Raw genomic sequence first — 288358 nt, 5'->3', positions numbered from 1 at the left:
GATGGCATACACCCCCGTATCCTAAGGGAATTAAGTAATGTCATAGCCAGACCCTTATTTCTGATATTTGCAGATTCTATACTGACAGGGAATGTCCCACAGGATTGGCGCATGGCAAATGTGGTGCCAATATTCAAAAAGGGTCCAAAAACAGAGCCTGTAAACTATAGGCCGGTAAGTTTAACATCTGTTGTGGGTAAACTGTTTGAAGGTTTTCTGAGAGATGTTATGTTAGAGCATCTTAACGGAAATAAGCAAATAACGCCATATCAGCATGGCTTCGTGAGGGATCGGTCATGTCAAACTAATTTAATCAGTTTCTATGAGGAGGTAAGTTCTAGACTTGACAGCGGCGAATCAATGGATGTCGTGTATCTGGACTTCTCCAAAGTATTTGACACTGTACCACATAAAAGGTTAGTATATAAAATGAGAATGCTTGGACTGGGAGAAAACATCTGTAAGTGGGCAAGTAACTGGCTCAATGATAGAAAACAGAGGGTGGTTATTAACGGTACATACTCAGATTGGGTCACTGTCACTAGTGGAGCACCTCAGGGGTCAGTATTGGGCCCTATTATCTTCAATATATGTATTAATGATCTTGTAAAAGGCTTGCATAGTAAAATATCAATTTTCGCAGATGACACTAAACTGTGTCAAGTAATTAACACTGAAGAGGACAGTATACTACTACAGAGGGATCTGGATAGATTGCAGGCTTGGGCAGATAAGTGGCAGATGAGGTTTAACACTGGCAAATGTAAAGTTATGCACATGGGAAGGAATAATGCAAGTCACCCGTACATATTAAATGGTAAAACACTCGGTAACACTGACATGGAAAAGGATCTAGGAATTTTAATAAACAGCAAACTAAGCTGCAAAAAAACAGTGTCACGCAGCTGCTGCCAAGGCCAATAAGCGAATGGGTTGCATCAAAAGGGATATAGGCGGTGTAGAGGACAAAGAAAGAGAAGCCCTTTACACCCGTGGAGAAAAAGTTTGAAACACGTACCAGGCGCCAAATCACTTGGTCATTAGTCGTGATAAAGATACAGATTAGTTCTTATTTGTGTATAAGATATAGAAAAAGACCTTCACCTAGGTCTATTTAGAGAGCTCAGAGTTTAGAAAAAACACCTCAGCTCTATAGCGGTGATGTTGGAGATCATAAAATAATAATAATATTAAAATCAAATCCACTCACTTCACAGGGGGGGCAGTCACCAGGATAAGCTCAAGACACAGGACTATGTTACAGCTGGGGCAGTGCAGAGACCAAATGGCATAACAAGATACTCAAAGTGTCCCTCTGGAGTGTTTAAGGCAGTCTTCCATTCATCACCCTCCTTAACACGAATCAGATTATAAGCCCCCCTTAGATCAAGTTTAGAAAACCAAGAAGCACCCAAGACCTGGTTGAATAAATCAGGAATCAACGGGATGGAATATTGATTCCTAATAGTGATTTTATTCAAGTTTTTATCATCAATGCAGGGTCTAAGACCACCGTCCTTCTTAACGAAAAAGAACCCTGCTCCCAGAAGAGAGGTGGAGGGCCTTATATGCCTCTTTTTAAGACTCCTGGATATAATCTCTCATCGCACTGCGTTCAGGGCCAGAAAGATTGTAAATCCGCCCCTTAGGAAATTTAGACTCGGGAACCAACTCAATGGCGCAGTCATAAGACTTATGGGGAGGGAGACTATCTGTCTCAGCAGTGGAAAAAAACATCATGGAAGTCAGCAATAAAGTGAGGAATGACATCTAAAGAAGCCCCAGCTTGAATTACAGTTAAGCAAGAACTACAGTTGGAACCCCATTTCTCTAACTCGCCCGAACTCCAGTTGATGACCGGGTTATGTTGCTGAAGCCAGGGCATGCCTAGTACTACCTGAACAGGAATATTCTCTAGAACAAAAAAAGGAAAATTTCTCTGAGTGGCAGACCCCAACAGACAGGATTATCTCGGGAGTACGGAGCTTTAACGTGCCCCCCAGCAGGGGGGGGGTAGAGTCGATGGCGACCACCTGAATCGGGGTGGACAATTTTAGCATTGGTATCCCTACTCGTTCAACAAATTTGAGATCAATAAAACTAAATGCTGACCCTGAATCCACAAAAGCACTTCCTGACCCCTTTAAGACCCCAAAGGCAGCAATACTGTAGTTTCTTACCACCTCCGGGATTACCTTGTCCTTGGATCCCTCTGACTTGGAAGATCTTCCGGAAGGATGAGCCTTGGGACACTGACGGACGCAGTGGTCGGAATCGCCACAATAAAAATAAGAGCCCTGGCGTCAGCATAGTTCTCTTCGTGTCATCCCAAGCTGCATTGGTTCAGCCATCTGAGTCTCCACCTTGGGTTCGATAGGAGAAACCCCAGACCTTGGAAGGCTATGAGGAGAAAACAAATGCTCCCGCTGTCTCTCTCTAATCCGTCTGTCTAGTCTGATGGCTAACGTCATGGTTTCCTCTAGGGAGTCAAGACTAGGGTAACAGACCAGCATATCCTTTAACCTCTCTGTCAACCCTGCCCTAAACTGGCATTTAAGGGCTGGTTCGTTCCAACCCGAAGGAACGCACCACTTGCGGAGCTGGGTACAATAATCCTCCACGGGACGATCCCCTTGGGTAAGGGCCTTTAGATTAGCCACAGACGCTCGGTCAGGCTCATAGTAAAGGACCCCTAGGGCCTGGAAAAGGAGGTCAATAGAATTAAGACACAGGGAATCTGGCGGCAAGGAAAAGGCCCATTCCTGGGGGGTCCCCTTGAAGTAGAGAGATGATTATTCTAACCCTTTGTTGGTCAGGACCAGAGAAGTGAGGTCATAGTCGGAAATAGAGCTTGCAACTTTCTTTGAAAGCTGAAAAACTCCTGCGGTCACCCGAGAACCGTTCAGGTAATTTAATATGTAGTTCCACCTGAATGGCGGCGGGAGCGAGAACGGGGGGTGTACGGGCAGTCTCCTGTGCCTATAACCTTTCCCCTAATTCTTGCACAATTTGAGCAAGACCCTGCACATGTTCGGTAAGACTCTGTAGAGGGTCCATGCTAATTAGACCTGTGATTCTGTCATGGGAAGGGAAGGTAGAAGGAAGTGCACCCCCTAGACTGCCACCCTCAACCCTGTCCCTGCCTACTTGCACCACCCGCCCTAGGTGACGGGGCGTAACTGGGCAATGGTCCCTAACCTACATAAGTGTCGGGTAGGGGAGGAAGGAACAGAGAGGGTACTGGACAGCTAGGCAGAGAACGGTACGAGAGATGCAGGCAGACAAATGGACAAGGAAGTGGACAAGAGAGAGGTACCCTGTGAAGGAGAAGGCAAAGGCGGGTCAGCTAGCCGAGGTCAGTCCGGGAGGTCACGTCAATGCAAAGGGAAGAGGCAGGTGGCAAATCCGAGAATGAGCCGAGGTCAGAATCCGAGATGCAGCATCAAAACCAAGGGAGCAGGCAAAGGGAGGTCAGGAAACGGTCAAGGTCAAATTTCAGAGGTCAATCAATAGAGTAGCTAACAATACACACAGCCTAAGAGACTAAAATCACAGGCAACCTGTAGCCAGCAGACCGCCTGTATTTATAGTGGGGAGTGAGGGTCATGTGACATGGCCAGCGTCACATGACAGACAAGTCGAGCACCGAGTGATCAGCTCAGCGCTCAAGGCAGACCTAGGAGCAGGGAGCCTCCCAGCTAGCAAAGCCGCCCTGGGAACGAGGCCAAACACAGATCCTTGCTTCCGAAACTAAGCAGCAGGTCTGCGGCTGATGGGAGACCGAGTGCGCCTTCGGCGCCCCGTTACATCGATTAATATTTGCTGGGAAACCTTTGTGTAGGGAGATCAATGCTAACATTTTGTAACTAGTACCTAAGATATTTAGTCATAAATAGGCATTGCAGTCATTCTGAGATGTGCAATTCTAGACTAAATATCGTATGATAAGGCATTGTTTTCAAAAAGCAAATTGAATGTCTAAGGAGCAGAATACTATTATATTGTAAAAAAATAAAAATAATTTGTTTACTAGCAGGTGCTTAAAGACTAGAAATAACAAGAAGGGACATATAGCTGCTTGTCTATGCATTGTACTCTTACTATAAACTAATTGTCTAATTTATATTAAAAAAACTAAATCCCTGATTGTGTAATACATACCTTAAAGGGGTTATCGCTCAAAGCATATTACTATGCAATAAATAGGGCATTATGAAGCATGTACATTACATTTTCATTTCTAATAGCGCCCCCTGCTGTTTGTCTTTCTGGTTCACCTTCTCCTGCATTAGCAACATAGTAACATAGTATATAAGGCCGAAAAAATACATCTGTCCATCCATTTCAGCTAAATCGCGCATGGCAAAGGGATTTTTGGAGGTCCAGTGACATACCGGGCTCTCCATGGGGCTGCCAGGAACCCCCGTGACATCACCGGCACTGATAGGCCATTTTACTGGCTAGGGCAGCGCTAAATCCCGCCCATCAGAGCTAGTGATGTCACCGAATACACTGCCGGGCGGAAGTTTACGCCCGGCCGTGTGTTATTGAAAACAAAAGAGCCCGTGCCCTGCGCGATGTAGCGCAGGGCAAGGGAGCGCATTGGAGCATGAGATGCTCCAATGCTAGTCTCAGAGGGGCTGCCTGGGTGAAAATAAGGGTATGTTCGGGTTCGGCTCTGAACCCGGACAACCCCTTTAAGGGGTAAAAAAAATTCCTTCCCAACTCCAATCAGGCAATCAGAATAACTCCCTGGATCAACGACCCCTCTCTAGTAGCTATAGCCTGTAATATTATTACGCTCCAGAAATACATCCAGGCCCCTCTTGAATTCCTTTATTGTACTCACCATCACCACCTCCTCAGGCAGAGAGTTCCATAGTCTCACTGCTCTTACCGTAAAGAATCCTCTTCTATGTTTGTGTACAAACCTTCTTTCCTCCAGACACAGAGGATGTCCCCTCGTCACAGTCACAGTCCTGGGGATAAACAGATGATGGGATAGATCTCTGTACTGACCCCTGATATATTTATACATAGTTATTACATCTCCCTTCAGTCGTCTTTTTTCTAAAGTGAATAACCCAAATGTTGATAATCTTTCAGGGTACCGTAGTTGCCCCATTCCAGTTATTACTTAAGCTCCCTCTTCTGAACCCTCTCCAGCTCTGCTATGTCTGCCTTGTTCACAGGAGCCCAGAACTGTACACAGTACTCCATGTGTGGTCTGACTAGTGATATGTAAAGTGGTAGGACTATGTTCTCATCACGGGCATCTATGCCCTTTTGATGCAACCCATCGACTAGCATGCTCAGCTTCCCAGCTGTTTTCCCCTCATTCCTGCCTAATGATCTCATTGTGCAGTAGATAAAATGGTCCAGAAGACTTTCATTCATTCACCCCTTCTTCTATATTCATAGAAGTATATTTCTATCTCTCTCTGGTGAATCTAATTGTGGTTGCATTACATATCTTATTTATCTCTAAGGCTGTATATAAAATACTATTTTCTATGCAGGGGAGGAGGGGTTAATAAAAGCTAATTGCAATGCTTCCTGGGAGATACAGGTGTTTGATGACCTGCTGCCTAAGAGAGTCCTCATGGTAAGAGAGTCCTCATGGTAAGAGAGTCCTCATGGTAAGAGAGTCCTCATGGTAAGAGAGTCCTCATGGTAAGAGAGTCCTCATGGTAAGAGAGTCCTCATGGTAAGAGAGTCCTCATGGTAAGAGAGTCCTCATGGTAAGAGAGTCCTCATGGTAAGAGAGTCCTCATGGTAAGAGAGTCCTCATGGTAAGAGAGTCCTCATGGTAAGAGAGTCCTCATGGTAAGAGAGTCCTCATGGTAAGAGAGTCCTCATGGTAAGAGAGTCCTCATGGTAAGAGAGTCCTCATGGTAAGAGAGTCCTCATGGTAAGAGAGTCCTCATGGTAAGAGAGTCCTCATGGTAAGAGAGTCCTCATGGTAAGAGAGTCCTCATGGTAAGAGAGTCCTCATGGTAAGAGAGTCCTCATGGTAAGAGAGTCCTCATGGTAAGTAAGTAAATAAGTACACAATAAAGTTTTATAATTCATGGGATAACTCTTTTAACCCTTTAGTGACCATCTATATGCCTTTTTATGGTGGTCACTAAGGTGCCTTGGGCTGGAGCGCCACCTTTTTACGGCAGCGCTTCAGCCTAATTTAGAGCTAAAAGTAAGCATTAGTTCTCCCTGCCCTCAGCTACTGGAGGCTCGGGCAATGATCAGAGATCGTAACAAGCTGTATTGGATTACTTGACCGCCGTCATACACTATATAACGACGATCACGGAAAATGTCAGCAGCAGAGTTGCTGGCAGTAAACTTTCTCTTTCCTCTCACCCAAGAGGTTCTCCAGTATCCCGATCTGGGAAATCTGGGTCCTGATCACCACCTCCCCAATCCAAGATGGTGGCGTCCAAGAGAGCTATACGATTTCTCTCTCCTCTCACATAAGAGAGAAAGCCTCTGATGCCCCAGTTGAGTCCCCCACCATCCAGATCATGGAACGCTGGGTACTGATCTCCCCCCCCCATAATTATTATTTTTTTTTAAATGGCATAGGCATGTGTAGTTTGTTACTGTGATCCGGCTTAGCTTGCAGCATAGCAACAATCAGGGACCACTACAATTAGTCCCTGATCATTTGATGTCCATGATAACCCTATCATGGAGATCACTTACAGTATACCTACTAAACACAGGCAGGACGTGGGCTGTGTTTCACTCTCCTCCCAGTGCAGTTGTTCTGGGAGGAGAGAATGATCTCAAACTACTGTCCTGACAGTAGGCACAGAGGCGGATGCCGGAGTCCCACTATGGTGTCATTGAGCATGATGGGGGTAACTGTATTTTACGTGCTCTCTTTTATTATATTAGGTTCTGTCCTTTTTTCCCTGCTTTGTGCTTTCTTTCTGCCATTAAATTTTCAGCTAACCTGAGGTAAATCTTTTGGCGGATTCTGATTGGACGATGGTTGCTTACCTGTATCCGGGGTACCTGTTTTCTGCCCCTCCCATGATTGGCCAGCTGTTCTCTGTGGCAGGAATTTGCAATATTTATAGGAGCTGTCAAGCGGGTTCATAGCTGTCAGTCGCCAAACCTGTGAAGAGAAGACGTCGTCCCGCCCACCCTCCCCTTGGAAGTCGTGGTCCAGAGTTAGAGGGGGGTTAGTCACAGAGCTTTGCTGGGGGGACATTTGTGGTTTTTACTGACGTTTTAATGGCTTTTGATTAATTTATGAATTTATTAATTATTTATTAAATTTGGCTTATTATGTATTTTAACCCTTAATAAAGGACCGCACCCATTTTGCACCATATTTGGGTTTGGTCTTTATTTTAGTTAAGTGTTAGATAAGAACTATGCTCATATGACACCATGGCTGTGCGCTTCAAAGTAAAAAACAAACACTAAATCACACAAAACAATTAACAAACAGTTGATTCGTCCATCCATTACTGTCAATTAGTGGCCGCCTGTTACTAGGCGTCCGTTATTGCATGTCTATAACTGTTGATCAGTGCGCATGAATAACTCCCCATCCATTACTGTCGGTCTGTATGCATCCATTAAGGTCCGTCCATTACTGTCTGCATCCATCCATTAAGGTCCGTCCATTGCTGTCGGTTAGTGGGCATCCTTTAGGGTCAGTCCTTATTTGTCAGGCAGTGGACGTCTGTTACCATCCATCACTGCGCGACGGTTACTATCCATCACACTGTTTTCTTTTTTAGCTACTGGGTTTTGTAACAAAAAATGGCTAGAAGATGTACACTGTGGAGCAGGCATGAGATTGTATGCTCCAATATTTCAGATAGTGAAATGGAGACCGCTTCAGAGGAGGAAATATATTGGAGGCAGCGTTGACTCCAGCTCTGTTTTTACCCCCGTACCCCATAGCCCTGTGGTGGTAGAAGAGGTCACCGCCCAGCGTTGCTGTCCCTTCAACTTTGTGGGATCCTGCAACTTCATTTCCCCCCCCAGTACCCCAATTTTTAGCTACTCCACAAATTAATGCGGAAGTCACATATTTTACCCTTTATGATTTTTTTATCCATTTGTTTATGAATGATAAAGTTCTGGAATTAATTATACAGCAGACTAATCTGTATGCCACACAGTTTGCTGTACAAAAGCCCACATCGATTTAAAAAGATGGACACCCACAAGTTTCCCTGAAAAAAACTAAAATAAATTGGGCCTTAGTATCTTACCCCTTAATATGGGCATAGTAAAAAGCCTTCTGTCCTTTCCTACTGGACTTCAAGTACTGTCCACTCAAACCCTATGTTGCGGTTAATGTCTGGAAACTGCTATAAAGCCCTAATGCAGTTTATGCATTTTTCGAAAACTGACCAGTAGGCTATGATCAGCTACATAAATTGACCCTTAATTTCCCTTTCATTCTTAAATTGATACCCCCCTGACTAAAATCTCTCTGTTGACAAGTCCCTCTTTAGTTGTAAAGGCCGTCTTTCTTTCTGACAATCTATTCCCTCCAAGTGTGCCAGATATGGGGTAAAATTATATAAAGGTGTGTGAGAGAACGACAGGCTACACCTGCACTCTGTCTGTATATCAGGGCAGGGTCCACCAACTTAACCCCCCTGGCTACCCTGAAAATATTGAGACATCAGGAAAAATTGTTTAGGATCTATTGGCGCCATTCCTACACAAAGGGTACCATGTGTACACCAATAAATTTTACACCATCATACCCCTTTTTAAATCCCTCCACACAGGGGCTTATGGGACAGTCTGTTAAAATAGAGTAGGACACCCACAACCGCTGGTGTCCAAGTGTTTGAAGAAAGGAACATTATTCACCCTTGCAAGTGACCAGCTGCTTGCAGGGAAGGACAGGAAGGATGTCTACATGCTGACCACCATGCACGCAGACACTACAGTGGCAGTTAGGGAGAGGGGGGCTACTGCTGACAAACCAGTCTGTGTGACAGACTATAATAAATTTATAAAAACACAAAATGCAATCGCACACTGCAACCAGCACTCTGCCCTGCCATTATGCTGGATGTTGAATAAGGCATTGGTGTACATTTTGGCCAAAGTGTAATAAGCCACTCACCACGTCAAGGTCGCCTCCATGAGTGGTCCCCAACACTAGTTCCTACCTTTTATGGGCCATGACAGCCACATAAAGTCCAGGGAGCGCAGGTACAGCATGCACGCCAAGCACACTCTGCTTTTAACCCCGTCCGATGCCATTACAGCTTTCATCGGATCCAGGGATGCAAGTACCAACATGCATGCTGAGCCCACTATGTACTTCTGTAGTGTACGGGAGAGTAATACCCCGTCACTACAGAAGGGTCACTTGGGTATTGTCGTTTCCCCTAGTATTTATGGGGAGGTTGGTAAAAACATCTTGTAATGTCATGCTATGTATTTTCCTGTTACTGTGAAACGTGCATAGGCAGGCCGGCTAGGGTGTCATTCCAGCTCTGGGTCACTAGAGGGAGCTAGGGAACCCTAGGTTATATAAGGCCCAGTCAGGAAGTAATAGCAGGAGAGACAGACAGTGGGAGCAGAGGTCAGAAATGATCCTGTGTCTGAGAGAAAGCAAGGCTATGGGCCTGTGAGAGCATAGCAGGCCTGAAGCCTGTCGACTAGGAGCGGGTAGTAAAGGCCCTGTAACCGGGTTCCGGATCCAAGGAAAAGGTTCCCCTCCTGAGTCACCATCCGTTTAGCTGAAGCAGCATAAGCAAGCCACAAGCCAAGACACAGATTACCACAGAGGCCGATCAGATAAAGCGAGAGGTACTCAAGATAACAGAGGAGGTACTAGATAAGGACAGCTTCAAGGGTACGCCAGATAAAGGGCATTAGACCTTGGAGAGAAAGTCACATGTAGCAGGACCAGTCAGGAATAGTGAGCAATCCGCCTGTACTGCATCTCCTGTAATCAACACTCTGTATAATTCATCGCTAAGACCGGCCTTCCTGTAATGTCAAGAACCACCTGTATTCTTCTAAAACCAACCGTCTTTTATGGAACTGTGCACTACCAGTGTCCGTGTATTATCCTGACTGATATTCAGTAAAAGTTCCAGTTTTTGTTGGCTATCCTGTGCTTGCTTCATTCTTCCACCATACTTTACACGGCGTGTCACCGTTTAATTGACACTGGCGTCACGAACTCTTAACTACCTGCCTGTTCCAGTACCTGACCAAAATTGAAGACGACAGTGGATCCCAGGTTAGTGGTCAATCTGCACTACAAAGCCCAGCACACACTACTGACCCCCTGGGACACTGCACTTCTACTTATAATAAATTTGTGTTCGGATCGGCTATCAGAAAGGTGTCCCTAACCTATCTAACCCTATCTTACAACAAGCAGTAGAAGTGTGCCCTAACTGCTGCGGTAGGGCAGCCTAAAGGGGGCCACCCTAATATGAAGTGACTGTAAGATGGCGTGGGTGGGTGGGTGAAATCAGCTGAATCGTCATCAGCCCAGGCCTACAGGAGCCTATAAATAGCCTAGTACCCAACCAGCCTGGCCTCACAGGTGCAAGTAAGTAGCCGTGTAATGAGCCTCTCCTCACAAATACAGCAAAATACTTTTGCTTAACACTTGTGTTCGGATCGGCTATCAGAAAGGTGTCCCTAACCTATCTAACCCTATCTTACAACAAGCAGTAGAAGTGTGCCCTAACGGCTGCGGTAGGGCAGCCTAAAGGGGTCAAAAAGCGTAGACCTTAGTTAGAGTAAAACATATACATACCATTACGACACCCGCTTTGAACGCAGAAGACTCTACCCGATGAAGGTGCGGAATATACCGTACTTATCAGCGACTACTATATACCTTACCTCTTTGTCGCGTGCCGTTGTTTTGGAGGTAGCTAAAGTTGACGTTTTTGAAAGAGCGGTCGGTAGTCAGAAACGATTTACCTCTATGTTGACAATCATATGAACATATTACGAGAAGGTCTGAACCCGGGAGCTGCAAACTGAAATAACAATGGTGAATGTGATGGAAGACTTAATGAAGTCCAACCATTCGCTAAGGGCCCTGCTCGGTGACTGGGCCCCACAGCAAATTTTTGTATTGCCCCCCCCCCCCCCCCCCCCGTGTAAACCCCGCTCCTTTGGCTAGTCACGATCTAGACCAGACTAGGCTGCCACGCCATCCTTTTTCTATTATATATATTATATACACACACCCTCTATCTGTCATGTAGTGTCATTCTATCATACTGTTGTGGGGGCCGTGTCAAAGTCTTAGGCCCCTTTTACATGGGCGAGTTTTCCGCGCGGATGCAATGTGTGATGTGAACGCATTGGACCCGCACTGAATCCGGACCTATTCACTTGAATGGGGCTGTGTACATGATCAGTGATTTTCACGCATGACTTGTGCGTTGCGTAAAAATTGCAGCATGCTCTATATTCTGCGTTTTTCACGTAGCGCAGGCCTTGCTTGAAAATCGCATTGCATCCGCAAGCGTTGCGGATGCAATGCGATTTTCACGGATGGTTGTTAGGAGATGATAGAGACCCGAACTGTATTATTTTCCCTTATAACATAGTTATAAGGGAAAATAAAAGCATTCTTAATACAGAATGCATAGTAACATGTGGCTTGAGGGGTTAAAAAATAATAAAATATTTAATTATTCACCTCATCCACTTGATCGCGCAGCCCGGCTCATCTTCTTTCAGGACCTGGCAGGAAAAGTACCTTTGGTGACGTCACCGCGCTCACAACGTGGTGACGTCGGAGCGGGTCCTGCTGAATGAAGATAGAAATCTTCTATCTTCATTCAGCAGGACCTGCACCGACGTCACCACGCTCACCACCAGGTTGCTAGGAGATATTGTTTGTAAACTTTTAGTTTTTTATCACGTGCATGAAAAACGCATCAAAACGCATTGCACCCACGCAGAAAAAACTGAATGCAATCGTAGACAAAACTGACTGAACTTGCTTGAAAAATGGTGCGAGTTTCACTGAATGCACCCTGAACGCATCTGGAGCCAACCCGTATCGTTTGTGTGAAAGCGCCAGCCAATCCCATATTGCGGACCACATATGCGGATCAGCAATAAATGGGCACCCTTCCGTGTGCATTCCGCATCACAAATGCGGACCCATTCACTTCAATGGGTCCGCAAATCCGGAGATGCAGAAGGGTGCGAAACGGAATCACGGAACGGAACACTACGCAAGCACTACGCAGGGCTTCCGTGGGGTTCCATTGCGCACTTCCGTTCCACTAAAAGATAGAACATGTCCTTTTTGCAGAATTGTGCTTTCCTGGGTAATATACCCGGAGAGGTGAACATGACATCACACTACACTGTATGTACAGCACAGTATGACCCCTGCTGTAGCATAGGTGCCCATTCTATGTATTGCTGCAGGGCTGACATTGAATGTAGTCTGTCCCCATGGTCTGAGCCCCTGGTAACCAGTGGAGTAGCTAGAAATGACTGGGACCCACAGTAAATTTTTAAACAGGCAGGCGTCATACAGTGGCATTTGATTCTTTAACATACATGTGTTTTTACTGTACTATAACGTACACGATACAAAAATGCAGTACTCCACGTTCTTGTATCCTGCACAATCCGGTAAAATAAAATGTATACTTTTTTTTACAATGAAACTCTATGGTGAACGGATGTCACGGTCATGGCATCAGTATGAGGCATCCGAATAAGTTTTTTTGTATACGTTAAACGGATGGGAAAAACGTGATGTGAACCCAGCCTTAAAGGGGTTATCTGGGTTCAGAACCCGGACATCCCTCCATTTTCACCCAGGCAGCTCCCCTGACATGAGCATTGGAGCAGTTCATGCTCCGATGCTCTCCTTTGCCCTGCGCTAAATTGTGCAGGGCAAAGGCATTTTTTGGAGATGTGGTGACGTATCGGGGCTCTCCATGGGGCTGCCAAGAACCCCGGTGACGTCACCGGCACTGATGGGCAGGACTTAGCTCTGCCCCAGCCAGTAAAACGGCTAGGGCAGAGCTAAAGCCCGTCCCTCAGAGCCAGTGACGTCACCAAACACACTGCCGGGTGGAAGTTTCCACCCGGCAGTGTGTTATTGAAAATAAAAGAGCCCGTGCCCTGCTCAATTTAACGCAGGACAAGGGAGCGCATCGGAGCATGAGATGCTCCGATGCTAGCTTCAGGGGGGCTGTCTGGGTGAAAAATATGGGTATGTCCGGGTTCAGCTCTGAACCCGGACAACCCCTTTAAATGTGATGTGAACTAGTGGTGCATTGTACAGTTGTTAAAAAAACAAAAAACATACTCGCCTGCTCCCCGCCGCTCCGTGATCTTCCAGTCCCGATTCTGGCCTCAAACTGGTGTCCCCAAGCTGCACATGGGCGCCCAGAGGAGTGTGGCATCAGATGGATAGGGGGCCTAGAGGGCAGGGCAGGGCATCAGATAAGTAGGGGGCCCACAGGACAGGACTGGGAGGGGGGGGCTTCTGAAAGGACAGGATATGAATGCAGCTAAGGGGGGCTACATGAGATGCAGGACAGCTAGGGTTGGCAGGGATAAGCCTGGAATGTATGGGCTCCTAATAGTGACAGGCACAGGCTCTTCTTTCTGCAGCACTTCCTGTCTCCCCTCTCCCTCCTGTTACTGCCGACTACAGAGCAGTCTCTGTAGCAGAAGCTGGGCTGTACTAATAGTTAGGAGAGGGAGGGGAGACAGAATCTTCCTGTAGCACACTGTACTGAGCCCTGGCTGCACTATTAGCAGCCAGGCTCCTCTATTAATGGTCCGTGCTGATGGGCGGGGCTTAGCTCCCTGCTCTGCTCCGAAGACAGCAGTGAAGTGAGTGTAGGGTGGCCAGTCTGACTGTTTACTACTGCTCCGGGCCCCTTGTCAGCCCGGGCCCCGAAGCAGCTGCTTCCCTGGTAGGTACGCCACTGCCTGTAGTCGTGACAGGACTTCGTAATCACCTGTAGTCGTGACAGGATTTCGTAATCACCTGTAGTCGTGACAGGATTTCGTAATCACCTGTAGTCGTGACAGGATTTCGTAATCACCTGTAGTCGTGACAGGATTTCGTAATCACCTGTAGTCGTGACAGGATTTATTAACCGCCAGGCGCGATAGACCCTAATGGCGGGGCCAGGCGCCAGCGAGGGAAGAAACGTAAACCTGAAGGAAAGCAGCCATGTTCATCAGGAGAACGGTATCAGAGCGGTGCACTGACTGCCCCAGAGAAAATACTGAGTAACCATGATGTAGCAATGAAAAGGAAAATGCAGCCTTAAGTGGAAGCCGAAGTGATGTATGAACAGGGGGGTGAACGCAGCTGTGGATGTGAGTAGTGCCTAAAACATGGTATGGGCCCAGCTGTGAGCATGAAGAGCACGGTATAACGCAGCTGTGAATGCAATCTGAAATGACAGGGTATCAATGTGATGCAACAGCAACGCATGAACGCAGCTCTAGTGGTGAACAGAGTATAACTTGTAAAGCAGACACATGGACCTAGCTTTGAAGGTAACGCCTCCACAGAGGCTTTTTTTTTTTTTTTTTTTTTCTGGGATGGTCACCACAGCACCACCCAAGAAACAAAACGTGCATAAGCATGAACCTTGATGCAACGCCAATAAATCAACATATGCTGCACCTGTACCCCAGTACAGAACCACTGACACATGCGTGCCCATAACATACAGTTTATAAATAAACCACTCTTACCTACAGGAGCATCAGAACTCACATACGGGCGCCTCGACTGATCTGCATGGATCTCCACATGCAGACCCCTGGTATACATACCCCAACTCCTTGATTGTTTGGCGTTGGCTACGGATGTGCCTCCACGTGTTAAAACACACTTTTTTTATTTATTTTTTCCAGATAGAGGAAACCTGCGACCATACCTATACCAGGCGCCTGCTAGGCCAACAACTATATGCAATGGCCCCCAATCGAGCCCCTAGACAGCCGAGCATTCACTAGACCATTAGCACCCAACTCTGCTTTAAACCAGAGTACTGTGCATCACATGCCGCCCTGTAGGCACCCTGCCATCAAGTGCAACACTACAGCATTTTTTATTTTATTTTCATTGATATAAAACACAGCGTGCATGGCTTGAACCAGCTAACAATCATCACTCAACCATTTAGCGCCCGACTCTGCTATATCTCAGAGCGCTACATGTCGCAGACCGCAGCGTTGGTCCCGTGCAAACCACTCCGATCCTACCGTAAATACCAGCGCCCTGCTAAGACATTCTGCCATCGCCCAGCTGTAAGGAGCCTCCACACCATGCTGCTGTATCCTAGAGCTGACTCACAGGTAGTGAAATCAGCTGAACCGTCGTCAGCCCAGGCCTACAGGAGACTATAAATAGCCTAGTACCCAACCAGCCTGGCCTCACAGGTGCAAGTAAGTAGCCGTGTAATCAGCCTTTCCTCTCACAAATACAGCAAAATACTTTTGCTTAACACTTATGAGAGGTGTAGACCTCTCGGACCAGGCGCTTCAACCATACCTGGTGAAGCGGAAAAACAGGGCCTGGTATTAAAAGGTAGCAATCTACCTCATTCAGATTGCTACCTATAATGGGTTTGTTTTATTTAACCTCTTCACTACCGAGCCACTTTTCACCTTAAATCCCAGGCCGATCTTTGAAAATCTGACATGCGTCACTTTATGTGGTAATAACTTTGGAACACTTTTACTTATCAAAGCCATTCTGAGATAGTTTTCTCGTGACACATTGTACTTTATGTCAGTGGTAAATTTCAGTCGATATAGTTCTCTTTTTTTTTATTAAAAAAACAAAAAATGACAGAAATTTTGTAAAAAATTCACTATTTTCTAAATATGAATTTCTCAGCTTTTATGGCAGATAGTCATACCCAGTGGCATGCATAAGGTGTTTGGCACCCGGGACAGGTCCTTTCTCTGGCACCCCCCCAATACTTAAAAAAAAATTGTACCCCCTCACAGTAGTTTGCCCTCATTGTACAACCTTCACAGTAGTTTTGTACAGAAGTGTGCCCCCTCACAGTAGTTATGCCCACATTGTGCCCTCTCACAGTAGTTATGCCCCCTCTGTGCCCCTTACACAGTTGTAATGCCCTCTTTGTGCCCCCTTCACAGTCATAATCCCCATTGTGCCCCCTTCACAGTAATAATCCCCATTGTGACCTCTTCATAGTAATAATCCCAATTGTGCCCCTTTATAGTAATAATGCCCACTGTGCCCCCTTCACAGTAATAATGCCCACTGTGCCCCTTCACAGTAATAATGCCCATTGTGCTCCCTTCACAGTAATAATGCCCACTGTGTTAGTAATGCCCTCTGTGCCCCCAGCCCCCAGCTGTTTGAAGAGAGGGCAGCTCTCATATGAGAGCTGCTTTCTCTGTTCTGTTTACCTGCTCGCCGAAGAATTTGCAGTGATGAGCAGGTAAACAGAGTAGAGAAGGCAGCACTCATACAAAAAAAAAAAAAGCAGACAACCCCTTTAAAGACATACTTGGAAAACATTACATACAGCGCTACAGAACATGCAGGATAATACAGCCCCACATATGTACCTCTTACATCCAGTGACTTCTCTGATGTAGATATTCTCTTTCCACTTCTTCCCCTGTTAGACCAGACCACTCATTGCTTCTGTTCTGTCACCCCCCTGAGAGCGGTGAGAGACGGCACCCGGGGCGGACCGCACCCCCCCCCCGGGCACGCCACTGGTGATACCTCACAAAATAGTTATTACTTTACATTTTTCCTATGTCTACTTTATGTGGTCTTTATTTTGTAAATGTAATTTAATTTTTTTCGGATGTGAAAAGGCTTACAATTTTAGATGCAACTTTTCAAAATTCCAACAAAATTTCCAAAACCATTTTTTTAAGCACAATTCAGTTATAAAGTGATTTTGAGGGGCTTATGTAATGGAACTGTTGTGGAAATTTTATTATGCTGGATATTTTATCTTAGGATGTGTGTGTGTGTTTTTATAGATTGTCAGCTGTCTCCCTGTGTTGGATTTAGCCAAAGATCGCTCTAGCAGAGGGTACTTTGGCTGAATCGGGACCAGTGGTAAAACCATCAGTATGAAAACCTGGATAGATATCTGGATACATATCTGCTTTTAAGACATGCATATCTGCCTTGTCGGTATACTCGTACCGTATACTGACAATAGCCGTAGCAATGTCTCGCAGATAATCTCAAACCTAGAATAACTAGTAGAATGATCTTTATTAGATACTGATCACTTTTGAGCAGTATTGAATGAGGTCCATGCTGACAGTGATGGGGGGTGGGCAGCCACCTGGCTGGTCAGACAATGGACATGACTCATCCTTCCTTATACAGGGATGGGGTGTGTGCATTGTCTCTCTAGCCACATTGATTGCCCCTCCCTGTCACTTCCTGTATCCTTGTCTTTGGCCAGCCCCTTTTTACACCCTTTGTGAGTAAATAAAAGGAACAGGTTGAGCAGGGAGGGGAGGGGTTGCTCAGAATTTCAAGCAAGATGGTAACAACTGGGTCTGTCTCTGACTGCGGCTAAGGGAATAGGGATTTAAATTTTTCCTTACACAAACTTTGATGCAAGCTGATTACAACTAGTAATATTTCTACAACAGAACCCACCCATTCAATTACCTCATTTTAGAAACTACACCAATCAAATTATTCAAAACTGATTATACAAACTTTGTTCTTGCGGTGTGCTGCAAGAATTAACGGGAAATTGAGGTAAAATTTAATTTTTTTACATTTTCCCTTTTTTTTTCAATTTTTGCTGTAACATCGCAAGGGTTAAAAGGAAAATAGACCTCATTATTACCTTGATTCTCCAGTTAACAAACTCCCCTAAAAATGAGCGCATGGCAGGGTTCAAAAAGGAAGGAGCGCCATAGGGCTTTTGGAGGACAAATTTTGCAGGATTGGCTTCTGGGAGCTATGTTGCATATGAGGACACCCTGAGGTAGCCCTACAGTGGAAACCCCCAAAAAGTGACCCCATTCCGGAAACTAGATCCCTCAAGGAGTATTTCAAAGTGTGTAGTGAGCACTTGGACCCATCAGGTGTTTCACAGAATTAGGAAACACTTGGCTGTGAAAATAAAAAATTGCTATTTTTTCCAAAGTTGCTTTACACCCCCATTTTTCACTTCTACAAGGGGTAACAGGACAAAATGCACCCCACATTTTGTTACCCATTTCCCCCTGTATATGGTAACACCCCACATGTGCTTGTAGACTACTGTATGGTTGCACAGCAGAGCTCTAGGGGCAAAAGTGCAAAATATGTTTTTTGCAGCCTTGAATAAAGAGACATGGATTTTAGGTGCCATGTCGCCTGTTAAAATTTTTTTGAGGTCCCCAGAAATTATAAACCCCAATAAGTTACCCTATTTTGGAAAGAGCACCCCCGTACAAACATCTTAAGTGGTTGAAAAAGGGTACTTTTCAAACAGGTGTCTCACAGAAGGCAGAAATACTTGTTAAAGGGTTTCAAAGCACACATTTGTGAAAATGAAAAATTACTAGCAGACCCCAATTTTTCACTTTCACAAGGGGTTAAAGGAAAAAATGCTCCCCAGTATGTGTTCCACATTTTCTCCCTATTCAGAAAACACCATATATATGCTTGTAGCCTGCTGTATGGGCACACAGCAGGCAGACAAGGATTTTAGCTGCCATGTTGCATTAAATAAATTCCTGAGGTCCCCAGAAATGAAAAACCCCAAGAAGTGACCCGATTTTGGAAATAGCACCCCCGTACAAACATTTTGAGGGGTGGAAAGGGCACTTTTGACCGAACAGGTCAAAAGAATTCCCAGGTGCTGATCAGGCACGTATGCACTGAACAGCACTTGACGGTCACAGATCGCATGCAGAAAAAGTGGTGCAGAACTGGAAAATTGTAAAAAAAACGAACAAAAAAAACAACAACACATGGACCAAATGGCATCAGTAAAAAAGGGACGGGGTGGGGGCTAGGGGGGAGCAGTAAGGGACAGGGATGGAGGGTGGTTTAGGGATCTGGAACTGCTGCAAATGAAAAAAGAAATCAGAGCAGCAATTCCAGATGTTCTTCTTTTCTTCTTTCAGCAGCAAAAGGTCAAATCTCAGTGGTGGTGCACCACAAGTTCCATCAGGCCAACAAGCAGCACAGAGAAGGATAGACCCTCTCAGCACGCAGTCACCAGCTAGAATGGCTGCCTGCAGGGAAGTTCAGCCCTTTCCTGTGCTGTTACAGCCAATCGCAGCGCTGGGAGGGGACGCCAAACATGGGTGTCCCCTGCCTGACCTCGGGGGAGACAGGTGCTGACTAGTTCAGGACCAGTCACCCCTGTACAACCCCCCTGCAGCTCCATGAATGGTTAAAAAACCCTCTGGAGCTGCGATTGGCTGGTAGCCAATGACCAAGTTCGGGACTGCAGGGGTGCGGAAAAACATTCCTGTGTCCGTAGTAAAGATTGCTGCCTGCCGTGCACTTGAATAAATTCTGCCTTAATATTGAAGATACAAAGAGACAGAAATGGTTTAGAGACCAGGAGGATTATATGAAGGGGGATGTGTATAGACAAATACAGATAATAGGAATCCAAGGCCTCAGAGGAAATGCATGACACAGAGAGGGCGTCGGATCTTACTGATACTGATTTCTCGGCAGACTGTGGGGATGATGCTGCTTTTTTAGGAACAGGCATCCTAGGACATTCAAAAGAACAAGAAGGAGAGGTCGTAAGCACCACCATAATGAACAGAGAACATATGAACGCCCGTACAACACGCTCAATGAGACCACCCATGGGAAGCAAGACCTCTGTAATACATCAGGGGAAGACAGGCGTGCAGGGGAGACAATCATGAATGGGACTTCATTGGTGGTAAATATCTCTTCCTATGAACTATCACATGACTAATTAATGTTATTAAATAAGGGTTTGTCCTTCTGTCCCCTAGCTGATGTTGACTGGTTTCAGAATGAGATAGACCTAACGAGTTTTTTAGACGCATTAAACTAAGAATATTCTTCAATAATCAGGAGCCCTTGGACATGCCATGTCCGGGGGCCCCTGAGAACGTTGAACACAGTATCTTGACACCCAGGGAGTTGGGCTTACACTTGAAAAGTGATTTTCAGCCACCCCTGAGTCACAAGACAGTGGATGCGTCTATCTCTCTGGTCAAGTCGGATATCATGAAAATTAGGAAATTTTCACAAGAGAAATATGATTCCAACCTGACCAGGGAAGAGAGAAATGCATTGGATTCCCTTTGTCAGCGTAAGGAACTAACCATCAAAGCGTCCGATAAAGGAGGAGCGATAGTGGTTATGGACACAGAGAAATATGTTGCTGAGATCAGAAGCCAATTACAGGATAGGGAGGTGTATAGACGAGTAGATGCTGATCTGAAATTTGAGGTTAAGAGAAAGATAACATTTTTAGTTGATAATGCCTATGCTAACAGGACAGAGACTCAATGCAAGGATGCAAAGATGAGGTCCCATCGCCACACAATTAAAGAGAAGAAGCTACACTTTCCTGTGGCTAAGCATATCTGTAGCCCAGGACACAATGTAGAATACATGAAAGTTCTCATATTAAAAGGTAACTTCAAATCCTAAAAAGCTAGAAGAATTTGGGAATACAAATTTAGAACACTGCTTGACACTTTGAATACTGGACTGAATTTGTCCCCGGGACTTATGACACACTACAAGATCTAAAGAGTCTTCTATAGACATAGTCAGGGCACCTGGTCTCTGCGATAACATCAATTTAAAGACCATAAAACTTTCACACCCCTTATCTGTGAGATAATTAAGGACTCATTCTATATGTTGTTCTGTTTTTATTTTTCAAATGTCCATTCATTCCCCCATGTCTCTGTTCTTATTGTATATATATATATATATAGCTGTTTCTTCATATATTCTTGTAGTACACCTGATGAAGAGACTGGTGATGTCTCGAAAGCTCGCTATGTAACATCTTTACTTCTATTTTTGTTAGCCATTGAGAGGTATCAGACCTGCAATATTCTTATTTTGTTTCTCTTAATGAGAGCACTAAACTAGTATGCTAATAATCTCATAGATGGAAAGTTACATTCCTTCCTTATACAGCAGCACCCGGTGACACCGATACTATATATACTCTCCCTAAAATCCACAAGGATTTATATAATCCTCCCGGACGTCCTATAGCTGCGGGAATCAATTCTATTTTTGCCCCCGCAACCATCTTCTTGGACAAAGTAGTAAGATCACAGGCAACAGGGGCCATGTCGTACATAAGGGACACAACTGACTTTCTAAATAAATTAGAGAAGTTGGAATTCAATGTAACTGACAGATTGGTGTCCTTTGACGTAACAAGTCTGTACACCAGTTTAGATCACGAACGGGGACTGGAGGCAATACAATGGTCACTGAGACACACAGACTACCTAAGGGAGCTACGTGACTTTGTGTGCTTTTTATTAGAAATATTGTTGACCTGTAACTATTTTCATTTTGAGGAGAAGTTCTATGTACAGTGCCGGGGGACCGCAATGGGGTTGAATATGGTCCCAACTTATGCAAACATATATATATATGACATACATGGAGGAATCGTTTATATACCCATCCACCCTTTACCGCTTCGTGAGGGGGTGGATGAGGTATATAAATAATATCTTCCTTGTTTGGACAGGGACGGATGCAAATCTGCAGGAATTCCATGACCACTTGAACAACATCCATACACAATTAAAATTCACTACGGTCGACTCCGAATTCTCCCTACAATTTCTTGACACTCTGGTTTATGTGACAGAGGATGGGCTACAGACGGATCTTTTTGTAAAACCGACAGATCTGAACAACATGCTTACGTATCGTTAGCGCCCACCCTCAAAATATGTTGGAATTCCTTCCATATAGCCAGTTACTGAGGACGAGACGTATAGTGTCAGTTGAAGGAGAGGTAGATGACAGACTACAGACGATGGGACACAAGTTTGTTGCGAGGAAATATCCCAAAAATTTGGTCAAGAGACACTTGGATAGAGTGAAGAACAGGCACGATCTCAGTTGTTAAATATGGTAATGAGTAAGAAAAGAGTACCATTTGTGTCTGTATACTCACCAATGAGTGGACAGATAGCAGGAGCACTTAAGCACAATTGGCGGATTTTAACGCAATCCTTTTCCGGATATAGAGGAATTTCAGTCCCCACCCCTTATGTCATATAGGAGGGCGAAAAATCTGGGTGATAGCCTAACACATTCTGAACTACAAAGGCCAGTGAAGGAACAAACACGTAGGAAGGGTTGTCACTAGGTTTGAGCAAATATAAACTGTTCGGTACGAACCCAAACTTTAGGATTTTTGGACCCCGGACCCGAACATTTTCATAAAAGTTCGGGTTCGGTGTTTGGCGCTTTCTTTTTGAAAGGTTGAAGAGCAGCCAATCAACAAGCGGTTAACTGTCTGACCTTAGAAGCCATCACAGCCATGCCTACTAATGGCATGGCTGTGATTGGCCAGAGCAGCATGTGACCCAGGCTCTATATATAAGCTTGAGTCATGTAGCGCTGCACGTCACTCTGCTGTTACAAGTGTAGGGAGAGGATGCTTTCAGGGAGAGAATAAGAGATAATCTAACTCAGCGATCAACAGAGAAATCGTTGTGTGGGTGCAGGGCACAATCGCTTTACCCTGCCCTGAGGCCATTGACCTAAAAAATATAATTATAATTCTGTTAGTTAGGTGGGCAGCTGCAGCGGCCATTTTATGCAAGGTCAGTGCACCAGCACTGCATCTGAGCTTTTGGGACATTGCAAATCACCATTTTTTGGGCAAACTGCAACATCTGGATTAGTCAGTGTGCAATTTAAGGGAGAAATCCACCCCTCATTTTCCGGGGTTCGCCAAAAAACAGTATTTTCCTGATCTGCAAGTGTTTAATTCAAGTTTAACCCCTTAAGGACCGGGCTCATTTTCACCTTAAGGACCAGGCCATTTTTTGCAAATCTGACCAGTGTCACTTTAAGTGCTGATAACTTTAAAACGCTTTGACTTATCCAGGCCATTCTGAGATTGTTTTTTCGTCACATATTGTACTTCATGACACTGGTAAAATAAAGTAAAAAAAATTAATTTTTTTGCATAATAAAATACCTAATTTACCAAAAATTTTGAAAAATTAGCAAATTTCAAAGTTTCAGTTTCTCTACTTCTGTAATACATAGTAATACCCCCAAAAATTGTGATGACTTAACATTCCCCATATGTCTACTTCATGTTTGAATTATTTTGGGAATGATATTTTATTTTTTGGGGATGTTACAAGGCTTAGAAGTTTAGAAGCAAATCTTGAAATTTTTCAGAAATTTACAAAAACCCAATTTTTAGGGACCACTACAGCTCTGAAGTCACTTTGCGAGGCTTACATAATAGAAACCGCCCAAAAATGACCCCATTCTATAAACTACACCCCTCAAGGTATTCAAAACTGATTTTACAAACTCCGTTAACCCTTTAGGTGTTGCACAAGAGTTATTGGCAAATTGGGATGAAATTTGAGAATTTCATTTTTTTGCCTAATTTTCCATTTTAACCCATTTTTTCCACTAACAAAGCAAGGGTTAACAGCCAAACAAGACTGTATCTTTATTGCCCTGACTCTGCTGTTTACAGAAACACCCAATATGTGTCCGTAAACTACTGTACGGCCACACAGCGGGGCGTAGAGTGAAAGGTGCGCCGTATGGTTTTTGGAAGCCAGATTTTGCTGGACAGTTTTTTTGACACCATGTCCCATTTGAAGCCCCCTGATGCACCCCTAGAGTAGAAACTCCATAAAGTGACCCCATCTAAGAAACTATACCCCTCAAGGTATTCAAAACTGATTTTACAAACTTCGTTAACCCTTTAGGTGTTGCACAAGAGTTATTGGCAAATTGGGATGAAATTTGAGAATTTCATTTTTTTGCCTAATTTTCCATTTTAACCCATTTTTTCCACTAACAAAGCAAGGGTTAACAGCCAAACAAGACTGTATCTTTATTGCCCTGACTCTGCTGTTTACAGAAACACCCCAAATGTGGCCGTAAACTACTGTACGGCCACACAGCGGGGCGTAGAGTGAAAGGTGCGCCGTATGGTTTTTGGAAGCCAGATTTTGCTGGACAGTTTTTTTGACACCATGTCCCATTTGAAGCCCCCCTGATGCACCCCTAGAGTAGAAACTCCAAAAAAGTGACCCCATCTAAGAAACTACACCCCTCAAGGTATTCAAAACTGATTTTACAAACTTTGTCAACCCTTTAGGTGTTGCACAAGATTTAATGGAAAATAGAGATACAATTTCAAAATTTCACTTTTTTGGCAGATTTTCCATTTTAATATTTTTTTTCCAGTTACAAAGCAAGGGTTAACAGCCAAACAAAACTCATTATTTATGGCCCTGATTCTGTAGTTTACAGAAACACCCCATATGTGGTCGTAAATTGCTGTACGGGCACACAGTAGGGCGCAGAAGGAAAGGAATGCCATACGGTTTTTGGAAGGCAGATTTTGCTGGACAGTTTTTTTGACACCATGTCCCATTTGAAGCCCCCCTGATGCACCCCTAGAGTAGAAACTCCAAAAAAGTGACCCCATCTAAGAAACTACACCCCTCAAGGTATTCAAAACTGATTTTACAAACTTCGTTAACCCTTTAGGTGTTGCACAAGAGTTATTGGCAAATTGGGATGAAATTTGAGAATTTCATTTTTTTGCCTAATTTTCCATTTTAACCCATTTTTTCCACTAACAAAGCAAGGGTTAACAGCCAAACAAGACTGTATCTTTATTGCCCTGACTCTGCTGTTTACAGAAACACCCCAAATGTGGCCGTAAACTACTGTACGGCCACACAGCGGGGCGTAGAGTGAAAGGTGCGCCGTATGGTTTTTGGAAGCCAGATTTTGCTGGACAGTTTTTTTGACACCATGTCCCATTTGAAGCCCCCCTGATGCACCCCTAGAGTAGAAACTCCAAAAAAGTGACCCCATCTAAGAAACTACACCCCTCAAGGTATTCAAAACTGATTTTACAAACTTTGTCAACCCTTTAGGTGTTGCACAAGATTTAATGGAAAATAGAGATACAATTTCAAAATTTCACTTTTTTGGCAGATTTTCCATTTTAATATTTTTTTTCCAGTTACAAAGCAAGGGTTAACAGCCAAACAAAACATTATTTATGGCCCTGATTCTGTAGTTTACAGAAACACCCCATATGTGGTCGTAAACTGCTGTACGGGCACACGGCAGGGCACAGAAGGAAAGGAATGCCATACGGTTTTTGGAAGGCAGATTTTGCTGGACAGTTTTTTTGACACCATGTCCCATTTGAAGCCCCCCTGATGCACCCCTAGAGTAGAAACTCCAAAAAAGTGACCCCATTTTAGAAAGTACGGAATAGGGTGGCAGTATTGTTGGTACTAGTTTAGGGTACATATGATTTTTGGTTGCTCTATATTACACTTTTTGTGCGGCAAGGTAACAAGAAATAGCTTTTTTGGCACGTTTTTTTTTTGTTATTTACAACATTCATCTGACAGGTTAGATCATGTGGTAATTTTATAGAGCAGGTTGTCACGGACGCGGCGATACCTAATATGTATACAATTTTTTTTATTTATGTAAGTTTTATACAATAACTTCATTTTTAAAACCAAAAAATTGTTTAGTGTCTCCATAGTCTAAGAGCCATAGTTTTTACAGTTTTTGGGCGATTATCTTGAGTAGGGTCTAATTTTTTGCGGGATGAGATGACGGTTTGATTGGCACTATTTTGGGGTGCATATGACTTTTTGATCGCTTGCTATTACACTTTTTGTGACATAAGATGGCAAAAAATTGCTTTTTTTACACTTTTTTTTTCTTTTTTTTTTACGGTGCTCACCTGAGGGGTTAGGTCATGTGATAATTTTATAGAGCCGGTCGATACGGACGCGGCGATACCTAATATGTATACTTTATTTTTATTTATAAAAGTTTTACACAATTATTTTATTTTTGAAACAAAAAAAATCATGTTTTAGTGTTTCCATAGTCTAAGAGCCATAGTTTTTTCAGTTTTTGGGCGATTATCTTGAGTAGGGTCTCATTTTTTGCGGGATGAGATGACGGTTTTATTGGTACTATTTTGGCGTACATGCGACTTTTTTGATCACTTTTATTACCTTTTTTGGGAAGTAAGGTGGGCAAAATTTCAATTTTCTCATAGTTTTTATTTTTTTATTTTTATGGCGTTCACCGTGCGGGGAAAGTAACATGACCGTTTTATAGATCAGGTCGTTACGGACGCGGCGATACCTAATATGTGTAGTGTATTTTTTTATTTTTATTTTTATTCAGTGATAAATGTTTTTTTATTTTATCTTAACTTTTTTCACTTTTTTAAAAAAAAATTGGACCCAGACCCACTTGGTTCTTGAAGATCCAGTGGGTCTGATGTCTGTAAAATACAGTACAGAAACTATATAGGTTTCTGCACTGTATTTTACTTACACTGAACAGATCTATGCTTTCAGCACAGATCTGTTCAGCACCATGGACAGCAGGACGCCTGAGCAGGCGTCCTGTTGCCATGGGAACCTTCCCCGTCTGTCACAACTTCGCAGACGGGGAAGGGTGAGGACGGGGCTTCGGGGGGCTCTCTGGGGGCTCTCTCCCTCTCCCATCGGGGGGCTGCAAAGGCACAGCAGCCCCCCGATCGGAGAGGGAGGGAGCTCCTTGCGCTGTTAACCTTTTCCATACAGCGGTCCGTACGGACCGCTGCATGGAAAGGGTTAAACGGCTGACATCGCATCACCGATGTCAGCCGTTTATACCAGGGTGCCAGCAATGTGCTGGCACCCTGGTATAACCCACTAGACGCCAACGATTATGCAATGGGAGGCGGGCGGGGGATCGCGATCCCGCCTGCCGCACCGCCCGCCTCCCGCTAAGCCCCCACTGCCTGCGACACCCCCCCTGCACCACCCGCCGCCATCAAATCATGCAGGGGTGCAGGGGGGGGTGCGCAATATTGATTTTAGGCACTCTGAAGTTTCTGATCCCCGCGGTCAGGGACCGCGGGGATCAGAAACTGCAAAAAGCGCAGCAAACCGCAGGTCTGAATTGACCTGCGGTTTGCTGCGATCGCCGACACGGGGGGGTCAAATGACCCCCCCCTGCAGTGTTACGGGATGCCGGCTGAATGATTTCAGCCGGCGTCCCGTTCCGATTAACCCCCGCGGCGCCGGAATGCAGATTTTAAGTCAGGACGTACCGGTACGTCCTCGGTCCTTAAGGACTCGGGAAATAGGGCGTACCGGTACGTCCTCGGTCCTTAAGGGGTTAATATATACAGCTTTCATTTTCTGTTACAAAAAAAAGACTTTTTTGGCAATCTACAACATCTGGATTAGTCAGTGTGCAATTTAAGCTAGAAATACACCCATCAATTTAGTTGGCAGCCTTTGATGCAGATGTCATTGTGATACACCCTTAATACATTTGGGTTACATTTAGAGATTTTAAATACAGCCAAAGAATACACCCGTCATTTTCTGGGGTTTGAAAAACACAATTATTTTTTCAAAAAATTGTATTTTCCTGATCTGCTAGTGTTAAATTCAAGTTTAATATATACAGCTTTCATACTATGTTACAAAAAAAACACTTTCTTGGCAATTTACAACATCTTGATTAGTTAGTGTGCAATTTAAGGTAGAAATACACCCATCATTTTCTGGGGTTTGAAAAACACACTTTTAAAAAAACAGTAGTTTCCTGATCTGCAAGTGTTAAATTCAAGTTTAATATATACAGCTTTCATATTCTGTTACCAAAAAAACACTTTTTTGGAAATCTACAACATCTGGATTAGTCAGTGTGCAATTTAAGCTAGAAATACACCCATCAATTTAGTTGGCAGCCTTTGATGCAGATGTCATTGTGATACACCCTTAATACATTTGGGTTACATTCAGAGATTTTAAATACAGCCATTTGGAGCACCAATATTGAATTTAGGCCTACACTTGTTCATGCCCTGTGAGATACCCCCTCTACATACAGGGGTTTGATTCAGGCATTTGAAATACAGCCATTTTGTGCAAATAAATATTTAATTTAGGCCTACACTGGTTCAGGCCCCGTGAGATACCCCCTCTACATACAGGGGATTGATTCAGGCATTTGAAATACAGCCATTTGAAATACATCCATTTTGTGCAAAGAAATATGCAATTTAGGCTTACACAGGTTCAGGCCCTGTAAGATACCCCATCTACATGCAGGGGTTTGATTCAGGCATTTGAAATACAGCCATTTTGTGCAAATAAATATTTAATTTAGGCCTACACTGGTTCAGGCCCCGTGAGATACCCCCTCTACATACAGGGGATTGATTCAGGCATTTGAAATACAGCCATTTGAAATACATCCATTTTGTGCAAAGAAATATGCAATTTAGGCTTACACAGGTTCAGGCCCTGTAAGATACCCCATCTACATGCAGGGGTTTGATTCAGGCATTTTAAATACAGCCATTTTAAATACAGCCATTTTGGGCAAAGAAATATTTTATTTAGGCCTACACTGGTTCATGCCCTGTGGGATACCCCCTCTACATACAGGGGTTTGATTCAGGCATTTGAAATACAGCCATTTTGGGCAAATAAATATTCAATATAGGCTTACAGTGGTTCATGCCCTGTGAGATGCCCCCTCTACATACAGGAGTTTGATTCAGGTATTTGAAATGCAGCCATTTGAAATAGAGCTGTATTGTGCAACTAAATATTTAATTTAGGCCTACACTGGTTCATGCCCTGTGAGATATCCCCACTACATACAGGGGTTTGAATCAGGCATTTAAAATACAGCCATTTGAAATACAGCCATTTTGTGCAAAGAAATATTAAATTCAGGCCTACACTGGTTCAGGCCATGTGAGATACACCTTCTACATACAGGGGTTTGATTCAGGCATTTGAAATTCAGCCATTTAAAAATACAGCCATTTTGGCCAAATAAATATTTAATTCAGGCCTACACTGGTTCAGACCGTGTGAAATACACCCTCTACATACAGGGGTTTGATTCAGGCATTTGAAATACAGCCATTTTGTGCAAAGAAATATTTAATTTAGGCCTACACTGGTTCATGTCCTGTGAGATACCCCCTCTACATACAGGGGTTTGATTCAGGCATTTGAAATACAGCCATTTCGGGGAAATAAATCTTTAATTCAGGCCTACACTGGTTCAGGCCGTGTGAGATACACCCTTTACATACAGGGGTTTCATTCAGGCATTTGAAATACAGCCATTTTGGGCAAAAAAATCTTTAATTGAGACCTAGTCTGGTTCAGGCTGAGTGAGATACACCCTTTACATACTGTCGTTCTACTATTAATTAAACACCCATTGAGGGCAAGATCCTAAATTCGAAAAATATGAGGAAAGCATCAAATAAGGGACATGGCACAGGTCTTTGTGCTGCTGGTGGAGCTCCTGTTGCAGGGAGAGGACGTGGTCGATCTGTGCTAGCTACACGCACAAGTGAAACCCCTTTCTCAGGTGTGAGTAGGCGACAAAACCTGCAGCGGTATTTGACAAATCTTTATTTATATTTTCTTTCATCAATACATCATCATCGTACATACAAGTGCACTTAGTGAACAAACATAAAAGGATGAACAACAAACAAACAGTACATCTGTGGTCTGGTACATAGATAGCATAAGGACATGCAGAAGAATTCACTAGTAGCAGTGATAATGGCTTCTAATAAGTGAATACTATAGAGTTCTTTATCGTGGTGACTGACACAATCAGATAACAAAATCATCAATAGTGACAACTGCGTTTCTCCCCAGCCAAGCACAGTGAAATAGGTAAACATACATTTTATACATGCATACATAGGCAAGGAACAGTAGGCCTAATTTCCGTATCTACCAGCTATGGATCATAAGCAGTGTGGACGCTATGTGGATAACCCCTTGTCCCCTAGCTATGTAGAGTCAGGTCTCATTCCACCGGAAGTGAAACAATGACTTTCCTGCCACTTCAGCCACAGAGTCCAAACCCTCAAATATTTGTCGTGGGCCAGGGAACTCCAACTAGATAGTTCTTCCATTTGGCGTATCTCTTGCACCTTATTGATCCAATCAGTCAGAGCCGGCGGTTTACTGGTGAACCAGTTCATTGGAATTAAAAGTTTTGCCGCTGCGACTAATGAAGCCAGCAATGAGTGTTTTGTTAATACAAAATTGATCATGGGCAAATTTAGCAGAACCCCTAATGGAGTAAGTAGAGAGGAGGAAGGACAAATCTCTTGGATGTGCTTTGAAATCATATCCCAGAACAGGGAAATCAAGGGACATTCCCACCATATGTGCAACAAAGTTCCCCTTTCCTCCTTGCACCTCCAACACCTATCCGATTGGGAGGAGTCCATGGCATGAAGTTTGACCAGAGTGTTATACCACCTGGTGACTAGCTTATAGGAATTTTCCTGAATCCGGATACATTTGGAGTACCCGTGAGAGTGACATAGGATCCTGTCTACCATGCTAGAATCAAAGGCAGTACCCAAATCTTTTTCCCATCGGGAGATAAACAGGGGCCTAGTGGAATCATCACTGTCCAGCATTTTATTATATATCCTAGAAATAGTCCCCTTCTTGTTTGTCTGTTGAAGCAAGATAGCGTCGTACCAGGAGGGGTCAAGACGGTCAGGTGTACTGGCCATGTATTGGTTACATATTTTCCGAAATTGTGAATAGTGCAGGGGAGACCATGATATGTGTGGAAACCTCGACTGTAGGCTGAGGATGGAAGGGACCACTCTCTGCTTGCAGAATGACTCCTATTGCCTCTGTGTTTAGTGCCGCCCATAATCCCAGATCATCCCGAAAACCCTTCACAACCAAGTATGGAATAAAACATATGGGTGTGAATGGTGACAAGCAAGGGGAAGGACGAATAAGTGTGGACATCTTAGACCATACATTTCAAAGGAAAAGACCGGCACTTCGCTGATGTAGATCACAATGTAGATTTATTCAGTCACATATTCAAATGGCATAGTGACGCGTTTCAGCACAGGTGTGCTTTTATCAGACTGCAATAAAACATCTTACACTCCAGCTATTTATACATAAATGAAACACAAAGGAACTGACATCATCAAAGGAGCTCGCCTCCCTCATTAAATAAAAATTCGCATATCAAATAATCGCAATGAAAAATTCGCATTGAAAAATTCGCAATAGAAAATTCGCAATAGAAAATTCGCAAAAAACATATCCACTCTATACTGGCGAAGATTTTCAGTCACATAATCCATTCTTGCAGTGATTAATCACGCTGAAGAAAAAAAGAAATATATTTATCGGATTGCATAATGCCGAATGCCTTATAGGAAGCAGGAAACATTGTACTCACGATTGAGGCCCCTGGGCTCCATTGTCTGAAGACGATGGATCCAGTAAGCCTCTCTTTTCAATAACAATTTATTTCTGTCACCCCCTCGACGGGGTAATGATACACCTTCAATAATCTGATACCTCAACTGCGAGATGTTGTGTTTTTATCATGAATGAGGGTATTGGGAGTAATAAATTCTGTTTACGGATAGTAGATTTGTGTTTACTTAGTCTGTCCTTCATTCTCATCGAGGTTTCCCCCACATATAGTAATCCACATGGACATTTAAGAATGTAAACCACAAATCTACTATCACAAGTGAACGTGCCCCTTATTGGAATATTTTCACCTGAGTGAGGGTGGGAAAAACATGAACCCTTTATAACGCTGGAACAATTGACACAATTTAAAGGAAAAGTGCCCCGTCTAGGTGTAGATAAAAAACTCTGTCCTCTTTCTATTTTATTGCTTCCCACATCTGCCCGGACTATTTTATCCCTAATATTTTCTGCCCGTTTATAGCATATCATGGGTGGCCTCTGGAACTCTCCTATCCGTGGATAGGACTTGGATAATATGTGCCAATGTTGATTAACAATAGTCCTAAGGCGCTGGGACCAGGGATGGTATTTAATCACTAAGGGGATCCTTGTTTCTTTCTTGGTTCTATCTGGTGGTGTAATCTCAGCTTTATTACGCTGTATTTTCAATAGATCAGGGGGGTAGCCTCGCTCTCTAAATTTATTGGTCATATCGTCTAATCTTGTTTGACACATATCCCTATCGCTAACGATCCGTCTAACCCTCTGGTATCGGGAATATGGGATAGATTCCTTGATGGTTGCTGGGTGACTACTTGAAAAGGACAGCAAACTGTTCCTATCCGTTGGTTTCACGAATAAATCCGTCTGTATTTTACCTTCTTTATCCCTAGTCACCCAGGTATCCAAAAAGGAAATTTTATCAGAACTATGGTGTACAGTGAATTTAAGTTCATCCCAGATGGAATTTAAATATGTAGTAAATTCCATAAGGGATCGGACGTCGCCCCGCCATACGCAAAAAATATCGTCGATAAATCGACGCCAAAATATGCAATGTTGATGATATAGAGGGCTAGAGTAAACAAATTGACACTCGAAAGAAGCCATATATGTATTTGCGTATGGCGGCGCGACGTTCAATCCCATCGCGGTCCCACGGCACTGCTGGTAAAAGGAATCTTGAAACAAAAAATAATTTTGCTCAAGAACTATTTTCAAAAGTTCCAGAAAAAATTCCCTTTCTGCCTTTTTGTATGTGCTTGTGCCTAAGAGACCCGCGACTGCATTGATTCCCTTTTCATGAATAATAGATGTATAAAGGCTGCACACGTCTAAAGTGACGAATATGCAGCCTTCATCCACCTGGAGAGAGCTAATTTCAGATAGAAAATGGCCAGTATCTCGAATATACGATGGTGCTAGTTTAGTTAGAGGGGTTAATACCCTCTCCAAAAAAATAGCTGGATTTGAAAGTATGGAGTCGGTGGACGCCACTATTGGGCGACCTGGTGGATTAATTAGTGACTTATGCACTTTTGGTAGAGTATAAAACACTGGGGTAATCGGATGTTGATTTATAAGAAAGTCCCCCAATTTGGCGTCCACCACTCCATTCTCTTTGGCTTTATCTACCACTTGCTGTAAGATTTCTTTAATATGGTAGACTGGATCACTATTTAGTATTTTATAAGTACTACTATCCTGTAATTGTTGTAAAATTTCGCTAACGTAATATTCTTTGTCTAAGATAACTATGGCCCCCCCCCCCCTGTATCTCGCAGATATTTCGATCTCTTGGTCTGTTCGATCTTGCTTTTTAGCTTGGTACATTGTTTCTCCAAGTTTTCTTGTAAGGTAGTATATTCGTCAGATTTTAGATTATCTCTCAGCTGTTCTTTTATGGTCGCAATATTAGCGTTGCATTCAGTAATAGAGATGGATAGATGTTCAAGCGTAAGGACTATTAGATCCAGCGAACATTCCAGATTCCAGAGAATATTCGCAAAACGGGTGCAATAGTCCACTTTATCACAGACCAAGAGATCGAAATATCTGTGAGATACAGAGGATTATACATCCCATCGGGTCTACAGATGGCAGGGCGCTTCCGGTACTGCAACTCCAACGTCACGTCCGAGATTTCGTCAAACCGGTTCTTTTTCATCGGGGTCCGGCAGCGAAACTTCAGGTGGCTCTCGGGGGCCTTTTTTAGGCCAACGCCGTACAAGAAGACCAAGATTAACACCCGGCGAGCCGGCCATCATCATCGGCGAGGCAGACGCACCGAGGAAAACGCGGTCACAGGTACGGGAGAAAACTTAGTGTTAAATTTATCATCCAAGAGCCTCAGTCCTGCCCAGATGAACTTATTGAAAAAGGGCTTATCTTTCAGCCCGACCGGGAACTTTGATACGTTCACCTTGGACACTGACTTACATCGAACAGACCAAGAGATCGAAATATCTGCGAGATACAGGGGGGGGGGGCATCGTTATCTTAGACAAAGAATATTACGTTAGCGAAATTTTACAACAATTACAGGATAGTAGTACTTATAAAATACTAAATAGTGATCCAGTCTACCATATTAAAGAAATCTTACAGCAAGTGGTAGATAAAGCCAAAGAGAATGGAGTGGTGGACGCCAAATTGGGGGACTTTCTTATAAATCAACATCCGATTACCCCGGTGTTTTATACTCTACCAAAAGTGCATAAGTCACTAATTAATCCACCAGGTCGCCCAATAGTGGCGTCCACCGACTCCATACTTTCAAATCCAGCTATTTTTTTGGAGAGGGTATTAACCCCTCTAACTAAACTAGCACCATCGTATATTCGAGATACTGGCCATTTTCTATCTGAAATTAGCTCTCTCCAGGTGGATGAAGGCTGCATATTCGTCACTTTAGACGTGTGCAGCCTTTATACATCTATTATTCATGAAAAGGGAATCAATGCAGTCGCGGGTATCTTAGGCACAAGCACATACAAAAAGGCAGAAAGGGAATTTTTTCTGGAACTTTTGAAAATAGTTCTTGAGGAAAATTATTTTTTGTTTCAAGATTCCTTTTACCAGCAGTGCCGTGGGACCGCGATGGGATCGAACGTCGCGCCGCCATACGCAAATACATATATGGCTTCTTTCGAGTGTCAATTTGTTTACTCTAGCCCTCTATATTATCAACATTGCATATTTTGGCGTTGATTTATCGACGATATTTTTTGCGTATGGCGGGGCGACGTCCGATCCCTTATGGAATTAAATACGTATTTAAATTCCATCTGGGATGAACTTAAATTCACTGTACACCATAGTTCTGATAAAATTTCCTTTTTGGATACCTGGGTGACTAGGGATAAAGAAGGTAAAATACAGACGGATTTATTCGTGAAACCAACGGATAGGAACAGTTTGCTGTCCTTTTCAAGTTAGTCACCCAGCAACCATCAAGGAATCTATCCCATATTCCCAATACCAGAGGGTTAGACGGATCGTTAGCGATAGGGATATGTGTCAAACAAGATTAGACGATATGACCAATAAATTTAGAGAGCGAGGCTACCCCCCTGATCTATTGAAAATACAGCGTAATAAAGCTGAGATTACACCACCAGATAGAACCAAGAAAGAAACAAGGATCCCCTTAGTGATTAAATACCATCCCTGGTCCCAGCGCCTTAGGACTATTGTTAATCAACATTGGCACATATTATCCAAGTCCTATCCACGGATAGGAGAGTTCCAGAGGCCACCCATGATATGCTATAAACGGGCAGAAAATATTAGGGATAAAATAGTCTGGGCAGATGTGGGAAGCAATAAAATAGAAAGAGGACAGAGTACTTTATCTACACCTAGACGGGGCACTTTTCCTTGTTTAAATTGTGTCAATTGTTCCAGCGTTATAAAGGGTATATGTTTTTCCCACCCTCACTCAGGTGAAAATATTCCAATAAGGGGCACGTTCACTTGTGATAGTAGATTTGTGGTTTACATTCTTAAATGTCCATGTGGATTACTATATGTGGGGGAAACCTCGATGAGAATGAAGGACAGACTAAGTAAACACAAATCTACTATCCGTAAACAGAATTTATTACTCCCAATACCCCTTCATTTTCATGATAAAAAACACAACATCTCGCAGTTGAGGTATCAGATTATTGAAGGTGTATCATTACCCCGTCGAGGGGGTGACAGAAATAAATTGTTATTGAAAAGAGAGGCTTACTGGATCCATCGTCTTCAGACAATGAAGCCCAGGGGCCTCAATCGTGAGTACAATGTGTCCTGCTTCCTATAAGGCATTCTGCCTTATGCAATCCGATAAATATATTTCTTTTTTTCTTCAGCGTGATTAATCACTGCAAGAATGGATTATGTGACTGAAAATCTTTGCCAGTATAGAGTGGATATGTTTTTTGCGAATTTTCTATTGCGAATTTTCAATTGCGAATTTTTCAATGCGAATTTTTCATTGCGATTATTTGATATGCGAATTTTTATTTAATGAGGGAGGCGGATGTTTTATTGCAGTCTGATGAAAGCACACCTGTGCTGAAACGCGTCACTATGCCATTTGAATATGTGACTGAATAAATCTACATTGTGATCTACATCAGCGAAGTGCCGGTCTTTTCCTTTGAAATGTATGGTCTAAGATGTCCACACTTATTCGTCCTTCCCCTTGCTTGTCACCATTCACACCCATATGTTTTATTCCATACTTGGTTGTGAAGGGTTTTCGGGATGATCTGGGATTATGGGCGGCACTAAGCACAGAGGCAATAGGAGTCATTCTGCAACAGAGAGTGGTCCCTTCCATCCTCAGCCTACAGTCGAGGTTTGTCTGGACGCCATTCCACGGACACGTGCACCGCGAATTTAAAGAAGGTAGTGCCGCCCTGCTTCTTACTAGAATCTTAGACCATACAGTCATAACTCCTCTAAGAGGGTCAAGGCTTCCCCAGCTATTACCACCCTTCACTGCCAATTTGGGATCCCATAAACATGCTAAGCCACTAGGGCCTAATAAGTGCCTGGCTATATTGCATCCCAATTTATTTGCTGTAGGGCTGCTGATTTCAGAATGCAATCTCAGTTGTATTGCCTTATAATAGGTGGCCAGTGTCAGGAAGTCCAAAACCTCCCTTAAATATGGGTTTGGCTAGAATTCTATATGCCAATCTCGCTCTATGATTACCCCAGACAAAAGAGGAGAAGAGGCCGCGTATCTTCGCTAGGAAGGATTGGGGAAGAGGTATTGGTAATGTCTGCATGGTGTAAATAGCTTAGGTAAGATATAAGTTTTAAGCAGGTTTTTCCTCCCTATCCAGAACAGAAAGGGGATTTTTATATCGGCTAATTGCTGTTTGATGTCCAACAACAATGGAGGGAAGTTTTGATGGAATAATTGATTGGGGTCCTTCGTCACTTTAATACCCAAATACGTTATGTAGGAGTCATGCCATTGGAAAGGGAAATCTCTCTTAAGGGATTCTGACGTCAAACGTGGGATATTAATACCTAAGGCTGTACACTTAGACAAATTGATCTTAAAGTTGGACAAAGAGCCATAAACATCTAACTGTTTTAAAAGAGCAGGCAATGCTTCTTCAGGTTTTGTCAAAAAGAGGAGCATATCATCCGCGAACGCTGCTACAGTATGAACCTCCTTGCCTACTCTCAGCCCTGCGATAGCTGGGTCTTGTCTCAAGGCTTGGATAAACGTTTCCAAGCACAATATAAATAATGTGGGTGATAGCGGACATCCCTGACGGGTCCCGTTAGAAATCTCAAAGGCAGGTGATAGTATGCCGTTAACCTGGACCCTAGCGGAAGGGTTAGAATACAGGGACAGCACCGCCTCCACAAACTGAGAAGGGAGACCAAACTTCAACAGAGTGGCCTTCATATAATTCCAGTCCACTCTGTCGAACGCCTTTTCTGCTTCTGTACTGAGAAAAACAAGCTTCTTTCCATGTTTCATAGCGAATTGTTGAGCCTGTAACACTCGGAAGGTGCTGTCCCTGCACTCCCTGCCCCCCACAAAGCCAGACTGTTCAGGGGAAACAATCCCCGGCAACAAGGGGGAGAGCCTGTTGGCTAAAAGTTTTGCCCACAATTTTACATCTGCGTTTAGCAGGGAGATCGGTCTGTAACTGGTTGGGACTTCCAAATCTTTGCCCGGCTTTGGCAAGACAACAATATGAGACTCTAATGCCTGTCTAGTCAAAGGGGACCCTTTTAATAATGAGTTGAAAAAAAACAACCAGCTGCGGACCTAAGACCGGAAAAATTTCTTATAATAGGCTACCGTAAGCCCATCAGGGCCAGGACTTTTACCGGACGGTGTGGAACTAAGAATCTTTTTTACTTCCTTCAGAGTAACCGGGGCCTTCAAAGACAATTTGGAGGGGTCATCAAGAACTGGAAGGGTCAAATGCTGCAGATAATTTCCTATGTCGCTAATTCTAGCTGACCGCACATCTATTGGCTCATCTGGTCTAAGGTTATATAGGGTATGATAATAATCCCTAAATATCTTAGAAATCTGTTTAGTGTCAGAGGTAATGGTCCCCCCTTGCGTTTTCATGCGTTTGATGAAGACCTGGTCGTCCCGCTTTTTAATGAGAGCTGACATAATTTTTCCCCCTCTGTTATCATGTACGTATTGTTTATGCTTAACCCTCATATAGGCCTTAGATGCTTTAATATTTAGTAACTCTTTAAGTTCCTGTCTTAGAACTTTCAATTCTTCTAGATCTCTCAATGCGAGCGAGCGTTTGTGGGACATTTCGAGTGTGGCAATGCGAGATAACAAATCCGACATCTTGCCCATTCGACTCTTTTTCATATGGGAACCAAGCGCAATGAATTCCCCCCTGATCACCGCCTTGTGCGCCTCCCAAACAATGGCGCTGGGTGTGCTAATATCTACATTAATGTTAAAATATTCCTCTAATTTCTGAGATATGGACTCTACCTGAGTACTGGAGTCCAGGAGAGTGTGGTTCAATCTCCAGGTCCACTCTCTGCTACACAGATCAGGGAAATTGAGGACGAAGGAGACCGGTGCATGATCAGAGACCGTGATGTTATGTATTGTGGAGGACTTCACCTCAGGTAAGCATCTATCTGAGATAAGGAGGTAATCAAGCCTCTGGTAAGACTTGTGGGGATTAGAGTAAAACGTATAATCACGCCTGTCACCATGCACCGACCTCCAGACATCACTAAGATGGAGTCTTCTAAAGCGAGTCTGGACCGATTTAAGAGCGCGAAAGGAAATGGACGATTTCTGGGTAGAAGTATCCAGTAGCGGGTTTAGGGCTAGATTTAGATCCCCACCCACTATAACGATGCCAGAAGCAAAAGCCTCAACTATACCCATTACTTCATTCAGCCAATTAGTCGGTTTTATATTAGGCGCATATACATTGCAGATCGTAACAGCGTGATGACCTATCTCTCCTCTCAAAAGGAGATATCTACCCTCCGGGTCCTTTACCTCTGACTGCATTGTAAAGGGAACACCTCTCCTGAAGCCAATACTGACCCCTTTGGCTGCAGAACTGCTAGAAGTGGCATGATACCAAGCATTGAAGGGAGAATTTTTAAGGTTAGGCACATGTGAATTAGAAAAATGGGTCTCCTGGAGGAGTATGATATCAGCCGTAATTTTCTTAAGGACTTGAAATATTCTACTTCATTTCACTGGGTTATTGCATCCGTGCACATTAAATGTGGATAGACATAATGTTAACGGAGCCATTGGAATTTAGCTATAGCACCACGAGCTGAGATCATATATCTGACCAGATGACAAAGATGTACACATCAAAACTGTTATAACAGTAGAACAAAGAATATAACTGTAGGATAATTCCTGAAAAAGGTAGGAATTTTGTGCTGGGGGGAGGAAAAAATATATTACACATGTGAGTGACATGTGTATCCCGACCAGCCCAGAACCCCTGCTCTTAGCCCTGAGTACCATAATACAAGGAAAAATTATACTACTCCAACATACATTTCTGTCAGATGGAAATGGACAATTGTGAATAAAAGGAGTGAAACACTTCAGCGCCATATGCACCTTAACTTAAAAGTGAATAAATCAAAACCATGTTGAGGAGAGAAAAAAGAAAGGTTATACACATTTCCAGGAGCTACTAACTTATTAGATTCAACGACCACATCAAAGCAGTCCCAGGTGAGGTAGTACCTATTTATAAAATGAGGAAACAAGAGGAGACTAGCTCTATAGGCAAAACCTCAGTCCGGTGCTCCTTGGGTCCAGGCTTTTCTGTTCTTCCCGGATCTTTGGGGTTTAGGCCGCATCCATTTTGATGCCGAAGGCAACGGTGGTAAGTCCTCCATAGGTGTGACGGGCATCCAGGAATGGATCTCAACCGGAGAAAGCTGCAGTGCTTCCCAGACTGGGGGGAGATCTTCTGGCGTATGAACGGTTATGCGACGGTTTCCGGCCGTGATAAGGATCCCAAAAGGAAAAAGCCACCTGTATGGGAACTTTGCGGTGCGAAGGAGGTCAGTGAGAGGCTTTAATAATCTCCTCTTTTGCAAGGTGGAAGCTGCCAGGTCTTGGTAGATCTGTACATTGGCCCCCTGAAGCTTTATCTCACCCCTCTTACTAGCCGCTTGTAAAATCAACTCGGTGTCCCTATAACTCAGGATACCGCATATTATGTCCCTGGGGTTGTTGCGGGATGTCGGCTTCGGCTTTAAAGCCCTGTGCACCCTTTCCACAGTAACATGACCTGCTTGTTCTGGGCCCAGTAGCATGTGAAAAAGGGAGTCCATTACCTGAAATAGGTCTTCCTTCTCCTCAGCCTCAGGAAGGCCCCGGAGCCTAATATTACTCCGCCTGTTTCTGTTCTCCTGATCTTCAATCTGTAGTAGGAGAGAATTCATCGCTCTGGCATGGGAGAATAAGGACTCTTTCACCGCCGAATTGAACGTGAGTATGGCGTCTTGTGTCTGTTCAAGAGTTTCTACTCGGTCACCGATATGGTGAATGTCCGACTTTATGGATGCCAGATCAGCAGCCAACGGAGCTAGCGCTCTCTGTAAAGCCCCCTCCAGAAATTCTCTGATGAGAGCAGACCCCTCATCACCTTGCTGTGAGCTATGCTAGCTGGTATCGTCCTCCTCTCTCGGTGCCTGGGACGCTTGTGGAGCTGAATCCCGTGGAGCCGCGCCATGCTGTTTAGGCGCCATCTTAGAGGCCCTCGCTGGCGGCTGAGAAGCCGACTTGTTAAGGTATTTGTCCATGTCCTGGCTTGGGCTTGGATCGTCTCTTCACCCGGGGGTAATCGGCATACAGTCTTTCAACTGAATCTTCATACGGGACACTGAGTAGTGCTATGATAAGGGCTAAAAATAGGGTCTGGTGGCGAGAGCTCTGCTAACAAGCAGCCGCCATCGAGCTCGGTCAGGCCACGCCCCCTGCAGCGGTATTTGGTCGGGCCTAATGCTGCTCTACGAATGGTGAGGCCTGAACAAGTACAGGCGATAATAGATTGGGTTCTGACAGTGGATCCAGTTCCTTCACATTGTCTCCCACCCAGTCTCCTACTGAAAGACCACAGTTGGCACCTGCAGCCGATGTTCATCAGTTTTTCACCTCACCCCCTTGCAAATCAGCCAAGCAGTCTGAGCCCCAAGTCATGCAGCAGTCTCTTCTGCTTTTTGATGACTCTGTTATTAGGGTTTCCCAGGGCCATCCACCTAGCCCTGCCCCAGAAGTGGAAGAGATTGAGTCTACTGATACCCAACCACTTATCTTTCAAGATGAGAACATGGGAGGACCATCGGAGCACGTTTCTGATGATGACGAAACACAAGTGCCAACTGCTGGGGCTTTTGAAAGTGTGCAGACCGACAAGGAAGGCAGGGGTAAAGACTGGGTGGAAGATGATGTGGAGGATGATGAGGTCCTCGACCCCACATGGAATCAAGGTCATGCAAGTGACCTATGTAGTTCGGAGGAAGAGGCAGTGGTCGCCCAGAGCCACCAGCACAGCAGAATAGGGAGCAGGGTGTAAAAGCAGAGTGGCCGTCCTCTAGACAGTACGCCTGCTACTGCCCACCGCAGCAAGGGACCGAGCACACCAAAGCCAGCTCCAGGAGTTCCCTGGCTTGGCAGTTCTTCAGACAATGGGCCGACGACAAGACACGAGTGGTTTGCACGCTGTGCAGTCAGAGCCTGATGCGAGGCGTAAACATTTTCAACCTGAGCACAACCTGCATAACCAGGCATTTAAGTGCAAAGCACGAGCTGCATTGGAGTAGACACCTCAAAAACTAAGAAAGGTCTCTTGCTCCTCCTGCTTCCTCTTCTGCTGCAGTCTCAGCCTCTTCATCCACCTCTGGAGTGACAGTGGCACCTGCCACCCCGCAAACAGAGGATCTGCCAGCAACACCAACACCTGGGTCACCAAGCATCTCCACAATGTCCCACGGAAGCAATCAGCTCTCCATCTCCTAAACGCTGGAGAGAAAGAGGAAGTACCCCCCTACCCACCCGCGATCCCTAGCCCTGAATGCCAGCATTTCTAAATTACTGGCCTTTGAAATGCTGTCATTCTGTCTACTTTTCAAGGCGAGCCATCCCTTCCCTGCACAACCAAGTAGGGGACAAAATCAGGTGTGCACTGCGCAAAAAAAAGGTGTGCACTGCGCCATCTGTGGCAAGGTGCACCTGACTACGGATACGTGGACCAGTAAGCATGGTCAGGGCCGTTATATCTCTATAACAGCACACTGGGTAAATGCATTGGCGGCTGGGCCTCAGGCGGATAGCAGTTTGGTGCATGTCCTTTCACCACCGAGGATTGCAGGGCGCTTCAGTTTGCCTCCTGTTGCTTCCTCCTCCTACTCTGCTTCCTCATCCTCTACCAGCTCCTCATCTGGTCAGCGTAACACCTTCACCACCAACTTCAGCACAGTCAGGGGTAAACGACAGCAGGCAGTTTTAAAACTTATCTGTTTGGGGGACAAACCCCACACCGGCCAGGAGCTGTGGACGGGCCTTGAACAACAGACCGATGAGTGGTTTGTGCCAGTCAGCCTCATGCCCGGCCTAGTGGTGTACGATAATGGGCAAAATCTCATAGCAGCTCTGGAACTAGCCGGTTTGAAGCACATCCTTTGCCTGCTGCATGTGCTGAATTTGGTGGTGCAGAGATTCCTTAAAAATTACCCCAATATGTGAGAGCTGCTACATAAAGTGCGGGCCGTCTGTGCGCGCTTTCGGCGTTCTCACCCTGCTGCTCGCCTGTCAGCGCTGCAGCATAACTTCGGCCTTCCCGCTCATATGTGACGTGCCCACAAGGTGGAACTCCACCTTGCACATGCTGGCCAGACTGTGTGAGCAGCAGCAGGCGATAGTGGAGTTTCATCTGCAGCATGCACGGGTAAGTCGCTCGGCGGAACAGCACCACTTCACCACCAATAACTTGGCCTCCATGCAAGACCTGTGTTCCTTGTTGTGCTGTTTCGAGTACTCCACCAACATGGCCAGTGCCGATAACGCCGTTCTCAGCGTTACTATCCCACTTCTATGCCTCCTTGAAAAAACGCTCCTGGCGATGATGGAAGATGATATGGCACAGGAGGAGGAGGAGGAAGAGGGATCATTTTGTATGGTTTCTGGCCAGTCATTCCCAATTGTGCACCCACAAACCCAAGGTACACAATTGTCCAGCCAGGGCACAGTTCTGGAGAATGACGAGGTGGAGGATGAGGAGATGGAGGAGGAGGAACCATGTTCACAGCAGGGTGGCACCCAGACCAGCTTATGGCCATCACTGGTGCGTGGATGTGGGGATACAGAGGACACAGACGATACACCTCCCACAGAGGACAGCTTTTCGTTGCCTCTGGGCAGCCTGGCACACATGAGCGATTACATGCTACAGTGTCGCCGCAACAACCGCCGAGTTGCCCACATTCTAATTTGTGCTGATTACTGGGTGGCTACGCTGCTGGATCCCCGTTAAAGGACAACGTACCGTCCTTAATTCCCTCACTGGAGCATGATCGTACGATGCGCGAGTACAAGTGCACGCTGGTAGACGTGCTGCTGGTGGCATTCCCATCTGACAGCGGGGGCACAGTGGAAGCACAAGGTGAAGGCAGAGGATGAGGAAGAGGTCACCTACGCAGCTGGGGCACCGCCAGCACCTCAGAAGGCAGGGTTAGCATGGCCGAAATGTGGAAAAGCTTTGTCAGCACACCACAACAACCAGCACCACCAGCTGATACGGAGCGTCTTAGCAGGAGGCAGCATTTCACCAACATGGTGGAGCAGTATGTGTGCACACGCCTACACGTACTGAATGATGGGACTGCCCCCTTCAACTTCTGGGTCTCCAAATTGGGCACATGGCCTGAGCTTGCCCTTTACGCCTTGGAGGTGCTGGCCTGCCCTGTGGCCAGTGTATTGTCTGAGCGTGTTAAGCATGGCGGGGGGGGGGGTGATCACAAGCGCAGCCGTCTGTCCACAGTCAACGTGGACAAGCTTACGTTCATTAAAATGAACTAGCCATGGATCCCTCAGGACTTGTCCGTACCTTGTGCAGAATAGACATGTATACCGGCACTAACCAGCCATTGTTATACTGCAGCGCAATTGCTCATGTTTGTATTTTGGATATTTCACACTCTTTTGGAGTGTACCTTAATTTTAAAAAATTAAATTAAAACCAAAAACCTGTGTTGGCTATCTCGTCCTCCTCCACCACCGCTTCCACCTACTCTGCTACGTCCACCGCCTCCTCAAACTCCTACTCTATATGGAACTCCACCTCATAAATCAATTTTTATTTTGTACGTGTTTTTTTAATATCATTTCACTACTTTGTCATTAACATTTTCTGGTGAAATTCACCAATTTTTAGGTGTATAGTACCACTGCTATACCTAGTAGGCCGGTTAAAAAATAATTATTGTCATTAACATTTTCTGGTGAAATTAACCAATTCTTGGGCGTATAGTACCACTGCTATACCTAGTAGGCCATTAAAAAAATAAAAAATCAATTGTCATTAACATTTTCTGGTGAAATTCACAAATTTTTGGGTGTATAGTACCACTGCTGTACCTAGTAGGCAGGTTAAAAAAATAAAAAAAAATTGTCATTAACATTTTCGGGTGAAATTAACCAATTTTTGGGTGTATAGTACTGCTGCTATACCTAGTAGGCCGTTAAAAAATAAAATAATTGTCATTAACCCCTTTACGCCTGCTGACATTCTGCTGTAACCCCATAGATGCCGCGGCAGTGGCATCCATGGGGTTAATAGAGGGAGGGGGCTCCCTCTTTCCACCATCAGGGCTACCACGCTGTGATGGCAGCGCTCGATGGTTGCCATGGCAACCTTACGCTTTGCAAAAGCGTCCAGTGTTGCCATCCACAGGGCATCTGATTGTATTATACTTTGCAATGCAAGAGTATTGCAAAGTATAGTACAGCCGTCAGCCCCACTTCAAGATCCAAGAGGGACTTGATAAAAAAAAAGTTAAAATAATAAAAGTCAAAATAAATACAAATGTAAAAAAAAAAAATTGCCTTTTCCTATAAAAAATGAAAAAACTACACATATTAGGTATCACAGCGTCCATAACGTCTCTATAAATATATCACATGATAGACCCCATCCGATAAACACAATAAAAAAGATAAAATAAAAACTGTGTAAAAAAAGCAATTTTTGCCACCTTACATTACAAAAAGTGCAACACCAAGCAATCAAAAAGGTGTATATCAAACTAAATGGTACCAATAAAACCGTCACCTCATTCCGCAAAAAATGAGACCCTACATAAGAAAATCGCTCAAAAAAAATAAATATAGTTCTTAGAACATTGAGACACTAAAACATAATTTTTTTATTTCAAGTATGCTGTTATTGTGTTAAAGTTAAATAAATAAAAAAGTGTACGTATTAGGTATTGCCGCATCCATAATAACCTGCTCGATAAAAATATCACATGACCTAACCCCTCAGGTAAACACCGTAAAAAAAAAAAAAAACTGTGCCAAAAAAGCAATTTTTGTCACCTTACATCACAAAAAGTGCAACATCAAGCGATCAAAAAGGCTTATGACCCCCAAAATAGTACCAATCAAACCGTCACCTCATCCCGCAAAAAATGATACCCTATTTAAGACAATCGCCCAAAAAATAAAAAAGCTATGGCTCTCAGACTATGGAGACACAAATTTTTTTGGTTTCAGAAATGCTATTATTGTGTAAAACTTAAATAATAAAAAGTATACATATTAGGTATTGCCACGTCCGTAACGGTTTGCTCTATAAAACTTTCACATGACCTAACCCCTCAGACAAACGCTGTAAAAAATAAATAAATAAAAACTGTTCCAAAACAGCCAATTTTTGGGTCACCTTGCCCGATAAAGTGTAATAATGAATGATCAAAAAATCCCATGTACCCCAAAATGGTACCAATAAAAACCTCAACTCTTTCTTCAAAAAACAAGCCCCTGCACAAGACGATCGGCAGGAAAATAAAAAACATATGGCGTTCAGAAAATGGACACACAAAAACATAATTTCTTTTTCAAAATTGCTTTATTATGTAAAACTGAAACAAACAAACAAAGAAAGTAGACATATTTGATAGCATTGCGTCTGTAACAACCTGCTCTATAAAATAAAAATAGCACATGATCTACCCTGTCAGGTGAATCTTGTAAAAAAAAAAAAAAAAAGTGCCAAAACAGCCATTTTTCAGTTACCTTGCCTCACAAAAAACTTAATATAGAGCAATTAAAAATCATATGTACCCCAAAATAGTACCAATAAAACTGGCACCTTATCCCCTAGTTTCCAAAATAGGGTCACTTTTTGGAAGTTTCTACTGTAAGGGTGTATCAGGGGGGCTTTAAATGGGACATGGCATCTAAAACCAGTTTAGCAAAATCTGCCTTCCTTTCCTTCTGCGCCCTGCCGTGCCCCCTTACATCAGTTTACGACCACATGTGGGGTGTTTCTGTAAACCGCAGAATCAGGGTAATAAATGTTGAGTTTTGTTTGGCTGTTAACCCTCAATGTGTTAAAAAAAAAATTGTAAAATGGAAAATCTGCCAAAAAAGTGAAATTTAGAAATGTTATCTCCATTTTCCTTTAATTCTTGTGGAACACCTAAAGGGTTAACAAAGTTTGTAAAATCAGTTTTGAGTAACTTGAGGGGTGTAGTTTCTACAATGGGGTAATTTATGGGGGGTTTCCACTATGTAAGCCAACAAAGTGACTTCAGACCTGAACTGGTCCTTAAAAGGTGGGTTTGGGAAATTTTCTTTAAAATTTTAAGAATTGCTTCTAAACTTCCAAGCCTTCTAACGTCCTAAAAAAATAAAATGACATTTCCAAAATGATGCCAACATAAAGTAGACATATGGGAAATGTTAAGTAATAAATATTTTATTAGGTATGACTTTCTGTTTTAGAAGCAGAGAAATTGAAATTTTCAAAATTTTTGATACATTTTTGATTTTTTCATAAATAAAGGTGAAATATATTGACTCAAATTTATGACTATCATGAAGTACAATATGTCACGAGAAAACAATCTCAGAATGGCTTGGATAAATAAAAGTGTTCCAAAGCTATTACCACATAAAGTGACGCATGTCAGATTTGTAAATTTTGACCTGGACACTGGGGCATCAATGACCCTTGGTCATGAAAGGGTTCAAATTTTCGGGTGAAATTCACAAATTTATGGGTGTATAGTACCACTGCTATACCTAGTAGGCCGGTTAACCCCCAAAAAAATTGTCAGTTACATTTTCTGGTGAAATTCAGCAATTTTTTGATGTGATGTACCACTGCTATACCTATTAGAACAGTAAAAAAAAAAAAAAACATTTGGCAGTTACATTTTAGGGTAAAATTCACCAATTTTTGGGTGTAATATACCCCTCCTCTACCTAGTTGACAGCTTAATAAATTTAAATAATTTTTATTTTACATTTTTGGGTGACAATAAACAATTGTTTTCTGTCATAGACCCCTGCCAAGTAGACAGGTTAATTAATTTCTGTAATTTTTCTGTTACATTCTTGGGTTGACATTATACAATTTTAGACGTGAATAAACCCCTGCTCTGCATAGGTGACAGGGAATAAAATTTCTGAAATGCTTCTTTAATTGATGCGCGCCACCTCCTCTGATTTAATGCTTAAACTTAAAGACGTTGTACCACATTTAAGCTTCAATACTTTGTTGCACATTTCCGGTATACTCTTTTGGCCAACATTTGCGCCTCAATAGCTTTTCCCACAATTCCGCTTGACTCTTTTGGCCCACATTTCGGCTTCTGTAATTTGTCCCACATTTGCGCCTCAATAGCTTTTCCCACATTTCTTCTCGATCCTAATTTTTTAAAATAAATTTATCTCCCTTAAATTTGGTCTCTTTTTCTCACTCTCCCTCTCCGGCCTGGAACCCTGATTCCCCGCCACCCGTAATCACCATGGTAGGCGCATAAAAGAACATCGAAAGTTGATAGAGCCTACATTAACTAACTGACAGGGGTCAGCCCCTACAACTTCTGGGTCTCCAAATTGGGCACATGGCCTGAACTTGCCCTTTATGCCTTGGAGGTGCTGGCCTGCCCTACAGCCGGTGTATTGTCTGAACGTGTGTTTAGCACGACTGGAGGGTTATATTTCCCAATGTTTTGGGGTGTACCCTAATTTAAAAAAATAAAAATACATTTAAAAACAAAAAGCAGTGTAGGCTACCTCCTCCTCTTCCACCACCACTTCCACCTACACCGCCACATCCACCTCCTCCTCAACCTCCTACTCCATATGGACCTGGTCCTCCTAGATCAAGATTATTATTTTTATTTTTACATATTTTATGTTATTTTAAGTCATTTCCCTATCCACATTTGTTTGCAGAGCACTTGCCATGCTCTTAACCACATTTTGACAACATTTGCAGCCCTCTAGCCCTTTCCATGACATTTTTACAGCCATTTTAGTGCTCAAAAGTTCGGGTCCCCATTGTCTTCAATGGGGTTCGGGTTCGGGTCAAGTTCGGGTCAAGTTCGGATCCCGAACTCGAACTTTTTTCCGAAGTTCGGCCGAACCCATCGAACCCGAACATCCAGGTGTCCGCTCAACTCTAGTTGTTACCTTTGCCTTAATTGTTGTAATTGTAATAGTATGCTAATGGGAGACACCTTCTCTCCTCCCCGCACAGGCAAAGAATACAAGATCAGGAGTTTTTACACCTGCTCTTCTGATTTTGTGATTTACCTGTTACAATACCCGTGTGGTCAATTATATGTGGGAGAGACCACACAGGCCTGTAAACTGAGGATCAATCAACATCAGCATTCGATCCAAAAACTGTACACGAAGAAAGCAAACCCAGGCTGGGGATTTGGAGGGAGAACTCCCAGTTCCAGAACATTTCTACAGATGTAGACATAATGTGGCACAACTTAGGTTTAGAATTATTGATGGTATTCCCCCATTGCCCCCATTGCCCGGGGGGGGGGGGGGATCGGGAACGACTTTTGAGACGTTTGGAACCTAAATGGATTTTTGAGCTTGATACTCTGGCACCTAAGGGCCTCAATCAGGAGTTCAAGGTGGGCTCCCTCTTCTAAATGCCGCAGGGAGTTAAGGGATTCTGTTGTTTTTATTGGAACATAAGCTTTATTATCCGACAGATGTCGTGTTAATATTTACTTACGCCTGTTTTTTGTATATTTCACAGATATCATGGTACTTTCATACATCTGAGCCGTGTAATTATGTGCAGTTATGGATGCACACAACCGAGGAGCTGGTTAACTGGATATTCATAAAGACTATGGATCGCTGGATTTATGCCATGGGGGAATACATTATTAGTTTGTAAAAATTGTATTATATATATGTTATCATTCATTTCCTACCTGGGTCCTGGTGGAGGTTAACCTATGGGGTAGAGTGAAGTTTGGAAAAGACTAATATATCCCGTGGATAATGACAGTTAGAGAAGCAAATCTGTTGGCAAACTAGGGGACCTCTCTAAATGCGAGTGGACTCGTTTGTTTGCTAGGGTGGGCACCTGACTTCTCCGTTCTTAGGGGTTAGGAAGTGCACCTACCCTTTTTGTCCCTAATATGAATGGCAATTGCTGTAATCTCTATACACTCCCTGCTGGTGAGAACCACTGGGGTCTGTGCTGTCAATTAATACGACCGCTCCTAGGTCCTGGGGATACGTATGTACCTTTTTGTGTTCCCTTTTTTCCCTGGATTGGGGTTGCACCCTTATGTCTCCATAACTCTTACCCAGGGTATTAGAGATTGAGCCCTCCACTGGGCCCTAGGAGATAGGGACGGACCTGCTTGTGTGTCATATATTTATTAGTATACCCCATGGGCATATCCAGTGGGATTCATTTAATCATAGGGACCTGTTTGTAACAGGCCCCGTCATATATCTAGCCCCAAAGATGATGTTGCGCCAGAAACTGTATATAATGTTTTATTACATCTCTATGTATAATATGCAGAGTACAAGTGAACAGAGCATATAGATTTTACTGTAGCAATGTTTTTTCTCTTATGTATAGGACCTGGCCCTAATGAAGAGGTTTAACACTGAGTTGAACCTGTGGTTGCTGGGATACGGAGACACATAGGAACATGTGATGTGTCAGGTGATTGACAACGGGGGTAGTGTCCTAGCAACGATGTCAGGTCCTAGTCATGTGACCGAGCATATGATCGCTGGAGATGCCGGCATACTGCGGAGACCAGGAAATGAAAGTAGGCATGCGCAGTAGCATGCTGGAGATGCTGCTCACCAGGGGCGGACTGGGCCGGGGGGCAGGGAGGCAATTGCCCCCCAGGCCGCCCTAAATAAACGGCCGCTGGGCCGCCCGTCTGAAAAAAAAATTAAAAAAATTTTTATTCTTCAGGGCCGCACCGCCGATCACCACAGGCGGCGCGGCCCTGGATGTAATTGCGCTGCGGCCGGGCTGTGGGGCAGGGGAGGGAGAGGCGTGTCCCTCCCCTGTTCTTCTGATAGGCCGCAGGCACTAATGCCTGCAGCCTATCAGAGGCCGGCTCAGGAAGCGCGATGACGTCATTATCATCGCGACGCCTGAGCCGGCAGCACACGCTGCTGATGGAGGTAAGTATTTTTTCTTCTTTGCGGAGATCTGGCACTATAGGGGGGGAGATCTGGCACTATGGGGGGGGAGATCTGGCACTATGGGGGGGGGGAGATCTGGCACTATGGGGGGGGAGATCTGGCACTATGGGGGGGGAGATCTGCCACTATGGGGGGGAGATCTGTCACTATGGGGGGGGAGATCTGTCACTATGGGGTGCACTATAGGGGGAGCTGGCACTATGGGGGGCACTATAGGGGGAGCTGGCACTATGGGGGGCACTATAAGGGGAGCTGGCACTATGGGGGGCATTATATGGGGATCTGGCACTATAGGGGGAGCTGGCACTATAGGGGGAGCTGGCACTATGGGGGGCACTATAGGGGGAGCTGGCACTATGGGGGGCACTATAAGGGGAGCTGGCACTATGGGGCGCACTATAGGGGGAGCTGGCACTATGGGGGGCACTGTGGGGAGCTGGCACTATGGGGGGGGGCCTATAGGGGGAGCTGGCACTATGGGGGGGGACTATAGGGGGAGCTGGCACTATGTGGGGGACTATAGGGGGAGCTGGCACTATGGGGGGGACTATAGGGGGAGCTGGCACTATGGGGGGGGACTATAGGGGGAGCTGGCACTATGGGGGGGACTATAGGGGGAGCTGGCACTATGGGGGGGCACTATAGGGGGAGCTGGCACTATGGGGGGGCACTATAGGGGGAGCTGGCACTATGGGGGGGCACTATAGGGGGAGCTGGCACTATGGGGGGGGCACTATAGGGGGAGCTGGCACTATGGGGGGGCACTATAGGGGGAGCTGGCACTATGGGGGGGCACTATAGGGGGAGCTGGCACTATTGGGGGAGCTGGCACTATTGGAGGAGCTGGCACTATTGGAGGAGCTGGCACTATGGGGGCATTTCTTACTGGCACATTATGCGGGGGCACCATGGGGGAGAGGAGCACTATGGGGGTAACTGGGGGCTCTAAAGGGGCTTTTTTTTTAATTATTGGCACATTCTGGGGGGCACTATAGGGGAGAGCAGCACTATGGGGCATCTGGTGCTACTATAGGGGCATTATTTGGGGGCACTATGGGGAAGTGGGGGCTCTAAAGGGGCCTTTTGTATTGGAACATTATGGGGGGCACTATGGCATTTGGTGGCACTAAGGGGGCATTTTTTACTGGCACATTATGGAAGGCACTATAGGGGAGAGCGGCACTATGGGGGAGTGGAAGCACTATTGGGGCATATGGTGGCACTAAGAAGGGGCATTTTTTTACTGGTACATTGTGGGGGAGAGGAGCACTATAGGGGCATCTGCTGGGGGCACTAAGGGGCATTTTTTTACTGGCATATTATGGGGACACTATGGGGAAGGGGGAGAGGAGCAGTATGAGGGCATTTACTGGGGCACTATATAGGGGTATTTTATACTGGCATACATTATGGGGACATTAGCTCAACTGCGGGCACTAAGCGGGGGTATTTCATGTACTGTCATATTATAGGGAAAATTAGTACTACTAGGGGGTATTATGGGGAGCTTTACTACTACTAGGGGCTATGAAGAACATGATTACTAGGGCACTATAGGGGCATTATTACTACTAAGTGTGCTCTGGCAGAGAATTATTTCTATTGGTGGGATTTTGGGGAGCATTGTTACTTTGGGGGCACCCTGGCATAGTATCAGCTTAGCACAATTATTTTTGGGGGACATTATCTTTATACTATTAGTGTCTGGGCGCAGTTATTTTTTAGAGCGCTGTGTGCCAATAATTGTTTAAGGGGGCACTATCTGTGGGGTAGTAGTATTTCCAGGCGGACTGTTTCTGCAGTATAGTATTGGGGGCATAGCGGGTACAGTATTGGGGGCACTATCTGTGTGGTAGTTTGTATTTCCAGGGGGACTGTTTCTGCAGTATAGTATTGGGGGTGGCAGGAAACTAATGTCTGTTTCTCAATCTCTGCAGTGAAGGGAGATGGCAGAAAAATCATCATGGCGGTCTGGTCTGAATGGAGAAGATGAGGAAAGAGAACGTCTACAACAAAGGTGACATCACTGGATGTAAGAGGTATGTGGTGCTATGTAGGAGAGGAGATGCTCCGGCTCCTCCTCCTGCCATTTGCAGAAGGAGGATTCAGAACTGGGTGAGGATGACGAAAGGGGGCAGCAGGCCACGGGCGGGTGGCAGATGGTGGGGGGAACCACAGGCCTTGAGCAGGATCAGGGTAGGGAGGAGAGCGGAGGAGCTTCCTGGCTGTAGCTTGTTATATAAGCAGGCAGTGCAGCCAGGACAGACCTCCCCTCTCCGTATGATGTGTAGAGACAGGCCGCAACTATAGAATGTCAGCTGTACAGTGTGTGTTGGGAGTGGCCTATTATATGTAGGAGGGGCTTTTAATGATGGGCGGGGCTAAAAATGGGCCACTTGACTAGATTTGCCCCCCAGGACTAAGGGTGCCAGTCCTCCCCTGCTGCTCACCTTAGTCAGTGTGTTTGTCTGTTCCTTGGGCTCAGCTGTGTTGTAGGTGCTAGTTTATACATGGATTTTTGTCACACATGTAGGTTGTTGGTAATGAGGTCACTGTGGATATCACAGGTGGAGTTGTCTAAGGCAGTGGTGCCCAACCATTTTTCGTCTGAGGGCTGCACTAGACATGGCATATATTTTGCAGGCCAGAACCAGGTAGCTTTGACAGAAGGAAATGCAAACACTGTGAGGGGGGCACGTGTGTGCATTACTACTGTGAAGGGGCAAATATTTGGAAATTTTTTCTGTGAAGGGGGTGCATCTGGGCATTTTTACCATGAAGGCGTCACATGTGAGCATTATTACTGTGAAGGGGGCACATGTGAGCATTATTACTGTGAAGGGGGCACATGTGAGCATTACTACTGAGAAGGGGACACATCTGGGCATTTTTACCATGAAGGGGGCACATGTGAGCATTACTACTGTGAAGGGGGCACATGTGAGCATTACTACTGTAAACGGGGCACATGTGAGCATTATTACTGTGAAGGGTGCACATGTGGGCATTACTACTGTGAAGGGGGCACATGTGAGCATTATTAATGTGAAGAGGGCACATGTGGCCATTACTACTGAGAAGGGGGCACATCTGGGCATTTTTACCATGAAGGGGGCACATGTGAGCATTACTACTGTGAAGGAGGCACATGTGAGCATTACTATTGTAAAGGGGGCACATGTGAGCATTATTACTTGCAAGGGTGCACATGTGGGCATTATTACTGTGAAGGGTGTACATGTGGGCATTACTACTGTGAAGGGGGAACCTGTGACCATTACTACTGTGAAGGGGGCACATCTGGGCATTTTTACCATAAAGGGGGCACATGTGAGCATTACTACTGCAAAGGGGGCACATGTGAGCATTACTACTGTAAAGGGGGCACATGTGAGCATTAATACTGTGAAGGGGGCACATATGAGCATTACTACTGTGAAGGGGCACATGTGAGCTTTATTACTGTGAAGGGGGCACATGTGAGCTTTATTACTGTGAAGGGGGCACTCTCTCTACTGCCAGCCACAGCGCAGACCACCGCTACCGGACACTAATTCCAACCAAGACCAATGAACACCACTCATGTCCTGGCCTTCCCAAAGAAGGAGGGGTTCCCTTCTTACCCCTCAAAGCCATGTACTGCCGGACCCCTGCCATATAGACTCCACTGGTCCTTCAGAATATCCCAACTGTCCTCACTAAAGAACCAGTCACACTTACAGGGGCAGCCCTCCTGAAACCACACTGCCCGCCTGTGTCCGCCATTAAGAGTCAGCCCTTCCTTCCTCCGGTACAGTCCGGTCACAAGGACCAGCACAGCGCAAGCACCCAGACACAGCACTCGCGCAAAATGGGGAATTGTGAGCCCTCTGCTCAGTAGGAGCCCAGCACTGCAAGCAACTACCCAGCGATGAGAAACACGCTGAGTCCACACACACAAGCACCCTGCAGAGTCCACACACACCAACACCCTACAGTCACAGAACTTATTTACTACTCACATTCGTTCCCTGATTTGCCTCCAGGCTTTCTGTACTGCGCCACTGCAGCTGCCCCAGAGTGTACCTTCTTCTGCTTCTCGAGCTGGGCGCAATCTCCGCCTCCTGTCACTGCACGGGCCGGATCACACAGCTTCGCGGGCCGGTTGTGGCCCGCGAGCCGTAGGTTGGGCACCACTGGTCTAAGGGGAGGGGTTATTTCTGATACCTTGGGACAGCCCGCCAACCAATCCTGATGTAGGATGTATAAATTTGTGCTAGTGTTCACTTGCAACATTATATAGCTTGAAAAAAAACGTTGCTGTCGAAATGTTGCCATTTTTTTCTGTGTTAATCACTAAATTGGATTCAAGACTGGGAGTGCTGTGGTTTTTCATCTATTTTTTGGGCTACCAAGGGGGCCCTCAGGTCGGGGCCTGGCATTGCGAGCATCGCCGCCATTTTACACAGAAATCGACTAACAAGTTGTGCTGTTGTAAGAAACAGTCATGTAATGTCTCTAAGTTTCATTATCCTGGTAAACTGTGTTAAAATTTAATGTAAAATGTCTGCAGTATTCGTTTGGTCAGTAGATGGCAGCATAGGACCAATTTGCATTGGAGTTTACCATAGAGAGAGTGTATTGCTGTGATACTGTCTCTTTAAGACAGCAGCTAAGTGTTGAAGTGACACGCCCTTATGATGTCAGCCTGCCTCAGTGTGAGCAGGAAGAAGGAGGAAGAGAGACTTGAACTGCAGCTGCCGCCATATTGGCAAGATAGAAAACAAGTTCTGTGCTGTGTAAGACGTGTGTGAAGATACTAAAGGACTTCCCTGTACAGCCAAGCTGTGTGAACTTTGGTCTAGAGACTGATGGAGTACAAAGAAACCGTGCATTTAGTGAAGCCAAGTTTAAAAGGACTGTGCAGCAACTTAGGCTACTTTCACACTAGCGTTCGTCGGTCCGCTCGTGAGCTCCGTTTGAAGGAGCTCACGAGCGGACCCGAACGCAGCCGTCCAGCCCTGATGCAGTCTGAATGGAGCGGATCCGCTCAGACTGCATCAGTCTGGCGGCGTTCAGCCTCCGCTCCGCTCGCCTCCGCACGGACAGGCGGACAGCTGAACGCTGCTTGCAGCGTTCGGGTGTCCGCCTGGCCGTGCGGAGGCGTGCGGATCCGTTCAGACTTACAATGTAAGTCAATGGGAACAGATCCGCTTGAAGATGTCACCAATTGACTCAATCTTCAAGCGGATCCGTCCACCATTGACTTTACATTGAAAGTCTGAACGGATCCGCGCAGGCTACTTGCGCACTTGCGCACTTGCGAATTTTTTTAAAGTTATTAATGCAGACGGATCCGTACTGAACGGAGCCTCCGTCTGCATTAATATGAGCGGATCCGTTCAGAACGGATCCGCCCGAACGCTAGTGTGAAAGTAGCCTAACCTGTGGAGCCGACATTGGGCTGAGTGGATTGCCCCAAACAGTAAAGAGACTCACAGTGCTGTCGAGGTACCGGACAGTAACGGTAAAATTCAGGATTATATTCAATTGGTTTTCCGGCCTGCTGAGGAGGACTTCTTTGTTGCGGATCCTGCGCTGGTTAAAGGAAAAGGACGATATCGCGCCCCAACGCACACTTCCACAAACTGTAAGCGGTCCACTTGGACCACTGGGATAAGGGGGGTGCGCACCGGCTGCTTGAAAGTTAGGGTCAGTTAGGGACAGTTTCTGGGACTATTATTTCTTAGTGTCCGCACTGCAAATACGGACACAGCAAAGGTGAAAATTGTTGCGGTGTTTAACTTGTATTGTTTATACTGTTTTGAATATTTTGCTTGTCTTTACCTCTGTAACTTCACTGTTAACCTGCTTTTATTAATTTATAGTAAATGCAATTTTCTTAATCTTGACTTCTGCGTACGCACTCTTTTCTGGTGGCGAAGTCAAATCACCTACCTTGTTCTCGGTTCACACTGTCCTGTCTTCACTTTGACGAGTGCCATGCAAAGCAGCCATCGTACCCTGGTCATCGAGCGATTTCACTCAGGGACCAGGTATACACAGCGCCGTAGCTGTACGGCGCTGGGATTTCTGACCCACTTATGTACGGTGCTGGTATGCTACGGGTTCCTTTTGGGATGGGATGTGGAGCATATTTTTCCACACATTGAAACAAATTTACCTTTTCTTCCTAATTTTTATGACTATACCCTACCAAGCTGTAAATTCCATTCACATTACTGTATCATGATATTGGCATTATATTTTTTTATTTGGAGGATTTCTAATGACTGAGTTGTTCCTCAGCAGTACACTAAGGGCTTTATTAAGAATTTGTTTTTGGTGGACCTCTTACACCCCACAACACGTCATGGAATACTGACGACAACATTTTGGAAATTCGTGTCCTTTTATATACTCTGTACGTTGTTTGTGTGCATAGCAGTTCCTACCTTGTTGGGCAGGGGCCTGTTATGATGCATCCCATTACTTTGCACTTTCTCTCATATAGGGATTGATGGGGCTATAGAGACGTTGTAAGATAATTCACTTTGACTTGTCATTATAGTCCTACAGGTGTTCTTTCATTTTGTGCACAAACTGGAATTTTCCCTCCATTTTCATGGATATGTGGTCCTTTTGCTACAGTAAAGTTTCTTGCTGTAATAATTTATTATATGTAAAACCAGAACGCTGCTCACAACTGCATCAGAATGGCGTAAATGTGGGACAACTTGTTAGCGTGACATAGTCATATGTACAAGCAAATGCCTTCTTAGAAATATTCCTCTCTTATATGCAGGGCCGGCGCTATAATAAGGCAGACCAAGTGGCTGCCTTAGGGAGCAGAGACGAGGGGGGTGTAAAAATAAAACTTTTTTTTTTTTAAATACCCCGTATTTTTCACTCCTGGGTCTTATGGGGTGAATACTAATGAAGCACTTCCATTTTGGAAGTGCTTCATTAGTACCGGAGGACCGGGAAGCGGTGAAGGATCTGTACTCACCGCTTCCTGGTCCTCCGCTCGGCTGTCTGCTGTAAATTGCTGCGCACCATCTGAGGTCTGATTAACATTGGGGGTCTGATTGCTGGTCTCACCTAAGGTGCAATGGAAAATATTTTTTTCTTATTATCCTCCTCTAAATCCTAAGTGCGTCTTATGAGCCGGTGCGTCTTAGGCTACTTTCACACTAGCGTTCGTCGGTCCATTTGAAGGAGCTCACGAGTGGACCCGAACGCAGCCGTCCAGCCCTGATGCAGTCTGAATGGAGCGGATCCGCTCAGACTGCATCAGTCTGGCGGCGTTCAGCCTCCGCTCCGCTCGCCTCCGCACGGACAGGCGGACAGCTGAACGCTGCTTGCAGCGTTCGGGTGTCCGCCTGGCCGTGCGGAGGCGTGCGGATCCGTTCAGACTTACAATGTAAGTCAATGGGAACGGATCCGCTTGAAGATGTCACCAATTGACTCAATCTTCAAGCGGATCCGTCCCCCATTGACTTTACATTGAAAGTCTGAACGGATCCGCGCAGGCTACTTGCGCACTTGCGAATTTTTTTAAAGTTATTAATGCAGACGGATCCGTACTGAACGGAGCCTCCGTCTGCATTAATATGAGCGGATCCGTTCAGAACGGATCCGCCCGAACGCTAGTGTGAAAGTAGCCTAAGAGGGTGAAAAATACAGTCCTCAAACCAGCGATTGTCTGAAGCAGAGAGAAGATACCAGGACCTCACAGACGAGAAGACAGTTGCTGCAGACGAACCAGAGCCAGGTGAGCTGTGAGGGGGGGTGCCAAAATATAGCTTTGCTTGTGTTGGCAAAAGTCCTTGCACCGGTCCTGCTTATATGTACACATATGTACTCATATATATTCATCACAAAGATAATAATGTAACAGTTAAAGGGGTTGGCCACTGTAAGTATCAAAAATCCAAAGTACCCCAGACAATAGCCAAAACCATGAAGTATTTATATCATGTGACATGTACTCCTCCCTGGAGGAGCTCCTCAGACCGGATGTGTGGGAGGAGCAGCTGCAAAGTGAAGGTAAATATCCCAGCATGCACTGCAACTAGCATCTTCAGAGGAGCGGTCACATGACATCCCTGCTCATGGAGACAAGAGCTCCTCAGACTGCTGTACAGACATAGCAATAGAAAGTATGCCCCAGTCCCAGTAGAAAAGAGAGGTCACTACCTGTCCCACACAGGAATCTGATGCTAATGTATTATACATATGTTTCTGGGAAGGGGGGGGGGGTACCCTGTTCATAAACTTGCTGTGGGGCCCAGTCATTTCTAGTTGTAATCCATGGACAGAATGACTAGAGAGGGAGATTTATCATTTCCCTTGTTTCTGAAAATGTTGTGTTAACTGTTAAATGTTAACTGTGTTAAATGTTAACTGCGCTTTAAAAAAATGGGGCGTGACAATGGCAGAAAGGGGGAGTGACCAGTCACCCCAACATTTTTATGTTCATTTTTGGCAGTTTTCTGAATCAAGCCAGAAATCTATCGCAGCTCTGACCTGTCATAGATTTCTGCTTAGGTGGATGGACTGCTGGAGGACATGTGTTGCACAAGAACTCTGATGAATAAATTTGTACAAATCGATCTGCTCACATAGCGAGGAGCCTCCTGTCTATCATCACATGGCCTGCTCCCAGCTAACAGCCTAGAAATCCTCTATGAATATATGACCCTTCACCTGGGGAAAAAGGGAAACAAGTGTAGTCAAACATCTCTATATACAATGTACAGGGGGTCACACATCAGTATATACAGTATACAGGGGGTCACACATCTCTGTATACAGGGGGCCACACATCTGTATATCCAGTATAAAGGGGGTCACACATCAGTATATACAAGGGGGCACACATCTGTGTATACAGTATAAAGGGTGTCTCACATCTCTGTATACAGAGGGTCACACGTCTGTATATATAGTTGTTAAGGGAAATATGGCTTTCCGCCAGAACCTCATCCTGATGACCACACAAATATGCCTAATAATTGGACCCAGTGGTATTCACCCATTCAGTATGGCCAGTAGCATTGTGTCCCTTGTTAGCATATCTAAGGCAGTTGAACAACATCCTCTTGACCAAGAGATGGGGGAAGATATTTGGGAGGTCACAGGGTGGAGTCTATGGTGGGGGGCTGGGACACAGCAAGATATAGGCGAAAGTTGGGAGTGAGGCTGGGGCTTTCTTCTTCCTGCCACCCACTGGAACAACAGCACTTCAGGAGCAAGCTAAGTTACATGTGTGCGTATGTGGGTATGTATATAAGTATAATATCCCAGTAGACTTTATATGTGTACATATATATATTTGTAGTCGGCGATTGTATTCTGTTTATGCAGGACTCTCTATATGTACATATACTAATGGTCAGGTACTGGATGTGAGTTGGTTAGAAGAGTAGATCCAGTAGACTGTATGTTGGTGGACTCTGGATATACTGTATATACATACACATTATTAGCCACATTTGCTTAGCATCCAGGGTGCGCAGGAACGGAGGTGGCTGTGTGTGGTGGTGTCCTCTATATATTGTGTTATCTGTATCTTTATGTATAATGTCCATTGCTTTGTCATCTCTATGTTATCAGTAAACTATTTTTATATATAAGTATCTGCGAGGGTTGTGTGTTGCTCCTGGGGTATATGAAGGACTGGAGGAGGTGTAATTATACACAGGATATTCGGGTTGTATGGGAAACATGCTAGGGATAGAATAGAAGGGATGGAAAACGGAGATATACATAAATCTCAATTTTCCAAGAAGCAAAAATCCCCTCTTCAATAGTATAAAGGGGGTCTCATATCTGTGTACAGGGCGTCACACATCACTGTATACAGTGTAGAGGGGGTCACGGATCTCTATATGCAATGGTGGGGGTCACACATCAGTATATACAGTGTACAATGGTGGAGGTCACATCACTGTATACAGTATAAAGGGGGTCACATATCAGTGCATACAGTGGTGGGAGTCACATATCACTATATGGGGGGGGGGGGTCATACATCACTATATACAGAGTACATCCATAGGTCTCTATGCTGTGATGGGGGTCACACATCAGTATATACAGTGCACAGGGGGTCACACATCAGTATATACAGTATACAGTGGTGGGGGTCACACATCAGTATATACAGTGTACAGGGGGTCACACATCAGTATATACAGTATACAGTAGTGGGGGTCACACATCAGTATATACAGTGCACAGGGGGTCACACATCAGTATATACAGTATACAGTGGTCGGGGTCACACATCAGTATATACAGTGTACAGGGGGTCATACATCAGTATATACAATATACACAGGGTCACACATCTCTGTATACAGGGCAGGGCCGGCGTCATAACCCGGCATCCCCGGGCAAGTGCCGGGGCCCAATGCTCCTGGGGGGGCCCACTGAGCTGCTATGAGCACTTCCATCATACAGATGGGAGCTCTCACTGCTGTCATTTCACTTACGCAGTACCCCTTTGGTGGGCCCTCTGAGCTGCAGAGACTCAGAACACGCCCCCTCTACACAGGATACGACCCTCTACACAGGACACATGCTGCCTGAGGAGAGAGACTAGGGCTGGAGCAGAGAAGTGTGAAGACAGTCTGTGAGTGAGTCTGCACTGTGACTGTCTCTTGTCTGGGGGACAGAAGGGGGGGGACTCTTCGATCTGCTGCTGCTTCATTCTATTTAGTTGTGTTACTGTTTCATTAAGCAGCTTGTCTCCATGACACCTGCCCCCCCCCCCACATATCCTGTCCTATCTCATCCTCATGGAGCCCCTGCTGTCTCCTTTCCTCCCTCATGTATCCAGAGCTCCTGTTTCACCCTCCGATCTGTTGCTGCTCTGCACAGACCTCCTGACACTACTTCTTGTATGAATCCCCCTCAGAGCCCCTTCAACCTACTTGCTGTGTCCACCCCTCCTGTCCACCCAGGGCCCCTGTCTCACTCCTCTGCCTCTCATTATGGTGGCATCTGAACCACATTCACCATAAGGACCTTCTAACGTCACAGGGTCATGTGACTGTGCCCCCCCACCCCGTACTGTGCCCCTTTATACCCTGCATTGTGCCCTCTTACCACACCCTGTGCAGTGCCCATAGTAACATAGTAACATAGTAGTAACATAGTACATAAGGCCGAAAAAAGACATTTGTCCATCCAGTTCGGCCTGTTATCCCGCAAGTTGATCCAGAGGAAGACCCCTCTCTAGTAGCTATAGCCTGTAATATTATTAAGCTCCAGAAATACGTCCATGGCCCTCTTGAATTCCTTTATTGTACTCACCATCACCACCTCCTCAGGCAGAGAGTTCCATATTCCATATGCTCTTACCGTAAAGAATCCTTTTCTATGTTTGTGTACAAACCTTCTTTCCTCCAGACGCAGAGGATGTCCCCTCGTCACAGTCACAGTCCTGGGGATAAATAGCTGATGGGATAGATCTCTGTACTGACCCTTGATATATTTATACATATTAATTAGATCTCCCCTCAGTCGTCTTTTTTCTAAAGTGAATAACCCTAATTTTGATAATCTTTCAGGGTACTGTAGTTGCCCCATTCCAGTTATTACTTTAGTTGCCCTCCTCTGGACCTTCTCCAGCTCTGCTATGTCTGCCTTGTTTACAGGAGCCCAGAACTGTACACAGTACTCCATGTGTGGTCTGACTAGCGATTTGTAAAATGGTAGGACTATGTTCTTATCACGGGAATCTATGCCCTTCTGATGCAACCCATTATCTTGTTGGCCTTGGCAGCAGCTGCCTGACACGTTTTTTTGCAGCTTAGTTTGCTGTTTATTAAAATTCCTAGATCCTTTTCCATGTCAGTGTTACCGAGTGTTTTACCATTTAGTATGTACGGTTGACTTGCATTTTTCCTTCCCATGTGCATAACTTTACATTTATCAGTGTTAAACCCCATCTGCCACTTATCTGCCCAAGCCTCCAGTCTATCCAGATCCCTCTGTAGTAGTATACTGTCCTCATCAGTGTAAATTACTTTACACAGTTTAGTGTCATCTGCGAAAATTGATACTTTACTATGCAAGCCTTCTACAAGATCATTAATAAATATATTGAAGAGAATAGGGCCCAATACTGACCCCTGAGGTACCCCACTAGTGACAGTGACCCAATCTGAGTGTGTACCGTTAATAACCACCCTCTGTTTTCTATCACTGAGCCAGTTACTTACCCACATACAGATGTTTTCTCCCAGTCCGAGCATTCTCATTTTATATACTAACCTTTTATGTGGTACAGTGTCAAATGCTTTGGAGAAGTCCAGATATACGACATCCATTGATTCGCCGCTGTCAAGTCTAGAACTTACCTCCTCATAGAAACTGATTAAATTAGTCTGACATGACCGATCCCTCACGAAGCCATGCTGATATGGCGTTATTTGCTTATTTCTGTTGAGATGCTCTAATATAGCATCTCTCAGAAAACCTTCAAACAGTTTACCCACAACAGATGTTAAACTTACCGGCCTATAGTTTCCAGGGTCTGTTTTTGGCCCCTTTTTGAATATTGGCACCACATATGCCATGCGCCAATCCTGTGGGACATTCCCTGTCAGTATAGAGTCTGCAAATATCAGAAATAAGGGTCTGGCTATGACATTACTTAATTCCTTTAGGATACGGGGGTGTATGTCATCCGGTCCTGGCGATTTGTCTATTTTAATCTTTTCAAGTCGCTGATGTACTTCTTCCTGGGTCAGACAGGACACTTTTAATGGGGAATTTATTTTTGCATTCTGCATGTCATCTGACAATTTATTTTCCTCAGTGAATACATTGGAGAAAAAAATATTTAACAGCTTTGCTTTCTCCTCATCCCTCTCTACAACTCCCCCTCATTACTCTTTAAAGGGCCGACACCTTCAGATTTATACTTTTTAACATTTATATAATTGAAGAACATTTTAGGGTTAGTTTTACTCTCTTTGGCAATTAATCTCTCGGTCTCTAGTTTGGCCGCTTTTATTTGTTTTTTACATGTTCTATTTTTTTCCTTATAGTTTTTCAGTGCTTCCGTGCTCCCCTCCTGTTTCAGTGAATGATATGCTTTCTTTTTGTCATTTATTGCTTTCGTTACAGTTCTATTTATCCACATTGGTTTCTTTTTATTCCTTAACCTTTTATTACCATACGGTATGTACCTCTCACAATGAGATTTTAGGATGTTTTTAAAGATATCCCATTTTGTGGCTGTATTTTTATTTTTGAGGACTTTGTCCCAGTTAGTTTGGCCTATGGCCTCTCTTAGTTGGCTAAATTTAGCTTTTTTGAAGTTTGGTATTTTTGTTCCTCCCTGTAGAAACGCTCTTTTGAATGATAATTGGAAGGTTATTACTTTGTGGTCACTATTTCCCAGGTGTCCCCCAACCTGCACGTCTGTTGTTCTGTCCGGCCTATTGGTTAATACTAAGTCCAGTATGGCCGTCCCTCTAGTCGGGTCCTGAACCAGTTGGGAGAGGTAATTGTCTTTGGTTATTGCCAAGAACCTGTTTCCTTTATGAGATATACAAGTTTCAGTTTCCCAGTCTATATCTGGGTAGTTGAAGTCCCCCATAATAACCACCTCATTATGATTTGCCGCCTCGTCTATCTCGTTTAGTAATAGATTTTCTGTGGACTCTGGTATATTAGGTGGTTTATAGTAAACTCCTATTAGTAATTTATTGTTGTTTTTAGCTCCATGTATCTCTACCCACAGTGACTCCACATGTTCATGTCCCTCATTTATATCTTCGCGGAGTGTGGGCTTTAGACCGGACTTTACATAGAGGCAGACCCCTCCTCCTCTCCGGTTTTGACGATCCTTTCTAAACAGACTGTAACCTTGTACATTAACCGCCCAGTCATAGCTATCATCCAGCCATGTCTCAGTTATTCCCACTATGTCATAGTTCTCCTCACACATCACTAATTCCAGTTCACCAGTTTTATTAGTCAGGCTTCTGGCATTAGTATACATACATTTGAGAGGTTTATGTATATTTTTTACCCTACACCTTTCCTTCTGAACTGTTCTAGTCCCTCCTTCCATTCCTCCCCCAGTCCCATTACTTTGCCCCCGGTCTCTATCTGCACTATCTTCCCGTCCTATAACGTAATTACCCTCCCCCCCAGTCCCTAGTTTAAACACTCCTCCAACCTTCTAGCCATCTTTCTCCCCAGCACAGCTGCCCCTTCCCCATTGAGGTGCAGCCCGTCCCTACGATAGAGCCTGTAGCCGATAGAAAAATCGGCCCAGTTCTCCAGGAACCCAAACCCCTCCTTCCTACACCAGTTCTTGAGCCACTTGTTAATCTCCATAATCTCCCGTTGCCTTTCTTGTGTGGCTCGTGGTACAGGCAGTATTTCGGAAAATACTACCTTTGAGGTCCTTGCCCTCAGCTTTTGACCTAAATCCCTGAAATCATTTTTAAGGACTCTCCACCTACCTCTAACTTTGTCATTGGTTCCGATATGGACCATGACCGCTGGATCTTCTCCAGCCCCTCCCAGTAATCTGTCAACCCGATCCGCAATGTGTCGAACTCTAGCGCCAGGAAGACAGCACACTGTTCGGCGATCACGGTCTTTGTGACAGATTTCCCTATCTGTTCCCCTAATAATGGAGTCGCCCACTACCAGCACCTGTCTGGCCTGCCCTGCTCTCCTGGTTCCCTGCTTACTGGAGCTGACATTCCCCTGACTGGCAGAGGAAGTGTCCGGCTGCAGCAGTGCCGTCCCCGGACTGACATCCCCCTCATCTGCCAAACGTGCAAACTTGTTGGGGTGTGTCAGATCAGGGCTAGCCTCCCTGGCACTCTTCCCTCTACCCCGCTTTCTAACTGTTACCCAGCTAGCTACCTCACTTTCCTCAGCCTCCTCTCTGTCACCCTCCCCCTCATCTACCCCAAAGAGTGCTTGCTCGGTGAGAAGCAAACTCTTTTGCAAATTATCAATGCCTCTCAGTGTTGCAACTTGCCCGTTTAGAGACTCGATTTGCGATTCCAAACGGGTTATTTGCTCACATCTAGAACAAAGATATGCACCCTTGAACTCCTGTTCCAGGACTGCATACATCATGCAAGATGTGCACTGGACTGCGTTGTAAATTGTGCAACACATACTAAATGGGGATTACAACAGTAAAAAAGTAAAACAGTATATATGATTCAGACCTAGACCCTGTCTGCTGTAGCCGAAGGGCTACGCAAAACCAAGCCAACAACACACAAGGAAATTATATCCAACCTTAGTTTCCAAACTCCTTTTCTTAAACTCCTTGTTTTTTTAACTCCACTTAATAAGAAGCCCACTTAGTAGAGCAAGCCCCAGGAAGAGCAGGCTCTACAGAGTTTTAGTGGGTCAATTTATAGCACCTGGTTGCCCAGGGCACTCCCCTTAATTAAGCAGAGAAAAAAAAAAAAAAAAAAAGGTTTAAATGGCAGTACTAGAATACAAACACTTAACTTTCAATGATCTCTGCTGCAATCCACACTCAGCCACCTGCAATCACTCCCTACAAAACCACACACAGCACTAGAACTCCTTGTTTTTTTAACTCCACTTAATAAGAAGCCCACTTAGTAGAGCAAGCCCCAGGAAGAGCAGGCTCTACAGAGTTTTAGTGGGTCAATTTATAGCACCTGGTTGCCCAGGGCACTCCCCTTAATTAAGCAGAGAAAAAAAAAAAAAAAAAAAGGTTTAAATGGCAGTACTAGAATACAAACACTTAACTTTCAATGATCTCTGCTGCAATCCACACTCAGCCACCTGCAATCACTCCCACAAAACCACACACAGCACTAGAACTCCTTGTTTTTTTAACTCCACTTAATAAGAAGCCCACTTAGTAGAGCAAGCCCCAGGAAGAGCAGGCTCTACAGAGTTTTAGTGGGTCAATTTATAGCACCTGGTTGCCCAGGGCACTCCCCTTAATTAAGAAAAAAAAAAAAAAAAAGGTTTAAATGGCAGTACTAGAATACAAACACTTAACTTTCAATGATCTCTGCTGCAATCCACACTCAGCCACCTGCAATCACTCCCACAAAACCACACACAGCACTAGAACTCCTTGTTTTTTTAACTCCACTTAATAAGAAGCCCACTTAGTAGAGCAAGCCCCAGGAAGAGCAGGCTCTACAGAGTTTTAGTGGGTCAATTTATAGCACCTGGTTGCCCAGGGCACTCCCCTTAATTAAGCAGAGAAAAAAAAAAAAAAAAGGTTTAAATGGCAGTACTAGAATACAAACACTTAACTTTCAATGATCTCTGCTGCAATCCACACTCAGCCACCTGCAATCACTCCCACAAAACCACACACAGCACTAGAACTCCTTGTTTTTTTAACTCCACTTAATAAGAAGCCCACTTAGTAGAGCATACCCCAGGAAGAGCAGGCTCTACAGAGTTTTAGTGGGTCAATTTATAGCACCTGGTTGCCCAGGGCACTCCCCTTAATTAAGCAGAGAAAAAAAAAAAAAAAAAAAAAAAAAAAAGGTTTAAATGGCAGTACTAGAATACAAACACTTAACTTTCAATGATCTCTGCTGCAATCCACACTCAGCCACCTGCAATCACTCCCACAAAACCACACACAGCACTAGAACTCCTTGTTTTTTTAACTCCACTTAATAAGAAGCCCACTTAGTAGAGCAAGCCCCAGGAAGAGCAGGCTCTACAGAGTTTTAGTGGGTCAATTTATAGCACCTGGTTGCCCAGGGCACTCCCCTTAATTAAGCAGAGAAAATACCCTTTTATCCGGTCACTGTATGGTGGTTTTATCATTGTATGGTGGTGTTATCACTATATGGCGGTGGTATCCAATAACTGCATGGCCATAACTGTATCCCTTTCCATGCCCACACCACTTTTTTTAGACCTGGCATGAGCGGGAAAAGATACAGATTGCGGTGCTAAGGACCTTTGCACCACAATCTGTGTCAGAAATACGCCTAACATAGACGTATTTCTATATAATAAATGACCCCCTAATTGTATTATTATTCGGGGGTAAGGCTAATATCTTTATATTATATAGATTCTAGTGTATTATACTGTGCCCTGTATTTCCTAGTAGAAAATGATCCTTGGGAAGCACAGTCCTCACCCCTGACCACCAGGACCAGGTAGCGCTCTGTCATTACATGGCGGCCTCCCCTCTCCGCCACGCTGCTCCGCTGTGTACTGGGGCTTATTCTGACACTAGGGCTGGGTTCACATTCTATTTGTGCCATCCATTTAATGTATACCAAAAATGTATGCGTTACAGATGCCTCAGACTGATGCTGTACAGTGGCGTCCGTTCACCATACAGTTCAATTGTAAAAAAACACATACGTTAACGTATGCATTTTTTACTTGACTCTGCAGGATACAAAAACGTGGAGTGCTGCACATTTGTATACATCAAACTGATAGGAAAAACGTGATGTGAACACACATTGGGGGGGAGGGGGGCGTACTAAAATTTGCTGTGGGGCCCAGTCAGTTCTAGCTACATCACTGCACATCTCCTTCTCTCCTCCAGGCCTGGCTCACTGCTGCAGCGGGCCGCCGGAGAGAAGGAGCGCAGGGAGCTGCGGTTAGTGAATGACAGGACCACCAGCTCCCCTGCAATGATAGGTATGTGAGGGGGCCACTGGGGGGTCATTCATCACACTGTGAGGGCCCCTTACACAGTATAATGACTCCCAGTGCCCCCCATTTAGTATAATGATCCCCATTGACCCTCCATTTAGCATAATGACCACCAGAGCCCCCATTAAATATAATAACCCCTCGTGCCCCCTCCATACAGTATAACCCCCAGTGTGGGGGCGACTGGGGGTCATTATTCTGAATGGAGGGTCACTGTGGGGTCATTATACTGTGAGGGCCCTTTACATAGTATAATGACCCCCAGTGTCCCCCATTTAGTATAATGATCCCCAATGACCCTCCATTCAGTATAATGACCCCCAGAGCCCCCTCCATACAGTATTCCCCCAGTGTGGGGGCTACTGGGGGTCATTATTCTGAATGGGGGCGACTGGGGGTTATTATTCTGAATGCAGGGCCACAGGTGGTCATTATACAGTGGGGGGGGGGAATTGGGGGTTCGTTATACTGTGTAAAGGGCCACTAGTAGTCATTATACTGTGTGAAGGGCCACTAGTAGTCATTATACTGTATAGGGGCCACTGGGGGTCATTATACCGTGTGGGAGCCACAGGGGGACATGTCAATGTAAAAAAAATGCCTCATGGGGGCCCACTGGGATTTATCGCCCAAGGGCCCACATGAACCTGGAGCCGGCCCTGATACAGGGGGTCACACATCTGTATATCCAGTATAAAGCGGGTCATATATCACTATATACAGGGGTCACACATCTGTATATACAGTATAAAGGGGGTCTCACATCTCTGTATACAGGGGGTCACATATCACTGTATACAGTGTAGAGGGGGTCACTGATCTCTATATGCAATGGTGGGGGTCACACATCAGTATGTACAGTGGTGGGGGTCACACAACACTGTATGGAGGGTCACACATCAGTATATACAGTGTACAGGGGGTCACATATCAGTATATAGTGGTGGGAGTCACATATCACTGTATGGGGGGAGGTCATACATCACTATATACAGAGTACAGGGGTCACGGATCTCTATATGCAGTGATGGGGGTCACACATCAGTATATACAGTGTACACGGGGTCACACATCAGTATATACAGTGTACACAGGGTCACACATCTGTATATCCAGTATAAAGGGGGTAACACATCAGTATATACAGGGGGTCACACATCTGTACATATAGTATAAAGGGGTCTCGCATGTCAGTATAAAGGGGTCTCGCATGTCTGTATACAGGAGGTCACAGATCTGTATATACAGTATAAAGGGGGTCTCACATCTCTATATACAGGGCGTCACATATTACTGTATAGTGTAGAGGGGGTCACACATCAGTATATACAGTATACAGTGGTGGGGGTCACACATCAGTATATACAGTGTGCAGGAAGGATATGACACATATTTACAGATGGTGAGACCAGTGACTGCTGCTGATATCACTGACCTCAGCCATACTGACAGCTCAGAAGGGGTTAAAGCTCCTGAACTGTTGGTGCAGAGGGGCCATAAACAGGACAGACACTTGGATTGCTAAGTTTGTGGACCTCAGCACTTCCCTGGCCTGCTACATCCTCACATACAGCAGGATTCTCTCAGTATAGGAGAGATAGGGGGCGCAGTCTGCAGTCAGTGAGCTCACATCAGCCATCACAGCTTCTTTAACCCATTAACGCAGAACGCCGTGCATGTACAGCGGGGGATGCATTGCCAGAATTCATTCCGCCGAACATGCACAGCGGGATGATCGGAAGCGCACCGCTCCGGTGCCCGCCCGATCACTGCAGGGGTCTGGTAGTCCCTGGTAGCCAGGCCCCTGCTGTATCCGTCGGCATCGCTGTTTACAGCGATGCCGGCATATTAACCCCTTCTATGCTGCGGTCCGCTCTGACCGCTACATAGAAGTGGTTTGCAGCAGGTGAAGCGCTGCTGTGGCGGGGACCCGATGCGTGACAAGGCAGCCCGATGCCATGCAGAGGCTGCCCAATGCCCTGCACGGCATCGGGACCTGCCTTCTACGGGTGCCGAGGAGATCCAGTCTCAGGCTGGGTCTCCTAGGCAACCTGTTTCTATACTACTCACGTACACGAACAGGCAATGCATTACAATACAGATGTATTGATCCGCAAAAGTTGAAGTCCCATAGTGGGACAGATATAAAGTTGAAAAGAAAAAAAGCTAAAAAAAAAAAGTGTTTTGAATAAAATTAAGTTTCAAGAAAAAAAATAACTCACCTTTACCCTGATTTTATAATAACAAAAAGGAAAAACCGCACATATTAGGTATCACCGCGTCCGTAAGGACTGGCTCTATAAATATATCACATGATCCACCCCATCTGATAGACACCATAAAAAATAAAAACTGTGTAAAAAAAAATTCAATTTTTGTCACCTTACATCACTAAAAGTGCAACACCAAGCAATCAAAAAGGCATATGCCCCCAAAAATAGTACCAATCTAACTGTCACCTCATCCCACAAAAAATGAGCCCCTATGTGCTGCTACGCAGTTAAATTTATGTAGGTTATTTCGTTGAACTAATCATATATTCATATGTTGTCATATGCTCCCATCTAGTGGCTGTTTTTAGTAATGTACCTTGTTTTTCTTGGTGATATATCTGTCATTCATTTCCTTGCTCCACCCTTCTTCTGTCTACCTCACTTCCTGTCTTATTCATTCTGCTCCTGGGATTCAACAGGTATTTCATGCTAGCTTGTAAAAGCATCATCTTTTGATCACCTACAACACAGTACAACTCCAAAATCCAGCTGTTTCTGCTGTACTCTGTTATCTGGGCTACAGAATAAAGCAACTTTCTTGGATAAACTCGGTGTTGGTGAGTTCAAGCTATCTGATAAGGATTGTCTGCAGTGATTATCTGCTTAAACAGGCCAGGCATAGAGGTCTCACTAGGGATAAATTGCTATTACAACAATCTGAGCCAGAATACCCTACATAGGACAATCGCCCAAAAACAAACAAAAAACGATGGGTCTCAGACTACGGAGACACTAAAACATGATTTTTTTATTGTTTCAAAAATGCTTTTATTGTGTTAAATGTAAAAAAAAAAAAAAAGTATACATATTAGATATCGCCTCGTCCGTAAAAACGTGCTCTATACAGATACCACATGACCTAACCCCTCAGGTAAACACCGTAAAAAAAAAGTGGCAAAAAATTTTTTGGTCACCTTAGATCACAAAAAGTGTAATAGCATGCGATCAAAAAGTCATATGCACCCCAAAATTGTACCAATCAAACCGTGATCTCATCCCACAGAAATGATACCCTACCTAAGCGAATCACCCAAAAAATAAAAAAAAATATGTCTCTCAGACTATGGTGACACTAAAACATGATGTTTTTTTATTTTAAAAATATTAGTGTATAAAACTTAAATAAATAAAAAGAATATACATATTAGGTATCGCCGCATCCGTATCAATCTTCTCTATAAAAATATCACATGATTTAACCCCTCAGATGAACACTGTAAAAAAAAAAAGCAATTTTGTCACCTTACATCACAAAAAGTATATTAGCATGCGATCAAAAAGTCATATGCCCCCCCTAAAATTGGACCAATCAAACCGTCATCTCATACTGAAAAAAATGAGCCCCTACATAAGACATTTGCCCAAAATATATTCTTCCAGAATATGGAGACACAAAAAAAATTTTTTTTTTCAAAAATGCTTTATGTAAAATTGAAACAAGCAACCAAAAAAAGTAGTCAGATTTGGTATTGTCGCATCCATAACAACCTTCTCTATAAAAATAGCTCATGATCTAACCTGACAGATGAACGTTGTAAATAACAAAAAATATAGTGGCAAAACAGATAATTTTTGGTTACCTTGCCTCACAAAAAGTGTGATATAGAGCAACCAAAAATCATCTGTACCCTAAAATAGTACCAACAAAACTGCCAGCTTATCCCATAGTTTCCCAAATGTGGTCAATTTATAGTTTCTACTCTAGTGGTGCATCAGGGGGTCTTCAAATGTGACATGGCAAGTTGAAATTATCCCAGTGAAATCTGCCCTCCAAAAACCATATGGCGTTCCTTTCCTTCTGCACCCTGCCGTGTGGCCATACAGCAGTTTTTGACCACATATGAGGTGTTTCTGTAAGCTGCAGAATCGCGGCAATAAATATTGAGTTTTGTTTGGCTCTTAACCTTTGCTTTGTTAGCGGAAAAAAAATGATTAAAATGGAAAATCTGCCAAAAAAGTAAAATTCTGAAATTTCATCTCCATTTTCCATTAATTCTTGTGGAACACCTAAAGGGTTAACAAAGTTAGTAAAATCAGTTTTGAATACCTTGAGGGGTGTAGTTTCTAAAATGGCGTAATTTTTGGGTGGTTTCTATTATTTAAGCCTCACAAAGTGACTTCAGACCTAAACTGATCCTTAAAAAGTGGGTTTTGAAAATTTTCTGAAAAATTTCAAGATTTCCTTCTAAGCTTATAAGCCTTTTAACGTCCCCAAAAAATTAAATGCCATTCACAAAATGATCCAAATGTGAAGTAGACATATGGGGAATGTAAAGTAATAGCAATTTTAGGAGGTATCACTATCTTTTTTTAAAGCAGAGAAATTGAAATTTGGAAAGCTGCAAATTAAATATTTTTATTCATATTTACCACTATCATGAAGTACAATATGTGACGAGAAAAAAATCTCAGAATGGCTTGGATAAGTAAAAGCGTTTTTAACGTTATCACCACATAAAGTGACACATGTCAGAAAAACTAAACGGAAACACAACGGAAACAAAAAATGGAAAACAGATCTGTGAAAAACGGAAAAAGCCACATGGCTGACAGTTGCCTAGGAGACCCAGCCCTAAGGTTATGGAAGGCATTGGGGCTGCCATGGCAACCATAGGCCCCCTGTCAGCGCAGCGCGGGGGTCTGATGGAATAGGATTGAGCGCCCTCCCTCTGTTAACCCCATACGTGCTGCGGTCAGCGCTGACCGCAGCATGTGAAAGGGTTAATCCGCCGGCATCACCACATACAGCGATGTCGGCGGATGCAGCAGGGGCCCGGCTATCAGTAACATAAGGACCTGCCCCCGCCCGATCACATCACGTACATGCATGCCAGGATGAGGCAAGATGCCGCATTCCCTCACATATACAGTACAGACCAAAAGTTTAGACACACCTTCTCATTCAAAGAGTTTTCTTTATTTTCATGACTATGAAAATTGTAGATTCACACTGAAGGCATCAAAACTATGAATTAACACATGTGGAATTATATACATAACAAAAAAGTGTGAAACAACTGAAAATATGTCATATTCTAGGTTCTTCAAAGTAGCCACCTTTTGCTTTGATTACTGCTTTGCACACTCTTGGCATTCTCTTGATGAGCTTCAAGAGGTAGTCACCTGAAATAGTCTTCCAACAGTCTTGAAGGAATTCCCAGAGATGCTTAGCACTTGTTGGCCCTTTTGCCTTCACTCTGTGGTCCAGCTCACCCCAAACCATCTCTATTGGGTTCAGGTCCGGTGACTGTGGAGGCCAGGTCATCTGGCGCAGCACCCCATCACTCTCCTTCATGGTCAAATAGCCCTTACACAGCCTGGAGGTGTGTTTGGGGTCATTGTCCTGTTGAAAAATAAATGATGGTCCAACTAAATGCAAACCGGATGGAATAGCATGCCGCTGCAAGATGCTGTGGTAGCCATGCTGGTTCAGTATGCCTTCAATTTTGAATAAATCCCCAACAGTGTCACCAGCAAAGCACCACCTCCTCCATGCTTCACGGTGGGAACCAGGCATGTAGAGTCCATCCATTCACCTTTTTCTGCGTCGCACAAAGACAAGGTGTTTGGAACCAAAGATCTCAAATTTGGACTCATCAGACCAAAGCACAGATTTCCACTGGTCTAATGTCCATTCTTTGTGTTCTTTAGCCCAAACAAGTCTCTTCTGCTTGTTCCCTGTCCTTAGCAGTGGTTTCCTAGCAGATATTCTACCATGAAGGCCTGATTCACACAGTCTCCTCTTAACAGTTGTTCTAGAGATGTGTCTGCTGCTAGAACTCTGTGTGGCATTGACCTGGTCTCTAATCTGAGCTGCTGTTAACCTGCGATTTCTGAGGCTGGTGACTCGGATGGACTTATCCTCCGCAGCAGAGGTGACTCTTGGTCTTTCTTTCCTGGGGTGGTCCGCATGTGAGCCAGTTTCTTTGTAGCGCTTGATGGTTTTTGTGACTGCACTTGGGGACACTTTCAAAGTTTTCCCAATTTTTCGGACTGACTGACCTTAATTTCTTAAAGTAATGATGGCCACTCGTTTTTCTTTACTTAGCTGCATTTTTCTTGCCATAATACAAATTCTAACAGTCTATTCAGTAGGACTATCAGCTGTGTATCCACCTGACTTCTCCACAACGCAACTGATGGTCCCAACCCCATTTATAAGGCAAGAAATCCCACTTATTAAACCTGACAGGGCACACCTTTGAAGTGAAAACCATTTCAGGTGACTACCTCTTGAAGCTCATCAAGAGAATGCCAAGAGTGTGCAAAGCAGTAATCAAAGCAAAAGGTGGCTACTTTGAAGAACCTAGAATATGACATATTTTCAGTTGTTTCACACTTTTTTGTTATGTATATAATTCCACATGTGTTAATTCATAGTTTTGATGCCTTCAGTGTGAATCTACAATTTTCATAGTCATGAAAATAAAGAAAACTCTTTGAATGAGAAGGTGTGTCCAAACTTTTGGTCTGTACTGTATATGTGAGGGAATGCGGCATCTTGCCTCATCCTGGCATGCATGTACGTGATGTGATCGGGCGGGGGCAGGTCCTTATGTTACTGATAGCCGGGCCCCTGCTGCATCCGCCGACATCGCTGTATGTGGTGATGCCGGCGGATTAACCCTTTCACATGCTGCGGTCAGCGCTGACCGCAGCACGTATGGGGTTAACAGAGGGAGGGCGCTCAATCCTATTCCATCAGACCCTCGCGCTGCGCTGACAGGGGGCCTATGGTTGCCATGGCAGCCCCAATGTCTTCCATACCCTTAGGGCTGGGTCTCCTAGGCAACTGTCAGCCATGTGGCTTTTTCAGTGTTTTGCGGTCCGTTTTTCACAGATCTGTTTTCCATGTAGATTCACACTGAAGGCATCAAAACTATGAATTAACACATGTGGAATTATGTACATAACAAAAAAGTGTGAAACAACTGAAAATATGTCATATTCTAGGTTCTTCAAAGTAGCCACCTTTTGCTTTGATTACTGCTTTGCACACTCTTGGCATTCTCTTGATGAGCTTCAAGAGGTAGTCACCTGAAATGGTTTTCACTTCAAAGGTGTGCCCTGTCAGGTTTAATAAGTGGGATTTCTTGCCTTATAAATGGGGTTGGGACCATCAGTTGCGTTGTGGAGAAGTCAGGTGGATACACAGCTGATAGTCCTACTGAATAGACTGTTAGAATTTGTATTATGGCAAGAAAAATGCAGCTAAGTAAAGAAAAACGAGTGGCCATCATTACTTTAAGAAATTAAGGTCAGTCAGTCCGAAAAATTGGGAAAACTTTGAAAGTGTCCCCAAGTGCAGTCACAAAAACCATCAAGCGCTACAAAGAAACTGGCTCACATGCGGACCACCCCAGGAAAGAAAGACCAAGAGTCACCTCTGCTGCGGAGGATAAGTCCATCCGAGTCACCAGCCTCAGAAATCGCAGGTTAACAGCAGCTCAGATTAGAGACCAGGTCAATGCCACACAGAGTTCTAGCAGCAGACACATCTCTAGAACAACTGTTAAGAGGAGACTGTGTGAATCAGGCCTTCATGGTAGAATATCTGCTAGGAAACCACTGCTAAGGACAGGGAACAAGCAGAAGAGACTTGTTTGGGCTAAAGAACACAAAGAATGGACATTAGACCAGTGGAAATCTGTGCTTTGGTCTGATGAGTCCAAATTTGAGATCTTTGGTTCCAAACACCTTGTCTTTGTGCGACGCAGAAAAAGGTGAATGGATGGACTCTACATGCCTGGTTCCCACCGTGAAGCATGGAGGAGGTGGTGCTTTGCTGGTGACACTGTTGGGGATTTATTCAAAATTGAAGGCATACTGAACCAGCATGGCTACCACAGCATCTTGCAGCGGCATGCTATTCCATCCGGTTTGCATTTAGTTGGACCATCATTTATTTTTCAACAGGACAATGACCCCAAACACACCTCCAGGCTGTGTAAGGGCTATTTGACCATGAAGGAGAGTGATGGGGTGCTGCGCCAGATGACCTGGCCTCCACAGTCACCGGACCTGAACCCAATAGAGATGGTTTGGGGTGAGCTGGACCACAGAGTGAAGGCAAAAGGGCCAACAAGTGCTAAGCATCTCTGGGAATTCCTTCAAGACTGTTGGAAGACTATTTCAGGTGACTACCTCTTGAAGCTCATCAAGAGAATGCCAAGAGTGTGCAAAGCAGTAATCAAAGCAAAAGGTGGCTACTTTGAAGAACCTAGAATATGACATATTTTCAGTTGTTTCACACTTTTTTGTTATGTATATAATTCCACATAATTAATTCATAGTTTTGATGCCTTCAGTGTGAATCTACAATTTTCATAGTCATGAAAATAAAGAAAACTCTTTGAATGAGAAGGTGTGTCCAAACTTTTGGTCTTTACTGTATGTACGTGAAAATGCGTGAAGGGGTTAAAAAAATTAAAAACAGATATTAGGTATCTCCGCGTCCGTAACGACGTGCTCTATAAAAATGACACATAATCTACCACCTCAGTTTTGTCACCTTACATCACAAAAAGTGATCTATCCCCTCAGGTGAACGCCGTAAAAAATAAATAAAATAAAAACGATGCCAAAAATGCTATTTTTATTTGTCACCTTCCTCACAAAAAGTGTAATTCCAAGCGATCAAAAAGTCATACACATCCAAAAAATGAGACCCTACCCAAGACAATCGTCCAAAAAAGAAAAAAATATATGGCTTTCAGAAAATGGAGACACTAAAACATAATAATTTTTTTCAAAAATGCTTTTAAAAAACTGAAATAAATACAATATATATATACATATTAGGATATCCACTTTCGTAAAGACCTGCTCTATAAAACTACAACATGATCTATCCTCTCAGGTGAACGACCGTAAAAAATAAAATAAAATAAAAACTATACCATATATTTGTCACCATACATCACAAAAAGTATAATTCCAAGCCATCAAAAAGACATATGTACCCCAATATAGTACCAATAAAACCGTCATTTCTTCCCGCAAAAAAATTAGCACCTACATAGTACAATCGCCAAAACGATAAAAAGAATATGCCTTTCAGAAAATGGAGACACTAAAAACATTAATTTTTTTTCTTCAAAAATGCTTTTGCAGTGTAAAACTGAAATAATTTAAAAAAAAATAGACATATTAGGTATCGCCACATCTGTAAAAACCTGCTCTCTAAAAATATCTCATTATCTACCCCCTCAGTTGAACGCTGTTAAAAAAAACTGTGCCAAAATAGCCACTTGTTGTCACCTTGCCCCAGAAAAGTGTCAATTTGAATGATCAAAAAATCCTATGTACCCAAAAATTGTACCATTAAAAATGTTAGCTCTTCCTGCAAAAAAAGAGTCCCTGCACAAGACAATCGGCAGAAAAATAAAAGAAATGTAGCTTTCAGAAAATGAAGACACAAAAACATTTTTGTTTTCAAAAATGCTTTATTATGTAAAACTGCAACAACAAAAAGAATACATATTTGGTATTGTCACATCCGTATCAACCTACTCTATAAAAGCAACACTTGACATTTTTTGGTTATCTTGCCTCACAAAAATCGTAATATCGAAGCAATCAAAAAAAAAATATATATGTACCCCAAAATTCTTTGGCTGTTAATCCTTGCAGGGAAAAATATATAAAAACCTGAAAATCTGCAAAAAAAAGGGAATTTTTCTAATTTTCCTTTCATTCTTGTGGAACACCTAAAGGGTTAACAAAGTTTTTAAAATCAGTTTTGAATAACTTGAAGGGTATAGTTTCTAATTTGGGGTCATTTATGGGTGGGTTTCTACTATGTAAGCCCCAGAAAGTGACTTCAAAAGGGCTTGTTCACACGGCTGATGTGTGTCCGTGGTCGCACTGCAGCCCGCATACGGCGGGTACGCAATACACGGGCACCGGCCCGTGTGCACTCCTCATCACGGATGCAGACCCATTCACTTGAATAGGTCCGCAATCACAGAGATGCGAAATGGAAGCACGGATCATGAACTCCAAGGAACCACTACAGAGTGCTTCCGTGGTGTTTCTGTCCGTGCCTCCACACTGCAAAAAATGTTCTATTTTTTTGAGGTGCGGACGGAACACGGACCCATTCAAGTTGAATGGGTCTGGATCCGTCCCTGGCCGCCGCACAGATGTTGCCCATGCATTTGAGACCGCAAATTGCGGTCTCCATTGCACGGAACGGATGGGCGATGGCTTTGTGAATAAGCCCTAACTGAACTGGTCCTCAAAGAGGACCTTTCATTAGTTTTGACATGGGCTAATTATGGTAATATCTTGTAGCGCGGCCCCTACTGATGCCATGTTTATTTTTTATTTTTTAATAGCCCCCCCCCCCCCCCGGTTCGTCCAATGTGGCCCCCCCTGATGATTTGGCGCTCTGTATTATAATGAGCAGGAAACTCGCAATAGGGAGGAGATGCAGTCTTCTGCTGTGGGCTTCTCCTTCTCCCTGGCTGTGAGCGCGATCCAATCAGAGTGGACCGCCCACAGCCAGGGCGAAGGAATCTCGCTCCTTCTCCCTGGCTGTGGGCAGGCCACTCTAATTGGATCGCGCTCACAGCCAGGGAGAAGGAGACACCCACAGCAGAAGAAGTGCATCTCCTTTACTGCTCATTATAATTTTGGAAATTTTCTTAAAATTTTTAAGAATTGCTTCTAAAATTCTAAGCCTTCTAACGTCCTAAAAAATTATGATTACACTTACCGGTAATCGGAATTTCCTGACCCCACGACAGCACTTTAGAGAGATATGGCTCCGCCTCCAGTACAGGAAACCTGCAGCATTAAAAAAGGTGGAGCCACTCTCCCACCTCAGTGAGTTTCCAGAGTATGAGAGGGACTCCCCTTTATATTAGTTTAATTTCACAAATATATATATATATATATATCTTTTTTATTTATTTTTTGCGACACCCGTGAACACACAGAACCACCACCATAGGGAGGGAATAAAGAGGTGCTGTGGTGGGGTCAGGAAAATCCGATTATCGGTAAGTGTAATCATCATTTTTTCCCCTCCCCCATGACAGCACATTAGAGAGAGATTACAGAGATAACTCAAGAGTGGGAAACAGCTTCCAAAACCTTTGTGGCAAAAAGTAGATCAGAAACAGTCTAGTTGAAGCCTGTAGTGCTTATAGAAAGTAGAGGGAGAAGACCAAGTAGCCGCATGACAAATCTCTTCTATGGATACACTGGCTCTCTCAGCCCAGGAAGTTGTCACCGCTCTCGTGGAATGGGCTCTCAAAGAGACAGGCGGAGAAGCACCAAATACCGATCATGCCAAAGAAATGACTTCTCTAATCCAGCGGGCAATAGATCTCTTTGAGGCCGCATTACCTCTTTTAGCCCCACCAAAGAGTACAAATAGGGCAGAAGATTTTCTCCAGTCTTTAGTGACCTCTAGATACTGTAGGATACATCTTTTGATGTCAAGAGAAATGTAGCTCCTCTTCTCTGTCATTCTTTGGATCTGGAAAGAAAGCTGGAAGACCTATCTCCTGAGACCTATTTGCTCTAGATGGAACTTTTGGCAAAAAAACTGGCTCTGGCCTCAATACTACTCTATCCTCTCTGATTGACATGAAAGGAGGGTTAATGGAGATAGCCTGAATTTCACTAACTCTCCTGGCTGATTTTAAGGCCACCAACAAAACTAGCTTTAGAGTAAGCAGTTTAACTGAACAGGACTCCAAAGGCTCGAAGGGGTGTTTAGTTAATTCCCAAGGAGGGAATATGGGGCCCTTCACTGGTACCATCCTGCCAACCGCTTTAAAGAATCTTATTATCCATGGGTTCATAGCTAATTTCCCCCCCCCCCTAATACCGAAAGTGCAGACACTTCAGCACCTTCAGTGTGGTTTCTGCCAACTCCAAGGATAATCCTCTTTGGAGGAATTCCAACACCTGCGTCACCGAGAATTCCAAGGGCCAGGAAACTCTGTCTATACCTAAAAAAGACAAGAATTTTCTCCACACTAGAAATGACATTAGTCACTTCCTTCCTACTTTTCATCAATGTGGAAACTAATTCTTTTGAAAACCCCTGGCTGGCTAGAAATTACCTCTCAAATTCCACGCCGAAAGATGTAGGGATTTCACTGTCGGGTGAAACACTAGACCCTGCGATAACAGGTTTGGGAACTCTGTCAGAATCCAAGGGTCCGAAATTGACATGGCTCTCAGCAGCTGAAAACCATGCCCTTTTCGGCCAGAGTGGCGCTATTAGGATTACTCTCGTCCCTTCGTACCAGATCTTTTTTATAACTAGCGGTTATGCAGTGGGGGAAATGCATACCCCAGAGGAAAGCTCCACCTCTGGAGAAAATGCATCCACCCCAGATGGGCACTCCCTTGGATTGAGGGAAAATAATTTCTCGACTTTCCTGTTCTCCCTTGTGACGAACATGTCCACAGATGGATGACCCCACAGATCCACTATCTGGGAAACAAACGTCTGGATTTAGTGTCCATTCTCCTTGTCGTAACCTGCGTTGACTCAAAAAATATCTGCCTGAGTATTCTCGACTCCTCTTATGTGGAGAGCTGACAGATGCAATATTTTCTCTTCTATGTCCTTTAAAATCCACTCTGTCTCTTTTAGTAAGGAACTTGACCTGGTACCCCCTTGGTGATTGAGGTACGAGACTACTGTTCGATTGTCGGACATTATCCTGATGTGCTTGTTCTGGACCTCTGGTAAAACTGCCCTCATTGCCAGCAGGACCGTTCGCAATTCTTTCCGGTTGGAAGAGAAACATCTCTGACCCTGGGACCACTCTCCCTGAAAAATCTGGTCTTTGACGTGAGCCCCCCAACCTCAGGGACTGGCGTCTGTAGTCATTATCACTGGATCCGGATAGGACCAGGGCACTCCCTGAGCTAGATTCCTTGCATCCTTCCACCAACTCAGGGATAACAATGTTTGATCTGATAAGTTCAAGACTGACTCCAGGGATGTTCGTATCCATCTCATTGAGATCAAAATCTCCATCTGTAGCTGGCCAGAGTGCCTCTGAGCCCACTGTACTGCTGGTATACAAGACGTTAGGACTCATAACAGGGACATCGCCTTTCTTATAGTTAGGGTTTCTCCTGACTGTACCCTGTGTACTCCCTGCTGAATCTGGACTATCTTTTCCTCTGTAAGGAAAGTCCTCTCCTCTATGGAATCTAGCACTAGACCTAAGAACACTTGTCTCGTTGATGGTTGCATTCTGAATTTTTGAATATTCAACAACCATCCCAGCTTCTTCAGTATACTCACTACATGTTCTACCCCTCCGACACACGCTTCCCAAGACTGGGCTACTACCGGGAAATCGTCCAGGTAAGGTAGGAACGTGATATCCTCCTTCCGGATGAAGGTGGTCATTTAGGCCACCACCTTGGTAAAAATGTGCGGTGCCATAGGGAGGCCGAAAGGCATTGCCTGAAACTCAAGGTGAAAGATCCCGGACTCTGTCCTTATCGCTACCCTGAGAAATTTCTGGTAGTCTGGGTGTATTGGAATATGGTAATAAGTATCCTTTATATCCAGAACCGCCATATGACAGCCTGGAGACAAAAGATGAATTGCAGATCTGATAGTCTCCATCTTGAACCTCCTGACCTTCAGAAATTTGTTCAGATGCTTTAGATTTATAATTGTTCGATACGAACCATCCGGCTTCTTTACCAGGAACAGAGTTGAATAGAAACCCCTCTATTCTTCTGACCACGAAACTGGAAGGAACACATTTTTGCTTTTAATTTTTTTTATTTCCTCCATTAATACATGAAAAGTCATCGGCGCAGGCGCACTGATTGAGTGCTGAGGAGGCGAGCCTCCTTCTCTCAGAGCGCCTGCCCCGAATGAAGACAGGCGCAGGATTTGTAATGCTGACAGGGCCAGCCGGAGAGCTCTCGCTGGCCCTGTCAATCAACAGGAGGAGGGGGCGTTTTTTTTTGCGGTGGCTACCAGCAAGTAGACGCCCTACTTGTTGGTAGTGAAGTGATTTGCATATTTTAAAAGATTGATTTTTAAGGAAACGAAGCCACAGACAAAGGTAAGAGCCTGTAACAGATTTCCTGGCACCCCGACCGGGTACCTCCGTCGATGGATGCTCCTAGTGCTTCCTGAGGGCTCCAAGCACTCAACTTGACGCCATAACCACCACAGACCCCACGAACCGCCGCAGCTTGGTTGGGGTCTCACCGTCCTCCACCCACGCTGGACCCAAGACCGGACTTCAGCTTCCAGTGGGTGAAACCTCTCTTAAATCCAGAGAGCAGGAACCATTAACAAGCTCTTACAAGAGCTTATACTCAGGGGAGTATTGTGATATAGCAATCCCCAAGAGTGTAGTTATCCCATTCCCCAAACATGAGCCAAAACTTCATGAAGGGGTAAAGCAGGAACTCTCTATTTGAACACACAAGCATTGATTTATACACATCTTCCAACAAGGTTACCACCCACAGGGTTTTGTAAAAACAGCCAATAACCACATACAATACACTCAGACACTCCCACACAAAATCCTCCCCTCTGGCTGTGATACAATTACCTCACACTGGGTTGATGCAATCATCACAGGCAGGAGAATACACATTGTCTTCTGTCCTGGAGACAACCAAGACGTAATTCAATTATCTCTCAGGACAAAGGGACATCGCCAATACACACAGAGAGACAATGGAACAGACCTCACTACTCAATGTATACAGTGTCCCACCCTTTACAATAGACAAATTATCTGACCCAAGAGAGAGTCAAAAAGAGCCACCCCATGAATGCACATCCAACCATAAAGGGATACAAAAATATATATAAAGTTTATTTAGACACAACAACACACACGCATTAAAAAATTGTATACAATATGGAACAAAGTGCGGTATGCAATAAAATATATGTAACCGACACATACAGGTCCACTGAGTTTATCACATCTGAATATATGTGTAATCAACCAGCATATAAAACAATACAATAAATCACATGTAGCAAATGTAAGGTAAGGTAAGACCACTAGAATTGAAAATGCAGACAGACCAACATAGGGTCCAATATCAAGAGCCAAACCTAAATAGCCAGCTGGTGCAGTGGACCTGGAAACATAACAAGCGCCCAACGCGTGTCGCCGGAGCAATCCGGCTTCCTCAGGGGTAAGGGACTGTGTGTTGGGGCGTCAGTTAATAAAGGGTGTAGGATAAGGTGTAACTACGTTCACCTGTGCAGCAGGAACTGTTGTCAGTGTGTGAATATATTAAACTCCGGTCAAAGCAGGAAACCGGAAGTGTGGATCACATGATCGGATGGTGGAACGCATATGCGCTCCACCAGCAAAAACACAGCCACAAGTCAAGGAGAACATGAGGGAGACATGAGTATATGCTAAATAGTGTTAAGTGTGATTGTTAAGAGCCACGAGGACCATGCCAGGCGACCTGGTAAGCAATTGGAGCGATGCATCAAAACCGGATGTGTGTAATCGCAAAACCGGAAGTGAGGTGCCGATGTGGAACGCATGGTTGAACGCATAGTGCGCTCCACTGTGACTGGTGGAGCGCACGATGCGTCCAGCACACGTACATGGGCACGGCAGTCTGCTAGAAGGGACAGAGGAGGTCAGAAACAGGGGAGATGGGGGTGATATGATGGCAGTAGGCAGGACAAAACCTGATCTATGTAATATGGGGCAGGCAATACTATACAAGGTCAGACAGGGCCCTAACATGCCCCAATGGTATAATGAATATAAATATAAACCCAGCCACTGAAATATGTATAAATAGTGGTGATGATAAATAATAATATAACAAATACATAGCAATGGGCACACTGATGGATGATTGGACATATAAGTATATACATATATATATATATATATATATATATATATATATGCAAAATTCGTGTATACCATACATGAGAAGGACACAGACATAAACTTTATATAATTGCATATGAAAGCATATAAATACATATATCAAGCATACCTGACCAAACACCTATGTTCATGGTGTTGTCAGTAATCCCAATATACATCTCTACAAGAGCCTAAACATTAATAAAGGTGAACAATAATGTACATGTAAATTATGCAAAGTACATGCATAATAGTAGATGACCCTAATAGAAGATCCAAGATCAATAAAGGACCTAAAAAAGAAGGGAAATATTTTTGTGTGATAAAGTGAAACAAGCGTGGGATGACCACGGCTGTGGAAATAGAAAGTATGGTGGATACAAAAGTGCCCGAACTGTGCGTGTGACATAGTGAATAGAGGTGAAGAAGTGAAAAAACCTGTAAAGAATGACATTAAGGGGTTAGAGCAAATGAAGAATTTAATACTTGAATAAGTTACCACTAATAATAAGCACACGCCTTCTCTGATCTCTGTCCTGACTGCAGCCGCCAAATTAAGCCCCCGTAGAGGCAATGGTTGCTCAGTACCCAATCAGTGGCAAAATGTATGGCTATTGCCCGCCTCAATGCAATGTCTAGAAAACGCACTATTACAATAGATACCTCCGCATACAGCAGCGAACCCCCTAATATACCTCCACTCTTGGTACTCAACAGGCTCAAAGAATGAACCCTGCTATACCTATATTCCCGCTATGGTATGTTTGATGAACACCAACTACCTAGATGAAGAGATAGTGGATGGCCCCAACCAGGAGGGTTTGGAGGCCACCCCCCATGTCAGGTATGGTAAAAGCCAGTGAACGTAAGTTCCTCATTTAGCCCATGCGGGGCAACTGTGTCCAGATTGAAGATCCATTTGGACTCAAGACGCAATAGTTGAGAGGTAGCCGATCCTCCCCTCAAATTCATGCGTACCAAGTCAAGTCCCGCAATCCTAAGTCCGGAGGTTATACACTGGTGACAATCCAGAAAGTGTGCAGCAACTGAGGTTAGCGGTTTCTTTGCTTGGGTCCTGTCCCGTCGGGCCAAAGCAATATTTGATAGATGTTGTTGAATACGTTTCCGTACTTCCTGGCCGGTCTGCCCCACATATAGCTTCCCATATTCACAGATGAGTGCGTAAATTACATTTCTTGTGCGACAGTTGATGTACTTATCCAAGGATATCACCCCCGGAAGCCTGCAAGTAGAGAAGGAATCCGCACAGATCATATATTGGCAGATATTACAGTTTCCGCATGGATATGTCCCGCACAATCTGACACCCCTCCCCAACCCCTGTGTGGGCCTCTGGAAATGGCTACGTACCAATTTGTCCCGTAGATTTGGGGCTCTGCGTGCAATGATCTTCGGAGTAGAATTTACATGGTCGCTCAGCTTGGGATCCGCCAATAGAAGATGCCAATGTGCATTTAGTATTGTATATAGATCACGCCATTGGTTATTGTATTTGGTGATAAGATGGACCTGAGTACTCCGGGGTTTAGGTTTAGATTTCAATAATTCCAGGCGATCAGTTGTCTTCGCCCTTTCAAAAGCCCCTGATATTACTTTCTTCGGGTAGCCACGTGCTCTGAATCTGTTCGTCAAATCAATAGAGGCCTCACTGAAATCAGGGGTGGTGGTGCAGTTGCGGCGTAGCCTTAGAAACTGGCCCTTTGGGATCCCTCTCCGCAGGTGGGCCGGATGGAAGCTGTCAAAACGTAACAGGCTATTTGTTGCAGTTTCCTTACGAAAAAGTGATGTGCGAATGCCCTGTTCATCAAGTTTCAGTCGCAGGTCCAGGAAGTCAGCAGTGGTATCCGATATCTTATAGGTAAGAGAGATGTTAAGTGAGTTGTTATTCAACAAGCTGACAAATTCAGTACACTGTTCAACTGTGCCCTGCCAGAAGATCAAGAGATCATCAATATAGCGATACCATGCGAGTACATGTTCACAATACATTGCAGTGGGGTATACGTGTGTCTCCTCCCACCAACCTAAAAATAGGTTGGCATAGGAGGGCGCACATCGTGCCCCCATCGCAGTCCCCGATACTTGTCTATAAAAGACACGATCAAACACAAAGTAATTGTGGTGGAGGACGAACTCCAAGAGGCTCACCAGAAATGTGTGATGTGCCGGATCCCCAAAGGATGATTTTTGGAAGAAATACTGGGTAGCTTGTAAACCATCACTGTGCGAGATGTTTGAATAGAGGGACTCAACATCACACGTAAGTATCAGTATCCCTGGTGGAAACTGCATCTCCTGTAGGTGTTGTACCAGCTGCATGGAGTCCCTGAGGTGCGATTGAAGACCCAAGACATACGGCTGTAAATAAAAATCGAGGTAAATACAGGCTTGTTCACATAAACCCCCTATCCCCGCCACAATAGGGCGGCCCGGAGGCACGGCCAAGTCCTTGTGTACCTTGGGTAGCATATAAAATGTGGGGATTATAGGACAGTTGACTTCCAAGAATCCCTTCTCTTTTTTGGTAATGATGTTAAATTGGTATGCAGAGGTGAGGAGTCTATCCAATTTTTTCATAAACGTTACAGTGGGATCTGTGGGTAATGGGGTATAGAAATGACGGTTACTCAGTTGTCTTCTTGCCTCTGCAGTATATAACCCCGTTTCCCACAACACTACATTACCTCCTTTGTCCGCCTCTTTGATGACAAAAGCCGTATTGTTCTGTAAATTCCTAATCGCCAACAGTTCTGCTTTAGACAGGTTTTTGTCCTGGATCTTGTTCGCTTGTAGTTTCCTAATTTCCACTATCATGACCTGGAAAAACAATTGAATGTTAGGAAAGAGGTTGAGTGTGGGAGTAATAATGGAGGGTTTGCGTGGTGTAAATTGCCGCCTTCCTGTCTCACACTCACTTTCCTTCAATAGATCCATCAGGTCCATGAAGACACCTCTTTCATCCTCAGGTAGCTGTTGTACAAGGGAAGGTTGAGCATATAACGCTCTAAAGCACAACTGTCTACAGAATAAATAGACATCTTTAATAAATTCGAATTTATCTAGCGTGTTCATAGGGGAGAAGGAGAGGCCTCTTACCAGCACTGATCTTTCAATTGGTGTAAGTGAATATGTTGAGAGATTGATGATCCTTAAAGTGTCCTCCTCCATCGGGGTGTTTGGAGTGGAGGCACCCGTTAATACTGGGGTCGTCGTTTGCGGGTCGCATAATGATGATTGCTGCCCCTCTGCTGTACAAATGCCCTCTTTCTTGGATTTACGTAATCCTCGCCTAGTACGCCTTCGTCGCTTTTTTCGGATAAAAAACCATCACTGGAATTGCTGTTAATACCAATAGAACTAGATGCCATATTATCACTGCGGTTACTGGGGATGTTATAATTCGCACGACCCCTACTTGTGTTACGTGGATTGCCAGCATGTTTCCATTTAAACGCCTGTTTGCATTCAAAGTCAGATTTGTCTCTCTGAAATTTGTTTTTCTTCCCAGTCATGACCTCCTTCTCATAACTCTCTAAATTAGCCTGTAATTTGACCTTAAATGCTGTGACCTTATCCTCGTCCATTTTAGACAGATTATCCTCTAAGTTCCTGATTTTATTTCTGACCTCACTCAGGAGGGCCTTATCATGATCAATAAGTAAACCCATCATAATTTTGGAGCATTGTAGAAGGCCCAACTCCCAGTTGGACTTAAATTCGGGAGTGACCTCCCACGCTGGAAACTTCTGGACTCTGAGTCCCCTAGGGGCAATGGAGCATTTTAAATATTCCTCCAAACTGCGGATATTCCACCAGACCCGAGTGAACAACCTGTGCCTCAGTGAGTTCTATAGTCAATTGTCTGAAATCACTGCCATTGTTGCCTGCATCAACATCCATCTCATGAAATACGGCTGTGACCTGCGAATTCCACATGGCTTCCTTAGCCTCCAATGAGGCCGCCATAACAATATGTCTGCACAAACACACCAGACAGAAACAGTACACTGCACAAGGGGGGTGCCACTCCCTCAGAAAGGAAAGAATACACTTCTATCCAAAACAATTACATGAGTTTAACCTCCTCCCGTCTCGCTAACGCCGAAAGGCGTCAATGCTGCGGCGCTGCCAGGTCACACTAACGCCGATTGGCGTCATCTCGCGTGAGCCGAGATTTCCTGTGAACGCGCGCACACAGGCGCGCGCGCTCACAGGAACGGAAGGTAAGCGAGTGGCTCTCCAGCATGCCAGCGGCGATCGCTCGCTGGCAGGCTGGAGATCCGAATTTTTTAACCCCTAACAGGTATATTAGACGCTGTTTTCATAACAGCGTCTAATATACCTCCTACCTGGTCCTCTGGTGGTCCCTTTTGTTAGGATCGACCACCAGAGGACTCAGGTAGGTCAGTACAGTCGCACCAAACACTACACTACACCCCCCCCCCCCCCGTCACTTATTAACCCCTTATAAACCCCTGATCACCCCATATAAACTCCCTGATCACCCCCCTGTCATTGATCACCGCCCTGTCATTGATCACCCCCCCTGTCAGGCTCCGTTCAGACGTCCGTATGATTTTTACGGATCCACGGATACATGGATCGGATCCGCAAAAAGCATACGGACGTCTGAATGGAGCCTTACAGGGGGGTGATCAATGACAGGCGGGTGATCACCCATATACACTCCCTGATCACCCCCTGTTATTGATCACTTCCCTGTAAGGCTCCATTCAGACGTCCGCATGATTTTTACGGATCCATGGATACATGGATCGGATCCGCAAAACACATGCGGACGTCTGAATGGAGCCTTACAGGGGGTGATCAATGACAGGCGGGTGATCACCCATATACACTCCCTGATCACCCCCCTGTCATTGATAACCCCCCTGTAAGGCTCCATTCAGACGTCCGCATGCGTTTTGTGGATCCGATCCATGGATCCGTAAAAAATCATGCGGATGTCTGAATGGAGCCTTACAGGGGGGGTGATCAGTGACAGGGGGGTGATCACCCTGATTACCCTGATCACCCCCTGTCATTGATAACCCCCCTGTAAGGCTCCATTCAGACGTCAGCATGCGTTTTGTGGATCCGATCCATGTATCCATGGATCCGTAAAAAATCATGCGGATGTCTGAATGGAGCCTTACAGGGGGGGTGATCAGTGACAGGGGGGTGATCACCCTGATTACCCTGATCACCCCCTGTCATTGATAACCCCCCTGTAAGGCTCCATTCAGACGTCAGCATGCGTTTTGTGGATCCGATCCATGTATCCATGGATCCGTAAAAAATCATGCGGATGTCTGAATGGAGCCTTACAGGGGGGTGATCAATGACAGGGGGGTGATCAATGACAGGCGGGTGATCACCCATATACACTCCCTGATCACCCCCTGTCATTGATCACCCCCCCTGTAAGGCTCCATTCAGACATCCGCATGATTTTTTACGGATCCATGGATACATGGATCGGATCCACAAAACACATGCGGATGTCTGAATGGAGCCTTACAGGGGGGGTGATCAGTGACAGGGGGGTAATCACCCTGATTACCCTGATCACCCCCTGTCATTGATAACCCCCCTGTAAGGCTCCATTCAGACGTCCGCATGCGTTTTGTGGATCCGATCCATGTATCCATGGATCCGTAAAAAATCATGCGGATGTCTGAATGGAGCCTTACAGGGGGGGTGATCAGTGACAGGGGGGTGATCACCCTGATTACCCTGATCACCCCCTGTCATTGATAACCCCCCTGTAAGGCTCCATTCAGACGTCCGCATGCGTTCTGTGGATCCGATACATGTATCCATGGATCCGTAAAAAATCATGCGGATGTCTGAATGGAGCTTTACAGGGGGGGTGATCAGTGACAGGGGGGTGATCACCCTGATTACCCTGATCACCCCCTGTCATTGATAACCCCCCTGTAAGGCTCCATTCAGACGTCCGCATGCGTTTTGTGGATCCGATACATGTATCCATGGATCCGTAAAAAATCATGCGGATGTCTGAATGGAGCCTTACAGGGGGGGTGATCAGTGACAGGGGGGTGATCACCCTGATTACCCTGATCACCCCCTGTCATTGATAACCCCCCTGTAAGGCTCCATTCAGACGTCCGCATGCGTTCTGTGGATCCGATACATGTATCCATGGATCCGTAAAAAATCATGCGGATGTCTGAATGGAGCTTTACAGGGGGGGTGATCAGTGACAGGGGGGTGATCACCCTGATCACCCCCTGTCATTGATAACCCCCCTGTAAGGCTCCATTCAGACGTCCGCATGCGTTTTGTGGATCCGATACATGTATCCATGGATCCGTAAAAAATCATGCGGATGTCTGAATGGAGCCTTACAGGGGGGGTGATCAGTGACAGGGGGGTGATCACCCTGATTACCCTGATCACCCCCTGTCATTGATAACCCCCCTGTAAGGCTCCATTCAGACGTCCGCATGCGTTCTGTGGATCCGATACATGTATCCATGGATCCGTAAAAAATCATGCGGATGTCTGAATGGAGCTTTACAGGGGGGGTGATCAGTGACAGGGGGGTGATCACCCTGATTACCCTGATCACCCCCTGTCATTGATAACCCCCCTGTAAGGCTCCATTCAGACGTCCGCATGCGTTCTGTGGATCCGATACATGTATCCATGGATCCGTAAAAAATCATGCGGATGTCTGAATGGAGCCTTACAGGGGGGGTGATCAGTGACAGGGGGGTGATCAGGGAGTCTATATGGGTGATCACCCCCCTGTCATTGATCACCCCCCTGTCATTGATCACCCCCCCCCCCCCCCCCCCCCTGGTAAGGCTCCATTCAGACATTTTTTTTGGCACAAGTTAGCGGAAATTTTTTGTTTGTTTTTGTTTTTTCTTACAAAGTCTCATATTCCACTAACTTGTGTCAAAAAATAAAATCTCACATGGACGCACCATACCCCTCACGGAATCCAAATGCGTAAACATTTTTAGACATTTATATTCCAGACTTCTTCTCACGCTTTAGGGCCCCTAAAAAGCCAGGGCAGTATAAATACCCCACATGTGACCCCATTTCGGAAAGAAGACACCCCAAGGTATTCCGTGAGGGGCATATTGAGTCCATGAAAGATTGAAATTTTTGTCCTAAGTTAGCGGAAAGTGAGACTTTGTGAGGAAAAAAACAAAAAAAAATCAATATCCGCTAACTTATGCAAAAAAAATAAAAATTCTAGGAACTCGCCAGGCCCCTCATTGAATACCTTGGGGTGTCTTCTTTCCAAAGTGGGGTCACATGTGGGGTATTTATACTTCCCTGGCTTTTTAGGGGCCCGAAAGTGTGAGAAGAAGTCTGGGATCCAAATGTCTAAAAATGCCCTCCTAAAAGGAATTTGGGCCCCTTTGCGCATCTAGGCTGCAAAAAAGTGTCACACATGTGGTATCGCCGTACTCAGGAGAAGTTGGGGAATGTGTTTTGGGGTGTCATTTTACATATACCCATGCTGGGTGAGAAAAATATCTTGGCAAATGACAACTTTTCCCATTTTTTTTAAAACGAAAGTTGTCATTTGACCAAGATATTTCTGTCACCCAGCATGGGTATATGTAAAATGACACCCCAAAACACATTCCCCAACTTCTCCTGAGTACGGCGATACCACATGTGTGACACTTTTTTGCTGCCAAGGTGGGCAAAGGGGCACATATTGCAAAGTGCACCTTTCGGATTTCACCGGCCATTTTTTACAGATTTTGATTGCAAGGTACTTCTTACACATTTGGGCCCCTAAATTGCCAGGGCAGTATAACTACGCCACAAGTGACCCCATTTTGGAAAGAAGACACCCCAAGGTATTCCGTGAGGGGCACGGCGAGTTCCTAGAATTTTTTATTTTTTGTCACAAGTTAGCGGAAAATGATGATTTTTCTTTTTTTTTTCTTTTTTCCTTACAAAGTCTCATATTCCACTAACTTGCGACAAAAAATAAAAAATTCTAGGAACTCGCCATGCCCCTCACGGAATACCTTGGGGTGTCTTCTTTCCAAAATGGGGTCACTTGTGGCGTAGTTATACTGCCCTGGCAATTTAGGGGCCCAAATGTGTGAGAAGAACTTTGCAATCAAAATGTGTAAAAAATGCCCTGCAAAATCCGAAAGGTGCACTTTGGAATATGTGCCCCTTTGCCCACCTTGGCAGCAAAAAAGTGTGACACATCTGGTATCGCCGTACTCAGGAGAAGTTGGGGAATGTGTTTTGGGGTGTCATTTTACATATACCCATGCTGGGTGACAAAAATATCTTGGTCAAATGCCAACTTTGTATAAAAAAATGGGAAAAGTTGTCTTTTGCCAAGATATTTCTCTCACCCAGCATGGGTATATGTAAAATGATACCCCAAAACACATTCCCCAACTTCTCCTGAGTACGGCGATACCAGATGTGTGACACTTTTTTGATGCCAAGGTGGGCAAAGGGGCACATATTCCAAAGTGCACCTTTCGGATTTCACCGGCCATTTTTTACACATTTTGATTGCAAAGTACTTCTCACACATTTGGGCCCCTAAATTGCCAGGGCAGTATAACTACGCCACAAGTGACCCCATTTTGGAAAGAAGACACCCCAAGGTATTCCGTGAGGGGCATGGCGAGTTCCTAGAATTTTTTATTTTTTGTCGCAAGTTAGTGGAATATGAGACTTTGTAAGGAAAAAAGATAAAAAATAAAAAATCATCATTTTCCGCTAACTTGTGACAAAAAATAAAAAATTCTAGGAACTCGCCATGCCCCTCACGGAATACCTTGGGGTGTCTTCTTTCCAAAATGGGGTCACTTGTGGCGTAGTTATACTGCCCTGGCAATTTAGGGGCCCAAATGTGTGAGAAGTACCTTGCAATCAAAATGTGTAAAAAATGGCCTGCAAAATCTGAAAGGTGCACTTTGGAATATGTGCCCCTTTGCCCACCTTGGCAGCAAAAAAGTGTCACACATGTGGTATCGCCGTACTCAGGAGAAGTTGGGGAATGTGTTTTGGGGTGTCATTTTACATATACCCATGCTGGGTGAGAGAAATATCTTGGCAAAAGACAACTTTTCCCATTTTTTTATACAAAGTTGGCATTTGACCAAGATATTTTTCTCACCCAGCATGGGTATATGTAAAATGACACCCCAAAACACATTCCCCAACTTCTCCAGAGTACGGCGATACCAGATGTGTGACACTTTTTTGCAGCCAAGGTGGGCAAAGGGGCACATATTCCAAAGTGCACCTTTTGGATTTCACCGGTCATTTTTTACACATTTTGATTGCAAAGTTCTTCTCACACATTTGGGCCCCTAAATTGCCAGGGCAGTATAACTACCCCACAAGTGACCCCATTTTGGAAAGAAGACACCCCAAGGTATTCCGTGAGGGGCATGGCAAGTTTTTAGAATTTTTTATTTTTTGTCGCAAGTTAGTGGAATATGAGACTTTGTAAGAAAAAAATAAAAATAAAAATCATCATCATTTTCCGCTAACTTGTGACAAAAAATAAAAAGTTCTATGAACTCACTATGCCCATCAGCGAATACCTTAGGGTGTCTACTTTCCGAAATGGGGTCATTTGTGGGGGTTTTCTACTGTTTGGGCATTGTAGAACCTCAGGAAACATGACAGGTGCTCAGAAAGTCAGAGCTGTTTCAAAAAGCGGAAATTCACATTTTTGTACCATAGTTTGCAAATGCTATAACTTTTACCCAAACCATTTTTTTTTTGCCCAAACATTTTTTTTTTATCAAAGACATGTAGAACAATAAATTTGGCGAAAAATGTATATATGGATGTCGTTTTTTTTGCAAAATTTTACAGCTGAAAGTGAAAAATGTCATTTTTTTGCAAAAAAATCGTTAAATTTCGATTAATAACAAAAAAAGTAAAAATGTCAGCGGCAATAAAATACCACCAAATGAAAGCTCCATTAGTGAGAAGAAAAGGAGGTAAAATTCATTTGGGTGGTAAGTTGCATGACCGAGCAATAAACCGCTAAAGTTGTGGAGTGCCGATTTGTAAAAAAGGGCCTGGTCACTAGGGGGGTATAAACCTGTGGTCCTTAAGTGGTTAAAGAGACAGGGGGCACACCAAATACTGACAGGAGTGCAGAGGGTGGAATAATTACATATGACAAATTATTTGACCCAAGAGAGAGTCAAAAAGAGCCACCCCATGAATGCACATCCAACCATAAAGAGATACAAAAATATATATAAAGTTTATTTAGACACAACAACACACACGCATTAAAAAATTGTATACAATATGGAAAGTGCGGTATGCAATAAAATATATGTAACCGACACATACAGGTCCACTGAGTTTATCACATCTGAATATATGTGTAATCAACCAGCATATAAAACAATACAATAAATCACATGTAGCAAATGTAAGGTAAGGTAAGACCACTAGAATTGAAAATGCAGACAGACCAACATAGGGTCCAATATCAAGAGCCAAACCTACATAGCCAGCTGGTGCAGTGGACCTGGAAACATAACAAGCGCCCAACGCGTGTCGCCGGAGCAATCTGGCTTCCTCAGGGGTAAGGGACTGTGTGTTGGGGCGTCAGTTAATATAGGGTGTAGGATAAGGTGTAACTACGTTCACCTGTGCAGCAGGAACTGTTGTCAGTGTGTGAATATATTAAACTCCGGTCAAAGCAGGAAACCGGAAGTGTGGATCACATGATCGGCTGGTGGAACGCATGGTGGAACGCATATGCGCTCCACCAGCCATGACACCAATCCGGCCATGACCCTCTGATAGCTACCAGGGTTTCCTGCTTCATGACAGGAAATCTCACTGTCATGCCCCACTCTGACGATGTGCGGAGGTCGGCCAGGATAGCAGCACGAGTTTGGTATTTGTTTGGTGCCGTGCTGGATCCGCCTCTCATCAGGTGCACTGGGTGGAGTCATTAGTTTAAATGGCCTCCAGCTAAGTGCTCTGAGCGGATTATACTGATCATTGTGGTCTGGGAAGCTTGGAGGGAAGGTTGGCTGTCAGTTCCTGCTCTCAAAGATAAGTGTCATTTCTAGTTTGGTTGTTTGTGTCATCTATCCCATCCAGGTTCTGTGCGAGCAGGCTGCTCCTATTACCCCACTTCACCAACTTAGGGAGTTCAGGGTTTTGTCAGCCCAGGCTGGAGGACACAGCACACCTACCTTCAAGGTCTGCATGTAGGCTGAGCAGTGCAGGGAAAGAGGTCAGGGATAAGCTAGGAGGTGACCCTTCCCCTGTCTCTCGTCCAGAGCCTGGTTGGTGCGTTATGTGTTATACTGAGTGCACGTCCGCCGTGACATTATAATCCGCCATACTGTGACTGCCATTGCTCAGCGTGTTTGCTGATGGCGTCAATTGATGCACTGGTTGACCGCATGCAGGGTTTATCCCTAGAGGTTGCGGATCTGCGTAGTTCGGTCACACAGTGTCAGAGGGTTCTGGCATCAGGTACAGGTCAAATTGTTGGGGAGCCTAAAGTCGCTCTTCCCGAGAAATTTACAGGGGGTACGGATGATTTTTTCCGCTTCAAAGAGTCATGTAATTTGTACTTTCGATTGCGTCCATTTTCATCAGGTAATGAAGATCAGAGGTTGGGTATCATCATGTCTTTGCTTAAAGGGGACGCGCAATCCTGGGCTTTTTCTCTGCCGCCCGGTTCTCTTTTTCAAAGCCCTGGGATTGATTTACGATGACCCAGATCGAGTCTCGATGGCAGATTCAAAATTACGTAACTTACTACAGGGTAAACATACTGCTGAGGTTTACTGCATTACGTAGTCAGTTTTGTCAGGGGTTATCTGAAAGGTTGAAAGATGCCCTGGCTTTTCATGAATACCCAGATACTTTGCAGAATGCAATGTCTTTGGCTATACGTTTGGATAGACGTATCAGAGAGAGGTGTAAGGGTCCCTCCGTGCAGGGGATTCCTCCTGCGTGTAGTTTTGTTTCACCAGCTGCCCAGGGTGATATTGCTTGTTACTCTGGGGTAGGGGAGGAACCCATGCAGCTAGGTCAGATATCTTGCCATTCTGATAGTAGAGAGTTTCAAAAGGTGCACAATCTATGTTACTATTGTGGGAAGAGGGGTCATTTTATTTTTTCTTGTCCTTATGTTAAACCACAGGTGGAAGAGAAAAAGAGAAAAGAAAAAAAAAACTCCCCTCATACTTGGTAGTATGAATGGTGTGGTGGAGCAGACGGGTATGCAAGCTCCCTGCAGTTCCTGTTTTCTCCTTTCAGCTATGGTGGCGCTAGAGTCTAGAAATGTGTTTGTTGATGTTTTCCTTGATTGTGGTGCTGGGGTAGACCTAATTGACTCACATTGTTCATGGTATTCATTTAAGGGTGGGTGATTCACATGCTGAAATTATTTCTTGTTTTGTCATGAAGGATTTGCCAGCTCCAATAGTTTTTGGGTTGCCATGGTTGTCTAGACATAACCCAATTATAGACTGGCAAGCAAGACAAATCATTGGTTGGAGCAAGTTTTTTCGGATAATTGTCTTGTCACATCTATCTCTGATGTGTCTATTACGGCCTTGCCTCAGTATCTCTCGGATTTTTCGGATGTCTTTTCGGAGGGTGGGGCTCAGGAATTGCCCCCTCATCGAGACTATGATTGTCCAGTGAATCTCATTCCGGGGGCTAAGTTGCCTAAGTCTCGGCTTTACAACCTCTCTCAACCCGAGAGAGAGGTCATGCAAAAGTATGAAGCAGAGAGTTTGGCAAATGGTCATATTAGACCATCTAAGTCTCCAGTGGCAGTAGGTTTGTTCTTTGTGAAGAAGAAAGATGGATCACTGAGACCGTGTTTGGATTTCCAGAAGTTGAACCGTATTACAGTCTGGGATCCATATCCCCTGCCTTTGATCTCTGATCTTTTTGATCAGATTGTTGGAGCCAAGGTGTTCTCCAAGTTGGATTTGAGAGGAGCATACAATCTGATCAGGATCAAGGAGGGGGATGAGTGGAAAACGGCCTTCAATACGCACGAGGGTCATTTTGAGAACCTGGTAATGCCTTTTGGGTTGACAAATGCACCAGCAGTATTTCAGCGATTCGTCAATGACATTTTTCATCACTTGGTGGGGAGGTTCGTAGTAGTTTACCTAGATGACATTTTAATTTATTCTCCTGATCTGAAGACCCGTCAGGATCATGTGAGACAGGTTTTGAAGATCCTTCGGGAGAATAAGTTATATGCCAAATTGGAGAAATGTTTGTTTGCGGTGCAAGTGTTTTCGTTCTTGGGATACATGCTTTCTGATTCCGGTTTTCGTATGGACCCCAGAAAGGTCCGGGTGGTTCTGGAGTGGGACCGACCGGAGAATCAGAAAGCTTTGATGCGGTTCTTGGGGTTTACGAATTATTATAGAAAATGCATTTCGAATTATTCCACCCTAGTCAAACCTCTCACTGATATGAACAAGAAGGGCGCCGATGTCTCTGTCTGGTCGGATGAGATATTGCAGGCCTTTTCGGCTATTAAGGAGTGTTTTGCGTCTGCTCCCATTCTGGTGCAGCCGGATGTGTCTCAGCCATTCGTGGTGGAGGTTGATGCATCAGAGGTGGGGGTTGGGGCGGTGCTGTCACAGGGTTCTTCTCCTGGCAAGTGGGTCCCGTGTGCCTTCTTCTCCAAGAAGCTCTCGGTCGCCGAGAGGAATTATGATGTTGGAGATAGGGAGTTGTTGGCTATCAAGTTGACCTTTGAGGAATGGCGTCACTGGTTAGAGGGGGCGTCTCATCCCCGTTACGGTGTATACAGACCATAAGAATTTGGCTTACCTGCAATCTGCCAAGCGTCTGAACCCTAGGCAGGCCAGATGGTCACTGTTTTTTACCAGGTTCAATTTCGTGGTTACCTTTCGCCCAGGGGTCAAGAACGTCAAGGCAGATGCCTTGTCTCGCAGCTTCCCTGGGGGAGGTGAATCAGAAGATCCAGCACCGATTTTGGCGGATGGGGTGGTGGTCTCCGCTCTGTACCCTGAATTGGAGATGGAGGTGTTGGGAGCTCAGGAGGGGGCTCCTGGTTCTTGTCCCCCAGGGAGGTTGTTTGTTCCTGAGGGCCTACGATACAAGGTGTTCAAGGAACATCACGATACTGTTCTCGCTGGACATCCTGGTGGTAAGTCCACCTGTGATCTGGTGTCCCGGAGGTTCTGGTGGCCAGGGTTACGTAAGAGTATTGAGAATTGCGTGACAGCTTGTAAAACCTGCGTTCGGTCAAAGGTTGCTCATACTCGACCGCCTGGTTCACTTCTTCCATTGTCTATTCCATCTCGTCCTTGGACGCATTTGTCCATGGACTTTATTACGGACCTGCCGAGTTCCTCCGGGAGAACAGTTATTTTGGTGGTAGTCGCCCGTTTCAGTAAAATGGCTCACTTTATACAACTAACGAGTCTTCCTAACGCTAAGACTCTTGCGCAGATTTTTGTGGAATATATTGTGAAATTGCACAGTATTCCTTCGGATGTGGTGTCTGATAGGGGCACGCAGTTTGTCTCCAGGTTTTGGAGGGCGTTCTGCTCTCGGCTTGGCATTCAACTTTCATTCTCGTCGGCTTTTCATCCGCAGTCGAATGGTCAGACGGAGCGTACCAATCAAAACCTGGAGACCTACTTGAGGTGCTTTGTGGCTGAGAATCAGGAGGACTGGTCCTCATTCTTGTCCTTAGCAGAATTTGCATTGATTAACCGTAGGCAGGAGTCCACGGGTAAGTCGCCATTTTTTGCTGCATACGGTTTCCATCCTCAGTTTGGTACCTTTTCTGGGTCTGGTTCCTCCGGGATGCCAGAGGAGGAGAGATTGTCTTCTGCCTTGTCCTCTATCTGGCGAAGGATTCAAGGGAATTTGGAGGGAATGGGTGAGAGGTATAAACAAATGACTGACAGGAGACGTGTGACTGGTCCGGACCTGTGTGTGGGTGATCTGGTGTGGTTGTCCACTAAAATATCAAGTTGAGAGTGCCATCTTGAAAATTGGGTCCAAGATTTGTTGGTCCGTATAAAATTTCTGCGGTAATCAATCCTGTGGCGTTTCAGCTGGATCTTCCGCAGACTTGGAGGATCCATGATGTCTTCCACAGGTCTTTACTAAAAAAATATGTTAAACCGGTGGTACCATCGCCATTGCCTCCTCCTCCTGTTCTAGTCGAGGGAAACTTGGAGTTCGAGATTTCCAGGATTCTCGACTCGAGAGTTCTTCGGGGTTCCCTCCAGTACCTGGTACACTGGAGGGGATACGGTCCTGAGGACAGGATGTGGGTTCCAGCATCAGATGTCAACGCCAGCCGACTGGTGAGGGCCTTTCATAGGTCCCATCCGGATAAGGTTGGTCCGGGGTATCCGGAGGTCACCCGTAGAAGGGGGGGGGTACTGTCATGCCCCACTCTGACGATGTGCAGAGGTCGGCCAGGATAGCAGCACGAGTTTAGTATTTGTTTTGGTGCCGTGCTGGATCCGCCTCTCATCAGGTGCACTGGGTGGAGTCATTAGTTTAAATGGCCTCCAGCTAAGTGCTGTGAGCGGATTATACTGATCATTGTGGTCTGGGAATCTTGGAGGGAAGGTTGGCTGTCAGTTCCTGCTCTCAAAGATAAGTGTCATTTCTAGTTTGGTTGTTTGTGTCATCTATCCCATCCAGGTTCTGTGCGAGCAGGCTGCTCCTATTTCCCCACTTCACCATCTCAGGGAGTTCAGGGTTTTGTCAGCCCAGGCTGGAGGACACAGCACATCTACCTTCAAGGTCTGCATGTGGGCTGAGCAGTGCAGGGAAAGAGGTCAGGGATAAGCTAGGAGGTGACCCTTCCCCTGTCTCTCGTCCAGAGCCTGGTTGGTGCGTTATCTGTTATACTGAGTGCACGTCCGCCGTGACACTCACTGAGGTGGGAGAGTGGCTCCATCTTTTTTAATGTTGCAGGTTTCCTGTCCTGGAGGCAAAGCCATCTCTCTCTAAGGTGCTGTCGTGGGGAGGGGAAAAAATAAAATTATGTTTACAAAATGATGCCAACATGGAGTAGACATTTTGGAAATGTACAGCAACAACTATTTTATGAGGTATCACAATCTGCTTTAAAAGCAGACATTCAAATTTCAAAAATTGTTAATTTTTCAAAATTGTCAGTAAATTTTAGGTTTATTTTTTTAAATAGAAGTGAAACATATTGACTCAAATTTACCACTAGCATGAAGTACAATATGTCACGACAAAACAATCTCAGAATCGCTTATATAAGTAAAAGCGTTCCAGAGTTATTACCACATAAAGTGACGCATGTCAGATTTGCAAAATGTGGCTTGGTCCTTATGGTGAAAACTGGCTTGGTCATGAAGGGGTTAAAAGATCTAGTTTTTAACCCCTTTAGAGTAAGGGCGGGAAAGTGGCCGTGCTGCTGATGGTGCAAGCAGAGGCCGCGGCTGGTGAAACTGTGCCTGCTGCCAGAGCACAAGAAACACACTCATCCACAATACCTAGCTTCATGTCCCAGTTTGCAGGGCGGGGAAGAACACCACTCTGGAAGCCACACCAGCTCGACCAGATGGTCGGTTGGATTGCAGCAGATAATGCTTCCAGTCGGTTAAGCACCACCCTGTCTTTCACAAAGTCCAGTCTCAGTAGCCAAGAGTCTGGTCAACAGAATCCTCACCCTGATCCTCCTTCCTCCCACCATGGAGAGTCTTGCCAAACAAGTGATCCCATACTCGGATATTCTGAGGAATTCTTTTCAGCGCCATTCCTTGAGTTGGGCCTCTTGCCAAGCCCGCTTGAAGAGGGACATGAGGAGATCTTGTGCACTGATTACCAAACTCTTGAGCACCCATAGTCAGAAGATGATGGTGGGGAACGGCAATTAGTGTGTCACAAGGTGGATGATGATGATGATGATGATGAGACACAGTTGCCAATAAGTCAACGGCAATAAGTGTCTCAAAAGGTTGATAATGAGGATGACACACAGTTGTCAATAAGTGAGGTTCTTGTTAGGTCAACAAGTCAGTAGGATGACCAGAGTGAAGAAATGGAAGAGAAGGTGGTGAACGATGAAATCACTGACCCAACCTGGGAAGGTGGCAAGTCGAGCGAGGACAGCACTACAGAGAGGGAGGGATCCGCAGCACCGCAACAGGCTGGAAGAGGCAGTGAGGTGGCAGGGGAGAAGGCGGGCCACACCAAACAGGCCTGAAACTGTTCCTCGGAGCACCCTCTTGCAGCAATCTCGCTTCCCAAGGGGTGGGTAGGTGTTCCGCAGTTAGGCGCTTTTTTTTAGGAAATTGCGGACGATAAAAGAATTGTCATTTGCAACTTATGCCATACCAAAATGCGAAGAGAAAAAGAAAAAAAGAAAAATTGGCAAAAAAAAGGGAAACAAAGGAGTGACTGGACGGATATATTGGGGTAGGTAAATGAAGGAGGGAGGGAACGGAGACTATGGAGGCACCAGGGGATGCACCAAATGGTGGTAGTTGGTGTTGGATGTAATAAAAGAGGTAGATACAAAAACAAGCAAACAAAACCAAGCAAACAAAACAAACACTGATGTTGGTGGTGAGGCAGCTCCCCAAGCCAAAACAAAGAGAATCAGTACACAATTATGGACTGTTAGGTAAGTATGAGTGAGAGAATGGTCTGCGGTGCTCTTTAAGGGGGATCCTGAGAGTACCGAGGGGGTGCCTACAGGGGCAGTTTAGGATGGAGATTAGAAAATTATAGTTGTCAATGATTATTCACAATGGAGGGTAAGGTGAGAATCTATAAACCAATCAGGATATTTGGGTATAAATAAAAGGAGGTATATATAAAAAAAAACATATAAAATATATAAAAACACATATTTCCTTTTGTATACACCACTATAAAGCGATCGATGATCGTTGGTGTGTAGAAGGATTTTCATAAAATGGTAAAGGACTTACTTTACAGGGGAAGGAGGTATAGGATAAACTCAAGACACCTATACCTCAGCCTCCCCCGCCGAGGTCGCTTGTAGATGGTAGGTCAGGCTTCTTGATCCCCAAAAGGATGGTACCAAGGCTCCAAGGTAAATTAGAAGTCTTTTTAATGACAAATAAATGCTTCATGCGTTTTGGGGTGAAATCCCTTTTTCAAGAGCAAAGTGACATAACAGAGATAGGTACAACGACATTTATGTAGGCATGGAAAAAGCACATGGCCAGCAGTTATCTGGTGAGGGGTGGGGGAGGAAGTGACATCACTTTCTAGTTATCTTTACCCTGGATAAAGTTAGCTAATGTCAGGATTATTTATGAACAATAAAGTGCTTGAGAAAAAATAAAATATGAGCAAGCACATGGTCAGCAGTTATCTGATGGTTGGAGGTAAAGGAGAAAGTGACATCACTTCCTAGTCATCTTTAACCTTGATAACGTGTGTGCATGTCAGGATTGCTTATGAACAATAAAGTGCTTTAAAAAAATAATTATGAGAAAGCACATGATGGAGAGTGGGGGAGGAAGTGACATCACTTCCTAATCATCTTGATAAAGTTTGTGCATGTCAGGATCGCTTATGAACAATAAAGGGCTTGATATATATATATATATATATATATATATATATATATAAAAAAATATTAACTGAAGGTATCGAATAAAGAGACAAATAAATTCAATTGCCTATATAAATAAAATGAATGAATAAACTAATGGAAAATAATAGAATTGCTAAGTATTGTTTGAAGGCTCTCACAAGCGGCCCCGAACGGATCTGTACAGCCCCAATGCATTCTGAGTGGATGCGGATCCACTCAGAATGCATCAGTATGGCTCAGTTTGGCCTCCGTTCCGCTCAGCAGGTGGACACCTGAACGTAGCTTACAGCGTTTTGGTGTCCGCCTGGCCGTGTGGAGCCAAACGGATTTGTCCACACTTACAATGCAAGTCAATGGGGACGGATCCGTTTGACGTTAACACAATATGGTGCAATTGCAAACGGATCCGTCCCCCATTGACTTTCAATGTAAAGTCCTATAACATACCATCAGATCGGATTTTTCTCCAATCCGATGGTATATTTTAACTTGAAGCGTCCCCATCACCATCAGAATGGCAACCAGGACGCTACTGCAGTCCTGGCTGCCATGGTTACTTAGCAATATTAGAAGCATCATACTTACCTGCTGCACTGTCTGTGACCAGCCGGGAGCTCCTCCTACTGGTAAGTGACAGGTCTGTGCGGCGCATTGCTTAATGATCTGTCACTTACCAGTAGGAGGAGCTCCCGGCCGGTCACAGACAGCGCAGCAGGTAAGTATGATGCTTCTAATATTGCTAAGTAACCATGGCAACAGGACTGCAGTAGCAGTCCTGGTTGCCATGGTTACCGATCGGATTCCCGGCGATTAAACTGGGACTCCGATTGGAACTCTCCACTGCCACCAATGATGATGGTCGGTCATTTTAATTAGGGGGGAGAGGGGGCCGGCCGCACTGGCCACCAATGAGTTAAAAACAGGGGGGGAGGGAGGTAGGCCGCCCACACTGGCCACTAATGAGTTAAAAACAGGGGGGGGGGAGGGAGGGGGGGCCACCCGCACTGGCTGCCAATGAGTTAAAAACAGGGGGGGGGAGGGCCGGCCGCACTGGCCACCAATGTGTTAAAAAAAGCTATCTTTTTGCCAAAACACATGCTAATGGCTATGCATGTGATATGGTGTAGGATGTGGGGCGAGTGTGAAATTAGGGGTTAGAGTGGAGTTGGGGCCAAAGGTTTAGGTGGAGCTGTGGGTTCAGGGGTGGGTCCACGGGGGCCCCATAAAATTGGCCTGTATCGGGCCCTGAAATTCCTAATGGCAGCCCTGACAAATTTTATGTGATCTGGTCTGTTTGGACTACCGGTACTTCCAACTTGATACTGCACTCTCTGTACAGATATATAATTTGGATGTACAACCCCTAGTAAGACGTGAACTACTGAGATACTTCTCATACCACGTTCTCCTGGGTAGTCGAGATCACTTTGTTTTGTTTTTTTCGTTTGTTTTGGTTGCTTCTAAATAAACCATTTCTTGAATTTAAAAAAAGTGTTTATGACCTTTTAGTAAGTTAGATATATGGTTTATTAGATGACCAGGCACAAAGTGAAAGTACCATTTACACAGCTAGACAGTTAACCCTTTGTGATGGAATGGCTGAATATTTTTTAAATAAAGACCAATTGAAAAAAGGATTTTCAGTCTAAAATGAGTAAAATGCAATCATAAAAAATAGCCCCCGAAGGTATACATAGCCTTTAATATAAACTCTACATTATCAACTCAGTTTGATTCATATTTCATTGTCCTTTGTTAGCCTGGACTGATTGAACTAAAGCAGCATGCACAAACACACTTATAAAAGTTTGGTGGACAGTCAAATTCTATGACAAACTGGCAGTAATATTCCTTAGAGACAGGGTGAATGGATTCTGCAAGCTAAACGTAGCAATGATGTTATAGGATTCTGAATGAAATGAATACTAATTGGGCCTGCATTCCTGTCAGTGCTGAAATTATTTTGTGCCAGTGGCGACATAATGGTATCTACACTAAATGCTAGCCTGTAGATGCCAGTGAAGTAGAGGCTAAATTGAGTAAAATGCAATCCTAAAGAAAAGCTTCAGAGGTACTGTAGCTTGTTGCACTGTACACAAAAATCTGAGACCTCCCCTGGTCCTTGCTCCTGCAACCACCCAGAAAGGCTGACAGCAGGGCTCTCTGCAATGAGAACATGTCAGTAGTTAAGTACCAGGACAACAGGGATGTCCTTGTACTGACTACAGTTCACAGGAACAGCAGCTCTCCTGTCGCTATGCGAAGTACCTCTACCACTACCCCCAAGCCAGACGGCATTCTAGACAAAAATACATACATGGAAGGGGTCGAGCTATCAAATCAAGTGCTGAAGCCCTACACTGCCAAGCAGAAAACGAAGGTGTGGTACAAAAAGTTGGCTGTGCACATTATGGCACTGTATGATTGTTATTTTGATCTGCAGGCCTGAAAGAAATGTTCCTTCATTTTCAAGGGAACGGGATCAAAGCCCTAATCTTTCAAAACCAAGGAGGGGTGGGATCCAGTACTTCTAGAAGTGATGGTGACCACATTACACCAGGGCAATATTTCCCTGGTGAAGTCCCACAAACAACAAGGAGAAGGACCCAAAGAAAGATTGTGCTCCAGAGTGTGTTCCAAATGGGGGATACAAAAGAACACCACTTATTACTGCAAAACCTGCTCTTAAAAACCTGTCCCCTGCTTTAACCCCTTAAGGACTGTTTCCCGAGTCCTTAACCACTTCAGCCCCTCTAGCTTAAACCCCCTTAATGACCAGACCACTTTTTACAATTCTGCACTAAACTATTTTCACGGTTTATTGCTCGGTCATACAACTTACCACCCAAATGAATTTTACCTCCTTTTCTTCTCACTAATAGAGCTTTCATTTGGTGGTATTTCATTGCTGCTGACATTTTTACTTTTTTTGATATTAATCAAAATTGACCGAAATTTTTGCACAAAAATGCAAATTTGGCAATTGCGGACAAGAAAAGGCATTTTCTATATAGTTCTGGCAATGTGCGGATCCGCAAAATGAAGAAAGCACATTGCCGGTGTCCGTGTTTTGCGGATCCGCATAACACATATGGACGTCTGACTGGAGCCTTGCAGGGGGGTGATCAATGACAGGGGGGTGATCAGGGAGTCTATATGGGGTGATCAGGGGTTAATAAGGGGTTAATACGTGACAGGAGGGGGTGTAGTGTAGTGTGGTGATTGGTGCTACAGAGCTGCCTGTGTCCTCTGGTGGTCGATCCAAGCAAAAGGGACCACCAGAGGACCAGGTAGCCGGTATATTAGACGCTGTTAACAAAACAGCGTCTAATATACTTTTTTAGGGTTAAAAAAATTGCATCTACAGCCTGCCAGCAAATGATCGCTGCTGGCAGGCTGTAGATTAACTTCTCAGCCCCGCATCGCTGTGAACGCACGCGCGTGTTCACGCGAAATCTCGGCTCTTGCGGGATGACACGCCGATGCGTCCATGAGGAATAACCCGGCTGCCCGCAGGACGCATCCCTGTGTTAGGCGGTCAGGAGAAGGTTAAGGACTCAGGGCGTACTGGTACGTCCTAAGTTTAAATTTACATTGCGGCGGGGGTTAATAGGAACAGGATGCCTGTTGAAATCATTCAGCGGGCATCCTGTGACAACGCCGGGGGAAGTCTGCGGTTTACGGCTTTTACCTTATCCGGCGGTGCCATCAGGTCCCCATGCGGCTGTGGGGGGGACCCGATGGCATGGAAGGCAGCGTGATGTTAAAAAAGAATTGGTAAAAAATAAGGGGGGGAGTATACATATTTGGTATCGCCGCGTCCGTATCGACTGGCTCTATAAACATATCACGTGACCTAACCACTCAGATGAACACCTGTAAAGAATAAACAATTTTTTTGTCACCTTACATCACAAAAAGTACAACAGCAAGCGATCAAAAAGGCATTTGCTCACCAAAATAGTACCACTTTAATCGTCACCCCATGCCGCAAAAAATGAGCCCCTACCTGAGACAATCGCCCAAAAAATAAAAAATAAATATGGCTCAGAATATGGAGACACTAAAACATCATTTTTTTTTTCGTTTTAAAAAAGCTGCTATTGTGTAAAACTTACATAAATTAAAAAAGTATACATATTTGGTATCTCCGTGTTCGTATCGACTGGCTCTATGAAAATATTACATAACCTAACCTCTCAGATAAACACCGTAAAAAATTTTAAATAAAAACTATGCTAAATAAACAATTTTTTGTCACCTTACATCACAAAAAGTGTAATAGCAAGCGATCAAAAAGTCACACGCACCCCAAAATAGTGCCAATCAAACCGTCATCTCATACCGCAAAAAATGAGACCCTACCTAAGATAATCGCCCAAAAACTGAAAAAACTATGGCTCTCAGAATATGGAGACACTAAAACATGATTTTTGTTCCAAAAATGATATTATTGTGCAAAACTTACATAAATAAAAAAAAAGTATACATATAAGGTATCGCTGCATCCACATCGACTGGCTCTATAAAAATATCACATGACCTAACCCCTCAATAAACAATTTTTTGTCACCTTACATCACAAAAAGTGTAATAGCAAGTGATCAAAAAGTCACACGCACCCCAAAATAGTGCCATTAAAACAGTCATCTGATCCTGCAAAAATCATACCCTACCCAAGGTAATCGCCCAAAAACTGAAAAAATTATGGCTCTCAGACTATGGAAACACTAAAGCATGATTTTTTTTCTTCAAAAATGAAATCATTGTGTAAAACTTACATAAATAAAAAAAGTATACATATTAGGTATCGCCGCATCATGTGACAACCTGGTCTATAAAAATATCACATGATCTAACCTTTCAAATGAATGTTGTAAATAACAAAAAATAAAAACGGTGCCAAAACAGCTATTTCTTGTTACCTTGCCTCACAAAAAGTGTAATATAGAGCAACCAAAAATCATATGTACCCAAAACTAGTACCAACAAATACCAACAATACTGCCACCCTATCCCTTAGTTTCTAAAATGGGGCCACTTTTATGGAGTTTCTACTCTAGGGGTGCATCAGGGGGCTTTAAATGGGACATGGTGTAAAAAAAAAAAACAGTCCAGCAAAATCTGCCTTCCAAAAACCGTATGGCATTCCTTTCCTTCTGCGCCCTGCCGTGTTTCCGTACAGCTGTTCACGACCACATATGGTTTTTAAAATCAGTTTTGAATACCTTGAGGGCTGTAGTTTCTTAGATTGGGTCACTTTTATGGAGTTTCTACTCTGAAGTGCATCAGGGGGGCCTCAAATGGGACATGGTGTCAAAAAAAACGTATGGCATTCCTTTCCTTCTGCGCCCTACCGTGTGCCCATACAGCGGTTTACGGCCATATATGGTGTGTTTCTGTAAACTACAGAATCAGGGCCATAAATATTTGGTTTGGCTGTTAACCCTTTCTTTGTAACTGGAAAAAAATTATTAAAATGGAAAATCTGCCTAAAGGGTTAACAAAGTTTGTAAAATCAGTTTTGAATACCTTGAGGGTGTAGTTTATAGAATGGAGTCATTTTTGGGTGGTTTCTATTATGTAAGCATCGCAAAGTGACTTCAGACCTGAACTGGTCCCTAAAAATTGGGTTTTTGAAAATTTCTGAAAGATTTCAAGATTTGCTTCTAAACTTCTAAGCCTTGTAGCATCCCCAAAAAATAAAATATCATTCCCAAAATGATCCAAACATGAAGTAGACATATGGGGAATGTAAAGTAATAACTAATTTTGTAGGTATTACTATGTATTATAGAAGTAGAGAAATTGAAACTTGAAAATTTGCAATTTTTTACAAATCTTTTGTAAATTTGGTATTTTTTTTATAAATTAAAATGAATTTTTTTTTACTTCATTTTACCAGTGTCATGAAGTAAAATATGTGACGAAAAAACTCAGAATGACCTGGATAAGTCAAAGCATTTTAAAGTTATCAGCACTTAAAGTGACACTGGTCAGATTTGCGAAAAAAGTCCTCAAGGTGAAATAGGGCTGAGTCCTTAAGGGGTTAAAGCATACCACTCATCCATGTAGTCATAATTTTATCTTTTATGTGGCCTGTAATTTTACCCCCTTATTAAACTCTGACATATTCCTTAAGGGGTGGAGTTTCTAAAATTGGGTCAATTCTTGAGGGGCTCTTTTTTGTTTCACATCAGAGATTATGCAATTGTCAGCCAATACTGTGTAATTCACCAAATCACCTCAAAAGTGCATGGTGCACGTTTAATTCAGAGCCCTGTCATATATCCAGACATCAGTTTAGGTCCACGTGGAGGGTGTTTCTACAATCAAGAACCACAGAATAATTATTATTAAGCTAACTTTTCACAGTGGCACAAATTGGAAACAAAATATTGGCCACTGGAAAGCCCAAATGGATTCATGTACTTTTCAAAATGGGGTCACTTCTTGGGGGTTTTTATTTTGTATTTCCTATCAGAGCCTCAGCAACTGTCAACCAATGCTGTGTAAACCACCATATTAGGCCTACAGTGTGCATGGTGCACTTTCAATTTGGAGCTCTGTTGTACACGCACACAACAGTTTAGGGCCACATGTAGGTTGTTTCTACAATCAGGAAACAAACTATAATAATTAGAGAGTTGACTTCACATTGGTACAAGTTGGGCACAACATATTTGGCATTGAAACGACATATCTATGGAAAAATTGCAATTTTTATTTTTCATTTATTTCATGATTTTTTATCGTCCATTATATATTTAATTCTGGAAAACACCTGTGGGGTCCAAATGCTCACTACAATCCTTGAACAATTCCATGAAGAGTACAGTTTCCAAAATGTGGTGATTTCATTGGGGTTTCCACTATAGGAGTACCTTAGGGTCTCTTCAAATGTGACATGGCACCCAAAAAACATTTCAGCAAAATCTGCCCTCTAAAAGACATACCGTGCCTTGCAAAAGTATTCACCCCCTTGACTTTTTTCATATTTTGGTGCCTGACAACCAGGAACTAACATGGATTGTTTGAGGATTTACATCATTTAATTTACAGAACATGTCCAGAACTTTGAAGATGTTTTTTTTTTATGCGAAGCAAAAAACAAATAGGACAAAATAACTGAAAAAGTCAATGTGCATAACTATTCACCACCCTAATGTCAATACTTTAGAGCCACCTTTTGCGGCAATCACAGCTCCAAGTTGCTTTGGATAAGTCTCTATGAGCTTGCTACATCTTACCACTCCTTGCAAAACTGCTCCAGCTCTTTCAAGTTGAATGGTTTGCGCTTGTAAACAGCAATCTCAAAGTCTGACCACAGATTTTCTATTGGATTGAGATCTGGGCTGTGACTAGGCCATTCCAACACATTTACATGTTTCCCCTTAAACCACTCAAGTGTTGCTTTAGCAGTGTGTTTGGGGTCATTGTCCTGCTGGAAGGTGAACCTCCGTTCTAGCCTCAAATCACGCACAGAGTGGTACAGGTTTTGCTCAAGAATATCCCTGTATTTAGCACCATCCATCTTTGCCTCAACTCTGACCAGTTTCCCAGTCCTGGCTGCTGAAAAACATCCCCACAACATGATGCTGCCACCACCATGTTTAACTGCTGGGATGGTGTTCTTTGGGTGATGTGATGTGTTGGGTTTGCGCCAGACATAGCGTTTTCTTTGATGGCTGAAAAGTTAAATTTTAGTCTCATCAGACCAGAGCACCTTCCTCCATACATCGTGGGAGTCTCCCACATGCCTTTTTACAAACTCACAACGTGCCTTTTTGTTTTTTGCAGAAAGTAATGGCTTTCTTCTGGCCACTCTGCCATAAATCCCAACTTTATGGAGCATACGGCTTATTGTCGTCCTATGTACAGATACTCCAGTCTCTGCTGTGGAACTCTGCAGCTCCTCAGTGAGTTTTGGTGGGCGGCCATCTCTTGGCCGGTTTGCTGTTGGGACATGTTCTTTCCATTTGGTTATGATAGATTTGATGGTGATCCTGCGGATCATCAAAGATTTGGATATATTTTTATAACCTAACCCTGACTTGTACTTCTCAACAACATCGTCCCTTACTTGTTTGGAGAGTTCCTTGGTCTTCATGGCAGTGTTTGGTTAGTGATGCCTCTTGCTTAGGTGTTGCAGCCTCTGGGGCCTTTCAAAAAAGGTGTGTATATGTAGTGACACTTAAACTGCAAACAGGTGGACATCATTTCACTAATTATGTGACTTCTGAAGGCAATTTGTTGCACCAGAGCTTTTTATGGGCATCCTAACAAAGGGGCTGAATACATATGCACTTTTTTTTTTCTATTTCTAACATTTTTTTTTCTCCCTCATTTAATCCACAATGAAAGGCTATAGCCTTACTATATTGAGAACAGAGGTTTTCTGTGCTAATATATATTGTTGTTTTATTTACATGATGGATGGATTCATACCCAAATCAGTTGACAGTACCTTAAACATAGATGAGTAGGCCAAGAGAATGCCACAAACACATGACACAGACCATAACACTGCCACTACCAGCTTGTTTCTCGCCTGACATGCCAGCGTCCATTGGTTTGATGAAGCAGAAAATGAGACTAATTGGAGAAGCAACCCTTTGGCAATCGGTGGGGCTCTACTTTCAATATTGCCACAAAAACTGAAGACTTTTCAGCTTCATTAACATAGGCAGTAGGAGCCCCATAGGCAGTAGGGTTTGCTGACTGTTGTTTTCGACACATGTGGTAGCCCCCAGCTCCACTGTAGAGTGTCAGTCGGCCCTTGTGCACCTTCATAGCTCACACTCACCTCACTTTCACCATAGCAGCATGTAAACAGTACACAAGCTGCCCAGTTTCAGAAATACTGCCAACCTTGGCTAGGAAGCCAGATTGTAGGGGCGATTTATTAGCTCTGATAAATCACTCCATTTACCCATGACAGCAACAAAAGATATGTGTACAGGCAGACAGACTATTACACACCTTATATACCCACTGAGCCATCTCACAACACGTGACTTCCTTTATGAATAATGTGACTCGACTATATATCTTTCTTTTTTTTCTATGTATCAGCAGTATATACAGTAGATATTAAAAAGTCTACAAACCCCTAAAATGTCAGGTTTCTGCGTTGTAAAAAAATGAGACAAAGATAAATAATTTCAGAACTTTTTCCATCTTAAATGTGACCTATAAACTGTACAACTCAATTGAAAAACAAACTGAAATCTTTAGGTAGAGGGAAGAAAAAATATAAAAATAAAATAATATGGTTGCATTAGTGTACACACCCTTAAACTAATACTTTGTTGAAGCGCCTTTTGATTTTATTACAGCACTCAGTCTTTTTGGGTGTGAGTCTATCAGCATGGCACATTTTGACTTGGCAAGATTTGCCCACTCTTCTTTGCAAAAACACTCCAAATCTGTCAGATTGCGAGGGCATCTCCTGTGCACAGCCCTCTTCAGATCACCCCAGATTTTCAATCGAATTCAGGTCTGGGCTCTGGCTGGGCCATTCCAAAATTTGGATGTATGCTTTGGGTCGTTGTCATGCTGAAAGATGACGTTCCTCTTCATGTTCAACTTTCTAGCAGAAGCATAAAGGTTTTGTGCCAATATTGACTGGTATTAGGAACTGTTCATAATTCCCTCTAGCTTAACTAAGGCCCCAGTTCCAGCTGAAGAAAAGCAGCCCCAAAGCATGATGCTGCCACCACCATGCTTCACTGTGGGTATGGTGTTCTTTTGGTGATGTGCAGTGTTGTTTTTGCACATATCTTTTGGAATTATGGCCAAAAAGTTCCACCTTGGTTTCATCAGACCATAACACCTTTTCCCACATGCTTTTGGGAGACTTCAGATGTGTTTTTGCAAAATGTAGCCTGGCTTGGATGTTTTTCTTTGTAAGAAAAGTCTTTAGTCTTGCCACTCTACCCCATAACCCAGAGATATGAAGAATACGGGAGATTGTTGTCACATGTACCACACAGCCAGTACTTGCCAGATATTCATGCAGCTCCTTTAATGTTGCTGTAGGCCTCTTGGTAGCCTCCCAGACCAGTTTTCTTCTCGTCTTTTCATCAATTTTGGAGGGATTTCCAGTTCTTGGTAATGTCACTGTTGTGCCATATTTTCTTCACTTGATGATGATTGTCTTCACTGTGTTCCATGGTATATCTAATGCCTTGGAAATTCTTTTGCACCCTTCTCCTGACTGATGCTTTGGAAGCTCTCTGTGTACCTTGACTTTTGCTGTGGGATGCAACTAAGACAATTTCAGGAAAGACCAACTAGAGCACCTGAACTTTATTTGGGGTTAATCAGAGGCACTTTAAATGATGGCAGGTGTATGCTGACTCCTATTTAAAATGATTTTGAATGTGATTGCTTAATTCTGAACACAGCTACATTCCCAGTTATGCAACCATATTATTTTCTTCCCTCCATCTAAAAGATTTCAGTTTGTTTATCAATTGAGTGGTACAGTTTATAGGTCACATTAAAGGTGGAAAAAGTTCTGAAATGATTGTAGACTTTTTATATCCACTGTACATATTTACAATCATGCAGTGTATAATCCTGTCTTGTAATATTTTTATAATGTTTTAAATTCTCAACACGCTATTTGATACTTACCTGCTCCCGCGCGCTGTCCACTTCCTGGTTTTGGCACTCGGCGGGCTCCATCTTGATTGATGTATTCTCCCGGCCGGGCCGAGCGCTGGACTGAGCGCGCACACCGAGGCCGCGCATGCTCCCTGGTGACTTCTTCCTGACAAGTATACTATACTGGCCAGGAAGAAATCACCATAGCGCATGCGTGGCCTCGGCGTGTGTTTCGGGACTGCGCGCGGCCGGCCGGGAGAAGAGAAGAAGTCGTCTGCGCAAGCGCGGCCACCGCGATTCGTGAGCAGAGCGGTGGCTGTAACCAGGGGAGACGGAAGACAACAGTCAGGTAAGTATATGTTTATTTTCTTCTAAGGAGTGGGAATTAGTTAATTAAATATATTTAGAAAAATGATCACTGTTAAATCATTAACAGATTTAACAGTGATCATTAAGATGGGAATACCCCATTAAGGAACTGGGTATTTGTGTATTTATTATATCAATAAAGATTGAATTTATACTTTCACATTAAAAGTGGTTGTATTTCCAAGAAAATTTATAGGTGATAGTAAACAAAATCAGCCTCCTCAATTCCCCTCCTATCCATCACCATTATAGGCTGTGAAGCCATAGGTTGGGCCACAAATCCTGAAACATGGAACATACCATTTATACCCTTCTTCGCAGTCATTTTTCACCTTCCTGACAGCCTATTTTTGAAAATCTGATGTGTCACTTGTCTACCTTTTTAAAGTCATTATGAGATTGTCTGCTCGTGACACATTGTACTTCATGTTAGTGGTAAATTTGAGTTGATATGTCTTACCTTTATGTATATTTTCTAAATTTGAATTTATCTGCTTTTAAGACCTTTATAAATAGTTATTAACACTCACCAATCTCCCAAACTATAAGAAAATTTAGACTAGCACATTCACAATCGCAGATGCATATCCATAAAGCTAACATGCAGGCAGCAAACAAAAAAAGGTATGGCAAAACAATATTTCACATACAAACTGAGAAATAAGGATCTTTCTAACTTAAAGTGGTACTAGACCTGCTATAAATGAAAAAAATAAAATAAAATAGAAGCTCTTTGCGCATATTTTTGATCAAACGTGTGTCGGGCCCATATACCAGGCGTCAAGGTGGCTTCTGCACATCGGTCCCTAACACTAACAGAACTGCCTCTCCTGGGCTTGACTAAGCATACAATATTCAGGGCGGTATAGGAACCAGCTACATAGATACTCTGCTCAGAAGCCCCAGGCAGATGGGCAGGGAGTGCTCAATCTAAAAGAGGCAGCTACCCTCAATATATACTACAAGAAAATTTAGACTAACACATTCATAATCGCAGATGCATATTGTCATGGATGGTGTTGCAGAAAGCTGGAACTTATAAATAAACATCCGACTGGCTTGATCCCAAACTAAGGAGCATATGGGTGAGCCCTTTAAAACCCCTAGAGCTCTCCCTGACTGCTATGCCTATGCAAAGGTCTTTATGGTAGACGATTGCATGCCCACGTACCTAATACTATGTGAGCCCTGAAAACCCTATAATAGTGAGGGGACACGACCACCGGCTCCCTGCACTTAATACGGACGGAGTCAGGGTCGCCTAGAATCAAGCCAGCAAGGACACACAAATAAAGGAAACAGACTTATCTGAGGAATCAGCAGAAGCAGCCTCCAGCAGTGAACACAATCCAGGAAGAAGTATGAACCGCAAAGTGAGGCAGTATGGGAGGGAATATAAAGGGAGACAATTAGTGTAAATAGGTGACAGCTGGGAGAAGGAAAGGAGATGACAAAGTGAAACTAAAACAAAGAACGTCATGCAGGTAGAGAAGAACATCTAACAGACCTTCTTACAGAACTGGCGGTGACACATATCCATAAAGCTAACATGCAGGAAGCAAACAAAAAAGATATGGCAGCACAATATTTCACATACAAACAAGAAAACTGGGAAATAAAAATCATTCTAACTTAAAGTGGTATTATACCTACTATAAATGAAGAAATAGAAGCTCTTTGCGCACATTTTTGATCAATCTCCCAAACTGACATTTTTTTTAAAGGCTCAGTTTAGTTATGAAGTTACTTTCAGGGGCTTACATAATAGAAACTACCTATAAATACCCCCATTTTAGAGACTACACCACTCAACGCATTAAAAACTGATTTTACAAACTTTGTTAAAAGGGTTTTCCAGGCTTTTAATATTGATGACCTATCCTCAGAATAAGTCACCAGGGGTCCTACACCCAGAACCCCCGCAGATCAGCTGTGTGAAGAGAAGGCACGCCTCATGCGCACATTCCAGCCCCTATCTCTCTCCCTGCTTGTTTGGACATGACATGGCTCACAAAAGAAGGAGTGCTATATGGCTTTTGGAGGGCAGATTTTTATGGACTGGTTTTCGGGTGCCATGTCACCTGAGGTATCTCTCTATTGGAAACCCCTAAAAAGTTACTCCATTTTGGAAACTTCACTCTTCGAGCAATTTATTGAGTGGTGTAGGTGTGGATCTGAGGTGTAATGAAAAACCCACCAAGAAGTAATACCATTTTACAAAGGTGTTTTGCAAAAATTAATTCACAGCAGATGGTGTAAAATTAACAGCCACTATGTTGTTCCCAGTGTACTCCCGTGTGAAAAGTAACCCCTCTTATTATTATGCTGTGCTTCCTGGTTTTATAAACACCCTATACAGTGAGGAACAGAGAAGTATTTGAACACCCTGCGATTTTGCAAGTTCTCCCACTTAGAAATCATGGAGGGGTCTGAAATTCACAATGTAGGTGCATTCCCACTCTGAGAGACAGAATAAAAAAAATATATAATCAGGAAATTGCGTTCTATGGTTTTTAAAGAATGTATTTGTCTTGCACTGCTGAACATAAGTATTTGAACACTTGAGAAACAGCAAGAATTCTGGCTCTCAAAGACCTGTTACTGTGCCTTTGAAAAGTCCACCTCTACTCTACTTATTAATCTAACTTAGCACCTGTCTGAGCTCTTTAAAGACCCCTGTCCACCCCACAGTCCGTCAGACGCCAACTACTACCATTGGCAAGACTAAAGAGCTGTCAAAGACACCAGAGACAAAATTCTCCACAAGGCTGGAAAGGGCTATTGGGAAATTGCCAAGCAGCTTGGTGAAAATAGATCAACTGTTGGAGCAGTTGTTAGAAAATGGAAGAGGCTAAAGTTGACTGTCAGTCTCCCTCGGACTGGAGCTCCATGCAAGATCTCACCTCGTGGGGTATCGCTGATGATAAGAAAGGTGAGGAATCAGCCCAGAACTACAAGGGAGGAACTGGTCAATGACATGAAGAGAGCTGGGACCACAGTTTCAAAAGTCACTGTCGGTAGAACACTACGCCGTCATGGTTTCAAATCATGCATTGTACAGAAGGTTCCCCTGCTCAGGGCATCACATGTCCAGACCCGTCTGAAGTTTGCCAATGACCATCTGGATGATTCAGAGGAGGCATGGGAGAAAGTCATGTGGTCAGATGAGACCAAAGTAGAACTTTTTGGTCTAAACTTCACTCGTCGTGTTTAGAGGAAAAAGAAGCATGAGTTGCATCCCAAGAACACCATCCCTACTGTGAAGCATGGGTGTGGTAACATCATGCTTTGGGGGTGATTTTCTGCGAAGGTGACAGAACGACTGCACTGTATTAAGGAGAGGATGAATGGGGCCATTTATTGCAAGATTTTAAGCAACAATCTCCTTCCCTCAGTCAAAGCATTAAAGATGGGTTGTGGCTCGGTCTTTCAACATGACAACGACCCGAAGCACACAGCCAGGATAACCAAGGAGTGGCTTCGTAAGAAGCATATCAAGGTTCTGGAGTGGCCTAGCCAGTCTCCAGACCTAAATCTAATAGAACATCTTTGGAGGGAACTGAAACTCTGTGTTGCTCAGTGACAGCCCCGAAACCTGACAGATCTAGAGGAGATCTGTGTGGAGGAGTGGGCCTGTTGCAGTGTGCGCAATCCTGGTCAAGAACTACAGGAAACGTTTGACCTCTGTAATTGCAAACAAAGGCTTCTGTACAAAATATTAACACTTATGTTCAGCAGTGCAATACAAATACATTCTTGAAAAATCATACAATGTGATTTCCCCAATTATTATTATTTTTTTAAATTCTGTCTCTCAGAGTGGGAATGCACCTACAATATGAATTTCAGACCCCTCCATGATTTCTAAGTGGGAGAACTTGCAAAATCGCAGTGTGTTCAAATACTTCTGTTCCTCACTGTATGTGGCCCTAATCTTTTGTCTGTACTTACAACAGGGCTCAGAAGTAAAACTGTAAACCCTCGAGAAGTGGCCCCATTTTGATAACTCCACCCCTCAAGGTATTAATGGGTAGAGTCAGCATATTGATGCCACAGATATTTTACGCAAACAAATTGCACAGCAGTTTTCCACAGATGTGGCACTTCACACCACACTACTTGAATTAATAGCTGGGTAATACTGGGTATGGAAATAGAATAAATGTGGACGTAATCTGTTATATGGTCACATGGCAGGGCTCAAAAAGGACAGAGGCCATTGGGCTTTTCAAGCACGGCTTTTGCTGGAATGGTTTTTGGGTGCTGCATCACATTTGTAACTCCCCCCCCCATAAGTGACCCTATTTTGTAAAGTATACCCCTCAAATTATTTATCAAAGGTTGGAGTGAGCATTTTGATGACCAGATATTTTGCAGAAATTAATGAGCAGGGGACTGTGCAAAATGAAAATTGCAGATGCAGCATTTAAATTGTTTTTACAGGTTTTACTGGATACCGCACTGCCATAAATGAGGGTGTAAACGGCTGTTTGGGTACACTGCAGGGTTCAGAAGGGAAAGTCCACTTTTTGGCTTTTGCAGCACTTATTTGCTGAATTGGTTTATGGGTCCTATGTTGCTATTGAACAGCCTCTAGGGTATCAGTACTGCCATTTTCTGAGAACCATATGCTTTTGTTCTCTTGATGAAGATGCAGCAATTCCTAATATGTCTAATTTATTTTAATTTTTTTTAATTTTTAGATGACTTGATGAGGGGAAAGTGGTGCTTTTTTGCTTTATGCTTTTAATTATTAAATATAATTATTATTCTACAAAACACATTTTTATGCTTTTTTCCAACTAGGGGACTTCACGCTTTGTTATTCTGATCTCTTCTACACTCCATTACAATTCACAGTGTATTGTAAAGCATCGGAACTGCCAGTATTACACTGACAGCTGCTTATGAGACATGCCTGGAGGCTAGGCCTCTGTAGCTGGTAGGTTCCACGACCTTTGTAGGAGAGACAATGGTTTGGGAGATGGAACTCCCTCCCTCTGTAAACCTTTAGATGCATCAGTCAGCATTGACTTCGGAATCTAAAGCTCTGAGTTACAGCTTATGTGACTGCTAGATCAGCGTGCTATACATGTACCATGTGTGTTGGGAAACTCACTTCCCGCAGCTCTGCACATGAACAGTGCATGTCAGAAATGGGTTAATCTGCATATTTCTTATATTAAATACTATATCTTCAATCCAATTCTTGAAAAATCATAAAATGTAATAAATATAAAACATAACATGGAAGTGTTTCTGGTGGCTTTTACGAATAAGCTATGTGTGTGCACGAGGAACGCCTCTATATCTGGCCATTATATGATTTGTATTCTGCATTTATCACCATTTTTCTAATATGCAGACTCCTTCTCTAATTACCAGTTTTCCATGAGCTAGTGGTAATAGACTAGCTGTTATGATATCTTATATACACAGTATACATAGAGATAAGGAGATCCTGCTCCTCTACATATCCTAGAGATCCTACCGCCACCTTCTCCACAAACTATGGGCAAAGGTATTCTGATGCCTCAGTAAATCCGTCTTGTCTCCATAGACTATATTGGAGCTATGAGAGTGAATGAGCAATTCAGGAAGCAGTGGAAGGAGGAGAAATGACTCTTAAGTGAAGAAAGACATTTTTCTATAATAAGAAATATATTTCTTAAATTCACTAGACCTTTAACAAATTATGTAAACATAAATGTACATGGTAAAAAAAAACATTAAACTCAATGTTCAAAGGTTTGCTTTTCTTTTATTATGGATAAAGTAGCTAAAACGCTACCTTATGGCTGAATTACTGCAGTTAGTTCTGCAGGACAAAAAAATATAAAAAAAACTGTAATTGAATTAGTCCGTCAAAAAGACATCACACTGTTGTTCAATAAAAGTGAACAAGGAAACAAATAGTTCTGTTTTCAGACAGTAAAATCATCTGACATTTTACAAAGCTCATCAAATACTATATATACATTAAATTACCAATATGTACTTTAAGAATATTGTTTTCTTAATAAGAATATATATATAAAAATATTTCATTTCCCACAGCAAATGATGACCATCCACAATTACCTGCTGCTTAATGATTGCTACATCGATATGATCTTTTATTAAGAATCTGAAAGGCAGCAGGCTTTGGGATAAATGGCTATGTTATTCCTTCAGTACCTTTATTAACAACAATGTAACACATTATTTCTAAACCATAGAAAAAGAATACGGTAATTCTGTATAAAAATGCAATCTCAAGTTCATAATTGTCAATAAAGTTGAGCATCGAGGTCATACTTCTCACAAAATTTGTCTGTAAATGGAATACAGGTTAAATACTCGCACCATTCACACTTGATATGATAAAAGTAGAATAAAACCACAAGTCCTGAGAAAAGTCCAAAAAATATTAAAAGAAAAATAATAATTTGACACCTTTTCCTGTACATGTCAAACTTGCCAAAACTAATGTAAGGAAGAAATGCAAAAGACAAGAAGAAACCACTAATAAATCCAGAAATATGAGCAAAATTGTCAATCCATGGAAGAAGGCCAAATGTGAATAGGAAGATCACAACAGCAAAGAGTTTGAAGAATGCTCTCCATGGTCTTTCTAGAATTTGCCAACTTTGGAAAAGCTCAACAAAAAGACATGCCAAAATTCCAAACTGAGATCCAGCTGGTCCAACCTGGAAAAAAAAGACATATCAATAATTAAAGGGGTTCTGCCTTCAGAAATGTCCCAATAACACCATCTCACCTGAGACATGTGCTCATGGTCTTGGTCCCATCACTGTACAGCACATACACTGATGAGCTCCCATGAGACGTCAGGGCCAGACGTGAGTATGTCTATTGCCTGGCCCTGTCAGTCAATGGTGGGAACATAGCAATAAGGGCAATTAGCAGAGCCTCTGGAGCAATAAGGTACAATGACACCGTCCTCCTTGCTCCTGCAGGTTCATTTGCATATTATAAATCATTAAGTTTGTGGGCACGTAGGAAGATGGGACCAAGACAATGATGTTCAACTGTCAAGTGCATATGTCTTAAGTGAAAGTTTTATTGCGACGCATTTGATGACAGATCCCCTTTAATGTAAAATAACATGGAGTTCTTCTGAAAAAATCCAAACCCTATAATGACCCCCCCCCCCCTTCCCCAAGTGGCTGGGCACCTCACACAGGTTATCCTTACCTTGCATCGCTCCTGATCCCTGCACAGCCACCACGCAAATCAAAAATCTGGTGGGGGGGGTTACTTACTGTGAGGGATGAACTGGGTACAGCCAATAGCTGGCCGCAACAGAGACAAGTCTCCCTAGCATCACCCAAGATGCTAGGGAGGTTCGTCCCCGTCACTGCCTGCTATTGCCTGCACCACCTCCAAACCATACCCCCCCCCCAGTTGCCGTATGTTTTGATCCGTGTGACGGGACATGTGGCGGCAGCCATGTCGGCATTAGAAGTGACGCAGGTATTGGGAAGCGAGGTAAGTACAATCTGTGTGAGGTGCCCGGGCAAATGGGGGGTCATTATAGGGGTTGGAGAACCCCTTAACAGAAAATTGCACATAACCCTCAATACCTAAATGTGATAACATGTTCTGCAAATGTATGCTGTTGTCTTTCTTTTTTTAACAACATTTCCAGTGCTTCTTGTACCACAAACGTTCTGTCTTAAAAATTGGCTTCCTGCTTTTTATTATTCAAGTAATCCCAAACAAATTCAGTTATGTAGGGGTCTGAACGCCACGGAATCCAATCCACATTTGAAAGACAGAACCCTAAGCATTACAGACTTGGCCTAGTCAATCATGCCAATCAAACATTTAGGGAGGAAAGGGATGCAAATGAGCTCTTAACAAGCTCTGCCTCTAATGCCACCAGATGTAAGGCAGCGATCCTATAAGTCAATGTTCAACTCTTTAGCTAAGCCTTGAGACATGACTCGGATATTAAATAAGTCAGCATCTCATCTGCAGACAGCTGTTTCAGGGTGATTTACCCTCACCTCACATCCAAGTCCTTGTTATCTCCTGCCACCCCCAACTGACAAACATTTCTCAAATATGCTCTTTCCTCAATCTTCTCCTACATAGACTACTGCAACATCCTCCTCGGAGTCCTCCCATCTAACAGTGTTGGTCTCCTCCAATGCATCCTCAACTCTGACGCCCAGTAGCTCTGCCTCTCCTCACTAACAATCCCTTCACTGACTCCCAGGAAATTCACTTCAAAATATTAACAACGCCATACAAGACTTTCCACAACCTGTCCCCTCCATACATCTCAGACCTACTCTGCCAATACCTTCCCACACCTAATCTCTGATCTTCGCCTCTGTTTGGGGGTAACTATTAGTGTCTTTAAAACGGTAGTATCATTTTGGTGACAATGTGGGATCAACTTTTGTTGTAAGGAAACAGAGGTAACTTATTGGTTTAAGATTTTTCAGGATGAAAGAGAATAGGGTGCACAAAAGTGAAGACTGGCAAAATACTGATAGATGTAGTAGATCCTTAGTATTGGAAACCTTTGTCTAATTGCATTTATAAATCATTCCAATGAAAAATGAATAGTAATTGCTGTTTTTACTTGAACTTAAAAGGGGTTTTCTGCTTATATTGATGACCTATCCTCAGACCGCCAGATTATCAGATCGGTCCCCCCACCACCACGATCAGCTGTATGATCACTCCTGCGTGCATTCTGTTCACTGTTACCTGCTCGCTGTCAACATTGCATTGCTGCATTCTCCTCAATTTTTACCTGCTTACTGTTGACATTGCAGTTGCGAGCAGGTGTCATTGCAGCTCCTCCATCCCAATTACCTGAATGGGACGGAGTGTGACTACATTTGCTCTGTACCAATCAAAGGAATGGGATGGAGGAGCTGTAATGACACCTGCTCACAGCTGCAATGCTTACTGCAGGTAAAAATTGAGGAGAATGCAGAGCTCGCAGGAGAGATGTGTTCTCTTCATACATCTGTTTGGACCACTGCCAATCTGATAACCCCTTCAAATAAATGCAATACTGTACATATACTAATATGTATCATTTCAATGTTTTCTGTTTCTTCTTTTCTTATACTGTACATAATAAAATGACATCTGTATATTTATAGTGGTGCACCAGTTTTACATTGCTTCACATTGCCGTGTCTGTAGCTTCCAAGGCAAGCTGTGCATATGAGGATTGGCTTACATAACTCATCCTTAATGCACAGGCACAGCAATGTAATCAATTCATGGAAACAGAAGGAAAATTAATTTATCATGTCTATTTCTCAATTACACAACTTGGTTTAAGATAATGTATGTTCACATTACCACTGAAACCAGAGATGTGTATGCTGTAGTATTCTTCTATGAGTGAATGGGGCCTAAAACAGCAAGCAAAAATGGCTGACAATTCTTACCTCAGCTCTGTAAGGCAGGAATATAGCACTTGTAAGATTACCAGTAATCCCACTTAAAATGTAAATAATGGAGATTCTATGCCAGCCTGCCAGCTTTTCCAAATCTCTAAGTATTGTCATCTGGAAACACATCGACACCAAACAGTGCAAGATGCTGCAAATAGAAACATATTAAAGAGTGAACATGAGCATGTCACACATTGTCCTACAAGTAGGAATAATGCAAGCGTCTTACAGACAAGTCATACCACATAATGGGGATTGGGCCTAAAGTCAGTATGGTCACAATAGCAATGCACAATACATATATGTTCTATAGCAGGGTTTCTCAACTCCGGTCCTCGGGACCCACCTACCAGTCTGAATTTGAGAATATCCCACAGAATGAATACCTGTGGTAAGTCCTGATGCATTGACACTAATTATATCACCTGCTCAATACTAAGGAAATCCTGAAAACATGACTGGTAGGTGGGTCCCGAGGACTGGAGTTGAGAAACCCTGTTCTATAGGATTGTGGTTGCATAAGAGAACATAAAATATGACATACCCAGCATGAAGGAACAGAGAAAGCCATAACCTATAAAACTGGTCTGGAACTTCTGGGTTCAGGAATGGCAGTAGACCACAAACCTCATCCATGCAGTGAACCTAGGAATAATTTGGACACTTTATCAAATCGCCTAATAAATTACATTTCTCTGAAATTGTAAAGAAACAACACCATAATAATGCAATTATATGTATTAAAGGTTTTTTCCTGTCTTATATTTGTGGCTCATTAATTTATTATTTTAGGTAAGTTGAGCTATAATACTAATGGTCTTCATGAACAGTATTTTTTTGAAAATCTCTTTTATTGCATTTCAACATCATCATAAACATTAACTTGAGGGTCCATTCACACGTCCTGTTTTTTTCCATCCTGAAAAACGGTCCGTTTTTTGCGGATCCGTTGTTCCTGAAAATGTTTCCGTATGTCATCCGTATGTCATCCGTTTTTTGCGGATCCGCAAAAAACGGGAGCATGTATACATTTCAATAATCAAATAAAGTTGTTTGGATTTCTTTGAAAAAAAATTGAAAAAAAAAAAAAAAAAAAAAAAAAAAAAATTTGTTATGTGTTTCCAGGAACGGAATCCGCAAAAAACGGATGACATACGGAATGACATCCGAATGTCATCCGTTTTTTGCGGATCCATTGACTTTGTATTGTACCAGGATCCGATTTTTCAGGACAAGAATAGGACATGTTTTATATTTAAACGGACATGCGGAACGGAACAACGGAAACGGACAGCACACATTGTGCTGTCCGATTTTTTCCAGGACCCATTGAAAATGAATGGGTCCAGATCTGGTCCTGATCTGTTCCTGAAAAAACGGAACAGATCAGGAAAGAAAAAACGGACGTGTGAATGGACCCTGAATGAGGAGGAAAAGCAGACCCATTTCTGTCCGCCATCCCTCGCCCATGGCTTCCATATGTTTGTATATCACTACTGTGCCTTTATTGTAAAAAATATATTTCTATTTTTCTATTGTAATCCACCACTTTCAATGATTCTTTCTGTAATGTTACTTCAGGATTTATCGAATATTTAGAAATTAATGATCTACCCTGAAAAAAGTGCCCAAATTAATAAGAATTTTTGCCCACTTTTGGATATCCACATCTGTCAAATATCCCAATATACATCTACGTTGTGTGCAAGGGGATGTTTATCCTAAGAATTTCACTTTACTTCCATTACTTCAACAGAATAATTGAACAATTTTGGGAACCTCCAAAAATGATGTAGCAAATCCTTCCTTCAATATTATATCCTAAACACTGATGTTTTCATTCCTAGCTTAAAAAGAAAGTAATCAGTACGATAAAGTCAATGCACCGGATAAAAATTGACTAATCTATTCTCCACACTTTACACGTACATCAGTTGTTAAACACCCAAATTAACAAGCAGTATAGTATAGTAAGGTAAATTGCATTAGAATATATATGTAAACTGAAAGACTTTTGAGCATTTGGAATGACTGCCAAGAGTAGTTTCAGACCATCTGGTCCCCATGGTGTCAATTTCTTCTACAGTCTTGATGAGACTTTAGATATCCTCATTCAGATCATTTCTCTCCCCGTTTTCCTGTCTCTTCTTACCCCTTTTAGTGGGTCTCACTTTACTTGCTAGGCTTTAGGTATATTGTTTTATATCCATGTACTCGATTAGTAATTTTTAGATGTGTATAGCTTATAGTATAGTATATATCATCATGGCCTTTTGTACAGTGATTACCTATTTCCATTATACTGGCCATGTTTTAGTTCTGCAAACATACGAAATATAAAATTTACCTGTGAACACAAAGTTGCTTCTTCATGGAAATAGCCTTTCATGAAATCGCAGTATTCTCTTGAAGTTATTTTACAGCTGAAGAAGTAGAGAATGCATTAGTAATGCTTCATTATATCAATTGTAATAACACATTTCAGTACATTTAAATAGGCTATCCAATATTAAAATAATGGCTCAGACCTTCCCAACCCAGGATGGGGGAGGTGATGCTTTCGTAATCTCCACTTCTTGAGCTCCCAGGCCGGCAGTTCCGCTCCCACATTCGCCAAGGACAACATCCATTGATGGCGGCACACGTGACTGCAACAGCCAATCACAGGCCACAACAGTAACTTACAGTGGTGACCTGGTTCCCCTGCGTCACATGTAATATGATGCATGACGCAGGGGAACTAGGTCACCACTGTGGCCTGATATTGGCTACAGTGGTCAAGTGTGCCCCCATTGACAGATGTTGTCCTTTGCGCACGTGGGAGCGGAACTGCCGGCCCAGGAGCCCAAGAGACCGGATCCAATGGAGGACCAGGTACGCATCGTTCTTAGGTCGGACAGGTGTGGGCCACTATTTTAGTATTGCATAACCCCTTCAAAGTGGTAAATGGTCACTGACAGCAATAAGTGATCAAAGTCATTATGGTAATATGATGCATGACGCAGGGGAACTAGGTCACCACTGTGGCCTGTTATTGGCTACAGTGGTCAAGTGTGCCCCCATTGACAGATGTTGTCCTTTGCGCACGTGGGAGCGGAACTGCCGGCCCAGGAGCCCGAGAGACCGGATCCAATGGAGGACCAGGTACGCATCGTTCTTAGGTCGGACAGGTGTGGGCCACTATTTTAGTATTGCATAACCCCTTCAAAGTGGTAAATGGTCACTGACAGCAATAAGTGATCAAAGTCATTATGGAAGACAAAATCACTAGTGTTATACAAGGCCAGCTTTAGTTCAGCTGGGAGGAGTAACTGGGGCAGAGGGGGTCTCCCCTTTTGTTTCTTTTATCAAACTGATTGACATTCTCTTCCTCCTTTTGCTCTGAAGATTAAAAGGAAGGCGTCATCAGACAATGACCTATAGTTTAAATCACATTTTTATCTTTAACATAATAATAATTAATAGTTTTGATGATGTTATTTTTTAATTTCCATGTCAATATTTAGATTTAAACAAAAAACATAAAACTCAACAGTTTTTTTGATGGCCACTAAGCCTAATAATAGATGCCACTTCTTGGTCTATACAGATCACTATACTGTAGTTACCTGCTCATCTGTCATTCTAATCCTGCCTGTGATATCACCTTTGTGTATAGAAAAGACAGGATCCTCCATTCACATTAGTTGATTGTCAGAGCTTATCTATTCTTTCCTTGTACAATGACCTTTGCACAGGTCATATAGCATGCCTAGAAAACTCTCCCACAGAAGTCAATAGGGTCAGCACCAGACCATTGTGTCTATGGCCCATGTGGTTCCCATGAAGCAATCTTCTAAATGCTGTGAAAGGGGTTGTGCAGGCAGTAAATATTGATCATCTAGCCTCAGGATAGGTCATCAATATCTGTTTGACAGGGCTCTGGCACCCCAGCCGATCAGAGTGCTCCATGCGAGCGCTGATTCATGTTCATTAACACTATGCGTCGTCTCCTCTGGAGTGGTGGCGTACTGTAATTACACGTACTAACTCCATTCAAGTCAGTGGTGCGTGTACTTGTGATTACAATCCACTTCTGTTCTTCTGTGACAATTCGCATGCTGCAAAAATGTTTCATTTTCAGAAAATATACTCAGAATATATACTTTTCAAATTGTGAGCACCATGAATAATCGCAGTCTGTGACCTGAGCCTGGTTACTTCTGTTGGGGCGTTTTTCTCATGGCAGAGCTTTACCTAGATGAAAACTGTCTCAACTGTTAATGGTGCCCACAGAAACAGAACAGAAACTTACTTTCCCTTTGTCCCAATACAACAGGGCCTGCCTGTTATTTCACAATTCATGTGAAGATGGTTAGGGTAGCTTCCATTTGTGTTGTTTGTACAGACCTACAAATAAGAATAAGAAATAAATACAAGCAACTACTGAGTGCCAAAACATTGAGGAAAATTACTAAATTATATTCTGATATGGATGCAATTAATTGTACTTGGTGGGTAACACAAGTAACACAAACACTGAGTATTTAGAGCATTCTGAGTCCAAAATACCAAGAACATGTACTCCTATATGTCTTAGGAGAAAATGCGTATGTTACAACTCCGACTTAAAGGGAACCTGTCATGTGGATATTTGATTATAATCTAACTAATTATATACAATCATTAACTACTAAAAAGTACCTTAGATGTATTCACTTACTGGTGTGACAGATGGTTACCTCATAATATACACACAAAGATGCCACATGCTAATGAGGTGATTTGAGTCCAGCATGATGTCAGTGAGTCCAGCATTTTTTAAATTCAGAGCTATAGCCACTCCCCTGCCCACCTGCTGCTGATTTATATGGAAAATAACTGTCAATCAGCAGCAGGTGGGCAGGGAGAGTCAGGACTCATCATTATGCGCTGGAGCTTTTCAATACAAGATGTTGGCAGATTGACTGGGTCAATTAAAGAAAGTGACCCAGCATTTTGCTAAGAGAATCAGTCACTTATTTATGTTGCCCTTAGTTAGGACACCATAAAACTGGTGACAGGTTCCCTTTAAATGGGCTAGTTGGTTACAAAAGAAACAGTGTCTGACTAGTTCGGTCACGTGTATCCACTGACAAAGATTTTTAAACCTCAGTAGTTTTCCATGGTAAGAGTTGCAGAATATACTATATATACTATAGGATAAGAGTTAACGACTTAACAGGTTAGTCTCTATTGGTTCCACTGTTTTAGTGTTTGCTGAACTCCAGCTATGCTTCTTAATGATCTGTAGTGAACTAGTCACTATGTTTCTTTAGTATCTAACTAGTCTACCTGAAACCAGGTGTGCATTTACTAATAACATATATATGGACATGTTATTAAGAGTAAGACACACTTACTCCACACACAAATTTACATTTATATAGGCAGGTCTTTACAACTACCTACTTCTAGAACATCGTTCTAACACATTTTATCAAGATAACAATAGGTAAAAGTGAAAATCTGTCAATTTTTGGGTGGGTTCACATATGGTGTACCGTATCGTGCACAGTGGAATTTTGTGCAGAAAATCCAAAGCATTTACAGTACAAGTGGGGGAGGGATTTTACAATTTTAGAAATCACGTTCACACAAAGAGGAAAAACCCTGCAGTGTACACTGTCTAGTGAGCGGTGACGTGCATGTACACTGAACATCGCACTTCCAGTCCAGAGGGTACCGCAAAGATGGGAATTTTATTGGTCCTTTAGCATTGGGCCCCAGTCTTTGAGAACCATTTTAAAGTTAAAATGTATCAGGAATTAGTTCTTAAAGATACCCTGCCACCACATTCCTGATTTAATACATACTATACTTGCATGTCTCATAAAATTACACATATGGGGCATTTTTCCTTAGAAATAAGCCTTGTGTCATTCCTCTGTTACGTATGAATACACTGACAAGTGGGTTACCATTTCTGTTGTGGATGGGACATATCCCAAGTACACATTCTGTCTATTCATTGCTGATACTGTCGAGACGCACCTTATTGACATGTGAAATTGTAATACCAAATTGTCATTCAGACATTCTCATTAGGGATAGTCTGTCTTGCACTTTTAAAAAGTTTATAAAAAAGATTTACTGCCCAAAATGCACAAAGCAAAAGAAAATATGCCCCAGAATGGTTATGTCAAGTAGAATGCAAAAATATCTAAAACAGACATGTCCATAGAGCAGAGTATCCTCTTTAAAATGTTACACAGCAGTACCTGGTTCCCAAAGTTGAGCATTATGTGATAAAACCAGGATCACAAAGTTTAAACTCTCAAAGCTGATCTCCATTTGTAGATGTTTCTATTACTACATCATACAGAGACAAAAAGGCACCATGAATCTTCTATAATCTACATGACAAGTCAGAAGTTAGAAGAAGAATTCTGATATTTTTCTTCTTAAACTCTTGAGGGTCAGGTTAATTTTGACCTTGCGGACCAGGATCATTTTTCATTGTTTCTATTTGCATTTTGGCAGTAATTTTTTTTGCTCAACTTGAGGCGTAGGTTGAGCCTTTGCCATTTGTAGAGCAAGTTATGTTCTATGTAGGCATCATATATATTTTAATAAGTTTGTATTCATTGTTATCCTGGCAGGAAGAAAAACTATTTTGGTGCAGTTTTTATTTTTTATGGCATAAATCAATTATCATAAATGATGTAATAAAGTTATTGTACAGGTTGACATAGTTGCTACAATACCAAATACACTCACCTAAAGAATTATTAGGAACACCATACTAATAAAGTGTTGGATCCCCTTTTGCCTTTAGAACTGCCTTAATTCTACGTGGCATTGATTCAACAAGGTGCTGATACCATTCTTTAGAAATGTTGGCCCATATTGATAGGATAGCATCTTGCAGTTGATGGAGATTTGAGGGATGCACATCCAGGGCATTAAGCTCCCGTTCCACCACATCCCAAAGATGCTCTATTGGGTTGAGATCTGGTGACTGTGAGGGCCATTTTAGTACAGTGAACTCATTGTCATGTTCAAGAAACCAATTTGAAATGATTCAAGCTTTGTGACATGGTGAATTATCCTGCTGGAAGTAGCCATCAGAGGATGGGTACATGGTGGTCATGAAGGGATGGACATGGTCAGAAACAATGCTCAGGTAGCCCGTGGCATTTAAACGATGGCCAATTGGCACTAAGGGGCCTAAAGTGTGCCCAGAAAACATCCCCCACACCATTACACCACCACCACCAGCCTGCACAGTGGTAACAAGGCATGATGGATACATGTTCTCATTCTGTTTACGCCAAATTCGGACTCTACCATTTGAATGTCTCAACAGAAATCGAGACTCATCAGACCAGGCAACATTTTTCCAGTGTTCAACAGTCCAATTTTGGTGAGCTTGTGCAAATTGTAGCCTCTTTTTCCTATTTGTAGTGGAGATGAGTGGTACCCGGTGGGGTCTTCTGCTGTTGTAGCCCACCTTTCTTTCCCATTCTGACATTCAGTTTGGAGTTCAGGAAATTGTCTTGACCAGGACCACAACCCTACATGCATTGAAGCAACTGCCATGTGATTGGTTGACTAGATAATCGCATTAATGAGAAATAGAACAGGTGTTCCTAATAAATTCTTTAGGTGAGTGTATGTGTATAATATTTATATTTTGGGACCTAAAATTTTTAATTTGTGTATGACTATTTCATATATATTTTTAACATTCAATTTACTGTCTTTTTTAATCCCATAGGGGAATTTTTAATTTAGATTTTTGAACTATATTGTCTTGGCATATATCTATATGGAAGTAGTTAGAGCATACCTAAGTAAGCCAAAGGAGAACATGGTCACCAATTACGGACTAGGATTTCTAGGACCTGCCAGAAGAAATGAGTCCCAACCCCTATATCACAATAAAGTTTAGGTTTTGAATCGGAGGAATAGACCCTAGTGGCAAGTAATTGGCTCCAACGGCAGCCAAATGGGGTTTTCTCCTAGATCTTTGGGGCCCATTAAGGTATCAGAGCCTGGGCCTACAAGATGATCTTATGGTACTCTGGTGGGCCAGTCCAACCCTGAGGTTCACGCAGCACTGGGATCCTTCAATGGATCCTGGGCTGCCTACCAATACAAGGTATTAGTCTCAGTCAATGGAGGCCCCCTCAGTCGCTCCTGTTGTATGCCACTATCAGCATTGGTCACAGCCTTGAATAGCAGAGATCAGAGTTTCTTTGGTCTTTGCCATTATAGCAGGGCTGCAGATGTATTATAAGTTGTCCTCCTCCCAATCTCATGGGCACAGTAGCAATCATCATGACTTGTCCTGATGCATAAACTACCTACCGTTCATGATTAGCATACCAGTCATCGGTCTGCAAGCAGTCAAACCACTACTACGTCCATCTATTCAAAATGAATTTAAGAAATTGACAGATACTTACTGGCCACTTTGTGATGTCATCTGGCCACTCATGAGGAGGAACTGAAGCTGGTTCAGCACAAAACCTACAATGAAATACAATATATTTGTACAAGTTGACATGGTTGTCGGTACATGGTTCTCAACAAAGTATTTCACAGAAATTTAAAGGAAAGCTACAAGCAGAAATCTCAGCCAGGACAATGCATTTATTTGTAATCCCATGTGGTGGAGACGGTCATTAGCCAAACAAGTCATATTACAGTAACATCACTCACGATTTTCTGCTTGAAGTTACTATTAAAATTCAGATATTTTTTTAAATTCTGTTTTACAAAGAATATATTTACCTAGTACAAGTTGACTGCGTGGGCATTTACGAGGAATGCAGGGTATCCCACTAATATACTTACGTTTATACTGAAATCCAAAGCAAGATAAGACTGTGTGCGTGAATGAGCGGCACTGTGTATTATAAAAAGGTACACTGCCGTGTTGGGCCACAACAAACGGGAGATTTAATACTTGAACAGTAAAGTAAAGCTTCCTCCAGGTTCAGGTAGGCAGCGATATACAATCCACACTCATACCTTGGGTCCTGGCGACAAACTGATCCATAATGTCTCTCGCTTTTGTTTGCTAGCGAAGGGGTACTCGAATGATATGGCCACTTTACCCACACAGCAAGAGTAGACTAAAAAAAAAAAAAAATAGAGCATAAAAATTGCTGAAGCTAAAGATTCAATTTGCAGACATGGTAGACAAAAATCACAAAGGATCCGCTGGAATAGCTATTCTGGGGAAGAGATTTTTCAATACTTTTTTCCAGAGAGCACTGTTGTAAAGACTACATACTAGCCCTGACACTCTGCCCCAAACAACTTGTTCTCCTTTATTTATCGCCCATTGATCCACTTTCAGCCTTTTGCTGCCCATGACCCTTCTCAGATATTTTGGCTTGGAGCATTCAGGGAATATGACAGGGGTAATTTCTCCTTTGAAAGAACCCTTAAAATAGGCCAAATCCTAGTAAGGCTGCTTTCACACTAGCGTTCGTCGGTCCGCTCGTGAGCTCCGTTTGAAGGAGCTCACGAGCGGACCCGAACGCAGCCGTCCAGCCCTGATGCAGTCTGAATGGAGGCGGATCCGCTCAGACTGCATCAGTCTGGCGGCGTTCAGCCTCCGCTCCGCTCGCCTCCGCACGGACAGGCGGACAGCTGAACGCTGCTTGCAGCGTTCGGGTGTCCGCCTGGCCGTGCGGAGGCGTGCGGATCCGTGCGGATCCGTCCAGACTTTCAATGTAAGTCAATGGGGACGGATCTGTTTGAAGATGCCACAATGTGGCTCAATCTTCAAGCGGATCCGTCCCCCATTGACTTTACATTGAAAGTCTGGACGGATCCGTACTAGGCTATTTTCACACTTAGCTGTTCTATGCTAAAAATAATGCAGACGGATCCGTTCTGAACGGAGCCTCCGTCTGCATTATTATGAGCGGATCCGTTCAGAACGGATCCGCCCGAACGCTAGTGTGAAAGTAGCCTAACCCTGTGAGTACACACAATCTAAGGCTTTCATTCAAGAATCACTAGCTAAATCTCAGCTCTGAATGTAGGTAAGTATTCTTGACTGCTCTGGCACCATCATGTCTTGTACTTTTAACTACTTCTGTCTGGTACAGTACTTACACCTATCAATATGTTTGGTAGTTACACCTATGGCCACACCTCTGCAGCAACAAAAATATTTCAAGGCAATGGACATCTACAGAATACTTTTTTTGCAAAGGTTTTGTAAAAAACACTTTTCTAATGGCCGTGTGACCAAGTGTGAAGGTTCATTGGCCGGGCAGCATGAGCTAGGGGTATATATGGGAGGGGTGGGAGATAGGTGGGTTGTGCCCTTGACAAAGCGCGATAGCGAAACGGACGTTGGGCCGTTCCCTTGTACCCGGGTAGGTATTATGGATATGTAAATCACAGCTCTCAGCCATAACTGTTGGACTCTGCGGCTCCTGTGAGTTCTTGCAGATGTTCCTAGTGACATGTAGGTTATGGATGCCTGTTGGTACCGCTTTACTTCCATGATTATGGTAGTGTGGTATTACACCATCAAGGTTGCTGAGCTGTATTATTGATTTGTACTTAGACCTGTGGTTGGAGGGATTTCTTTCTACTTGCACTTCTCAATATATGTTTTTAGTATTTATACAATTGTCTTGATGTGTGTTTATCAATAAAGCTTCTTGTTCAGTATGTCGTGTGGTGTTGAGTACATTTATAGGAGTTCATCTTATTAAGCCCTATAGCTTGGCTCAGTTATGTGCCAAATCCGCCTATAACGGAGTAGGAGAACGGAAAGGCTGAACGCTGATGTGAACGAAGCCTAATAGTGACATGACCATGATATTTTAGAATACAAAATCTTACTGAACACTCCTCTTCCGAGGTCTGAATACATCCGGATTTGTCATTTCTCACACAACATGCAGAGTGCTTCTCTTTTTCTCTTTTCTTCTGAATTAAACTGTATACTTGCTGGTCTTGTCTCATACATGGTGAAAATTTTGCTCCAAGGTGTATTAAATCTTCCTGGAAGAAATTACAATCCACAAGCAAGGAAAGTTTATTTATTCAATAGATTGACTACATTTGGTTCGTTTTGTTTTTCATTTTCAACAGAAAGCACCTATTCATTTTAACACATTCTCCTTTAGTGGGATCCCTTCCTTGCAAGGAACCTTAGCTACTTATACTTTATTGCTACAGGCCATGAAAATGATGGAACCCCTACTGTCCTCCTAATACTACAATACTAGACCTTCAAAGTGCATTTGCCAACTGAGAAAATCAAACACAACACTACAAATACTGATGTCAAACAGAAAGGTCTGAATGAAGTTACAGAGAGTGAAAGAAGTGAGCTTTCACAAGAATTCACTATTTTCAGGACTGAGATACAGCTGAAATGCATGGAAAACCAAGAGACCACAAGATAATAAAATGAACGTACAGAACATCAGTGTATAAGACTGCTCCTGTGTCTCTATTTACATAGTACAGAATTCTACAGATCAAATATCTTCAAAACAAGAGGACATTACATATCTTAGGGTACTTTCACACTTGCGTCAAAGTTTTCTGTTATTGAGTTCCGTCCTAGAGGCTCAATACCAGAAAAAACTGAACAGTTTTATCCCCATGCATTCTGAATGGAGAGAAATACGTTCAGGATGCATCAGGTTGTCTTCAGTTCAGTCCTTTTACAGTATTTGGACGGAGAAAAAAAACGCAGTATGCTGCATTTTTCTCTCCGTCCCCAAATCCTGTATCTGGCCTTTTTTCCCCATTGGAATGTATTAATGCCATTAAAATCGCCGCATTGACGGATCCGGTCTTCCGGCCTGCGCATGCGCAGACCTTTAAAAATTTTAAAAAATAAATAAATACTGGATCAGTTTTTCCGGGTGACATCGGAGAGACGGATCCGGTATTGCAATTCATTTGTGAGACGGATTTGCATCTGTATCCGTCTACAAATGGTTTCCGTTTGCATACAGATTGCCAGATCCGGCAGGCAGTTCCGGCGATGGAACTTCCTGACGGAATCCAGCAACACAAGTGTTAAAGTACCCAAAGCCTACTTTCACACTAGCGTTTTTGCTGGATCTGGCAGGATTTTCTATTGTGCCAGATTGTGTCAGAGAAAACTGATCTGTCCCTATTGACTTGCACTGGGGGTCATGACGCAAGCTGTGGTTTGCTCTCCGGTATGAGAACGGAACGGAATGCATTTTGGAGCCTTCTGTTCAATTCAGTTACGCTTTGTCCCCTTGGACAATGAATGGGGACAAAACAGAAGCGTTTTGATCCTATGATGGATCTCAATACCGGAAAATATTAACGCTAGCCTAACTCTCATTTTCCACAGAGCAATCCAGTAGCTGCTTTATTGTCATTATCATCAAAAACTAATGTATAAAAAATATTATTAAAGGAAAAGCAGCCGATTACAAAAGTTTTCATGAAAAGTTGTGGGAATTCATGACAAATCATTACACGGTAGAGACGCTAGAAGTCCTCCTTTCATCTGTGGTCATTGCACGGCACCGGAAACAGACACCTCCTCCTACTAAACAAGAACTCTGCTCTAGGGACTATGGCTAAAAACACTTGTCACCAGAATACCACTAGGCCAGCAACATCTAAGTGCAGAACTGCAGTCATCCAACCTGCCACCATATCTCCTCAGGTGACGCCAGAGAAGAATTGCACTGAAGTCTGCTGCTACTGTATGTATTTCTACATTGCACTTATTTGTCACGACCCTTGGTCATGGTCGTGACTCCTTGGGTGCCGCATGCTGTTGCCCGCGGTTTTCCGTTGTCAACCGCAGCTGGGAGCACTTCGTTGTTGCCTCAGGTGCGGTTGCCGCGGACAATAGGCATGCGTGTGGTTGCCCTTGACAACGTGTTTTTATGTGCACTCCCTTTGTCGTTTTGTGGTGCACGAGGTTATGTGTTGTTTGCACGGAGACTCCTCCCTTCACCTGCGGTTGTCCGCGGCAACGTCTGGTGATGTTTGCATGCTGTGGAAGTGTCTCGGCCCGTTGGCTGTTCTTGAGGACACGGTTGCCACGCATGCCGTTGCCGTCGGAGACAGGTGAGTGAGTTTGTGTGCTTTCCCCTTTATGTGTGTTTTCCCTTCTGTGGTGTAGGAAGGGTTAACTCCCTTCCCAGTGTGTCTGTGAGTCACTGGGTGTGTCTGACCGTGGGTGTGGCCACCTGGCCTATAAAGCCTCAGTCCCTGGCTTGGTTCAGTAGGTTGCTCTCAGCCATGCTGGCTGGAGCAGCCTCCTGTCTCCTCCATCTGCTTGGTGGGGACCATCCTTCTGTTCATAAATCTTCGTTAGTTATATTCATGTTTGGTGTTCTGAAGATGTTTGTGTGGTCTCTTTGTTGGTGCAGCATATGGTTTCCTGAGTTCCCGTGTTATGTCTGGTGTGTGCTGTGTCCTTTATGTTGCTGTGGACATCAGCACTTGTTCATGGGTTCCAGGTTTGTGTGTCTGTGGCAGGTAAGTGCAGGACTAGTCTCACTTACCTGTCATTTCCATATGTCTGTTGATGTTCCCCCTGTGTTGCTTGGCCGTTGAGACTCCTGCTCCTCCGTGCCTAGGAGGAGTAGGGCGTCTGACTCTGTCCCCTAGTTCAGGGCCGACTTGAGGGCTCGTAGGGACTTTTAGGTTCCGGCGTATGAGCCCTCCTACCACCAAGGTCGGCTCATACTGACAGGAGACAGGGTCAGCGTTAGGGACGCAATAGGAGGTGACCTGCTCCCTAACTCTGTGGTCCCGGCCAAGGGGGTAACCCTATCATCTCCTGGCACCGCACGGCTGGGGGTTTCCCCCACCGCCAGCCGTGACATTATTAAAAAGGACTTAACATTAAACTCTGGCCTCATTCTTCCATATTCCTTACTGCAACGGACCCCAGGGAACGTCAGCTTGAGTAGGACACTGTAACACTACAGTAGGGCCACTACCACTCCCACTCCCATCCTCTACACTGGCTCCAACGGGGGCTCACTGAAAGTCCACATGGGGTAAATCTACAGTAAAAAAAAAAAATAGAAAAAAAAAAATGGGCAAAAATATTACAGTTTTGTAAATCCACAGCAGTTTGCAGCTTTTTTTCTGAAAATCGGTGCAAATTGCTGCAACAAATCCACAATGTCTGGCCCTGGCCTGAAATAAACCTCTGGCTGGCATGATAAATGAATGTACAGATGTAAATATTAGGGTGATAGTCTAATATGGAAAAATCTATAATACAGATAAAAAGAGTTTACACACAGACACAGCACATGGCAACACTGAGTCTTATTATTTTTCTGCTATCTGCTATATTGTTAGATTTCAAAGACATAGGGTGAGGTAACTAGCACTATAAAACATAACTAGCCCTATAAAACAAGCATTTCTGGCGTGACAGATTAGGATATGCAAAACTTTTAAAGAGCTAAAGAATGTGAAGAATAGTTTTCCAATGAGTCATAGGAAAATAACAGATGAGATAAGCTGCAGCTGAATGCAGGACAAAGCAATCCATCTTGCTGTTATTAAAGTATCCTCATAAAGTGTCTGAAGGCACAGCCACATTTATCGTAGGTGGAATGGAGTATTTATAATTCTTGGGCCCTTCTTGCCAGTGTGCAGTAGAAACTAGAAAATATTCCTCAGTAGTGATGGCCTTGTTTCCTAATACAGAGCCCCTAAGTGATCGGTGTGCCGTGGTTTGTTCTACAATGATACCCTCAATTGGGGATGTATTCTTGAAGGGAATGTACAGTGCCTTGCAAAAGTATTCACCCCCCATAACTTTTTTTGTTTTTTTTCATTGCAGCCTTAAGTTCAATGTTTTGTTAATCAGAATTAAGTCCATTATGTGATGGATCGGAACACAATGTCTAAGTTGGTGAAATGAGAAAAATATACAAATAGAACTATTGTTTAGAAATATAAAACAGAGAATTGGCATGTGCGTATGTATTCACCCCCTTTGTTAGGAAGCCCATAAAAAGCCATGGTGCATCTAATTACCTTCAGAAGTCACATAATTAGTGAAATGTCCACCTGTGTGCAATCTAAGAGTCACATGAACTGTTATTACATATACACACCTTTTTTGAAAGGCCCCAGAGGCTGTGACACCTAATCAAGAGGCATCACTAACCAAACACTGCCATGAAGACCAAGGAACTCTCCAAACAAGTAAGGGACAATGTTTTTAAGAAGTACAAGTCAGGGTTAGGTTAGAAAAAAATATCCAAATCTTTGATGATCCCCAGGAGCACCATCAAATCTATCATAACCAAATCGAAAGAACATGACACAACAGCAAACCGGCCAAGAGACGGCTGCCCACCAAAACTCATGGACCGCGCAAGGAGGGCATTAATCAGAGAGTTGGGCTTTATGGCAGAGTGGCCAGAAGAAAGCCATTACTTTCAGCTAAAAACGAAGAGACACGTTGTGAGTTTGCCAAAAGGCATGTGGGAGACTCCCAAGATGTATGGAGGAAGGTGCTCTGGTCTGATGAGACTAAAATTGAACTTTTCGGCCATCAAAGAAAACGCTATGTCTGGCGCAAACCCAACACATCACATTACCAAAAGAAAACCATCCCCACAATGAAACATGGTAGTGGCAGCATCATGCTGTGGACGGAGGTTCACCTTGTAGCAAGGTGCTCTGGTCTGATGAGACTAAAATTGAACTTTTCGGCCATAAAAAAACCTGCTATGTCTGGCGCAAACCCAACATGTTTTTCAGCAGCCAGGACTGGGAAACTGGTCAGAGTTGAGGCAAAGATGGATGGTGCTAAATACAGGGATATTCTTGAGCAAAACCTGTCCCACTCTGTGCGTGATTTGAGGCTAGGACAGAGGTTCACCTTCCAGCAGGACAATGACCCTAAACACACTGCTAAAGCAACATTTGAGTGGTTTAAGGGAAAACATGTAAATGTGTTGGAATGGACTAGTCAAAGCCCAGATCTCAATCCAATAGAAAATCTGTGGTCAGACTTAAAGATTGCTGTTCACAAGCGCAAACCATCCAACTTGAAGGAGCTGGAGCAGTTTTGCAAGGAAGAATGGGCCAAAATCCCAGTGGTAAGATGTGGCAAGATCATAGAGACTTATCTATAGCGACTTGAAGCTGTGGTTGCCGTAAAAGGTGGCTCTACAAAGTATTGACTTTAGGGTACTTTCACACTTGCGGCAGGACGGATCCGACAGGCTGTTCACCCTGTTGGATCCGTCCTTCCGCTATTTTGCCGTGTCGCCGGACCGCCGCTCCGTCCCCATTGACTATAATGGGGACGGGGCGGCGTTCCGGCGCAGTACGGCAGTTCGCGGTCAGAGGCCGCCGGACTAAAAAGTCAGACATGCAGGACTTTAAGTCCGGTGGCCTTTCGCCATGCATTGCCGTACTGCGCCGGAGCGCCGCCCCCATCCCCATTATAGTCAATGGGGACGGAGCAGCGGTCCGGCGGCACGGCGAAACAGCCTGTCGGATCCGTCCTGCCGCAAGTGTGAAAGTACCCTTAGGGTGGTGAATAGTTATGCACATTGACTTTTTCTGTTGTATTGTTATTTTCTGTTTAAAAAAAAAAACATCTTCAAATTTGTGGGCATGTTCTGTAAATTAAATGATGCAAATCCTCAAACAAGCCATGTTAGTTCCAGGTTGTGAGGCAATAAAATATGAAATAAGTCAAGGGGGTGAATTCTTTTGCAAGGCACTGTATGTCCTTATATTTATATTTATTTGGGAAAGGGGGGTTGAGGTGTCCCTACAAATTGTGACACTGTCCAATCAGTAGTGACAGTGGCAGAACACACTCTATTGACAAGAAAAATGGTGTTGCCCTGTTGCCAATTTATGAATGCATTTCCAAGAGGAATAACAGAGGGACACCACAACAAAGTGATTTAAGAAACATGAGCCATCAAGTACTCTTTAAAAAGATAGTTCCACAAATAAATATTAATTTACACAGTTAGATGACACACTAAGGGTAACAGGAGTTGACCAAAACTATTCCCCTCCATGCTAAACCCTAAAGTTATTGACCTTAACCCCCCCCCCCCCCCCCAATTCAGTAAACCAAATTCCCATCAAAGAGGACATAGAAAATATTTTTTCTAATTTTCTGTTGTTTAAACCTGGGTTGCATCTTATAGTCTGGTGCGTCTTATTAAGTGAAAAAATATGGTATTTAATTTCTTAATTTAAATATTTCAACCCTGCAACGTACCCAAACAGGAGCTCACGTCTACACTTATGGCATTTCAGTACCCGCCTATCAATTTTAAAATTGTGGCGTGCCTTATATGGCACCAGCTGGGCACGGCATATTGGGCACTGATATACCATCCACAGATCCCCCCATAACACTGTCCGTCATCCACAGATCCCCCCATAACACTGTCCGTCATCCACAGATCTGCCCATAACAGTGTCCGTCATCCACAGATCCCCCATAACAGTGTCCGTCATTCATAGATCCCCCCATAACAGTGTCCGTCATCCACAGATCCCCAGTAATAGTGCAATCCACAGACCACCATTAGTTCCAAACCCACCAAAAGCACACCTTTTGGTTAAAACATTTTTTTTCCTATTTTCCTCCCCAAAAACCTAGGTGCGTCTTATAGGGCGAAAAATACGGTAGGCCTCAACTGCACATGTTGCTCTTTCTCTTCTAAACCCTGCTCGCAAAAAGCAGTTACATCCACATAAGGGGTGTTGCTGTAATCGTACTGACCCAGATAATAAAGTTACCATGTTAATTATACCTCAAACATTACAATGTAAAATCTCAGTGGCAGTATTGTAAGTTAATCAGTAAGTTGCTCCAAATGGACCACTAGAAGCTATAGCTTGTCCCACAAAAGTGCATACGAAATGATCCACGCAGACGAACTTGCTCTTCAGAATGTAGTTTATTTATAACTGGCAGTTGAGGAAGGCTGACATGCCGCAACGCGTTCTGTGAACCGTTTAATAAACTACATTCTGAAGAGCAAGTTCGTCTGCTGGGATCATTTCATATGCATCATATGGGGATCGCTCCTTTCCTGTGCAGACATTGAAAAGGTCGTGAGCTGTCTTATTTGGGAACTGTCCCACAAAAGTGACATACAGTTACATTGACACAAAAAAATAAAAATAAAAGTTTTATAGCTCTTGGAATGCAATGAAACATAAAAATAAAAAACAATTGCTTGGTTATTTAAGGTCCAAAACAGGCTGTCACCAAGGGGTTAAATAACCAAAAGAAAAAGTTATGGTTTTCTAAGGCACATGTACTAAAACAAATCAAAATGTGTTTGGTCAGGAAGGGAGGTAACTGGTTAGCCATATGTACTGTCTCTACCGTTTGTAATACAGATGGAGTAGATCATTTATATTCAGAAGACAAAGCTAGCAGTTTGCTCTGATTTTTACATTATCTGCAGGTCAAACAACTGAACTAACGGTGTAATACGGTGTTGCTCCCATGTGCATTGCTGAGAAAAATTATGTTTTATTATATGTAAACGAGCCTCTAGGAGCAACAGGGGCGTTATCATTACATCTAGAGGCTCAGCTCTCTCTGCAGCTGCTGCACCCTCTCCACTGTGATTGACACGGCCGGGCAGTGTAAACGTCATCACTCCTGGCCCTGTCAATCAAAGTGCAGAGGAAGCGCTGTGTAATGGCCCCGCCCCCTTTGATTCTAGATTCTCATTTGCATATATTAAAACATAGCTACAAATCTGCTTCAAGATGCCCTTTAAGGACTGGAGAGTAATGACTAGGATTAGCTACTGCTAGATTTCATATATCATGTCACCCTCTAAGTAATATGAGTATGGTAAGAAATGATTAATGGCACTCTCTATGACAGCAGTAAAGTACATGCACTATTTAGAAAACAAAAAAGGATCTGGTAATGACTTACTGAATTTGGTCCAATCCAAAAGTTTTCTTGTTGGATATATCTGACATTTTCATAAACCCCCTTATTCATTAGAACCTGCAGAATAAAATATAAATAATGATGACCATGAATGCACTTTTCAAGCATTTATTGAAAATATTCACCATCTCGGGAGACCTATTATGTGTAACCTACAAGGTGCAATGTGGCCTACTATACATCCAATACTAAATGTTGTCCTCTCCCTGGAATATACACAGGACTGTGGAGACGGGGCGGTTTTGAGTGGTGTTGGCTTCAAAGTAAATATATTACAGGTTATGTATTATTAATAAAGTATCATTAATTTACTGAATGCATAGCCGGTTGCACATTTATTTTCATAGGAATTTAGAAAACTTTAGACATTTAAGTCATGTAAATATATGTTATGATCGATCAGTATAGGGCGGCTGGTGTCAGAGTTCAGCTGAGGTTTACTGACTCCACAGCCCGGAATATACTCACTGTGACCAGCTATAGGAGTACACAACAGGTCACTGAGGATTAAAGGAGTTTTCAGAGATTTGTATAATGATGATCTATCCTCTGGATAGCTCATGAGTATATGATGGGTGGGGGTCTGATACCTGGGACCCTCGCTGATCAGATTTTTGAGTAGGCAGTGGCGCTCATGTGGGTGCTGTGGCCTTCGCTCAGCTAGGACCAGTTCATCAGTCACATGCCCTAGGAGCAGCACAGCCCCATTTAAGTGAATAGGGTTGAGCATGATACCAACCACAGCCGCTATACTGATATACTGTGCTTGGTGAGCTGTGAGAAGGCCGTGGCACTCACAGGAGCATTGGTGCCTTCTCAAACAGCTGATCGGTGGGGGCCCCAGGTGTCAGATCCTCACCGATCAGATGCTAATGACCTATCCATTCCAAAGGATCGGTCATCAATATCAGATCGGCAGGGGTACGACACCCGGCACCCCCGCCGATTACCTGTTTGAAAAGAAGGCGTGTGCCGTGCCAGCGCTGCTGCCTCTTCATTGTTTACCTGCCCGCCGTCGCATCTGCAGCAGTGAGCAGGTGTAATTACACCCAAGCCGTCCCATTCACTTCAATGAGACGACTCTGTAGTATACACTTCTATAGGAGCGATCTGTCCCATTGAATTACACCTGCTCACCGCTGCAGACGAGATGTGGGCAGGTAAACAATGAGGAGGAGGCAGCACCGGCACGGCGCGGCCTTTTCTTCAAACAGCTGATCGGCGGGGGTGCCAGGTGTCGGACCCCCGCCGATCTGATATTGATGACCAAGAAACATAAGAGAATTCTTCAAGTGATCCTCATTATCTTCCTCTGATATTAGTCAGCTAGAAATAATACAACATAATTGTAGGAATACTTCCTGGCTTACAAATGGAGCGGAGGGGTTACCCTCTAAGAAGCACATCCTGAGGTAACAATAGGCATAGTATTGGATGTGTAAGCTACAAGACGGACGTTTGGAGTGTCTCCAAAAAGTTGCCCACATATAAATATACTTACTTCCTTCCTTCCAAGGTGAAATTAGCAATACACATATCACAGTATACGTATTGAAAAAGAACAATCACTGAAAGATTAAAGATCTAAATCGATGACTGTGTAGGGCTTAGAGAGATATAACCTGTACGCGGTGTCGTGTATACATATCACAGAGTCGGCTGTACCTAAGACATATCCTGCGATGTACTGCAGCATTTCATGGAGAACAAATCAAGGACAATGTCACAATAAAGTGACATACCAAAGGTTAAATAGTATACGTAAAAATCACAATGATGACCAAAAAGATCACCAGTAGTGTCCCCTATGGAGATCCCATTACGACCCTTCCCCCCATTACGACCCATAGATTCATGGGGTCTCCAACAGGGCCCAACGAGTTTCCTCAATGTTATTGGTTTATCAGGGGACTGTATAGGGACATGAATATAGGTGGTGATACATTCATTGTAATACTCAGTTATCAAGACTAGAAATGTCCATGCAAAACCCAGACCGTTATTGCCCATGTATGTAATAGGATGGTAATCTTGTATCCAGGCTGCTTAATGCCTGTAGTGAGTGGAATGATAAGACAGCATCCATCCAGGTCTCAGCAAGCTACAGTATATAGATTAAGTTCTGCAGAGGTCTATTGCAGCCTGAAAACAAGAGAACATAATGCAATAGTACATTCCCCCTTAATGTTCATAGAGAAAAGAATGCCTGGACATATCAGCAAGCAACTTACACACATGCTTATTGGTGCTCCCACATAGGGATGTAACATTTAGCTGTCGGATGAGTGAAATGCTGTTAGGCCAGAGCTTGCTGTAGGAGGCCAGATGTACTGTAGAAGATCCCTCAAATAGTAAGGGCCCAGAGGTAAAACGCAGCATTTGCTAGATAATCACCTATGGGGAAAGGATTATAAGGGGACATTGTCCAAAACTATAAATGTGGTGCAGTGCCCCCTGATGAACCAATAACATTGAGGAAACTTGTTGGGCCCTGTTGGAGACCCCATAACTCTATGTGAGGGCAAGGGTCGTAATGGGATCTCCATAGGGGGCACTGGTGATCTTTTTGGTCATCATTGTGATTTTTAGGGTCCATTCACACATCCGTGTGTGTTTTTTTGCGGATCCACAGATCTGTGGTTCCGCAAAACACGGACATGAGCGATGTGCGTTCCGCATTTTGCGGACCGCACATCGCCGGCACTTAATAGAAAATGCCTATTCTTGTCCACAATTGCGGACAAGAATAGGACATGTTCTATTTTTTCAGGAACTAAATTGCGGACCCGGAAGTGCGGATCCGCAATTCCGGATCCGGGCAGCACATCATGCTGCCCCATAGAAATTAATGGTATCGCAATTCCATTCCACAAAATGCGGAATGAAATTGCGGACGTGTGAATGGACTCTTTTGTATACTATTTCACCTTTGGTGTGTCACTTGATTTGTTCTCCATGAAATGCCGCAGTATATGTATACACGACACAGCGTACAGGTTATATCTCTCCAAGCCCTACACAGTCATCAATTTAAATGATTCATGTTTCAGTGATTGTTCTTTTGAATAGTTAGAATTTGTTCAATGATATGCATAGTGCTAAGAAAATAAGAAGTATATTTATATCTAGGCTGTTTTTTGGAGACACTCCATACGTCCATCTTGTAACTTACACATACAACACTAGCCCGTACAGCACACAGTGATCTCAATTTAAATAGTTCATTTTCAGTGATTGGGAAATTATCGCTACAGTTATATAGTCCACTAGTGTATTACTGCATACGGTATGGTGAAGGGATCCTCAGTCTACATGATATAAAACGGAACTAGTAATGGGCTCAGAGTCGTGTCAGGATTACCAATGAATTTGGCCAACATATGGCTTAAATTGACCAGCTACTTCAATTTCTTTAAAAACTGCTGAGAATGGTGTATATTCTGCAAAGTGTCCAGGGGGTGTGGGGTACGCAATGCCCGTTCTCCATATAAAAGTCGCCTCAATGATTATGTGTTTGCGGTATAAACAATATAATGAGATGTCTTACTCCATGAGACATGGAATGTGGTAACATGATATATCCACTAGTGCATTCCATTACATTCATTACAAGTGCATAAAATTACAGCCAGTGATAAACTGGGAAAGCAAGCCTTCAGAAAGGCTGGAGCGGTTAAATTACTTACTGATTCTACGGTCTCATGCTGGGAAAATCCAACAGGTGCAATACCATAGATGCATACAGTCAAGATTGTAATCAGTAGATGCACGACTGTAATCCAGTATGTGAAGAACGGCCTGAGAGTACAGAGAGATTCATCGTTATCACAATTATAAGGCACATTACAGTGTAACGGACTGCTATGGTCACCTGGAGCGAAGCGAACTACAAGTGACGTCAGCCTCTATGTCTGCTACAATGCCAACCAGTGTGTATGTGCGTACCATTATGTACACATGCTAACATTCATGCCATTTAAAGTACATGCTCTAAGTCTTGTCACCACTTCTCAGAGGGATTGCCCAGCCTTTCCTAAGTGCCTATCAGCTGGTGGTGACCTATGCTGAGCACCCCATCATCACAGAAGATAGATAACTGTGGAATCTCCTGTATGTACAAGGGACTATTCCACTGCTCCATTTTAGCAGAGCAAATCCATACTATAAACAAAACAAGTGGAGTATTGTATCAAAAAATATATCATTTATTATAGAATATAAAAAATGGGGAACAACGGAATGTTGTAATACAGTACACGGAGAAGCACAGGGTGAGTCAATTCAAAAAGACACCATGAAAATACGCAAAATAATGCGCAATTGGGTACGGTCAGATGTAAGGCAAAGCTAGGGCTCTGGGCAACCAATGAGATACTAAGTATGCTGTTCACCCAATTAAGGGTATGGTACACCCAGTACCACAAACAGAAAGTGAACCCAGAGTCGTAGCTACATACACTATTGATGTAAATATCACCATCAACCCCATATAATCATGGGGTGAAAAATGGATATAAATAATACGATATTTGTACATAAATGGTACCATAGGTGTACGCCTAAGTGCATGGGACCCGACAAGAACACGTACAAGGGAACCATACACAATGTGAGTCAAGCTAAATGCAGACCGTACCTGAAGTTCAGGTACGGTCTGCATTTAGCTTGACTCACATTGTGTATGGTTCCCTTGTACGTGTTCTTGTCGGGTCCCATGCACTTAGGCGTACACCTATGGTACCATTTATGTACAAATATCGTATTATTTATATCCATTTTTCACCCCATGATTATATGGGGTTGATGGTGATGTTTACATCAATAGTGTATGTAGCTACGACTCTGGGTTCACTTTCTGTTTGTGGTACTGGGTGTACCATACCCTTAATTGGGTGAACAGCATACTTAGTATCTCATTGGTTGCCCAGAGCCCTAGCTTTGCCTCACATCTGACCGTACCCAATTGCGCATTACTTTGCATATTTCCATGGTGTCTTTTTGAATTGACTCACTCTGTGCTTCTCCGTGTACTGTATTACAACATTCCGTTGTTCCCCATTTTTTATATTCTATAATAAATGATATATTTTTTGATACAATACTCCACTTGTTTTGTTTTTGGTTTACTCTGGATGTGGTACAAGTGGTTACTATAGCTGTCTTAAGTGACAGAGCTGCCTCGTTGTAGGTTAATACAAATCCATACTATGTCTGTACACTACACAGAGAAAAGTCATCAGGCAAACAGGTTATTACAGTGCAATACTGTCAAGAGGAACCTGCCCTCCATGCCAATATTACAACAGAGGATGCTGACCCTGACCAGGACAACCAGCTATATGTAAACCTAGGAACAAGCTCTGATAGTTGTGCCAGGAATGGTTGTAAAGTCCCAAATATAACAATGCTGGCATAAAAGGTCAACCATTAAACACAATTTATGTCAAGTTTATGTCACCTAATAATAACAACAACAATGAGAACACTAGAGCAAATAAAATCTTAACGAGTTGCAGAATGCCCAATGACTATACACATCCAGGCAGTCCGCATTTAAAGGGGTTTTCTGAGGTCATCAGTATCTTATCAGTGGGGTCAGCTGTTTGAGAAGGCAGTAGCCCTGTGTCCTTCTCTCAGCTTCCCATAGGCCGAGTGATGACACATGGCCTAGGCTCAGCTCAGACCCACAGGAGTGATTGGGGCTGAGCTGCAAGACAATGCACAGAGAAGCCTGCGGTGCTTACAGGAGCACCGGTACCTTCTCACACAGCTATTTGGTGGGGGTCCCAGGTGTCGGACCTCCACCAATCAGATACTGACGGCCTATCCTGAGGATACGTCATCAGTATGTAAATCTTGGTTTCTGAACATCCTTTCAGAGTTAACAGCAGCATGGAGATTATGCATCTGCAGGAGCAGGACGCGGCTGACAGTGACAGCTGGGCTCCGCATAGGAAAAGCAGAGATATTTTTTTTTCTACCATCCCTACCTTCTCCATCACTGTATACACAACACTCGATGAGAGCTCTATATACAGATCAGGAAGCAGCAATGCAGCCCAATGGTCCCAAGGATCATGTGCTAGATAGAGGCCAGACAACTGCACAGATCAGCTTTGCCTTGTTACAACCTCAGGAGACTGTATTCCTCCTGTAACCTGGGCTAATATGTCAGCCCCAGATAGAGGAGAAATCAGCAATAAAAAATGTCATGCTAAAATGTCCCCAAAGGTCTTAGACCTTATGGGGGAACCCAAACTGTAAAATAAAAATCTAAGAAAAAATAAAATAAAAAACCCTGCCACTAGTCCACGCTGCAGCTTCTAACCCTATCCATGGTAACCTCTATACTACACATCCCCTATATCAAAATGACCGTAACGGAAAGAGAACATACTTTATTTGCATACTGTGCTATTAAAAAATGTTAATAAAATATGAAAAGTCTTTCCTTTTATTACTGAGTAGAAAATCGTAGTCAACTACACTTTTCTTTGCAGAGGCAATTTTCAATGGAAATTAACAGATAACATAAGCTCCTGTATGAATATAATGCATGCATCAGAGCCCCCCAAAAGAGACGTCTGGCATACACCTCAGTATATGTCTGATGGAAGACTCAGATGTAATGTGAACAGAGCCTTAGCCCAAAAAAATCCACATCTCATGAATAAATAAAAACAAGCATAAAATATTAACATCAGGAACCTATGATACACCCAGTACTTGCAGTGCACTCGTGGCCCTGAAGTCACAGGGGTCACCTCTCCTTGTAGGCCCCTCTTCTGACCATGCGGCCGATAACGTGAGTGGGCTACCTGTAGGTGTGGGCCTCCCATGCCTATTACATAACCTGGTTCGTATTAAACAAACTGACATGTCCATGCATCATTTTGTGGTTCTTTTAAAGCAGAGGATATTGTTGTTCAATCGCACCTTTAACCAATAAAAGGTCACAAATCCATAGAAGAAAGTAAATTTCAGAAAATAGCAAATAAAAACATCTATTTCTTCACAAGCACCTTATAGTGTGTTTTTTCAGTATTGCACGCACCAATTTCTACATAACAGTTTATTCTGTTACCTTTAAATTGCGCTTACCGGTGATCATCCATATCTTCAATTTGCCTTTTTACATAGCTATCTATTCTCTTGCGATAAGTCCTATTTGTTAATCTTCCCACCATTCCAAGCCCATACGGCCTTTTTTCTTTTGCAAAGAGTTTCCTCACTGGGATCGTTATCCTCTGTCCCCGCTTCTGAGGACCAACAGTGACCACTTCTTGGCACAGTCGGATTTTTGGCTGTACGAGATGTCCGTCCTTTGTCTTACGCCACCCTCTTTCTAATGGCCTGGAAACACACAGAATGGACATTTTCATGCATATCATTCTTTCAATGGAGAAACCTGTTCCACTGGCACAAATGACTACAGCACATTGGCACCTATGCAAAAAACAACCGCTCTGGTGGTACAATGGAAATATTATGTTCGGAACTATGGTCTTGCCTGCCCAGTGTTACTGCTTGGTGGTTATTTCTGTTATGCGTCTTCGTAGACTTGACTACTGATGTAGCATACCTGACTTTGCCATTTCGTACAACAAGGTGCTATTTATGGTTTTCCATTGGTTAACCTGATAACTGATCCTCATTGTTCCATTCTATTTAGCCATGTCTAAGTTATATATTTTTCTGGAAAGGGTGGATGACAGCCAATATGGCCATCATTATTGCCTCTGCACGGGTCGTGCTGTGTATTAGGAACCACAAATTTCGGTCCCCAATGCACAAGCACCGCTTGTGTGGCCTGCACTGACGGATGCAGACCCATTCAACTTGAATGTATCCGCGATCCGTCCACACCACCAAAAAAAAGAGTATGTTCTATTTTTTTGTGGTGCAGAATCATAGACTGAAATGCCACAGAAGCACTCCATAGTCCAGGGATGGCAAACCTGCGGCTCCCCAGCTGCTGCAAAACTACAATTCCCAGCATGCCAAGACTGCCTACAGTTATCAGCCTACAGCAGGGCATGGTGGGAGTTGTAGTTTTACTACAGCTGGAGGGCCGCAGGTTGGCCATCCCTGCCATAGTGCTTCCGTGGCCTTCCACTCCATATCTTACGGATTATCCATGATAACGTGCGCACTTGGCAGCAATACTTGCATGTCCAGCACACATTTGTGTGCATTAGCCCTAAGCAAATATACAGATGATGTGGGTGCAGCTACACATAACTAGGCATATTTGCCAATTTAAAGTGGACTAAAATTGATTGACTTGCCTAAAAAAAAAGTATAATAGTGAAAACAAGACAAGGTGTAATGGGGTTGTCCAGCTTTTATTAAGTGATGGCCATCACTAGCTGATCAGAGGGGGGTCGGCCCCCCCCCCCCCCCCACACACACACACGCACACGCACACATACACCACCACTGATCAGCTGTTTGGGTGTAGCTCTGTTGCTGGTGCCGGAGACACACAGCTCCACCACCTGTGTAGTGGACAGAGCTTGTAACTGCAGCGCTGCTCCCACTGACTTCATTAGGAGCAGTGTTGTAGTAAAGAGCTCCCATCAATATAAGGTTCACGGTGCTGACTTCCAGCAACTGATCTGCACCAGAACAGCTGATCTTATGGGGGTGCTGGCTGATCAGCTAATGGTAGCCTATGCTGAGGATAGGCCATGAGGATAGGTAATACAAGCTGGACAACCCGTTTAATAAGTTATAACAGAAAAGATCTCAGGAGTGTAAATCTATTCACACACTGCAGATTTGTTGCAGAAATTTCAGTGAATGTGGCTTAGAACAATCTATGCACATGCTGCAGAAAATCCCCCATTCATATAAATGGAATTGATATTCAGCTGCAGCAATTCTTCAACAAATCTAGTGTGTGTGAACATACCCTATGGGGTCGTCATATAAAGGTATGTCTGTCTTATGACGACAATTTGGGATTGACTTGCACCCAGCTTCAGCAACTTATGGCGATCATTATGGGAAGTTGCACCCAAAAACATCATTTTTTCTGTTGCTGCAGGGAAATGTACTATTTCATGGCAGCAATCTGAATGAATGGCCATCCATGTGACACATGGACGGACAATGGGGTCCCTTTCTATGATGTGCATATGCCCAGGCACATGAAAAGGGATTATATTACAACTTTATTTTCCATATTTATGTGTCCACCTACAGCATTAAATGGCTTTTTTCTAGTTCACTCTTGTCCAAAGCACTTCCTGTCCGCTCGACAGTCTCTTCTGATTTTGAGTTCTGCTCAGCCTCTTTGATGGCAGCCTCTGATGGAGATTCAAAGACTTCATCAGGATAACTTGACATATCTTCATGAAGAGCTCCTTCCTGATAAACAAACAGGTATGCTACACATCATGATTTACATTGCCAGGTTTCATTACGTGGGTCCTGGAACAGGGATGTGCTGAGTTCACCCGTCAGTTATTTGGTCAGTTCTTTCCAGCAGTTACTGGGAGCCAAATCCAGATGTGGGTAAAAAGTGCAGATCTTTCCATTATACCTGATCTCTGAGGAGGCTTCACTATGGGGTTTGGCTCACAATAACTGGTGAAAATAACTGACCAAATAACTGAAGTGTGAGCTTAGCCTTACAATATACAATTGGCAATACATGTAACCACTATTAATATTAATAATAGTTTTCTCTATTGTACTAAATGAAAATGTGTCCCACTGAAGGGAACACTCACCACTCATGCCCTATAACAGCTTTGCTGTTCTCTACGAAAGGCAAATATTATTTTAAACCTCACTTGGAAGATGACCAGTGGATGTTACAATGATAACTAGTGTTGAGCTGAAAAATTCAGTGAATATTCGATTTGCCACAAAGCCGAAGTTTCTCGTGCTTCGTCGCAGCGACTTGATTTTCACTGAATGGCAGTAAAAAAAAAAAATCATACTTACATTATCTGATCGAGCTGCCATCTTAATTGAAGATCTTGCATGAAATCCTGGGCGCAATGACGTATGACGACATGAGGCCGCGTGAGATTTCATACTAGATCTTCAATCAAGATGGCGGCTGGCTCTTCACAATCAAATGGATGAGGCAAGTATAATTTAATTTTTTTATTTTACACTGTATTATTGTTGTCGGATGCCACGATCAGCTATGAATGTGTGATCTGAGGAGTACAATGATGGGGTGGCGGCGCAATTGCCGCTCCCTGCCATTGCAGCCACTACTTACAAAGAAATGTGCTTTGTGATGAAGTAATTCGTAACTAAGCAAATTTTTTTGTAAAATTCTGCGAAGTAGCCGAATCAAATTTTTCTAAATTTCGCTCATGACTAAGGCCTCATGCACATGAGCGTTGTTTTGGTCCGCATCCGAGCCGCAGTTTTGGCGGTTTGGATGCGGACCCATTCACTTCAATGGGTCCGCAAAAGATGCGGACAGCACTCCGTGTGCTGTCCGCATCCGTTGCTCCGTTCCGTTATAACATGTCCTATTCTTATCCGCGCTTTGCGGACAAGAATAGTCAGTTATATTAAAGGCTGTCCGTGCCGTTCCACAAATTGCAGAACGCACATGGACGCCATCAGTGTTTTGCGGATCCACAGTTTGCAGACCGCAAAAAACGGAACGGTCGTGTGCATGTAGCCTAATGATAATGTCCACTTCTGAACTGATAGCCAGGAACACCACACTACTGGTAGTCCTCTGCTGGAGTCCTGCCTTATTATTGCTCATGATTTTATATAAAAATCCAAATATTCAATTCTGTTTTATATGTTTTTAAACGTACAATCTGTTAGTTTGTGGGGTTTGTTTTATTACAGTAGTTTCAAGATGTTAAAGGGACTCCTCATAGCTTCGGATTGAAGGGGATAAAGCCACAGCACCCAGCACAGCAGATACTATATGTGTAGCTTGCAGGTGTATGAAGAGTGGAACCTACACCGGTCTAATATTGATGGCTTATCCTAAGAATAGGTCATGTCACAAAGTTTTATGACATATACTAATGGGTTTGCAAGTGCCCAGGGGCATTTCCTATTGCAGCAAGTGCCCATGCCCTCCGGAGACTGTCGCTGATCGCTCCTCCCATGTCTCAATGTAAGACAGCCCAGTGTCCTTGCGTCGCAGTCTCTGCTCCCTGAAATCCCACGCTAGCTCACTTCACTGCCGGGCCCTGGCATGAGCAGTCAGTTTACTGGTGCAGCTGCCCACAGTGAGCAGTGTACAGCGCATGCCTGGTTCCAGCAGTGAAGTGAGCTGTGACTGAAGGACACTGGGCTGTCTTACAGTGAGACGTGGGAGGAGCGATCAGCGACAGTCTCCGGAGGGCATGGGCACTCGCTGCAATGGGAAATGCCCCTGGGCACTTGCAAACTCATAAAACTTCATTTTTATGAACATTAAATCCCGTAGAAAAGGGAAAAAGGTATGAACCACCACCAATTGAATAGTGATGGCCCACTGTAATCATCATCAATATTAACATTCCAGAAAACCTGTTTAAAGTTAAAAGTGTCTTCTGGTACTTTTCTACGGATGGTCTATCCTCAGGAGGGGTCTGGCACCCCACAGACAGCGTTCTGTAGTAGCTCTGGCACTGGGGTTACTGCAGCTGTGTAGTTTTGGTGCTGGTATCCGGTACTGGAGCTACTGAGGAACAGCTGATTATCAGAGGCGGGAACCCCCGACAGATCAGATGTTGATATACTGAGTATAGCAAATCAGTATAAAAGTACTGCAATACTCCTTTAATAGACGTTTTAGAAAAATGAAACATATTCAAATACTTCCAGTTTTCTGCTCTATAAAACATTTATCATCTAGTACTCTGATGCTTGTAAATGTGTGGATAAATAATGTTACAATTACACACTTTATTTTTCATACAGAAAGCAAATAAATCTCACCCGTGCAAAAAAAGAAGTATCTAATTCATCTGGAAAATCCATAGTGTCCTCTTCAAGAAAACTAACTGGGGTGAAGCTTCTCCGTTGTACCCTTCGTAATGTACCTTCTTTCACCGAACGGCCCTGCATTTTTGAAAGCATAATACACATCATGGTAAGTCAAATCATGTCCACAAGTGTTTGTTCATCATATGCATATGCATCTACAACCTATTTACATACTGATTGACTTTCTATACATACAGAATTAGGAATGTCTTACTTTATTATTCATAATTTTAATATCAACAGTCACCACTTTTCAGCCTCTGACACCTGTAGCAGTTGATTGGCTGCTGCGGCTGTAGTTACACCCATTACACCATGCTGTACAATCGACCTGCAGTGTCCTCACTGCAAGTGTTGATGTCATTGTATTCTGTATACTGTATACTGTGCCTGTCCCACAGGCTGTATATGGAGAGAGTGGTAGGTTCCTAGGTATTGTGCCAGGCAGGGCTAGCACCACTCCTTCCTGTCTAGTAAGAAGTGAGACAGTCTAGTGTGAGCTGCAGATGTGTATGTAGCAAAGACCAGAGCTTAACGGGGAAGCGTCCATCCCCTTTGCAGAGTGACAACATATGTGCAAACACTTGTGGGAAACTTCAGCGACCATACAAAGAGGATTGCTGTGCATTTGTTAAAGAAAGGTAACCTATATAGTGGCTACAGACTTCTCTGCATGCTGGTGGTGGCAATAAGCTTCAGGTTCCCCATCATATTAAAAGGACAGAAGGGCCCTCTGTTCAGGGACTATATTCCACTGAGGATACTGGGAAATTGTGTATATATATATATATATATATATATATACACAATATATATATATATATATATATATATAAACACACACACAGATAGAGAAAGAGAGATAGTTGCACCCCGTGAGGCAGAAAAGGAGAGACTGTATAGCCTGATTAAAAAGAGAGAGAGAGAGAGAGAGAGAGAGAGACTAGCCTCCTATATACAGCCTTGGGAAATTGCATATGCTACTGTACCTGTAAGAGCTGTGATTACAGATGAGCAAATGTAATATTTTGAAATTTGTTCACACTTCGTTTGTTGGTTAAAGGTGAATAGCATTATGGATTCCGTTACTGTGGACCATAACGCAATTCTATGACTGAATGCATAACGGAATGCCTTTAGAGGCATTCCGTTATTCATTCTGTCATAATAGAAGTCTATGGCCTGCAAAACGGATCCGTCCCATTTCCGTTATGCAGGGGAGTCCTTCCCTGCATAACGGAAACGGGACGGATCCGTTTTGAAGCCCATAGACTTCTATTATGATGGAATGCCTCTAAAGGCATTCCGTTATGCATTCAGTCATAGAATTGCGTTATGGTCCACAGTAACGGAATCCATAATGCTATTCACCTTTAACCAACAAACAAAGTGTGAACGAATTTCAAAATATTAAATTGCTCATCTCTAATCACAGCCCTTTCATAACAAATTTCACAAGCGTAAATTCGCTCATCTCTAACTGTGATTAATGTGTACAGCACCTGTGTGAACCATTTATTGAACTGGCTCAGTAAAGTACAGTGGACTTGTTGCATAAAACCCAGCCTTATCACTGTGTGCATCAACAAATTGTTACATCATTCAGAGACCCTACCTTGCACCTCCAAACTCATTTACACCAAGGGCACCCCACCTAACATCAAGCAGGGGCCCCCAAACCAGGATGTGCCCTTAAGTTGCGTCCTTCCTATTACTGTACTGCCCGGAGAGCGACAAAGCGAGAACTGCCACATGAGTACAACTACCTCCACCCTCTCTGCTTTCCCAGGGTGACTGCAGATGATTATACCAATATATAGAAGTCCTTACCTTTACAAGTGCAGCTGCTGCCCTGAAACTCATCTTGGCTACAGACTCTTTTTTCCGTCTTCTGGGAAATCGGTTGAATCCAGATCTTGAGCTTGTAAACGAGCAGAGGGAAGTTGCTCCTGGAGTAATAGGTGTATGTGGCATACTGTAGCCATCAGTATCTTCCACCATTCGGAAAGCACGCCCTCGTGCCAAAGGGTCTATAATCTACGAATACACAAAACATTATTATACATCAAGTAAAAAGAACGTGTGGACGTGTGAACGTGTGAACGTGTGGACTTGTGTACAGTGTGGTCATAAAAACAATACCTTCTGCATATTGAACTGAGTTGGTCCCACATACAGAGGAGGTGGTGTCTCTGTACTTGTTAAGGATATATTATCTTGGCTCGGAAGGTCCATTTCTCTTATGACCTGTGGTTTTAACTTTCCATATCTCTGGCTGCAATGCCTCAGGCTTTTCCGCTGCCATTTCTGAGTGGAATCACTGTCTTTACTTACTCCAAACCAATCAGCAGTGCCTCTGCAAAAAAGAGCACAATACATTATAGCAATAAGTGCAGAATTAAGTGAGCAGTTTGTCATGTATAATGCATAGGACTGAATACAAATATTTCACACTACACACTATACGTGCTGATGGTTAGGTGAAAACAACCCGTAGGGCACAGGGATGCAGTATATAAAAATTCTCACTGGTCAGTAAAAGTTATTGACTTATTTATAAACCCAACTTCCTTCCAACTAATGGACTCTAGCTATCATTGAGTCTGGCTGCCAAACACAAAACTAATTATAAACATGTGTTCAACAATGTTAGTAATAGGTCGAGATAAAAACTCGGACAGAACCTGAGACATTTCATAGTTCAGAAGCTATTGTTCAGCAACATTAGCCATTGTATTCCTGGGGACAAGTTGGATTCACGATGATTACTACACAGGAAGTCTGCCATGGAAAATATCTAAAAAAAAATCTCTTACAATTATCATTATTAACAACCTACAAAGAAGAAACAAGCCCAAAACAGTACTCATAAAATATAATAAAGCTTTATTGTGTATACAAATAACATAAAAGAAAGTTTTTATTAAAAATCACACGATGCAAGGACAGGTGGCAGAAAAAGCATCTTCCAGAGAACACATACTGTATTTTACAAATGGGGGTGAATATGGAAAGGTGTGTATATTATAATGTATGGTCTGGACTACATCTACTGGGATAGTACCCTGTAAACAACGTAGCTACAAATAGTACCAGGAATAAATAGTAATAACTGTGTCCCGACCAGAGTATAAAAAACTAAGCGCTCATTCACATGAACGACGTGTGCTGCCCATTGCCGTATTGCGGACCGCATTTGTCAATCCGCAATACACGGGCACCGTTCCGTGTGAATTCTGCATCACGGATGCGGATCTATTCACTTTAATGGATCTGCAAATCCAGAGATGCGGAACGGAGGCACGGAACAGAACACTACGGAAGCACTACAGAGTGCTTCCTGGGGTTCCGTGCCTCCGCACCGCAGAAAGATAGAACTTGCTCTATCTTTTTGCGGAACGGACGGATCGCGGACCCAATCAAGTGAATAGGTCCGTGATCCCTATGCGGCTGGGCCACGTTCGGTGGCCCGGTGGCATCTTGCGGTCCACAGCCCCGGCACGGGCTTCACACGGTCATGTGAACAAGCCCTAATACCAATATTAAAACTCACCCATTTGCAATTGTGGTCAATGGTGGGCACCACCCCAACGTTTCTTCATTATTAAAAAGTACAATGAATTCCAGGGAGCTGTCTATATGAAATTCAAAAGTACACCACACAAAACAGTGGCAAACTGGGGAAAACAGCGGCCAGTTGGTGCATGCTCCCCAGAGACCTGATCCAAAGTCCCAAAAGAACAGAAGCTCCTGTGCAGGCAGAAAAGTTTGTAATGTCCATCAGGTAAATAGCTGTGTTTCTTACAGTGCACCATGTGACCGCGCTGAAGGAACGGAGGCTGACAATTCAGGCAGAAAGCAATCAGTAAGAACATTAACTGTACAACTATCTACCAGAAAGACAATACAAATGGAGACAAATATATGAATAGCGGTTTTATGACTTCCCCTGACTTTGCCATCCGGCAAAATGCGTAGGGTAAGTGGACACTGGATGGGTGATGTGACCCTTAATACGTTTGTTTACAATTGAATGAGCTACTATATGTGGTTCCTGGTCTACCTGAGGCACTATTGCTATGTACTTTACTAGGCTATTTGCCTGTGTGTGGAGACCTGCTGCAGTATCTATTTCCTTGGGGCAGCATTTACACTTGTGTATTTATGTATTTAATTACTGCTTCCCCTATATGTATTCACATTTATCTGTCCCCTCCCCCCCGTGTCCCTCTTTTATACCTGTTTTACTCCATCCAATGATGTAAGACTCCATTATATGTGTTTTATTGTGTTGTTCTAATAAAGTATATATTTTTTGCTTACATATGATCGCTTTTTCTTTGGTGATCTGGGTATGCACATAGTGTTATAGGTTGTGATTTAATCAACATATGTGGCCCTTATAGCTCGTCTGTGTATTTTTTTATCTACCAGAAAGACAATACAAATGGAGACAAATATATGAATAGTGGTTTTATACATGATGAAATAAAATTAAATACCGTAATCCTTTAAAGTAAGCCCGGCATCTCTTTCACACGGGCGACTTTTCCGCGCGGGTGCAATGCGTGAGTTGAATGCATTGCACCCTCACTGAATAAGGACCGATTCATTTCTATGGGGCTGTTCACATGAGCGGCGATTTTCACGCATCACTTGTGCGTTGCGTGAAAATCGCAGCAAGCTCTATTTTGTGCGTTTTTCACGCAAAGCAGGCCCCATAGAAGTGAATGGGGCTGCGTGAAAATCGCAAGCATCCGCAAGCAAGTGCGGATGCGGTGCGATTTTCACGCACGGTTGCTAGGAGACGATCTGGATGGGGACTCGATCTTTATTATTTTCCCTTATAACATGGTTATAAGGGAAAATAATAGCATTCTTAATACAGAGTGCATAGTACAATAGGGCTGGAGGGGTCAAAAAATAAATAAATAATTTAACTCACCTTAATCCACTTGCTCGCGCAGTCGGAATCTCTTCTGTGCTGTGTACAGGAAAAGGACCTGTGGTGACATCACTCCAGTCATCACATGGTCCATCACATGATCCATCACCATGGTAAAAGATCATGTTAACCATGTTATAAGGGGAAATAATACAATCTACAGAACACCGATCCCAAGCCCGAACTTCTGTGAAGAAGTTCGGGTTTGGGTACCAAACATGCCGATTTTTCTCACGCGCGTGCAAAACGCATTACAATGTTTTGCACTCGTGTGGAAAAATCGCACATTTTCCTGCAACGCACCCGCCTCTTATCCGGGCAAAAAACATGACGCCCGTGTGAAAGAGGCCTAAATCCTCATTGTATATGTCAGCACAAAGGCGCTTTTACGAAAGAGTGTTGGGAACTCCTTGAAAAGGAAGCATTATAATATAAATCCAGCAAAAATCAGTAAACATTGATATAAGGGGGTAACTGTATTGTATATATATATCCAGCATGTTATTAATTAGACCCCTAAAATAATATTTTATTTGGTATACGTTAAAAAATCCCTAAGGGATTCGCTTATAAACTATAGGACATACATACAAAAAGTGACCATAAACCACATCCAAAGAAGATATATCGTTATTTGGGGTAAGGGGAAATCGCTGTCCCTAAATCTACCCCTGTCCTAAAGCCCTTTGCCCAGGGAAGGCTCCTGATGGTGGAGACCCCCTGTCCACGTGCCTATGCTGCTAGCCCTTCCTACTCCCTATAAGAGGTGAAGAGAGGCATGTGGACTGGTTTTGAAGGTAAGGGATTAGGATGTCGTATTGGTCAGCTATATAGATAGACTGGATGGGAATTAAACAATTAAAGACACACTGGTGATACGGACAGACACAAAAGAAACACGAATATACGAACATACACTTATTTAGTATTGGTGTTATAACCATATACTATCTAGGGTTGACGTGGTAGTCAAACTCCTCGCTTGCCTCGACGCGTTTCACCCACGTGTAGATTGTGGGATCATCAGGAGGTGTAATTATATATTACATATTACATGTGCAAGCCATTGTATGTGACTCAAAAGTTGCCAGTATAGGGCTGGGTCACATGAAATCAGTGCTCAAAACCAAATGCCGGCTTAGAGGCCTGAGTGCACCAAAGAAGAAAAGACGCTCTACCAGGGGTGGGGACATAAAGATATATCGATAATGATACTTATGCCTGTTTAGGACTCCGTCACGTGTGATCCACATCTATATCCACATCCTATAAGGGACAGGAAACAGATGTATTCCACAGTCAAAATCAATGTATACATATCTAGATATAAGCGCATTCACTGGTAAGTGTAAACTCACGGTTTGGTGGGTATAATTGACCTCTGTTGGTCTCCTGTCATGGTAGCTTGGCAAGGCATACACTATAGATAAAGTGCATCATTAATGGTGGGCATTGTTGCCAGTGCTCACAGAATATATATGGAGTTCGTGAGTCCTATAGTTTCAAGTATATCCTACTTACATTGTGGAGTCTCTGCTGTGATCCATGTCCCCCCTGGTAGGCGAATTTCCACTGGTGCATCGGCTGTATTTAAAAGAGCCGCCACATCACGTCACTAATAGCTAAGTGGACGCAGGCTCTGCTCCATTTCCTGCTTATGGAACGCACGTGCGTTCCAAGCACCGGAAGTGCTCGCTCCTATGGGCTGATTAACTCAAACTCAGCCAGCAGCTCCTTCCTGGATGGTGGAACGCACATGCGTCCCAAACACCGGAAGTGCTCGCTCCTATGGGCTGATTGACTCAAGCTCAGCCAGCAGCTCCTTCCTGGATGGTGGAGCGCACGTGCGTTCCACGGGGCTACTTCCGGTCCTACAATCTTGCGATCTAATTCCCTACAGTTTCTTTAAAAATGGATGGGTATGTGATCAAGCAAGATAAACTATTTATCATATGATATTCAATCCCTGATGGCTCAGTCCCACCTAGTTTTTAATCAAGTTCAAATATATGACTAATTACCCCATCATGGCTCTGATGGGACTTGGCAGGTATATACTGCTATCATTAACATACACTTGGCCATGGTATATGACCCCAGCATATAGAGACTGTTAATCATATCGGGGAAGGTGCAAATTTTGGGCACCCAAATCAAATGATACCTCTTAACAGTATGGAGCACATGATTTAAACACTGAAAAGTATGTATTCCGGCATATGGTAAAATAGATTTTATATGTGCATCCTATATAGAGGTAACCAGAGTGCGTGGTTAACCTATGGACAGTGACCCGATATTGCGTCACTAATACTAATGTCCAATCTGATATGTTATTTTCATGCTTCACGCATGTGGTCTAATCTTCGGTACATTCCTTATCTTCACATGAAGCTAGGCTTTTTAAAGAACAGAAATAGGGAAATTACGGGCACTGTCATATCTCATAGAAAACAGGAAAATGTCAACCTTTCATTGATGCCAGTGGGTGCCTGAGAATGAAATCTGTGTATCCACACACATTCCTTCTGCAGGATTTTCTTATCCCAATTACCGCCTCTGGGTGAAGGTGGTATGAGCTCCAGAACGGAGAATTTTAGACAGAGAGGGTCCCCTCCATGTACATCATTAACATGAGAAGCCACTGGAGTGATTTTTTTATTATTGACATCATTTATGTGTTCACAGACCCTCCTGCGTAGTTCCCGTATCGTTTTCCCTATGTAGTCTTTCGGGCAGGGGCATTGGCAGATATAGATAGCCCCTTTACTGCGACAGTTGCAGAAGTCCCTGATGTCAATTGTCAGTCCTGTGGCACTGCAAGTTATAGCCTTAGCCGTAGATATATACTGGCAGGCTTTACATGCGCCACATCTGAACATCCCAAGGGGTTTACGTTCCAGCCAAGTACCCTCCCTGGCAGGTGGAACGTAGTGACTATGCACCAGGCGATCTTTAAGGCTTTTGCCCCGCCTGTAACAGACACCCGGTTTTTGGGTTAGGACGTCCGACAGGTCCTGGTCCATCCGTAAAATGGGCCAGTATCTGTCAAGTATTCTCCTCACCTCCTGATTCGCAGAGTCATAGGTGGAAACAATACGGGGTGGTTGCACGGTATCTCCATCTCTTAATTTTGGGACTAATAATTTACTACGATCCTGGGATACTGCATGTTTAAATGCCAGGTTCAACGGTTGCTGTGGGTAGCCTCTTTCTCTGAACCTGGATTGTAATTTCCTGGCTTCGTTGAAGAAGGCTTGATTATCCGAACAATTCCTCCTTGCACGGAGATATTGTCCCCTCGGTATCCCTCGTTTAAGGGGAACCGGGTGGTGACTATCCCAGTGCAAGAGGGAATTGGTTGCGGTCGTCTTCCTAAACATGTTTGCAGTAAGCCTATCACCCTCAATCGTGATACGTACATCCAGGAAGGCAATTGATTTAGAGTCAATTTCTGATGTAAAATGGAGGCCCACATTATTAACATTAATGTCAGTGATGAACCTATTGAATTCATCCGATCCACCCTTCCAGACCAGGAACACGTCATCGATATATCGTGTCCAGACCAATATCTTGTCTGTCCACCACATGTCCTGGTCTGGAAAGATATGGGTGTCCTCCCACCAGCCCAGGAAGAGATTGGCATATGAGGGGGCACAGGGACTCCCCATTGCCGTCCCCCTGAGCTGGTGGAAGAACCGCCCATTAAATAGAAAATAGTTGTGGGTCAGAACAAACTCAAGCAGCCTGAGTACAAAGGCATTATGTTCCCTACAGAATATCCCCCTAGTCGCTAGGAAGTATTCCACGGCGTGGAGTCCTCTATCATGAGGTATTGAGCTATATAGGGACTCCACGTCAATACTGGCGAGTAGGCATCCCGGGTCCAAATTGATGGTGTCAATTTTATTGAGGAAGTCCATCGTGTCCCTAGTGTATGCCGGTAGGGACACGACGAACTGACTCAGGACACGATCAATGTAGATTCCACTGTTTTGAGTGAGTGAATCCACCCCTGAGATAATTGGTCTACCTTTTAGTGGATTCGTACCCTTATGGACCTTGGGGAGGCCATAGAAGGTCGCTGTACTTGGGAACATTGGTAGGAGAAAGTCATATTCCGTGGGTGATATTACTTTATTGCAAATACCTTCATCCAGTATATTTTTTAATTCCATCCTAAAGCGTATAGTAGGATTAGATGTTAGAGTACCATATCCCCCTCTATCTTTAAGGAGGTCCATACACATCTGCACATACAGGGGCTGGTCCAGGATCACTAAATTTCCCCCTTTGTCAGAGGGCTTTATGATGATAGATTTATCTCGTTCCAGCGACTGTAATGCAGACATTTCCTCCCGTGATAGATTATATTCCCTGGGTCGTATCTTCTCGATTTTCTCTAGATCTGATATTACCACCTGTAAGAAGATATCTATGCATTCATAGTTATGAGGGGGCGGCATCTTTTTACTTTTTAGCTTGAGGTCCGTATATGGTCCATGTCCCGGGTTTCTTCTATTCTCCTCCCCAAGGTCCATCAATATCTGGAAGTCCGCGTAATCGGATATATCCAGACCCAGACTGTCGCATGTTTGTTTATTGGATTGTTTGAAGAACTTCTGCCACTTGAGTCGCCTGGCAAATAAGTGTAGGTCCTTGGTCCAACTGAAGAGGCAGAAGTTCGCGGTTGGAACAAATGACAAACCTTTTTTCAGTACCTGAGTCTCAACAACCGATAAATCACGAGACGTGAGATTAATGATTTGTAGACCATCCACTATGTTTTGTCTGTTAGTAACCGTCCCCGTAGATTGTAGGGAGCCTGGGCCTGCTCTAAAAAAGAGGGTCCAGATTGAGAGGAGGATGGCGAACGAGAAGAGGGAGATAAGTATTGAGGCGGAGGCCCAGTTGGGTATTGAGACCCTCGTGATGCCCCTCGTCTCCCACCCCCTCCCCGTGGCCATCTCTTTCCACGTCTCCTGTTGCCCGAGAATCTTCCTCTGCCGTAGTTCTGATGTTGGAGTTCGGTATCAGATGATTCGACCTCAGAGGAAGAGATATCTGACACAATGGGGGGTTCTATGGGAGTGGGTTGTTTATATGCCCTATTTTCCCTGAATTCTGTGAGATCGCGTACAAATTGCCTATGTTTCCTGTCCTTCAATAGGCGCTGAAACCTCTCCACTAGAGTCTGTAGAGACGATTCGCGCCTATCGAAGTCAGGGTCCCCTTTTAATTTGAGGGCAAGTTCAATTTGTTCCTGTAGTTTAACAGAGGTACGCTCGAATAATAATTTCTCTTCCTCTAAGAGGATATTCATCAAATTAAGCGAACTACGAGTGAGTTCTTCCTCCCATTTCACTAGCAGTTCTACAGATGTAATACGGTCAGCTGGTTTCACCTGGTGACGGAGGCCTCGAGGAACTATTTTGAGTTCCAAGTAGCTCTCAATGGATTTGATTTCCCACCAGGATTTGATGTTATCCTTGTATTTGTCATAAAGTTCATGGAATACCTGTTTACATGAGGTGGATGCGGACAGGCCCGGAACGTCCCTATCTGAAAAGATTTCTTTTGCCTCACTGATAAGTGCCTCCGTGAAGAATGTACCCGTCAGGAAGTTAGCCATTACACTATTAAATCATATAAATCCAGCAAAAATCAGTAAACATTGATATAAGGGGGTAACTGTATTGTATATATATATCCAGCATGTTATTAATTAGACCCCTAAAATAATATTTTATTTGGTATACGTTAAAAAATCCCTAAGGGATTCGCTTATAAACTATAGGACATACATACAAAAAGTGACCATAAACCACATCCAAAGAAGATATATCGTTATTTGGGGTAAGGGGAAATCGCTGTCCCTAAATCTACCCCTGTCCTAAAGCCCTTTGCCCAGGGAAGGCTCCTGATGGTGGAGACCCCCTGTCCACGTGCCTATGCTGCTAGCCCTTCCTACTCCCTATAAGAGGTGAAGAGAGGCATGTGGACTGGTTTTGAAGGTAAGGGATTAGGATGTCGTATTGGTCAGCTATATAGATAGACTGGATGGGAATTAAACAATTAAAGACACACTGGTGATACGGACAGACACAAAAGAAACACGAATATACGAACATACACTTATTTAGTATTGGTGTTATAACCATATACTATCTAGGGTTGACGTGGTAGTCAAACTCCTCGCTTGCCTCGACGCGTTTCACCCACGTGTAGATTGTGGGATCATCAGGAGGTGTAATTATATATTACATATTACATGTGCAAGCCATTGTATGTGACTCAAAAGTTGCCAGTATAGGGCTGGGTCACATGAAATCAGTGCTCAAAACCAAATGCTGGCTTAGAGGCCTGAGTGCACCAAAGAAGAAAAGACGCTCTACCAGGGGTGGGGACATAAAGATATATCGATAATGATACTTATGCCTGTTTAGGACTCCGTCACGTGTGATCCACATCTATATCCACATCCTATAAGGGACAGGAAACAGATGTATTCCACAGTCAAAATCAATGTATACATATCTAGATATAAGCGCATTCACTGGTAAGTGTAAACTCACGGTTTGGTGGGTATAATTGACCTCTGTTGGTCTCCTGTCATGGTAGCTTGGCAAGGCATACACTATAGATAAAGTGCATCATTAATGGTGGGCATTGTTGCCAGTGCTCACAGAATATATATGGAGTTCGTGAGTCCTATAGTTTCAAGTATATCCTACTTACATTGTGGAGTCTCTGCTGTGATCCATGTCCCCCCTGGTAGGCGAATTTCCACTGGTGCATCGGCTGTATTTAAAAGAGCCGCCACATCACGTCACTAATAGCTAAGTGGACGCAGGCTCTGCTCCATTTCCTGCTTATGGAACGCACGTGCGTTCCAAGCACCGGAAGTGCTCGCTCCTATGGGCTGATTAACTCAAACTCAGCCAGCAGCTCCTTCCTGGATGGTGGAACGCACATGCGTCCCAAACACCGGAAGTGCTCGCTCCTATGGGCTGATTGACTCAAGCTCAGCCAGCAGCTCCTTCCTGGATGGTGGAGCGCACGTGCGTTCCACGGGGCTACTTCCGGTCCTACAATCTTGCGATCTAATTCCCTACAGTTTCTTTAAAAATGGATGGGTATGTGATCAAGCAAGATAAACTATTTATCATATGATATTCAATCCCTGATGGCTCAGTCCCACCTAGTTTTTAATCAAGTTCAAATATATGACTAATTACCCCATCATGGCTCTGATGGGACTTGGCAGGTATATACTGCTATCATTATAATACACTAATGATAACAATGCATTAGGACAGTGTTGGCAAACCTATGGCACGGGTGCCAGAGGTGGCACTCAGAGCCCTCTCTGTGGGCACCCACACCCTGGAAAAAGTCTATGGTGTACCAATATGCCTTAGATTTTTCCTGCCATTCATCAGTGCAGGGCACACTATGAACGGCACAGGCAGGGCACTGAATGTAGGCAGGCTATTATAGAAAAGTGATAAAGTACATGGAAGATATACTATATTGGACTGTTGTATTCAGGGTAAATTGCCGTGTTGGCACTTAAATAATAATACAATACAATAAATAAGTTGGTTTTGGGTTACAGTTTGGGCACTTGGTCTTAAAAAGGTTCACCATCACTGCATTAGGACATTGCTTTTATCTCCCGTTCACTAAGAATATTGGGGGACATTTATCATTTTGCGGTTGTTTTTGTGTCAGTTATAAGCCTGTCTTTGCTATGGGTGCCTGCGCCAAATTTATGAAAAGGTCCACCTTAATAATATATTTGGAGTAAGTGCAATGTGGTTTACACGTACAGTGGGATGCGAAAGTTTGGGCAACCTTGTTAATCGTCATAATTTTCCTGTATAAATCGTTGGTTGTTACGATAAAAAATGTCAGTTAAATATATCATATAGGAGACACACACAGTGATATTTGAGAAGTGAAATGAAGTTTATTGGATTTACAGAAAGTGTGCTATAATTGTTTAAACAAAATTAGGCAGATGCATAAATTTGGGCACCACAAAAAAATTATGAAATCAATATTTAGTAGATCCTCCTTTTGCAGAAATTACAGCCTCTAAACGCTTCCTGTAGGTTCCAATGAGAGTCTGGGTTCTGGTTGAAGGTATTTTGGACCATTCCTCTTTACAATACATCTTTAGTTCATTCAGGTTTGATGGCTTCTGAGCATGGACAGCCCTCTTTAAGTCACACCACAGATTGTCTTGTTGAAAGATCCAGCCCCGGCGCAGCTTCAGCTTTGTCACTGATTCCTGGACATTGGTCTCCAGAATCTGCTGATACTGAGTGGAATCCATGCGTCCCTCAACTTTGACAAGATTCCCAGTCCCTGCACTGGCCACACAGCCCCACAAGCATGATGGAACCACCACCATATTTTACTGTAGGTAGCAGGTGTTTTTCTTGGAATGCTGTGTTCTTTTTCCTCCATGCATAACGCCCCTTGTTATGGCCAAATAACTCCATTTTAGTTTCATAAGTCCACAGCACCTTATTCCAAAATGAAGCTGGCTTGTCCAAATGTGCTTTAGCCCACCTCAAGCGGCACTTTTTGTGCTGTGGGCGGAGAAAAGGCTTCCTCTGCATCACTCTCGCATACATCATCTCCTTGTGTAAAGTGCGCCGAATGGTTGAACGATGCACAGTGACTCCATCTGCAGCAAGATGATGTTGTAGGTCTTTGGTGCTGGTCTGTGGGTTGACTCTGACTGTTCTCACCATTCGTCGCTTCTGTCTATCCGAGATTTCTTGGTCTGCCACTTGGAGCCTTAACTTGAACTGAGCCTGTGGTCTTCCATTTCCTCAATATGTTCCTAACTGTGGAAGCAGACAGCTGAAATCTCTGAGACAGCTTTCTGTATCCTTCCCCTAAACCTTGATGGTGAACAATCTTTGTCTTCAGGTCATTTGAGAGTTGTTTCGAGACCCCCATGTTGCTACTCTTCAGAGAAAATTGAAAGAGGAGGGAAACTTACAGTTGACCCCCTTAAATACTCTTTCTCATAATTGGATTCACCTGTGTATGTAGGTCAGGGGTCACTGAGCTTACCGAGTCAATTTGAGTTCCAATAATTAGTTCTAAAGGTTTTGGAATCAATAAAATGACAACAGTGCCCAAATGTATGCACCTGCCTAATGTTGCTTAAACAATTATAGCACACTTTCTGTAAATCCAATAAACTTAATTTCACTTCTCCAATATCACTGTGTGTGTCTCCTATATGATATATTTAACTGACATTTTTTATCGTAACAACCAACGATTTATACAGGAAAATCATGACGATTAACAAGGTTGCCCAAACTTTCGCATCCCACTGTATATGTGTAAAGGTACACCAGGGGTCTGTCTGACGTAGGTTGCATATTTTTTTGTGACTTTTGCAAAAGACGCACATAGCAAATGTGCCATCATCCAGGTCTAATCTCACTTTTAGCTCTCACACTTTGAAAAGTAGAGGAAAACCAAAGTTTGAACAAACATCACAGAAAACACATGCATATTTTTTAAGCCAAAAACTTGATTTGATAAATGTCCCCCTTTTTCTATAAAGCTGTTCTAATCCTAGATATTCAGAGGAAGAATTTTCTGAATGGGTTTAAAGGGAATCTGTCACCTGTGCTATGGTGTCTAACTAAGGGCAATGTAAACTAGTGACAGATTTATACTCAGCAAAATGCTGGGTCACTTTCTTTAATTGAACCAATCTCTTAGCAAAAATTTTGTACAGAACAGCTCCAGCGCATAACTATGAGTCCTGATATTTATGAGCTCATGGCTCTCCCCACCCACCTGCTGCGGATTCATATGGAAAAAACCTGTCAGAGGCAGATGGTCGGGTAGAGCCTTGAGTTTATGAATATGGGGACTCGTTCAAACCTAGCTGCATAAAACTGCTGACAGATTCCCTTTAAAGAAGACCAAAAAGATGATTTATCCACATTTACTATAGGAAATATGCCTACATTTCCCCGCTCACGCCAGGTCTAAAAAAGTGGGCTTGGCGTGGTCGGTGAGGGGATGGGCTGGCAGGCCCGTCTCATTCATCATTTTCTACACCTGTTTTAGGTGTAAAAAAAAGATCAAGATTTGAGAAAGGGAGTGGCTTTTGTTTAGATCGGTGGTGGATACACCGACGTTATGTAAATACCAGTGCCTCTTCATAACGTCAGTGATCCACCGCCAGCTAAAGGGCATATTAAGACCAGTGTCGAGGGGTACTTTCACACTTGCGTTTTTCTTTTCCGGCATGGCGTTCCGTCACAGGGGCTCTATACCAGAAAAGAACTGATCAGTTTTATCCCCATGCAATTCTGAATGGAGAGTAATCCGTTCAGTTTGCATGAGGATGTCTTCAGTTCAGTCGTTTTGACTGATCAGGCAAAAGAGAAAACCGCAGCATGCTACGGTTTTCTCTCCGGTGAAAAAAACTGAAGACTTGCCTGAACGCCGGATCCGGCATTTTTTCCCATAGGAATGTATTAGCGTCGGATCCGGCATTCAGAATACCGGAATGCCAGATCTGTCGTTCCGGCATGCCCATGCGCAGATCGGTAAAAATGTGAAAAAATGTACAAGACGGATCCGTCGGTCCACATGACAAGCGGAGAGACGGATCCGTCCTTGCAATGCATTTGTGAGACGGATCCGCATCCGGATCCGTCTCACAAATGCTTTCAGTCAGCGGCAGATCGACGGAACTGCCCGGCGGATCACACTGCCGCAAGTGTGAAAGTAGCCTAAGACCCCCTATCACATCTTTTCATCAGAATCTGGCAGTAATACAACCTAGGCTTTAAGACCTTAGCTTCAAGAAATAATATCTGAGACTATTAATAAATGAAATAAAAGTTTTACATTTTAATGCACACCATTGTAAAGCTTAAAGGACATCTGTCAACAGTTTTGTACCTACGACACTGGCTGACCTGTTACATGTGCACTTGAAGGCATCTGTGTTGGTCCCATGTTCATATGTGCCGCATTACTGAGAAAAAAACGGTTAAATGTATGTAAATGAGTCTCTAGGAGCAATGGGAGAGTTGTCATTATACCTAGAGGCCAGGCAGTGAAAACATCATTACGCTTGGCCCTTGTTGCTCCTAGAGACTCATTTACACAAATAAAACTTCATTTTTCTCAGCAATGCGGGCACATATGGACTTGGCATCAACACAGATGTCTTCAGCACATGTAACAGGTCAGCCAGTTCCATAGGAACAAATCTGCTGACAGATGCCCTTAATAAAAATAGTTTTTACATTCTACGCTCTGAAAACTTGCACTTACTTGGCAGACATCTTGCCACTTCATTCATGGAATCCACATTTATCTATCATTATATTTCATCTAAATATTTATCCTGTTTAGAATCTAAGCACATTTTGAAACTACCATATAAACTTGGTCTCTGAGCAAATGATCAAAATGCCACTGGAGGTTTTTAGAGGTTGGTTTTAGCATAATGAGACTGGATTGCTGGGAGAGAAAAATCATGCTAATTCAGACAATTAGAGAGGTTGCCTAGTATTTTGATATCAATGGTCTATCAATATCAGACTACCGGTAAGGGTCCGACACCCCACATCCCCCCCGACCAGCTATTTTGGAGTAACTCCAGAGACTACAAAGGTCAGTCCAATGTGTTTTGGACAAAGCTGGTTACTGCAGTACTGCTCTCATTCACTTCAGTGGATACAGTGCTGCAGTAAGCAGCTCCATCCACTACACAATGGACTGTGTAGTTCCCGCACTAAATTCTGGCACCCTAGCTACTCCCAAACAGCAGATCAGCAGTGTGTCAGACCCCCCACTGATCTGATATTGATAAACTTTCCTGAGGCATTTAATATAAAAATACTGTGAAAACCTCTTTAACCCATCGACAGTCAAATTTAAATTGGAAAAACCCTCCCTTCCGCATTTTGCGGAACGGAATTGCGGACCCATTAATTTCTATGGGGCTGCACTTCCGGGTCCGCATTTCCGTTCCCCAAAAAAATAGAACATGTCCTATTCTTGTCCGCAATTGCAGACAAGAATAGGCATATTCTATTAGAGCCGGCGATGTGTGGTCCGCAAAATGCGGAACGCACATTGCAGTGTCCGAGTTTTGCGGATCCGCGGTTCCGCAAAACACGTTACGGACGTGTGAATGGACCCTTATACAATCCATTCCAGAACTGAAGGCCTCTTTCAGATAGGAGTCCCGGATTTGCTCCGGATATGTCCTGGGTGCATTGCGGGAAACCCGCGGTGAGTGTGCACACAATTTCAGTCAGTTTTGACTGCGATTGCATTGTTCAGTTTTTATCGCGCGGGTGCAATGCGTTTTGAAACTGAATGGGGCACCCAGACCGATTCGGTTTGGTGTTTTGTAGATATACCTTATAACATGGTTATAAAGGAAAATAATAGCATTCCTAATACAGAATTGTTAGATGACCTTTGATGACGTAATCTGAGCATGGTGACATCAGCGCAGGTCCTGCTGAATGAAGATAGAAGATTACGTCATCAAAGGTCCTTTTGCAGGTCCTGAAATAAGAAGAAAGAAGACAATGTCGGCTGCGCAATCAAATAGATGATGTGAGTTATTTTTTTTTTCATTTTTTAACCCCGCAAGCCACATTTTAGTAAGCATTCTGTATTAAGAATGCTATTATTTTCCTTTATAACCATGTTATAAGGGGAAAAAATACAGTAAATAGACTTTAATCAATTTACTAACTTCATCTCCTCGCAACCATACGTGAAAATCGCATTGCATCTGCACTTGCTTCGTGATGCTTGCAATTTTCATGCAGACCCATTCATTTCTATGGGGCTTGCGTTGCGTGAAAAACGAAGAATATAGAACATGCTGCGATTTCCAAGCAACGCACAAGTGATGCATGAAAATCACCGTTCATGTGAACAGCCTCATTGAAGTGAATGGTCCGGATTCAAAGTGGATGCAATGCGTTCACCTCACGCATTGCACCCGCGCGGAATTCTCGCCCGTGTGAAAGAGACCTAAGGGTTACATAGATCATAAATCAGTATAATGCTATGCGGTGCTGGGAGGTCAGGAAGGGAGCTGCTGCATACTCATGCGAGTCTGATGCGTGGAACTTGCTCGTCTGAAAGTGGTCTAAGACTATTTTAAAAATTGTACACCAGCGTCCTTCAAATCCCTCCATGTTGGCTCAAAGATAGTGGGCTTCATTGGAGGGCAAGGCTTAGGACATGTCACCAATTACCCAACAAACACTTTTATATTGGATGAGCTAAAAACATTGTTTGCAAGCAACTTTTCTCCCTATGTAAAGAGGGGATGTGCTCTGACAAAATGTACTGGGATGACCGATCATATTACAAATCATTTGTCACCATAATAAAGGCAAATGCAGGTTAAGAGTGCTGATCGACATGTTTGTGTACTGAGGCCCTTAGCATACCTGGTCTCTTATTCCAAACAGGGGAGAGCGCTTTGTAATCTTAGACAGATATGATGTAAGGTTTGTGAGAAGGAGGTATGAAAATGGTTGATAAATAGCGCACAGAGAGTGAACTTAATTAATTAAGTGAAAATGAATGGCAAGCAACCCAATAGCACCGTGACTACAGTGTCCATGTGCAATGGTTTCTTGTGCAATGTTTCATTCTGGAAATGGCGCTGGTCTGAGATAAAAGACTTCACTAATGCAATCTTCTAACATTTATCTATCACATATTAGAAAAAGAATTTAACAGAATTTCTTCCACTAAGTATTTAACTTGAACAATGCTAAATGAAGTATTCAAAATCTAATAGCCAATATAAAAATAAAAAAAACACAAAGGGAACCAAGATCTTATAATATGGCCTCACACAGAAGTCTGGACAGTTGGACCAGGAGGCCATAAATCACCTGATCCGGCCATCCACTTGTGAGGTCCAGAGGTATCCTGAGTAAAACCACAAGTAATAATCAGCCATGTGTATCTTGGAAACTGTGTCTAACAGAAGTATAGAGACTTGTGAGAGAAGTACAAAATCCTAAAATGACTGTGGGTGGACAAGTGACTCAAATAAGTTTTAACCATATCAATTAATTTGCCACCTAAGGGGAGGGTTCGTATGCCTAAATTGCTGTTAAATGCATTTGATTGAGTAAAACGTGAGGATCATCCAAATCCTGTTATAGCTGAAGATTACTTTTAATGAAAGGAGGGACAAATCATTAGTAGGGATAGAAATGACTAATATTTTGTTCTAAAGTCAAATGCACGCTACGTATGCACACAGTGGGTAACATTTATTAAGACCAGCATGTTAGATGCAGGTCTTAATAAGCCCTATCGGAAACAGGCGTCGTTCCACTAGAGAACAAAAAGAATGGCGCACCATAGGGTAATAACGTCAAGAGATAAGAAAAAATAGGTATCTCCACTGGGGAGGCTCACCTGATGGAGTTGTGCTAGTTTAGGCACAACTCTAATGAGGACATATGTTGAATTTCCATAAACTCCTTATAACGGGTGGTATGCAGCCCGGGATGGATGCTCCTGTTCAGGGATGCCTGGAATCCCGCAGAAAGCCAGTAATTCAAATAAAAGAAAAAGGTATCCCACGGCGCAAAATCACCCAACAGTCGGAGTAATAATGATTCTTCTTTAATTGAGGCAAGTGGTACAACGCGTTTCGGGGTTTAACCCCTTCTTCAGGTACAATTGTCTTGCATATATACAGATAAACATGCATACATTTAAATATAGTAAAAAAAAACGCCAAAAACACAAGGGGCGGGGTAGGGGCGGGTCAGTGGGCGGTACTGAATAAGCTATTGAGGCTAGATGAACAAAGGGGTTAAAAAACTCAGCTGCTTGTTAAACATATTTTCAATATGTGTCTACAGTATCCCTACCCAAAGGGAGATATCTCACAATGCTGCGATTTTTATTAATTGTTAAAATACATGCATATTTAATTAAAGAGTGCCGGACGATCTAGGACCTTGAGAAGTCATGTGAGGCGGTCACATGACTGTGCCATGTGATCGCCGTCAGTAGAAGACTGTGGACGTCTGTGGGGAGAAGAACGGCCGCTGGATACAAGGGGCGGTCACCTGGGGGGAGCCGCCGGTCACGTGTAAAGTGACGTCACGCTCCGTCTCTAGGTAACTGGACGCTTCGGCTGCGTTATAAGACGGAGGGGGGGGGGGGGGAGTGTCAGGCCGGACTGGTTTACAGATCAGTGTGTCCGTGCTGCATCGGCTGAATACAGTGGGACCTAGCGATATCAATTCATGCAGAGAGACCTATTGGGGGGACATAGTTTAAGATAAAAATATATGGTAAATAGTGGATAACTGACATAATTAGAAACCACTAAAAACTGAATTAGACTATTTTAAGATAAGTCAGGGAATTTGGACATGAAATTATATCCATTTTAGACAGCTGAAACCTAATGCTTCGGAGCCAACTATATTAAATATATGAACAAAAAATATAATAAATAAATAAATAAAGGATTAAAAATGTGTACTAAATGTATAAGACACATCTATTTGTTTCATAGAGTGGCAACAGAAGCAGGATCCAAGGGAAGTAGATAAAAGCGTAATATATAAAATATCTGATTTGTTGGGTGACTTCATTGTGCCCGGTTTATTACATGCTGTAGGGGGGGGGAGGTGGTTGATGAAAGGTGAGTGTCCATTTGTGATGTGAGAGAAAGAAAGGGACACGATTGGGTTATACACGGGTCATACACGGAAGGGGTTGTGAGGGCTGTAAATATTGGTGTATATGAAGGGAGGCGAGGGAAAGTACTGGGTTTCATAAATTGATTTCAAAAGCCTCATTCAGGCCGTATGGTTTAAGGCAGTTTAATTTATATATCCAGAACATCTCGCGTTTCCTCAAAGTTTGAATGATATTATATCCGTTCGATCGGACTTGCTCGATCGGGGTCACCGAGAATCCCAAAAAAGAGCCTTGGTGATGGACAGTAGCATGTCTGGAGACGCTATGCTGGAGGAATTTTTTCTTCACATTGGATCTATGTTTATTGAGTCGGTTGCGTAAGGTCTGGATGGTGCGCCCTACATAACGGAGATTGCAAGGGCATGTAATAAGGTAAATGATGTTGGAAGAACCACAATTTAGTTCGTCCTTGATTTTAAAAGATTCCTTATTTTGGCCAAAGAAGGAAGTGGTGATATTGAGAGATCTGCATCAGAGGCATCTTGATTGGTTACAATATCTCCGTTATGTAGGGCGCACCATCCAGACCTTACGCAACCGACTCAATAAACATAGATCCAATGTGAAGAAAAAATTCCTCCAGCATAGCGTCTCCAGACATGCTACTGTCCATCACCAAGGCTCTTTTTTGGGATTCTCGGTGACCCCGATCGAGCAAGTCCGATCGAACGGATATAATATCATTCAAACTTTGAGGAAACGCGAGATGTTCTGGATATATAAATTAAACTGCCTTAAACCATACGGCCTGAATGAGGCTTTTGAAATCAATTTATGAAACCCAGTACTTTCCCTCGCCTCCCTTCATATACACCAATATTTACAGCCCTCACAACCCCTTCCGTGTATGACCCGTGTATAACCCAATCGTGTCCCTTTCTTTCTCTCACATCACAAATGGACACTCACCTTTCATCAACCACCTCCCCCCCCCTACAGCATGTAATAAACCGGGCACAATGAAGTCACCCAACAAATCAGATATTTTATATATTACGCTTTTATCTACTTCCCTTGGATCCTGCTTCTGTTGCCACTCTATGAAACAAATAGATGTGTCTTATACATTTAGTACACATTTTTAATCCTTTATTTATTTATTTATTTATTATATTTTTTGTTCATATATTTAATATAGTTGGCTCCGAAGCATTAGGTTTCAGCTGTCTAAAATGGATATAATTTCATGTCCAAATTCCCTGACTTATCTTAAAATAGTCTAATTCAGTTTTTAGTGGTTTCTAATTATGTCAGTTATCCACTATTTACCATATATTTTTATCTTAAACTATGTCCCCCCAATAGGTCTCTCTGCATGAATTGATATCGCTAGGTCCCACTGTATTCAGCCGATGCAGCACGGACACACTGATCTGTAAACCAGTCCGGCCTGACACTCCCCCCCCCCCCCCCTCCGTCTTATAACGCAGCCGAAGCGTCCAGTTACCTAGAGACGGAGCGTGACGTCACTTTACACGTGACCGGCGGCTCCCCCCAGGTGACCGCCCCTTGTATCCAGCGGCCGTTCTTCTCCCCACAGACGTCCACAGTCTTCTACTGACGGCGATCACATGGCACAGTCATGTGACCGCCTCACATGACTTCTCAAGGTCCTAGATCGTCCGGCACTCTTTAATTAAATATGCATGTATTTTAACAATTAATAAAAATCGCAGCATTGTGAGATATCTCCCTTTGGGTAGGGATACTGTAGACACATATTGAAAATATGTTTAACAAGCAGCTGAGTTTTTTAACCCCTTTGTTCATCTAGCCTCAATAGCTTATTCAGTACCGCCCACTGACCCGCCCCTACCCCGCCCCTTGTGTTTTTGGCGTTTTTTTTTTACTATATTTAAATGTATGCATGTTTATCTGTATATATGCAAGACAATTGTACCTGAAGAAGGGGTTAAACCCCGAAACGCGTTGTACCACTTGCCTCAATTAAAGAAGAATCATTATTACTCCGACTGTTGGGTGATTTTGCGCCGTGGGATACCTTTTTCCTTTATTTTAATAAGCCCTATAGCTGGCAGTGGATTGCCAATGTAGAGGCGGCTTCTATATAACATTGGCGTATCCACCGCCGATTCTAAATGACAGCTTCCTTGCTGTTCTACATTTAGACCATTTTCTACGCCTAAACCAGAAAATGATGAATGAGATGGGACCTCCAGCCCCTCCCCTTCCTCACCCATGCCACGCCCACTTTTTAGTGGCAGCTATCTGGTCATGAATGACTTTCTGTATCTTTTTTTATTAATCTTCCAAATAATATTATTTTACAAACTGAAATTTTAAGAATGTCTATTAATAAGAGTGGAAATTCTGCCCTTGATCTAATAGAAGAAAAATACAACAAAGAAATAAATCTGTAACCAACATGTATAACAGTAATATTATTTTCCAATTCGACAAGCCTTTTCAAAATTATTGGCCTCCATCCTCATCTCTGTATGACAAAGAGCTTTACTATGAAACTTTTTCAGAACTAATATACATGCAAGAAAGTTAATTCACGTCAAACCACTTGTTTATTAGTCGTGTTCAGCACTCTACATGCACCTCAAAAACTACCTGCAAAAAAAGGTAGACAGTGTTTGACGTTTTCTATAATATATAGGTCTCCTTCGAGCCAGGTGGCCCTTAACTGGCATGGTACTGATTCTGTCAAATGTGACATGCTTCCTTCCAGGAAAAATACAAAAAGAAATAGTGGTGAACATACAGTACCTCCCTACTAACTTAGAATGAAGGTCCCAACAATTCTGTACTACTACAATTTAACAACAAAACATGTATAGAAAGCATACTTAGGCTACTTTCACACTTGCGTTCGGGGCTCCGCTTGTGAGTTCCGTTTGAAGGCTCTCACAAGCGGCCCTGAACGCTTCCGTCCAGCCCTAATGCATTCTGAGTGGATGCGGATCCGCTCAGAATGCATCAGTCTGGCAGCGTTTGTCCTCCGCTCCGCTCAGCAGGCGGACACCCGAACGCTGCTTGCAGCGTTCGGGTGTCCGCCTGGCCGTGCGGAGGCAAACGGATCCATCCAGACTTATAATGTAAGTCAATGGGGACGGATCCGTTTGAAGTTGACACAGTATGGCTCAATTTTCAAACGGATCCGTCCCCCATTGACTTTTTTTTTTTTTTGTTCATGGTAATGCAAACGGATCCGTTCTGAACGGATCTAAGCGTTTGCATTATAGGAGCGGATCCGTCTGTGCAGACACCAGACGGATCCGCTCCGAATGCAAGTGTGAAAGTAGCCTTACTAGTAAACTGTAACATTTACCAAGATGTATTCATTCATTATTCAAAACAGAGAAATAGGTAGGCTGCACCTAAGATGGATGTGGTAGGTTGTCCTGCTGGGCAGCAGTACTTAGCTCTGACCTTAGTTATTCATATTCTTACTTGGCCATATAACAGCTTCATTATGTGAAGAGTGAGCCCTAACGCACTCTTTACAGGACAGAATTAATATCAGCTCTTTCTAAAGAGTTACATTCCAGGAAGAGGGTCAGGTTTGACTATGCCACATCTAACAAAAACTGCTCCAGTACGGTACAAAAAACGCCCCATTTTTTATTTTTATTTTTCTTTGCGCCCCTTGTACACTTGAATTGAGATGGAACAAATAAAAATGAAAATACAGGGCTCTAACCCTCATCTTTAAAAATGTATTTACGTGAATAACTCCGGGTTACTTAAAGGATATGTCCACATTTTGCAACAATTTTTATTGTTCTACTGCATCTAAGATCTAAAGAACATAAAGCTGGTGGTCAGGGAGGTTAATTTTTCTTACCAGGTCAGAATGCCAGAACAAATAAAAAAAATGTTATACTCACTTTCCTGACAACCCCCCTCCCCCCTCTTGTTCCAATGCTTACTAGGTCCTTGTTGGTCTTTGGACACAGGAAATGCCAGCTCAACCAATCACTGGACATAGCAGTGAATCGCCTCAGCCAGTGATTGTGTGAGTGCACATTTCCTGCATGTTGAGAGTGACTTACAAGCAGATGACATTGGGGACCAGGTACGCATCGGAATTAGAGAAAAGGAGATTACTGAGGTGAGTTTCTTTTTTTTTTGTTATGCCTTTCTGAGTTCATGTAAAAAAAAAAAAGAAATAATCAGCTGGATAACTCCCTTTAAGAAAATAGTTGTGATTAAAGGGGTTGTCTCACACTTACCTTTACCACCTATCCACTGGTGGCACCACCACTGGAAACCTCTTCATCACCACATTGAGGCTGAGTTTGAATGGAGCAGTGGTCATATATTCTAGTGATCATGGTGGTCCCAGTGGGGTCCCCAGTGATCAGACATTGATCATCTATCAAGTACATTTTCTGACGGTATTTGTATAACTAAAACAAAATATTTTGGTCATTTATCAAACTGATGTAAAGTAGAACTGGCTTAGATGCCCATATCAACCAATCAGAGTCCACCTTTCATTTTGCAAAGGAGTTGTCAAAAATAAAGGTGGAATCTGATAGAAGAAAAATACAACAAATAAATAAATCTGTAAAGCCAGTTCTACTTTACACCGGTTTGATACATGACCCTATATGTTTATATATATTCACAATCCAATCTTACCTTTTTATGGTCTGGGTGATTGAGGTCTGTCGTTGTAAGATTGGCCGCTTCGAGTCATTGGGAGGTGAAGGGATTCTAGTATTCTCAACTGGCATACTGACACTTCTTAAATATGTCTGACGCTTGAAGGGCTGGAAGTAAAGATGTACTTATAGTGACAGAACCCCAATGTGGTCAGTTTTCACATATTTCATTCAGCACATGAATATAAACATAACAGCAATAATAAATGATGTAACAATACATGCATCTCCTAAATAATGTATTGCAGGTATTCAGATAATGAATTTATAACTACTGTAGATACAGAATCATATTATTTCCAAATGAATTGCTGCTCGGTAATAACATTTGCTCCCATCCAAACATCCTGCAAGACCTATAGCAGTGACTAATAAGAAACTGCGTGAGAAAACAGCTGTTCCTGAAGTTCCATGTGAGATTTGACAATTTTAGATGACTACAAATGAGTAGCAATAATATCTAACAGTACTGCTTTGATGAATACAGTCAGTGGATGTGGCCTTCGTTTCAGGGGACCCACCTTGAAATAGTCCTGAGGACACGATTTAATTTACCATATCTGTTATTGGAAAATGGGAAGAAAATTCTTTGTGTTAAAAAAACACACAATTCCGCCAAGGTTTTTGGGGTTTTTACATCACAGTGTTCACTGCGCACTAAAAATGACATGACTTCTGCGGCTCAATATGAATGCGGCAATAACTAACTTGTATAGTTTTTCTTTTTGTTTTACTACTTAAAAAAAAAAAAAATTACTAAAAATGTTCTTTGCATCGCCATTTTCTGACAGCCATAACTTTTTTATATTTCTGTCTACAGCGCTGTATGAGGGCTTGTTTTTAGCAGAACGAACTGTAGTTTTTATTGCTATTATTTTTGTGGTAAGCACGACTTTTTGATCACTTAGATTTTTTCTGTTACAATGTTTAAATCGCCCCTCGTTCCCAATCTTACATATAAAAATAGGGAAAGAGGGGCAATTTAAACTTTTATTGTTTTTTTTGATCCCTTGTCCCATTTACCCTAATAGAGATCTATTAGGGTGAATAGGATTCTGACACGCTCCCTGTTGAGCTGTGCCTTATGCACAGTACAGGAAGGAGCTTACCTTACCATGGCAGGCGTGGTAAGCTTCAGGGGCATCCAGGCTGCCAAGGTAAGCGGTTGGAGAACACAATTTCACAGTCGCATCCCTCTGCCTAAGGCCTCATGCACAAGACCGTGCTGTTTTTTGCAGTCCGCAAACCGCAATTTGCGGAACCGGCGCCGACAATATAAATGCCTATTCTTGTCCGCAAAGCACGGACAAGAATAGTACATGTTAGATTTTTTTAGCGGGGCCACGGAACAGAGCCACGGAGTGCTGTCCGCATCTTTTGCGGCCCCATTGAAATGAATGGCTCCACATCCGAGCCGCCAAAACGGCGGCTCGGATGCGGACCCAAAAAACGGTCGTGTACATGAGGCCTAAATCCACAGATGCTGTGGTCAGTGTTGATTGTGGCATCTGAGGGGATAAATGACGGGGGTTCGGCGGGATTGCCATTCCCTGTCATTGAGGCCAGGTGTCTGCTGTATAATACAGCTGGCACATGCCGTGCATGGAGCGGGCTCACTCCAGCATCCCACTCCATACAAGCCCTCAACCACTGTGACGTACCAGTACGTCATAGAGGTTGAAGTGGTTAAACATCCTTATACAGATGATAAGTATCATCAGGATATCCTCTTTTTGCTTGAAATGCCAAAGTCCCTCTACATGCTGCCCAGTTCATACAGAGGTGTTATGATCTCCATGTTCTCTAAAGGGCTGAAGTCCTATACAAGATACAAAGGGAAATATCATACTTCAAAGCCAGCCCTGCCATAATACATGTTTTATAATAAGTTATGTATTTATGATCAGGAAACTCAGCTGCTTCTGTTATTGCAAGCGCCAGGATTTTTGCCCTTATTAACCTGCAGATTTGAATACTGGTTTGAATCATTAATATTTCATATTCACATTTCATATGCCTAGATTGGCAACAATATGTTGGAAAACTTGCTGGTCATAGTATTGCCTAGTACAGGCATCCTCAAACTGCGGCCCTCCAGCTGTTGCAAAACTACAACTCCCAGCATGCCCGAACAGCCTACAGGTATCAGCCTACAACAGGGCATTGTGGGAGTTGTAGTTTTACAACAGCTGGAGGGCCGCAGTTTGAGGATGCCTGGCCTAGTATATAGGCAAGAATTATGTCTTTGAACTGTGTTTTCTTTTGGTGCCACTTCATGGTCTGTACAGAACACTTTCCTGCAGTTACCTGCTTTTCTATCATTCTAATCCTGCCTGTAATGATATCACCTCAGTGTATAGATAAGACAGGATTCACCACTCACAATAGGTGATCGTCAGAGCTAATCTATTCTTTTCTTGTACAATGACCTCTGCACAGGTCACAGAGCATGCCTAGAAAACTCGTCCATAGAGGTCAATGAGGTCCCCTCCCGTCCATTCTGTCTATGGCCCATGGGGCTGCCATAAAGCAAATTTTCTGAATGCTTTCTAAATGCCCCATAATCATGTTCAGTAAATATAATAAATAAATCTGCAATCAGAAAATAAAAACAGATTTGAAAACAAGCATCTGTGTTGCTATCTGGTTTTAACTAGTAGATACAATTTTTTGGTGACACATTTTCCTTTAAAAAGGTCTGTCTGAGACCCTTCAAAAACTTTAACTGTTATTCTTTATTTTATCCCTTTTTATTTCTATAACAGTTTTCCCTATAGGAGTATGTCGCTGTTATTTGATCATAAAAGTTAAACTTATTAGTCCTCGTCGCTCTCATGTACCCACAACCTCGAAGAGGAAAAGGAATGCCAGTGTGCGAGAAGTTGGCCTGCTTAACCTCTTAAGGACACATGACGTACCGGTACGTCATGATGTCCTGGTACTTAAGGACACATGACGTACCTAGGCTAAATGCACCGGGGGGTCCTGTGACCCCCCATGTCGGCGATTGCAGAAAACCGCAGGTCAATTCAGACCTGCAGTTTTAAGCGTTTCCGGGTTATTTGGGTCTCTGAAGACCCGATAACCCGGAACAGGATGGTGATGGTGGTGTGATTTCACCCCACCAATCACCATCCAGCGATCCTGAGTGGTGATGGTGTATATACGAGGGGCGAGATTCCCGGATTCAACCCCCAGAATGTCCCCCCACTCTGGGTGTTACCGGGAAACTTGTGTGGGACCTTATGTACCCACTGCTGGATAAGGGTTACCACCTGTACGTGGATAACTTTTATACCAGTATCCCCTTGTTCCAGTCCCTTGCCGCCAGATCCACGTTCGCTTGTGGGACCATGCGGAAAAATCAACGCGGCCTCCCTGCCCTCCCCCTCCAGGTACCTATCCCCAGGGGTGAGACCCGTGCCCTTACCACTGGAAACCTGTTGCTGGTCAGGTATAAGGACAAGAGGGATGTCCTTATGCTGTCCACAATTCATGGTAACAGCATTACCCCTGTCCCTGTGCGAGGTACCGTGGCAACGGTCCTCAAGCCCGATTGTATCGTCGCCTACAATCGGTATATGGGAAGAGTTGATCTCTCTGATCAAGTCCTCAAGCCATATAACGCCATGTGCAAAACCCGGGCATGGTACAAAAAAGTTGCGGTCTACTTGGTACAAGTTGCCATGTACAACTCTTTTGTACTATCCCGAAGCGCTGGCAGCACAGGGACATTCCTCCAGTTCTATGAGGCAGTCCTCAAGGTCCTGATCTTTTCGGACCGGGAAAGAGCAGGCCGGAGTACCTCGGGAACTGTAGGCGTCCGGATCGTCCCTGGCCAACACTTTCCAAGTGTGGTCCCCCATACTGGAAAGAAGGGGCGAACCCAAAAAAGGTGCAGAATGTATCACAGGAGCGGGATACGGAAGGACACCACAACTCAATGTGACACGTGCCCCGATCATCCGGGCCTCTGCTTCAGGGAGTATCACACTTCCATGGAGTACTAAATTTATATCCCAATTTAGCACTGACATCGGAAAAAAAAAATGGTTCTCAGACTTGAGACACCCAAAAAAACTAAAATAATTTATTAAAAGTAGACATATTAGGTATTGCAGCATCGGTAATAATCTCCTCTATAAAAATACCCCATGACCTAACCCCCCAGATTAACACGGTCAAGGAAATAAAAAGAAAAGGTGCAAAAAATGATTTTTTTTGTCACCTTACAAAACAAAAAGTTTAATAGCAAGCGATCAAAAAGTCATATAGCCCCCAAAATAGTGCCAATAAAACCGTCTGCTCATCCCGTAAAAAATGAGCCCCCACATAAGATAATTGGATAAAAAAAGAAAAAGACACAGACTTTAGAGATATCCCCAAAAAGTTTTTGTATCAAAAAGGATAATATAGTCTAAAACCTAAATAAATGTAAAAAAAATTAGACTTATTAGCAGGGCCGGCGTCATAACCCGGCATCCCCGGGCAAGTGCCGGGGCCCAATGCTCCTGGGGGGGCCCACTGAGCTGCTATGAGCACTTCCATCAATACAGATGGAGCTCTCACTGCTGTCACTTCACTTACACAGTACCCCTTTGGTGGGGCCCTCTGAGCTGCAGAGACTCAGAACACGCCCCCTCTACACAGGAAACATGCTGCCTGAGGAGAGAGACTGGAGGGCTGGAGCTGTGAGTGAGTCTGCACTGTGACTGTCTCTTGTCTGTGGGACAGAAGGGGGGGGGGTCTCTTCGATTGGCTGCTGCTTCATTCTATTTAGTTGTGTTACTGTTTCATTAAGCAGTTTGCCTCCATGATACCTGCCCCCCCCCCCCCATATCCTGTCCTATCTTATCCTCATGGGGCCCCTGCTGTCTCCTTTCCTCCCTCATGTATCCAGAGCTCCTGTTTCACCCCCTATCTCCTGTTGCTGCCCTGCACAGACCTCCTGCCCCTACTTCTTGTATGAATCCCCCTCAGAGCCCCTTCAACCTACTTGCTGTGTCCACCCCTCCTGTCCATCCAGGGCCCCTGTCTCACTCCTCTGCCTCTCATTATGGTGGCATCTGAACCACATTCACCATAAGGACCTTCTAACGTCACAGGGTCATGTGACTGTGCCCCCCACCCCGTACTGTGCCCACTTATACCCTGCATTCTGCCCTCTTACCACACCCTGTGCAGTGCCCGTAGTCATTCCCTGTACTGTGCCCTCTTATACCCTTTTATCCGGTCCGGTTTTATCATTGTATGGCGGTGTTATCACTATATGGCGGTGGTATCCAATAACTGCATGGCCATAACTGTATCCCCTTCCCTGCCCACGCCATCCTTTTTTAGACCTGGCATGAGCGGGAAAAGATACAGATTGTGGTGCTAAGGACCTTTGTGCCACAATCTGTGTCAGAAATACGCCTAAGGCTACTTTCACACCTGCGTTTAGGTGCGGATCCGTCTGGTATCTGCACAGACGGATCCGCACCTATAATGCAAACGCTTACATCCGTTCAGAACGGATACGTTTGCATGATGATGCAAACGGATCCGTTAAGACTTTACATTGAAAGTCAATGGGGGACGGATCCATTTGAAAATTGAGCCATATTGTGTCAACTTCAAACGGATCCGTCCCCATTGACTTACATTTAGAGATGAGCGAACTTCTGTTTTAAGTTCGGCGTCTAAAGTTCGGGGGCGGGTTAGCGGAGAATCCCGATCTGGAACCGGATATGGATTCCGACTTCCGTTGTGGTCCGTGGTAGCGGAATCAATAATGGCCGATTATTGATTCCGCTACCACGGACCACAACGGAAGTCGGAATCCATATCCGGTTCCAGATCGGGATTCTCCGCTAACCCGCCCCCGAACTTTAGACGCCGAACTTAAAACAGAAGTTCGCTCATCTCTACTTACATTGTAAGTCTGGACGGATCCGTTTGCCTCCGCACGGCCAGGCGGACACCCGAACGCTTCAAGCAGCGTTCGGGTGTCCGCCTGCTGAGTGGGGCTGAGGACAAACGCTGCCAGACTGATGCATTCTGAGCGGATCCGCGTTCACTCAGAATGCATTAGGGCTGGACGAATCCGTTCGGGGACGCTTGTGAGAGCCTTCAAACGGAACTCACAAGCGGAGCCCCGAACGCTAGTGTGAAAGTAGCCTAACATAGACGTATTTCTATATAATAAATGACCCCCTAATTGTATTATTATTCGGGGGTAAGGCTAATATCTTTATAGTATATAGATTCTAGTGTATTATACTGTGCCCTGTATTTCCCAGTAGAAAATGATCCTTGGGAAACACAGTCCTCACCCCTGACCACCAGGACCAGGCAGCGCTCTGTCAGTACATGGCGGCCTCCCTCTCCGCCACGCTGCTCCGCTGTGTACTGGGGCTTATTCTGACACTGGGGCTGGGTTCACATCCCATTTGTGCCATCCATTTAATGTATACCAAAAATGTATGCGTTACCAGATGCCTCAGACTGATGCCGTACAGTGGCGTCCGTTCACCATACAGTTCCATTGTAAAAAAACATATACGTTAACGTATGCATTTTTTACTTGACTCTGCAGGATACAAAAACGTGGAGTGCTGCACATTTGTATACATCAAACCGATAGGAAAAACGTGATGGGGGGGGAGAGGGGCGTACTAAAATTTGCTGTGGGGCCCTGTCAGTTCTAGCTACATCACTGCACATCTCCTTCTCTGCTCCAGGCCTGGCTCACTGCTGCAGTGGGCCGGAGGAGAGAAAGAGCGCAGGGAGCTGCGGTTAGTGAATGACAGGACCACCAGCTCCCCTGCTCTCCAGCAATGATAGGTATGTGAGGGGGCCACTGGGGGGTCATTCACCACACTGTGAGGGCCCCTTACACAGTATAATGACTTCCAGTGCCCCCCATTTAGTATAATGATCCCCATTGACCCTCCATTTAGCATAATGACCACCAGAGCCCCCATTAAATATAATAACCCCTCGTGCCCCCTCCATACAGTATAACCCCCAGTGTGGGGGCGATTGGGGGTCATTATTCTGAATGGAGGGTCACTGTGGGGTCATTATACTGTGAGGGCCCTTTACATAGTATAATGACCCCCAGTGTCCCCCATTTAGTATAATGACCCCCAGAGCCCCCTCCATACAGTATTCCCCCAGTGGGGGCTACTGGGGGGTCATTATTCTGAATGGGTGCGACTGGGGGTTATTATTCTGAATGCAGGGCCACAGGTGGTCATAATACAGGGGGGAGGGGAATTGGGGGTTCATTATACTGTGTGAAGGGCCACTAGTAGTCATTATACTGTGTGAAGGGCCACTAGTAGTCATTATACTGTATAGGGGCCACTGGGGGTCATTATACCGTGTAGGAGCCACAGGGGGACATGTCAATGTAAAAAAATGCCTCATGGGGGCCCACTGGGATTTATCGCCCAAGGGCCCACATGAACCTGGAGCCGGCCCTGCTTATTAGGTATCGCCACGTCCGTAAGAATCTCCTCTATAAAAATACCCCATGACCCAACCCCCCAGATTAACACGGTCAAAAAAAAAAAGGTGCAAAAAAAGATTTTTTTTGTCACCAAACATAACAAAAAGTTTAATAGCAAGTGATCAAAAAGCCCCAAAAATAGTGCCAATAAAACCGTCCGCTCGTCCCGCAAAAAATGAGCCCCCACATAAGAAAACCGGATAAAAAAAAAATGACACTTAGACTTTAGGCCTCTTTCACTCTTGCGTTGTCCGGATCCGGCGTGTACTCCACTTGCCGGAATGTTATTAAAGTCCTGGTTGCCATAGTAGTAGTGGGGAGCGGGGGAGCGGTATACTTACCATCCGTGCGGCTCCCGGGGGGCGCTCCAAAGTGACGTCAGAGCGCCCCATGCGCATGGATGACGTGCCATGCGATCATGTCATCCATGCGCCTGGGGCACCCTGACGTCACTCTGGAGCGCCCCGGGAGCCGCACGGATGGAAAGTATACTGCTCCCCCGCTCCCCTTTACCATGGCTGCCAGGACTTTAGCGTCCCGGCAGCCATGGTAACCATTGAGAAAAAGCTAAACGTCGGATCCGGCAATGCGCCGAAACGACGTTTAGCTTAAGGCCGGATCCGGATCAATGCCTTTCAATGGGCATTCATTCCGGATCCGGCCTTGCGGCAAGCGCAGCATGCTGCGGTATTTTCTCCGGCCAAAAAACGTTCCGTTCCGGAACTGAAGACATCCTGATGCATCCTGAACGGATTTCACTCCATTCAGAATGCATTAGGATAATCCTGATCAGGATTCTTCCGGCATAGAGCCCCGACGACGGAACTCTATGCCGGAAGACAATAACGCAGGTGTGAAAGAGCCCTTAGAGATACAAAAAAAATATTTTTGTATCAAAAAGGATGATATAGTCAAAAACCTAAATAATTGTAAAAAAAAGTTGACTTATTAGGTATCGCCGCGTCCGTAAGAATCTCCTCTAAAAAAATATCCCATGACCTAACCCCCCAGATTAACACGGTTAAAAAAAATAAAAAAAAAACGGTGCCAAAAACGCAATTTTTGGCACTTTTCCATTTCAATCCGTTTTTTCCGGTAACAAAACAAGGGTTAACAAGCAAACAAAAGTTTATATTTATTAACCTGATACTGCAGTTTACAGAAATGCCACATTTGTGGTCGTAAACTGCTGTATCAGTAAAAGGGAGGCCGTAAAAGGAAAGGACCGACATGGTTTCTGGAAGGCCGATTTTGATGGCCTTTTTTATTGACACCATGTCCCTTTTGAAGCCCCCTGATGCCCCCCTAGAGTAAAAACTCCCTAAAAGTGACCCCATCTAAGAAACTACACCCCTCAAGGTATTCAAAACTGAGTATACAAACTTTATTAACCCTTTAGGTGTTCCTCAACAGTTAATGGCAAATGGAGATGACATTTCAGAATTTCAATTTTTGGTAACCTTGCCTCACAAAAATGTAATATAGAGCAACCAAAAATTATATGTACCCTAAAAATAGTCCCCCAAAAAATGCCACCTTATCCCGTAGTTTCCAAAATGGGGTCACTTTTAGGGAGTTTCTACTCCAGGGGTGCATCAGGGGGGTTGAAACAGGACACGGTGTAAATAAACGGGTCCATAAAAATCAGCCCTCCAAAAACCAAACGGCGCACCTTTCCCTCTACGCCCCGCTGTGTGGCCGTACAGTAGTTTATGGCCACATATTGGGTGTTTCATCAAACAGCAGAGTCAGGGCAATAAAGATACAGTCTTGTTTGGCTGTTAACCCATGCTTTGTTAGTGGAAAAAATGGGTTAAAATGGAAAATAAGGCAAAAAAATGAAATTTTCGAATTTCATCCCCATTTGCCAATAACTCTTGTGCAACACCTAAAGGGTAAACGACGTATGTAAAAATCAGTTTTGAATACCTTGAGGGGTGTACTTTCTTAGATGGGGTCACTTTTAGGGAGTTTCTACTCCAGGGGTGCATCAGGGGGGTTGAAACAGGACACGGTGTAAATAAACCGGTCTATAAAAATCAGCCCTCCAGAAACCAAACTGCGCACCTTTCCCTCTACGCCCCGCTGTGTGGCCGTACAGTAGTTTATGGCCACATATTGGGTGTTTCTGTAAACGGCAGAGTCAGGGCAATAAAGATACAGTCTTGTTTGGCTGTTAACCCTTGCTTTGTTAGTGGAAAAAATGGGTTAAAATGGAAAATAAGGCAAAAAAATGAAATTTTCAAATTTCATCCCCATTTGCCAATAGCTCTTGTGCAACACCTAAAGGGTTAACAACATATGTAAAATCAGTTTTGAATACCTTGAGGGGGTGTAGTTTCTTAGATGGGGTCATTTTTGGGTGGTTTCTATCATGTAAGCCTCGCAAAGTGACTTCAGACCTGAACTGGTCCCTAAAAATTGGGTTTTTGTAAATTTCTGAAAAATTTTCTGAAAAAAAAGATTTGCTTCTAAACTTCTAAGCCTTGTAACATCCCCAAAAAACAAAATATCATTCCCAAAATAATTCAAACATGAAGTAGACATATGGGGAATGTAAAGTCATCACAATTTTTGGGGGTATTACTATGTATTACAGAAGCAGACTAACTGAAACTTTGAAATTTGCAAATTTTTCAAATTTTTGGGCAAATTAGGTATTATTTTGTGCAAAAAATAAAAAAAAATTAACTTCATTTTACCAGTGTCATGGAGTACAATATGTGACGAAAAAACAATCTCAGAACTCCCTGGATAAGTCAAAGCGTTTTAAAGTTATCAGCACTCAAAGTGACAGTGGTCAGATTTGCAAAAAATGACCTGGTCCATAAGGTGAAATAAGGCTAAAGGGCTTCTGTCACCCCCCAAAAGTCATTTTTCATTTTTGGGCTAATTAAAATCCTTATAGTGCGACCATTCGATATATAGTGCTCTTACATTTTTCTGTTGTTTAGTTTCTTCAAAAATGGCACTTTTATAATATGTTAATTACCTGGCTACAAGCAAGTAGGGCGGTTACTTGCTGGTAGCCGCCGCATCCTCCTTTCAAAAAGAGCCCCCTCCTCCTATTGAATGACAGGGCCAGCGAGCGCTCTCCTCCTAAGGCTGGCCCTCTCTGCGTTCCAAATATCGCGCCTGCGCCGTACCAGTCTTCTGTCGGTGCAGGCGCACTGAGAGGAGGACCTCGCTTGGCCACTCCTTCCTCAGTGCGCCTGCGCCAATGACGTCACATCTACACCTGGCGCAGGCGCGAGATTTGGAACGCAGACAGGGCCAGCCGAAGGAGCAGAGCGCTCGCTGGCCCTGTCAATCAACAGGGGCGTTTTTTTTAAAGGAGGATGCGGTGGCTACCAGCAAGTAACCGCCCTACCTGCTGGTAGCCAGGTAATTAACATATTATAAAAGTGCCGTTTTTTAAGAAACGAAACCACAGAAAAATGTAAGAGCACTATATATTGAATAATCGCACTATAAGGATTTTAATTAGCCCAAAAATGAAAAATGACTTTTGAGGGGTGACAGAAGCCCTTTAATGCTAGATAGCACAGTGAGTGCCGGCATGCAACTGTACATCTTTTTGGCTATAATAACAAAAGTGTGGACTGGTTTTGGGGTGTGCCATGCTCATCTCTTGGCTTACACAAAAGGTTTATGAGAGTGGAAAGCTGACTTACCCTTTCTAGTCGCATCCAAGTCACATGTGAAGTGAGTGGGATATGTGACCGTACATGAAATGAGACAAGCACAGTTTATCCTGAGTAGGGATGAGCGAACTTGTGTTTTCAAGTTTAGCGTACAAGGTTCGGGTTATCTAAGAATTCCGTTATAGATATTCCTATCACAGACCATACTTTATGGTCCGTGATAACGGAATCCATAACGGAATTCTTAGATAACCCGAACCTTTTACGCCAAACTTGAAAACACAAGTTCGCTCATCCCTAATCCTGAATACTATCCCACATTTACAGCAAAGAAAGAACCATCTATTATGTTGTAATGTTTTCAGTGGTCACCGAGGCTGAAGAATGAGTCTTCCTCCAATTGTGGTGACCACTATGAAGGCAGCATAAACCAGCGCACGTGACTGCTATGTGCTGTTTATCAGCTTTGCTGCACACTATTTGTTACATATCAAAGAACGATTCTGTACTGATATTATACTCTGCAACAAAAGTCCATTTATAGTTGTTTTTTCCTAAATTACTTTTCATTCATCAAGCTATAATGTATTTGGTGCCGGCTGTGCATGGAAAACATTCTACATACACCTACATGGAAATCTGTTGACTTGGGTATTTCTTTTCCAATATTAGAATTTGTTTTTAAGCACTTATTTCCTCTCTTTGTTCATGGTGCTGAGTGTTATACATGACTGTAGAAACAGGGTTGGGGTGTTATATTACGTTTTACATCTAAATGATATTACTCTGAAACTTCTCAAAGCAGTTCTTTTCAATTACCAGATGTTAAATGATGAGCAGCACATTATGGAGTCGGGGAGCCCACAGCATAGTTATCCTACGCCCCCATTACGCTTCTGCCACCCTGGACAGAAGGGCTTGGTGTGTTTTTTTTCTGCCCCTTTTCAATGACCTTTGGGACAACTCCCCTCCATCTTGCTTAGAGATAAATTAGCCCCGACTATTTGTCAGTCCACAAAATTTTCTTCATGTTCCTGAAACAAAGAGACTTGTGGAAATCCTGGACAGAACAGGGTTGTCCCATGAAAAGTATTCATCAGTTTTCAAATCAGCACCTGGATCTGAATACTTATCTAGTTGCATGTCATTTAGGCTACTTTCACACTAGCGTTCGGGTTTCCGTTCGTGAGCTCCGTTTGAAGGAGCTCACGAGCGGACCCGAACGCAGCCGTCCAGCCCTGATGCAGTCTGAATGGAGGCGGATCCGCTCAGACTGCATCAGTCTGGCGGCGTTCAGCCTCCGCTCCGCTCGCCTCCGCACGGACAGGCGGACAGCTGAACGCTGCTTGCAGCGTTCGGGTGTCCGCCTGGCCGTTCGGAGGCGTGCGGATCCGTGCGGATCCGTCCAGACTTTCAATGTAAGTCAATGGGGACGGATCCGTTTGAAGATGCCACAATGTGGCTCAATCTTCAAGCGGATCCGTCCCCCATTGACTTTACATTGAAAGTCTGGACGGATCCGTCCCAGGCTATTTTCACACTTAGCTTTTTTTAGCTAATATAATGCAGACGGATCCGTTCTGAACGGAGCCTCCGTCTGCATTATTATGGGCGGATCCGTTCAGAACGGATCCGCCCGAACGCTAGTGTGAAAGTAGCCTTAAAATGTAGTATTTAATACTGAGTTATTGAATAAAATGTATCTGTATAGCGCCACCTGCTGTTTGTTCTTTTTCTTATTTCTCTCTCTCCACCTTGCTGAGGTGGACCCACTTGCTCAGTTCCATCCTTCAACTGCCTCCTGAGCTGTGATAGGAGGAAAGCTACAGCAGCAAGGGCACGCCCCCTGAGAAAGGACACGACCCCGAGCTGCCAGCTTGGTATAACTATAGCAGAGCAACCTGAGCAATGAATGGGGAGATCTCTGGATCTATGTGAGGTAGCGGGGCTATTAGAGCTGAGGCCGAGCTGCCAACTGCACCTGTACTCTGCAACTGGGAACAGATTAGTGGTCAGCACAGTGTGGTTACCATGGGTCAGATGCACAAATATAACAGCACCCTTACCTAGGAAGATAATCGCCCAAACAACCATTTGTACAAGCAATCATTTACCATCATTGCCCAGTGTGACCATGCACAGTGATCAAGCAACAATATGCTCGTTTGTCGCTGATTGCGTATTTGCTGCAGACATTTGTCATCAGCATATCCCTTCATGATAACAGGTCTCTCTCTATCTGCCTGTCTCTTGCAATATTAACTGTATAGGAAGACAGAAAGAATGGCCACATGAAAGATCATATTTAAAAAGCGCCGACAGACCTGCTATATTATTGATCAGCGCTCAATAGAAGCAATTTATCTAACCGTGTAAAAGTGCCCTTAGGACAGGCTCAAAATTCACTTTTTGTGCCATACTTGCCAAAAGTGAATTAAAAGGATGTCTCACTTCAGCAAATGGGATTTATCATGTAGAGAAAGTTAATATAAGCCAATTATTTGGTTGTCCATATTGGCCGTGGTTGTACAAAATAGGAAAAAACACTGGTCTCCCTGGTGGCTAGGAGCAAGGGAGCACGCATAGTCCAGCACTTTATTCTATAGTGTGAAAGCACGGCCACCACAACTGGATTGCCGGGTGGTCGTAACCATGGAAATAAGCAGTGTATAATGTGATGGAAAAACGAATCTGGCATTTGCTGAAGTGAAACATCCCCTTTAAATTGGCTCTGTCACCAGATCACCCCTATTAGACCTGACACATAGCCTGGTAGGGGTGATACTACAGTTTAAAATGATTCCTTACTGTCTGCTCCATGGTTGTTGATAAAATCATACTTTTATTCCTCCGCAGGCAGGCAATATCGAGCACCAGGAGGCAGGCCTCAGTACAAGCACCATTATGCGACAACTACCGGCAGCACCCCCTTCCCCTTGATTGACAGCGCTAGACTACGACATCAACTTGGTCTAGTACTGTTAATCAAGGGGATGTGTTTAGATCTCGGTAGGTGTCACATAGCGGTGCTTGTACTGAAAATGCCCGCCTCCTGGTGCTCGAAATTGCCTGCCAGCAAAGGAATAAATGTATGATTTTATCAACAACTATGGCACAGACAGTAAGGCGGAAGGTATAAACTGCAGGATCACCCCTACCAGGCTATGTGCCTGGTTTAATAGGGGTGATCTGGTGACCGAGCCGCTTTAAGCTTAGTTTACAAGGAGGGTGCATGCCCTAGAACGTTTATCATTACTAAATGTAGAAAGTAACACACATTTTGGTGTAAATGTAACTTGTCAACAGCAGGTGCAGATTTTATTTTCTGACTTCAAAAAAATACGCCAAATGTATGATTTTTTTTTTTTTATGAATCTGCGGCAACTCATCCCACTGATGGAAACTCTGCCCCTAAATCCGGCTTTGCACGGGTATATTTCATCTATTTTATTTAATGTTTGTGTGTCTCATTAAAAGATATATACATTATCCACTATAACAATAACATCCACAGGACCCTCCTCTTTAACACTGACCTCCACAGCGGCCGCTCCACAGTACCCTGTCTCATTAACAGTGATTTACACAATAACCTGCCCCCTTAACAGTGACCGCCACAAAGATCTGTTTCCTTAAAATGTGACCTCCACAACGCCCCGTCCCCTTAACAGTGACTTCTACAGCACCCCGCCCCTTAACACTGACCTCCACAGCGGCCACTCCACAGTACCCTGTCTCATTAACAGTGATTTACACAATAAAATGCCCCCTTAACAGTGACCTCCACAAAGATCTGTTTCCTTAAAATGTGACCTCCACAACACCCCGTCCCCTTAACAGTGACTTCTACAGCACCTCGCCCCTTAACACTGACCTCCATAGCGGACCGTCCACTTAACTGTGACCTCCCTGTTTCCCTGTCCAGTGAACAGAGGCCTCCACAGTGCCCGTCCATTTAACAGTGACCCCCACAGCATCCCGCCCCTTAACAGTGACCTCCACAGTTCCCGCCCCTTTAACAGTGACCTTCACAGCATCTCGCCCCCTTAACAGTGACCTCCACAGCAGACCGTCCCTCTAAAAGTGACCTCCACAGCAGCCGCCCCTTTATTAGTGATCTCCACAGCAGCCACCCCTATATTAGTGATCTCCACAGTACCCCATCTACTTAACAGTGATTTCCACAACACCCCTTCCCCTTAACAGTTACAGCAATCTGCCCCTTAACACTGACCTCCATAGCGGACCGTCCCCTTAACTATGACCTCTACAGCAGCCTGCACCTAGGGTGGCTAGAGGTCCAGTATTAGGCTAGACTGTCCGGCTTTTAGACCAACTGTCCTCCATCCGGCGCAGGGCCTGGATGGAAACAGGGATGTCCTTTTGAACACCTCACTCTCAGACAGCAGCACTGTACTGTCTGCGTGTGAGCTTCAGGGAGAAAGTCACCCTTTCTCCCACCCCTGCAGTTGACAGAAGTTGATTTGTACCTTCATTTTTTCAATCCCTGTCGGCTGCGGAGTGGGAGGGGCGTGGCCTAACCAGACGGAGCTTAGGGGCGGGGCTTTTAAGTCCGTCTTCTGAATGGCCACCCTACCTGCTCCCTGAACTGTGACCTCCACACTCTGCTCCCTTGACAATGTCATCCACAGCGCCCTGCCCCTTTAAAGCTGACCTACAGCAGTGAAGAAAAATGGCTGGGTTGTTATGGAAACCTGGAGTAAAACTGTGAGAAGGTTGAGACTAAGGGCCTGCAAGCTTCTATTGGCTGATAAGGGTCATGTGACCAGGCTTCTATTGGCTAATGCATTTTTTTGTGAATATCTCAGGAATGGTGCGTGCTAGAGAGCTGAGACCCAGTCTAAAGGCTTCCCGGACATCTGTACATGTACCTGTGTGACACATTTCGTGATTGTAAATGTGAAGGGGTGGATTCCTTTAGCGGACATACACACACACATACATACACTCAGCTTTATACATTAGATTCTAGGCCTATTACTATTCTGCATCATTTATAATATGTAGTTTTACTCTTCTTATTGTTTTTAGAATTTTCCAGGGGGCATATATTCTAGGCTAGGATGCAATGTTGGTGCAGTACCTAATACCTCTCTTGGCTGATTCCCCCTAGGATCAATATGGTATGTTTTGGGTAATTTATGGCAATTTTCAAATTCTAGTACAAAATCTAACATGATGACATCAAAGGTATACAACAGGGATCAGAACTCCAGCTGCTGTGAAACTACAAGTCCCAGCATGCACACAGAACAGCTGGAGTGCCAGAGGTTGCTGATGCCTGGTATACAACATCAGTTATCCAGATACTGTATAGCAAGGCATGTTTGTGGTCTTTTTTCCCTTTAAACCCTTGTAATGTAGTTGGTAAGGGGTGCCTGATACTTGGTGTTCCTGAAGTTTGAAGTAACTGTATATGCGTACTGCACACTGAAGACTTTTAGGTGGCGCCAGGAGGGGCCAGGAAACTATGTAAAAAAGAGCATAGCTACACTGAAGCCATCATCAGGGTGAGATGAGTCTTGCTACCACTTTCTCTATTTGTATCATATAGGTGTCCGCCAGGTGCTATCTTGGGAACTGGTCAATGGGAAGCTTGCTCATTTGTTCGCGGCTTTGGTGTCTGTGACTTAATTTATTATGCACTATTTACTATGTTATTTTTTGTCATTATTATATCTTACCTAAATCATATTAAGTAAACTTTTTCCCTGAATCGCAGAATTCACGATAATACAGAAACTAATGGACGAATCAATCTTAAAGGCAGACTGCCAAAGTCAAATCATCAAGTCACTTGGCCCACAATGATGTATAATATCATATACGGCGTACATTCTGGAAGTCATTTTCTATTGTGGAGTACGCTTTCATTGACATCATGACATCTGCTCTATTAAGAAAAAGGACGGTTTATTTGGCCCCTGGGTACATCCTGTATTCTCATTACATATACACATGATCGAGCAATGACTGATCTGCCTGCACATGCAAACGTTTGGTGGAATTTATTGTTTGGATGTGGGCAGACATCAAACTGGACCTTCACTTGTCAAAGCCCTGCACAGCCTGCTTCTTGCAGGCTCTGATACAATCTAAGCCATGCTCCTCCATTATTATTCCTGGCAAGTGAGATCACCATGAGCGTACAATGCCACAGGGGTTGTTTAGATTAGAAAAAAGTAGTGAACACTTATCTTCATCAGTCAGGGGTGGAATCAGCAGATAAAAAAAAATCTGTGTAATATACATTGACAATTGCTTATCAAAACATTATTATTAACTTAACACGTTCAGGACCTAGGACGAGTATACTCGTCCTGGAGCACGGTACTGCAGCCCCCAGATGGATGGGGTGACAGAGGGAGGGAGCTCCCCTCCTTCCCCTTCCGCGTCTGCTCAGTTGTGGCAGACGGGGAAGGTTCCCATGGCAACAGGACGCCTTCTCAGGCATCCTGCTGTCCATGGTGCTGAACAGAGCTATGCTAAAGGCATAGATCTGTTCAGACAGTGTAAGTAAAATACAGTACAATACACTATATGGTAAATTGTACTGTATTATACAGACATCAGACCCACTGGATCTTCAAGAACCAAGTTGGTCTGGGTCCAAAAAATGTAAAAAAAGTGAAAAAAAGACTTTTATCACTGAATAAAAATTAAAAAAATAAAATACACTACACATATTAGATATCGCCGCGTCCGTAACGACCTGATCTATAAAACGGTCATGTTACTTTCCCCGCACGGTGAACGCCATAAAAATAAAAAAATAAAACCTATCAGGAAATCGAAATTTTGCCCACCTTACTTCCCATAAAAGGTAATAAAAGTGATCAAAAGAGTCGCATGTACTCCAAAATAGTACCAATCAAACCGTCACCTCATCCCGCAAAAAATGAGCCCCTACATGAGACAATGGCCCAAAAAATAAAAAAACTATGGGGACACTATAACATGATTTTTTTGTTTGTTTCAAAAATGAAATCATTGTGTAAAACTTACATAAATAAAAAAAAGTATACATATTAGGTATCGCCGCATCCATATCGACCGGCTCTATAAAAATAACACATGACCTAACCCCTCAGGTGAACACCGTAAAAAAATAAAAATGGTGTAAAAAAAGCCATTTTTTGTCATCTTATGTCACAAAAAGTGTAATAGCAAGCGATCAAAAAGTCATATGCACCCCAAAATAGTGCAAATAAAACCGTCATCTCATCCCACAAAAAATGAGACCCTACTTTAGATAATCACCCAAACACTGAAAAAACTATGGCTCTCAGACTATGGAGACACTAAAACATATTTTTTTTGTTTAAAAAATGAAATCATTGTGTAAAACTTACATAAATAAAAAAAATTGTATACATATTAGGTATCGCCGCGTCCGTAACAACCTGCTCCATAAAAATACCACATGATCTAACCTGTCAGATGAATGTTGTAAATAACAAAAAAAAAAAAAACGATGCCAAAAAAGCTATTTCTTGTTAACTTGCCTCACAAAAAGTGTAATATAAAGCACCGAAAAATCATATGTACCCTAAACTAGTACCAACAAAACTTCCACCCTATCCTGTAGATTCTAAAATGGGGTAACTTTTTTGGAGTTTCTACTCTAGGGGTGCATCAGAGGGGCTTCAAATGGGACATGGTGTCCAAAAAAACTGTCTAGCAAAATCTGCCTTCCAAAAACCGTATGGCATTCCTTTCCTTCCGTGCCCTGCCGTGTGCCCGTACAGCAGTTTTACGACCACATATGGGGTGTTTCTGTAAACTACAGAATCAGGGCCATAAATAATGGGTTTTGTATGGCTGTTAACCCTTGCTTTGTAACTGGAAAAAATATTAAAATGGAAAATCTGCCAAAAAAGTGAAATTTTGAAATTGTATCTCTATTTTCCATTAATTCTTGTGGAACACCTAAAGGGTTAACAAAGTTTGTAAAATCAGTTTTGAATACCTTGAGGGGTGTAGTTTCTAGAATGGTGTCATTTTTGGGTGGTTTCTAACATATAAGCCTCACAAAGTGACTTCAGACCTGAACTGGTCCCTAAAAATTGGGTTTTTTAAAAGTTCAGAACAATTTCAAGATTTGCTTCCAAACTTCTAAGCCTTGGAACATCCCCAAAATATAAAATATCATTCCCAAAATGATGCAAACATGAAGTAGACATATGGGGAATGTAAAGTAATAACTATGTTTGTAGGTATTGCTATGTATTATAGAAGTAGAGAAATTGAAACTTGGAAAGTTGCAATTTTTTTTAAATTTTTGGTAAATTTGTTTTTTTTATAAATAAAAATTTATTTTTTTTACTTCATTTTACCAGTGTCATGAAGTACAATATGTGCCGAAAAAACAATCTCAGAATGGCCTGGATAAGTCAAAGCGTTTTAAAGTTATCACCATATAAAGTGACACTGGTCAGATTTGCAAAAAATGGCCTGGTCCTTAAGGTGAAAATGAGCTCGGTCCTTAAGGTGTTAAAGGGGTTATCCCATCCTGCAAAGTTGCTTTCATTGTGGTACTTTTAGTATAATAATAAACGTGCCCTATGCATGGTATTTTCACTATGGCCCCCTTCTCTCCCTATTTCTAAAGGGCCCTTTACATGGGCCGAGAATTGCACAGTGATGATCGGGTGGTGTAAATGTACTACCGATTACCCGATGAACAGTGACTTCATGTCATAAAACTGTTATATATTGTGTTCACAGAAGCAGAAAATATAATATGCCTTTAAGATTCAGTATATGGATGTGAGGTAAGCACAATGACACAGCAGAAACAACAGAAAGCATAGAGTTAAACTGTTGTTGCTGGGCAGGAATCTTGACCAATCACAGCCAGCCTCACACACTGCAGGAGTTTTGACCAATCACAGCCAGGGCTGCTAGAATCATTGCACCACAGGAGAGAAGCTGAACAGACATTCACTCCACTAAGAGCTGTGTTTTATGGAAGCAGAGAGGCCAAAATAGGTATTTAAAACAGTTATATAATGTTCCTGCTGTTAATATAGTGATTAGAACCGTATACTGAACCAGTTATATGTGTGTTTACTTACAGTTCCACGAATTGCAAACTACAAAGTTCACAATCCAAATTCAAATTCCATATTTCAATCCAAATTGCATACAACCATACCAGATCATACTCAACCAATCTGCAAATAGTTGCTACTAACTGCATACTGCACATTGCGACCAAATTCAGCAAGTAGAACTATTAGTTAGACCTCAGATATACCTCTCAGAGAGATCATAAAGTGAGAGTACAGATACTGGAGAGAGAAATATATCCACCATTTTATGTTGAATGACAAGATTGAATAGTTGAACCACCATCTTATGTATACCGCCATTTTATGAATCTTTATGCAACACGTGTTATGTACATGGACTATCTGCTCTGGAGGCGGCAGTGTTATATGAAGAAAAGTTGAAGTTAATAAAGAAGTTATTTCAAGCATTTGTTGTGCTCTTTAAACCTACTGTTTCCATAGAACGGCGCTAGAGGAATTACAGAATAATAGACAGTCTGGTTAGACTAAAAAGTTTGAGATATCAATATTCTTCTAATGCCACAGCGCAAAAGACACTTCATACTGCTGCGTCTGCAACACAGCTGGCCCTAATAGAACAGTACTATACTTGTCTGTTATGCAGACAATAATAAGACATGTTCTATTTTTTTGCGGAACGGACACACGGACATACGGAAATGGAATGTACACGTAGTAACTTCCTTTTTTTTTTGCAGACCCCTTAAAATTAATGGTTCCGCATACGGTCCTAAAAAAACACGAACTGACACGGAAAGAAAATATGTCTGTGTGTATAAGCCCTTATAAGTGTGCACTGATCACTAGTTGCATCATGTTTATATTCTTTTTAATAAAAAGGGAAAGTAAAAGAGGAGTTATGCTTCTCTCACATTCGTGGTACAGCCTTCTGGCAGGTTTAACAGCACAAAAGGCAGAATCGGATGGACAAAAATGGTGGGGCATTAAGTGGTAAATATTTAATCTTATATTTATTTTAATACATTTAGGGACTTTGGGGGCCTTTTAGACAACCCAATTAGGCCTCCTGCATACAATTTATATATTTATTTATATATTTTTTTCCGTTTACGTTCCGTTTTTTGCTTTTCGTATACGGACTGCATACGGAACCATTCATTTCAATAGATCTGCAAAAAAATAAATAAAAATATGGTACTCTGTATGCCTTCCGTTTCCGTATTTCCGTTCCGTTCAAACATAGAACATGTCCTATTATTTCCCGCAAATCACGTTCCGTGGCTCCATTAAAGTCAACGGGGCTGTCAAATAACGGAATGGATACGAAATGCATCGGTATGTTTTCCGTATTCCTTCTGTTTTTGCGGAACCATCTATTGAAAATTTTATGCCAGCCCAATTTTTCTATGTAATTACTGTAAGCTGTATATGCCATGCTTCCGTTTCCGATGCGCAAAAAACAGAAACCAAACGAAAAAAACGGAACGGAAAAACGGGACGGAAAAAACGGAACGGAAGCGGAATGGAAACGGAAACACTACTGAAACAAAAAACTGATCCGTTTAAAACGGACCGCAAAACATCATACGGTCGTGTACAACAGGCCTGAGTGTATTCACTTATTGCTTTGTAGTTATACTGTATGTGCCTCTACCAGACTGCAAAATCTGTGGTGAAAACAACTGGGGTCATTTATCAAACTGGTGTAAAGTAAAACTGGCTTAGTTGCTCATAGCAACCAGATTCCACCTATCATTTTCCAAAGGAGCTGTCAAAAATGCAAGGTGGAATCTGATTGGTTGCTATGGGCAACTAAGCCAGTTCTACTTTACACCAGTTTGATAAAGCACCTCCTCATACAGGTGACTATGCCTCCTTATAACAGGTAAGTCTGGGACTTAATGATCCTCCTGTGTGGCCCTCTGGCAGCTTTCCCTTCCCTTAGTACCTAATGTTTCTGTAGAGAGGGAGCCCTGTGCAGATTCACACTACCAATGGAGAAGAACTAGGGAGAAACATGATTTGGTCTCCATTCATTCAGGGGCCCAATTTCAACAATCTTGTCTCCATCTATGACATATACGCTCTTGTTCTGAAGCTAACTTTCAATCTGAATGAAAAACAAAGGAGGGGTTCATCCACAAACCTGGGACTAAATCTAGCCATAAAATTGAGATCTAACATGTACAGGCCCTCCTGACTCTCACAGCTGATGTTGGGGGAGATAGGGATTGGGCACACCAGATTTCTGGCAGCAGCCTTCTCCCATATTACTATATAGTTATGATTTGTCGAGTCAAGCATGCGTATGTATAGGGGACTCGGGAGACGTGGCTGTTAAAGCGGCTTATTCATGTGTATGGCCAGCTTAAAGGGGTTTGTCATTTGTCCCATGACAAATGTAAAAAATTAAAATTGTAGGCATAGTACATAACAATCTCTTTCTAACAAAGCTAGAATCAGCCCTGTACCTCACATGGATCCAGAGATCTCCACATTCATTGCTCTGCTAGATTTATATCAAGCTGACAGCTCAAGGGGAGTGTCTTTTCTGCTGCAGCCTGGGAGGCGTGTCCATGCTCTCCCTATCACAGCTCAAGGGGAGTGTCCTTTCTGCTGTAGCTCGGGAGGCGTGTCCATTCTGTTGCAGCCCTCTCCCTATCACAGTTTAGGAGGTAGTTAAAGGATGAAACTGAGCAAGTGCGGCCTTCTCAGAGAGCCAGACATAGAAAAAAAAATGTAGCACTATACAGATATATTTTATTTAATAACTCTGTGGCTATGGCAATTTTTTTATTAAAAGCATTTACAGAAGAATTCAGATCCAGGGGCTGGTTTTAAATCTGTAGATTTTTTTTTTTAGGCAGCCCCCAAGCAAATCTACTATAGACAACAATTCTCTAGTAAACCAGAATGGAAAACACTGCATCTGCATCAGGAAACTGGCACCAAAAAAGTCACAATTTTTATATTTGAGCAAAAATATTTGCTGCTCTGGATACTGTTGATAACTGGGTGAAAAGGTGGGTGTAGATGATAATTAAATGCACTAGATATTTATCAACTGTGTAAAAAAAAAGGCACATTCTAACTCCAGTAGGGGCTGGCATACAAAACTGGAGTAACATCTCTAGACAAAAGCGTTATTTTTAACCCCTTCACGCACAGTGACATCCTATTATGTCGCTGAGCCTAGTTTCCTAACACTCAACGTGGTAACAGTATGGTGCTGTGATCCTGCAGGCTCAGAAGGGTGCCTGCTCCTACTACACCCTGCTTCTTGCAGGATGCAATATTAAAATCCCTATAAAACACAAGTATTACAGTGCACAGTACAACCGATCAAGTCTCTTGGGGGACTTAAAAAATGTAAAAACAGTTGACTAATATTTAAACAGAAAAGTTAAAAAATATTTTTAAAAAATTCCCATTTTTAATTATTTAAAAAACAACAAAAACTAGACACATTTGGTATCTTCATAATGGCACTGACCTTCAGAATAAAGTTAACATGTCTATTTTTAGTGTGCAGTGAACACTGTAAAAATGAAACGCTAAAAACAATGGCCCTCATTCAGCTATGTCGAAAGGAAAAAAAAAAAAAGTTGGGGCTTTTGGTGTAGATGAAAAAAAAGAAAAATGCCGTAAGTACCAAACTAGGATGCATTCTTAAGGGCTCAAAGATGTTTGATAAATTTGGAGCACATTACACCAAATTACACTGAAAGCAAAATTGACTTAAAAAATTCCCCTCATGATAAGTTCCGTGCACAGTCACCATAATCTGCATTCAAGTGCATTCACCTTTAAACAGTACTCAGCGATACTTGAAGCTACGGAAGCAGAAAACGAGTAAATCATGAGCATTACGTCATACCTGAACAAAGGTCGGCTCCTCGCTTGTAGTAGTTACAGATGGTATTTCTAATTTTAACCATGGCGGCTTCTTTCGTTGTAAACTGCTTGTACTGTCCCGACGCACTTCAGTCATCTTTGCTCTTTTGTACTTGTTACGCCTATTATCAAAAGAAACATTAAGTATGTTTAATAGTGAAATTATCGTTAATAGTAATTGTGCTGCTAATTTTTTTAAAGGGGTTCTCCGGGCTTTTAATATTGATGACCTATCCTCAGGATAGGTCATCAGTATCAGATCGGCGGTATCGCGCCGTCTCCTTATACAGCTGATCGGCGGGGGGGTGCTGGACCTCCGCTGATCAGGTATTGATGACCTATCCTAAGGATAAGTCATCAAGATTTAAAGCCTGAGACAGAAGGGAGATTTAATTAGTTGGCAGTCAGCCTGGGTGCAGCATTTACATACAGATATATTTTGCTAAAACGGAACAAGAAAAACAGTTCCCATCAAAGCAACCTTAAAGGGAATGTGTCATCAGAAAAGGACCTATTGTTTAAATCACGTTTTTTATGTTTAACATCTTTTTAAATAATTTTGGATATTTTTTTATTTATTTTCCATGTCAATACCTATATTTAAACAAAAAGCATAAAATTCAGCATTTTTCATACTGAGCACTAAGCCTAATAACAGGCACCACTTCTTGGGCTGTACAGATCACTTCACTGCAGTTACCTGCTTATCTATACACAGAGGTAATATCGTTACAGGTAGGATTAGAATGAAAGATAAGACAGGATCCACCATTAACAATAGGTTTGTTAATGGTGGATTGTCAAACAAATGGATTGTCAAAGCCTATCTATTCTTTCCTTGTACAATGACCTCTGCACAGGTCACAGAACCTAGAAAACGCTCCGATCAAAGTCAATGAGGTCCTCTCCTGAAATGGAATGAGCGAACTTCAGTTTTTGAAGTTCGGGTTGGTGTATATGGTGAAATGCATTATGGATTCCGTTACCACGGAACACAATGCAACTCAATGACTCCTGCATAACGGAAACCGCATAGACCCATTATGCAGGCCTTAGACTTCTATTATGACGGAATGCATAACGGAATGCCTCTAAAGGCATTATGGTCTGTATTAACGGAATCCATAACGCAATTCAGCGTAAACCCGAACCTGAAATAGAATTTCTAAAACTGAATTTCGCTCATCCCTACTCCCGACCATGGTGTCTTTTTTAAATGCTGTTAAGAACAGCCCCGGCAGGATGACCACCCCCCAGGGTGGATAAAAATCAATGATTTAAAAAATAAATAAAAATCTTTTTTTTTATTTATTTAAATCAGATATTTTTGATTTAAATCAGATTTTTTTAAATATAAAATGCTTTTTGAGGCAAATATATTACATTCCAAAGGTTATTCCATCATGAAATAAAGATTAGTTTTTTTTAATTATGTAGAATAAGGCTGTATATGCTTAATTCTTTTGGTAAATAATTTTCATTCACAATGTCATGCTCTTCCAGAGGTTTTTGTAGGATTATTGGGCAGTTTCTCTGCCTACAAGATATTATCACAAATGCTTGGTTTACTTTTGCAGTTCTCAAAACTGAATTTGACTCAGCAGAGATCACATGCCTCTTCTTTACAGCAAAAATGTTATAACTTCTGCAAACCTATGAATACAGAATCAACCTTAAAGGCCTTCTGTCACCCCACTAAACTCATATATATATTTTTTTGTGTACTTATAATCCCTATCCTGTGATATTGCCATACATTATGTTATTAATAATTTTCGTTCAGTAGATTTAGCAAAAAACGTACTTTTATGATATGCTAATTACCTGTCTACCAGCAAGTAGGGTGTCTACTTGCTGGTAGCAGCCGCAGAAAACTGCCCCCTCCTCCTGTTGATTGACAGGGCCAGCCGCAATCTCCTCCTCCAGCCGGCCCTGTCAGCATTTCAAAAATCGCGCGCCTGTGTTGATTCGGCGCAGGCACTCTGAGATAAGGAGGCTCGCCTCCTCAGCACTCCCTCAGTGCGCCTGCGCCAATGACGTCTTCTCTTTCGGTGAAAAGGAGGAGGAGATAGCGGCTGGCCCTGTCAATCAACAGGAGGAGGGGGCGGTTTTCTGCGGCTGCTACCAGCAAGTAGACGCCCTACTTGCTGGTAGACAGGTAATTAGCATATCATAAAAGTACGTTTTTTGCTAAATCTACTGAACGAAAATTATTAATAACATAATGTATGGCAATATCGCAGGATAGGGATCATAAGTACACAAAAAAAAAAAAAAAAAGAGTTTAGTGGGGTGACAGAAGCCCTTTAATCAAACTAATATGAAAAGTTGTTCTAAAAATCTTCATCTACTTGCATATTATAAGTTATACCAGCAAGAATTAGTCTTTATGTAGAAAGCTATGATTTAAATCCAGCCTTACTGACTAGTGATTTAAATTGTGATTTAAATAAGTTTGATTTAAATCAAATCCACCCTGCCACCCCCATAATCATGTTCAGGAAATACATTTAAAAAATCTGCAATCAGAAAATTACAAGAGATTAGAAAAAAGTATATGTGTCACTATCTGGTTTTAGCAAGTGGTGACACATTTCCTTTTAACCCTGCATTCCCCACAATTTGGTTTCCATTAAAGCAGTAAGAAAAGGAGCAGTCATTCTGCCAGTCCCGCTGCCGTTTCATGGCTTGTGTGGGTCATACAGTACTTGTAGTAATATTTTTAAAAAAGGGGTTGTCCAGCGGTGATCTGGATCAGATAGTAATCGCATGAGTGGGCCTTTCCTGGCATTCCTGTCTGAGGAAACTGTGGACCAGCCCTGCTGGATAACCCCTTTGAATCTTGTGCAAAATGAATATTTTAACTAGGTCTTGTACAAACTGAATTGGAAAGAAAACTCTGCAATATAGTTAGCTGACGTCAGACATTTATCTACCAGCATCCAATATGAGCCCTTCTTTTTAGGCTAATGTCACATATGTGGCGGAGGTTCTGATAAGAGCTTCTTTCCATATTCTGCCAAAGAAATCAGGACAAAATCAGGACAGTATCTTGTCTGGCAGAACTACAGACACCGTGATGGAATCTTGATGTAGCCCATTACCATCAATGGGACCCATTATCTGCACCAGTGTTTGGCATTTACCAGATCCAGCTCTTCCAGTATATTTTCAGTTACTATACCAGAACACAAAAACAGAAAAGTGCAGCAGATGTGACCTACCCTTATTCTGCTTTATGTGAGAAGGTCAAATTAAAAATAAGTTGTTGGAGAAGGAGATGCTCTTCTGTTCTTGTTCTCTCACTGCTACAGAAGAACGATATACTGTGGGGTCAATGGGCACAGCAGACAACAGAACCAATATTAAGAAGTCATGTGCTATCTCTCTCTGTCTCTCTCTCTCTCTCTCTCTCTCTATATATTTAAAATTAATTTCAGTTCTGGTCTTTATTCATGCCCCAAACAACTGGACCTGTCTGCACCAAATTTGGCTTATAGGAACACCAGTGCTTCCAAATGTTTAAGACCGGTTTTCAGCATTCTAAGACCTACCGTTCATGAGACATTTACAAAAAACAAAATAAATATGGCACCATTACATGACCCATTTTATCCAATATAAGCTCGCAGGTCCTTCAGTCTTAGCCTTACCGACATACACATGGTCACATGACCCCTATTAGCCAATATAAGCTTGCAGGTCCTTCATTCTTATCCTCACTGACATACACATGGTCACATGACCCCTATTAGCCAATATAAGCTTGCAGGTCCTTCATTCTTATCCTCGCTGACATACACACAGTTTTACATACACAAGGGGGCACTGTGGATGTCACTGTTATAGGAGCACTGCAGATACCACTGTTTTGAGAGCCATGTGGATGTCACTGTTATAGGAGCACTGCAGATACCACTGTTTTGAGGGCACTGTGAATGTCACTGTTATAGGAGCACTGCAGATACCACTATTATGAGAGCACTGTTAATGTCACTGTTATAGGAGCACTGCAGATACCACTGTTTTGAGAGTCATGTGGATGTCACTGTTATAGCAGCACTGCAGATACCACTGTTTTGAGAGCACTGTGTACAGTCGTGGCCAAAAGTTTTGAGAATGACACAAATATTAGTTTTCACAAAGTTTGCTGCTAAACTGCTTTTCGATCTTTGTTTCAGTTGTTTCTGTGATGTAGTGAAATATAATTACACGCACTTCATACGTTTCAAAGGCTTTTATCGACAATTACATGACATTTATGCAAAGAGTCAGTATTTGCAGTGTTGGCCCTTCTTTTTCAGGACCTCTGCAATTCGACTGGGCATGCTCACAATCAACTTCTGGGCCAATTCCTGACTGATAGCAACCCATTCTTTCATAATCACTTCTTGGAGTTTGTCAAAATTAGTGGGTTTTTGTTTGTCCACCTGCCTCTTGATGATTGACCACAAGTTCTCAATGGGATTAAGATCTGGGGCGTTTCCAGGCCATGGACCCAAAATGTCAACGTTTTGGTCCCCGAGCCACTTAGTTATCACTTTTGCCTTATGGCACGGTGCTCCATCGTGCTGAAAAATGCATTGTTCTTCACCAAACTGTTGTTGGATTGTTGGAAGAAGTTGCTGTTGGAGGGTGTTTTGGTACCATTCTTTATTCATGGCTGTGTTTTTGGGCAAAATTGTGAGTGAGCCCACTCCCTTGGATGAGAAGCAACCCCACACATGAATGGTCTCAGGATGCTTTACTGTTGGCATGACACAGGACTGATGGTAGCGCTCACCTTTTCTTCTCCGGACAAGCCTTTTTCCTGATTCCCCAAACAATCGGAAAGAGGCTTCATCTGAGAATATGACTTTGCCCCAGTCCTCAGCAGTCCATTCACCATATTTTCTGCAGAAGATCAATCTGTCCCTGATGTTTTTTTTGGGAGAGAAGTGGCTTCATTGCTGCCCTTCTTGACACCAGGCCATCTTCCAAAAGTTTTCGCCTCAGTGTGCGTGCAGATGCGCTCACACCTGCCTGCTGCCATTCCTGAGCAAGCTCTGCACTGGTGGTACTCCGATCCTGCAGCTGAATCCTCTTTAGGAGACGATCCTGGCACTTGCTGGACTTTCTTGGACGCCCTGAAGCCTTCTTAACAAGAATTGAACCTCTTTCCTTGAAGTTCTTGATGATCCTATAAATTGTTGATTGAGGTGCAATCTTAGTAGCCACAATATCCTTGCCTGTGAAGCCATTTTTGCAATGATGGCTGCACGCGTTTCTTTGCAGGTCACCATGGTTAACAATGGAAGAACAATGATTTCAAGCATCACCCTCCTTTTAACAGGTCAAGTCTGCCATTTTAACCCAATTAGCCTGACATAATGATCTCCAGCCTTGTGCTCATCAACATTCTCATCTGAGTTAACAAGACGATTACTGAAATGATCTCAGCAGGTCCTTTAATGACAGCAATGAAATGCAGTGGAAAGGTATTTTGGGGATTAAGTTAATTTTCATGGCAAAGAAGGACTATGCAATTCATCTGATCACTCTTCATAACATTCTGGAGTATATGCAAATTGCTATTATAAAAATGTAAGCAGCAACTTTTCCAATTTTCAATATTTATGTAATTCTCATAACTTTTGGCCATGACTGTATGTCACTGTTATAGGAGCACTGCAGATACCACTGTTTTGAGGGCACTGTGGATGTCACTGTTATAGGACCTCTGCAGATAACACTGTTTTGAGAGCACTGTTAATGTCACTGTTATAGGAGCACTGCAGATACCACTATTATGAGAACACTGTGGATGTCACTGTTATAGGAGCTCTGCAGATAACACTGTTTTAAGGGCACTGTGGATGTCACTGTTATAGGAGCACTGCAGATGCCACTATTATGAGAGCACTGTGGATGTCACTGTTATAGGAGCACTGCAGATACCACTATTATGAGAGCACTGTGGATGTCACTGTTATAGGAGCACTGCAGATACCACTGTTTTGAGAGCACTGCTGATGTCACTGTTATAGGAGCACTGCAGATATCACTGTTTTGAGAGCCATGTGGATGTCACTGTTATAGGAGCACTGCAGATACCACTGTTTTGAGAGCCATGTGGATGTCACTGTTATAGGAGCACTGCAGATACCACTGTTTTGAGAGCACTGTGGATGTAACGGTTGTAGGAGCAATGCAGATACCACTGTTTTGAGAGCCATGTGGATGTCACTGTTATAGGAGCACTGCAGATACCACTGTTTTGAGAGCACTGTGGATGTCACTGTTGTAGGAGCAATGCAGATACCACTGTTATGAGAGCACTGTGGATATCACTGTTATGAGAGCACCATGGAAGTTACTGTTATAGGATGTCACAGTGAATAGCACTGTTATTAAGGGCACTGTGGCTATCTTTTAACTAGGGCTGGGCATTATGGCCTAAAATCTATATCGCAATATAATTTGAAGCATGTGCCATATAACTATATATTATTTTCTTCTGTATGTATACAAATTACATGGCCATCATCATCCATGTCCCCCAGCCAGCGCCATCAGCCCCATGCCATAGCCATTTGCCATCATCCATGTCCCCCAACCAGCACTATCAGCCCCATGCCATTGCCACCATCATCATGTCCCCCAGCCAGCACCATCAGCCCCATGCCATTGCCACCATCATGTCCCCCAGCCAGCGCCATCAGCCCCATGCCATTGCCACCATCATGTCCCACAGCCAGTGCCATCAGCCCAATGCCATATTATCCATGTCTGCCAGCCAGCGCCATCAGCCCCATGCCATTGCCACCATCATCATGTCCCCCAGCTAGTGCCATCAGCCCAATACCATATCATCCATGTCCCCCAGCCAGAGTCATCAGCCCCATGCCATTGCTACCATCATTGTGTACCACAGCCAGCGCCATCAGCCCCATGCAATTGCCATCATCCATGTCACCCAGCCAGCGCCATCAGCCCCATGCCATTGCCACCATCATGTCCCCCATCCAGCGCCATCAGCCCCATACCATTGCCAGTTTGCCTCCATCATCATGTCCCCCAACCAGAGCCATCAGTCCCATGCCATAGCCATCCACTCCCCCACCCCATGGTAGATTCAGGCCCCTGCTAATATACTTACCTTTCCTGCAGGGTGCGCAGTGGCTGGCTGATGGACCGCGTCTTATTCCCAGAACGCACTGGAAGGGACCTGACGTCACACACAGCGTCAGCGAGCGTGCTGACGATGTATGCACACAAGGCTCTGGCCAATGCAGCGCAGTGCAGAGTCGGCAAGCCACGGAGCGATGAGTGAGAGCTTCTTCCATTCACTACCGCTCCGTGGTCATCTATCGTGATAAGGCGATATAGCTAAAATCTATATTGTTTATATCGCCCACCCCTACTTTTAACCATGCACACAAACAAAATAGATCTGTGCAAAGCTGGGGAAGTTTGCTGATAGTGAATATAATTTAGGCAAGTTGGACATACGGATAAAAGAATGACAGCAGTAAAAAGAATATAAAAATAAAACCATTATCAGTTGAGTTATTCCTATATTCTGAAAACATGATTCCCAAATCATTCTGTGAAAGTAGTAGTGATCAGAAGTGTATACAGCTTAATGTATGTTCGATTTATACTGTACCACTAGATGTTCTGTGTACGGAGTACTGCACAATACACTGAAGAAACAGTGAATGACTTGTTATCCTCAGTGCAGATACACAAAGATGTTTCCTAAGTAGGAATTAGTACACCTGTAGCAGAAGAGAACATGACCTTGATCATTTCAAAAGACAGCAGGAATAATTGTTTTACTTGAGGTAACTGCAGTAGGAAACAATAGATCATTTGACAGGAACTTCTTCCATATCGGCCTCGTCCTGTCCTAGCACTCAAAGACGACTCCTGAACCACATCCACCTTCATGCCTCATAATGGCCACATTGTATACAAGCTGGTACATGGCCCACACAACTTCTTAATCTGCCTTAAAACTGGTTGGTCTTGTTACCAAACATGAATTGTTGAAAGAGCTCTCCTAATGACGGCTTGAGGGTATGTAGGGTATTTACACACCTTCACAGCATACGCTATTCACATCCGTAAACTGTCACAAGTCACTTCCCAACACCTTCTTATACATGGATTCCTTAGATTGCAACATGGAAGGCTCACTTTTTTACATGATTTTATTTTGTGAACAAAGCCACAGCAGGATATAATATAATGACATTGCCACATTTTATGTAAGAAAATAGAAGCTACAAACCACAACCAAACCAAACCCTAGAAAGAGGGGGAAGCGGATCAGGGGGGTCCCATGGGGTGTAGAAGCAGAGAGAGGAAAAGTTAAGAGCCAGGGAGGGGGAAGAAAGCTCTGCAAGTGGGTGGAGATGAGAACCAGAGCTTAAGTAAACAGAACAACCTCTAGGGTGATTTCTAGAGGTGAAATGATACAGCACTGACCCCAGGAGATGGTATAGGATGTTAACTAATACATACATTCACTAGCCAAAGGCTGTTGGTTCCCACTGTAGCATATCAATAAATGTATAAAGGCATACAAACATACAAATAATCTTTATTAGGTATAAATATTTAACACTCCCCAAAAAAGAGTGCTTAAAAATGTTAGGTATGCAGCAAATCCATATGAATATATTATTATACCACCTACTGAAGGATAATTCCTCTGTGAGCACTGGGTCTAAGGTATATCCCACTATGACTATGACAACTGACTTGTTCGGTTCCAGTATACATAAAATACCACTCTATAGAGCAATCTATTGGTATGTACTGTAGATCACAAATATGGCTAGAATATATTATAGTCTAGTCTAATTGATGAAATGTGCCTGTCATCAGGCTAGAATTGCCCACTAAACCACAGTGATCTATGCCAGAGCATACAGAAAGGAGGACAGGACAGACTATGGGGATGTGGGGCTGTGCTAAAGGAGACCTCATACAAGAGCTGCTGCTGATTATCCACATCCCCACCTTCCTCTCTGTACTTCATGTCTCCTCATGAACTCCATTCCTACAGAGATTTAGCTAAAGGCCTTATCAGGTGTCTTCAGGATCATAATCCCTGACAAGCAAAGCAAAGAGGAGGATGAGGCAGCTCTTTACCTCAGTGTTGTGAAGTAACTTGTCCTGCTGTGTGATAAGCACAGGTTTTATGTATACTAATAGGACGGCAGCCATTTTATTTCTCCTAATGCTTGCACCCTAGACAAAACGAGCCATTATATCTAATGAAAGGTATTTAAGTATTGTCATTTTCTTCACTCCCAGAGAGCCTCTTTAGCTGCAAGATCAGACTACACCGAGCCTGTAACTACGTAAACCCCTAGGTCTGCATATGAGCTGCAGACACAAAATGGCTCTATATTTTTTAATTAAAACTATAAGATACTTCAGTTTTCAGACATAAGCAATAAAAGAAAAAAAACTGGAAAGAGGTTCACAGTCAAAACCTCCCTTTACAAGTGCACCCTTTTATGCAAGTAAAATAGATTAGTAACAGATGAATTCTTTTTTCTCTTTCACCACTTGGTTCATTTACCCGGGCTATCACACTCACATGTGAACATGCACATTTGTTGTGCTAGAGATGAAAAAAAGCCGACATAACGGAGCTTGATGTGAAATATTAGTAAGTCTTGTACATGAACTATAACCGTACATGAGACAGCATTATGTCAGGGCATCACAATCTGCGGAACTATATTTACCCTCCACTTCCCATGCCTTCAGCTCTTGTCTGGCATCATTTTACACATCAAACACGTGTTTGTTTACTAGTCAGGAAAAACTGGAAGAAAACGCTGCCCTGTGAAGACCAATAAGACTTCACAAATCGCTGTTCATGAAAATTAGGGTAATCCAATTCTCACTGATCACTTTGGTCCTGACCAGGTCCATATCTCATGATGGTTGCCTATAGATCATATTTCGTTTTCGCTGGAAAAAATATGGGGTCATTTATTAAGACCAGCGTTTTAGATGCCGCTCTTAATACCCCTGCGCTGGAGCTTGAGGTACCTAAGTTATGTAGAGGCACCTGTCTCTACATAACTTAGGCACATCCCCCACCGGCACCCAGCAGCCTTAAATCTACGCCAGCTCCCTTGCTGGCGTATATTCAGATAATTTTCTATGCCTAAAACTGGCATAGAAGATGATAAATGAGAAGGGCCTGCTCACCCATGACATGCCCCTTTTTTTGTAGAACTGCCGTACGTGGTGTGGAATGGAAAGAAGTCCCAGATTTGCCCGCAAATCCCCTTTGTGGCAGAATCTGCGACACATATATGCCAAAAAGTTGCGCAAATCTAATCATAAATGACCCCCATAGTTTCTATCCAGACTCCAAAAACATCCTAGGGTGGGCCTACTGTGACTGATTGGGAGGTGGCATTGTGTAACTATTGGACAAGTGGTGGCTGCAGCAACTAGTAAGTGAGAAGGGTTTCGTGACAGTTGAGGAACTGGTGTGCCTACTGGGGAACTAGAGGGCTCTTGAGACTACTGGAGAAGTGTGGGGGGGGGGGGGGGACTATGTAACTACTGTTGATACTATTAGGTAAGTTTGTGGCAATTTTGACAGTTCAGAAGGTCTGTTGAAAATACTAGGTAAATGGTGGGTTCAATTGTGACCACAGGGGAAGTAGGAGGAGTATCTGTAAACAATGGAGAAATGGGGGGGGGGGGGGCGGGCCTGCAATGACAACTGGAGAAGTAGAGGTCTTACTGTAACTACTAGGAAAGTGGAGGGGATATTTTGTAGGTACTCAGAAAGGGGTGCCTGCTGCAACTATGAGGCAAGTAGGGGAGGTTCTGTAACGACTCTGACAGTGGAGGCCTGCAGTGACTACTGGAGAAGTGAGGCTGCTGGGAATACTGGAGAAGAAGACGGGTGGGAACAGTAGGGTTGCTGAGATTGTAGGTAAGCAGGGGATGGTCTTCCTATGACAAATGTCTTAATTATGTATATACATATAAATATACATATTTATGAATGGCCAAACAACTGGACCAGTTTGCAACAAATCTCTATCAGCTCTCTACGACCTACCGTTCTTGAGATATTCAGAAGAAAGCAAATATGGCACCATCACATGATGCCTATTGGCCAATAGAAACGTTAAGGTCTTCAGTCTTCACCTCACTGGCATACGCACAGTTTTAAACCAGGTTTCCAAACAACCCAGCCATTTTTCTTCACCTTTATAGGGATGCTGTGGACGTCACGATTATGGTGGAACTGTCGATGTCACTGTTAGGGGAATACACTAGATGTGTCTTTTTGGGGGATTTGTGGATACTACTGTTATGGGGGCACTGTGGATGTCACTGTTATGGGCCCACTGTATATGTCACTATTATGGGGGTGCTGTGGAGGTCACTGTTATGAGGCGCTGTGGATGTGACTGTCATGGGAGCACTGTGGATGTGACTATAATGGGGGCACTGTGGATGACACTGTTATGGGGGTGCTGTGGAGGTCACTGTTATGGGGGTGCTGTGGATGTGACTATAATGGGGGCACTGTGGATGACACTGTTATAGGAGCACTGTGGATGTGACTGTAATGGGGACACTGCGGATGTGACTGTTATGGGAGCACTGTGGATGTGACTATAATGGGGGAACTGTGGATGACACTGTTATGGGGACACTGCGGATGTGACTGTTATGGGAGCACTGTGGATGTCACTGTTAACATTGACACTCTGGATATCTTTTAACTACACGCACAAATAGAAAAGACCCGTGTGAAGCCAGGGAATTCTGCTAGTAAGGTATAATTGTTGCAGTGCTACAATGTATAGTTTATTATTGTCAGGGAACAGAGATATGAGACAGCAGTAATGTACGTTATTTCACAAGATATGGATGATTTTCAATTAGAAAAATTGTTCCTATCATGGGGAATACACTTCTGGGATTGTTCCCTTGGTGATGAGTGTTCCAGTACAGATAAGAAAGGGATATCTGTTGTATGATGCCCAAATCTTTATGGATATGACCAGCAGAAATACCATCTACCTCATCCAGCAGCCACAGTGTAGGTTTCCGTAGTTTGACATAATATAGCAGAAATGTCCAGTTTAATGCATTACACAGTTCAGTTTCGATATTAACTATGCCACCATCTGCCTTGGAAGTGGAAAGGGTTATTAGCGCTGAATAGCTTAACATATCCTACAAACAATATGTCAGATGTGTCACTGTCAGCACCAAAAGGACTAATCCCATTAAACAACCACATGATGTAACCAATGATGACAAGGACACAAAATCATGGTGCCTTTCCAAGAAGACCACACAAGCCCGGCCATGTGAAAGGAAAACAAGACGTGGAAGCAGTGCGGTTATAAAAAACGGTTACATAGTAGTCGCATTCTGTGCTGCTTATGTCATGTGTTGTATTTAGGTTCTCAGCTTGTCTTTCCCAGAGAAACCATATTCTTCAAAGACTATCATTAGATAGGATTGTGTATCCTGTCCTAGACAGTGACCTCTGCAGTCATCACAACATAATGTGGAGAGGTATGACAGCGATGTCTAGGACATTCATAGAGATGGCGTCTGTGGAGACTCAGGTCACATGAACAAGTATTAAATAACCCACATAGCAAGACTCCGGGGTCACCCACAAACCATGTCCTCTCTATAGAGGGAGTGACAGTTTTATACACGGATTACAAGCTCTGACTCCGTTACTGAAAAGAGAGGTATTTATTAAAGGGCATCTGTCCCCAGATTTGTACCTATGAAACCTATGTCTGACCTGTTACATGTGCGCTTGGCATCTGAAGGTATCTGTGTTGGTTCCATGTTCATATGTTCCCACATTGCTGAGAAAAATTGCATTTTAATATATGCAAAGTGTCTCTAGGAGCAACAGGGGCGTTGCAATTACACCTAGAGGCTCAGCTCTCTCTGCAACTGCCACATCCTCTTCACTCTGATTGATAAGGCCAGGCATTATGATGATTACTGCCTGGCCCTGTCAATAAAAGTGCAGAAAGCAGAGCCTCATTTGATATAGTAAAACATTATTTTTCTCAGCAATGCGAGCACATATGAACATGAGACCAACACAGATGCCTTCAGCTGCCAAAGGCACATGTAACAGGTCAGCCATTTTTATAGGTACGGATCTGCTGACAGATGCCCTTTAAAGTAATTCTCCAGACCATAGCATAAAATACAGCTATTGCCAGAACAGAAGCACCTATCCCAGCCCCAATGGTTCCCACTGATTTAGGGCTCTTTCACACCTGCGTTATAGTCTTCCGGCATAGAGTTCCGTCGTCGGGGCTCTATGCCGGAAGAATACTGATCAGGATTATCCTAATGCATTCTGAATGGACAGTCCGTCCTTCAGGATGCATCAGGATGTCTTCCGTTCCGGAATGGAACGTTTTTTGGCCGCAGCAAATAGCGCAGCATGCTGCGCTTTTTGCTTCGGCCAAAAATCCGGAACACTTGCCGCAAGGCCGGATCCGGAATGAATGCCCATTGAAAGGCATTGATCCGGATCCGGCCTTAAGCCAAACGTCGTTTCGGCGCATTGCCGGATGCGACGTTTAGCTTTTTCTCAATGGTTACCATGGCTGCCGGGACGCTAAAGTCCTGGCAGCCATGGTAAAGTGTAGTGGGGAGCGGGGAGCAGCATACTTACCATCCGTGCGGCTCCCGGGGCGCTCCAGAGTGACGTCAGGGCGGCCCAGGCGCATGGATGACATGATCACATGGATCACATGATCCATGCGCATGGGGCGCTCTGACGTCACTCTGGAGCGCCCCGGGAGCCGCACGGACTGTAAGTATACCGCTCCCCACTACTACTATGGCAACCAGGACTTTAATAGCGTCCTGGGTGCCATAGTAACACTGAAAGCATTTTGAAGACGGATCCGTCTTCAAATGCTTTCAGTACACTTGCGTTTTTCCGGATCCGGCGTGTAATTCCGGCAAGTGGAGTACACGCCGGATCCGGACAACGCAAGTGTGAAAGAGGCCTAAGGGATCAATAGGAGACTTCTAGCAGTGGTTGATGTGGCTCACACAGGGAACCTTGTAGGTGAAAATGTGGGTATGAGAAAATAACAGTATTTTCAGCTTTTGTATAGAATATCACTTTAGGATTCAGAAGTGCCCGAGTGTTATCACATGAAAAACACATTTCGGCTCTCTACACTTCACAATGGTCTCAAGACTCTTTACTTTTTATCTGCGTTCTTTTAATTGCTGACAACTAGTAAAGTAACCGTGCAGGGCTTTGTGATAACTTTGAGATCTTAAGAATCTGCAGCAAATCCACTACTAATGCTGCAGCAGAAATTCAGGCCTGTGTGACCATACCCTATATTATATTTAAAAAACACATTGCCTAACGTTGTCCACCAAAAGGTTGATCTGCCATATGGGGTTTGTCAGCTAGTCACATGTATGTCCTGCCGTGACTAACTGAGGACGACCGTTTACCACCATGCACCGTGGGACACATTTATTAGCACTGGAGTTTCAGACTAAGTTATGTTGAGGTGCTGGCCTCTACATAGCTTCAGCATATCCACCGCCGATTCTAAATGTAAGATAGCTTCCATCCTGTCTTACATTTAGACCATTTTGTATGCTAAACCAGGAGTACAAAATGATGAATGAGGCCCATCCTCTTCCCTGACGCGCCCCCTTTTCTAGACCTGCTGCAACATGGCCTGTGACAGAATCTGCGCCAGATATATGCCACATAAGTGATGTATATTTGGTCATAAATGTCTTCTGTATTCTTCCTACGTTTAGCAGACAAGCATAAATGTCCATTAATGGGTCATTGACATAAAAACATACATCCTGGTTACATACTTTCTTTGGAGGAACACTGATATCCCACAATAAACTCCATAACGCACTAGAACAGCATATGGCAACTTGTGGTTGATAGTCCTGGTTGACACGACGTGCACTGAGTAATTGGTATGTGAGGCATTACAAGACACAAGCTCTTGAAACGCCTAGCTAAACAGTGAACCAAATCACAACACATCTGCTCCTGATCCCATCAGCTGTCGACCGTGAACTGAAAAGGACCTTGCCTGGTCTGATGGGCCCAAGTTTCTGGAGTTACAAGCAGTTAGGAAGATCAGAATGTGGCACAAGAAGCTCAAGGCCATAGACCCAGTTTGGGTTGTTGTGCTCACGAGGAGCCCTTGTGAACTGTACAAGAAAGTGGAGGAAGTTCAAAGGGCATTAAACCTGTCAACCACGTAATCTCTTGCTATTATGATGAATATTATATTCAATATGAGTAATGTGCTACACCCAAAAAGTTATTAAGTCATTAGCATGCCGTGTCAGTGGTGGATATTTGGTCTATTCATTCTATGAGGATTTGGTATGGGGGTGAATATATTTTGGAAGTATCATTCTACATGCTCAGGCTGGTAGTATGTTGCATAGTGTTTAAAACTCAAAATGACAGGTTGCGTAGGTCGCAAGTGGTGAAACTACACTTTATAGGAGGTTTCCAGAGTCTAGATAATGATGATCTATCCTCAGGCTAACTCATCAATATCAGATCGGTGGGGGCATCAAATACCAGGTCAAGTGACCACCACACAATATACAGAGCTGTCTCGTTATGGCTTCATGAGTTGTTTCTGATGCTGGCAGCCGCTGGAAACATTTTTGATTTAGGTACCATAACAAAGTATTGCAATACTCGATACCATTCAATACCACATGAAAAAAAAAAAAAGCCACATACATTCCGCATTTTATGTAACGTCCGGCCCATAATCGAATAGTCCTATCCTATTTATTGGGGGTTCAAGGTGACAAAAAAATTGTGAATGCCACAGTTTTTATTTTTTTCTGTTATGATGACCACATAGGAGATTTTTTTTATATTTTAATAGGTTGGACATTTCGTGCGTGGCAATGTGATATGTTTATTTATTGTTTATAGATGTAAAATTGGGAAAGGGGGTGATTTATACTTAATTATTATTTTTTACATTTTTTTTTATAACTATTTCCCCCCTTAGAGGCTAGGACCTGGGATCTTTTAATACCTTGTCATATTCACTCTAATAGAGATCTATTAGGGTGAATAGGACTTCCCACTCTCCCTGCAGCCCTGATCACAGCTGGCATAGAGGGTGGGTGCAGGCTATGTGATTCTGCCGCCGGCACCCGCCTCCTTATTTGAATTAAACGTTAGTTATCTACCCTCCCCTCCTCTTCCCCTCTCTCCTGTCATTGGTGGCAGTGGGGGAGGGAGAGACTCCTTCTCCCCTGTGCTGCTGAGGAGAACATGGCGCGCACTGAGAGCAGCGTGCACCATGTTCTGTGATACTAGGCTGTGCAGTAGCGCAGCCTAGTATAAGTAAAAGGCAAATCCTGGTATCAAATAGATACCAGTACAAAAGTATAGATTGGGTATCGATAATTCAATACCAGGTGCAACCCTAGTGTCAGGTGTCCTACCTTCATTGATCTGCTATGGTCATCATCATCTAGACACTGGAAAGGCCCTTTAAGTTTGTCCAGATTAAAACCACCTCCCTCTGTATGCACAGTAAAAGGAAGAAATCTGTCAATCAGCAACAGGAGGGCAGGGGAGCTTGCTGCTCATGAATACAAGGACTCCTGGCTCAGATCTGGGAAACTACTGAAAGAAAAAATTGACAACCTATAATTATGGTGTCTGTCACTATCTTATGCTGTCCTCACACAGGGAAGCATACATCTGGTGACACCTTCCATTTAAAGGGATTTTCTGGGATTCTAATATTGATGACTCAATCAGGTCGGTGAGAGTCCAACGCTCAGCACCCCTGCCGATCAGCTGTGTGAAGAAAAGGCCACGTTCCTTGCGAGCGCTGCCTTCACTTCATTGTTTACTTGCTCGCCGTCGACATCGCAGTGGTGAGCAGGTCTAATTACAAGAAGCCGTCCCATTCACTTCTATGGGATGGCTCCTTCCTATTAAAGTGTATACTACAGAGCCGTCCCATAGAATAGGACAGCTTCTGGTAATTATACCGATCACGGCTGTGATGGCGACGGTGAACAGGTAAAGAATGAGGGGAAGACTCTGATTGCACAGAGCGCGGCCTTCTGTTCAACCAGTTGATCGGCGGGGTGCCAGGAGTCAGACCCCCATCAATCTGATATTAATGACCCTTTTAATATGTGCATGAGAAATAAGGCTTATCTTGATACCGTACATCCCATACAGATCTGGAACAATTCTAGAGTCTATAGCCACATCACTAGAAGGATTGTTGTTTATCTGGGGTATTTAATCTATATCACATGAGGTTTTTACATGACTGGTTTTTACTTGACATTACTACTAAAATATCCAAATTATATATGCAGGCTCACAGATTTCATGTGACTGTGAACATGCCAGTACAAATCTCCTTTTGAATTGTCTTTGTCGAGATGCTGTATTAAGTCATCCCACTTACAAACCAGAAGAGTGACATATGTAGCAATCCTGCAACCAGCTGTCGCCCCCTCATACTGCGGAGCAGCTGATCCTGAAGGGGCTTTCACAGTGAATATCTGTACATAGAAAGTAGTAGAGGCAATCTTAAGGTAATCACTTGGAAGCACTGTGAAGGACAAATGATTTTAATGAGCAACTTGGGTCCACTGCTCAAGCCCATATTTATATAGTAGAGCAGTAATTCTCCATATTCTATCTCCATGATAACCCCTGGAGAACCTTTTCTAACATTGCAAGGACACTACAGGCACTTCTCACAGTCCTTCCTATTCTGCTGCATAAAATAATACTGGATAAAATTTACCACAAAGTCCACAACCTTAGCCCAAAACGGGAAAGACGAGAAATGTAAGGGCAGCGAAAGCAATACATGGCTTAGGCTTGATGGAAGTCTTGCTGCCCCATGCCAAGCATCTTTGAATGAACTGATAATAAACCCTGCAAGTAAAGAGTTCAAACGCTAGAGAAAAGATAACTTTTGCCATGCTAATGACACTTTTCTGAGTCAGAAATGTTATCAATGCAATTGAACCTAAGCAATCAATCCTCTTGGCAGGCCATGATAGAGAAATAGAACAAACACATCATAAAATGTTATACAATCTACTTAGGCTAGTTTCACACTAGCGTTCGGCTGTCCGCTCGTGAGCTCCGTTTGAAGGGGCTCACGAGCGGACCCGAACGCTTCCGTCCAGCCCTGATGCAGTCTGAATGGACGCGGATCCGCTCAGAATGCATCAGTCTGGCGGCGTTCAGCCTCCGCTCCGCTCAGCAGGCGGACACCTGAACGCTGCTTGCAGCGTTCGGGTGTCTGCCTGGCCGTGCGGAGGCGTGCGGATCCGTCCAGACTTACAATGTAAGTCAATGGGGACGGATCCGTTTGAAGATGCCACAATATGGCTCAATCTTCAAGCGGATCCGTCCCCCATTGACTTTCAATGTAAAAGTCTGGACGGATCCGCTCAGGCTACTTTCACACTTAGCTTTTTTTTGCAAATATAATGCAGACGGATCCGATCGAACGCTAGTGTGAAAGTAGCCTTACTAGCACATTGTTCCATTACTTTACCACTAGGCTACTTTTGTGTTTTGTGGGGATGTTTAGATAATACAATCGTCTGCATCCGTTCAGAACTGATCCGTTTGTATTATCTTTAACATAGCCAAGACGGATCCGTCTTGAACACTATTGAAAGTCAATGGCGGACGGATGCGTTTTCTATTGTGCCAGATTGTGTCAATGAAAACGGATCTGTCCCCATTGACTTACATTGTGTGTCAGGACGGGTCCGTTTGGCTCAGGTAATAACTTCAAAAATGTATTTCTACTGTTAAAAACCTTTTCCCGAACTCGGTTTCTGTTCCAAGGTACCACAGTAGAAATTAATTTTTGAAGTACAGTATTCTAATAAAGTTTTATGCAAATCGACTTCGGATGTTTCATCTGAAGTCGATTCGCTCATCCCTAGTTATGTGTAATAATGAGAAATAACACAGGAAAAAAGTATTGAACACGCATACTAAAATGTATTTAATACTTCATACAAAAGCCTATGTTGGTGATGACAGCTTCAAGACGCCTCCAGTGTGGAGAAACTAGTCGCATGTATTGCTCGGGTGATTTTGGCCCATTCCTCGACACAAACACTCTTCAAATACCGAAGGTTCTGTGGGCTTCTTCTATGAAGTCTGAGCTTTAGTTCCTTCCATAATTTTTATATTGGATTCAGGTCAGTTGATTGGCTGGGCCATTCTAGCAGCTTTATTTTCTTTCTCTGAAACCAATTGAGAATTTCCTTGGCTGTGTGTTTGGAGTCATTGTCTTGCTGAAATATCCACCCTCATTTCATCATCCTGGTAGACGGCAGCAGATTTTTATCAAGAATGTTTTGGTTCTTTTGTCTATTCAGCCATCCTTCAATTATATGACATTTGCCAGTGTCGCATGCTGAAAAACAGCCCCGTACTATGCTTGTTCCCACCTCCAAACTTCACTGTTGGTATGGTGTTTTTGGGGTGATATGCAGTGCCTTTTGGCCTCCAAACATGGTGTGTATTATGGCATCCAAAGAGTTCAATTTTAGTCTCATTTGACCAGACTATATTCTTCCAGTATTTCATAGGTTTGTCTAAATGTTGTTGAGCAAACTTTAAACGTGCTTGAACATGCTTTTTGTTCAGCAATGGAGTCTTGCGTGGTGAGCGTGCATACAGGCCATAGAGGTTGTGTGCATTACTTATTGTTTTCTTTGAAACAATTGAACCTGCTGATTCTAGGTCTTTCTGCAGCTCTCCACAGGTGGTTCTTGGCTCTTGGACAATTCTTCTGCTAATTCTCTTCACTCCTCTGTCTGAAATCTTGCGCGGAGAATCTGGTCATGGCCGTTTTATGGTGAAATGATGTTCTTTCCACTTCTGGATTATGGTCCCAACAGTGCTCACTGGAACTTTTTAGTAGTATTGAAATTCTTCTGTAACTGATGCCATCAGTATGTTTTGCAACAATAAGGTTGCAAAGGTGTTGAGAGAGCTCACTGGTTTTACCTATCATGAGATGTTTCTTGTGTGGCACCTTGGTAATGAGACACCTTTTTATAAGCCACTAGCTGAAGGACCCGGCTTCGCTCGGGTATATTTAATCTATTTCATTTAATGTTTATGTGTATCGTTAAAAGATATCAACACTATCCACTATAACAGTGATATATTAGATCAGTTGAACGAGTTGTCAGGATTGCTTTCTAATTACTGATAGATTTGTGCTGGTGCCATGTCTTTCCATGGTTTTTTGCCCCTCTCTTGCTTCATGTGTTCAACACTTTTTCCCTGTGTAATTTCTCATTATTACACATAACTTAATGAATGGACATCTATTGTTTGATATCTTTGCCTGGGTGGATTGGATGGGTTGTTACCAACATCTGGTGAGAATTTCATGTCAATATCATCTTCAGAAATATATTTACTTAGAAAATTGGTGAAATGTTCAATACTTATTTCACCCGCTGTATTACATTACTGTTAATATCAATACTGACTGGAAATTGCCTTTAAAGGTGATCTAACATAGAATACTAAAAAGACCCTTTACCTAAATTTGTAAAAACCCTTATATGACTGCTTAAATACGGGCCAAATAAGAGGCTGCAGTTCTGATGACATTTCCTGTTCTGTTGGATGCCCTGTTATCTTGTGAATCTTGTGTGGATACAAACCAACAAACACATTGATGTCCTCACATATACACACTACTAGCCAGGCAGGATGTTGATATTGTTGGATTTGCTCAACTGAATCCTCAAAAGGTCTCAGTGACAAAACTGCTCCAGAGATAAATCAGGAGGGGACAGGTTGTCATCAGAGTATCTGAGAACAACAGACTTTGGGCCTGTAATCATCCGTGCACAGACTTATATCTATCCTCTGCATAGATCGGTGGGGGGGGAGTATGACCCGGGACCCCCACTGATCAGCTGTATGAAGAGGCCACGGGGCTCACATCCTCCTCACAGCTTGCTAAGCACAGTGGCATACATAACATTAAAATACTTTATCTAAGATCTAAACTTTTCCTAACACAGCAATAAAGCAGGCTGTATTTTCTAAGGTCTAGCTAGTCAATTTAAAGGCCATTGGGGGATTTTTTTAATTATTATTGCATTGTAATCATTTTGACCTAAAATCATTGTTTCAATTGGTCTTTATGAAAAATTTGGAGCCCTTTTTTCTGTACATAGCAGTACATAGCTGAAATGCTGTAGTAGCAGCCTCTGGATTTTCTCTCTTTTCCGTCAGTTGGGGAGCTGACGGGCTCCTTATCGCTGTTCTCTAACATTATAAACACACATTATAGCTTATTTCTCAGCTTACTGTGGCTTAAATAAGTCTTTATAACCTCTTAGTTGTTTAGAGATCAAGTTTATTAGATGACCGGCACAAAGTAAAAGTGAGAGTACCAGTGACACAGTTAGAAAAACAGTAAACCCTTTGTGATAGAACAGCTCAATATTTTTAATAAGGCCAATTGAAAATATGATTTTAGCCAAAAATGTGTAAAATGCAATCATAAGCAAAAATTGCCTCCGAAAGTGTACATAGCCTTGAACTTTGAAAGCAACAAGGCGTCATGGCCCCATACTTCTGAAGAAATATACTAAATGTTGATCACATTAATGTACGTATTTCCATAATTTCTACTTGCAAACTCAATAACTCATACATTTTATTTTATAACACTATTATAAGACTGGCTCCTGAAGGAAGAGGTAGTGTGTGATTACCACATTGTTCGCTATACCAAACGTAGGGGGGAAATTACAGTGCGTCTTATAGGGCAAATACTAATGAGAGCTTCCACTATAGAAGTGATCATTGGTACAGCAGGACCAGAGAGTGGTGAATGCAGCCCTACTGGTGTTTGCTCTTTACTTGCCACACCCCAGTCTTCATCTGCCAGTTCTGCACTCTGCGCTGTGACCTGGGCACAGACTGAGGATATCCAGGCACTCTATGACCTCATGCGGTGTGACGTCAGGTCACAACACAGTGCGACAGCAATAAGATCTCCTGAGTGCGGAGTAGACGCGATCTTTACATGTATGGCGCATGTCATCAAGGGGTTGAAGGGATGCTACCATTTAAAAGTTTTTACTTACACATTAACTGCCTATTTTTTCATTTTACATAAATGAGGTAATGGTTTTCTGTATATCATTTTTACACTCTATCTAGTCTGCTTTCTATTCTTCCTTTGTTTAGACTTATAGCACAGCAAACAGCCTCCCACTTGTTTCACACTAGTGTTTTCAGAACATCCTGCTGGATCTCTCTTCATTCCGCCATTGTCGGAAGCTACCGCGCGGCCGCATTCACTATAATGGGGACCAGCACAAATCCGGCAAACATGCTAAGAATCGGCAGGATGAAACCGTTGCTCACAGATGACAAATAACCTTTCTTTCCTAATCTTTCTCTCACAGAAGCAGTAAAGTGACAATGGGTTTTCTATCTATTTCCCTGTGCTGACAGCTACAAAAGGACAATATTTTGTATATGATTTTCAATGGTATATTACTGTCAAAATACATGGACAAAAATTTTCTATGAATAGAAATAATAGAGTTAAAAAAAACTTCTTTCTGACGAAAGCTTCCTTTTAAAGGTAACTGGATGTATATAAAGAAAGATTTATCATGCTTTCATATCTATTTCCAGCCTATTGTTACACAGAGACACTACAGTGTATTCCACAAAAGTCAGTATGTTTGTTAGGTCACTTGTAGCACAAGTACCGTTTAGGCATTTACAAGTAGTAATGAATGCATGGTTACTATACTTATAACCAGTTTGGGAAATGGTATCATTGTATTTGAGGCAAATATAATAATGGGGTGCATCAATAGGTGCGTAGATGTTAATGACAAGAACACAGTTTTGCCTAGATACAAATCACTAGTCACTAGAAGGACAGCACACCCCTCAGAATTAATGGCTGTTAACAGTAGGAAGACGAGATCCCTCATGAAATGAAAAAGGGAAATCAGTCTGGGATAAAGTTGTACTGATATATGGGGGCTAGTGAAGGTACCTTATATTGGCTAGTATTACTGAGAGGTACAACTCTACATGAGAGGTCTAAAGTAGGATCAGTTTGGAAACTTCACATTAGATGATCTGAAAATAAATGAAGGAATCATGGTTAAATGGTTGATGGGCGAGACTGAAATTCAATGCAACTTCTTAATAAACGGTAGCTACTAATAGATGTCAACATTATGTATTCCCATGTCAGGGGTGCCCAAAAACATAAAAAAATGAAATCTTTGGGAAAGGGTTCCCTATATTTTAGTGACATATACAGTTTTTGGAGTTAAATGTATATATATATATATATATATATATACACAGTTGTGTTCAAAATAATAGCAGTGTGTTTAAAAAAATGAACAAAGCTCAAAATCCTTCTAATAGCTTTTATTTCCATACACACAAATGCATTGGGAACACTACACATTCTATTCTAAATCAAAACATTAGGAAAAATATATCAAATTTGTGTTGTTCCTCTAAAAAGAAAGAAAAGTAAATAACAGTAAACTGTTAAAAAAAATAGCAGTGTTTGTATTCTTCTTTACAAACTCAAACATTCACTATATAAACTGAAAAATGTTTGAAGATTTTGCTTTCCTTTGAATCACTTAACTAATATTTAGTTGTATAACCACTGTTTCTGAGAACTGCTGTATCTGTGTTGCATGGAGTCAACCGACTTCTGGCCCCTGTGAACAGGTATTCCAGCCCAGGATGATTGGACTACATTCCACAGTTCTTCTATATTTCTTGGTTTTGCCTCAGGAAACTGCATTTTTGATGTCACCCCACAAGTTTTATATTGGATTAAGATATTGGACTGGGCTGACCATTCCATAATGTCAATCTTGTTGGTCTGGAACCAAGATGTTGCACGTTTACTGGTGTGTTTGGGGTCGTTGTCTTGTTGGAACACCCATTTCAAGGACATTTCCTCTTCAGCATAAGGCAGCATGACCTCTTCAAGTATTCTGATGTATTCAAACTGATCCATGATCCCTGGTATGTGATAAATAGGCCCAACACCTTAGTATGAGAAACATCCCCATATCATGATGCTTGTGCCACCATGATTCACTGTGTTCACAGTGTACTGTGGCTTGAATTCAGTGTTGGGGGGGGGGGGGGGGGGGGGGTCATCTGACAAACTGTCTCTGGCCACTAGATCTAAAAAGAACAATCTTACTTTCATCAGTCCACAAGATGTTTCTTTAGACCAGTCAATGTGCTCTTTGGCAAATTGTAACCTCTTCAGCAGATATATCTTTTTTCAACAGTGGGACTTTGCGGGGGCTTCTTGCAGATAGCTTGGCCTCACATAGGCGTCTTGTAACAGTACTCACAGGTAACTTTAAACCTTCTTTGATCTTCCTGGAGCTGATTGTTGGCTGAGTCCTTGCCATTTTGGCTATTCTTCTATCCATTTGAATGGTAGTTTTTCGCTTTCTTCCACGTCTTTCAAGTTTTGGTTGCCATTCTAAAGCATTTGCGATCATTTTAACTTAGCAGCTTATCATTTTCTGCACTTCTTTATGTTTTCCCCTCTCCAATCAACTTTTTAATCAAGGTACGCTGTTCTTCTGAACAATGTCTGGAACAACCCATTTCCCTCAGAATTTCAGAGAGAAATGCACTGTAACCAACATGTACAACATTTGCTGCCTTCCTTCCTTAAATAAGGGCAATGATTGCCACCTGTTTTTCAAAAAATAAATTACCTCACTAATTGAACTCCACACTGCTATTATTTTGAACATGCCCCTTTCAATTAGTTATTGAATTACAGAGAATCAGAAGCATGCATGTCATGACTGTTGGGTCTGTTGGATTTCTATTACTCTACTACACCTGCTAGTAAATTATTTGCCATATAGAAATATCATTTCTACTAAAAACAGTGATTGATCAGGTTAGTGATGTCTGACTACAATTATTTTGAACACAACTGTATATATATTCAAACCTTAAAGGTATAGTCTGTTACTTAAACATTGATAGCCTGTCCTTAGGATACTATGCAGTGGACAAAGCTAGAAGCCAAAGTTTCTGTCCACTGTGTAGTGGCCATGCTAGGGTTCTCTGCCAGAGCAGCCTGCCAGAGTTGAAACCAGAGATATGAAAGTAGCCTTTGACATCCCTGATTTTAAAGCCGCAATGAACGGATCTGTGCTAAATAGATAACATATGTATTCTGGGTCTTTTTTCTTACTCCCATTAACAGAAAAAGATATACCCATCCACAAATATAACATCCGATATCCACCTCAACCGAGGGACGATTACTCCATCCAAGTAATTGACTAAGCCTATGGCAGCTATCATATATATATAGAACCTACACAGAGAATTGCCAGACCGCTTATGTTATTCAAAATCTTCATCACAAAAAATCACAAATATTTGCATGACTAAACACAAAAACAATACAGTGCAGGAGACAAAAACGACATCACTGGAGGAGATCTACAGCGGATCTAAGTCCATAAGTATTCAACATGATTTTCACTTTTTTAAAGTGCATGTGCAGCAGAATGACAAATAAATGTATAATAAATATTAAGTAAGTCTTTGGACATTTACCCATGCTGTTTCTCCTCCAGGATGGCGCCAACCCCAACGCGCGTTTCGGCGTACCTTCGTCTGACGAAGGTACGCCGAAACGCGCGTTGGGGTTGGCGCCATCCTGGAGGAGAAACAGCATGGGTAAATGTCCAAAGACTTACTTAATATTTATTATACATTTATTTGTCATTCTGCTGCACATGCACTTTAAAAAAGTGAAAATCATGTTGAATACTTATGGACTTAGATCCGCTGTAGATCTCCTCCAGTGATGTCGTTTTTGTCTCCTGCACTGTATTGTTTTTGTGTTTAGTCATGCAAATATTTGTGATTTTTTGTGATGAAGATTTTGAATAGCATAAGCGGTCTGGCAATTCTCTGTGTAGGTTCTATATCCATCCACAAATATGTATAGGAAGTATGCCGACATTTGCAGATTGGGCACAAGCAGCTAAGAAAAACAGGGACATGTGCATGGCCCCATAGCAATGAACGGATCAGTGTACTATGCATGGCAATAACCATAACGCATTGAAGAAAAATACAGTCATATGTATGAGCCCTAAATCCAATGCATGACTCAAATTGGTTTTCATTGTCAACATAAAAACAGCAATGATTCAAAATGCAGCATCTCAAACTGTCAAACTGACTGAAAATTAGGGGTGCACCGAAATGAAAATTCTGGTCCGAAACCGAAAATTCAGGATGCCCTTGACCGAAAACCGAAACCGAAACTGCCTTTTTGCCCAAATACTTTAAAAAAACTTTTTTTAAGTAAAAAAAAAGGAAAGTGAATTAAAATATAAAGTTAAACAGATACATAGATATTATACACACAATGCCACCCAAAGTGGTTTGTCACTCTCTTCCCCCCCTCCCTCCCTTGTCACTCTCATTTCGCCCCCTCCCTTGTCACTCTTATTCTACCCCCCCTCCCTTGTCACTCTCATTCTACCCCCTCCCTTGTCACTCTCATTCTACCCTTCCTTGTCACTCTCATTCTACCCCCTCCCTTGTCACTCTCATTCTACTCCCCCCCCTCCCTTGTCACTCTCATTCTACCCCCCCTCCCTTGTCACTCTCATTCTACCCCCTCCCTTGTCACTCTCATTTTACACCCCCCCCCCCTTGTCACTCTCATTTTACACACACCCTTGTCACTCTCATTTTACACCCCCCCTCCCCCTCCCTTGTCACCTCTAGTGTAGCCTGTGTAGCGTGGCCGAGCTCTGTTCGGTCCGCGGTACAGGAGCATTTGTTTCTTGTACCCGGCCAGACTGAAAGGAAGTGCACACTAAGTGAGCACTTCCTGTCAGTCCGGCCGGGTACAGGAAACAAAAGCTCCTGTACCGCGGAACAAACAGAGCTCGGCCACCCTACACTAACAACAGCAGTAGCACAGAGCAGACACAGCAGGCTGCGCAGCACTGAGCCGGAGATTCTTTAGAGCGGCAAGCGTTTAGGATGCACAGCATGAGGGGCGCCGCCGGCTGGCCGGCCGCCCGAACGTATATGACCAACCATATTTTCTGCCGATATGTACCAATATTGGCCGAAATGGATTAGGCCCATTTTCGGCCGATATTTTCGGCCGCCGGAATTTCGGTGCACCCCTACTGAAAATGTAAAAAAAAAATGTAAGTGATAATGCACACATAACATGTATGCATATATAACATACATGGCCTCCCACCACTTTCTGTTTCCATGGCAGAGAGGTGAGTAGCACGTTGGCTTCAGGGTGTATTTTCTTTGCCTGCACAACAGTGGACGGGTCTAATTATCCTCTGTATAACCATAAATAACGAGTGTGGAAGGAATTTAATAGTTTCCTCTAGACATCAAAAAATGAGAGTTATTTTTCCTAAAACAGATCATGTTACTTTAACCATAACTGTCTAGAAGGAGTACAATTTGTGAACTTCAGTCAATCAACGCGGGTGTCCATGGGCCATTGTAGTCAAATGACTATTCATAAAATAAGCCGGATTTATAAACTTCACTTTTTTATACTTTCATGCGCACCCTACAAGGATTAGGGGGCGTGTAAGCGCACTAACTAATATGCTTTCTGTATTACAGGTGCCTTGATGTCCCACTATGATTACGCGTCCTGGTATATTTCCAGTTTGACTCTTAACACAGAAAGAGTCTCCTCCCTTTGTGACAGCATGTGACTCAAGTGACACACTTGAAGGGCGATGGCTATGTGGCTCAGCGCAACAGCTAAACCAGTCCCTTCTCCATTATGGCTGACGCGGAGAAAGAGTGGGCTGGTTTAGTTACTGCACTGAGCCAAACAGCAATGGTCCTTCATGCGTGACACTAGTGTCATGTGGCCATGGAGGGGGGGGTTGTCGATGGGGTTGTCTTCCTTTCTGTGTCCAAACCAAATCAGAAAGCATACTAGTAGGTGTACTTATTATTTCAAATGGATTAAAAACACTTTTCAACTGATCGAAGAACCCAAGATATGTCACAGATATGTCCTCTGTAGAAAATATCCCACAAGGTTAGCTTCATCATGCTAAGCTCCCTGAATCCTGAGATGTCTTTAGTATCGCTGAGCCCTATGCCCTGGGAAAAGCTTCCAACGCTTATGTTAAATATACCCATAGTGTTCCACTCATCCAACGGAGAGTCCCCTTTTAGCCTCCATGGGGCTTTTATGCATCAGTACACCTAATTTCCTAGTATAAGAAACACACTACTGAACAGAAAGCTGCCATACAGTTAAGTATATATATTTTTTTATGATTAGAACCTATGGGCATCATATGCTACTGTATGACTATGTAGAGGCCTACGTGAAAGCCTCTGTCAGAGGTATATATTGGGAAACAGACACAGGATTTGGAACAATCAAAAAACAGCAAGCCACCACTGATGTATTTGAAGGTAGTTCTCCGGGAATGCCTGGAAATAGCCCCAAGCAACCTGTCCTAGAACGAGAGCAGGAATGGTTGCCTCCACTTCCAGAGCTAGCTAGGAGTGTGTGGGGAATGCTCTTACCACAGTATGCTCTGGCACTTGAGTATACTAAACATTGGTGAGTGTTCCTATGAGGCTGCTCAGTCATGATGGCGTATCGTAGGCAGAATCACATCATTGCCATCTATTGTAGAGCAGGCCCCACTCCTTCACCCATAGGCAGCTGTACAAGCGGGGGCAACCAGTCCTGCTCAAATTCTAGAACAGGCTGACGGCAACCATTTGTAATGTTAAAAATCCCATTTAAAACATATGTCTTGAGTAACATTTTGGTAATTTGTTAAATTTCAATAAAAAAATGCACATTTATCTGTTTAACATCTAAAAAAATCCTTGCAAAAAGTTACATTAAAATAAGCAGACCCCAGTACACCCAGAAATCACAACAAATCTCACCAAAGGGTATGCTGTCATTCAACAATGCAAAATAAGAGGACCGCCTGCTGAAAGAGGATGCCTGGTAGCTGTAAGTAAAGCCATATGTGGACTCCTACCAACATAATCATCAACACTAAAACCCAGCATCTGATGACACAACACTGGCGAGCCGTATTGTTACAGCTTTGTACATGTTTCTTTTAATTACATTCAATTTACAGCTTAAAATCAGCATAGGATATTAACTTTTAATTATTTTTTTTTAGTTAATTAATTTATCATTTTTACACAAATGTATTACAAGAACAAATAACATGCAATTGGAATTACGGAGGGTAGATTTCAAGGTATTCTGGTTTGGTATTCTTCAGTAATGTGTCAATCTTACATTTGAATGACAATAAACATAACATATGTTTACGGAGGATATTATGAATAATTATATCAATTGACAATTCACAGAGAAAGATTTGCTGATGTTGGGACCACTGCAAGTCATCTATGATGCCAAATAAACTGAGGATCTAGTGGATGGGTGGTATTTAAAATATCAATAAAGTACTTCAGACCAAAATTGAGATATTGGGGGCTATTTCTGTACCACATGCCATAAATCAGCTCCAATTACCCAGCATCTGTGGCATGTGGAGTGAGACCATAGGCCCATTCTGTATAATAATAAATTGTGCAGGCCCAGCTTAATCCTAGAACCCACCCACAGAAACAACACCAGAAGACTATCCAGTGTATAGAAGGCCAACGGAATGTGGTACCAGGTATGTTAGGATATATAAAGTAATTTAGGTAAGACAAGCATCTTAATAATATCCCCCTTTCCTACCACAAAAAAAGGCGGCTTCCTCCAAACAGTTAATTTCTCTTTAACCCACACAAGCATCGGATCGATGTTGTGCAGAATAAACTCAGGGTGGTGAAAGTGATTACAACCCTGAGGTATTTAAAGAAGGGTACCACTTGTACAGATATGCCTCTGGATGGTAGGTCAGGGTTGGCACCATCCAGAGAGATGATCAATTTGTCCCAGTTTATCAAAAGGCCTGAGTACAGACCAAACTCATCAATAATACTAACAGCTGTAGAGACCAAGTGAGGCAATTAGTGTCTCTAAGAAACAAAATCAGCATATAATGCTAGTTCATATGTGTGATCTACATGGGGCAGCCCCAATATCACTGGAGAGGAACTTAAGTGGGCAACCATATCTCAATGGCTGGGGCAAAGAGCGCAGGGGACATCCCTGGCGCTTGGTAATTTACAGATGAAAAAATTGAGAAAAGTAGCCATTGGTCAACAGGCCTGGGAGAAGCATATAGGAATTGTATTCATGTAAAAGATGCAAGGCCTAAACCTAGATGTTGTTGGAAGAGCTGTATATAAATGCCAGAAACTTGTCTGACTGGTTCCCTAGATCAATAAAAAAAAAAAACAACACTGTTTCTGGCAAAACATTTTTTGTTTAGCTTTCACTTCCAGCAAGTTTGTATAGGCCATCTGCAAACATTTCCGTTTGTCCAGGTTAGGAGGGTTGGGGTTGTAACGTCATATTTCCCTACCTCGTGAGATTTCCCTACCCTCGTCACTTCCGGTCGCACCGGACATGACGTGAGGAGGTGTGCCAAAGGTGTGCTGCGCCGCGCAGGCGCACAACGACGGGGTAGGGAAATTTCACTGCAGAGTGTGCATGCGCCAGGAGCCTTGCCAGCGGTTAGGGTAGGGAAAAATTACGGGCCAGTGCGCAGGCGCGGTGATCGGATGGATGTTCTCAGCTGGACACCTAGCCGACACTGCGCATGCGCTGGGAGCCTCACCAGCGGTTAGGGAAAAAGCACTGGCCCGTAATTCTTCCCTTCCCTAACCGCTGGTGAGGCTCCCGGCGCATGCGCAGTGTCGGCCGATGTCCAGCTGAGAACACCCATCCGATCACCGCGCCTGCGCACTGGCCCATAATTTTTCCCTACCCTAACCGCTGGCAAGGCTCCCGGCGCATGCGCACTCTGCTGTGAAATTTCCCTACCCCATCGTTGTGCGCCTGCAGCACACCTCCTCACGTCATGTCCAGTGCGACCGGAAGTGACGAGGGTAGGGAAATATAACGTTACAGGGGCATTAACATACTGGTGTTCAGCTTGGGTTAACTCACCCTCTATAGATTCCTCCCTCTCTCTGGTTAAGCAATTAACATATGATACTGAGGAATTCAGTATATCTGAATTCCTCAGTATAGCCTTTGGTAGCCTTTGGTAGTATCTCAGGGTAGGAGAGGGGTTAATAATAATAATAATAAAATGTATTTATATAGCGCCACAATATTCCGCAGCGCTTTACAAGTTCATAAGGGTTCATATACAAAAGAAAAATAACTAGCTAATATGCAACTGAAACACTAGGAGTCAGGGCCCTGCTCGCAAGAGCTTACAATCTATGAGAAATTGGGGGTGACACATAAGGTAGTTGATTGTGATAAGTAGGATTTGAGCCATTATTGAACTGACAGGAGTGGTGCTGGACGATTTTGGGACTACTACGGGTTTGGGACTACTAGAGGATTGAGTTTAGGCCAGAGGAGTTTGTGGGGGGAGGTTTAGTCGGGAAATAGTCAGTTTAGGTAGCTTGATAAGCCTACCTGAAAAGGTGTGTTTTAAGGCACGTTTGAAGGTGGAGAAGTTGTGGATTGACCTAGTATTCCGGGGCAGAGTATTCCAGAGAGTAGGTGCAGCTCGAGAAAAGTCTTGAAGACGGGAGTGAGAGGTACGAATTATGGAGGTTATTAATCTTAGGTCGCCAACAGAACGGGTTAACATAAAAAAAAAAAAGGATCTGGGGAAATCTCAGAGGAGGGGAACTGGGAAAAGAAGAACAGATTAAATCTTCACATCTTACATCTTGGGGTCTGGTCTATATTTAGTTGGACAAGCAGATGGGAGTAGTCTGAAATACCCCAAGGTAAATATTGGACCTCAGACATTGATAGAATAGTTTTAGCTGAAAAAAATGCATTATCTATACGGGAAAGAGATTCACAAGTGGGCAAATAGTAGTTTGTTCTCATTGTAGGATGAAAGTGACGCCAGGCACCCTTCCAATCCATCTCCTCCAGCACCTCCCCCAAACACAGAATTAATACCTATCCAATGATGCATCTGGCACCATATTGAAACTGCCAGTACATAACAGCATATGATCTGGGTTAATTGCATACAAACAAAAGGTCCGACTTAAGCAGGTTCGGATTAGCTGGCGGAGGAATATACAGTAAAAGAATAACTGGACTATCTTACACATCCCTATTGCATCTGCTAGAAATGAAGCAGCTCTCCAAGTCTGACCTGCCCACAATCACACTTGTCCTAAAGAAATTTTAATTAGAACCAAAACTGTAGCTGTACCTCCAGCCCACCCACCGTTTTTTAAGGGACAGATTTGAATAAAGAAAACCAAATTTCTCTTAAGTAGATTGTTCATCTCACAAATATTCCACGTTAGTATTTTGAGAGTACCATCTTGCCAGAGGAAAAATGAGGTAACAAGATTGAGCAGAGGTACACTAGGAAGCTAGCCAAGAACCGGAACAAGTTACATATGTTCATCTCTTAAATACAGGGAAAATAGGACCAAGACTTACAACCTCCGTATAATCCCATCAGTAACACAATAGTAAATTTCCAAGGAAAAGAGTAAACAAACTAAAAAGTTTTAGACCCCCCACCCCACCCCACCTGTACTAGAGCTCAACATGTACAGATATGGATCTCAAACACAATCTAAAGGTAGAACAGGTTCAATGTCACTCCTTCCCTTCAAATGGAAGAGAGCATTGCTGCTTGTCGCCCACTAGCTAAGAAGAATCCGGAGGATGGATTCAAAATATAGTAGAATAATATACTCAGCATCACATCAGGGAAAAATACATTTCTAACCCTTAAATAGAAGATGCCTCATGCAAACCCGTGGAGGAACACTCAGTCCAGTAATAGTAAGAAATAGTGTCCAGCAGGTTAATAATCTAGATCAGCAACACCATGAGCCTCTAGGCAGGTTATCCATCCAAGCAGCTGCAGCGGGGGGCGTTTTGAAGAAGCGTACCTTTCCTTCCCAATGTATCCGGAGTCTGGCCAAGAAGGTCATGGAGTAGGCAATCCCTTTAGTCCAATAGCTTTGCTTCCACAGCCACAAAAGAAGATGTTTCTTCTGCAGGTCCACAGAAAGAAAAACACCCGCTCTTACATCTCAGGCACAGGGTCCTCTGCCTCAGTAAGCAGCTCATGCTGCACTTGCACACCATGTCAAAGAAGGCCCAAGTTGACCCGCACCGCTTCAATTTTGACTATTATGGTAATCTGACAGGCTGCGATTGCTGTTAAAAGCTGAGTAGACACTTACTGGAGTATGGGTTTCAGCTGCTCTGTAGGCGAACTGTCCTCCTATGTGACCCTCCTGAGCATTTGGAGTTGGGGTGTTCTGCTTGCTGACATTTTGAGCCTGCTTCCGCATTAAACGATCCAAGTTTTGAGAGCCAGCAACCAGGCCTGTCTTCCCCATTTCGGTTAGACAGGTAGGGATCCATCTCAAAGAGGCAATGATTACTATGAAGTTAAGAAATAAGCATGCAAGGAGGGTGGGATAGCATTCAGTAAAACTTGTAATTTATACTTGTATATCTCTACTAACAGCTCTTAAGGGCCCTTTACTCAGGCAATTGTCAGGAAGGAAGCATTCCTTTCAGGCAAGCACCTGCTTGTCAGTGAAAGAGACCGCTGCATGTATATGCACAGTATGAGGAGGAGCGAGCGACCGCTAATACCATCGCTCCCCCACATACGATCTGCTGCCAGCAAACGATTTAAAGAGGACCTTTCACCACTCCTGACATGCCCGTTTTAATAGCTTCATGCATTCCCCATGTAATAACAATTCTGGAGCCTCTTTTCTTATGTCTCTATGTTGCTCCATTGCAAATAATGCAATCATTGATATATGTCCCCAGCTGAGTAAATGATAAATGGCCTGGACGGTGAAGAATGGGGGAATACATATGGCAGGGGACAGGGCCACACATTGCAAGCAGGGGGGAGAGCTGTAGAGCTATTGTCTGACCTGTTGAAATTGTTGTGCAGAAGCAGAGCACCATCTATTGGAATTACAGACTCGTTCTCGGCCAAAATGTCTGTAATTCCGGTAGTGGCTGGTCCTATGTTCAGTCTGGAGGCAATAACATCTTGTTACATGTTGACCCACGCCCACTACTGCTAATTTGAATGTATTTGAACGTTGAACAAATTGAAAATGAAAATTAAAGGCAGTAGATGCCGCTTTTTAATTTAATTATGGCACAGAAAATGTCTAAAGAGATGAAAACTAAATCTCAAACTGTCATTTTTCCTTTCATTTACACATTTAGATTTTTCATTTTGACCATAAAATCAAAATGACAAAACAGAAAAGTAAAAGACAGGTGGGTTTTTTTTGTCACATATTAGCCATGCTTGGGTACAAAATGAAATTGCTAATTAAAGTATTTAATTTTAGTTTTAATTTTGGCATCACATTTTAAAAACATGAGCTGAAAATTAAATGACAAATAGGTGTTTGAATTTAAATTGTATGGTTTTAATTTTGGTCACTTTTACCTTCCATAATCTGCCATCAAAAATGTATTTCCTTACAAGAGTGTATGGGGGGAGTTATGAAACTGTCTAAAAGAAAAACCAATCAGGGTACAGCCATATAGTTAGTGATCATAGGGCCCCATAACAAAAATGTGACCTGTGCTTACTACACAAGTATGCACACAGGACATAAAAAAAGCATACAAATGTACACACACCTATGTACAAAAATACATAAATGGCTATGTATATTCAAACACATGCATAAACAATAGACACACATACTGGCACACAACAAGCAAGCACATGTATTAAAAACCAATACAGTATGAATACAAGTATATACAATATGCACAAATCCACACACAGATCCATCTTCTGTCAGGTCTGTAGTTAAAGTGCATTGCTCCCTCATCCCCAGTGCCTACTGGATGATACAGGGTACTGCACCCCCTGCCCAAACACACTTATACTATCAGTCCAGTAATAGAAAACACATTCAGAACCATTCACGACAGAACCAAAGTCTTAGGGCTCATTCAGGCGGCTCCACAAAAAAACGGATAGCATTAAGTATTTTTGCGGAGCCATAGACTTCAATTGGGCCATGTACTGATTTTCACGGACAAGTATAGGACATGTTTCATTTGTTTTGTGGAACCGTGGAATAGAAAAGGGTCAGCATCTAATCTGCAAAAAAAGATGCGCATTTTTGCGGATAGCATACGCATCTGAATGAGCCCTTATACATGTAAAAATGTAGTACATTTTGTGCTATTTATGACATTACCGGCAACATAAAGTTCAACGTTAAGGTAGGCAGCTCAGTGCAATGTTAGCAGTGCAGGATCAGCCAGCATGCTATGTTTTTTGCATATAAAGTCTGTTGGTGGTATTAAGTTAAAATGTGACCGTGTTTTCCAGCCAACACATATAATGGTTTATTCTTTAACTCACTACAAAGCATTTTTGAAACAAGCTTGCCAAACGTCTCCGCTTTCTATCCAAACCGCTTCTTTCTGTCCTCCTCTGTAGTGGCAGGAACATGCCAAGAGAGGATAATAAGCAGCGCCATTGCCAACAGACGTGAATGACACCGGAATTAACTGCAAGTCTAACAAAGCAGTCCCGACTCATGGCTGACAGGAAACAGATCTAGTGACGGCCTCTCTAGTCCGGAGGGGTAGACATAATATACATCTTGTAATGGAATAAGAGGAGAATCCGGTTTATAGCAGCAAGGGACATGCTATAGTCAGCTGTACCCATATAGTGAGCCCGGCAGTCAAGCTCAGCCCTGTAAGATGGGGCTTCCAAAACTCCACTTAAATAAGAGGTTTCACCTTTCAAACAATTTCCATGTTTTCTCTTGCTGACAGCTATTACTTGATAGCAGAGGCACAGAGTGAAAGGAAGTGGTTTCCTACAGTATGCACTGTACAAACACGGGTTTACATGAAAAAGCTCAGATTTTCTTGTCTTTTACTACCTATAAACGGTATAATATATTACCATAAATATATTTCTAGTCTTCAGGGTCTCTTTCATCTGTAAATCGCTGTTTGAAGGTCTATGAGGCATGAACAGTCCATAAAGAAGCCAGTGAAATGCTCAAGTATTTTCTGATAAGGGCAAACTAGGGAATTAGTGTTAGTAGATACAAATTATACACTATAATGTCTAAAAGCAAATGAAAAGAGAAACCGATACACAATCATCTACTCAGAATTATAGAGAATTATATTATTATAGAGAATTATACAGAATTATATTATTTTCCTGGGGGAGAAAGCGTGTTTTAATAAAGGCCAGACTTGATTAAAAATTAATAGGAAGCATTACTCACCCCCCACTGATCCCTCGCCACTGGTGTTCTGAAGTTGCTCCTCCTCCTGGTCCTACCTGGACACACAGATAATGGCTGGAAATGCCCACTCTGCTAATTACTTGCTGAGGTGGGTCACCACTGCGACCAGTGACTGGCTGAGCAGGCCATTTCCTGTGTGTCAGGGTGGGACCATGAAGGGGAGCTTTGGAACAGCAGTGGTGAGGAATCAGTGAGGGTGAGCAATGCTTCTTTTTCATTTTTAACCCCTTCTGGACACTATGATTCTCTTGTGTTAGTCCTTCGCTGGTGATCTCATCATAGTGACTGTTAACGTTTGACGGTACGTGTGGCGAGAAAGGGCGAGGTGCTCATAGGGTAATTAGAATTAAAAGGGTATTCAAAAGAAAGGAGAAAAAGGCGGGTTGCCAATTTATGTGCTCACCTTTTGATGTAGTGCATCAAAAAGGACACAACATTCGTGCTGGCGATGGGTCGGTGCCGCCGGTACCTCTCAATCCTCGTAAGTGGAGTGGCCGGTTCTCCAAAGGAGTGATAAGAGATTCAATGGGTAGGGGGAGTTGTACTGGATAAGTACAGATTCGGATACCTTCTGGGCACAAACACAACTTCAACGGATGTTGGTAAAACTATTTTTTTATTTATATTAGATGATGACCCCTTTGTCAAGTCTAAAAAACACATAAAAAATGTCAGCTTTATTTATACGGTCGACATTCCCTTGTCACCATCATCATTATTCTTTTTTCTAAGACCTCCATACGTCTATTACCGTATACATTTTGTACATGTATTTTTGATGTGTTTTTCGGACTTGACAAAGGGGTCATAAAAACTTGACAAAGGGGTCATAAAAACAGCACAGGTTTACTTCAGAGAGATCATGTCAAACTAATCTTATTGATTTTTTTGATTGGGTGACTAAAATAATAGATGGCAGAGGTGCAGTAGACATTCGCTTATCTAGACTTTAGTAAGGCTTTTGATACTGTCCCACATAGAAGGCTTATCAATAAATTGCAGTCTTTGGGCTTGGACTCCCATATTGTTGAATGGATTAGGCAGTTGCTGAGGGACAGACAACAGAGGGTTGTAGTCAATGGAGTATATTCAGGCCATGGTATTGTTACCAGTGGGGTACCTCAGGGATCTGTTCTGGGACCCATATTGTTTAATATCTTTATCAGCGAAATTGCAGAAGGCCTCGATGGTAAGGTGTGTCTTTTTGCTGATGACACAAAGATTTGTAACAGGGTTGATGTTCCTGGAGGGATACACCAATTGGAAAAGGATTTAGGAAAACTAGAGGAAGGGTCAAAATTCTGGCAACTAAAATTTAATGTTGATAAGTGCAAGATAATGCACCTGGGGCGTAAAAACCCAAGAGCAGAATATAAAATCAGTGATACAGTCCTAACCTCAGTATCTGAGGAAAGGGATTTAGGGGTCATTATTTCAGAAGACTTATGTAGGCAGACAATGTCATAACGCAGCAGGAAATGCTATCAGAATGCTTGGGTGTATAGGGAGAGGTATTACCATTAGAAAGAGCAGGGCCGTCTTTACCAAGGGGCAAAAGGGGCAGCTGCCCCGGGCCCAGTTGCTCCTGGGGGGCCCAAGGCAGCTGCCTCTTGAGCCCTGCTAGCCACTGCCCCGGGTGTCAGGCTGTCAGCTACACAGGGGGTGCTGCCATGCCTGCCGGCACTGAGTCCAGGCATCGTACTGTTAGAGCTGTGAATGTGATCTAGGACCTTAGATAACATCATCACCATGTGACCAGTAACCTAGCAATATTACTGGTCACATGGCTATGAGGTCATCACAGGTCCTACCACTAGTGTTGGAGGAGACGTTTGCCTTAAATGTGGAGCTTTTTTGTGAAGATTGCATCAGAAAAAGGTGACAGGGGCTGTTATGCTAATATACTGTAAACTACTGTATAGTGGGGTGCTGTATACTGTGTGGGGGCCTGTATACTGTGGGGGCCTGTATACTGTGGGGGGCCTGTATACTGTGTGGGACTGTATACTGTGGGGGGCTGTATACTGTGGGAGGCCTGTATACTGTGGGGGGGGGGGGGGGGCTGTATACTGTGGGGGGGATGTATACTGTGGGGGGCCTGTATAGTGTGGGGGGCCTATATAGTGTGGGAGAACTGTATAGTGTGGGAGGCTGTATACTGTGTGGGGGGCTGTATACTGTGTGGGAGCCTGTATACTGTGGGGGGCCTGTATACTGTGGGGGGGCCTGTATACTGTGGGGGGGCCTGTATAGTGTGGGGGGCCTGTATAGTGTGGGGGGCCTGTATAGTGTGGGGGCCTGTATAGTGTGGGGGCCTGTATAGTGTGGGGGGCTGTATAGTGTGGGGGGCTGTATACTGTATACTGTGGGTGCTGTATATTGTGGAGTGCTATACTGCTGTACTGTATACTGTGGGGGGCTGTATACTGTGGGTGCTGTATAGTGTGGAGTGCTATACTGCTGTACTGTATAGTGTGGGGGGATGTATAGTGTGGGGTGCTGTATCGTGTATAGTTTGGGGTGCTGTATACGGTGAGGTGCTATACTGCTCTACTGTATACTATGAGGTGGTGTATACTGTGGGGTGCTGTATACTGTGGGCTGCTATACTGTGGCCTGTATAGTGTGGGGGCCTGTATAGTGTGGGGGGCTGTATACTGTATACTGTGGGTGCTATATATTGTGGAGTGCTATACTGCTGTACTGCATACTGTGGGTTGCTGTATACTATAGGGTGCTATACTGCATACTGTGCGGTGCTGGGGTGCACTGTAACACTAGGGTGAGCCGAGCCCTGATCTCCTTCCTGCAGAGCGGTGCCCACTTCCAGCATGAGCCCAGCTGCCCAGAGCACTGATCCTGAGCCGCTGGAGTCTTCAGAACTGGAAGTATTTACAGTCATTCACTGTACTCTACCAGATGTGTGGATTTTTTGTGTGTGTGTGTGTTGTGGTGGAGGGCGTGATTGCCTGCTAAGGTGTAAGAAGGCGGGATCTAGGGGGCCCAAGTAAATTTTTGCCCAGGGTCCAATCAATATTAAAGACGACCATGAGAAAGAGGGAGGTGCTCATGCCGCTCTACAGAGCACTAGTGAGACCTCATTTGGAGTATTGTGCTCAGTACTGGAGGCCATATCTCCAGAAGGATATTGATACTTTGGAGAGAGTTCAGAGAAGAGCTACTAAACTAGTACATGGATTGCAGGATAAAACTTACCAGGAAAGATTAAAGGACCTTAACATGTATAGCTTGGAAGAGAGACGAGACAGAGGGGATATGATAGAAACTTTTAAATACATAAAGGGAACCAACAAGGTAAAAGAGGAGAGAATATTTGAAAGAAGAAAAACTGCTACAAGAGGACATAGGTTTAAATTAGAGGGGCAAAGGTTTAAAAGTAATATCAGGAAGTATTACTTTACTGAGAGAGTAGTGGATGCATGGAATAGCCTTCCTGCAGAAGTGGTAGCTGCAAATACAGTGAAGGAGTTTAAGCATGCATGGGATAGGCATAAGGCCATCCTTCATATAAGATAGGGCCCAGGGGCTATCCATAGTATTCAGTATATTGGGCCGACACATTCTATGTTTCTATATACTTATATGAGGCACTCACGTATTTCTGCGGACACCCACATAATAATCAAACAAACAATGCAAACCACAGAAATCAAGTAGAATAGTTTTGTAACTGGAGTTTGTAAATAACAATAATAAACCAACTTTCCAACTCTGCAAATAATTGCAAATGCAAGGAAATGTGAGCAAATAACTGGAAAATATCTCAGTGATAAAAAAAAACCTTTCTTCTAATCTTGAAATGCTTAGCTTGGGAAATGTTTTATGATATGAAATAGTGAAATGCAGTCAGTACCATGTGCATAGCCCATAGGAAACTGACACTGGAGACATTCCGGGGAACAGCGGGCCTCAAACAACTACAGCTATATTTATTTTTACTATATTTCCTAGGCTGACCTCTGGCAGCTCCACCACTGAGCTACTGAAATGTCCTTTCCATATCTCCCAGTTATGCGTCAGGTTACAAGGACACAGAGACCAGGAAGTAGGGAGCAGAGATCAAAGTCAGAGGAAGAACTTGCTTTCCTGTCTAGATTGTTGTTTCTGAGGAACTCACTTTAGAGATAATTCTTGACAACAGGCAGGAACCTGCAGAGACTCTGCTGGAACCACACATGGTCACCGGGGCTTGTGTCTTTATGTGTACAAGGAACATATCTATCAATTATCTGGCTATAAGAGAATAAGAACCAAGCCTGATAACTTTCATTAAAGGGCATCTGCCCCCAGATTTGTACCTATAAAATGGCTGACCTGTTACATGTGCCTTGGCAGCTAAAGGCATCTGCGTTGGTCTCATGTTCATATGTACTCGCATTGCTGAGAAAAAATAAGTTTTAATATATGTAAATGAGCCTGTAGGAGCAACGGGGGCGTTGCCATTACACCTAGAGGCTCCGATCTTTCTGTAACAGCTGTGACTGATCTAGGCAGGGAAAACAACATCACGCCTGACCCTGTCAATAAAAGTGCAGAGGACAAAGCAGTTGCAGAGAGAGCTGAGAATCTAGGTGTAACGGTGACGCCCCGTGGCTCCAAGAGGCTAATTTGCATATATTAATGCTTCATCACATTATACACTGCTCTTTTCCATGGGTATGACCAGCCTTCCATCCATCTGTGGTGGTCGTGCTTGCACAATATAGGAAAAAGTACTAGCCTATGCACACTCCCACGGTCCCGGCCACAAGAAAGGCTGATGCTATTTCCCATAGTGTGCAAGCACGAACACCACTGATGGATTGCAGGGTGCTCTGCAACGAGCGGTGTATAATGTGATGGAAAATTGAATCCAGACAGCAAAGGAAGCAATATGGATAATAACAATACATTAGTAAGTGGCTTGTATGAACTTTCTCTACATGATAAATGCAACTTACTGAAGTGAGACAACCCCTTTAAATGTAGGCGTATGCACTCTGCCACTCCTTCCATCTTTCTGGGGCTACAGAGCATGGATTTCTCTGACAAGTCCCACAGAGATGAGTGGAGCAGCAGTGTGCATGTCTGACCTTCCACTCCATTCATTTAGGACAGCCCTGCAGGATACAGGGCCCGCATTATCATTACCAGGTCATGTCCCTGTGGTAGAGCCCCCACCAATCTAACAGTTATCTCCTATCCTGTGTACAGGTGATACCGTGAAATTACCAAAATACCCCTTTCATTCACTTGTCTATAAAGTGTAGCCAATTACTACATATGATACAATAACTCTGTGCAGACTGTAGAAGTAGGCCTGATTCATGTGACTACAATAGACCCATGATCAGACAGGAACTGATTGTATCATACATTAATATGATGCAGTCCGTTTAGGTCAGGTAAGCCACAGTCGGCGGGGGAAACGGCTGACATGCAGATGGTGATGGATCCGAAAAAAAACAAATCCGTCCCCCATTGACTTACAATGGTTTTAGAGACGGATCAGTCTTGGATATTATAAAGATAAGGCTACTTTCACACTAGCGTTCGGGCGGATCCGTTCTGAACGGATCCGCTCATAATAATGCAGACGGAGGCTCCGTTCAGAACGGATCCGTCTGCATTATTTTTAGCATAGAACAGCTAAGTGTGAAAATAGCCTAGTACGGATCCGTCCAGACTTTCAATGTAAAGTCAATGGGGGACGGATCCGCTTGAAGATTGAGCCACATTGTGGCATCTTCAAACGGATCCGTCCCCATTGACTTACATTGAAAGTCTGGACGGATCCGCACGGATCCGCACACCTCCGCACGGCCAGGCGGACACCCGAACGCTGCAAGCAGCGTTCAGCTGTCCGCCTGTCCGTGCGGAGGCGAGCGGAGCGGAGGCTGAACGCCGCCAGACTGATGCAGTCTGAGCGGATCCGCCTCCATTCAGACTGCATCAGGGCTGGACGGCTGCGTTCGGGTCCGCTCGTGAGCTCCTTCAAACGGAGCTCACGAGCGGACCAGCGAACGCTAGTGTGAAAGCAGCCTAATACAACTGGATCTGTTCATAACTAACGGATGCAGACGGTTGTATTATCATGATGAAAGTGTTTTTACTGTTCCCTGCCGGATCCAGCAAAAACGCAAATGTGAAAGTAGCCTAAGATGTGCATGGCTGCATCTGTGACTGATCACCAGGTGGCCTTTATTCAACAGTCGTTCAGCCACCAACCTACTTCTATCTACCGTGTACGGGCACCTTAAACTGACGGTTGGCCAGAGTTAAAAGAAACCTTTTGCATTATCCAAAGTTTGAGGACCCCTGCTTGGCTTTATTGGTTGACGGTATACCTACTGATGAGAGGGCTTTACATCATCTAGCTATATCTCGTTCCTGGAGATCTCTGCACCCTTAGAGAAGATAAAGAGATTATCTGGCATGCCAATGTAAAACTAACAACTAGCTGCTCCATACTAGTTATAGTGGTGATGAATGGAAGCATTGAGTACACCTAGGATGGCCACCATCACCAATCATCACGTCCTGAGGACCACAGAACAGCAACTTCCACACCTGCCATTCCTGTCTCCATGTATGATCACTCCTACAACCAAGTCATTATTAACCCCGCCACCACTTATTACATTATATTACATAACTGGCACCACGCAAAGAAAAGGGGGGTCAGTCAGCACATCCCAATGCGCAGGGGCAAGTTGCTGTGGCTGAAAACAACACTGTAAAACAAAACATGCGATGCAACAGCTCTCTGCAAACCAAATAAAGTACAAAAATGCATAATAATTGCAAATGCTATACTTGAAACTGGCACCACATATGCTTGGCTATAAAAGCATATTCAACGATCACATCAAGTGAAGTTTACTTTTTGATCCTTCTGCTGATTATGGTGATGTTTCACTTTTCATGGTAAACCTGGATAATTAGACCATTCAGTCTCATAAAAAAAAAAAAATCAGGAAACGGGAAATGAATGAAAAAAAATGAAAGAACACAACAATTTGTCAGTCTGTAAGGATGCCTGCAAAGTCCAGAGACAAACAGGCATTCAGCAATCTGGTAGAGAAACGGGTTGTTCCTCCCCTTGATTCTTCCTCGGTTTGTCTGGGGCATAAGAAAGAGTAGGGTTTCGCCAAAGGAGCGGGGCTTAGCAATGCCTTGCCATCTCTGTATTTGTTCCTGATTTAGGAGAGGGCAGTGCGGTGACTTGTGACCGTGTGAAATTAAGATTGTAAATGTCACGGTACCAGTCACACCAAATGAGAAAAATGGTATACTGATCAAGATGGATCCAGCATGAAACACAATGAAAGTCAATGGCGCCGCATCCGTTTTCTCAGACACAAAATCCATCCGGATCTAGTGCCCATTGACTTACAATGGTTTTAATGTCGGATCCATCTTGTTCATTTTAGAGATAATACAACCAGATCCATTCATAACGGATGCAGCCGTCGTTTTATATCGTAACTGAAGCGTTTTTGCTGATCCCTGCCAGATCCATCAAAAACGCAGATGTGAAAGTAGCCTTAGATGCAATGTTGTATTGTACAATTACAAGTCGCAATGTTTATGTGGCCTAAGGCAGAATTTTTCTTAGTTCCTAAGTAGGGATCGACCGATATAGATTTTTTAGGGCCGATACCGATAATTTGTGAACTTTCAGGCCGATAGCCGATAATTTATACCGATATTCTGGGAATTTTCATTTTTGAAAAAAATAAATCCTACACAAATCTGCTGAAAATTAATGTTTATTGTTAATGTGTAATTTTTATTTTGTTTGTAAATCTTTCTTTTTCATTTATACTTAATATTTTGGTGTTTTATTTATTTATTTTTATTTATTTATTTATTTTTTTACTAACTTTTAGCCCCCTTAGGGACTAGAGCCCTTGTCCTATTCACCCTGATAGATCTCTATCAGGGTGATTAGGAGCTCACACTGTCCCTGCTGCCCTGTGCTTTGTGCACACAGCAGCATGGAGCTTACCATGGCAGCCAGGGATTCAGTAGCGTCCTAGCTGCCATGGTAACCGATCGGAGGGGGGTTCCGATTGGAGGAGCAGGGGAGAGGGGATCCTGTGGCCACTGCCACCAATGATTAATACTGGGGGGGCTTGGGTGGGGGAGCGCACTGCGCCACCAATGTTTTTAATTCTGGGGTGGGGGGCACACTGCGCCACCAATGATTAATACTGGGGGGCTTGGGGGGGAGCACTGCGCCACCAATGATTAATACTGGGGGGCTTGGGGGGGCGCACTGTGCCACCAATGAAGATAAATCTGTAATTTATTCATATACAGGAGGCGGGAGCTGCAGAATCACATACACGACCTCTATGAGCGGTAGCTGCGATCCGTGGCACCTGAGGGGTTAACTACCGCAGATCGCAGCTATTGCTCATAGAGGTCGGGAGCCGGCTATGTGATTCTGCAGCTCCCGCCTCCTGTGTATGAATTAATGAGAGAGTTATCTTCATTGGTGGCGCAGTGGCCACAGCCCCTCCCCTCCTCTTGTCCTCCCTCCTCCCATTGGCAGCAGCGGCAGCAGCAGCACAGGGGGAGGGAGACACTGCTTCCTTCTCCCCTGTGCTGCTGAGGGAACACGGAGAGCGCTGTCAGCAGCGCGATCTGTGTTCCCCATAAGTTATCGGAATATCGGCAAAATAGATGCCGATACCGATAACAGTCAAAATCCTGAATATCGGCCGATAATATCGGTAAAACCGATAATCGGTCGATCCCTATTCCTAAGATTTTTCTCTTCCTCTTTGAATTACATTAGATGTGGAACACAATTTAAGAAGAGAAGGATATCCCGGTTAGTCAAACTATCAGGCCTCCTTCACATGAGCAAGATGGAATCTGTCAGGGTCTGTTCAGTAATAAAACGAATGTTTTTTCATGCAAGTTAAATCAGTTGAATCAGCTTTGTCTGTGACTGTGTTCAGTGTTTCTGTATTGTATCCATTTTGCATCCTTTTTTCATGTGCGTGAAGAATAACTGAAGAATAAGGCCTCTTGCAAAGGAATGTTTTTTTTTTTTTTTGCGTTTCTGTTCCTTTTTTGTGGATTCCGTTTGCAGTCCGTATGCGGAACCATTCATTTCAACGGTTCCGCAAAAAAAAAATGGAATGTACTCCATATGCATTCCGTTTCCATATTTCTGTATTACCGTTCCGCTGAAAGATAGAACTTGTCCTATTATTGCCCGCAAATAACGATCCGTGGCTCCATTCAAGTCAATAGTTCTGCAAAAAAAAAAAATGGAATGCATACAGAATACATCTCTTTTTTCGGATCCATGCCCAGTTTGCCCATGTGTATACTGTTAAAACAAAATTACTGTACATTACATTAATGATTAAAAATGTTATGTTTCTGTTTGCGATCTGCAAACAACAGATCGCATACGGAAACCATATAGAGATTTTTTGCGGAACTACGGAACGGAAACACAGTGGAAACAAAAAACTGAACAACGGATCCGTTAAAAAACATGACTGCAAAATACTGAAAAAGCCATACGGTCGTGTGCAAGAGGCCTAACACTCAGCATTTCCCAGCAACTATCAGTGAAGAATAACTGAAGAATAACACTCAGCATCTCTCAGCAACTATCAGTGAAGAAGGTTCTGTGTCCAAATGCTGTCCGTGTGCTCTCAGAACACATCTGCATGATAGACTCGCTCATGTCAAAGTAGCCTTACAGCATCTTCAAGTTCCCTACTTGGAAGTTTTGTCCATTTAGCATACATTTAAACATATTTTTCAGCATGTTTCAATAGTTGAACAGCCCTGTTATACAAAGGGTTGCATAAACGTTCCTAGATAGGATTAGATCATACACATCTTCCCACTCAACAGACTGATCCATTCAGGAAATATTTGTCGAGACCACACCTAAAGATGGATCAACTCGATTCCGGGCTGGGGTATGCAGTATTAAAGAGGAGAAAAATGTAACCTAGCTGAGTGTGAGGGTTATTCTATTTCATTAGCTTATATGCTTATATAGTGCCGTTCCTCACCTTCATCTGTGTATCTTAATAAAAGAGGTTGTCTATACAAATTCATTCAAGTGGTTAACCCACAAAAAATATTCTATCGTTTGCAAACCAGCACCTGGATCTGATAGTTTTGTAATTGCATGTAAAAATGTATTATAACTACCAGGTTATTCAATGAAACCTATCTATACAGCGCCACCTGCTGTTTGCTCTTTTTCTAATTTCTCTGTCCTTCTCACTGAGATGGGAACACATGCTCAGTTCCATCCTTCAACTGCCACTAGGTGCAGCAGAAGTAACATACCCCCGAGAAAGGACACCCCCCACTCAGTTGACATTTAGAAATAATAATAATTGGAGCACTGAATGGGCAGATCTCTGGCTCTAGCTTTATTAGAAAGTGGTTGTTATGTACTATATGATACCTGATTTTCATTTTTTACATTATTTATGGGATAACCCCTTTTAAGGCTCCTTCCTTTGTCTAGCCCCTTTAGGGTACCCCCCGCTGACCAGCTGTTCGAGAAGGCACCGATGCTCCTGTGAGGGAGGCTTCCTTCTCCCTGCTCACCAAGCACAGCGCCGTACATGGTACCGTATATTGGCTCTGCTTGGTGTCAGGCTCAGACAAATTCACTTGAATGGGCCTGAGCTGCTCCTATGCCACATGATCAATGAACGTGTTGTCACTGGCCTGGGTAAAGCTCAAAGAACAGCTGATGGGTGGGGGTCTCAGGTGTCGGAGCTCCACCGATCCAATACTGATCTCGGTAAACCCCTTTAAGGAAGTCCACCACTAATTTTTCTGTGTATCTATGACAAAATCCACAAGGATTCCCATGGAAAATCCATGAGGTACATGCAGATTTGCTGTGGATTTCATCCTATGCCTTGTGAAGAAAGAGATCTGTGGTGCAAATCTATAAAATAAATTGGCATGCTGTGAATTTTATTCCCAGAGCATGTGGATTAGATTTGGTAAGGGATGTGTTCACATCTCATCAGTGTCAGAGGAGTACAGTATGTCATGATTATTCCTCTGATGGAAGTCTTCAACATATGTCTATAAAAATGTCTGCTGTGCTTTCCTATAGAGTTAAAAGACATGCCAATGCATACCAACCCGATGAAACTCCACTGGGAACACTGGGAGAATGGGGGCTTCTGGATACGCTTCATATATACACCCACCATGTATGACAAACGTGTTCACACGGGACATGGAGAAACCTAAATAAGCAAGATACACGGGGGCAGATTTAGTAATCCTGTCTATTTTTTAGAGGGTGTAAACTTAGACTAGACAGTGTAAAAATGCGCCAGATTTATTACCGTGACTGATGCTGGTTGAAGAACCTGGTGCATATTTAGACTGCCCAGTCTAACTGTATACCACCTATTAGTTGCCTAACTTTACAGCAGAGTCCTGCAGAAAAAGTTTGGTGATTTTTGGGCGCACATTGTTTCACCCTATGCCACAACCCTTTTCTGACAGGGCACTTCACCCTTCTTGCTAGACACATCTAACAAGTCAAACATGATCTGAAACATTTAATAAATGTGCTGCTAAGCTTATGCCAGTGTTTGGCACAAATGTTAACAGCATTCTGGTGTATTAAACCCCCCTCCCCGTGCGAGCGGACACTGCTATGAGAACAGACTTTAATATAATATCTGCCTGCCTAGTTTTGCCCCTGCATTATTACAGCATACAAGAGATAATACATAATGACCTCCAACCTATAGCTTCGTAGCTGAAACTACTACTCTCATTATAGTCTGGCAAACAACAGTTTATAATAACAGTATATAAGGTGTTAATGTTTATCAAAACACCACGTGTGCATCTCAAATATGTTCTCAGCATGGAAAACCCCTTTAAAGAGAACTTCAGCTAAGAAATGCAAATATAAGTCCTCAAATTTCCCGTCAATTGTAGAAGAGTCTATGACACATGATTCTGGGAAACTTAAGCCGAATATGACTGTCATCACAGCTCCAAACAGAACCTGCAAAACACTACAAATGTGGAATATATTTTCTGCCCTTTTCACGTCATACTGTACATATGACAGAGCACATGACAGTTGTATTTCTTCTTATTTAAAGGGAACCTGTCACCAATGCAATCTACAGACAATATGTTGCAGACCAGGAGCTGAGCATATTGATATATAGGTTCCTGAGTTCACAGGGGCTGTCTTATCGGTGACTGAGAGCTACAAGTATCTCTGTACACACACTTATACAGAGAATGCTATCAATCACTGAAACGACGGCCCTGTGTACAACTGAAGACAAAAAGAGCAGAGATCTAAGGCACATATTTACTAACGCTGTCTAAACCGGCACCAGATTTATCAGAGTGGCCCAGGCCGAATACACTTTGCCACTCCCACTTTCTTTTAAGGTCACGCCCCTTTTTCAAGCATCTCAGGAAAAAGTGTAGCGCTTGAGATCCAGCCAGATGTTCCGGCATGGAACAGCCGACCGGATCTCTTTGCATTCTGGCATTGCCAGTAGTTTATACATCTCTGTCTGGCCCCATTAACTATTAGGAACACCGGCTGAGATCCAGCCATATTCAGGCAAATATTTTGAGAATAGGCCAGAAGAAAACCTCTGCGCGCTAGTGTGAAACTAGCCTTAAACAAACTTTGGGACAGATACATCAGTAAGTCTGGGCCTAAATGTATAAATTAGGCCAGGTTCACATAACTGTTTTGTTTTCTGTTCTGATCTGTCAGAAGAACAGAAAAAAAAAAAGATCCTCTATTTTAAGAATCTGTTATGCTAATTTTGCACCTGTTTTAGCCATTTCTGTCTGAGATCCGATATTTTAGACGGAAGAAAAAGTCCATTGTGGACTCCTGCCTAATCCTAGTGACAAGCTTTCTCCTTCTCTAACATTCTTTCTACCCTAATTCCTCCTTTTCCTCTCACCTTGTTTCTTTTCCACCTCTCTCCTTGCCTCTCCCCTCACCACTTCTATCAATTGTCCTCCACCTTTCCGCTAGATTCTCCACCACCTCTCCCCCTGATTCTCCTCCACCTCTCTCCTAGCTTCTCCTCTACTTATCCCTCATTTCTCCTCTACCACTCACCTCCTTTCTCCTCCATCTCTCTCCTTGATTTTCCTCCACTAGTTCCATAAATTGTCCACCACCTTTCCCCTAGATTCTCCACCCCACCCATTTGTTTCTCCTCCACCTCTCTCCTTGTTTCTCCTCCACCTCTCTCCTCTACATTTCCCTTAGTAAGTGTTCTTGCATGGCAAGACCACTGACTGTTATCTCACATATATATTATTAAGTGTTCTTGCATAGCAAGACCACTGACTGTTATCTCACATATAGTCTTATTATTATAACCAAATTTACCACCCAAACTTATCCCACAGTTTTTACACTACAGAGACAGTAATATACCGAAATGTGCAGATTGTTCCAGATTGGTGTGCTATTACTTTGTGGAATGTTTCGCCGAATGTTTCATGGAATATCGGCGTTTTTGTGGCGAACTTGGTCCCATAGGAATGAATGGCGGAATGTTCAAATCTAGAGTGGGAGCTGACAAAAGCTAGAATGTGAGCTGAAAAATCAGGAAATTATTTCTAAACTGCCACCACTCCCTCATTTGCAAGCCCCCCTACCCAAATAGTATATCAAAATGTTCAGCTATCCCTGCTGCCACTAAAAATGTCCACGGCTAAGCCATAGCCCTGATAGTTTTCACAATATGTCCATTTGTTTGCAACTCACGCCACCCATTGACATTCATTGAACTCCACTGTGGCTGTGTCTTCATTTTTAATATTTCAGAGATATACTATGCATCAAAATGTAGGTCTGGGTCTTGTGATTCTCACAATATAAAGCTCTTCGCTGTAGAATTTATTACCGTTTGAAGATGGCAACCGCCAGTGAAGTGAGCAAGTTGGAGCAGTTTGTTTTTAACCGCTCTTCTCTGCCCTTGCTGTAGAGTCAGTTGCCTTAGGAAGCCAGGAGTGTGAGCAGCCAGCAGAGTGACAAAAGCTAGAGTGCGAGCTACAAAATCAGGACATGAGTTCTAAACTGCCATCACTCCCTCATTTTCAAGCCCACCTACACAAACCGGCTGCTGTTTTTATAACTGTATGTTTTAATGTAACTGTGAAGCACTTTGGGCAACAACATTGCAATTAAATGTGCAATTTATAAATAAATAAAAGTTGAAATGCATTTCTCACTCTATCAAGCTTGCCATGTGCACTTTTAAAATTCGATCAATCAATTGGTTAGTGCAATGTTTACTATCTTTACTTATTACAAACACAGTTACTCTGCCCAATCCAACCTTTCCACAGTTACTCCAGCCACTTCAACCACAGAACAGTTACTCCAGCCACTCCACCAAGTTACTCTGCCCACTCCAGTTGTAGACTACTGGTGGAGGCAAGAACACTATACACAATTTCCCCAGAAATTGTAGCTTTTCTAGTTTCTCCTCTACCTCTCCCCTATGCCAATAACTTCACTGGATATACATTGCCAATGGATTCAGTTCAAGATATGTATAAACAATGCCAACCGCGACCTGTCCATTCACTGTATATCTCCTAATACTCAGCTATCTCCTCACATGTAAGCTTCAATCCCCCCAAAACCTCCTTCTTTGCTGTTCTCTTGCTCTTCAAAAAATCATTTCCTCACATGCTATCCCAACACATCAGACTCTTTGCACCTTACAAACCATCAAAAACAACCTGAGAAACCACCTTTTCATGAAAGCCCACAACATACAGTGCCCATGCCTCATCTACTGTCTCCAACCTTTGTAGATTGTAAGAGATTCTAAGACGACAAATTCTAAGGGTGAGAATATAGAGAAGTATTTGAACATGTGAGTGAGGTTTTTTTATCCCCGGAAAACCCCTTTACGCAGAAGAAATGTCATGTGCTCTATGGCTGGGAACAGAATCTGCTTTGTGATAGAGAGCGGTAACTGGGAGCACAGACTGGCTCCAGCTATCTATCTCATGAGAAATTCTTGAGGAACCAGACACACACCCAGTGTACAGTAAAACTACTGAATTTACATTTTTCTTCTAAACTCTTCTGTGCAGCTATGCACAACTTTGTATTATGCCCAGATGACTGCAACCTTTTTTATGTTCTGCAGCATTAAGCCTACATTTTGAACTACTGCAGATACAGCAGGGTTAATATAATAGTACTGTATAATGAATGCATTTTCACATCTTTGGTCTTCCTATAATTTCTTAATTGGAAGGCTCCAAGTCACTTTGCATGTTGTGACAGGGCAGTTTCTATGGCATAAGTAGAAACTCTGTTTCATTAGCACATGGGAGTGTACTACAGCTACTTAGCCCATTACACACTGCCAATCTGATGGGACTGTGTTCTCCACGGTTCACAGGTACACTGACAACCATGACTGGAGAGAAGAGTATGGCTCAGTGGCTTAGTACTGGGTCCTAGGTTTGAATCCGACCAAGGACAATATCTGCACGGACTTTGTATGCTGCTTAGGACAATGCTACATATAATAGCAGCGGCGACTGCTGGTAGGGAACTCTTCCAGCATCAGGGTGTCTAACTATACCTTTTAGATTGTGAGCTCCATAGGGGCAGTGTGAATATGGCAGCCCTATATAAGTGAGTAAAATAAATAGTACTGTCAATGAAACCAGCATACTGCCTGAACATGTCATATCAGGTATCATTAGCATACAGCAGGAAAAGAAGAGAAGGAATCATTCAGTATAACCCCGGGGGATGGGAAACATTGTTATCACACAGAAAATAATAATTACAGGAAGAGCAAAGATATGGGTTTTTTTTATTGAATACATTTGTAACACATGGAAAGGAAAACTCTAGTACAGGAATCAGCATGCACACTTGCTCGGCTGTTCTCAGTACTCCAATAGAAGTGGATGGAATATGTTGGAGTGCCATAGGTTGCAGACCACTGCTCTAGTACACAAATAAGATAACCTGTCTATCAATTAGTCCTTCAGTATCACTAATGAATAAATTATTAGGTGTGGAGTTTGCTGGGCAGCATCAAAATATATTATATGAACAAAAGTGTTGGGACATGCCTCTGCAACATTCGGATGTTTTATTCAGTGCCATTGCCACAGGAGTATAAAATCCAGCCTCCAGCCATGCAGTCTGCCCTTACAAGCATTTGTGAAAGAATGGGTCGTTTAAAAGAGATCACTGATACATCTGGCCGCATCCTGGCAAATATTTCAGAACAGCCTGCCAGATACACCTACCAGCGTTTGTGTGAAGCTAGCCTAAGGCTTCTTTCACACGGGCATCATGGGCCGGATAAGATGCGGGTGCGTCGCGGGAAAATGCACGACTTTTCCGCGAGAGTGCAAAACATTTTAATGCGTTTTGCACGGGCGTGAGAAAAATCAACATGTTTTGTACCCGAACCCGGACTTCTTCACAGAAGTTCGGGTTTGGGTTAGGTGTTGTGTAGATTGTATTATTTTCCCTTATAACATGGTTATAAGGGGAAATAATAGCATTATTAATACAGAATGCATAGTACAATGGGGCTGGAGGGGTTAAAAAATAAAAATACATTTTAACTCACCTCATCCACTTGTTCGCGCAGCCCGGCTTCTCTTCTTTCATCTTCTTTGAGGAAAAGGACCTGTGGTGAAGTCACTGCGCTCATCACATGGTCCGTCACATGGTCCATCACCATGGTGATGGATCGTGTGATGGACATGTGATGAGCACAGTGACATCACCACAGGTCCTTTTCCTCCTGGACAGCAAAGAAGAAGACAGAAGAGAAGCCGGGCTGCGCGAACAAGTGGATGAGGTGAATAAAAAAAAAATTTTAACCCCTCCAGGCCTATTTTACTAAGCATTCTGTATTAAGAATGCTATTATTTTCCCTTATAACCATGTTATAAGGAAAAATAATAATTATCGGGTCCCCATCCTGATCATCTCCTAGCAACAATGCGTGAAAATCGCACCACATCTGCACTTGCTTGCAGATGCTTGCGATTTTCACGCAACCCCATTTACTTCTATGGGGCCTGCGTTGAGTGAAAAACGCACAAAATAGAGCATGCTGCGATTCTCACGCAACGCACAAGTGATGCGTGAAAATCACCGCTCATGTGCACAGCCCAATAGAAACAATTGGATCCAGATTCAGTGCAGGTGCAATGTGTTCACCTCACGCATTGCACCCGCATGGAAATCTCGCCCGTGTGAAAGAGGCCTAAGACACTGGGAACAATTTGGGGAAGACGTTTTCTCTTCCAGCATGATTCTGCCCCACTGCACAATGCAAGGTCCACAAAGGGTTGGTTGAGTGAGTTTGGTCTGGAACAACTTGACTAAGACGAACTAGAATAGAGATTCTGAGCCAGGCCCTCTTGCCCAACATCAGGGTTTGACAAATGTTCTTCTGGATGAATGGGCCAAAATCCCCACAGACACACTCCAAAATGTTGTAGAAAGCCTTCCTAGAACAGTGGAAGCTGTTTTAGCGGGGGATTTCTACAACTCCACCAAAGAACTACGGTACCAAGGAATAATCGCAGTGTTAGATACAACTCATGTTGCCAATATACATGTGGCTGGCATTCCTGACAGTAGAAGTAACCAGGAACGCAGCACAAAAGTGTGACAGAGGTTCTCCATCTCAGTAACATCAGAGCCAGGGCTGGAGGATGACATGGATGACTCTTTCCACCAGGGTGGATAAGATATTTTAAAGAAAGTCACACCAGTGAACTGGTGGAAGTCACTTAAAATATATATATTTTCTTTAGCCAAATTAGTTAACAAACATGGATGTTTAAGCAAATAACATGCTGTAATGTTATTGTTTCAGTTGAATAAATCCTATTTAAATTGTTATTATTAAGGTAATGATTATTTTTCTCCTTCCTAAGTACAACAGAAAAAATGTCCAAATATGAATCTTTATGTAAAAAACTATGATTTAAATCAAGCCTTACTGACTAGTGATTTAAATCGCGATTTAAATTGTGATTTAAATCAGTTTGATTTAAATCAAATCCACCATGCTTTCCACTCATATGCTGTCAGCTCTGTGTCAATCCAGATTTGAAATGTTTGACAGTCCTGTTACTAAGGATAAACTATCTTCTCAGACTGGTTGTCAGGCATCTCATCCCCATCAATCAGCCTGTGTCAGGTTACTAAGGTGTTCACCTCAACATGAAAAGGAGCATGTATGGCCTATAAGTCTCCTCACTCCGATTAAGGCGCTCTATCCCCAAGGAGAGACCCCCAAAATCTCAACATGAAACTGGCACTTTCTGAGGGGCAATAAATAAGCAAGGGTCTTAGCAGGAACAAAACATTGCCGTAGGAGAGAGAGAGAGAGAGAAGAGCACAGTTTAAAGGGGTACTCCCATCTCAGACATTGATGTGGGTCCCACCTCTGGAATCTGCTCCTATCACCAGAATAGGACCCAGAAGTGAAGAAGAGTGCACTGCGGCCGCTATGCATTCTCCGCTATGGGAGTTCCATCAGTCCCATAGCAGTGAATGAAGAGGTGGCCGTGGTCACTTTGGTGAGCCTGTTCAGGAGATGTAGGACCCACACCTATCTGACACTAATGGCATATCCTAGCAGTATGCCATCAGTGTCTGAGATCGGTATAACCCTTTAAAAAGTTGTCCGGCAAGAAGAACAGAGCAGTCTAGCCATAATAACTGGCCAAAGACTGTACTGTTAAATGGCGCTAATACAAGAGAACAGGCAAACACGTAATACACAGCGATGACTCTGCCAGAGCAGCTCCCGACTCTCCCTAATGGAGGACCTAATCATGGGATCCCCTGTGACTTCTGTGAGTGTACATATATATATATATGTATAGGGGTTGTACATTATATAAATATAGCAGAATAAGAGAGTAACGTGAAGTATTCTTCACCAAAGAGCAAAATGACAAGTGACGCTGACATTGGATCGTCTCTCAATACAGAACAACTTGTACACGAGCACGGTTAGTATGGAGACAACCACTGCCCCCAGACCCTGGAACCATACCTATGGACTCCACCACACTCCCTACTGGTGGGGCCACACTGCAAGCTCTAGAGCAGGGATGCTCAACCTGCGGCCCTCCAGCTGTTGTAAAACTACAACTCCCACAATGCCCTTCTGTAGGATGATAGCTGTAGGTTGTCAGGGAATGATGGGAGTTGTAGTTTTGCAACAGCTGGCGGGCCGCAGGTTGAGCATGCCTGCTCTAGAAGGAGGCAGTAACGTTCTGAAGTAGAGAGGTGCGGGAGGCTACACCGCACACAGTCATCCTGGTTACACTATGATGAGCAGAAACACTACAAGAAGTAACAGGTATCCATATGACCCACATATAACCAGAAAACCTGGACTCCTCTAGCTGCACACTGTCTGTACAGCGCCATACACATCTACAACCAGGTAGAAGCAAAGACAACTTCCATCCCATCTCTTATGTAAGGAATGAGGCCGGGTAAAGTGTTATCCAGGTTTATTTATTAACCCCTCACATGACACAGGAAGAGAAATGTGTACACTGAGCCTTGGATTGTTTATATTATCTGAGTGGTGTGTAGGTATATGTCTGTATATCTATGTGTATATATTGTATGTGCGGTGTGAATGTATTTTATGTGTGGCATGGATCTGCATGCACTGTGTGTATCTGTATATAGGTATGTAGTGTGTGTGTACATATGTACAGTATGTATCTGTATGTGGTGTGTGTACCTGTGTGTGTGTGTGTATATATATATATATGTTTGAGTACACAGCAGTGTGTGTTGTGTGTGTGTGTGTGTGTGTGTGTGTATCTGTATAGTATGTATCTGTATGTGGTGCATGTATGTATGTACATGTGTGAGTACACAGCAGTGTGTGTGTACAGTATATATGTACAGTATGTATCTGTATGCACGGTGTGTATATATGTGAGTACACATTAGTGTGTGTGTATATGTACAGTATGTATCTGTATATGCTGTGTATATCTGTGAGCACACAGCAGTGTTTATGTATATGTACAGTATGTATCTGTATGTGCTATGTGTATATGTGTGAGTACACAGCAGTGTGTATATGTACAGTATGTATCTGTATTTGCTGTGTATATCTGTGAGTACACAGCAGTGTATGTGTATATGTACAGTATGTATATGTGAGTACACAGCAGTATGTGTATATGTACAGTATGTATATCTGTGAGTACACAGCAGTGTATGTGTATATGTAAAGTATGTATCTGTATGTATATCTGTGAGTACACATCAGTGTGTGTATATATACAGTATGTATATCTGTGAGTACACAGCAGTGTGTGTATATGTACAGTATGTATATCTGTCAGTATACAGCAGTGTGTGTATATGTACAGTATGTATCTGTATGTATACAGCAGTGTGTGTATATGTACAGTATGTATATCTGTCAGTATACAGCAGTGTGTGTGTATATACAGTGTGTATATCTGTCAGTACACAGCAGTGTGTGTATATATACAGTATGTATATCTGTCAGTATACAGCAGTGTGTATATGTACAGTATGTATATCTGTCAGTACACAGCAGTGTGTATATATGTACAGTAGGTATATCTGTCAGTATACAGCAGTGTGTGTATATACAGTATGTATATCTGTCAGTATACAGCAGTGTGTGTATATACAGTATGTATATCTGTCAGTATACAGCAGTGTGTGTATATGTGCAGTATGTATATCTGTCAGTACACAGCAGTGTGTGTATATACAGTATGTATATCTGTCAGTATACAGCAGTGTGTGTGTATGTACAGTAGGTATATCTGTCAGTATACAGCAGTGTGTGTATATACAGTATGTATATCTGTCAGTATACAGCAGTGTGTGTATATGTACAGTATGTATATCTGTCAGTATACAGCAGTGTGTGTATATGTACAGTATATATATCTGTCAGTACACAGCAGTGTGTGTATATACAGTATGTATATCTGTCAGTATACAGCAGTGTGTGTATATGTACAGTAGGTATATCTGTCAGTACACAGAAGTGTGTGTATATACAGTATGTATATCTGTCAGTACACAGCAGTGTGTGTATATACAGTATGTATATCTGTCAGTATACAGCAGTGTGTGTATATGTACAGTATGTATATCTGTCAGTATACAGCAGTGTGTGTATATGTACAGTAGGTATGTTTGTCAGTATACAGCAGTGTGTGTATATACAGTATGTATATCTGTCAGTATACAGCAGTGTATGTATATACAGTATGTATATCTGTCAGTATACAGCAGTGTGTGTATATGTACAGTATGTATATCTGTCAGTATACAGCAGTGTGTATATGTACAGTAGGTATATCTGTCAGTATACAGCAGTGTGTGTATATACAGTATGTATATCTGTCAGTATACAGCAGTGTGTGTATATACAGTATGTATATCTGTCAGTATACAGCAGTGTGTGTATATGTACAGTAGGTATATCTGTCAGTATACAGCAGTGTGTGTATATACAGTATGTATATCTGTCAGTATACAGCAGTGTGTGTATATGTAAAGTATGTATATCTGTCAGTATACAGCAGTGTGTGTATATACAGTAGGTATATCTGTCAGTATACAGCAGTGTGTGTATATACAGTATGTATATCTGTCAGTATAGAGCAGTGTGTGTATATACAGTATGTATATCTGTCAGTATACAGCAGTGTGTGTATATGTACAGTATGTATATCTGTCAGTATACAGCAGTGTGTGTATATACAGTATGTATATCTGTCAGTATACAGCAGTGTGTGTATATGTACAGTATGTATATCTGTCAGTATACAGCAGTGTGTGTATATACAGTATGTATACCTGTCAGTATACAGCAGTGTGTGTATATGTACAGTATGTATATCTGTCAGTATACAGCAGTGTGTGTATATGTACAGTATGTATATCTGTCAGTGTACAGCAGTATGTGTATATGTACAGTATGTATATCTTTCAGGATACAGCAGTGTGTATATGTACAGTATGTATATCTGTCAGTACACAGCAGTGTGTGTATATACAGTATGTATATCTGTCAGTATACAGCAGTGTGTGTATATAAAGTATGTATATCTGTCAGTATACAGCAGTGTGTATATGTACAGTATGTATATATGTCAGTATACAGCAGTGTGTGTATGTACAGTAGGTATATCTGTCAGTATACAGCAGTGTGTATATGTACAGTATGTATATATGTCAGTATACAGCAGTGTGTGTATATACAGTATGTATATCTGTCAGTATACAGCAGTGTGTATATGTACAGTATGTATATATGTCAGTATACAGCAGTGTGTGTATGTACAGTATGTATATCTGTCAGTATACAGCAGTGTGTGTATATGTGCAGTATGTATCTGTCAGTATACAGCAGTGTGTGTGTGTGTATACAGTGTGTATATCTGTCAGTACACAGCAGTGTGTGTATATATACAGTATGTATATCTGTCAGCATACAGCAGTGTGTGTGTATACAGTATGTATATCTGTCAGTATACAGCAGTGTGTATATACAGTATGTATATCTGTCAGTATACAGCAGTATGTGTATATATACAGTATGTATATCTGTCAGTATACAGCAGTGTGTGTATATACAGTATGTATATCTGTCAGTATACAGCAGTATGTGTATATATACAGTATGTATATCTGTCAGTATACAGCAGTGTGTGTATGTACAGTAGGTATATCTGTCAGTACACAGCAGTGTGTGTATATGTACAGTATGTATATCTGTCAGTATACAGCAGTGTGTGTATATACAGTATGTATATCTGTCAGTATACAGCAGTATGTGTATATATACAGTATGTATATCTGTCAGTATACAGCAGTGTGTGTATGTACAGTAGGTATATCTGTCAGTACACAGCAGTGTGTGTATATGTACAGTATGTATATCTGTCAGTATACAGCAGTGTGTGTATATACAGTATGTATATCTGTCAGTATACAGCAGTGTGTGTATATACAGTATGTATATCTGTCAGTATACAGCAGTGTGTATATGTACAGTATGTATATATGTCAGTATACAGCAGTGTGTGTATATACAGTATGTATATCTGTCAGTATACAGCAGTGTGTATATGTACAGTATGTATATATGTCAGTATACAGCAGTGTGTGTATGTACAGTATGTATATCTGTCAGTATACAGCAGTGTGTGTATATGTGCAGTATGTATCTGTCAGTATACAGCAGTGTGTGTGTGTGTATACAGTGTGTATATCTGTCAGTACACAGCAGTGTGTGTATATATACAGTATGTATATCTGTCAGCATACAGCAGTGTGTGTGTATACAGTATGTATATCTGTCAGTATACAGCAGTGTGTATATACAGTATGTATATCTGTCAGTATACAGCAGTATGTGTATATATACAGTATGTATATCTGTCAGTATACAGCAGTGTGTGTATATACAGTATGTATATCTGTCAGTATACAGCAGTATGTGTATATATACAGTATGTATATCTGTCAGTATACAGCAGTGTGTGTATGTACAGTAGGTATATCTGTCAGTACACAGCAGTGTGTGTATATGTACAGTATGTATATCTGTCAGTATACAGCAGTGTGTGTATATACAGTATGTATATCTGTCATACAGCAGTATGTGTATATATACAGTATGTATATCTGTCAGTATACAGCAGTGTGTGTATGTACAGTAGGTATATCTGTCAGTACACAGCAGTGTGTGTATATGTACAGTATGTATATCTGTCAGTATACAGCAGTGTGTGTATATACAGTATGTATATCTGTCAGTATACAGCAGTGTGTGTATATACAGTATGTATATCTGTCAGTATACAGCAGTGTGTGTATATACAGTATGTATATCTGTCAGTATACAGCAGTGGTGTATATACCGTATGTATATCTGTCAGTATACAGCAGTGTGTTATATACAGTATGTATATCTGTCAGTATACAGCAGTGTGTGTATATACAGTATGTATATCTGTCAGTACACAGCAGTGTGTGTATATGTACAGTATGTATATCTGTCAGTATACAGCAGTGTGTGTATATACAGTATGTATATCTGTCAGTATACAGCAGTGTGTGTATATACAGTATGTATATCTGTCAGTAATACAGCAGTGTGTGTATATACAGTATGTATATCTGTCAGTATACAGCAGTGATTGTATATACAGTATGTATATCTGTCAGTATACAGCAGTGTGTGTATAGTACAGTATGTATATCTGTCAGTATACAGCAGTGTGTGTATATTACAGTATGTATATCTGTCAGTATACAGCAGTGTGTGTATATACAGTATGTATATCTGTCAGTATACAGCAGTGTGTGTATATACAGTATGTATATCTGTCAGTATACAGCAGTGTGTGTATATACAGTATGTATATCTGTCAGTATACAGCAGTGTGTATATACAGTATGTATATCTGTCAGTATACAGCAGTGTGTATATACAGTATGTATATCTGTCAGTATACAGCAGTGTGTGTATATACAGTATGTATATCTGTCAGTACACAGCAGTGTGTGTATATACAGTATGTATATCTGTCAGTATACAGCAGTGTGTGTATATACAGTATGTATATCTGTCAGTACACAGCAGTGTGGTATATACAGTATGTATATCTGTCAGTATACAGCAGTGTGTGTATATACAGTATGTATATCTGTCAGTATACAGCAGTGATGTGTATATACAGTATGTATATCTGTCAGTATACAGCAGTGTGTGTATATACAGTATGTATATCTGTCAGTATACAGCAGTTGTATGTATATACAGTATGTATATCTGTCAGTATACAGCAGTTGTGTATATACAGTATGTATATCTGTCAGTATACAGCAGTAGTGTGTATATACAGTATGTATATCTGTCAGTATACAGCAGTGTGTGTATATACAGTATGTATATCTGTCAGTATACAGCAGTGTGTGTATATACAGTATGTATATCTGTCAGCATACAGCAGTGTGTGTATGTACAGTAGGTATATCTGTCAGTATACAGCAGTGTGTGTATATGTACAGTATGTATATCTGTCAGTATACAGCAGTGTGTGTATATGTACAGTATGTATATCTGTCAGTATACAGCAGTGTGTATATACAGTATGTATATCTGTCAGTATACAGCAGTGTGTGTATATACAGTATGTATATCTGTCAGTATACAGCAGTGTGTGTATATACAGTATGTATATCTGTCAGTATACAGCAGTGTGTATATACAGTATGTATATCTGTCAGTATACAGCAGTGTGTGATATACAGTATGTATATCTGTCAGTATACAGCAGTGTGTGTATATACAGTATGTATATCTGTCAGTATACAGCAGTGTGTGTATGTACAGTAGGTACATCTGTCAGTACACAGCAGTGTGTGTATATACAGTATGTATATCTGTCAGTATACAGCAGTGTGTATATGTACAGTATGTATATCTGTCAGTACACAGCAGTGTGTATATACAGTATGTATATCTGTCAGTACACAGCAGTGTGTATATACAGTATGTATATCTGTCAGTATACAGCAGTGTGTATATGTACAGTAGGTATATCTGTCAGTATACAGCAGTGTGTATATGTACAGTATGTATCTGTCAGTATACAGCAGTGTGTATATATACAGTATGTATATCTGTCAGTATACAGCAGTGTGTGTGTATACAGTATGTATATCTGTCAGTATACAGCAGTGTGTGTATACAGTATGTATATCTGTCAGTACACAGCAGTGTGTGTATATACAGTATGTATATCTGTCAGTACACAGCAGTGTGTATATACAGTATGTATATCTGTCAGTATAGAGCAGTGTGTGTATATACAGTATGTATATCTGTCAGTATACAGCAGTGTGTGTATATGTACAGTATGTATATCTGTCAGTATACAGCAGTGTGTGTATATACAGTATGTATATCTGTCAGTATACAGCAGTGTGTGTATATACAGTATGTATATCTGTCAGCATACAGCAGTGTGTGTATGTACAGTAGGTATATCTGTCAGTATACAGCAGTGTGTGTATATGTACAGTATGTATATCTGTCAGTATACAGCAGTGTGTGTATATGTACAGTATGTATATCTGTCAGCATACAGCAGTGTGTGTATATACAGTATGTATATCTGTCAGTATACAGCAGTGTGTGTATATACAGTATGTATATCTGTCAGTATACAGCAGTGTGTGTATATACAGTATGTATATCTGTCAGCATACAGCAGTGTGTGTATATACAGTATGTATATCTGTCAGTATACAGCAGTGTGTATATACAGTGTGTATATCTGTCAGTATACAGCAGTGTATGTATATACAGTATGTATATCTGTCAGTATACAGCAGTATGTGTATGTACAGTATGTATATCTGTCAGTATACAGCAGTATGTGTATATATACAGTATGTATATCTGTCAGTATACAGCAGTGTGTGTATATACAGTATGTATATCTGTCAGTATACAGCAGTGTGTGTATATACAGTATGTATATCTGTCAGCATACAGCAGTGTGTGTATGTACAGTAGGTATATCTGTCAGTATACAGCAGTGTGTGTATATGTACAGTATGTATATCTGTCAGTATACAGCAGTGTGTGTATATACAGTATGTATATCTGTCAGTATACAGCAGTGTGTATATACAGTATGTATATCTGTCAGTATACAGCAGTGTGTGGATATACAGTATGTATATCTGTCAGTATACAGCAGTGTGTGTATATACAGTATGTATATCTGTCAGTATACACCAGTGTGTGTATGTACAGTAGGTACATCTGTCAGTACACAGCAGTGTGTGTATATGTACAGTATGTATATCTGTCAGTATACAGCAGTGTGTATATGTACAGTATATCTGTCAGTACACAGCAGTGTGTATATACAGTATGTATATCTGTCAGTATACAGCAGTGTGTGTATACAGTATGTATATCTGTCAGTATACAGCAGTGTGTGTATACAGTATGTATATCTGTCAGTACACAGCAGTGTGTGTATATACAGTATGTATATCTGTCAGTACACAGCAGTGTGTATATACAGTATGTATATCTGTCAGTATAGAGCAGTGTGTGTATATATACAGTATGTATATCTGTCAGTACACAGCAGTGTGTGTATATGTACAGTAGGTATATCTGTCAGTATACAGCAGTGTGTATATACAGTATGTATATCTGTCAGTATACAGCAGTGTGTGTATATACAGTAGGTATATCTGTCAGTATACAGCAGTGTGTGTATATGTACAGTAGGTATATCTGTCAGTATACAGCAGTGTGTATATACAGTAGGTATATCTGTCAGTATACAGCAGTGTGTGTATACAGTATGTATATCTGTCAGTATACAGCAGTGTGTATATGTACAGTATGTATATCTGTCAGTATACAGCAGTGTGTGTATACAGTATGTATATCTGTCAGTATACAGCAGTGTGTGTGCCCTGCAGTTTCCTCAGACTTGTCACTTACAGGTCACAGGGCTGTGCTCATCCTCCGGCAGGACAGGGGCTCCCGGCTCTATATCCCTCGGGCTCCCCAGTGTAAATCCCAGTAGTGTCCAGAGGAGTAGAAAGTGGCGGGTGATGAGACGGTGACCCCGGCTCCCGGCTCCGGTAACTTTCTGCGGGGCACACAAGTCTGGAGAACTGGGACACCCTCCACTTCCACCTATCAGCGCCGGAGCCCGGCCTCGTCCACAGGGCGGGGCCTCATAAATGTCACATTGTTACAGCAGCCGAACCAGTTCAGCGCGTCTCCGGGCCGAGTGCGCGGCGCCACCGGCAGGGGGCAGCAAACAGACCAAACTTTCCCAGGAGTTCAGGGTGGGTGAGATTGGTGTGCGCGGTGCCACCCTGCCACTCACCTTACTGTTAGCGCGCCTATACTGGGCACACACTTTTCTTTCCTAAGATGGTTTTTAGTTGCCGGGTTGGAAATGTTGGCAATGGTGTCATCTTATGGTGAAGCTGGAGGGGTCGCATGTCCAGTGGTCTGTATAGATCCCAGCCTTAGGGTTCATACGTGTTTCTGGATGTATATCCGTTATTTTTCATCAATGAAACGTTACCAGTAGATACTGACATTTCTTTTTCAGTAGGAAGCATATTCCACAGGATAGGTACAGATTTAAGCCCACAGAAGTCAATAGGTTGAATTGTAAAATGTATTTTCCATGTCCGTGTGTACCTGTTCATTTATTTTAAATGCACATTTCACAAACATAAAAACAGCATCAAATAGTTAAAAAGGACGTGTCACCGCTCCTGACATGTCTGTTTTATTAGCCTTATGCATTCCCCATGTAATAACAATTCTGGAGCATCTATTCTTATGTCTCTATGTTGTGCCATTCCTTTATTATTCCTACTAGAAGTTATGACTGGATTGCTAGCCGTCTGCAGTAAGGGTACAGAGGGGAGGTGACATGTTGGGGGGAGTTGGGCTGAGAGGAGCGGGCACAGGCAGAAGTCCGCTCAACTAAATCCTGGGCACCGATGAAGAAGAGGGAAACATAATGGGGCAGATTTATTATTGCACATGTGCCTGAATTCCAGCACAAAGACCATGTGCCACAGTAAGCGCCTGCAAACCAGTGCGGATGATCGCGCAAAAGATCCGTACAAGTTTCCGTACAGATTCATGTGTGTTTCCACAGAACTAAATGGAGCAGTGTCCGCACTTGTGGAGTGTGCTCTCCATTCATCTGTGTGGGACTTCTGAAAATAACCAAGCATGCCGCGCTCCCACAGAAATGAATGGAGGGCGGCCGCGCATGTGCTTGCGATCCTGATCCTATTCACTTCAGGAGCTCTATTGTGGAGATATCCTAGTGATATGCCACCAATGTTGGACGTGAGACAACCCCTTTAAAGGGATTCTGTCACCAAGTTTTGGGCTATAGAGCTGCGGACATGCACGGCTAGATCGCCGCTAGCATGTCCGCAATATATCTGTCCTATAGGGCTGTGTGGTTTTAATTTCTTTAAAAATAGATTTTATAGATATATAAATGAGTCTTGTATGTGTCCAAGGGGCTGTACTAACCTTCCTGGAGCCCAGCCGCGCCCAGCCGCACCCAGCCACACCCGCCTGTGAAGGAGCCCAGCAATGCCTATGTCCTCCGAATCTCCTCATCTCCTCATTTCATCAACTATAGATTGCCGTAATCTCGCGATGCGCGAGCTCACACATGCGCAGTGCCGGTATAGTGTTCCTTCCCTGTGCTGGCATCAGCCTCAGGGAAAGAACTGCAGATCGCGAGATTACGGAAATCTATAGTTGATGAAAGGAGATTGGGAGGACATAGGCGGTGCTGGGCTCCTTCACAGGCGGGCGTGGCTGGGCACGGCTGGGCTCCAGGAAGGTTAGTACAGCCCCTTGGACACATACAAGACTCATTTACATATCTATAAAATCCTATTTTAAAGAAAAAAAAACACACAGCCCTATAGGACAGGTATATTGCGGACAGGCTAGCGGCGATCTAGCCGTGCATGTCCGCAGCTCTATAGCCCAAAACTTGGTGACAGAATCCCTTTAACAGGTGGGATAAAACTCATAGTAGACAGTCTGAGGGTAAATTCACACAAGGGATTGTGTCTGTGACAAAATCCACCACGTATTGAAGGGCAGAAACCGCTGCGTTTTTTGTCGTGGATTTTCATTTTGTATGGTGCTGAATGGAGCTAAACCGTGATCAAGCTCCAGCTGGGGAATTGCGAGGGGTCTGTGCGGTAAGCGGGACAACAATGGACCTGTACATTATTGGGCTTGTCTGGAAAACTATGCAGCAATAATCCTCAGCTGCATGAACTGTGGTGCAGCCTCCCATTGAAAACAATAGGAGGCGGTTTCATTGCAGATTCAGCCCGGTATTGGGCACTGAATCTGCTCAGAAATCCGCGTCCAAAAAAACTCCTTATGAACATACCTTAAAAGTTTTCCAGCTGTATCATCCAGCATCAGCCACTGTGATAAATCTGGCACAGTTTAAATGGGTTTTCCAGGATTACTGTTCTGCCCAGCCGAGTTTGAGAATCGTTACAGTTCATGTCTGTCTCAGTTTTGGTATTTCTGTAGTGATTTAGTGTAGTTGTAGCACCATCTAGTGGTGTTAATCTGTAGTACACTTTGTTTTTCTGTTACAAAGACTATTGCATTGTGGGTGGTCCACTGCATTGTGGGAGTGCAAAGCATCCTGGGAGAGAGAAGTCTCCAGTCTTGAGGACACATCTGCAGAGATGTCCTTTTGCATATCATCTTCTTAAACTTCACCTTGTAAAATCATATCTGGTGAGAGAGCTACCTTCATTTCAGGGATATTGTGTGTTGCAGAGCTGTTAAGCTAGTTGTTGTTACTGTTAGCTAGCCATGCAATCTTATGTACAGGCAGCCATTTTACCATGCGCTTCAGTGTTATGCAAATGTTACAATACATGCTATTCTATACATTATACCTATACATGTTATTTGTATTCTTGTAGTTTTATCAAACAATCCGGTTTTGCCAATCAACAATCCTATTTTACCAATAAACAAGTTAGACTACAAAGAACAGTTGTCTTATTTGGAAGACAGGAATGGTTTATGCTGAATGTCAGACTGTACACTGTGTGAATGTATAAGAAGACAGAACAATTACTATGTTTTTGTCAGCTATGCACATCTTCCCCATTTATTTATTTTTACGCTCCTTACCTGTTTTCACTCTAGTTGTTTCCATCCTTTATGCAGGGGCGGGCTTGGCATTTCTGGGGCTCCAAGCAAATTATCTCGGGGCCTTAATTAGGACAGGAAAACATAGAAACACTATTCCCAGTAGCGGTTCCCTATCTGTCAACAACTATATGAAAGTCTTTAGGACGCAGATACAGTTGAAAGTTGTGGCCAGGGATGATTCCGTCTCTTCTGCTGCCTGAGGTGAAAATTGAAATGACCCACCCCTGTGCCAAATTCTCAATCCAACCCCTCTCCTCCAACCCTACTGCTAAAGGCGTATTTGAAATGTACATTACATATAGCACTACACATGCATTGAAGTCTCCTCTGCTGTAGAAGTTAATTTTCCTAATCTTCTCCATTCGTACCAGACCGCCATGACAAATTATTTAACCGCCTCCGGACCGCCTAAGGCAGGATCGCGGTCCGGAGGCGGCTCTCCCAGGCACAGCGACGCATATACGCATCATCTCACGAGATGCAAGATTTCCTGTGAACGCGTGCACACAGGCACGCGCGTTCAGAGGAACTGCAGGTAAGCGAGCTGATCTACAGCCTGCCAGCGGCGATCGTTCGCTGGCAGGCTGTAGATGCAATTTTTTAACCCCTAACAGGTATATTAGACGCTGTTTTGATAACAGCGTCTAATATACCTGCTACCTGGTCCTCTGGTGGTCCCTTTTGCTTGGATCGACCACCAGAGGACACAGGCAGCTCAGTAAAGTAGCACCAAGCACCACACTACACTACTCCCCTGTCACTTATTAACCCCTGATCACCCCATATAGATTCCCTGATCACCCCCCTGTCATTGATCACCCCCCTGTCATTGATCACCCCCTGTTAGGCTCCATTCAGATGTCCGTATGTGTTTCACGGATCCATGGATCGGATCCGCAAAACACATACGGACATCTAAATGGAGCCTTACAGGGGGGTGATCAATGACAGAGGGGTGATCACCCCATATAGACTCCCTGATCACCCCCTGTCATTGATCACCCCCCCCCCCCTAAGGCTCCATTCAGACATTCGTATGTGTTTTACGGATCCACGCATCCATGGATCGGATCCGCAAAACACATACGGACGTCTGAATGGAGCCTTAAAGGGGGGTGATCAGGGAGTCTATATGGGATGATCACCCCCCTGTCATTGATCACCCCCTGTAGGGCTCCATTCAGACGTCCGTATGTGTTTTACGGATCCACGCATCCATGGATCGGAGCCACAAAACACATACGGACATCAGAATGGAGCCTTACAGGGGGGTGATCAATGACAGGGGGGTGATCACCCCATATAGACTCCCTGATCACCTCCCTGTCAATGATCACCCCCCTGTCATTGATCACCCCCCTGTAGGGCTCCATTCAGACATCCGTATGTGTTTTACGGATCCACGCATCCATGGATCGGAGCCGCAAAACACATACGGACGTCTGAATGGAGCCTTACAGGGGGGTGATCAATGACAGGGGGGTGATCACCCCATATAGACTCCCTGATCACCCCCCTGTCATTGGTCACCGCCCTTGTTTTTTCTTACAAAGTCTCATATTCCAGTAACTAAAATCTCACATGAACTCACCATACCCCTCATGGAATCCAAATGTGTAATTTTTTTTAGACATTTATATTCCAGACTTCTTCTCACGCTTTAGGGCCCTTAAAATGCCAGGGCAGTATAAATACCCCACATGTGACCCCATTTCGGAAAGAAGACACCCCAAGGTATTCCGTGAGGGGCATATTGAGTCCATGAAAAATTGAAATTTTTGTCCCAAGTTAGCGGAAAGGGAGACTTTGTGAGAAAAAACAAGCAAAAATCAATTTCCGCTAACTTGTGCCAAAAAAAAAATTCTATGAACTCGCCATGCCCAAGTTGGCATTTGACCATTCCAAAGAGCACCTTTCGGATTTCACAGGCCATTTTTTACAGATTTTGATTTCAAACTACTTTGCACGCATTTGGGCCCCTAAAATGCCAGGGCAGTATAACTACCCCACAAGTGACCCCATTTTGGAAAGAAGACACCCCAAGGTATTTCATGATGGGCATAGTGAGTTCATGGAAGTTTTTATTTTTTGTCACAAGTTAGTGGAATATGAGACTTTGTAAGAAAAAAAAAATCATTTTCCGCTAACTTGTGACATAAAATAAAAAATTCTAGGAACTCGCCATGCCCCTCACGGAATACCTTGAGGTGTCTTCTTTCCAAAATAGGGTCACTTGTGGGGTAGTTATACTGCCCTGGCATTTTAGGGGCCCTAATGTGTGAGAAGTAGTTTGAAATCAAAATCTGTAAAAAATGCCCTGTGAAATCCGAAAGGTGCTCTTTGGAATGTGGGCCCATTTTCCCACCTAGGCTGCAAAAAAGTGTCAAACATGTGGTATCGCCGTACTCAGAAGAAGTAGGGCAATGTGTTTTGGGGTGTCTTTTTACATATACCCATGCTGGGTGAGAGAAATCTCTCGGCAAAAGACAACTTTTCCCATTTTTTTATACAAAGTTGGCATTTGACCAAGATATTTATCTCACCCAGCATGGGTATATGTAAAATGACACCCCAAAACACATTCCCCAACTTCTCCTGAGTACGGCGATACCACATGTGTGACAATTTTTTGCAGCCTATGTGCGCAAAGGGGCCCACATTCCTTTTAGGAGGGCAGTTTTAGACATTTGGATCCCAGACTTCTTCTCACGCTTTAGGGCCCCTAAAATGCCAGGGCAGTATAAATAACCCACGTGTGACCCCATTTTGGAAAGAAGACACCCCAAGGTATTCAATGAGGGGCATGCCGAGTTCATAGAAATTATTTTTTTTTGCACAAGCTAGCGGAAATTGATTTTTTTTTCTCACAAAGTCTCCCTTTCCGCTAACTTGGGATAAAAATTTCAATCTTTCATGGACTCAATATACCCCTCAGCGAATACCTTGGGGTGTCTTCTTTCCAAAATGGGGTCATTTGTGGGGTGTTTGTACTGCCCTGGCATTTGAGGGTCTCCGCAATCATTACATGTATGGCCAGCATTAGGAGTTTCTGCTATTCTCCTTATATACGAGCATACAGGTAATGAGATTTTTTTTTTTTTTCGTTCAGCCTCTGGGCTGAAAGAAAAAATGAACGGCACAGATTTCTTCATTCGCATCGATCAATGTGGATGAAAAAATCTCTGCCCAAAAAAAAAAAAAAGGAGGGGAAAGGCGTCTGCCAGGACATAGGAGCTCCGCCCAACATCCATACCCACTTAGCTCGTATGCCCTGGCAAACCCAATTTCTCCATTCACATCAATCGATGTGGATGAATAAATCATTGCCAGGATTTATTTTTATTTTTTTCATATACAAAGTGTTTGCCAAAGCATATGAACACCGCCTCCTCCTCAGCTCATATGCCTCGGCAAACGTATCATTTACTGCAGAGGAGAAATCTCGTCTTGCAGCGCCGCATACACCGACTTTTGTGTAATCTGACAGCAGCGCAATGCTTCTGTCAGAATGCATATCAGTGCTGCAGCTGGTCGATCTGTTGGTCCACCTGGAAGGTAAAAAAACTAAACAAAAAAGAAAAAAACAGGCCGCAACGCAATAAATTTATTAACTTTATAATAACATTTGAACGGAACATATAAACTTTATTTAACTTTTTGAACAGAACGTTAACTTTTTTGCTTACTGGTGATATTTATTTTTATTTTTTATTTTTTACCTTTATAGGACAAACCTCTCCTTCCCCATGGGACAATGTGCAAAGTGCAAATCGCCCAAAGATGTGGTGAAGTACATTATGCACTTTTTCCCAGGTGAAAGTAGAGGTTTGCAGCAGCTCTGTGTGAATGGGCCCTAATGGTCCTGTGTGCCTGTCCCGGTGAGATGTGATCCCTATGCTAGGTGTACCTGTGTGTGGTACTTCCGGAAACACTCCCCTAAGCATAGGGCAGGGTGGTCAGGGCAGTCAGGACAGAAATAGCGGGTGTCACGCCTTATTCCACTCCTGCTACAGACACGACATCTTTTTCGGGGTGGCGGTTGGGGAAATGTGGCTTGTGTAGACGGCTCACTACACTGGTGGATGGGGCCACGGAACCTCCTGGATCCTGTTCTCCCAGCCTTACTGTAGAGAACAAAACTATTATATACAGCCAATTGAATCAAATATACAGACACCTTCTTATACCAGCGTCTGGTGCATCGGGAAACTAAATAAGGAGCCAACATCTGGTCATTGAGGTCCACCCCTCCCATGAGCGAATTATAGTCGTGGACACAGAGGGGCTTTTCAATGACACTGCTCGTTCAATTTGTATTGTCGTGTCTGCGTGAATGGAGGAGACCATGTAAACGTCACGCTTGTCTCTCCATTTCACCGCGAGCAGTTCTTCATTACACAAGACGGGTGGTAACGAGCCCTTGGGGGAAGCCCCGGCGACTAGGTTGCGCGGTTCCACAGCAGCCAATCTGTTCTAGGAACAAATTTCTGAAGAGGGGCACACTTGTGTAGAAATTGTCCACATAAAGATGGTACCCCTTGCCAAATAAGGATGACACCAAGTCCCAGACTGTCTTCCCACTGCTCCCCAGGTAGTCAGGGCAACCGACCGGCTCCAGGGTCTGATCTTTGCCCTCATAGATCCGAAATTTGTGGGTATAGCCTGTGGCCCTTTCACAGAGCTTATACAATTTGACCCCTTACCAGGCGCGCTTGCTTGGGATGTATTGTTTGAAGCCAAGGCGCCCGGTAAAATGTATTAGGGACTCGTCTACGCAGATGTTTTGCTCAGGGGTATACAAATCTGCAAATTTGTTTTTGAAGTGTTCTATGAGGGGCCGAATTTTGTGGAGCCGGTCAAAAGCTGGGTGGCCTCTGGGACGGGAGGTGGTGTTATCACTAAAGTGCAGGAAACGCAGGATGGCCTCAAATCGTGCCCTGAACATGGCAGCAGAGAACATGGGCATGTGATGAATTGGGTTCGTGGACCAATATGACCGCAATTCATGCTTTTTGGTTAGACCCATGTTGAGGAGAAGGCCCAGAATTTTTTTTAATTCAGAAACTTGGACGGGTTTTCACAGAAAAAGGCTGGGCACAATGAAAATCTAGTTTTGCCGGTTAGCTGCCAGGGTCAGTTTCTTATCCATCCACGCCAGACGCGTTTTGAAGGTTAGACTACCTTCTTCCTCAGTGGCTTTAGCAAGAACTGCCTGGCTGCCCGGCTTTTATTCCTCTGGCTATCAGAAGAGTTCTTTGTTAACCCTGGAATGGATCTTGTGGATCTGGTATCCTTTTAGTCATATGGCTTTTTCATTGTGCGGTTTTTAATACGTTTTTTTCCATAAGTTCATGCGTTTTTTTGCTCCACACTTGCTTTAGCTTGTCACTAATATTTACAATAGGTTATTTTTGTGGGAGCTAATTGCATTCTCACACTTAATAACCTTTTCTTTCAGGATGTATATAGCTAGATCATGTAACTTGGCAGCATATAAATATTTATTATTAATAAAAATATATCAATAATCGCGTATAAAGTGTCACTGATAAGGTTTCCCTATATAGTATAATAGGTAGTCATAATATACAACACTTAGTATTTATTCTATATGAAAGAGAAAAAGGATTGAATAAGTACATAAATATAAAATTCATTTTATTTTTAATTTTATAAAAGACATAAAAGAAGATTTTTGAATATAATTTTTTGTTTTAATAATTTTTGTTAAAAATTTTTTTTAAAAGTTTTTATCAAAAAAATGTAAGTCATTCGTGTGAGTGAATTTGGGAGATATATAGAGGAGACTGAGCAAGGGGATCCCAATTGTGGGAACTGGGAGGCAATCGCCAACCCCATATGGTTCATTAATCATACGCTTTATTCAAGTATGCAGTGGTAGTCAGAGGGGTATGGTATCTGATTTCATAACCGATGGTCACTCATGGTGTATTTGGGCTGGGAGCCTCCCGACCAGGGGGGGTCACAGTGCTGATAATCAGCCAGACTGGTACCCTCCGTGATCCGAGGGCATCCAGGCCATTAGAGGAATCCGAAGATTTCGAGCTCGGCATTTGATCCGGCTGGTGCCAGACTGCTGAACTCGAAAATTCTCCTTGACTCCACCCTGGACATTCGGGCAATATGGTTCTCTCCCCTCCAATGCCGATCTAGCTGTTCAAAGGCTGCAAATTTCAGGGTTTTTGGGTCCTGGTTGTGGATCAGTTTAAAATGTCTGGACAATACATGCTTTTCGTATCCCTTTTTAATATTATTTATATGTTTTAGTTCTACCTATATATTGTTTGCCACACATACATCCTATTATATATATGACGTTCGAACTGTTGCATGTTAAAAGTTTTTTTTATCTCAACGGAGAAGGTATTTTGGGTTGAATTCACTCGTGTGGTTTTCCTAGCAAAAGATGTAGTTTTGCAATTCACACAGCGTCCACATCTGTGAAACCCACTACTTTTGAGCCAGTTGTTAATGGATCCATTGGTCCCTGATTTCTGTTTAATTGATGGCGCTATTTTCAAACCCAAATTGGGTGCTTTCGTATATACTATCTCCGGTGTTGAGGGAACTAGGGGACCTATGATTTTGTCCTTCTGGATCAAATGCCAGTGGTTTTTAATGATCCGCTCAATTTTTTGGTATTGTGTATTATACGGTAATATTATACAGAATTTTTCTTCACTGTTTTTTGTCCCAATATCAATCTGATTAGGCACAAAAGACTGATTTCTATCCATTTCCCTGACTTTTTGCAGGGCTTTGTCCACCACTGCATCTGGATAATTTTTGGCCAGGAATTGATTTTTCATATTGGTGGCTTCCTCTTCAAATTTGTCCTCATTAGTGCAATTCCTCTTAATCCTCCAGAATTGTCCTGTAGGTATGTTCATCAGCCATGAGGGCAGATGACAACTAGAGTAGAGGATGAAACGATTTTTTGCCACTTTTTTCTGATAGGTGGTACACACATAGTGGTCCACTTGGGTGGTGATCAGTAGGTCGAGGAACTCTGTGCTATGTTGGTTAATGTTAGACGTAAATTTGAGGTTATAATTATTATTATTGATCTCTTTTAGAAAGGTAGATAAATCCCCTTCATCGCCCTGCCAAATAAAAATGACATCGTCAATAAAGCGCTGCCAGAGCACCAGATTCGACCCCAGCTTGGGTAGTATGGTCTCTTTTTCCCACTGTGCCATAAACAAGTTGGCATAGCTGGGGGCGAATCTGGTGCCCATGGCAGTGCCCCGAATCTGGAGATAATATGTCCCCTCAAAGAAAAAATAATTATGCGTGAGTATATGTTCAACACCCTCCACCAGATAGTCTATTTGTCTAGTATTGAGATTTCCATAATTTTTAAGTTGCGATCTCATATTATTCATGCCCTGTTCATGGTTGATAACGGTATAGAGCGATTGGACATCCAAAGTCCCTATACGCCAATGTGTCTCAGCCTTCAAGTTCTCCAATAATTGGACAACTTGTGTGGTGTCTTTAATGTATGCAGGGATCTTCTTGACCGTGGGTTGAATCAATCTGTCAATATAATGGGATAAGTTGGATGTCAACAACTCTATACCAGATATTATCGGGCAACCTGGTGGATCAGTCATATTCTTGTGGATCTTCGGGAGACAATAGAAGACGGGGAGTCTCTGTTGAGTCCCCAAGATGAAGTCCGATTCCTGTTTCGTTAGCAAACCTCCATTAAGGCCTTTTTCACAGAATTGGTTCAATATTTTAGAAAATTCCTCTGTGGGGTCTCTTATAAGTTTCTTATATGTGGTTACGTCCCCTAATTGTTTCAAACACTCAGCGTTATATTGTTCAGTCTCTAGGAGGACGATCGCTCCCCCCTTATCCGCAGACCGAATGGTGAGGTTATTACAACTTTGCAGTTCTTTTATTGCATGAATTTCCTGCATAGTTAGATTGCTTCTTCGTCCGCATTTGTCAGGTATCTTCCTTAGCTCAGTCTCTATATTTTTCAGGAAAGTGGATATCTCAGCACTAATCTCCTGTCTGGGAAATTTTTTGGACCTCAGTTTTAGTTCAGTATGTTTAATTTCTCCATCCCTGTGTTCGTTTGAGTTTGTTATGATCGGGTTTTAAAAAAAATATTTTTTAAGACAGTCCAGATACACCAGTAAGGTACCTCATTATTCCACATACGAGGTAAGCCTTCTCTGCAGCCACGCTACAGACCGGATAACAGCACTAAGCGTGAGTACCACTACAAACAGCAGCGACCGTTAACTTCTTATATTGCATATTTTTTCCTCTGGTCGACTGTGGAGAGTGTATAATATTGACTCAAATAATTGAGACCATATTACCGGAGTAAATATCTATACCCGGAGGTACCAGCTACAGTTGTGGAATTGCCATTATAAAGCCCCTGAATACGGGCAGCATATGCACTTTAACTAGTGATTGACTATTACCTACTAAACACAGTAACACCATATACTTTAATTGGACTCTTTGCACGACTAAGAAGTGATCACAAATATCCTCGTTTATTTTTATCTTTATCTTATCTTTTTTCCCTTGGACCTGTTTGGATTATATTTTACCTGGAACATTTTGCTACATTGTTATTTCACTTGGAATATTTTGTTACATTGTATCTCACAGTTTTATATATTTCTTTTGTATAGTGTATGAGAAACACACCACTTGGGGATTATATATTATTTGTAGGTACCTATTGAACATCAGCCCGACTTATTTAATTACTGCAACAGGAGTTTGCTTATATGTGCAGTTAGGCTGGACTTGAACAGCTAGTTCAATACCAGCTCTATTTACCTCGCAATAATTTAAAGTTTATTTTCAGCGGCTATTTAGTGAATTTATATCAGATATTAGTTTTATTACATTCTATAATATATTTAGGTCTATTTTAGACATTGGATTTATTTATTTTTATGATAGTGTTATTTATGCAATTTATTTTATCCTGAATAAACATATGATTATATTGTTTGGTGGTTCCGGATATTAGAGTGCCTATCTTTACTTTTGTTATATTACTTTGGTGCTTTGAGTGCGACATCAGATAGGTGCACCTGGCCATCCCAAACCAGGAGGTAGAGCCGTCCTTTATTTGACTTCTCTTTGATAAAGTGAAATAGTGCCAGTATAAATACATGATAAAGTTGTTACCAATTAATTAATTAACCAATACAAAAACGTGCACTCCCCTTTCTAGGAATGTTACAATTCATTAATTTACACCACATGTCAAAGTGAACAGGAACTAAAAGACGTCCTGCATAAATACATTATCGCAGTGATATTAATTACAAACAATTCATGATCATCGTGCATATAATAAAGTGCATAGAGCATTAAAATCAGATTTATACAACTGTACCTTGCTGGAAGGTTGTGAAATGAACCAGGAGGATGGCGTCTTTAGCTTGCGGAAATACACGCTGGTTCTGCGCGTCTGTTCCTCGCCAATGCGCACGTGTCAACCCTTACCCCTCCTATTAGGCGGTACATAACTGCTGTACGTCACCAGACTTCGATTAACCATGAAAAGGGCTTATTGGCGGTAGCAGAGATGTTACAAGATTCGGATTATCCTGTTCTAACCCGTCAATTTGTTTTGACACTGTTGGAGCTGTCGCTTAGGAACAACTACTTTGTGTTCCAGGGACAGTTCTATTTGCAGATGGTGGGGGCGGCTATGGGGTCCAACGCCGCTCCCACCTATGCAAATATATTTGTACGGTCATTTGAGGAACGTCTTGTCTCTGTATCTCCCCACTTTAACCTGGTTTTGACGTGGTGGACATACATAGAGAACATTTTCCTCATCTGGACTGGCACCATGGAAGCACTGATGGACTTTCATGTATATTTGAACTCCATTAACAAGGAGATCCAATTTACATTAATGGCATCAGAAGACCGGGTGCAGTATTTAGATACCCAGATAAATACAGAGGATGAACAAATACACATGTATTTGAACATTAAACCAACTGATAAGAACACATTATTGCATTTTGCAAGTGGACACCCAAGGAGGATGGTGAATTCTTTACCATTCAGCCAAATGACCATGGAAGCACTGATGGACTTTCATGTATATTTGAACTCCATTAACAAGGAGATCCAATTTACATTAACGGCATCAGAAGACCGGGTGCAGTATTTAGATACCCAGGTAAATACAGAGGATGAACAAATACACATGGATTTGAACATTAAACCAACTAAGAACACATTATTGCATTTTGCAAGTGGACACCCAAGGAGGATGGTGAATTCTTTACCATTCAGCCAAATGCTCAAAGTGAGGAGAATAGTGGATAAGGAAGAGAATATGAATCAGGCATTAAGAAATATGGAGAAGTCATTTGTGAACAGAGGTTACCCTAGACATTTGGTTAAAAGACATGCAGAGAAAGTAAGAAAATTGTCCAAAGATAAACTGTTAATTACAAAACAGAAGCAGGTAAGTGAAAGGTTACCCTTTGTGTCATCTTATAATTAATTGAGCCCAAGCATAGAACGTATAGTGAGGCGGCATTAGGGGCTACTTAGTAGTGGCCACCCTACAATAGCGGCCTTCAGAGATCCGCCTATGATGGCATATAAAAGGGCAGAGAATTAGTTAGAGACAAAGTAGTGCATTCAAGATTGCCTGAAAAAGGCCAATTGAGGCAAACATTTTTGAAAACGAGGCGTACAGAGTGTTTCCCGTGTTTGGGATGCGTGAATTGTAAACTGATGCACAAGGGATCAGTATTCACGCATCCGGAAACAGGAGCAGCCTTTAACATCAAATATTACCTTACATGCGACTCTGCATGGGTAATATATGTATTATGGTGTCCATGCAAAATGCTTTATGTAGGTGAAACCACATGTGACCTGAAAACCAGGTTAAATAACCACAGACAATCCATCAGAAATAAAAGAAAGGACTTGCCAGTGTCAAAACATTTTGTGGAAAAAAATCATAAAGAAAATGAGTTGAGATTCATGATTTTGGATCATGTAAAACCATTAGAAAGAGGGGTGATAGGTTAACTGTACTCAAGAAAAACTAGATCAGATGGATTTTCCGTTTAGATACATTGAAACCCAAAGGTTTAAATGTTGAGTTTAGGGTAACTGGGGGGATGGTGGGCTAGTGCCCCCTCCTCTATTGCTCATGTTTTTTGTGCATCCAGAATGCTGTATTAGGTGGATCCAGTGGAAGTTACTTGGATTAATTATACCACAATATGATTTTATGTATTGTTGTATGATTTAAGTGAACAAATCAGGAATGTGACCTGCTGGGTTTGAGATTGGTTTTAAAAAAAGTGGTGGAAACAAGGAGGATGACGGATATAGCCATTGCCCAAAAGAATGCCCTTAGACAAAATGGTGGAAAAGGCAAATTACGCAGTGCTGGTAGCGGTGACGACAGGTTCGCGGGCACGTGATGCGCACTGAGCGTGCCGACACTGCATTGATACCAGACGTTGCAGCATTTGGTCTCCGCTTCTGGTGACGTACAGCAGTTATGTACCGCCTAATAGGAGGGGTAAGGGTTGACACATGCGCATTGGCGAGGAACAGCCGCACAGAACCAGCATGTATTTCCGCAAGCTAAAGACGCCATCCTCCTGGTTAATTCCACAACCTCCCAGCAAGGTACAGTTGTATGTAACTGATTTTAATGCACTATATACTTTATTATATGCATGATGATCATGAATTGTTTGTAATCAATATCACTGTGATAATGATATTTATGCAGGACGTCTTTTAGTTCCTGTTCACTTTGACATGTGGTGTAAATGAATGAATTGTAACATTCCTAGAAAGGGGAGTGCACGTTTTTGTAGTGGTTAATTAATTGGTAACAACTTTATCATGTATTTATACTGGCACTATTGCACTTTATGTTTCACCTGACTTGAGAAAGGTTCTGTGAGAGAACCGAAACGTTGTCACTTGATATGTGTGAATAAAGAGCACATTTTATCTTTTAAGAAGTGCTGCGGACTTTCATTCTGTTTTCCGTCCCGAATCGAGTGATCACCGCAGGCACCCTACATCTTTAAAGTTACAAGGGAGTGCTGCCAGACCTTTTCCATGGATATATATATATATATACAGAAAACTAGTAGAAGACACAAAATGAAGATCCGACTGACTGGATTCAAAACTAAGGAACCAAAGGGAGAGCCCTGCAACAGACCTGGCTCTCTCCCTAACTGCTCAGCCTATGCAAAAATCTCAATGGTAGATGATCGCATATCCTCGTTCCTCGACTGTATAACACCTGAACACCCTATAATAGTGAGGGGACACGACCACCGGCTCCCTACACTTGATACGGAGGGAGTCAGCGTCACCTGGGATCCAGCAAACAGGAAAACAAAATGAATGAACAAAACTTATCTGTAGAAGACTCAGTAGTAGCATCCAGCATGCACACACTCCAGGAAGTTGTATAAACCGCAAAGTGTTGCAGTATGGGAAGGGATTTAAAGGGATGCAATCAGAGCAACTACATGACAGCTGAGAGAGGCTAACGAGATGAGAAAACGAAAGCAAAACAAAAGGAACCTCAAGGAGGAGGTTCTGAAGAACGTCTGTCAGAGCTTCTCAGATGTCTGGTGCTGACAGTACCCCTCCTTCTACGAGTGGACTCTGGACACTCAGAGCCCACCTTCTCAGTATGGGACCTATGGAAAGCCTTGATGAGACGAGTGGCCTTAATGTCCGTCACTGGGACCCACATCCTCTCCTCAGGACCATAACCCTCCCAATGAACGAGGTACTGGAGAGAACCGCGGACAACACGAGAATCCACAATCCTAGAGACCTGAAATTCAAGATTACCATCAACCACAATCGGAGGAGGAGGCAAAGACGAGGGTACAGTGGGTTGGACATAAGGTTTTAATAAGGACTTATGAAAAACATTATGGATCTTCCAAGTCTGAGGAAGATCAAGACAGTAGGCAACAGGATTGATGACGGACAAGATTTTGTAAGGCCCAATAAACTTAGGACCCAACTTCCAGGAGGGAACCTTCAATTTGATATTCTTAGTAGACAACCACACCAGATCACCAACATTCAGGTCCGGACCAGGCACACGTCTCTTATCCGCCACACGCTTATATCTCTCACTCATGCTCTTTAGATTATCCTGAATCTTTTGCCAAATCGATGACAAAGACGAGGAGAATCTGTCCTCATCAGGTAAACCAGAAGACCCCTCTTCAGAGAATGTCCCATACTGCGGATGAAACCCATATGCACCAAAAAATGGTGACTAATCAGAGGACTCCTGATGACGGTTATTTAAAGCAAACTCAGCAAGGGACAAAAAAGAACACCAATCCTCCTGATTCTCCGCCACAAAACAGCGCAGATATGTCTCCAGATTCTGATTGACGCGCTCTGTCTGGCCATTCGACTGCGGGTGGAAAGCAGAAGAGAGTGACAACCGAACCCCCAAGCGAGAACAGAAAGCCTTCCAGAATCTGGAAACAAACTGTGTGCCCCTATCAGAGACTATTTCTGAAGGAATACCATGCAATTTGATAATGTGATCAATAAATGCCTGCGCCAGCGTCTTAGCATTGGGCAAGCCAGGAAAAGGAATGAAATGCACCATTTTGCTAAAACGGTCCACCACCACCAGAATCACAGTCTTCCCCGAGGAACGAGGCAGGTCCGCAATGAAGTCCATGGACAGATGTGTCCAAGGATGGGAAGGAATGGGTAACGGAAGGAGAGGACCTGATGGCTGTGAATGAGGGACTTTGGCACGAGCGCAGGTCTCGCAGGCTGCCACAAAACCCTCAACCGACTTACGAAGCGCCGGCCACCAGAATCTCTGAGCAATGAGATCCACTGTGGCTCTTGCCCCCGGGTGCCCAGCAAGGACAGTATCGTGGTGCTCCTTAAAAATCTTGTGTCTTAAAGCGAGAGGCACAAACAAACTCCCAGGAGGACAAAGATCAGGAGCCTCTGACTGGGCTACCTGAACCTCTGCCTCCAATTCAGGATAAAGAGCAGAGACCACCACACCTTCAGCCAAAATGGGACCCGGGTCTTCAAAATTCCCACCTCCCGGAAAACAACGTGACAGGGCATCCGCCTTCGCATTCTTAACCCCAGGGCGGAACGTGACAACAAAATTAAACCTTGAAAAGAACAAAGACCATCTGGCCTGTCTCGGGTTCAGACGCTTGGCTGACTCCAAGTAGGCCAGATTCTTATGGTCAGTAAACACGGTAATAGGGTGTCCGGCTCCCTCTAGCCAATGGCGCTATTCCTCAAAAGCTAACTTGATGGCCAACAACTCCCTATCTCCCACATCGTAATTTCTCTCTGCGGAGGAGAGTTTCTTCGAGAAAAAGGCACACAGTCGCCATTTGGCAGGAGAGGGACCCTGAGACAAGACCGCACCCACACCCACCTCAGAAGCATCAACTTCAACTATGAAGGGTAGAGAAATATCAGGTTGTACCAAGATGGGAGCGGAAGCAAAACTCTCCTTGATATTAGAAAAGGCCTTACGCGCCTCTACCGACCAGGAGGAAAAATCTACCCCCTTTCTAGTCATATCAGTGAGTGGTTTAACAACAGAGGAATAATTCAAAATAAACTTCCTGTAATAATTGGCAAAACCCAAAAAACGCATCAGCGACTTCTGATTCTCAGGAAGCTCCCACTCAAGCACAGCGCGGACCTTCTCGGGGTCCATGCCAAAACCAGAAGCGGAGAGAAGAAACCCCAGAAATTGAATTTCTGGAACCACAAACACACATTTTTCCAGTTTAGAGTACAATTTATTCTCCCGCAGGATGAGCAAGACCTGACGTAAGTGTTCCTTATGAGTTTTGAAATCAGGAGAAAAAAATCAAAATGTCATCTAGATACACTAATACAAATTTTCCCATTAAATGATAAAAAATGCTGTTCACAAAATGCTGAAAGACGGCTGGAGCATTCATCAAACCAAAAGGCATAACCAAATTCTCAAAATGGCCCTCAGGAGTATTGAAGGCCGTCTTCCATTCGTCTCCTTCTCTGACCCTGACCAGGTTGTATGCCCCTCTTAGATCCAACTTGGAAAAAACTTTAGCCCCAACAATCTGGTTAAACAGGTTCGGGATCAGAGGAAGCAGATAAGGGTCACGAATTGTGATACTGTTCAGCTCCCTGAAATCCAGACATGGTCTTAAAGAACCATCTTTTTTCTTAACAAAGAAAAAAACTGCGGCAACAGGTGACTTCGAGGGTCGTATGTGTCCATTTCTCAGACTCTCAGAGATATAAGCATGCATAGCGACCCTTTCAGGTTGGGAGAGATTGTATAAACAAGATTTAGGCAGCTTGGCACCTGGGGAGAGATTAATAGGGCAATCGTACTCCCTGTGAGGGGGCAAGTCCTGAACACCACTCTCAGAAAACACATCCGAAAATTCAGAGAGAAAAGATGGTACAGTCTTAGTAGAAACCTCAGAAACAGATGTCGTGAGGCAATTCTCTCTGCAAAAGTCACTCCAACCATTTATTTGCCTCGCTTGCCAATCAATGGTGGGGTTATGTTTAGTGAGCCAGGGTAGCCCCAACACTAGAGGAGTAGGCAACCCGCTTAGGACGAAACATGACACATCCTCAACATGAGTATCACTCACAATCAAACGGATATTGTTAACTATGCCCTTTAACGATTTCTGAGAAAGTGGAACGGAATCAATAGCAAAAATAGGTATGTCCTTTCCCAAAGTGCATACCTGGAAACCATGAGTTATAGCAAATTGATTATCAATGAGATTGACAGCTGCTCCACTATCTACAAAAATCTCACAAAAAATGTTCTTGCTCTCTAGCGCCACCCTGGCAGGTAGGACAAAACGGGAACTGCAAGCAAACGGAAAACCTTCAATTTCCACATCAACCTTGCCAATAGTAACAGATGGAACGTTTTTAGAGAATTTATTTTTTGTTTGTTTCTTTATTACTCTAAAAAAAACTGCCTGAATCTCCTAGAGGGACAAACATTTGCCAAATGATTTATACCTCCATAACAGAAACAAACCTTCCTATGAGAGCTGAATCCTCTATTGTCAGAGGCAAGCAAACCCAGCTGCATGGGCCCCTGCTCAGATGGGATTGAGAGCGACTGAGACCCCTGTGCACTGAATGAGACCGCCACACTGTCCTTGGACTGAGTATGACAGGAAGGAGTGATCTCTCCTCTCTCTCTAAGACGCCTGTCAATACGAACGGCCCGAGACATGGCACAGTCCAAGGAGGTAGGTCTCTCATGAAAGGCAAATACATCTTTCAATCCCTCTGAAAGACCATGGCAAAATTGACTTCGGAGTGCAGCACCATTCCAACCAGTATCAGCTGCCCATCTCCGAAATTCTGAACAGTATATCTCTGCGGACTGTTTACCCTGGCATAAAAGATGTAGTCTAGACTCAGCCAGAGCAATACGATCCGGATCATCATATATCTGACCCAGGGCTAAAAAAAAAATCATCCACTGAACAGAGGGGCCGTGCCCCCACCGACAGCGAAAAGGCCCAGGACTGAGCGTTATCCCTGAGCAGCGAGATGATGATCCCCACCCTCTGCTCCTCATCACCAGAGGAATGGGGAAGTAGGCGAAAATGGAGTTTGCAAGCCTCTCTAAAACGAACAAAATTCTCACTACCCCCGGAGAACGTATCCGGGAGCGAGATCTTAGGCTCAGAACAAACTCCATGAACGCAAGCTGAACTGGTCACCTGAAACAGAGAAACAGTTTTACGGAGATCTGCTACCTCCAATGAAAGACCCTGCATGTGTTCAGTCAAAAGTGAGACCGGATCCATGCTTGAGACGGTTTTGGCGGTTTATAATGTCACGGAAGGTGTACAGAAAACTAGAAGACACAAAATGAAGATCCGACTGACTGCTCACTGGCTCTCTCCCTAACTGCTCAGCCTATGCAAAAATCTCAATGGTAGATGATCGCATATCCTCGT

General features: G+C 43.1%; 1 protein-coding gene across 2 annotated transcripts; it reads right to left on the bottom strand.

Moving 5' to 3' along the window:
* Positions 1-119861: 119861 nt before the first annotated feature.
* Positions 119862-268282, bottom strand: RHBDF1 (rhomboid 5 homolog 1). 2 transcript variants are annotated; one of them, XM_044303376.1, is made up of 19 exons: positions 268071-268282; positions 203884-204022; positions 179789-179919; positions 177755-177865; positions 156592-156805; positions 156280-156486; positions 154402-154524; positions 151688-151854; positions 149584-149835; positions 146169-146280; positions 142465-142539; positions 134385-134546; positions 132546-132649; positions 131978-132041; positions 127843-127937; positions 125896-125971; positions 124093-124193; positions 123543-123696; positions 119862-120809 (listed from the first exon to the last, which is right to left on the bottom strand). In XM_044303376.1, exons 2-19 carry the CDS (start codon positions 203995-203997, stop codon positions 120390-120392), a joined length of 2682 nt encoding a protein of 893 aa, XP_044159311.1. In that variant the 5' UTR covers positions 203998-204022; positions 268071-268282; the 3' UTR covers positions 119862-120389. The 2 variants fall into 2 exon arrangements, with proteins under 2 accessions (XP_044159311.1, XP_044159313.1); XM_044303378.1 differs by lacking the exon at positions 177755-177865.
* Between the last annotated feature and the right edge of the window lie 20076 nt (positions 268283-288358).

This window comes from Bufo gargarizans, chromosome 8 (genome assembly GCF_014858855.1).
Source record: "Bufo gargarizans isolate SCDJY-AF-19 chromosome 8, ASM1485885v1, whole genome shotgun sequence".
NCBI lineage: Eukaryota > Metazoa > Chordata > Amphibia > Anura > Bufonidae > Bufo > Bufo gargarizans.
Note: the sequence above shows the minus strand (reverse complement) of the source record. Positions and strands in the feature narration are given on the sequence as shown.

Coding starts and splice junctions, on each gene's coding strand:
- RHBDF1 (XM_044303376.1), bottom strand. CDS start 203,997: ATGACTGAAGTGCGTCGGGACAGTACAAGCAGTTTACAACGAAAGAAG. Junction 142,540..146,168: donor AGCATGAGACCGTAGAATCA/GTAAGTAATTTA, acceptor TTTATTCTGCAG/GTTCTAATGAATAAGGGGGT. Junction 123,697..124,092: donor TCTCTGTTCCTTCATGCTGG/GTATGTCATATT, acceptor TTCTATTTGCAG/CATCTTGCACTGTTTGGTGT.